The sequence below is a fragment of the Symphalangus syndactylus genome, chromosome 14 (genome assembly GCF_028878055.3).
Source record: "Symphalangus syndactylus isolate Jambi chromosome 14, NHGRI_mSymSyn1-v2.1_pri, whole genome shotgun sequence".
In the NCBI taxonomy this organism is placed as follows: Eukaryota; Metazoa; Chordata; class Mammalia; order Primates; family Hylobatidae; genus Symphalangus; species Symphalangus syndactylus.
This window is the reverse complement of record NC_072436.2, coordinates 94,009,929-94,298,286: the sequence shown is the minus strand read 5'-3', so window position 1 is coordinate 94,298,286 and position 288,358 is coordinate 94,009,929. Positions and strand designations below refer to the sequence as shown.

General features: G+C 43.1%; 2 protein-coding genes across 11 annotated transcripts; one reads left to right on the top strand and one right to left on the bottom strand.

Annotated features, from left to right (window-relative positions):
- Nucleotides 1–55,007: 55,007 nt before the first annotated feature.
- Nucleotides 55,008–217,518, top strand: SOCS5 (suppressor of cytokine signaling 5). 6 transcript variants are annotated; one of them, XR_010115742.1, is made up of 5 exons: nucleotides 55,008–55,259; nucleotides 203,576–203,942; nucleotides 212,561–212,628; nucleotides 214,014–214,273; nucleotides 216,591–217,518. XR_010115742.1 is itself a non-coding variant. In XM_055241091.2 (2 exons), exon 2 carries the CDS (start codon nucleotides 114,691–114,693, stop codon nucleotides 116,299–116,301), a length of 1,611 nt encoding a protein of 536 aa, XP_055097066.1. In that variant the 5' UTR covers nucleotides 55,042–55,259; nucleotides 114,679–114,690; the 3' UTR covers nucleotides 116,302–126,836. The 6 variants fall into 6 exon arrangements, 2 of the variants coding, with proteins under 2 accessions (XP_055097066.1, XP_055097065.1); XR_010115743.1 differs by lacking the exon at nucleotides 55,008–55,259 and adding an exon at nucleotides 55,269–55,605 and having other exon boundaries at nucleotides 216,675–217,518; XR_008650686.2 differs by lacking the exon at nucleotides 55,008–55,259 and adding an exon at nucleotides 55,270–55,605.
- A 42,684-nt stretch (nucleotides 217,519–260,202) lies between these two features.
- Nucleotides 260,203–274,519, bottom strand: MCFD2 (multiple coagulation factor deficiency 2, ER cargo receptor complex subunit). Of its 5 annotated transcripts, none has more exons than XM_055240409.2 (5): nucleotides 274,132–274,210; nucleotides 268,208–268,449; nucleotides 267,351–267,505; nucleotides 266,137–266,296; nucleotides 260,203–263,935 (listed from the first exon to the last, which is right to left on the bottom strand). In XM_055240409.2, the coding sequence occupies exons 3-5, from the start codon at nucleotides 267,497–267,499 to the stop codon at nucleotides 263,804–263,806; spliced, it is 441 nt and encodes a 146-aa protein (XP_055096384.1). In that variant the 5' UTR covers nucleotides 267,500–267,505; nucleotides 268,208–268,449; nucleotides 274,132–274,210; the 3' UTR covers nucleotides 260,203–263,803. The 5 variants fall into 5 exon arrangements, with proteins under 5 accessions (XP_055096384.1, XP_055096382.1, XP_063474139.1 ...); XM_055240407.2 differs by lacking the exon at nucleotides 274,132–274,210 and adding an exon at nucleotides 269,144–269,237; XM_063618069.1 differs by lacking the exons at nucleotides 268,208–268,449; nucleotides 274,132–274,210 and adding an exon at nucleotides 274,387–274,519.
- Between the last annotated feature and the right edge of the window lie 13,839 nt (nucleotides 274,520–288,358).

Here is a 288,358-nt window from a genome sequence, read left to right as displayed (position 1 = left end):
CCACTGCACTCCAGCCTGGGCGACAGAGCAAGACTCCGTCTCAAAAAAAAAAAAAAAAAAGATTAAAGTAAAGGCAGGTATAGGAAATTATAAGAGTATTGATTGGGGAAGTGATAAATGTCCATGAAATCTTCATAATTTATGTTCAGAGATTGCAGTAAAGACAGGCATAACAAATTATAAAAGTATTAATTTGGGGAACTAATAAATGTCCATGAAATCTTAACAATTTATGTTCTGCTGTGGCTTCAGCTGGTCCCTCCATTCGGGGTCCCTGACTTCCCGCAACAGGAAACACTTTCATAATATTGCTTGTGCTTTTTCATTGAACACATCTTGTACAAGGCCCCCTAGAGGCTATTCCAGGCCTTGAGGCCACATGACCCTTCTGGCTGCCTCTCTGCCTGCATTTTCCCCCTTGCTTTCAGTTCAAATGACTGAAAGAGAACTAGGGCCCAGCTCCACTTTTCAAGACAGGGTGCAAGTTACACATAACTGAGTGGCCAACTATGGCAGGGGATAGGTTGTGGGGAGTGGCGGGGTGGGGGGCTTACAAAGCAATGTTTATTCAGCAGGGTCTGTGCATATGGCAGGAAAATGTACCCACCCAGCCCCAAATGAAACATTTGCTTAGTTAGAAAGGAAACTGGAACTTTTTCGTGTACAACCTTAACTTTTGAAATTGGTATCAGGTACAGAATCCCCATGTTACCTCACAAAGCCACAGTCCAGGTGAAAGTGTGAAAAGACTGTAGGATTGGCTTACTGTGGTTATTCCTGTGGTTTATACCTCAAACTAACAATTCTCCCTGAATCCCACATCAAGTCTGCTGCCTGCTGAGTCATCTGGCCTCTTTGACAGCACCCATCAGTCTTTATACAGGCTTCCTTATATAACATTTATAAAGAAGGGGGCCAGGCACGGTGGCTCACGCCTGTAATCCCAGCACTTTGGGAGGCCAAGGTGGGTGGATCACGAGGTCAGGAGATTGAGACCATCCTGGCTAACATGGTGAAACCCCGTCTTTACTACAAATACAAAAAAATTAGCAGGGTGTGGTGGCGGGTGCCTGTAGTCCCAGCTACTCAGGAGGCTGAGGCAGGAGAATGGTGTGAACACAGGAGGCGGAGCTTGCAGTGAGCCGAAATTGCGCCACTGCACTCCAGTCTGGGAGACAGAGCAAGACTCCATCTCAAAAAAAAAAAAAAAAGAAAGAAAGGGCGCAGTTTGCAGGCCAGTGGACTAATGCACCCTCACCATATAGCCCCACAAAAATTGGTCTGCCATGGAGCTCTAAAGAACTCATAATTTCTCCAAAAGGACCACCTTTCTATACCTATGCAATTGTTCAAGATCAAGGGTCAGCAAACTGTGGTCCACAGGCCAGTTGCATATTTATGCACAGAAAGTTTTATTGGAACATAGCCATTTATTCACATAGGGTGTATGGCTGCTTTTGTGTACAATGGCAGAGTTGCAAAGCCTAAAATATTTACTCCTTGGCCTTTCAAGAAAAAGTTTCCTGACCCCTGTTTTAGTTAGTTCTGGAATGATCAGCATGTGTGGAAAATCCTCGGGTTGATGCAGAAGCTTAGTGGCTGCACAGTAGTGATACATTGTTTTCTCCGGCTATTTTATTGTTTCTTAATTTCTTAATCACTTTGTGGATTAAGTTCAGGGCCAGAAGTCACTCAGACATCTCTAAGGATTGTCTTATTGGCATAAGCTAAAGCACGTATTATTTTCTACATTCATGGATTAAAATATTAAGTAATTTGATCTAGATGATTGTTTACAGTTTAACGCAAATGCACTTAGTCTGTTCTGATTATTTACTCAAGGATTATATTTTCTTACTACATTCACTCAAGAATAATAGTATGTAATCATTTCCTGTGGGATCTGCAATGTTGGGGCCTTCCTTCAAATTCAGTTCTCTGATTTGTTTCCATGACATGGAGTTGGGCCTTTAGGTTATATGATTGAGGTTCCTCAAACAGGATGTTAATTTTCCACCCTTCGTGGCAGGAGAAATATAGTCTAATCTCACGGTTTAGTGAGCCAAAGAGCTGTCTCTCTTTTCACACTATCCTTCTTTTATAAAATAAATGTTAGTTTTGTTTCTTTGTGCATCTTTTGGAACAAACTTGTATTTTCAAAGTGCTCACCCTATACTCAGGTGAGCCTACTCTCAAAGGCAGCCCATTTGGAACAAATGAGCTTTAGCCAAGAGTTTAATGATAAAAATACATTGCTTGCAAAAGCTCTAATTTAGCACTCTGGTGCCTCCTACATGGTTTTGCCAACAAACTCATCTTTGCCTGAAATATAGGCTCTTCGAAGGCAGCTGCCACTCTCTCTTCAAGATGCGAGGGGGAAGAGAGTTTGAGGCTTTTCATTGTGAAGGACCCTCCACCCCCGTGTTCCTCCTACAGGCTCCTGATTCACACAGCACAAGTTGAGAAACAGGGAAATGGAATCTTCTTGCCCAGGCATGCAGCAGCTAGCTCCTTTGAATCAGAAAAATGTGTGTTCATAATCACCAAGTTTGAAATGCAGAGCCATCACTGCTGCTGGAAATTTGAGGCTGGTTCAGAGCCAGACCAGCTGCTCCTGGGGCCCTCTTCTACTTAAGAGGCAGTCTAGCCTGTGGCCTAGCCTGTTCAAGGTTGCTCTGTCCCCAGAGCCCTGGTACTCCCTCTGTCAAGTTTCCACTTACTCCTTTCTGGCCTATCCAGGATCCCTTCTCTGAGTTCTCAAGGACTGGCTAGGTGTCCTGCCTCACAGTCACCTACAAGCTGCGTTTTCTCCATCATAACTTTGAAGTTGCTACTTTGCCTATCTTTGCATGGGCTCTTCCTCCAACTACACTGTGAGAGCCTTAAATCCAGAAACCACGTATTTTTTTTTTTTCGAAGAGACTCTTAGATGAATTTGCCAGGACTAAAATAGAGTTCCTTGTTCCCTGTATATAGCCCACTATACAAATTCAGTGGTTTTTGAATGAAAGGATAAATGAGTGAATGAAGGGACTTCGGATCTGGCTGGGACAGAGATTGTGGAGCTAGAAACTTAGGTTGCTTTCCCTTTCTTCCCTTCCCATCCCTCGTCTTCCAATACCCGAGTCTGACAGGCTGTGAAGCACCTCTATATACAACTGATGGAGCTTTAATTATTCACCCAATCTTTAGAAAAGATCCTTTTAATTCAGCACTGTGCCCGAAGTCCAGGCACTTAGCTCTGGATGTCCAACTGCAGAAAATACCAAGAGCCAGTAGAAAAACTGCACCAATGCTGGAAGTCCTATTTTAATTATTTTAGAAAAATTCACTTTTTGCACAGCGTTTGGTTGCATTTGGGGCTGACCTCCTTTCTTGCAGGCCCTAGATTCGTGAAATCTGTATTAATCAGCAGAATAATATTAGCCAATTCCTTACCCTTGTTTTTCCTTCCCCTCATTTGGACAGCTAGCCTGGTTTGTACTCCTTGTCTCAGAGATGAGATGTGATAATAAGAGGCAGAGAAATAAAAGTATGTTCCTGGCTTTTGGATTCAGAAGTTGCCCTATGGGAAGGAAAAAACAAACAAATGTGGCATAGATAAAATATTTGGAAGAAAAGATAACAAGAGTAGAAAAGAGTTCTTATTCTTAGAGGGGGGAAGTGAATTCATGGGAAGGTACAGAGGGCAGAGATGTTTCTGGATCTTGTGTGCTACTTCACCCTGGGAAGTTGACACAATTGCAGATGTTTTTGTGAGACATGGGAGCAGAAAAGACACGTTCTTTGCATCCTTAGAGGAGCCCCAGAGAAGAAATGGGTGCATAATGGGTCCCCACTGAAGAGAATGTAGGCAGATGTGCAAAGTTTTCCATGCCCCAGTGAGAAAGAAGCATGTCTCTTCATGCCCAAGAGCACATCAGAGAACTGGAGAGTGCTCTTGAATCCGATGGAGAGTGCTCCTGAATCCGAAAGGGTCACACAATCAGAGTGAAGAATGTCTCAATAAATACCTGTGTGGAAGAATGATCTTGAGGACCACATCCCTCACTCTCTCTCCTTCCCCTCCCTTTCTGCACATCTTGCATCAAAGAAGCCCCCTCCCAGAAACTAGATACAACTCCAGGGGAAGGCGAGGTTGAAATCCACAAGTTCACTGAGATAAAGTTTCTGACAATGCAAAGAAAGGGAGGCTTGAAATGAAAATTAGGTTCTATTTCTTACATAAATGTCTGGACTAGAATTGTGTCCACTGTTCACATCTTACTTATATTCAGGGATGACATATCTCATGGAAGAACAGGGCTCAACTAGCCACTTAACTGTCTTCCTAACAAATGTTAAGGTTCTAGAAACCAAATTGTGGGTATACTATCCAACATATGCTGTGAAAGCAGAGCCAATCCTGGGGGAAAGCTTCTCTTCTAATGGTAAGGTGTCCATATTCTCTGCCTCAAGAACCAAGACAAGTGATCTGACAAGTGTGAAGACTGCATTTCAACATGAAAAAGATTTTTCTTAAACTCAAGCATGATATTAGCTCTACCTTGAATATCAGTTACGAAAATTCATAACAAGCTGAGGTATCTTCACTAACATTGCAAATTAATTTCTTGTATTCATCACAATGACATTTATGCATATTTGAAAAGTAATCCATATGGATGAGCATATTTTTCATTCACTCTACAGAAGGAACATGCACGCTGGTTTGCAGATCCCATGCAGTGACTCTACAGCTCCCAGGAATCTGAGGTTCACAAGGTGAAACCTACCAAGCCAAACAATTTAAAATTGCTTTTGTTTTGAAAATCCAATAAGTATGATGGCAATGTCTTGCAGAAATTCCTCTTTTAGTATTCCAGTCTGTGGACTCTGGCAGAAGTAATAGTCTGCTGCAAACAGATCACTCTTTTTTGTTTGCAGAGTCTTCATACCAGCTGAATCACAGCTTGCTTTTCACTTTTCGTAACACCTTGCAACATCGCAAAATATTTGCTGGAGTTTTTGAAGGGCGGCTGCAGAATTAGTAAACTGAAAGGAGGCCTTCCTTTACTCCCACCCCTGTCAGCACCTTCTGTTCTAGCAGACCGAAAGGCAGCTTGAGAACTCTGATTGCTTCTCCAGATTATGACAATTCTTGGCACCATCGCCCGGGGCAAGAATGGAAGCAAAGGAAACATTATGGAGTTTTGCAGGTGCCAGTACATAATATTGTCACTTTACAAAATTGAATTTATAAATGACTTCATGAAGGTGAGTTGCTATGGTAACTGGCCTTCTCAACTTTTATATCTGGAAGTAAGGATCATATGGCCACTTCCATTTGGGACTATGTATTCTGGGTTTAATGAATAACTACCCATCCTCTAACTTCTAGTTAACTAGGCTCATGGGATGCTAGACCAGGAAGCAACATTAGCAACCATCTCCTTCCACCTCCTTCATTCGTAGATGGGAACTGAGACACAGAGAAGTGGCGCTACACAGCTAACGTGTCAGCCCTGAGCCTATGGTTTCTCACTTAGTTTTCTTTTTTTCAAAATGAGTGATTTTTGCAAGCCAGTTTACTTATATATTGTTATTTTTAAACATTTTAGATTGAGAGGGTCCATATGCATATTTGTTACATTGTGTGCTGATGGGGATTGGGCTTGATGTTAGTCAGCGTTCTCCAGAGGAATGTTTTCTTGCTTAGTTTTCTAGTACTATTTTCTTTCTGCCACACTGAGTTTCTGAAGGGATGCACCCAGCTTCCACGAGTGGATAAGAGAGATGGAACCACAGTTAGACATAGGGCCACCGTCACTTCTTACTGAGATGTTAAAACAAGTCCTGTCCACGTGCTGGTGTGTGAAGTGTCTAATTTTCTTTATCAGAGTTATTACAAATTCCACATGACAACAACTTTCATTGATTCAAAATGATGTATGCGGGGACAGTGTGGGGAGGTGGGGAATGACCTGAGGAAATGTGATCTAGTATTGTGGTTCCGTAGTCTACCATACATAGATTAGCAATCTGCAAAGAATTAGACTGTACCTGAATTATAGTGAACATAACGTAAACTTCCTTTAGTCACTCAAAAAAATATATCTTTGGTTTTTTAAAGCTTAGTTTCTTGAACAATAATTGCTGTTTCATAAATACATGAAAAGGTGCTTTGGATAAGAGCTTTCCTTCCAGTTAAGAAATCACCAGGTCACAGAAGATTTAGCTATTAGGAGTTTCCATAGATTCTTGGAGTGAAGAATGGCAGAAGCTTAGAGTATTTAGTACATCTTCTAAAAGCAAATCAAAATGCAAAATTAAAACTAAACAATGAAATTAGAGTGTTCGTTCATTCTAAAGAGATATGAATACAAACACTGGATCCTCAACAGTCTTTAAACATCGCGGATCACCTGGATATCTTGTTAAAATGCAGATTCTGGTTCAGGAGGTCAGGGAAGAGACCCAAGATTCTGCATTGCTAACAAGCTGTCGGGTGGTATCAATGCCGCTTGTCCTTGGTCTATACCTTGAGTAGAAAGGCACTAGTTAACTTGCTGTCTCCTTGAATGTGTTTTCTGTGAGGGTCGGCCCTGACCACCCCAGTCACAGGAATCTTTCTGGCCTTCGGATTCCTAGTGCTCATATTGTATATATCGTCCACAAAGTACTTAGGTACTGCTGTATATTGGTATGTCCCATATGTGCATGTCTTCTGTCCCCAACCAGATTGTAAGCCCATCTGTGTTTGCTCAGCCCTGTGTGTGCAATAGAGGTGCTGAATGAAGAACTATCGATGATTGATTGATACGTTAAAGATTATTTCCTCCTTCCTCAGAATGCTACACTTCGCTCATCAATGGAGCTCAAGACGTAAAAGTCTGGTTTAAGAGACATTGAATCTATTCTGCCTTTTATTTTCCCTTTCTTATAAGTTGACTTTTAAGAAATCAATGACTGTGTGGAGAGTTCTAATTGGGTATGTAATAAAGTAACCAACTGTGGGGGTGGGAAGGGGGCCCTATCGCACCAGGAAGCATGTTTATTGGTTGCATTAGACCACTAAAGTGGAAGCACTGAGATATTCCAGAAAGAACACAGGCTTGGGGGCCAACAGATCTGGGTTCAGAGCTTTACTGCATCACCTACAAGTTGTGTCTCTTCAGAAAATTTACTTAAAATTACTGGGAATTTATTTCATCATCTGTTCAATGGGCTACTTCTTTCTGTGATTGTTGTAAGAATTGTAATAACTGGTAAATTGCCTAGCATGGTGCTCAGTATGAGATGTTACACTCTCAGCAGAATCACTTCCAAGTCAAATTGGAAATTGAGTGTTAGCCACCCATCACTCTGGTTTGAGAAAGCTGATGGGATAATTTACATGCATGGCATTAGCGCCATCTAGTGGTGTGTTACTGCCTAGGCTTCCTTACAGAATTCTGTCTTCTTCCAGTACCTTTGAATGGCCACTTAATTTATTCATTTTATTCAACAAGTATTTATTGAATGCCTATTGTGTGCCAGACACTGGTTTGGCAGCTGAAGCTACAACAGTGAACAAGATAGACATGGTCCCTGCCTTTAGGGAGTTTGTGGTCAGGTGGGAAGATAGAAATAAAATAATTACTGAAATAAAATTTGAATTCAACTTATGAAAAGCACTATGAAAGAGTACAGTAGCCTGTGAGTTTATAAGAAGGCTTCCCTAGGGAAGTGACATTAAAGGTAAGAAGCATAGAATCCAGCCAGGAGACCACATCAGGCATGTATCAGCCGCCCGGCGGCACCTCCCTGGACACATTTACCCCATCAGGATCAGGATCCTGCCAGTCTGTCAGGAGCTCCCATCTTGAACTGAGGCCTGTTTCATCAATCATCTAATGTCTATCACATCCCACTGTGCAAGTCACTTTACATACACCACTGCGGACTTTCTCATGTTATCCTTTTACAGGCGATGTGCAATGAGGTTAAGTAACTTGTACAAAGACATAAAATGACATGTCAGAGTCAAGATTCACACCCAGATCTTTCTGCTCACGGCGCCCATGCTCTTTCCTCTACTGAAGCTGTCTCCCGGATGCCAAGCCCAGATATCTTTATTCTGCATTATGCTGCTTGCCTTGGCAGAAAGGAAACCATTAGGAGAAGTGCTTGGGGAAAACGAAAATGCAGAGGGGGGGAGGGAAAATTAAATAACAGCTCAGTGGGTCATGTGTGAAGGGCGGAGAGGAAACTGCTGACTTGGCTAGTTATGTTCCTCTGGTGTGATTTCAGGAAAGTAAACCCAAGAGATCCCTTTCATCAGGAAAGAGAGTATCCCTAATAATGTTGCTTATACTCTTGTGGTTTAAAATGTGTTGCAGCTGCTGCTAAATTAAAATGATTTGGGGGATCATTTGGAGAAGAGAGGTTATCCTCTGGAAATCTATAGGAAGTTGCAAGGATTAATAACCGCTAAGGAGCAAAACATTGCTAGGTCAGAAAATAGCTGCAGGACTTACAGGTTTTCTGCAACACAGGACTTTCAGTTTCAAAACTGGGACGTTCTCATGGCAAACTATGACGATTGGTCACCTGGCAGTGAGCCAGACTGGGAGGATCTGATGTACCCGTGGAAGTTAGGCCGAAACACTTACTGAAATCTGGGGTCAATTTGAGGCCTTGGCCACAGACCAATGCAGAAAAGGTGGGCAAAGGGTGGTACAATGAGTACCTTGGTACTCAGTCCCTAGATTACCAACCCAGAGCACCTGCTGTAGGCCTTGCATGCGGAATTAGTTGGCCCCAGTTCTGAGGGAGGGCTCAGGCAGAGGACAAGTATGACAGCAGAATCAAGCTACTCTGTGCTTCAGCTTCCTTATCTGCAAAATGGGATAAATAGCACTTTGTGCCTAAAACTGCATGTAAGCTCTGTTAGTTAATAAGTGTAAAGTGCTCAGAATGGTGCCTGGTCCATATGAGTATAGGAAGTATCACCATGGAATTCTCAGGAAGAGAAACAGGTGTGTGGCCCTGGCTGGATCATGTCTATGAGAGCTCAGTTTTCCCATCTGTAAAATGATAATCAAAGTCCCTGCCAAAGCTTTCAGAAGAAACAGAACAAGACACAGTCAACAAGGAAAGAAGTCACAGATAGTAGGTAGGAACTTGTGCTCTGAAATCAAACTCCCTGGATTACATCCAGCTCTGCCTCTTAGGTGTTCATTTATTTATCTGTCATACCCCAGCCACCACCGCAAGACCCAAGAAACCAGGGTTGAAATTGCCAGGCACCAAAGCTGCTACAGCCATCATCCAAACCCTCCACTCAGACCAGGTGCCCCCAATCACTGGCCCAAGGCAGGGTGGAGCATCCAGACAAGGTGGGGAATGGAATTTGCCTGATAATGGATGCCAATGATTTGAGGAAGACAGCAGCCAAGGGAGAAATGGAAAGGCAAACCAGGTACAAACACCAATGGGCCAGGTGCTGTCCTGAGCACTTTATGCATTAGTTCATCTAGTTCTCCTGGCAATCTTATGAAGTAGGCACTGTTATTCACCCCATTTTACAGATGAAGAGACTGGGGCGCACAGTGGCTATAACTTGCTCAACTCAGAGCGAGCCAGAACTTTGGGCAAGTTTGTTGACATTTCTAGTCCCTAGTTTCTCTCAAAAGAATGAGGGTGATAAGTTATGACATCTCCTCATAGATTTGTTATGCAGATTAGATGGGATAGTCTATATACAGCACTTAGCAAAGGATCGGAAACATTTTAAGCACTCATACTTAAACCCAAAGTCACTCACTAGGTAATTGGTGTGATAAGATACGTAGGCTATAATTACCAAAAACATAGCTGGTAATTTAAGAAAATGGCCAAATGTGCAAGGTAGTAAAAGTCTAGGGTAGGGCAGGGGACATAAAATACCATAGGAATTGAGGAACAGGGGATCAGGTCTGAAGAATCTGTTTTGCATAAGACACTTTGTAGGCCTTTGGAGAGATTGTGAAGAGGACTTGAAGGATGGAGAGTTGGCCTCCAAACTCCAGGCTTTCATTCCCTGAACTAAGAGGGACCTTGAGCAACCCCTCACCTCTGGGAAGAAGCACTCAGCAGCCCAGAGAGGAGAGCTGAGGTGTCTGGAAAAGCCCACAGTGAGGCCCAGGGCTGGGCCAGTTGTGGAGGGCCATCAGTGCAGCCCCGTCTTGACTCCTGCTGCAGAACGCCTGGGCAGGGCTGCAGCTCCAGCCCACGTTCCAGATTTCTGCCATGACCATCCTCCTGCTTGCCAGCTTGAAACCACTGTTTGTTGACATGATCTCCCTGACTTCATCCATTTAGATCATCTTTGGCTCACTGACCTCAGCCCACTCCCTTCACCTGCTCTATTATTTTATTGTGCCCCCCTGATTCCAGGAAAGACATTCCATTCACTCCATCAGCCCCAATCTGGGAACCTTGTCAGCAAAGAGGATTGGCCAGGGATGAGGAATTGTGGTGAGATGAAAGGAATATCTGTGATAAGAGATGTAGCAATGCTACTCACTAATAGCTCTAGATTCTTGGCAAAGGCCTAGGAACTCACCCCACGTTTTTCATCAGAGGGTGTATTAGCTGCATTTTGGAAACCTGTTAAGAGTTGTAATTAGCAGCAGGGAGAGAGCAAGAACTCTTCTCTAGGGCAAGTGATAACAGCAGTAAGCATTGAGTGGACAGTGATCATCCAGCCAAGCCATGATCCCTTTCCTCCTCTTCCACCTCTTAAAAAGAGACTGGAGCTGTGCTCTCAGGCTCGGGGAGTTCTACCTGACTGTACTGCTTTGCCTCCAAATGGATTCCCTCCCTCTCCTGAGCCCTTTCAGGTAGACGGCTGTGTTGGACAGTACCTGGTTTGCATTTTCATTTCTCTCTTGGCTGTTGCCTTCCTCAAATCACTGGCATCCATTATCTGGCAAATTCCATTCCCCTCTTGTCTGGATGCTACACCCTGCCTTGGGCCAGTGCCTAGCAGCCCCTGGCCTGTGTGGAGCATGTGGATGATGGCTGCAGCAGCCCTGGTGCCTTGCATTTCAACCCTGGTTTCTTGGGTCTTGAGGTTGTGGCTGGGATGTGGCAGGTGGAACCCAACAAGGAGATTTACCTCCAATGGTAAGGAGGGATTTCTGTGTGAGGAAATGAGCACCTGGGAACCCAGGAGGCCAAAGGTGATTGAATTGTTCGCACAAACTGGGTTACCCCTCAGGGCTGATGTGGCCTGGAGAGACACCCCTAAAGTCATCATGTGCCTCTAAGATTTCGCTAGGAAAGTTTCCAAGAAAAGGCTAGACTTCCATTGGGCATGAAAGGTGGGCCACCCACACTGGGCACTCAGGTCTGCATTTCTGCTCCAGTGTTCCCTCAGTCCAATTTTACACAGCAGTAACACCCTCTTCCACTCATGTTCTGTTGTGTTCTGCAGATCCTATAGGGGAACATCATGATAATGAAACCTTTGTGTTTTCCATTGCTGCTACAAAAAGACCAGATCAAACATTTTATGACACTTTTGTTTTTGTTTTTCTGTACGCTGCATATGAAAATATCTATTACACAAATCAAGGATTCTGCTTTCCATTGCCAACCATCTTTGGCACAGGAGCTGTAATAAGAAGTGTAATGAACATAAAACAGTTTTTAGAATCACTCATTTGGTAGCTGGTATATGAAGCTGACAAGGCCCCCTCTGCCAAAGCTGCAGAAGGTCGGGCATATCCTTGCCTTAGCTCATATGGCTGCAGAGGAAGGAGGTGTCTTTCTTTGGACTTCATCCCCAGGCAGCCCACACACTTTGATGCTCACCTGTCTGCCTTGGGGGACTGGAGTTGAATGACTGCTTGTTTTGCTCCTGGGATCTGTGGGCTCCACAGTCATCCCAGGCCTCCGTGCTTAATCGGACTTCCACCCATGCCATCTGAGTAGTTCCTCTTCTAAGTCCTGTCGCTATCATCTCCCTTTCTCTCTCTCAAGGCCTGTCCTTCTGTAGTACATCTTTTTAATAACTGGTAAAAGTCTCCTCCGACCTTCCCTTTGGAGACCTTTTCTCTTCAGTCAATCCCCATCCCACCCAATCCCATCCCTTGTTCTCAGCGTCCTGCTCACAATCCCTTTCACTATGCCACTGACTTACCCAGACTGGCTAGGACATCTCTATTTGCATTGCATTGCAATATGGACTGAGGTGAGCCTGCCTGTGAAATCAGCTGTGAACTTATTTTTTGTTTACTGTGATTTTAAAGGGCAGGGAGGAGAAAATGAATACTGAGGGAAGGAAAGGAGACCTAACATTTATTGAATCCTTGGAGTTCTTGAGATAGATGCCTCATACACGTTAACTTATGCATCCTCACAATGATCTTGGGAGGTGTTATTTACTCCATTTTACAGAGGAGGAAATAGAAGTTAAATCACTTACACAGGCCGGGTACAGTGACTCACGCCTGTAATGCCAGCACTCTGGGAAGCCAAGGCGGGAGGATTGCTTGAGCCCAGGAGTTTGAGACCAGCCTGCCTCTACAAAAAAATAATAAGTTTTTAAAAATCACTGCCCAAAGTTCCAAAGCTGGTCAACAAAGAAACCAGTTACAAATTTGCTCTTCATTTAGTGTAAAAATCAATGAAACTTTTCTGAATGTTTCAGTCTTTAAAAAAAAAAAAACATGAAGCATGCCGTCCAATGAGCTGTGTGACCTGAGGCAAGTCAGTGGACCTCTCTGGGCTATAGTTTGAACATCTTTAATGTCAGGAGCCTGTCCTAGAAGGTTCTAACTCCTACAAGCTTTTAACCCAGGTTGTAATTGCCCTTGTTCTCAAAAAGGACTTCTTCGTGTCCAGTCCAAATCTTTAAAGAACCCAAGTCATGCTAACAAGAAATAAATGACGAGCACCCCGGGAGCGCTAATCAGGAGCACATCAGGAATTCCCTTCCTTTTTCCTGCCAGGCAGCAGTTTCACAGCCATGCCCCAGCTCTCCTAAATCAGGATCTGTGGGTGGGCAGGAGGATGAGAAACACAGTGCTAAAGGGGCCTGGATTTCTATGTCACCACCACTGCCCACCCTGTACCCCAGCCACTGTAGCCAGCATGCCTCCACCTGGCTGTCTTTCCCTACGCAGCCGGCATGCCCCCCATAGCTGGCTGCACTATGGGAAGGACTGATCCCCACCAGACAAGCTGGACTTTCCTGCCCTCCCTTGCACCCTGGGAGATCCTTGTCCATGTGGGGGAAATAAGATTGTATTTATTAAAAACAATATAATCTATAGCAGCCATGTGCACACCTTGAAATTCCTGGGGCCATAAACTGGAAGGGCATTTCTTTAATCCCTGCAATTTACAGTTTTTACTCACCTGGCTTAGGTGGGGGAAGAATCACACACATACATACCTGTTCACACATACACACATATGTATATGCACGTGTGTATACTGACTCTCTCCTTGGGATTTGCCAAGCCTCTCACATGAAGCCTCAACAGTCCTAGGGAACTGTGCTCAGGTCTCTGATTCCACTGGAGCTTACCAGCATTCCAGGGCCAAGTCAAGACTTTTGTAAATTGCTGAGAACTGAATTCTGACCTGGGAGCAAAGAGTGGACAAACAATGGCACAGAGATGCCAAGGAAGCTGAGTTCAGGAGGGAAAGTGAAGCCTGCCCCACTCACCATCCTTGTCCTTCTCTTCTCCCCAGCCTCCCAAACCCCAGCCCCTACACACACACCCGAAAAGAGGATTCAGCAACTGAATATGAGAGGGACAGACCTGGTGGAAGGCTTTGGTACCTGTGAAACTGTGCCCAGTTATTGATCTAGAGATTGACCACCAGAGGCAGTGTTATCATTTAAGACGAGTTTCCTTTGGCACTCACCGTATCTTACAGCTTCTCCTATTTGTTCTTGTCCCAATCCTCTTCCGGCCCCCATCCAAGAAGCTCTGTGCAATTCAACTAAGTTTATAGGACACTACTCCAGTTAGCACTGTGCTTAGGAATACAAAGTCCTTCTGGTACCAGGTCTGTTGCAAGCTCTTGCACTTCTCAAGGTCACAGACTTGACAAGAACACTTGACTATGTTCTTGCTCCAACTTACAGAAACTGGAATGATGCAAGAAAGATGATGACAAGCTCATGCTTAAATAAAATGCCTGGATCTTTCACCAAAACAGTGGCAAAGAAGCACGTATTTGTACATTGTAAGTTAAAATAAGATGTTGAAGGCTGGTGTGTTTCATTGTCTGTTAACTGGTCAACAGTCCCAGTTGCTTTTTTTTTTTTTTTTTTTTTTAGATGGAGTTTCGCTCTTGTCGCCCAGGCTGGAGTGCAATGGCGCGATCTCAGCTCACTGCAACCTCTGCCTCCTGGGTTCAAGCAATTCTCCTGCCTCAGCTTCCCAAGTAGCTGGGATTATAGGCATTGCACCACCATGCCCGGCTAATTTTTGTATTTTTAGTAGAGACCAGGTTTCACCATATTGGCCAGACTAGTCTCAAACTCCTGACCTCAGGTGATCCACCCACCTTCGGCCTCCCAAAGTGTTGGGATTGCAGGCGTGAGCCACTGCACCCGGCCCCAGTTGCATTCAATGAGAGCATGTGTGATGATACCTTAACTCCTATTTTTATTAACATCTAGTTTGTAAAGGACTATGGAGACACTGTGCTGAGTGCCCTGGAAGGGTGGGGCTTGAGCCAGGTTGATGGACATGTGGGAGGACCAGGCTAGGGAATGACTTGGGGCATGGACTTCTGTCTGGATACAGCACCAAGTGGGACAGGGTCGGGGGTCAGGGAGATCAGATTGGCCAGAGCACAGGAGCTTGCAAAGAAATACACAACAGGACATAGGTAGGATAGAGAAGAGGCAAAAATATGTAAGTAGGCACCAGTTAGTGTAGCACATGATTTCATATCCTGTATATACTTTAATTTAATCATAGCAACCATGTGAGAAGAGTACTATATCTTGACTTTCAGTTGAGGATTAGGCCCCAAAAAGGCTGCTGATACAACAGTACTTAATTTCAGGTGGGGCTAGGGACAGTGGTTCCCCAGCCTCTGACAGGGTTTGTCAAAGATTATTTATTTGCTTAATCTGAGCTACTTAGTGGTAAAGCCTAGATTCCATCCACCTTTTGTCTCCAGGCCTAGAGAATGCTCTTTTCATTTTACCTCGCCTACCTAGTTGCTACCATATTAACTTGCTAAAAATATCATATGAAATGGATTCTATCTGCAAATAAATGTAAATAATATATGTGTCTTGCTGAAGAAGAATAAAATAAGCACTTGTGACCCCACCACCCAGTTTAAGGCATAGAATATTACCACCGCTATCGAAGGTAGCGTGAAGGTCACCCTTCAGAGGCAATCATGATGCTGAAATGTCTGCTGATGACTCCTTTACCCTTTACAATGTTGCCACATACGTCTGCTGAATAATTTCCATTTGCCCCTCCAGCTCCATCTCCAGGCTTCTCCATACTGCCGTGTGTCCCATGAGGCTGGCCCATCTGGACTGCACCAGGGAGCTCCCTTGATCCTTGGCTTCCTGGTGGGTTTGGCCAAAGTGAAACACTGACAGGAAAGCAGAGGATGAGAATGAGGACAGGGTGTCTGCTCCCCTGCTCCCTCTCTGCTGGGGCGCCCACCAGGAATCGGTTGTGTTCATCTACCAAGGTCATTTTTGGCTCTGGCAGGTAGCCCTCTCCACCCTGCACCCCTTTCCCTGCCCTCCCCGGCTTCTTCAGGTCTAGTGATGATAAAGCTTCCTGGCTGCTCTGCGAGCCCTAGGGTGCTGAACCATTCCCTGGTGGTTTCCCAAACCTAGTGTTTCTTAATCATTTTTAAAAATCACGACTCTCCTAAATACCCTTTTCAGACTTTTTCCCCCTAATCATCTCCCTGCCATGAAACTTTAGTACCACACATATACTGTTGATCTATTTATGTACTGTAGATATCTTTGTGTTTTATATATGACAAGAATACTATATTTTGCTCACCAAGAAGCAATTTCACCCCTTGAGGGTGATACTGACCTTATTAGGAATGTATACCCTAACCCAGCTCATATTTGTGTAGTTCCCTCTAATACATTCTCTTTAGTCACCCATTTCCAGTGTGCTATCTCTTTCTTTCCAAGACACCAACATATATAACAATATGTTATGCAACATATTGTTATAGTATATGTATTAGTTAAACATATAATAAATAATATAACAATATACTGTGTCCATAAACAATATTTTAGTTCTGTCAGGTTTTTATCTTTAAGTGAAGGAACACAGTATATTTTTCTTTTTCTTGGCCTTTGTCAATATTTGTGAGATTCACCCATATTGATGCGTGTAGTTATTGTTCATTTTTCCTGCCATATGGTATTGCATTGGATGAACATATACAAATTTACAAGTTTGTTTAGTGGTGGGGATGGATATTTGGGTTGGTTATTTTGAACACATGGCACAAAACATTCTTGTACATATCTTTTGGTAAAGACACAGATATACATATACATAATATACATATACAGAATCTCTAGGGTACAAACCTGGGAGTAAAATTGCTGTATTGTAGGGTATGCCTATTTTTCTCCTCACTAGAAAATGCCAAATTGTTTTCCTTTAATGATACCAGGTTATTTTCATACCAATAGGATTTGAGAGTTCTGGTTGCTCCACATTCTTTCCAGCATTTGTTATTGCTGGACTTTTTAAATTTTTGCCTGTCTGATAGGTATGGAAAAGGTATTTCATTGTAGATTTGATTTTCGTTTTGCTTATTACTGATAGATTGAGCAACTTTCCACTTCTTCATTGCCCATTTGGTTTTCTTTTCTGTGAATGCCAGTTTGTGTCTTTTGTCCACTTTCCTATTGCAGTGTTTCATTTTTTTCCTATTGATTCATTGGTTGCCTTCATGTATTCTAGATGTTAACCCTTTGCCAGTTACATAAACTGCAAATATTTTTTCCTAGATTGTGGCATGTCTTTTCACTATTTTAAAAATAAGTTGTGATGAATATACATTTAAAATTTTAATGGAGAAAATGTATTAACCATTTCCTTTCTGGTTTGTGTCTTTTGTGACTTATCAGAGACATTCTTTCCTATGCTGAATTCATAAAGTTTTTCTGTAGTTTCTTTTAAAAGATATTTAAAATTGTGCCTTTTACATTTAAGTTTCATTTTTTTGTATATGGCAGGGATTCATTTTTTTTTCATATTCATGGAAACCAAGTTTCCAGTGCCATTCATTGAATAGACTATCAGCCCCCTTGCCCATATTTCTTTCTTTCTTTCTTTCTTTTTATTTTAACAGAGTCTCGCTCTGTTGCCCAGGCTGGAGTGCAGTGGCATGAACACGGCTCACTGCAGCCTCAACCTCCCCAGGCTCAGTCAATCCTCCCACCTCAGCCTCTCAAGAAGCTGGAACTACTGGCACCCACCACCACACCTAGCTAATTTTTGTATTTTTTGTAGAGACCAGGTTTCACCATGTTGCCCAGGCTGGTCTTGAACTCCTGGGCTCAAGCAATCCACCCCCACCTTAGCCTCACAAAGTGCTGGGATTACAGGTGTGAGCCACCACGCCCAGCCCCGCTTGCCCATCTTTACTGCATCCTCTGCCACGTGTTTATAAATATGTGGGTCTGTTTCTAGGCTCTCTCTTCTATTCCACTGGTGTATTATTATGTCCCTGCACCAACAACACAGTTCCTATTTCTTTTTTTTTTTTTCCTTTTTTGTTTTTGAGATGGAGTCTCGCTCTGTCACCCAGGCTGGAGTGCAGTGGCATGATCTCGGCTCACTGCAACCTCTGCCTCCTGTGTGCAAGCGATTCTCCTGCCTCAGCCCCCTGAGTAGCTGGGACCACAGGCACATGCCACCACGCCCAGCTAATTTTTTATATTTTTAGTAGAGGCAGGGTTTCACCATGTTTGCCAGGATGGTCTTGATCTCCTGACCTCATGATCTGCCTGTCTCGGCCTCCTAAAGTGCTGGGATTACAGGCATGAGCCACCGTACCCAGCCCACAGTTCCCATTTCTATAGCTTAGAAATAAGTCTTGATAACTGTCAGGATAAGTCTTTCTTCTTCTTTAGAAGTATCTTGTCTATTCTTTGCCCTTGACTCTTCCCTGTGAAAATTTTTAAATGATTTATCAGATTCCAAAAAGAGCCTGAGCAGGCAGTGTCATGGGTAAACAGCAAGGGCAGGGATGAGCATCTACGTGCAGATCAATAACGCCGGTGCAGCAGTGCTGGGCAGAGTAGGGGCCAGACCATGCAAAGCAGTGTCAGAGACCACAGCACGTCTGCAGTCCAGGGCAAGGCCACCCCATGTAGGGAGGCTCAGCCAATGTCAAAACATGATGGGTGGCAGTCTCTGCTTACTATTATCCCAGTGGCCCAAGGACATCACAAAGATACTAAACCTTTATCATAAGCCTCCTTTGGGAGGTTCATTAAGGAAATGGAATTATTTATTCTGAAAGAGGAAAAAAGCTAGGAAGGACTTAATTGTTAAATATTACTCTAGGCTAAGAAGATAAGTGAAAATGGAAAAGAGGCCAGAGTTGGGAATTCAGACTCACAGGGATCAATTAGTATCACAAAGAGACAAACCTAGCTGAATCCATAGCTCCAGCCTGCTTTTTCCCAAAGGGAATTTAGGTGGTTTCAGTACAAATCCATGTTCATTACTGGGGTTTATTTTAGTTGTTTGGTTTTGTTGTTCATTTAAGATAACACTTATTGAGCTTTTACTATGGGCTGGGCTTTCTTCTAAGCATTTAATATGTATTAACTTATTTCCATGCCCCCTGCCAACCCAAATCAACTCAGAGTATGTATCCAACAGATGACTGATCGGTTGGCATATTTCCCATCGGGAATAAATCACTGAGGAAAGCTAAAGAATTCCCTTTATGTATAGACCTTGACAACCACTTCTCAAACTGGGGTTTTGAACATTTTCCTTGTGGATCTTGTTTATTTGGCCTGAATGGAAAAATGTAAAGCCAGGAGTCAGGTTCTATCATTTAAAAACAAAAACCAAACAGGATCATGGTGACCATATCTTCTCCGAGGGGAGGCAGGCAGAAGGAAGGGGATGAGCAGGAAGATGAATATTCTACAACAGACTGGGAGGAGTAGCCATTCTATCCTCCACAGAGGTTTCTTGAACAAGGAAGACTTGGCCCCTTGCTGCGGGCCAGGAAGTCCATGGTATCAGATGCCAAGTATTGGCATCAAGGAATTCCCAACAAGAAGGCAGCCGCCTCAAATCCTTTGTGGAGCAAGGCAGGTTATAAATAGGTCTATACGTTTTTTTAACCAGAAGGCAACAAGCTTAGCACAGCTATTCTTCCCTTTCAGTTCTCCTCCCTGCATCGCTTTGCCTATTAAATCCCTGCTACCAGGCAGAGCCATCTGTGTGTCAGCCAATCCGCTGCCGCAGCCTCAGGAGAGCCAGGATGGAAACTGGCTTCTATTACGACTTCAGGTTGTGACCTTGCTTGTGGAAAAAACTAAATCTTCCTATCTTACCTCTGGCTAATTGGGCAGGAGGTAGAAGAGACAAGAATTTATTGTACAATTTGCCTCCTGCTGGCTAGAACGCTAATGCAGCCCTTGCAGAGGCAGGCTCTGGTTTTAGGGACAGGCTGAGGAGAGAGAAGCTGTGGGCTGGGTCTCTGGTACATGCAGCCAAGACCTGCTCATGGGGCTTTTAACTGCAAGATGTTAGAAGATGGGTTGTCTTACTGGCCAAGTTATATGTGGCTTGGGGTGTGTGTGTGTGTGTGTGTGTGTGTGTGTGTGTGTGTGAAAAGAGAGAGAAGACATAGAGAAACAGAGATTGATTTCATCTCTCCTAACAGATGATGACTTAGAAATTATTCATCCTATTGAGTTTCCAATCTTGTAGATCAGAACCCCCGGAGGCATGTTAAAGCACAGGTTACTGGGTTCCACCCCCAGAGTTCCTGATTCAGTTGGTCTGGGGCAGGGCCCGATCATTTGCATTTCCCATATGCTCCCTGGTGACACTGGTGCTGCCAGTCTGAGGATCACATTTTGAAAACCAGTGATTTGGTCTAACCTCCTGATTTCAAAAATGAGGAAACTGAAGCCCAAAAGCCCAACAGTTAATGAAAATACATGCTCAGGCACCCACAACTGGTTACTGGCTAAGGCCAGACTAGAACAGAGACTCCTGGACTCCTAATCTGGTGCTTTCTCCACGACGTCCGGCTGGTACCTGGCCAGGATGCCAGGAAGTTGCTATTCTAATAATAAACATGTTATCCTTCATGGTTGAAGATTACCATTCCCTGCATGGTTTCTTCTTCCTCTGCCTTCCCCAGTCCAACAGAGCCCGCCCTGCTGGCTCAGTACAGAAATAGCCTAGCCCAGCCCACTCACCCACCAACCAGTGGGGCTTAGAATCAGGTCATGCCCCACAGCCAGGTGCCTAAGCACCTGGTGTCTATGTTACTGTCCAAGGGTTATTGCTGGTAAATGAATTGGAGATCTGAGGCCTTTGTAGTGACTACTGGGTGTGCATATTGGCCCTGAGTTATATATAGCTCTTTCTACATTCTCCATGTTCTCCTGAGGCTTTGACCTTGATGTCGGACATTTCAGCTCATTATTCTGCCTAGCACCTAAATCCTCTGCTAAGGCTAGAGCTCCACTCTGAATGATGATCCCATGATAGGAGACTCTACTTCTATTGGTCCTCGTTCCTGAACTGGAGTGTTGGTCTATACCCAAACTTGGTTGCTGAGTCCTGCAGCCCACGGGTCAACTGCCCATGTGGTATCTGCCCACCCAGAGGCTTTCTGAGCTCTGACTGCCTCTCGAATTCCCTGGGCTATGCTCTGCCTGCCAGATTAGAAACCTCAGGCTCAACCTGGTATGAAATCAAGGCTGAGATTGACCTTGAGATGCTTGTCTACCTGTCACTGGCACTTCCAGGGCCAACTTCTGCACTGGATCAGTTCCCCAGCCCCACCTCACCCTGGCCACATGCCTTCATCTGCCAATGAGATCTAACACAAAGATGTCCTGCAGAGGACAAATGCTTCAAGTGATTTTTTTCCAGCATGGGGAAGGAGTACACTAACCTGTCTGTTGTAATAGTTTGCAGGTCTCTTTTGATATGGGAGGTGGTCATCTGGAAGGAGACAAAGGGTTGACTCAATTGTTCTGCATAAAGAATTGGTAGATACTGGAGGTAATGGAGAAAATACAACAGAGAATCTTGGAGAAGATTGGAGCAGTTTGAATGATGCAGGAGGCTGGAACATAGATGGGAAAAGCAGAATAAAAAATTCCCTATGTGGAATAGCCAGAGGACTTTCGCTGCTCAATTTTAATTTGTCCACTGTAGGACAATATGACCTCCTTCTTGCTCCAAATCTTGATACATTTGTATAGCTTTTGTGGTGGTGGCATGGGTTGGGGGAGAAGGTGAAAGAGCAGGGCCATATATAGAAGTGTGGCCTGTTCCACTCACCTCTGCTGAGACCTACGTGTAGCTAGCAGCATTGTAACTTGATTCTAGGTTGCACTCTACTAGTTCTAGGTGGTGAACCTGGAAGAGTGAGCAGTGGCTGGAAATGGGGCTGGAAGAGGAAGCAAGGAGAGCTTAATGCAACTGGCAGCTAGCAGATGGGTGACTTGAGTAGATGCATGAAACATACACCTAGTTTGCTCTAGTATGTTTGCCAAACATACTAGAGGCTTCAAAGGCAACTCTTAGATGACAGTACTGGATAATTCTGGAATTTATTGTCAGCACACTCTAGCCATTTGAGAGAATTAGCCTGATGTGAGACACAGTATATTTTCTTTCTTTTTTTTTTTTTTTTTTTTTTTTTTTGAGAAGGAGTCTCCCTCTGTCGCCCAGGCAGGAGTGCAGTGGCACAATCTCGGTTCACTGCAACCTCCGCTTCCCAGGTCCAAGTGATTCTCCTGCCTCAGCCTCCTGGATAGCTGGGATTACAGGCACCCACCACCATGCCCAGGTAATTTTTGTATTTTTAGTAGAGACGAGGGTTTCACCATGTTGGCCAGGCTGGTCTCAAACTCCTGACCTCAAGTGATCCGCCTGCCTCAGCCTCCCAAAGTGCTGGGATTACAGGCATGAGCCACCGCACCCAGCCGGTAGATTCTCTTTCATTTAGATCCAATTAACTTGAAATCTGTGCTTCCTTGGTCAGAAGTTTGGGGGAAATAATCTTTTGTCTTGTCTATGAAGAACCAAATCAGAAGTAGAAACAAAGTGAGAGGGAGAAGGTTTAGATTTTGTAAAGGAACAAGTCAGTACTTTTTGCATACTAACAAAGTGTTTATTGCCTTAGAAAAATAATTTGCAATAAATCCATCAATAGTTTACAGGAATTTATGGATTTTTAAAATGTGAAACCCTCAATCCTTTTTTGCAGTTTGGTTTGAGGACAGTTCTAAACTTCTTCCTAACCGCTTTCTCTCCCATAACTTTCATCCCTTTATTTCTCCCAACCAGGCCTTCCATGGTGTGGAAATGATATGGAAAGTCAGGTTGCCATTTTTTGTAAGGCTCCCCGTAGTATCCTGGACAAATTTTCTTTCTCCTCTCCAAATAAGCGTCGATCATTGGACTGAAGTAGATGGTTGAGATGTTGCAGTGGGAATAAAAGGAGGTGGTGAGACGGTTCTTGCCTAAACCATTCCCCTTCCTTTGTTCCCAGCCCAAGGGCTGCTGGACAGTGTCTCTCAGAGTACACCTTGGTCCTTTTCCTGAGAAAGCCAAACTTGGAAGTGACTAGCAGGTCTAATTGTGCCTCTATGGAATCCAAATTCTGGAAGGAGACAAAGAGAAGTCTGGAGGCCTCCGACTGGAGAGAGAGCCTGATGGATTAAATCCAAGCTTCGCGCAGTCCCAAAAAGCTGTCAGGGTGCCTGGGCAGCGTGGAGCCGATCTGGACGATGCATTCCAGATGGCCTGCCTTCCTTCTTTAGGTTTGGGGCCAGTTGGAGCTCCCGGGCGGTCTCCCAGGGTAGCCCCCCAGAGAGCTCAGGGCAGCTGTCCAGATGGGAGGAACCAAAATAAGGATCACTGTGGCAGGCTTGGAGTTGGACGAAAGCCCCCACCCCCCAACTTTGTGTTGAACATCTGGATATCATTTTTCAGACTTTTAAAAACACTAACTCTACTCTGCGAAATACAGCCAATTCATTTCTTAAAAAAAAAAAAAAAAAGCACTTGGGGAACATTCTAGGCCAAGCAGTTGCCCCAAAGTGGATCCAAATAATTTTGGGCTGTATGATATAGTGGAGCTCAGAGAAGAGCCTCCAAAACTAACAGGCATCTGATCATCACCCCACTCCCCACCTCCCAAATTCACCAGCTGGCAGTGATGCCACCCGCTACAGGGACTCCATGGCAATGCCAGGGATTTGCAATATATTTTACTTTTTGGTTTTGTTTTATTTTAGCTTACACAAAATATACAAGTCAGATGTGGAAGATTGTCTCTTATATTCAAGGATTTCAGGCTAAGTTATGGAAAATCAGCATGAGTCAGAGAGGAAGGACAGAGAGAGTATGTGTGAGAGAGAGAGGGGAGCAGGAACAGACCCACTGAGCCACTTGAAAATTCCACGGTCTGTGAACCTGCTCTGGCCACTACAGAATTCTTTATTGTGAAGACAGGTCTATTGGCCTGCAGGTCCCTTGCAACCACATGGCTGAATAGTAACCTGAATTGAGTCAGCCAACTGCAGCCCCTTCTCCAAAGGACCTGAGGGGAGGCGAGAGGCAGGAGCCTCTACCCCAAGAGTGCCCATGGTCAAAAAGGAGAGAAACCCTTCCTGCTCTTAGGAAATCCCAACTTATGAGGCATAGGTAGGTCCTAGTGCTGGTGACCTTTTGGCTTACCAGAAAAGAATAGTCACAGAGCACCATGTGCTAGAAAGTTCCAAGGGAAAAGAGTCTAAAAATATCGAGTGGACACAGTGAAGGAGTGAACAGAATAGGTTGGGGTTATTTGGAAGGAAAAAGGTTGCTAAAAGAGAAAACCCTTTCCAATCCAATAATCATACACAAAGGAAGCCCAGGTACAGATCTTGCCCAGCCATTCCAATTTCAATTCTGTGGCTATTAGAATTGTACTTCAGTGAAGCTATGCGGACACATATCTAGAAAGTGTGTGTCAGAAAATGAAAATCTGACACATCCAGTCAATTCTCCAAGTGTGCCTTGATTGAGGAATAGAAAATATTTGGCCTAGTCTACACTGGTAGAAAATAATAACACCCAATACACAAATATCTACTCTAACTATGTATCATTGCACGAAAACAAGCCATGAATAATCACATACATAAGTCCATAGACTGCAAACACATGGTGATACATCCTTATGCAGCATATCCACGCACTCCCAACTGCCCAATCTCACTATGTCCTCAGGAGTCACAAGAGCATCATTATCCCTATCACTCAGAGACCTAATTCAACCCTGGTTCTCCTGGATGGTTCAGCATGCAGATCTACAGCCTGAAGACTTAGACCTTTGCCTGTCTTGACAAGGACTTTTCTGAGCTGCCAAACAATTCCCTGCTATATGCCAACGTATTATTAATTAATGTTGATCCCGCTCGTGGCAGCTCTGCTGTGGAATGCCAGCCCTGTTAATAGCTCAATGTTGGGCTCATGTCGACTTGGAGTTATAACTCAGGCCTAACCTTTATCTCCTTTTACAATAATAGAACACTGAAAGACTCTCAAATGCTATAAACAATACTCTTCTGAAACTCATCCACCTCGTGGTAGCAGAAGCACACCATGAGCACCAGCCAATCTTCCTGAAATTATGTTGTAAGTGACAGGCACGCAAGGAAATGACAGGTACTTTTTACTTCCAGACATAAAGGAGAGTTTTTGGTATTCTGTTCCAGACCAGGAAACTTACATGGTGGAGAATTTCCCTGGATTGGATGTTTCTTGCTCACTTGAATTTTAAGAGAAACTTTCCCAAGGGGTCCAGACAAGTGCTGTTTTGCTCTAAGTCTCTGTATGCAGCAACATTGCTTGTTCTCATCATACCTATACCTGGTAAGTGGCAGCATTGCTCTTCTGCACAATATTATACTTTCCTACTGTGGTTGGGCTTCTCCCCTTGCGACTCCTGCTTCTCCACGATGTGACCCAGGTTGAATGAAGGAGCATGGGGCTCTCCCAATCAGAGACACCTAAGACTGGCCCCAAATCACCTTGCCCAGGGAACAGAAGAAGCAGATGCCTACGGTGTGAAGCAATGCCCCACATCTGCGCAATTCCAAATTCCATGGCCACCTAGTCTTCATTTCCTTTCCTGAAACTGCCTGTGAGCTCCAAGTAAGATGGAGACTCCAAACTTAGAAAGCAGATGCCTGGGGAGCTACTCTGCAGAAACTGGAGTCCCTGAGGCTCTGCCCCCTCGGGGTTTGGCCTGGATTTTCTAGGACAACTCACTGCACTGGCGAAAATGAGCTCATCCAGTCACTCATCAGACAGATGGCAGTGACTGATCAGGAGTGTCAAGGACAATTCCCCAGAAAATGGCTGCTCCTCCCTGTGGCTTTGGTGGCAGTGCCACACAGATGGGTCAGTCTACCTGGTAGCCTTCTCAAATACACAGAATGTAAACACCAAAAGAAGCCACAGTCCCTGGGACCTGCATAGGAAATGTCTCAGCAGGCATCTGACCGGATTGGAGTCATCAGAGGAGAATCTGTCAAAACAAATCCTGTTTTGGAAATGCAAGGCTGTTCTGGTAGGGTCCATCCCGGGACCTAAGAGCTGAGGAAAATTGGCTAAAAAAAGCAAGACTCACCCAAGAAGCTGCGATGGAGGCATGCCCATGCTGCCCTAATGGCTGGCTGGCACTGTAGATGAGTTCCAGATAGGCTACTGGCAAAGAAAAGAGCACTTCTTCCTGCTTTGCATCGGCAACCTGTGCCTGAATTATGAGCTGCTGGAGCGAGGGTAGACTGGAAGGACACCAGGAGGTTTCTGCTGTCTGATAACATTCCTAGGGCTCAAGGAATTATTCCACCCAGTCTCCTACTTCCAGAAGGCTTCCTTCCCTGGTTTCTTCCCAGGTACCATGATGGGCCTTTCATTTGATATTGAGCAGCTACTTCCACACTGTCTCTGTCCATGCCTCCATCTCTAAGAGTTTGTTGTATTCTTGGTTGACCCAGGTGATCACAGTCGCCTGTTACTGACAAATTAGATTACCATGCAATAAGTACTCTAAGAAGAAGGTACATATGTTTGTTGTTACCAAGAATGTCTAACTTAACTTTAATCCATAACAACTCGTGTTAGGGGAAATGGAACACCAGTTTTCCTTTTTGGAGAGTTTTCCTTATCATTATTCGTTTTGTCCTTGTACCTCTTTGGACCATGTAGAGACTAGTCAAATTACCTGCATTTGACAAACGAGAACAATGCAGCCCCATAGTGACTTGTCTGAAGAAGCCCAGAGAATTGGTGACAAAGCTGACATCTGGTCTCCTGATTTCCATTCTGGGATTCTTTCTACTGATCTTTCTTATTTCATTTATTCAATGTACCAACTCAAATGAAAACGTGCCTACTACATGGCATGGAAGAAACAGGCTTCTTGTCTTATCTCTCACAGTCCGCCCACACAAACCATCTGTCCAGCCAAACCAAAATAGCACTGTGCTTCCAGCCTCTGCACCCTGGCTCCTGCCTTGTCGCTGGCTTGAACCACCCTCCCCCAACTCTCTGCTTAATGAAACTTAATCATCCTTTAATCCCAAGCTCAACTGTCCTGTCTTCTATATTGCCTTCCTGATTATTACAGCAGGAAGTAATTTCTCTTGCTCGAAATGCAGTTAATTAAAAAAATGGGCAACTTTGGTGCCATCATACTCTGCCTTGGATCATAGTGTTTTGTTGGTGAATTTTATCTCCCCAAGTAAACTGTGGGCCTGAAGAAGGCAGCAACTGTATTTCACACATCTTAGTATTCCTCACAGTCTTGCGTATGACATAAATATTTATTGAATGAGTCAATGAAAGTGATTTTCAGTGTTGAGAGCTGAATTCAGAACCCCAGAATCTGATCTCCATGTTTCTTCTACCAAGTCATTCTGAAAGCAATGCAGTTTCTACTATGATTTGCCTCTTTGTAGGCCAATCACGGTTGAAAATAGGCTGTTTCATATGGTGCAGTCTAACCCAACGCATATTGAACTGTTTGGACAGAATAAAATAGTTTAAATGGCTGAGCTTGAAAACTGAACTTCCTGTGTTATCGTTGGCTAGCATTAAATGGGTATCCCCTCCCAAGAAGGCTTCCTTCTTTCATATAAACTTGTATTAGTTCTCACCATGAGCAGTGTGAGAATAAAGTATAGTGGTCGTTGGGGTGTATCCATGGACCAAATGAAGAGGAGAATGAGGGAGTGACCTGGTGTTGTGTCTTCCGTCAGTCATCCATTCACTATTTCCATAAGCATTGACTAAGCGTGTTCTGTCACTGGCCTAGATGATGTGAATACAGAAATAACACAAATCTCTACCCTCATAGAGTCCCAATCTACTGACCATCTGTGGCCACTGCAAACAATTTAAGTAAAATTCTCAAATTTACTGGATAATCGTTCTTACTCTTCTTTTTGTTTCAGCTGAAGAACTGAATTAAAGGAACTCCAGGCACCATTCTGTAAATGAAACATATACTGAAAATGGAAATAGTATGCTGAATCAATCTGTATACTGATATGTAACAAAACAGATAATATGCTTACTAGGAGCCTCTCAGGAAGCTGTTTGGGATAGCAATGGAACGCTGAGACTTCCAAGGGCCTGCTCAAGTAACAACAGACATTCCCTTCACCTACCTGCCTTCAAAGAGGGCTGTGGGTGTTGGTTACTGCTATTGTCACATTCTGCTGAGCAGAGGGTACAAGTTTGAGTCAGAGCTGAATTGTTCAAGCCAGTGGAGAAGAGGCCCATCCTATCCTCTTTACTCTGTGCTCATCAGGCTGTCTTTAAATAAATAATAAGCACATATTTAAAGAATATGGGCTTGAAGCAATACTAAATTGGCCTACACAGACAGCTGTCTGTCTTGGTCTAGTCTTGCTTATCTGTATCCATTTACTTCAAAGGGAATGAACCATTCCCTGGGCAGTAGCAGAAGCCACAGAGAAACTCAGGAGTCTTAACCAAGTCTGGCATCCTATGCATTAATATCCCATTGCTAATAGTAATTCATCCCATTTGTTTATTTATTAATGACAGTTATATGCATTGCTCAAATAACTTCCTCATCCAAATTAAATATTAGCATATTAAGTCAACAACATCAGTCTTCTGAAGGTGATATCTCTCTGAAGTACAAAAGGGATTCAACAAATCAAGCAAAGACCTGTAGCCTACTTCCTACCAGGCATTGTCCTAGGTACTGTGACACTTAGTTCATTCAGAAGACTACTGTGATAGACAAGCTAAGAAATGTCTTTGTGGAAGAACAAAAATAATCTTCAGTAAATCATCTTTACAAAAGTGTAGACATATCCTAAACTGCTCTATCTCCCTTTAACAACTCATTGTGAGTACTTTATCCATGCAGTTATCTGAATCCCTTCAGCGTGTATTCTGTTCATGTCTCTAGCACTGCTTGGTATGATGAATGTATAACTCAAAGAGTACGGTAGAATTTCCTTCTGTATGTTCTAAAATTACTTCTTTCAACACGCAAGTGCTCCTTCTCCCCTTCAGTTTCAGTGCTGCATAATCTGGTGAACCATTCCTGATTACACAGTATATAAACTTCATATTTTCATGAAATGTAATCATGTTCCTATTCGGTCTTCCTTCCAAAATGCTTTATGACCTGCAGTAAGCCATCAGTCCTTAAGTCATTTTTGAGGCCATCCTGAAAATTTTCTAGCTTTTCATGTTTTTATTGATGTGTGTGGTTGACAAAATAGTAGGCAATAAACACACAAATGTAGACAGTGTGATTCTGTATATATTTAGGTTGATGTCTCCATGATTACTTAATAATACATAGGTCAGTATGTCATACAATCATTTATCATTAATTCACGTTTCTGATCCAGACACATTTTTGCCATATGAACTTCCTTACTGCAAAAACAAACAAACAAATAAAACAGCCCTAATGTAACAGACACCTGTTCGGCACATTCCTTTAAAACTCCTTGTCTGTTGTTGCATTCTCTTCCCTGATTTTGGTTTCCTGTGTACACTTCAGCACTCATCTATGTACTTAAAACAAACGAGCAAAACAGAGCAAAACATAATATATCCCTCCTTTCCTCCTGGCAAGACACCAAACAACAAACCTTCTCCTTATTCCCTACATATCCCTTATTTTCTCTTTAACCTATTTCTATTCCCTCCCTAAACTCCGTTTTCTCTTCTGGTCTTTAGGGGTTCTTTCTCATCTTTTTTTTTCACGTAGTGTATGTTAAAAACATAACAAAAAGAAAAGACTGCTTATTCCCCAGCTAATGCATAGCTAATGCAATGAGGAGTGAATAGGTCTCTTAAGCCACATAAATTTTAGCAATCAACAGTATCTTCTGTGCATGGAACTTAAAAATATAGCTTTTAGCTGGGCGCGGTGGCTCATGCCTGTAATCCCAGCACTTTGGGAGGCTGAGGCGGGCGGATCACTTGAGGTCAGGAGTTTGAGACCAGTCTGGCCAACATGGTGAAACCCTGCCTCTACTAAAAATACAAAAATTAGCCTGGCATGATGGTGGGCCCCTGTAATCCCAGCTACTCGGGAGGCTAAGGCAGGAGAATCACTTGAATCCAGGAAGCGGAGGTTGCAGTGAGCCGAGATTGTGCCACCGCACTCCAGCCTGGGTGACAGAGACAGACTATGTCTCAAAAAAAAAAAAAAAAAACCTCTTGACATTTCATATTTTATGAATGCCAATTGCAAACGTGTATTTAGGTAATAATTAACTGCTTTAAAACTAGACTCTACAACATTGGATATGATTTATGATGATGCCTCGGGTGCAGGAAATATATATTAAATACTCGATCAGTCTTTATTCTGATGACTACATGAAAAATATCCCACTATCTTGTAGGTTGTACTTTTTAATGCAGATAGCTGGTGGAAGTTTAGTTAGCTCTGTGAATGTTTTTGATGAATGGATGGGAATCATGTGGTGGCCTGGTGAAGAATGGGATGGAGTGTTTGGGTTTTCCCTTTTTAGGAGGTAATAGTCCTTTGGTACCATCCAGATGGTCTGTGGGCTAGTGTTCTGTAGAATTCATGCAAATATGGGAGCAATATACATTTAAATAAATTAATGAGTTCTAGAAACTGATGCTTTTTAATGTTTTACTGGCGTGTCCTCAAAAAGATTTCATTCGCTGTTGTACGCATTCACTGGAGAAGCTTAAAAAAAGCCCATGAAACTTGATAGTAATGGGACTCCAGGGGTCTTAAATCTTTTATTAAACTGGTCCACTCTAAGTACTTTTAGCCTAGTCTGCAAAACCATCATTGGCCTAGAACTCCCCAAAGAAAGCCTCTATTGAGTTTTCTTCCTGAATTTGCCAGTGGCAGGTTCAATGCCACAGGGCTGCACAGAGATGTAGGTGGGATCCTCACCTCTAGGTAGTCAGGCCACTGAGTAAGTAGGTGGCATTATATTTCAGTGAATTTGAACTAAACATGAAATTCACAGGAATAATGTTGACCCAAGCATAAGGAAGAAGATTGTTGAATCTAATATTCTAAAATATATAATTTGTCAACAACTAAGAATCCACATATCAGTCTGGAAAGATAAGTCACATACAGAATATTTTCTTTTTGTAACCTAAATATCTGCACTAGTTGACTAGACAATACTGTCAGTTCCTAATTTTAGAGGCCTTGGACTCATTTTTACAATATAGGCATAAACTAAATATGAGGTTCAAAACAGCTAGCTTTTTTGAGAACATAACTAAAAGTCCCTGTCAGAAGCTGCTTGTTGTTAATGAAAAGCCTGTTGGAATAGAAGAATATAATAAAAACCAACTGTCCTTCTCAGCTGACTTAATTTTTGAAGAAAGCTGAAGAAACACTGACATGTGACCTGTGGTTTGAGAGATTCCCAAATAAACTCCTCGAATGTTTTTAGATACAAACTTGACCCTACTGAGAGTTGCAATTTCTGTTTCGTAGATATGATGGCTCATGGAAGGATTCATATACATTTTCCTCTGACTGGGACTCTGGAAGTCAGTATGTTCCCCTGTCCTCCAGCTGCATTAATCACCTCAGAGCAGCCCAAAAAGATTCTGTAAAGATTCCACAGAATTTACAATCCTACCAGCCCTTTTTTGCAAAGCTCTTTGATACTATTCGCAGACTTTGGGTTCAGAATGAGAAGCATAGGACATATGGCTTCTTCCTGGAATGTTCATAGTTTTCCTTTTGCTGTTTAGGAATAGGAAGCCTTTATTAATTTAAAGCAAATGTCCACAAGAAGCATATCATCCTCCAAGAAGTTTGGTAATACCTATCAAATTTTTAAATCAGGAGAGGATTCTTGGAAGATGGCAGAGGAGGAAACATCAGTGTAAATTTCCCCAGATCCCTTTACAAAAAGAGTAACTAAATAGCAAAGCCCACAACTCTTGGAAATATATATGATAAAGGTAGGTGACAGAGTGTCTCCATAAACTTCAAAACACTAGCAATAGGGGATGGCCACAAGACCTGAAACTGTTAACACCTGTGCAGGAAGAAGCAGAGGGAAAGAATAGTGTATCTAAAAGATCTGGGAGCAGGAAAGCTATGAATATGATAGGTATTCATTGGAAGGCACAGTGGGCCGGTGTGATAACAGTGGCTGAATCTGGAGGAATTTCACCCTTTTCAATAGTGGATGAGTGCATAGAGTCCACAGTGAGAAGAACTGAAGGGGGCTGAAGCAATGTAACCCCTATGAACTCTTAAGTCTGAAAAGTCAGAGCATCTTTCCAAGGCAGGGCCCCACACTGAGGAGAAACTTTTGAGAGTAGAACCAAAAATTGGATTAGGATAATAGAGACAAAGGAAGATAAATTTCTGATTTAAAAAGGGGAGAAGAACACAGCCAGACATCTCAGAAAGCTGGCCACTGTGTTTTTGAACACCTCACAAAGGTTACAAAACAGGTCCCTGTTTTAACTCTGTGAAGTTAGCTTTTCTAACTTCTGAGCCATGACTTTTTTTTTTTAAGAGATGGGATCTCACTATGTTGCCCAGGCTGGTCTTGAACTTCTGGATTCAAGTAATTTGATTTTCCTGCCTTGGACTCCCAAAGTGCTGGGATTACGGGTAAGCCACTGCACCCATCCTGATCTATGTCTTTTAACTAAACATGCCCCTGAATAAAAATTTAGGCAAACTAATTTTACATAGAAATGAACAACAGAAAAGCATCCAGGTTAAATCCCATACAAGTTTTATTAGAAAAAAGAGAATAAGGAGCTCAATAAGGCAAGTCCTCAAATGTTAAATAAGATCAAAACTGTATCCTACCATTTCAAAATGAAATGAAAGACACTAGGAAAGTTATATAACATATGAAAGGATAACACAAATCAAAATTAGAAAAGCTCAGAAATGAGGCAGAACTCAGGAAAGACTTAGAAATAAAACAAAAATTTAGTTCAAAAATAATACTAAATAAGAAGGAACAAAAGAGCAAACAAATACAACAAATAATACTTTAAAATACATATAAGGCAAAAAGGAGGAAAATCTTTATAATCCATATGAAATGAAGAAAGAAGTAAAAAGATCCAAGAGAAAGTGACAAATATCCATGGTAGGCAAAGAAGACACAACATACAATAATAGGAGTCTCTGAAGAAGAAACTCAAAGCATGAGAACAGAATAAATATTTTTAAAAGGAATATTCAAGAAATTTTCCTGAAATTAAAAGATATCTATCTATCTATCTATCTATCTATCTATCTATCTATCTATCTATCTATCTAAAACTACGTGTAGAAAGAGCACACCATGTACCTGAGAATTGACTTAGAGTGATGAACCAAGACATATTCTAATAAAATTACTGAATATTTAAAAAAAGGAAAAAGTCTTTTGGTATATGGTTCTAAAAGACAGTGACTTGTAAGGGAAAGAAAATTAAGTTAGCCTCATATGTTTTAACAAGAACACTTATGTCTAAAAAAATGGAGTAACATATTCAAGATTCATAAGAAAATATGAACTGAGGATTTTATATGTGGAAAAACTGACTTTCAGTTACACATAATACAAACTGCTATCAATATGCAAGAATTCAGGAAATATTGTTCTTGTGAACCATTCCTGTGTATCTACTGGAAAACAAACTTCAGAATGACCAGAGACACATCAATATAAAGACTCCTGGTGAGCATTAAATATGTAACTATTTGTAGAATTAAGATTAAGGTCAGGTGCGGTGGCTCACGCCTGTAATCCCAGCACTTTGGAGCCCAAGGTGGGAAGATCCCTTGAGCCCCGGAGTTCGAGACCAGCCTAGGCAACAAGGCAAAACCCCGTTTCTTAAAAGAAAAAAAAAAAAAAGATTAAGTGAGGGATAAAAGAGATCAAGTATTGTGTGTAATGGCTACATACTCTGATAATGTAGATACAGTAAGTTACTTTTAGAAAATAGAGGCAAATGCAGAGAGCAAATGAAAAAATGTATCTCTTAATAATTAAAAAAATTTTATTATAATTTTATTAAAATAGAGACAGGGTCTCATTATGTTGCCCAGGCTGGTCTCAAACTCCTGGGTTCAAGCAGTCCTCTCACCTTGCCTTCCTAAAGTTCTGGGATTACAGGCATGAGCCACCACACCTGGGCATAACTCTTAGTAATCATATTGGTCGAGGTACTGCAGCATTGTTGTTTTGAGCTTGTTGCATTTATAAAAACCAATGGGACTAAATTTGAATTGGAATATCAAAATGAATTCAAAAGGTATTTTATATTTTAAAAACATATAGATATTTTTGGGCCAAGCACGGTGGCTTACGCCTATAATCCCAGCACTTTGGGAGGCGAAGGCAGGCAGATCACGAGGTCAGGAGATCAAGACCATCCTGGCTAATATGGTGAAGCCCCATCTCTACTAAAAATACAAAAAATTAGCCAGATGTGGTGGCACGTGCCTGTAGTCCCAGCTACTCGTGAGGCTGAGGCAGGAGAATCGCTTGAACCCGGGAGGCAGAGCTTGCAGTAAGCCGAGATCGCGCCACTGCACTCCTGGTGATGGAGAGAGACTCCATCTCAAAAAAAAAAAAAAAAAAAAAAAAATATATATATATATATATAGAGAGAGAGAGAGAGAGAGAGAGATTTTCTAGCTCTGGCCACTGAAAAGGCTTAGAAACTATAACTAACACGGTAATGATGAACATGTTTAGTGCCTGGATTTTGGTTTTGAAATACTATTTCCCATGAAAAGAAATCAGTGTTTGTTGGAGAAATGACAGATTCCAGGTCTGGGGTGTGAGATGCACAAGATGAGCCTAGAATATCTGGTCATGTCAGATAGCAAGGCAGCTATCAAAGGCTACTACGGTCAAATCAAAAGGATTCAAGTGCCAATGGGAGAGGCTCTTACTATCCAAAGATAGGTCAAATTGAGCTGCAATAAAGATAATGATTGCAATGGCTTAAAACCCATAAAATATGTTGAATGCACGTGTGAATACATACATACGTGAGATCAGGATAACTAAAATGAAAGGTCACCTTTGTAGGATGACAGGAAAAATTCATTGTCTTGAAAACTGGTAAATAAAATCAAGCTTTTACTTTCCCTTTGCCATCTGAATTGTACCACTGATTAAACAAATAATAGATGAAGGGAAGTATCTTTTTATAGAACTATTCCAACTAGTAAATGAAAAAGAAATAACAGAATTGGAATATTCTATAGCCCACAATAAATTAATAGATCCAGACATTGAGCATTGATGTCTGCTAATGTCATGAAGAGAGACAACCAGATGTTGTGTGCCCTTAGAGGTACCACCCATCACTGTCTTGCCAAAGGAATCAAATCTCAGTCTGGTTAAGCCTCCGAATCCAGCGGCAGGTTGCAAGAAATATGTAAAAGACAGAAGAATGTGTCGAACTGCATCAGGAGTAAGCAACCAGCCCCATCCAGACTGCAGGAAACTCTAGGCCAAATGCTCTAGGTACTTCAACAGATAAATTGCATGGAAAAGAAAAGTTTGAAGAGGAAAACTGTAGGTTTAAGAGATATTAAGGACATATCAAAGTTTTCAAAAATGGACAAAACTAAACTACAGTGTTTAGGGATGCCAACTGGGTGATAAACCACACACACAAAAAAATAGAACACACACAAAAATAGAAGGAAGTGATTTCTGTAGATGTCAGTATAGTAGTTACTTATAGGGGAGGGAGACAGTCATGTTCACAGCAGAGCACTTGGAGAACTTCTGGCTTCTTATGTGGCAAGAAAACGTTCTGTTTCTGGTTGGGTGCGGTGGTTTACACCTGTAATCCCAGCACTTGGGAGGCTGAAGCGGGCAGAACACTTGAGGTCAGGAGTTTGAAACCAGCCTGGCCTGCATGGTAAAACCGTATCTACTAAAAATACAAAAATTAGCTGGGTGTGGTGGTGGGAGCCTGTAATCTCAGCTACCTGGGAGGCTGAGGCATGAGAATCCCCTGGACCCAGGAGGAGGCGGAGGTTGCAGTGAGCTGAGATTGTGCCACTGCACTCCAGTTGGCCAGGTGCCGTAGCTCATGCCTGTAATCCCAGCACTTTGGGAGGCTGAGGCAGGTGGATCACCTGAGGTCAGGAGTTCAAGACTAGCCTGGCCAACATGGTGAAAGCCCGTCTCTACTAAAAATACAAAAATTAGCCAGGTGTGGTAGTATGCGCCTGTAATCCCAGCTACTCGGGAGGCTGAGGCACAAGAAATGCTTGAAACCTGGAGGCAGAGGTTGCAGTGAGCTGAGATGGTGCCAGTGCACTCCAGCCTGGGTGACAGAGTGAGACTCTGTCCCAAAAATAAAATAAAATAAAGTAAAATAAAATAAAATAAAATATATTGATGTTATCTTTCCTGGCAATGAGTTTTTTCAATCTCATGTTTTATTTGAAAACTTTGAGAGTAATTTAAGAGCCACCTCAGACTCTGCTTTATGATTTTATGCACTTGTTAGTGATTTTCTATACTCTGCTTTTCTCCATTCACATTCTTCTACCTTGCTTTAGAGCTTTTCTTGATTCTTCCAGCATTTGGTTGGAGTATAAAGATCTACTTGAGTACAATCTCACATTGTTTCCATTTTCAACATTTATTTTCTGACCAGAACTACATTTTTTAATATTATAGTCATTGCTCTGAAAGCTTGTGCCTGACTTCCTTTTATTTCTCATTTAATTAAGAAAGAAGGAATATATTCTACTTTGAGAGGTAGGCCATGTGACTATTTTAGTAGTTTCTATTGAGAGAAGACTATTTGCATTATTTTTTTCGGTAGAAATTTTAGATTACTTAGTTCCTTGAACAACATAAAAAAATCTAGATTTAGAAGGACTTAAATTAGAGGGAGGCTTCCTCCCACCCCCCCAGAATGGCAATTCCTTGGCTATATGGGAGAATTTCGAGGATAAGAGGAAAGAGAAGATTTGGGGTACCATTTTACTTTGTTTTCCAAGTTCTGAGAAAGCCTATTTGGCAGGAAATACAAATTGATCCAAAGATTATTTTGACTGAATCAACAACATAGGCGCCTAAGTTACAAAAAAAGAAAAAAAGAATAATAACAAAACAAACAAAAAAGACATTACTTTTTCCTCCTGAAATTATTTAAAGAGAGAAGCAAGGAACAGTAGGAAAATGTTCTTAAAAGAACATGGCAATTTGTGTCTTCTACCCAGAAAAAGATACAAGAGATAATGTCAAATAAGTGCTTTCAGAGTCAAAAAAGCTGGCAGCCCGGGACCTGGGTTTTCACTTCTGCTAAGTATTTTCTCCCTTTCCAACTGCAACAGTCTTGAAACTACAAAAATATTTTTCTTTTTCTGCTTTTTTTTTTTTTTTTTTGAGACAGAGTCTTATTCTGTCACCTAGGCTGGAGTGCAATGGCGCAATCTTGGCTCACTGCAACCTCTGCCTCCCGGGTTCAAGCCATTCTCTTGCCTCAGCCTGGGATTACAGGCACACGCCACCACACCCGGCTAATTTTTGTATTTTTAGTAGAGATGGGGTTATTTTGCCATGTTGGCCAGGCTGGTCTCAAACTCCTGACCTCAGGCGATCTACCCGCCTTGGCCTCCCAAAGTACTGAGATTACAGGTGTGAGCCACCACACCCAGCCTACGAAAATACTGTTCACCAATCAAACCATAAAACAGCAACAACAAAAACAACTGTATAAGAGATGTTTTATTTTAAGTTTGTATTTTGCTTTGTATTGTTTGTTTTATTAGCAACTCCCAAAACACACATGGCCCCAGAGAATAAGAGGACCACAGACCTGAGTTGCTTTTCAGACATCAGATAGCTGTCCTTGTGGATGAAAGAAACTCCTTTCCAACTTTGAAGAAAATGTCCAGGGATCGGGGATCAGGCACATGATATTCTTCAAGGTGCCACCAGCCTTTCTCAATAAAACATCTCCAATGGGAAAACATGGAACCCAGAAAGGGCTGGTGTGGGAAAAATATGACAAGGATGGCCGGCAAAGTAAACCTATGGTGAATTCAACCCTGAGAAAGCAGATTTCCTGGAGTGTGCAAGCTTTGCTTAGGCTTAGTTTTAATAAATAATAAAGAGACACAATGAAACAAACTAAAGGTGATCTTGCCCCAGATGGCTCCTTAGGATCTTTAGAACATGGTAATTCAATTTAAACGCAGAGCCCCTACCCTGCTGGACTGACAGGAAATTGAACTGTCCAGGTCATGACTCCCGTGTATGAAGTGCAGCTGTCCAGGTCACCCCTGGAACATCTTTCACACACTTGCTGAGGGCCCTGCTAGGAACCAGGCATCTTAAGAAGCACTAGGTCATCCGGAGGCCCTTCCCATCATTAGTTCACATGAGCACGTCCCAGTCTGCATGGTCTCCTTGGGGTTACCCCTCTGCTATTAAATATTTTCTGGAGAAAAAAAAAGGACTCTTTGGCAAAGACCCAGCCTCCCTGAGGCACATACAGCAAGGGGGTACCGCCAAGAAGCAGGTGACATCCTTGAGGCTTCTGGATTCACAGACCTTTTTAGTTTAGGAAAATACAGCCCTCCTCAAACCCTATTCTTCTCAGCAGGTTTATTTGAAATGAAAGCCTGGAAGTCCAGCCACAAGTCTCTCCTGAGGCTGAGACACAGAGCCAGCCAGAATGAAAAAGGGAAAGGGGAAAACACAGAGAGAGAAATTAAATCAGTATCTCAAAGGTTTTCCTCTTAAGTTTTTTCTAAAATGAAATTCCTTTCATTTTAGTGCTTATTTTAGAGTTGAGGCAACTGAGACATGGGCATAATGACCAAAGGCACACAACTAGTTACATACAGTGACACAACCAGTTACTGACAGCTACTAGTTACTGACAGATACTAACAGCCAACAATAGCTGGCTCTTTCTATTATACCATGGTGCCTCTTCATTTTTTCTAATTTCCAACCTCTGTTATATTCTAAACTGCCCTTGTTAATAGGCACTTAAGTCTCTGCAACTAGAGTCTTAGACATATTTGGAAACTTCTCTTAAGCATGTTGATCCATCCAGGGCTGAATTATCCATGATCGAAAGAATTACTCCACCCTGGGGCATATCCAACAAGATGAAAGATTCAGAAATAAATTACATTGTGCTCCATTCTTCCTGGCTCTCAATATCTTCCCACATAAGAAATCAGTTTCCTGAGCGTCTCCAGGCTCCAAAAGGCCATCCTAAGGGATGAAGGCAAAGTCTTATGGGTCCAGCCACCCACCACAGACATCTCTAGGATGACTTTGGGGACCTGATTTTTCCTGTGGCAATGATGCATGTGGCCTGGGAGTTTTGGGAAAGGCAGGTTCATGAGCTATTTCTGTGTAGTTAAGTGTTTAGTCTTTCTCAGCATCAGCTGGCAAGGCCATGTCCTCATCCCACTGCCTCTGAGAGTCACTGCTTAGCTGTGTCTAAGCAACGAGGGGAAGAGGGGGTGATATTGTGTCTAACTTTGAGAGTAATCATTACTGTGTCAGTGTGCAAATGACAAGTTCCAGTGGGTAGTGTAGGAGGTTTTCTAGTTATTTTGTCTATTATAGGCATGGTCCAATACTTCCTCTTCCTCTTCTTTTAAGAGGAAGACTGCAAGAGAACAGGATGTACTGTTATGCTTTATAATTCAGGCAGACAATACAGGTATTGGCTAACTTGATTTGCCATGATCAACTGCCTTTTTTTTTTTAAGCCAATCTGGCAGAAAAGAGTTGGACTGTTGTGAGAGTTGCATCGGCCCTTCCATTGCTTTTCTGTCCAATCCATTCACCAGCAGCAGAATAGTCAAGGGACCACATTACTTTGCTGTAGAACAGAGAGGTCTGTGGTTGTGAGTGGGTTGACTGGGAACAAAGTTCTATCACTCCAATTCTGATTCTGGATTCTGAAGTCATTGCTAAGTTACTACCAGTCCCCATCTCCACAAATCACTCGGTGGACAATTAAAACTAAGTTAAACAAAGTTGAGCCTACTGAACACAATTTTTTCTTGCAGTCGGGGGCAGAGGTGTGGTGGGAAGGGAGGCCAAAACTAGACCTAACCAAATAAATGAAGAGCAAACAGCCACAGTGGAGGTTCTCATGGTGGCTCGGGTACTTCCTCATGCCCCGCCTCTGCCGTCTCTCTGCAACTGGAGTCCCTCTGAATGCTACCGCCGCAGCCACTCTCTTCTGTCACCCTTCGCTCCCTTCTCACAGATTCCCAGGACTCGCCAGACAGAATTATTGCCTTTTCAAATGATTTAAACCTCCTCTCTCAAGGCTTTCCTCCCCAAATTCTCCACCTCCCCTCAATTCCTCTCACTCCCTTGTACATTCCATATTGTTCTCTTTGTCACTTTCTTTCTCTCTTTTTTACCACTCCCATGTGGTAAAAGGTATGCTCATGTGTGGAGAGACAACTTTCTACTTAGGTTAGATGATCTCCTTTTCAAAAATGTGGAGTGTATTTCCACAAATCTCAGACACTGAGTAGGTAGGATATTAGAGTTGCAAGAATGTTTGGACAGTAGCAACTTTAAATATTGCTTTTCTGTTTGTGGTTCTTTGAGACATATCCAAACAACTAATGGAAACAATTTTTTTTCTAAGTTTTAAGTAAGCTCTGTTGCTTTGGTGTCAGCAGCCTCTACTGCTGCCTCTTGCCAGCTTTCCACTTGGTAGAAGATGCTTCCTAAAGATGCACTTTGTGAAGTCTCTGCAGAACCAGCATAGACCAAGCCAAATCATGATGAAAATTCTTGTTGTCTGCTCCTTCTGCCAGTGCAGTCCTGTGTTTCCACTTGTTGGAAATACATCTGCCTGTCAATGTTTGAGAACGCCAGCACCTTTTTGATGTTACGAACTCACAGTGCTCCTCTTCCAGAATGCCAGCATTCATAATTTTTAAGCCTCAAACTTTCAAGAAATGGAAGCAATTGAATTTCGCTGCATTTAAAAGTAGAAATGGTACTATTACATAGCTAGAAATTTCTATCAGGTATGTATTGGCAGTAACATTATTTATGCTTTAAAAAAATGAGTCCTTCTAAATTTACATTTGTGTGCCAGTCACAAGTTATGTTTCTAGAACGTTCTTTAGCTTCAAACAACTTTCTTTTTGTCCCAGAAATTCTGATTGCTGTGATACAGAAATTTACAGAAGTTTGAACTGAAACAAAAAGTTTCAAAACTCAGCTGGACATATATTTATTACTGTGAGGAAAATATTTAGTTATAACATCTCTTACAGGAAAGTTTTTGAATTTTTTAGATATGACTAATAACTAGGAGGTACAACTTCACAAGGAGAAAAAGGATTTGAGTGAAAACTTTTTTGGAGGTAAAATAGAAAATCACAAGTGTAACTATAGATGAACTCCTATAGAAATCATCTACTAACTTAATTGAGCAAATGAAATCCATTAAACTTTCGAAAATCAAACATGCATGATTGAGTTCTTTTTATTTATCTGCAGAGTTGTTTGTGGAATCTATTATTTTCAAAGCATGCTATCATAACATGGGTTGTCAATAACTTGATTCTAGTAATATGGTAGAAAGAACATTGAAATAGGAATCAGATAACCTGGGTTTTATTTTCACCCTGCTATTTATCAGGTTTGTGACTATGGTCATGTCTCTTCAATACTTTGGATCTCTGCCTTCTCATCTGTTCAACAGAAATAATAAATATCCTACACCTCCTTGCCTCTTAATGTTGTTGTGAGGATCAAATAAGGTCCTAGTTGTTAAATCACTTTGAAACTATAAAGTGCTATACAATATAACACATTCTGCTCATTATTACCTCAGAATTCCTCTCAGATTACATTGCCTCAAATGCATTATTTAGGAAAAGTACAAACTTGAATGCCATATGGAGTCCTTGTTGACACTGCAGATGTTGGTTAATTTTAGATTCTAAAAGAACAAAAGAACAGAAGCACTACCAAGCAAATTAGCCTCTCTTTAGCTTTTTCTTCGAAATCTCATATTATACAAATACCAAACTAAAAATGGCAGGCTAAATATTATAGACAATTACATCATTTGAAGCACTGAAATTCTGTATATCCAAGCCCTTTTGCAGAACATGAGTTTATTCCCTCCAAAGCAGATTTCCAATGAATTGAATGCTATAAGATTAATTATGGTTACTCTTTTGAGGGCCAAGTAAAAGAATTTAAATCTTAAACTTTAACTGTAAATAATACAAAACCAAGGAACACATAAGAATCTCAGAACCACAGAAAGACATGCAATCCACTTTGGTAGCCATAGTCTCTCTTGAGCTAATGGAAAAGTGAACTAAGCTTAGCTAACCTTGGGCCCCTCTGAAAATCTGGTCATATTTACAAGAGGGCATTTCTTTGTAGAAGAACAGGTGTGACAGACGTCCACATATTCATGACAACTTTTGATGGCTCCATCAGTTTGGGAAGACCTGTCCTGCTCACATGTACCATCTGTAAGACATCTTTTTGCATCTTGTCAAATCCAACTTCTGCTTACACATGCATAAGCAAGAGGTGTTTTTGTAAAATATATAGATGGCATCTGTCATTCTATCTTTTGTTTGCATACCACCCACTCACAAAATATATGCTGGAAAAAGCTGAGCATTTTGTAAGTGTCTTGAAATTTTAAAAAAATTATGGAAGCAATGGAACAAATGATCCTTCATATCAGAGCATATTCAATAGATTACCTGAAGTAGTTTAAAGTGGTCTATTTGATATTCTGAGCCTATGTTTTTAATGACATTTTCCAGAGAATAATTCTGTCCCAAGACTGCTCACTAGGTCTTAAGGCCTTAAGATACGAAATATCACTCTAACTAGAAATAATTTTCAAATACAGGCTATAAATGTTTCACCTATACAATTCTTGTTCCTCTAAAAGAGGCAAAAATGACAAAAGATGTTTTAATCTATATTTTAGTAACTCAGTGGTCACTATAGGATATATTTCAAAGTATGCTCTCATGTGGATTGGAAATATTAAAAGTAAATCCAAAGGGTAGGCTTTATGACACTGCTTATTTTGGATGCAGTCTAGACTCACTTTTTAAAGTGTTAACCATATTATCAATGTCCCTCTACCCTGCTCATATGCTACCTCTTTCAGTACTAAAGACCTGGTAAGACAGGTGCTACCTGATTCCATGTTTCATAGTTCTCTCAAATTGGAATAACATTTTAACCCTCCAAATATTTGTCCCACGTGAAGAATTTTGGATCTGTCCAGATGATTACAGGCCTGAACCAGAAACTGATTCAAACAACTTCATTCACTGCTGAATGTGAACTGCAACTGACCCCTAAAGTAAATTGGCTTAATTCCCTCAGGTTACCATCTGTTCCCTTCCTTCTTTAACTTCACCAGTGGGCTGAGTTTAATCATAGACCTGGAGGAGTCCTTGGAGGAAGGGGAAGGAATTCTGGCTTGGGTTAGTGTTCAGTCCTTGGGTAGGGCTGCAATAGTAGCATTATTCCTACCATGAAAAGCAGACTCTGGGAATTAACTAGAGAAATCATTTGTCAAACCATGGGAACACCATGAGTTTAGTTTGTCTAATTTTGCTTGAAGATATTACATCAACTAAAAATCCTCTGCCAGAGATTTAAAAACGTAATCCAAACTAACTTAATGAAAAAGGTGAATTTGGCGAGGCACAGTGGCTCGTGCCTGTTATCCTAGCACTTTGGGAGGCCAAGAACTGGGGAATCACTTGAGCTCAGGAGCTCGAGACCAGCCTGGGCCACATAGCAAGATGTCCATCTCAAAAAAAAAAAAAAAAGAAAGAAAAATAAATAAAAATTTAAAAAGAAAAAAAGTTCAAAAAGGTTAATTTATTGGTTCTTGTAACTGAACAATTTAGGGCATCTGATTGAGGTGAAGCTTGATCTAGGGCTCCAACAGTGTGACCCAGGACCTGACTTCTCTCTCTCCATTCTCAATTCAGCACCTTCAATATTGGTTCCATCCTTGGGCAAGTTCACCCTTTGTACGCCCAATATGGATGCAAGCTACTCCAGGGACTACTTGCACCTAGGCTCAGATCCAAGTTGACTTTTTCTTGTGAGTCCAGAATGGATTATTGTGACTGGGGGAATAGGACACACTAGATGGTATAGGCCAAAGTCACATGCTTCACCCCTAAGGCAGGCAGGGAAGCATTAGATGTGGCGACATCATTCCCCTTGTCAATCCCATGGACTGAGAGTAAGGGAGGACCATAGTTCCCTGAAGACCATGAAAGTGTGGTCAGTAGAACTGATGTTCTCAACAGACATTGGGACCATGTGCACAAATAATTTCAGAAAATATTATTTTTCACATAAGAGGGAATTCTGGATAGATAAAGTCCAAGTCTTACCAGCTGAGGAAGAAAAAAAGGTAATAGCTAAAGGAGAGACTGTACCATTTAAAAAATGGAAGACAGTTTCAACTAGAGTTGGACTAGATACTCTTCAGAGAGTTTGGACAGTTCTACAATTTGTAGATTTTGTGATTCCTGATGTGCACTGGAGCTAAGAAAAACTTTCTGGATGGTTACTTGCTGTATCTTGTTAACTTCATGTTCTATTTTTAAATACTTTCTCTTATGCTATAATTAAACAAGAAAAAACAAAAACAAAAAAACCTCCATACACATGAAACAGAACCAAAGAGAAATTCTATGTGGAAAGATAATTTTATTTTCTAATAATGATAGTGGCCAGGTGTGTTGGCTCACGCCCGTAATCCCAGCACTTTGGGAGGCCAAGGTGAGTGGATCACTTGTGCCCAGGAGTTCAAGACTAGCCTGCACAACATGGTGAAACCCTGCCTCTACCAAAAATACAAAAATTTAGCCGGATGTGGAGGCACGTGCCTATAGTCCCAGCTATTGGAAGGCTGAAGAGGGAGGGAACCTCCTGAGCTCAGGAGGTTGAGGCTGCAGTAAGCCATGATTGCACCACTGCACTCCAGCCTTGGTGACAGAGTGAGACTCTGTCTCAAAAATATAGAAAATAAAAAATAAAATAAAAATCATAGTGATGTGGCTGGGCTAGCTTCTTAAGATGTATATATTTTTTAAATGGCAGCTCACGCTACCACATCACTCATACACATTTCTACATCTGTATATATTCTCGCAAAGAACTCATGTAAGTTTAGGATCCTTCTATCCTCATCTTGTATATCTGGAATCTGATAAGAAAAGGTCTTTTGGGAGTAGAGGGGGGAACTAATGTAAAGATAGACACCTGCTCTACATGGCCCAGTTATAAAGCACATTTACAAAAGTCTACCCACTTCACCAAGCCCTAAAATCTATTTTCCAAAAGCAACTATGGGAAAGTGAAAAATTACTAAGGGAAATGAGAAGCAATGCTAATGAAAAATGGTCAAAGGGTATTTGGCCCTGGGGCTAGGGTAGCACTAGAGCTGTTTCGGGCGGGGAATACTTTACAATTCCAAACCCGTCAATCCTATTTGAGACTTCATTCCAGAGATGCTTCTATATGTTGAACTAAGAAAATGCGTTTTCTAGAGGATGCAATTCATTAGCTGGGGCATAATCAAATTGAATTTTATTCTCTTTGAGTATTTTTTTTCTTCCCTTTTAAAGCATCATTCCAACTATTATTGGTTGCAGGAAAGGCAGATTAAATATTTTTAAACGTTCCTTATTAGAAAAAATATGGCTGCATGCGGTGGCTCACGCCTGTAATCCCAGCACTTTGGGAGGCCAAGGCTGGTGGATCACTTGAGGCCAGGAGCTTGAGACCAGCTTGGCCAACATGGCAAAACCCTGTCTCTACTAAAAATTCAAAAATTAGCTGGGCATGGTGGTGGGCGCCTGTAATTGCAGCTACTCAGGAAGCTGAGGCATGAGAATCACTTTAACCTGGGAGACAGAGGTTGCAGTGAGCTGAGATGGTGCCACTGCACTCCAACCTGGATGACAGAGCAAGACTCTTGTCTCAGAAACAAAACAAAACAAAATCAGAACAAAACCCACAAAGAATGCACAGGGTACTCTTTTTTTTTTGATGGAGTCTCACTCTGTCACCCAGGCTGGAGTGCAGTGGCACCATCTTGGCTCATTGCAACCTCTGCCTCCCGGGTTCAAGCAATTCTTCTGCCTCACCCTCCCAAGTAGCTGGGATTACAGGCGCACGCCACCACGCCCGGCTAATTTTTGTATTTTTAGTAGAGACGGGGTTTCACCACATTGGTCAGGCTGGTCTCGTACTCCTGACCTCGTGATCCGCCCGCCTCAGCCTCCCAAAGTGCTGGGATTACAGGTGTGAGCCACCGCACCAGCCTGTACAGGGTACTCTTAATGAAATGAGAAAGTTAATTCTTGGAAAACTGAAGTTCTAATTTGGAGTCCCAACATCTTAGAACATTCCTTTGGAAGATGTTACCAGTTTATTAAAGTTTGGGAGACCTCTGGGGATTTATCATAAGGATATATTTGCACAGAGATGTGCCAGGTTATTCACTACACAATTGTTTGTAAGAAATAGCAACGACTGGAAACAACCCAAGTGTTCGTCAAGAGGGGAACGATTAAATAAACTATGGCATATCATGCAGTGTAACACCATGCAGATGTTGAAAGAATGAGGAAGCTCTCTTAGTATTGATATAAAAGATCCCCAGGGAACATTGTTAGAAAAGCAAGATACAGATCAGGGATACAATATGCCACCTCCTATGTAAGAAGAGGGGAAGAGAAGAAATGTAAGAATTGTTTGTACTTGTATGAAGAAACACCGAAAGAATATACAGATAAACCAATATAAATAGATAGCTCTACCTATGAGAGTGTGTTAAGGGGGAGAACAGAGTGAAAGGGGCAGGATAGGAGAGAGACGTTTTTTATTTTTCATGGCCAGCTCTTACAAAGAAGGAGAGAGACTTTCCACTCCACCTTTTTACAGTAGTCTCCCTGATCCGCCTTGGGGATGTGTTTCAAGACCCCCCGTAGATGCCCGAAACTGCAAATGATACTGAACCCTATATATACTATGTTTTTTCATATAAATGCATACCTATGATAAACTATAATTTATAAATTAGGCAAAGTAAGAGATTTGAACAACTAATAATAAAACGACAATTACAATATGCTGTGATACAAGTTATGTGAATGGTCTCTTTTTTTCTCTCAAAATACCTTATTGTACTGCAGATTTGAGCAACCTCAGCCTACTATTTTGTTTTCTTTCTTTGAGAACTTTCACCTTTTTTACTTAAAGAGAGCATTTTTCAGCTTCTCTTTTGACATATCTGAATTTCCAGCTTCCCTACTCTTATGCTTTGGGGCCATTTTTGAGTAAAATAAGGGTTCTTTGAAGAGAAACACTGCAATACAGCAACGGTCAATCTGATAAGCGAGATGCTACTAAGTGACTAATGGGTGGGTACAGGGATGATTCACATCCTGCTGGATGGGACAGAGTGGGATGATGGGAAATTTTATCATGCTACTCAGAACGACGTGAAATGTAAAACTTTTGAATTGTTTATTCCTGGAATTTTCCATCGAATGTTTTCAGACCACGGTTGACTAGAGGTAACAAATCACAGAAAGCAAAACCATGGATGGGGTTTTGATTTGTAAAATGTGAATGTATCAGCTGGTTAAATATAAATAAATATTAAAAAGGAAAATGCTTGAGAGAAGTCATTAAAGGAGTCAGAGGGAAATTTCACAAAAGCTGTAGTTGCTTTTAAAACCACAACAAAAAACCTGAATCCACCCTCCACAACAAAAGGCATTCTGTCGGTAGGGGTCAAGTCGGGGGCTGCAGCAGAAACCCAGACCATACTGATTCCCATTCTCTGAGTGTCCCATTCACTGAGCACCTGGCCTAATATCTTCAGTGCGCTTGGCTATCTTTTCATAGCTTTCTTTCCTCTAAGAAATCAGAGATTCTGGAAGATGCTGATGACAATGATTATACTTTTATTAATATAATAAAGAGTTAAGTTAAAGCTTTACTAAGAATGTGGGTTATTGCATATATTCATAAATGCAAAGAAAGTTCCCTAGTTATCTTCCCAAGAGGGTGAGACTCCTGGTTCACATATCTGCACTGGGTTCCTTCTCCATGCCCTCATGGTCACCTGTGTGTAGCTTTGTTACTGAGCTTAAAACATTCCAGGGGAATCACTGGGGTATGAAGCAGTCTTTTCCACTAGACTGAGTTTTTTGAGGGCAAGCAATGTGTCTTATTCATTGAGTTTTGTATTCTCAGAACCTATCACAGTGCCTGCCACAAGATTGGCACTCTACAAACTGATATTTCATCCACTGAATTGCTTAGGCCAAAGTCCTAAGAGTCATATTGAATGTCTTTCCCTCACTCACCGCATTAAATAAGACTTTTTGGTTCTACCTGCAAAACATACATTAAAACCCACTTCTCTTCACCATTTTCAGTGTTACCACCCTATCCAGACCACTGACATCTGTAGTCTGAACCAAAACAACTAATCTTCCTTCTGATCCTCACTCCCAAAGATCCCAGGATGCATTCTCCATATGCAGGTGGAGCAATCTTTATTGTTGTTTTAGAGACAGGGTCTTGCTCCATCACCCAGGGAGGAGTGCAGTGGTGTGATAACAGCTCACTGCAGCCTCAAACTCTTGGGCTCAAGGGATCCTCCCATCTAGGCCTCCCAAAGTGTTGGAATTATTTAGCCCAGAGCACTCTTTTAAAAAATAAGTCATATCACATCTCTGCTTAAAACCCTTCAATGGTTTCCTGTTACAATTAGACTAAAATTTAAACTATCCACCCTGACCTTCAAAGTTCTGCATGATCTGGCCCCACTTGCTTCTTTGATTTCAATTCCTACCACTGCCCCTTGCTTCTGTCATGCCACAAAGATCTTTCAGTTTCTCAAATCTACTTTGCGCGCTCCTGTCTCAGAGTCTCTGCACTCTTCCCTTTGCCTGAAATGCCCTCCTCTTGATTTTCGTATAGTTGCTTCCTTCTAGTCATCGATGCTCAAACACCACTTCCTTAGCGAAGCCCACCATGACCACTCCAGTTACATTATTGTTCTGTGCTATTTGTAGCACCTTTAACTACATGGATGAAAATCTTAGTTGGTTTGTGCTTATTGCCCCCACTATCTTGTAAGTTTGATGAAGACTCATGGTCATCTTTGCATGCCTGATGCCTAGAATAGGGCCAGGTATATAATGCTCTAAAAAGTTTTTGTTGAGTAAATAAAGGCCTTTAAAATTAAACATGGATAGAATGTTTATTTCATTTCTTTAGAGACCTTTTTATGTCACTATTTAATTATAAAGGCAATAAACAATTATTAAAATAAATGAGAATGTCATGATTGGTTTTTGAAGAAACACTGTAGAAAGTAAGCTAAGAAGCTGGGCATGGTGGCTCATGCCTGTAATCCCAACACTTTTGGGAGGCGGAGGCAGTAGGATCACTTGAGTCCAGGAGGTGGAGACCAGGTTGGACAACATAGGGAGACCCTGTCCCTATAAAAAATACCAAAATTAGCTGGGCATGATGGTATGTGCCTATAGTACCAGCTACTCGGGAGGCTGAGGCAGATAGGAATGCTTGAGCCTGGCAGGTTGAGGCTGCAGTGACCCGTGACTGCACCACTGCACTCCAGCCTGGGTGACAGAGTGAGACCCTGTCTCAAAAAATAAAAAAAAGAAAGTAGGCTAAGAGAGTTAATTGAGGGACTAATTGGGAGAATATGATTCTACAAAAAACAATAATTTATGTCATAAACCAATCTACGGAGGCCCAGGCACTATGTCAGGTAGAAGGCATGTAAAGATGACTGGACAGGCCGGGTGCAGTGGCTCACCCCTGTAATCCCAGCACTTTGGGAGGCTGAGGCAGGTGGATCACCTGAGGTCAAGAGTCCGAGACCAGCCTGGCCAACATGGTGAAACCCCGTCTCTACTAAAAATACAAAAAATTAGCTGAGCATGGTGGTGGGTGCCTGTAATCCCAGCTACTCGGGAGGCTGAGGCACGAAAATCACCTGAACCTGGGAGGCGGAGATTGCAGTGAACTGAGATTGTGCCATTGCACTCCAGCCTGGGCAACAAGAGTGAAACGCCAGCTCAAAAAACAGAAAAGCAAAAACAAAGCAAACAAACAAATAAAAAAAAAAAAGCAAAGATAATTGGACACTGGTTTTTTACTGAAGGCACTCAAAATCTATCAGGAGATATAGTTCTGTAATTATAATATCTAATATCTGCATAGAGCAAATCATGTTCATATTTATAATTATTTGATCACAAGGGTCCCATGAGGTAAGGTATTACTATGGTTTTATTACAATTTTATATGTGAAATAACCAAGGCTTAGAGAGGTTATGTGATTTGTCTTGGACGACATAGCAAATAACTGAGATTTTAAATTTAAGCCCAGATCTTCTGACGCAGGTCTCCTGTTCTACTTCATCACCATGTCTATTTAGTATGATAAATGTATGTGCAACCTGTTATAGGAGGTTAAGTATAACTGAGAGGACTATTTTTATTGGAAAAGTCTGGGAAGACTTTGCTGAGGAAAAGTCATTTAAATGGGACTGTGAAGGACAGACAGGAGTTTTTCAGGTAAAGAAAGAGTCACATTTTAAGCAAAGATTTGATGAAAAAGCACAGAAAGATGAAAATGAACAGCACATTCTATATAGTGGGTAGCAGAGAGGTCCAGTAGGGAAGGTTGGGGCAATTTTGTGCCATTTTGTATGCAGTTGGGTAGTCCATGAAAGCAGGGGACTGAAACAGTCAGATCTCGGCTTTCAAAAGAAAATTAGAGTGGCAGATTGGTAGATGAATTGGAGCATGAAGAAACAAGTTAGGAGTTTTTGCGATCTTGCAAGCGACGTAAGTGTCTGAATGAGGATAGTGAAAATGGAAAATACTTACTAAAACATGTATGTGTGAGTTAGTCACTTATTGACCTTGGGAGGTGGAAGAGAGGGAAGAGAAGATTATTTTAGACAACTTCTAGCGTATGTGACTTTGATAAATGATGATTAGCTCAACCATATCGGAGGGTACAGAAAAAGTGGTCTGAGAAGGAAATGGTAGGTGGGGGATGGGAGTTTTCTTGTAGTTAAAGCATTTACCATTAGCCATGTTTGGTTTGAGATGCTTGTTTGTAATAGGTAAGTAGGTATGTCGAGCAGGTAGCTAAAAATATGGTTCTAGACTTCGAAAACAAGGTTTAAGCTAGAGATCTAAATTTTAGAGTCATCAAAATACAAGTTTTATTAAAATTTCTACTGTAAACGGGCACAAGGAAACTTTTTGGTGTAATGCAAATGTTCTATTTCTTGATTATGGTAGTAGTTACAGGGTTATGTATGTCTCAAAACAGATTAAACTGGTACACTTAGAACGTGTCTATTTTACTGAAACTTAAATTCCTTAGAAAACCCCACTAAAATTAGTAGAAGTAAACTGCCTTGTACAACATATAAGTACTGAATAGTTAAAAAATTGACAAACATTAAATTATTTAAAGATGAAATTAACTACTGAAGTTATATAGTTAACTAAGTTTAAATTAACTATATAACTATTTAAGGGGAAATTGTTCTACACACATCAGTTAAAAACAAGTGATTGGCAGCAAAGAAAGTTGCCATGGTTTCAGTTGTTTCAGAAGCCATGCTAGATGTGCCAGTTTATTGGCCATTGGGGTATCCCTCCATTCAAAGACCTATTCCCTCCCCAAACCACCTGCCTCCACCCTGAGCACACTCTTCCTCAGCCTATGCCTGCCAACTCAGTGCCACATGGGTTGACTTCCCCATTTGGTGTGGTTGAGACAACAAAGGTACTTGAAGAATACAATGTGACTCATCGCTGAACAAGAAATCTTTCCTTATTGATTAATTTTAGGCTTATGGCCAATTTGGCCTCCTCATTTGGCATAATTCCCTCAGCATCACTTATGAACTGTCCTTTCAGTGCTCAGCTTAAAATCTATTTTGTACAAGAAACCATTTTTACTTTGATAGAAAGAGGTAACAGAAATCTGTTACCTCTATTCAGCTACCAGTATGGACAAATCCACTGTGAGTATACAATCATCAAACTTATATAAGTATGTCGGTATCTTGGTTCCATCACTTAATAAGTCTTTGTGACCTTGAAGAAAATGGGGATAATGAAACCTACCTTGCAGGGTGGTATGAATTAAGTCAGATAGTATATATGAAAATGCCAATGGCGGCATTGAGTAGGTGCTCAATACATGGCAAATTTCTTGTCAAACCTGACTATCCTTTCCTAAATATTTAGTCTCTAAGTTTCTTGAACGTGAAAGCACTCTTTCCTGTGCTTTGTACTCTCACCCTAATGCAGTGGAGTATATTCTCAGGAGTAATTGTGGAATGATGTTTACAAAGCTAGCAGGTCAAGGATAAAATTGAAAAAGATTTATGCAATAAATAGGTGGATGAGGAGAGAACATTCTTAGGGGATGAAAAAAAGGAATTTGATTCAGAGGCGGTGGCAAAGGTCTTTCTTTACATTTCCTCTTTCCATTCATTTACAATTTTATTTTGCCAAAAAGAGGAGACAGAAAGTCTCATCTTGATGAGTGTGAAGCTGCAGGATGATGTGCCAGTACACCTGGTATTGGTTCATGCCAGCTGGGAAAGGAGCTTGGCTTCTCAGTGTTTTACTACTGTGGTTTCCTGGGCTGGGCAGCTGGGTGCCTAATAATGATAAAATCCGTAATAATACTTCATAATTACGTACTGCCCTTTGCCAGAACTTGGATTTAATTACAATGACTATGACAGAACTGGCAACATCTTGCTCCCTATTGGGGTGCAATACCCAAGGGCCTGGAAATACAAAATGAAGTGGCAACTGCAGCCTTCTCCTGCAGGGCCTATCCTGGCAGTTCACCCAGGGTTCTCTGGGTTTGAAGCTCATCATCAGAAACAAAGAGTACTTTTAAATTGCTTGCATGTCCTTGGCACTGTCAAGTAAAGTAGCGTTTATGAAGCAACTACTGCCACACATGGGGCACAGGATCATGGAGTCCCAGGCCCGGAAGGGACCAAAACAGGTGATATCATTCATAATTCTGTCCCCTGCCCTCAGGCATCACCGCCACTACACTCAAGTAGGCGAGTTCACTGACCTTTTCATTCTGATTTGGGCTGGAGATACTTTTGTGGTAGCCTGTTTCAGGTGTCAGGGGGCTCACCAATTCATTCAGCACTCATTTTGTGAGCACCTATTCTGAGCTAAGGCACTGTGGGGGCACAAAGATGTGTAAGATATGATCCTTGACCTCAAATAGCTTATCATCTAGTTGAGGGATTTGTATTCAGGTAGCTGTAATATAAAAATACAAAGATAGAGGAAAGTCCTGGCTGATGAAAGGGCATGGAATCAACACACTAAGTGAAAGGATCAAGGCAATTTCTTCTTGGAGAGTAAGAAGAAAGCAGAAGGAAGGGGGAATGGACATCAGTGAAGAGCTGAGCAACAACTTGGGAAGTTCTTATCGGTTTCCCTGCTTTATTGTCGTCATAATACTTATCATTCCCTGAATTATCTCATTTGTTTACTAATTTACTCTTACCATTTGTCTTGTCCCACTCAGGAACTTTCTCGGTTTTGTTCACCACTACATCCTGAGCATCTCAAACAATGCCTGGTGCATAGTAAGGTGCTCAGTTAAGTACTGGCCTAATAAACAAATGATGCAGGTGAGGCAGTGGCAGTGGCAGTAGAAGTGAACAGGAGAAAGCATTTAGCAAATATTACCAACACAATAAAGTTAGAAGAGGTAGGGAGATGTTAGAGCAGTGAGGAAGTGGCATGAAAGGTTACTCCCAGGTTCCTGGCTTGGGCAAGTAAGTGGATGGTTGTTATCAACAAAAAAAGATAAGGAACGGATGAGAAGGAGGAGCAGGTTTTGTGAACCTCAGAGGGTATATGAGGTCCCACGTGGAGACATCATGGCTTGGAAGTGCAGATGCCCAAGAGGCCCTTATACCTGCAGATCTGGACGTCATTAAACATACATTCAGCTGTTGAGCCATCAGAATGGTCAGATCACCCAGTGGGCAGAGAGAGAAACGACTGCATGCCCACTAAGTAGAGGACTGAGGGTCAGATCCTTGGGCGTAGAGTCAACAGAGGACAGATTTAGAAAGGCTAACTGAACAGAAAGACAATCTGAGGGTTTAGGGTGTTAGGAAAAGTGGGGTGAGGGGTGCATCAGGGAAGAGAAAAAGGCTTCATGTAGTCCACAAAATCCACTGCAGGAGACCAAGCAGGATGACTAAAAATCGACCTTTGAACCCGGTCATACGGGTGTCACTGCGAGCCTTAACAGAAGCACTTTTTAGTGGATTAGTTTGGAGAATAACTTAGCCAGTACTTGAGGGATGAATTGAAATAAAGGATGAGAGCCAGACAGTCTCACAGGAGAGCTTTTTGGTTTATTAAGTTGAGGCGCTGGAACATGATCAAGGTTATGTCTAACACTTAAGAAGTGACCGGTAAGTTTGTAAACGACGACAAGGTTTCTAAAAGGCTAGTGGGGTCGGGCACGGTGGTTCACGCCTGTAACCCCAGCACTTTGGGAGGCCGGGGTAGGAGGATCCCTGAAACCCAGGAGTTCGAGATTAGCTTGGGCAACACAGGAAGACACTGTCTACCAAAAAAAAAAAAAAAAAAAAGCCAGCGGGAAGAGCCCTTGCAGGCGTGAACTATGCTTCTCTTCCTCCACCCTTTCAGCCATTTCCAGGGAGGGGGCCCTTCCATATAAAATAGACAAAACGAGGGAGACCGACACCCCTCCCTCCGATTTGTGAGTCATTTTTGTGGCAGCTGGGGGCGGGGATGGGAATACTTGAATTGCAGGAGGTGCCCGGTTTCCCGTGGATCTTGGAACTTGCTAACTGGGTGGCTGCATGCTGAAGGGCGCTAGGGAGACTCATTCACATTTTCCTACTCGGCACTCACGCCCTCCATTCAGCACTTTCCTCTCCTTCTCCCTAAGACTTGAAACCAGGCACAAAGCTTTCCCCCAACTCCTACTTCAGGTTCACCGTCCACCCACAAGCCCATCGCTGGCCCTTCTCCGACCACGTGACATTTCCCCCCAACCCCCGAGACTCCCCGCCGTCGACCCCTCCCTTCGGGCCGCAGCCCGCTTTACCCCGCCTCTCAAGTCCACGTGACCGCCTCTCTCCCACCTGACTGGCTCCTCCCTTTCCCCGGCCGGACACGGCCGCCGTCGCAGCTGCCCGACTCCAAAATGGCAGCCGCGCAGAGCGCGCACCCAAGCGGCCAGACCTCCCTGACTCCCGGGCCGCCCCGGTCTCGCGCCCTGCCTCCCTCCTTCGGCCTTCACTTACCCGCCTCCGGATTGGCCGCTAGGAATCCCGCCCCTCTAAAGCCCCGCCTGCTATTGGTCACGGTAGGCTGCCCTTCAGAGAGGCGTGCCCCTGCCCGCCCCCGCCCCCCGCCCCCCGCCCCGGGAGGTATTTTCCATTCTGGTGGGGGTTGGGGGGAGGGGGGAGGGGAAACGGGTGAAGAGGGGGAGGCGGCAGGGAAGGGGGTGGGGGCCTGGCGGGGGCATCCGGCAGAGCTGGGGTCCCCGGGCTCCGTCCGGAGGAAGCGACGCTGCGCTCGCTGGGCAGCCAGAGGGGACGGGACGCACCGGAGGGCAGGCGGACTCGCCCTGTCGGTGACTGGGCCGTCCGGGCCCGTCCTGCCTGGGGCCGCAGGTGCCCTGGATGAGGCCGCCCCGCGCGCCCCGAACGGTGAGTGTCCCCGCGGTCGCGCCCGGCCCACCGCCTGCTCCCCGGCCCCCGCGCCGTCGTCCGCGGCCGCCTCTCGGTGCCCCAGTGCCCGCGCCCGGCGCATTCCGCCTCCGGCTGTCGCCCCCGCACCCCGGCGGAGGCAGCGCCGGCCTCGGGCTGGGATGGGCTGGCCAGGAAAAGGACTGCTAGCCCGGGCCGCGAGCCCCGTGCAGACCACGCCGCTCACAGTGGGAGCTTGCGCTTAGTAGGCTCTCGATGCATTTCTGTGGAATTGTTTTTCTGGTTGGAGGAACGTGGGGTTCCTAAGGGGAAGGGGGTCGTCTGGGGCCAGTAGGAGGGCATTCGTGATCCGGGTCGTGGTGGGTCGCGGGGAGGCTACCGGAGACTGAAGCAGTTAACGCAGGCTGCAGGGAAGGGAGCACCGACCAAGTCACTTGGGGCTCCAAGAGCCCGATCTGGGGGTCTTCAAGGTCGAGGAGAAAAGATCCTCTTGGGGATGAGGGAGGGAACCAACGAGTACAGATGTGGGAAATGAATTGAGTGCCCCGGGAGGTTTAACTAACCAAGGTGGGTAAGGGATGCGGAGGCGGGAGCTGAAAGACCCCTCTGCAACTACTTGGGCTCCTAAGAGTCTTTGATGTGGGGTTTGGGCATCCGAGTAGCAGAAGCGGAGTGATTTTTTTGGAGAGGGAATTGCATTTAAAGAAGGATGCTAAAACACCGTGTAGGTACATCTTGGTTTGGTTCCGAACTTTGAAAGGCTTGAGGGATTGGAGTCACAAGGAAATTTTGACGTTTTCTTGTGGCATTCCAACTAAAGGGTGCCTGGCTGCTGGACTTTGTCAATTATCTTTTATTGAAAAATGTATGTGTATGTTTGATGGTATTCTATCAGTCACAAGTTTTTCTGGAAATTCTCATAACTACACCTTGAAATTCTTGTAGCAACCTCTCTATCCATTAGTGGTGGCTTACTTCTTCCCTGTTTAACATTTAGAATGGATTGTGCTATTATGTACTACTGACTTTTATTCTAGAAGACTCATAAGTAATTCACATTCTTTCTTTTCCTTACTTTCGTTTCTCTACAAGATCATGCCAAATTGTACTACGGATTCTATATAAGTTTTAAAATATTTTAACTTGTGTTGACTGGGAAGAAGGTGGTAAGCTAGCAGCTCTATTAAGCAATACTAAAATCAGGTTGAGTTTCCTAACAATTGGTAATCTTAATGTCAGTTGTTTAGTTTAATTTTAATAATTTTTCATTTATATAGCACTCTTGAGAACATAGAAAATGCACTCCGGGTTTAGGCAGTGGTGGTCCCCAGAGTGCACCTCTGTGGCAGTCCGTGGCGGTTCTTCATTTCACTGAGAAGAGTTCTTTAATCTTATGAATATTTTCTTAATTTTATATATGTTAGTAATTTTTTACATTTGTAGAGTACTTTACAGTTTACAAAATGAAAGCTGATTAGTACTTAAACATATTTTGGAAAAATTTGTATATCATATTTTGTCCCTTTTATCCATCAGAGAAAACATTTCTGCAAAAAGGTGTTAATATTTTCAGTTGGCACCTTCTTAGTTCTTGAATAACTAATGGATAATTATATATATTTTCTCCCTATTGTCCTTGAATTTTACTATTCGTCCTCAGGGAGAATGTACTGGCTTACAAAACAGTAGCCTAAAATATTGAAACCTAACACCTTTTAACATTATAATAGCTTCTACATTATTCACCTTGAGAATCATCTATGGCAAACCAGTGGTTAGGAAAGCTTTCCCCTATCACCGTTGTTTACATTGGGCTGTTCTCTCCTTTTGTAGAACTAAGGAAAAGTAAGACTTACTGGCTGTGAAGTACTAGTAATAACTAAACAGAATGAGAATGGGAGGTTTGGAAAAAAGATGTATGTGTATGAGTCACATTTCTTCTAGAGCTGGAAGGGTAGACCATGGAGATGATATTTTGCAGATTAGAAAACCAAGGCCCAGAGCAGTTGAAGGGATTAAATTGCTATTTAATGGTGGGGCCAGGATTGGTGGGCAGGTCTGTGAACTCCAGTCCAGAGATTTCTTTATCACTTTCACGTTGTTTATTTCTAAAGCATTCTCGTGCCAACTGTTAATGGTTTTTAGATTATTTGTGATATTGTTCCCTTCTAAGGATGAAGAAGTTTGAGTTGACTACTTTTATCCATGAAATTTTATAAAACTGGGTGAGCTTTTATTTAAAAGTTTAAAACAATATGCTGCATTGTTAGTGCTGATAGTTCCCTGTCATTGGAAAAAAACAAACTGTCATTTAGATGAAAATATTAAATGAATGCCCTAGAGTAGTTTAGCTTTCTATAATTTTTATGCTAAAATTAATTGCTTAAAAGATTTTCAAAATTCAGAAGGCTTTTATATTTTGAAAGTAAATTATATGAAAATTATTATTTTCAGTTAGTGTGGGGGTTTTGTTAAAATATGTTTAGTACCTTTAAAAAGAGAGTAGAATTACATGATCATTATGAATACATCATTCCTATCATAGTTGTAATAGAGAAAGACAGGATTTGTATCCCAGCCCCTTCACATGATCTTAGGCAAGTGATTTAACCACTATGTACCTGAGTTTACTCATTTGTAAAGGGAGGGTGTTAAAAGTACCTACCTCACAGCATAGCGGTGAGGTTTAACCGTGCCTACCTACTACATAGAAAGGGTACAGCAAATATTAGACATTATTCTCTGTGGTTCGTTAGATGTAAGCAGGCAGTTGTGTGCCCATTTATTTCCTTGCTGTACACGCACTTTCAAGTTACAAAAATTCCTAGAAAAATGCACGATCAAATCATACTCTTCGGTAAGGGGGTACTTGGTACAAATGATGCTCTGATTTTTGGTATTACTCTCCTTCCTCTGCTTACCTTGGACCTTTAATTAGGTCTGCATATCAAATTGGAGTGAATGTGTTAGTGTTTCTGAATGTCATTGGGAGATCCTTGTTGCAGTTTCATTATTTTAGAACAAAAATATTAATAATTGATTTGCAGGTTTCTAGTGAAAATACAGTACTAGAGTACTAGAGACCTGCTGAGTACACGTAGGTGAGGAAGTCAGGAATTTATAAGGTCTATTATTGATCTTAGCTCTTCTCTGCCAGTGGAACCATGGGAAAATCATTGAACCCTGTTTTCTATTAAGCGAATATTTTGATGACTTCATTCATTAAGCTGTGAGATTTTAGTGATAAAATGTGTGTGACTCCAATTTTATAACATATGGTTCTTTTTAATTTGCTGTAACCCAGGTCCAACTATTGTCATGACCATGTGTTTTAGCAAACGTTTTTGACGGTGACAGTTTGAGTCATAAGTTATCTCAGAGTCCTTAATGGTGTATCACTTAAAGAATGGTGAATTTCTCTGGTGTTCTGTGGTTCTGCCTTCTCAGGTTTTTCTGTTGCTTTTGTAACAGCCCTTCTTCCATTTGTAGTCCTTTTAACTTTGATTCTCATGCATCTTTGTGGTCTTTCCTTACAGCATCTTTGCCTTCTGTCACAATATGTAACTTCTTATCTGTCATGCAAGAGCTCTTCTTTAATGACTATGTTTTAACATTCATTTTCATTATTTTTTCAATGTATCTCACATAATGTCTTTTAATTGCCCTTATTTGTAGAGTTTCATTGAACTGAGTATTTTACAGGTGAGGGATTAAAATTAGAAACAAGCTATAGCTCAAAAGCAATGTTATTGTACTAGTAATAGTCTTGCTGTTGTTTTAGATCTCAGGCAGGCATGCTGTTGGTGGTACTTCAGATGATAAATACCTGGGCCAACTCTTTAGTCCAAAGTGATGCTAGCAGGGCTAAGAAAGTCACATGTAGCCATCACAAGTTTCCACAGTTATTTTTTTTCTTCACTGATACAGAATTTTAGTGTTTGAAGAGTGACCAATTTCTAATATTCTTCTGGTTAACTCTCATAATAAGGATTATGAAGTTACCACAATTTATTGGACATTTATTGCATTCATGACATACTTTTAGGAATTTCATAGGTACTTTCTTCAAGTCTATTACATAATCTAATCATGTGAATAAATTAGTTAAATATGGTTTTAGAAGGCATGTCATGTTAAAATATAACCAACCATTGCTCATTTTTTCATTAGGTTGGAGTTTTCTTTATACATTTAAAGATAATTATGCCATTGTGAATGGACTGTTATTCATATTTAAAATTCATGGTTATGTGAACTGAGTAGGTGTAGACTGTACAAATTACTTTCCTAGCTTCAGTGCAGTTGTTAGAGAATGAAAGAGGGAAAATATGAATTATTTTCATTGTCCATCTTAACAAATTCCTCATCTGAGTCAGCCAGCTATCATACTTTTAAGGGGAGCGAGGAGGGCTTTTGAATCTGGTTAGAGCAGAAGTAATTTTGAAAGGGTAATTAGGCTGGATTGTTGACTCGTGTTAATATTGGATAAATTTGCATCTTAGTGACCTGAAAATTAGTTGCCTGCCTTTACATGTAGGTGAAAAATTGTAGGGAATGATTTCAGCGAGACCATACTGTATTATGAAATATAATATAGCAAGAATATATTTTCACAGATTCATATGCTGCTTAACACCAAAATTAAATTTACCTTACTTTGATGGGCTTTCATACAGTAATCTTTTTATCAAAGCTAGTAAGAGGAAGCAGTAATGAAGATAATATTTTTAAAATTGTATTTGAAATGGGCTTATGTGCTCTGGGATTGTCTTTAAATTGACTTCCTTATTTTATTTGAAGATGACCATAAACAGGAACAATGTCCCGTCTTCCTATTCTGAGCAGTATCCTTGAGTTAGAAGTATTTCAAGCAATTTAAAAGGGTGGAAGCTTATTTAAATAATAGATATAGGGAAAATGGAACAATGAGAACTAGAATGATGGAATGGAAATGGTACGGAAACTGCAGGTTAGACCTGCGTATATGGTAGGTAGTTGGAGGAAGGGGAGTTAGGATAAGAATCAGAGGTTGGGTAGAGAAAAGTGTTGAGGTAAACTGGATTTTGTAGGAATTTAGCCCTAGTGTAAATCCTGAATCCCACAGGTTGGCACGTCTTTGTATCAGGATGTAATATTATTATGTACTGTATACAGTTTGCTTTTCGGCGGTGGTTCCTGGCTCAACACAGCTCCTGTAAGCCTCGTCATTTCCTAAGTGACTAGAGCAGTAAGAATATCTTTTGTTAAAGTAGTTGGCCTCTTATCCTTGGTTCCTGAAGCAGCTTGAAACAGCTTCTGAGCAATAAAGGTGAAAGATAGTCTTTTGTTATTTACAACAAGCCCTTTCAAACACACCTGGGCATATGTTAATGAGGCTATTTTTGGAAAGTCCCTAGGTAAGCACTGGTTGGAGGTGTTGATCCTCCAGGGAAATCAGCCTTGGACTCTGAGGGTTGACACTTTCAACTCCACCTCCCAACCACTGGGGAGAAGAGAAGGGCCAGACATGTGGGGGCTTCCAGGAAGGTGAACAAGAACACATCCATGTGCTGGGAAGATGGCACACTCCAACCCCATGGGGACGGAAGCTCCTGCACTCCAGACCCTGCTGTATTTGTCACTACTTCTGGCTGTTTATTTGTATCCTTAAAATATGTTTTGTAATAACCAGCAACTTTTACTTACTTTACAGTGTTTCCCTGAGTTCTGTGAGCTGCTCTAGAAAATTAATCAAACTCAAGGAGAGGGTTGTAGGGAACCCTAGTTTATAGCCGGTTGGTCAGAAGCACAGGTAAAATAATGGAGCTTGGGATTGGCATTGGAAGTGGGGCTCAGTCTTTTGGGTCTGGGTCCTCAACCTGTGCAATCTCACGCTATCTCTAGGTGTAGCTGGTGTCAGAATTGGTTTGAATTAGAGGACAGCCAGTTGGTAGCTGCTTTAGAATTGATTACTTGCTTTTCGGTAGAGAAATCCCTACACATATGTTTTGAGGTCACAAAAGTCTTCTGTGTTGACTGTTGAAGGACAGTGTGAAGAAACTGAGTTTGTTTTTTCCTACAGATTACCAGACAGGAAAGCGTCTGAAATATACTTAACGCTAAAGGATAAACCCACTGAATGTTAAATAGAATCTGTTAAGGAGAAGCTCAAGCACTTTCTTATGGGTTAAAATATGCATGTGACCAAAGGGGAGCTCATTTATCTAATTATTTAGTTTTTGACATTGGCTATTTACATGAGAACAGCAGTCCAACCCCATTATCCTTCAGGTGATCAGTACTGGGATGAGTTTATTTAACATTTTTATAAATGATTTAAAAGACAGACTGGCAGTGACAGTTGCCAGATTTGCAGCTGACTCCATGTGCCGTTCCAGGTAGTTAAAAGCCAAGCCAGCAAGGAGAAGCTACAGGAATATCCTCTGATGAGTTTTCATGTGGCACAGAACAAGATAATGCATTTAGGGGAAGATACTCCAAATTATATTTATAGGACCTGAATTGTGACCCAGGAAGGGGATCCAGAAGTTATGTAGATGACTTCCTTGAAGGCATTTATTGTGGTTGTTGCTGGGCCAGAAAGTCTAAGAATATGTTAAACATTGTTGGGCGTGGTTCTGAAAACAAAAATGATGTTATATAAAAATAATAAAGGGGTTATCATATTTTGACTGTTTATTATGTTCCAGGCTAAGTGATTTATTATGACCGCTGTTTCATTTAATTCTCTTAGTTCAGAAAGGTAGGTGGCATTATCCCATTTTATAGAAGAGCAAGTCTGACACAGGAAGGTTCAGTGACTTTCCCAAGTCAGCCCATGTGTGGTAGAGTTGGGACGAATGTGCTAGTCTTTTGATTGTTAATCCTAGACATTTCCCAGAATATTAGGAGGCAGCACTTAAAACTTGTAATAATTTAATTTAAGGTTTGTGAAGTGCTCTTTTACTCTTTGCTATGGTCGGCTTTGGATGTCATTTTACCACAAGGATGGTATCTAAATACTTTGAGAGGATTTAGAGACATTCCTTAAATTCTTGATTTTTAAGGAAAGCTAGGAATGTCTTGGTGTACAGTTTTAGTCACCTCTGGTGACCCCTGACATTTCTCCGCTTGACTTTATAAAATGCTGAATGGTTACATTAATAAAAGGAACATTAATTAACAAGGAAAATACTGTTTAATAGAAAAGTCAACAGAATAGGAGTCCAGAGACCTGGATTGTTCTAGTGGTATAAAGTAGTGATGTGAAAAACATTAGGATGGCATGGAAATAAGCATAACATTCTTCTTGCCCTGGAGGTAGAGGAAAGCTTGAACTGTCTTGAGAGATCAGCTGGTGAAGAGGGGTTGTGGAGTTGCAGGCAGAGGGAATAGCAGTATATTAGATGAGTCACTGAACTTCTTTGAACTTCAGTTTCCTCAAAATTGAGATAAAATATAAGAAAGTACCAAGGGCAGCATTTGATTTTGGAATCTCAAAAAGTAAGATTGTAAGGATCAAGTGAGTAAGTATATGTGAAAATGCTTTACAAATTTTAAATGCTGTACAAATGAGGATAGAGGAATACTGATGTTCCTTTGAAGAGTGGACAAAGAGGATGCAGTGAAAATTTAGGTGGCAGGACTAGCACAGAAGGTAGAGGAGGAGAAGTGGGGAACGGAGGTGTTAAAGATGAGAGGAAAAGGACAAATGTGGAGAAAGTTGAATTATAGTTCTCTTTGTGCCTGTCAATCAAAAGGTAGGTATTACATCTATAACGGAAGAATTTTAACATCAATTTACTATAAAGTGGAAGCTCAGGAGATAGTTGAAACGTTTTAATCGCTTTCATTTAGTCTATATTGACCATGTTAATAAGGCTATGAAAATAAGCTAATTGAGAGTTGGCGTGTTGTCTGATTGTTTCTTCACTCATTCCTTCTGTATAGGTTTAGCTAATGATTGTAAATAGTATAAGAGCGCTCATGAAAATGAAATAAGCTGGACTGAGTTACTATTTATTGTAGATTATTAGAAATGAAAGGACATAGAGTGTTTAAGGAGGAAGATGCTGTTTGATTTTTCTAAACTAGTGCAAAAGAAAATTAGGAAATGAGACTAGGACCGAGGTAGGAGGGGAACAAATTGTGAAGGGTTTTGTATGTAGCCATATAGGAGTTTGGATTTTTATTTAGTTTTATAGATGGGAAGTAACACAAACAGTTTTGTGTTTTAGAAAATTGATCATAGCAGTCATAAAGAGAATAGTCTGGAGGAGAAAAGATTGGAGATATTTACCAAATAATTACTGAGCAAATACAAATGCTTCTCGACTTACAATGGGGTTAGTCCTGATAAACCCATCCTAAATTGAAAATATCATTAGGTCAGAAATGCATTTAATATGCCTAACCTACCAAACACCATAGCTAAGCCTAGCCTACCTTAAATGTGCTCAGAGCACTTACATTATCCTATAGTTGGGCAAAATCATCTAACACGAAGTCTGTTTTATAATATAGCCTACCTTAAATGTGCTCAGAGCACTTACATTATCCTATAGTTGGGCAAAATCATCTAATATGAAGTCTGTTTTATAATAAAGTGTTGAATATCTTATATAATTTATTGAATACTGTACTGAAAATGAAAAACAGAATGGTTGTAAGTTTAACCAAATTGTAAGTCAGAGACTGTAATACACATGGCAAGGTGAGTGAATGAAGCAATTCTCTTTGGCTTGTGGTAGATAGATGACAGTCAAGGATGACATTTAAGGCTCTGCTCTAGTTCAAGAAAGAGACTAATTATATGATGGTCTGAATTAAGGAATTTGTAGTGGGGTTGGAAACAAGAGCACTGCTGATTTCAGAGATACTTAAAAGTTTGAGTCCTCCAGATTTTGTTAATGTTAGAAGGTGTTAGAAGTTAAGTATGAGTCTAAGGTTCCTGGCTTGGCAATAGACTAATATATGCAAGTTTGGGAGAGAGAGAATACTGAGTTTAATTTCAGATAAGTAATAATGCTTTTTAAGGTAAGTAATGATACCACAATATCAGTTGGAAATACGGGTCTGGATCAGGAGTGTGGTCAGGTTTATAGATATGATTTTGAAGGCATATACTTTGTAGCTGAAAATTATGAAAATAGATGAGTAATGCCCATAATATCTAAATGATAATGCGTTCAGAACAAAAAGTAACTGCCATTACTGGTACTTAGTTCAAGAGTGTGTAGACATTTCATAATATTTACCTATTACCCATTGCCACCCCAAACTCTGTTACAAAAAATATAGAAAAATATTTGCTGCCAGAAAGCCAGAAATATTTGAGTGTCCTTGAAACACTGTACCAGTTGGGATCTTTCTTCCTGCCTTCAGAATCCTGGCTAGCCATCCAGTACAACACAGGATTCTTAGACAAATGCACTTCCTTATCCCTCAACTAGAGTTTCTTTTTGGAATCCGTGTTTGCTTCTTTGGGCTGGTGAAGTGGTCTCTGAACAGATACTGAATCCTGAAGTCTTTTTTTTTTTTTTGAGACGGAGTCTCGCTCTGTTGCCAGGCTGGTATGCAGTGGTGCCATCTCAACTCATGGCAACCTCCACCTCCTGGGTTCAATAGATTCTTCTGCCTCAGCCTCCCAAGTAGCGGCGGGGACTACAGGCATGCACCACCATGCCCGGGTAATTTTTGTATTTTTAGTAGAGGCGGGGTTTCACCATGTTGGCCAGATGGTCTCAATTTCTTGACCTCGCGATCCACCCGCCTCGGCCTCCCAAAGTGCTGCTATTACAGGCTTTCACCTTCTTTAGTATCTATTCCAGAGCATCCCTAAGCAACTAGCACTTTGCCTCTTTACCTCTCCAGCCTCTTAGAGCAACTCAAAGAGGGAAAAATAAAAACAGCTTGAGAGAAGAGGCTGTAATCTTTTCAGTTCTCCCCCAAAGGTTCTACTTTCTAAGCAAGGGATGGAGTTAATTTGTCATAAAGATGAGGTGTCCAATTTTAGTAAAATAAATATGTCTGTTAGGAGGAAGATCTTCAAGTGCTGAAGGGAGTTTGGAAAGAATCTGACTTAGGTGGTGTTTAGCACTTAGTGGAAAAGATGAGTTTTGGGTTCGGTTTTAAAGGAGGTAGAAAGACAAGGCTGTGCAGAGAAAAGTAGGAATAACACTATTAACAGTTGGGAAAAACAGTACCAAGAAAGTAATAGAACATTAAGGGTGGGGCAGCAGGGGGAAGTGAAGGACCTGGTGAACAAGATTTCTTATCTAAAATGCATATTTTGAGTTGGGATTAATGAGAAATTTGGGTAGTTAGATGATTGAAGACTAAAATTTGGAATTGCAACTCCCTAAAGCGCTACGTAGAAAATTGAACGTGAACAGAGGATACTATATCATAATTTAAATAGCAGTTTAGGACTTCAGTGACAACTGTTATAGTTTATGATGTTTGTAGCACTGATTACTTAATTTACATACTATTTTTAAATCCCTTGTATCTTTTTGTTTTCTCCTTACATACTTCTGTAACAGCAATTCTTAAACTTTCCTGGACATGAAAATTGCCTGGGGCTCTTTTTTAAAATACAGATTTCCAGTCTCCAACCCCCACGCTTGAATTCTGGTTCAGTAAAAGTTAAGGCAAGGGTTCAAGTGATTCTGATATATATGGTCCTCAGACCAGAGTTTAGGAGATACTGTTCTAGAGGGTGGCCAAAGAGTAAGAAGATAGAATTTCAGTTTTTGGTTGTTGTTTTCCTTTATTTTATGTATTTATTTATTTTTTAGATAGCATCTCGCTTCGTTGCCCAGGCTGGAGTGTAGTGGCGCAATCTCAGCTCACTGCAACCTCCACCTCCCAGGTTCAAGCAATTCTCCTGCCTCAGCCTCCTGAGTAGCTGGGATTACAGGTGTGTGCCACCACTCCCAGCTAATTTTTGTATTTTTAGTAGAGACGGGGTTTCACCATGTTGATCAGGCTGGTCTCGAACTGCTGACCTCGTGATCCACCCACCTCAGCTTCCCAAAGTGTTAGGATTACAGGTGTGAGCCACAGTGCCTGGCCTCCTGTAATTTTTTTAAAAAGTGGAAGCATAATTTACATATAGTGAAATACACAGATATTGTGTATGTACAGTTCCATACACCAAATATCTTTAATAACCTTAAGAAAGTTAAATGTCCACTTGTGAAAAAAAACTCTAAGCAAACTAAATATAGAAGAGAACTTCTTCAGTCTTCAGTCTGATAAAGGACATCTATTAAAAACCTATAGCTAACATCATATTCAGTGGTTGAAGACTGAGTTCTTTCTACACTAAAAAAGAAAATTTAAAGATCTAAATAGGGATATACCAGGTTCAGGATATACCTAAGTTCAAGATTAGTTTTGACATTTAATACATCTTTGTAATTTTTGATTTCTGTCATCCAGAAAGAGCCCCTGTGCTCCCTTCCCATTGAGTCCTTGCTGTTTCTCCTTTTCCATGGCTGCAGTCACTGTTCTGATTTATTTCACTGAAGATTAACTTTGTTCTAGAATTTTTTATAAATGGAGTCATGCAGTATATACTCTTTTGAGTCTGACTTCTTTTTATCAGCATGTTTTTGAGGTTCATCCATGTTACATATAATAATTGTTCCTTTTAGTTGTAGAGTAGTATTCCATTATATGAATATTGTTATTGTGGAAAAAATTGTTTCCAGTTTTCAACTGTTATGAATAAAGCTACCATGAACATTCTTGTTTAAGTCTTTTTGTGACACGTTTTCTTTTCTCTTCGGTCAATACATGAAGTGGAATTGCTGGGTTTTAAAATAGGTCTATGTTTATCATTATGAGAAACTTGCAGAACAATTTAATTTCTGAGATAGTTTTACCATTTTACATTCCCACTAGCAATCTGTGAGAGTTCTGTTTCTTATTATCATCAATATTTGGTTTAGTCATCTTACTGGGAGATCTCATTGTGGTTTGAATTTACATTTTCCTTGTGACTATTCATGTCACGCATTTTGTCATGTGCTTATAGGCTATTTTGCATATCATCCTTAGTGATATGTCTGTTCAAGACATTAACCAGTTACCAATTTTATGTCATTTTACTGTTAAGTTTTAGGATTTGTATACTAATTGGATACAACTTCTTTGTCACATAAATGTGTTAGAGATTTTTCTCCCAGTCTGTGGCTTGACTGTTCATTGTCTTGGTGGCATCTTTCGATGAACAAAAGTTTTGAATTTAGTGGTCTATTTTATCAATATTTCCTCTTATGCTACTGTTTTTCTGGGTCCCGTCTAAGAATCTTTGCCATCCCCACAGTTGTGAAGATATCCTGTGTTTTCTTCCAGATGCTTTATAGTGATAATTTTTGTGTATTGAGGCTGAGTTATTGGTTAAGATTTGATTTTTGCCCCCGTATAGATAGCTAATTGTTCCAACACAGTATACTTTCCTTTCCCCATTAATTGCTTTGGCACCTTGTTAAAGCTCAGTTAATGGAGTAAGTGTGGATCTGTCTCTAAACTCTATTCTGTTCATCTGTCTTTTTGCCACTATGACACTGTCTTGATTTACCATAGCATTAAGTCTTGAAATAAGGTAATAGAACTTCTCCAGTTTAGTTCTTATTTTTTGAGATTGTTTGGACTTTTTTTTAGGTATTGTATATTTCCACATAAATTTTGTAATCAGCTTATCAATATCTACAAAAAAGCCTTTTGGAATTTTTATTAGGGTTGCATTTGAATCTATGAATTGGAGAGAATTAACATCTTAACGTGAACATAATATAGCTCTATTTAGATGATCTTTTTTAGTGTAGAGAGAACTCTTTCACCATTGTATATGTTAGCTATACATTTTTCATAGATGCCCTTTATCAGATTGAAGAAGTTCTCTTTGCTTAGAGCTTTTTTTTCCCCACAAGTGGATGTTTAGCTTTCTTTTTTTTTTTTTTTTTGAGACACGGTCTCGCTCTGTCACCCAGGCTGGAGTGCAGTGGCGCAATCTTGGCTCACTGCAACCCCCGCCTCCTGGGTTCAAGCGATTCTTCTGCCTCAGCCTCCCGAGTAGCTGGGACCATAGGCACGTGCCACCACGCCCAGCTAATTTTTGTATTTTTAGTAGAGACAGGGTTTCTCCATATTGGCCGGGCTAGTCTCGAATTCCTGACCTCATGATCCGCCTGCCTGGCCTCCCAAAGTGCTGGGATTACAGGCGAGAGCCATCGCGCCCGGCCTATTCAGCTTTCTTAAAAAATGAGTCTGCGCTATTGAGATGCTTATGTGGTATTTCTTCTTTATTCTATTAAGATGGTGAATTACATTGATTGGTATTTGATTGTTAAACCAACCTTGCATTCTTGAGATAAACTTGGTTGAGATGTATTGTCATTTTTTTGTTTTTGTTTTTGTTTTTTGTTTTGTTTCCTCTAGATTCAATGAGGGATTATTCTTGGTCTATAGTTTTTTTGTTGTTGTTTTGGTATCAGAGTTATGTGACCTTTTTTTATGAATTAGGAGGTGTTTCCTCTTATTTTGTGGAAGAGTTTGGGTAAAATTGATGTTCTTCCTTAAATGTTTGATGGAATTTATCAATGAAGCCATCTGGACCTGTAGTTTTCTTTGTGGAAAGTTCTTAATTAAGGAATTTAATTTATAAAAGAATGAATATAGGCCCAGCATGGTGGCTTATGCCTGTAATCCCAGCATTTTGGGAGACTGAGGCAGGAGGATCACTTGAGCCCAGAAGTTTGAGACCAGCTTGGGCAACATAGGCAGACCCCATCTCTACCAAAAATTTAAAAATTAGCCAGGCATGGTGGCGCACACCTGTTGTTTCAGCTACTCAGGAGGTTGAGGCAGGAAGATCCTTTGAGCCTAGGAGGTCGAGGCTGCAGTGAGCTGTGATCACGCCACTGCACTCCAGGGTGGGTGACAGAGTGAGTCTCTGGGTCTAAAACAAATATAAGACTACTCAGATTTTCTTTTTCTTTTTCTTTTTTATGTCTGTTTTGGTAATTTGTGTTTTGGAGAATCTGTTGAATTTATCAGCATGAAAATAAATTATAAATTTTATGAAACAGTATTTCCTTTTTATGTCAATAGGATCTATTCCTTCTTTTATTCTTGAGATTGAATGCCTTTTATCCTTTTTTCCCCTTGATTAATCTAACTTGAGAAAGGAATATCAATTTCATAAATCCTTTCAAAGAACCAACTTTTGACATTGCTTTTTCTTTGTGATTTATCGGTTTTCTGTTTCATGATTTGAGCTCTTTAATTCCTTCCCTTCTCCTTACTTCGGGTTTAATTTGCTCTTTTTTCTCTAGTTTTAAGTGAAAGCTTAGATCATTGATTTTCGAAACTCCTTTTAAAAAACAATTATTAACATTTAAAGCTATAAATTTCCCTGTAAGCATTCTTTAGCTGCATCCCACAGATATTGATGTGATTTAATTATTGTTCCATTCAAAATATTTTTAAATTCCTCTTGTAATTTATTTGACCCATGGGTTGTTTGAAAGAATGTTTCCAAATAATTTTCAAATATTTGGTATTTTTCAGGTATCCTTTTGTTACTATGTTTTCATTTAATGCCATGGTGATCAGAGAGCATACATACTCTTAACAACTTCAACCAATATAAACTTTTTGATTGTTTTATGGCCCAACATATGGTATGTCTGGGTGAATGTTCAATGTATACTTGAAAAGAATGTTTATTTTCCTGTTACTAGGTGGGGTGTTCTATAAATGCCAATTAGGTTTAGTCTGATATTCTTATATCTTACATCTTTATTGATTTTCTGTCTATGGTTCTGTCGACTATTGTGAGAGGAGGTTGAAGTTTCCAACTGCAGTTTTGGATTTGTCTGTTTCTTCTTTCAGTTCTATTAAGTTCTGTTTCCTATTGCAAGCATAGTTTACAGCACTGTTGAGTGCATGCACATTGAAGATTAAGTGTTGTTGATGAATTGACCCCTCTGTCATCATGAAATGGTCCTCTTTATCCCAGATAGTTTTCGTTGTTCTGAAGTCTCTGTCTGATACAAGCTTTTCTTTTGATTAGTATTTACATGATATATCTTTTTCATCCTTTTACTTTTAACCTATTTATATCATTATACTTAAAGTGGATTTCTTGTAGGGAATATGTAGTTGGGTCTCGCTTTTTTTTATCTAGTCTGATAATCTCTCCTTTAATTGATGTGTTTAGACCAGGGTTGGCAAACTATGGCTGGCAGGTTAAATCTGGCCTGCCACCTGTTTATGTAGATAAAATTTTATTGGAACACAGCCATGCCCCCATGCCAACCAGTGGTTTAGACCATTTGCACTTAATGTAATTTTGATATAGTTGAATGAAAATGTGCCATCTTACTATTTGTTTTCTGTTGGTTGGTGTTGTTTCTTTTTTCCTTGATTTTCTACCTGTTTTTGGATGGATTATTTTTTATGATTCTATTTTATCTTTCCTGTTAGTTTGTAACTTATATCTCTTTCAATTTTTTTTATTGGCAGCCTTAATTAGTTAATTGTGATTTGCCTTCAACTAATATTTTACCACTTAATGTGTAGTTCAAGAATCATGATAGTTATTTCCATTTCTTCTTTTCCATATTTTGTGCTTTTGTTGTCATGCATTTTGAGCTTAAGTGTTCTTTTTGCTTTGTCAGGAAGTTACCTTTTCAAGCAATTAAAAGTGACAAAAATACTGTAATCCCAGCACTTTGGGAGGCTGAGGTGCATTGATTGCTTGAACCCAGGAGTTCAAGACCAGCCTGAGCAACATAGTAGGACACAGTATCTATAAAAAATAACAAAAATTAGCCAGACATGGTGGCTCGTGCCTGTAATTCCAGCTACTCTGGAAGCTTAGGTGGGAGGATTGCTTGAGCCTGGGCTGTCGAGGCTGCAGTGAGCCTAGATCATGCCACTGCGCTCAAGCCTGGATGACAGAGAATAACACCCTGTCAAAAAAAAGAAAAAAAGAAAAATATCTTTAATATTTACCTTCATTTAACCATTTTTTTAGATCTTTATTTCTTTGTATCCATCCAAGTTTGTGTCTAGTATATTCCCTTTGCTTAAAAAACTTCCTGTTACATTTCCTGTAGTTCAACATTCCTCTCATTTTGTTTTCAGTTTTGAAAGTTGTTGGTGTGGATATAGAATTCTAGGTTTTTAGGATCCCCCTCCCACCCACCATCTTAAAGATGTTGTTCCACTATCTTCTTGTTTGTATAGTTTCTGACAAGAAGTTTGTTGTACTCCTTGTGTTTGTTTCTCTGTATATAATATGTTTTTTTCCTTTGGCTGCTTTAAAGATTGTGTTTGTATCACTGATTGACAGCAACTTTATTATGTTGAGCCTTGGTGTGGCTTTTTAGAAGTTTACTGAGTTTCGTGGATCTGTGGGTGTATTGTATTCATCACATTTGTAAAATTTTTAGCCATCTATCTTGAAGTTTTTTTTCTTCTCAGGTGTCTTTCTCCCACAGACTCTAATCCCACATATGTTCAACCACTTAATATTAACTCACAGGTTACTGAGGCCCTGTCCATTTTTCTTCCAATCTGTTTCTTTTTCCTTTAGTTGGAAATTTTCTGCTGCCCTGCCTTCAGGGTAACTGATTTTTTTGTTAATAGCTTCTTTGTCTAATTTGCTGTTGTGTCTGTCCAGTCAGTTTTTCATATCAGACACCCCCTTTTTTTTTTTTTAGTTCTAGAAGTCCTCTTACATATATATGGTTTCCACTTCTCTATGAAGTATTTCCTTTTTTCTTCATTGTGTTGATGTTTTTCTTTATGTCCTTAAACTCTTTTCTAATATCTGTTATAAGGTCTTTTACTCAAATGTCCTTTACTTACCCCAGCCATTTCTTGGTCCCTATTATAGTTTATTATTTCTTTGTCATAGACCTGGTAATTTTTAATGGATTTCATGATGTTGAGTGTCTTGATTTTTTTTTTTTTTTTTTTTTGTGTATGGTGTTTCTTGATTGTTGAGTTTTGTCCTGGCAGGCAGTTTATTTATGGATCAACTTTTAAACATTTTTATTTAATTAACTAGTAAATTTAATTAATTAAGACAGGGTCTCACTTTTTCACCCCGGCTGGAGTGCAGTGGTGCAAACATGGCTCACTGCACCCTTGAATTCCTGGGCTCAAGACATCCTCCTGCCTTAGCGTGCTGTGTAGCTGGAACCATAGGTGCACACCACCACACCCAGCTAATATTTTTACTTTTTTGTGCAGATAGGGCCTCTCTGTGTTGCTCAGGCTAGTCTTGAACTTTTATCAAGCAGTCCTTCTGCCCCAGCCTCCCCAAATGCTGGGATTACAGGCATGAGGTACTGCGCTTGGCCAATTTTATGGATCAACTTGAACTTTCAAGTTTTGTTTTCAGGGTTTTTTGTTTGGGGAATTTTTGTTTGTTTTTGGACAGATATGGAATAGCTTTTAGTTTAGGGCCTATTTGGGCCCACCACTGAGGTGTGCACTTTTTTGTGTCTCCTTTAATTTCCCCATGTATTCATCAAGGTTTATTCATCCCAGCTGGTTATTGATCCTAGCCCTGTGTGAACTCTAAATTGTTGGAGAGTGTCCCAGTATTTATTTTCTTGGACGTTTTTCTTTGTGTAGCCTCATGGAGTTACACACCACATGTATGAAGATTGGTATTTGGCCAGAAAATCAAGAAGACCCCTTTTGCATGTTTTTGGAGCACTTTCTCTGTGTAACTTCTTCCTTTGTGGTTAGATGCCCTGCAAATTCTAGCTGCCTCAGACTTTACAAATTCTGAACTCTTTCACATCAACTTAGTGAGACTACTGACTATTTGGCTTCCTTTCCCTGTGTTTTGGTTCTAGGCAGAAAGCTGGAGCAATCATAGATTTCCCCTTACTTGTTTTCCTTCTTTAGGGGATCATATTTTCATATTGCCTCTTATCTCGTGTGAAAACTATTGTTTGATATTTTGTCTAGTTTTCTACTTGTTTATAACAGCAGGACAATTCTGGACTTTGCCTCTAGCTCATGACTAGAAGTCAGAAGTCTTCTGCCTTCATTTTTTAAGGATATTCATGCCAGATATAGAATTTTGGGTTAACAGTTCTTTTTTTCTTTCAACATTTTAAGGTCATCATTTCATAATCTTCCAGCTTATATTATTTCTGATGAGAAGTTAGTGGCATTTCTTATAATTGCTCACTTAATGCAGTATGTATTTTTTTCTCATCCCACTGCTCTAAAGATTTCTCTTTTTATCTTTGGTTTTATGCAATTTTGTAAATTTTAGGGTTAGGTTACCTCTAATATAGAGGCATGCCTTTTCTGAGTCTGTGTGGAAAGCATGGGGTATTCAACAAGGTCTTTTCACTCTAGCTTAGCTGCTAGGAATTTTAATGTCTCCCGGACCTGTGCTTACAAGCTTTGGTAGTTGTTTGGTTCATACTGTTTAGTTGCTCTTTCCCTAGATGTTATTCTTTCACTGGTCTGATGGAGTATTGCCTGCACATGTGCAACTGAGTCTCTAGGCAAAGATTCAGGAGACCTCTCTAAAGATTTCTGAAACTTTGTCTCCATGGCTCCCATCTTCTAGTTTTGCTGCTCAAATTCCAGCAACCTCAGTAGCCTCAAACTTCAAGCTCTAGTTCCTCAACTCAGTGAGATTCTTGTTTTTTCTTGTGTGTGTGTGTGTTTCCCCTGTATGGGGCATAAGCAGAAAGCCAGGGCATTTGTGAGTCTTTGTTTCTCTTTTCTCAGGAATCACAGTCCTGTGCTGCCTATTGTCCAACATCTGAAAATAATATTTCATGTATATTGCTGAGTTTTATAGTTGTTTACAGAAGATCTAGCCCAATACAGTTTACTCCATCATAATTGAAAGTGGAAGTTTAGGAGTTTACTTTTTCTTCTTTTTAAAAACTCTTTACAGTTTTTGGTATATTATACTTTTTAGACTATGGCCTTATTTTTAAAAATCATGTCAGCTCATATTTTAATTTTCAAGTGATATAGAGAGTTGCAGAAATTTTTTAAAAAAGGAAAAATAACTCAATATCCCCAAACCCAAAGTTTACCAGTTATATGAACATCATTTTGGGCATCTTTTATTGCACATCTACTCATAGAAGGATAATTATTTTATTTTTAAAATGCCATTCATACTATTTCTGATATAAGGCATTTAAGTTTAATTAACAGAGCTAAATTTGTTAAATGAAAACAATACGGGAAAAACTGCTCAACCACAGACAAATATTTACTACCAGAGATAATACTTTCTAAAAGATTTTTCTCTAGGCTTAAGAAATAAGATTACAGAAAAAGCCAAAGAGCTTAGAGTTAGATATCAATAATTGTGTGCTCCAATAGGTCTCTCACATAGAAAAGAATAAAGTATTGGCAAATATCTGTTGCTGGTAGGAACATACAGTGATACAGCTTTCTAAATGGCAGTTTGGCAATATTCAGAATCCTTAAAATGTTCATACCCTTTGCCCAAGTTTAATTTTTAGGAATTTATTATAAGGAAATAAGAGATGCACACAAATGTGTATGTTACTTATTCATTACAATGGTATTTATAGTGTTGAAAAAATTAGAAGCCTCAAATGATTAGGTTATGCTATAGTTGTGTAACCAAATACCATAAAACTATTACAAATATGTTCTTTAAAATTTTTATTTAGTGTACTATACTGATTATAATAAAAATAACTGGCAGGAGATGAAAAATTATGAGCTTTTGGATTTTGAGGGTTATAAGAAACTGTTCACAATATAGTGAATGATAAAAGCAGGATGATACATGTCCGATCCTTTTTTCCATTTTTGCAAATACTTTAGCTTGAGCTTTATTGAGCTTTATAACCAGATTTAATGAAAGGAACACTTACTCTTACACTGTACATGTAATAGGTATCCTAAACTTTTTCCAAACTAAGGCAGTCTCTCATGTTTCGTAGTTTAAAATTATGAGTTTCTATCAAACAGTTCTTTATGCACTTGAATAAATTTAATATTGCTATCGTTCCTTTTTTCTTTTTTCTAGAGCTGGTTTTAAAGAAGTTTATTTTTTTTTTTTTTTTTTTGAGACGAAGTCTTGCTCTTTCGCCCAGGCTGGAGTGCAGTGGCGCAATCTCGGCTCACTGCAATCTCCGCCTCCCGGGTTCACGCCATTCTCCTGCCTCAGCCTCTCCGAGTAGCTGGGACTACAGGCGCCCGCCACCACGCCCAGCTAATTTTTTGTATTTTTTAGTAGAGACGGAGTTTCACCGTGGTCTCGATCTCCTGACCTTGTGATCCGCCCGCCTCGGCCTCCCAAAGTGCTGGGATTACAAGCGTGAGCCACCGCGCCCGGCCTTTAAAGAAGTTTTGATCTTGCTTTCTCAGCCAGTGTTCCTGCCCACTTCCTTGCAGGTGTGGATGTCCTTATGTTAAAGAAAGAGTGGACGTCATGGTCTTCGTTTTCTCAGTAAAATAATTATGTTTGCTGTCTGTATCCCTGGCATCTTAAGCATATGGACCTGGTGCTCTTTAGGAACTCACTGTAGTGACTCAGCTCCACATATTTTGCTATATATAGAACTTGTTGGAAATCCATAGCAGAAAATTGATGATTAAAAGTCAAAGCATTGTTGTGGTGAATGAACAAAGAAATAGGTGCATCCTTCAGGGAAGCATCATTCATACCAGACCTCAAAGAAGAATGACCTTAACCTAAGTGGTCTAGAGTCTATTCCTCGGCAGTTGTAGATCCAGAAATTCAGTTTGGTCAGGGAACTGATTCTATTCTAAGCAGATTTATGGAAAACTGATAAAGCAAAGCTAATTTTAAAAATTTATATTAAGAAACAATATCAAGCTATGATAGTCTGATGGCCCATCTTTTCATTGTAGGGTTATATCTGCTGAAAGGATGTGAGTGATTGGGTTCACTGATCAGAACATGTTGTTCTGAAGTCTTATTTAACCTGAGCCTCAATGTTCTCATCATTAAAACTGTGATAAAAACTTGTACCTCATAGGATTATTGTGAGAACTAAAGATAATCCAAGTAAAGTGATTAGTACATTCCTTGTTCTGAATGGTAAAACTTTAATAATAAACTATGACGAGTTTTTGCATAGATTATGTCCTACTGTGAGAGCTGGCTATTTTACTACTTTGTGTCTATGGTAAGAATCTCTTTTAAAGAATTTAGCAGTATTTGCTTTTCCAATTTGGCATTTCTAAAACAGCTTGATATTTCTTATAAAACCAGAAGTAAAATCCAGGTAGCAAATTTAATAAGCTGTTTTTACTAATAGCTGACAAATTTGTAAGATTAGTGTTCTGTGGTTAGTGTTTCTAATTCATTGTATTTGTAGATTGTGGTATTGTAAGGGATCTGGTCCAATTCCCTGTTTTTCAGATGAGTTTACAGAGAACCAGAGTGCAACTAAGCTAGACAGCCGATGCATCATAGGGGGTCCCTGGGACTGTGAGGTGCCAGTGCAGCTGGGCCTAGGACAGTGAAGCCCTTAATATAAGTGTGTGTACTCTGGAGGAGGCAAGGAGAGGAGCCAAGTCCTCCTTTTGGGTGTCAGCATCCTTTCTTTCACACGGTTCTGAGAAAGCAGTATTGAATTAAGCAGCGAGCTTGCTGTCCCGAGGTGCAGACGTCCTGAGTGAGTCCGTTCTACGGGGAACCCCTGCCTGCCCCTGCTTTCTTGATTAGCCAAATCCAAATCAGAGGTGAATGAACAAATGTCCTGTTTGTGTCAGGTGTCATGTCTACTACCTAGACACTACAGCAGTTGAGACTTATCTAAGAGCATTTTCATGGCAGAGCTGAGACTCCTTTGTATCGCAGTGCCTCTCTACTTTAAATGAATTTATTTTCTCTTCCATGGAAGAGATTTATATGGGAGACTTATTAAAGAATGTTTTGACATCTATTTAGATGTTATTCCCTGACTGTACTCCATAGTACTTTATTATGCACAGTCCTGGTGTCTAATTATCTCAGATCTGCATTGTCTCCTTAGCCAAGTCCCTGAGGCCCTGTATCATTTTGATCTCTCTTTTGTATGACCCTTAGGGCATGGGATATTTTAAACATTCAGTAATTAACTTGATTAGTAGGTAAATATTTGTTATCAGTTTTTTAATTGCACCAAATTTTACATTTTAGCATAATGGAAAACATATGAAGAGCTGGATTTGCCACTTAAAGCTCATATCCTCAGAAGGTTTAAGATAGAGAAGTTATCTAGTGCTGTTGTCATTTAAAAGGAGCCTAGTGCTTCCACATTAGACTTATATTTAATATGTTAAGAATTAAAATTAGGAAGAGTGAGATAGGTCACTTATTTAAATAGTTTTTAGTCATCTGGTTAGTCTACTAACTTTTATGGCATCATCCCAAAATATATATAGTTACAAATAACGAATAGCTGTCTTCTCTGAATTATAATCCTCTGTGTGTTTTGTTTTACTGATTTGCTGTGGGTTTATCTTGGAGGAAAAAGAAATATTTCATGCCTTCTTAGGATGGTTTTACAGAGGGGTGCAACTGTGACCAGTCTTAGTACTTGATCGCAGTCCGCATTCAAAGTGCATGTTTTTGGTGTCAGAGGGAATTGGGTGAAAAAAATATGGATAGATTAGTATAAATCTGTAACTACTATTAGAAAAAACAGGCACATTCCATATTAATAATGGACAGTATTGCCATTTCTATTTCAAGGACCCAATGAATATCTAGTATGAATATATAATCTTTATTTAAACTTCTATTTGATTGTATATACTCTGTTTGCTTTGTCTTAAATTCTCTTTTTTACATGGTGATATTAAATATTTGTGTTTAGTTGATATTAATAGCCTCTGTGGGTGGTTGAAAGATATACTTGTTTCTCAGTCTAGAGTTTATATCCATGTCATATCTTTGTAAGTAATTTTTTAAAGTCTCCTTCCAGCTATCCTCATTCTCCTGTTTCACTGATGCACACATACTCAAAAGATTTAAGACATTTTGTATACATTTGCCAGTCAAAGGAGAAAAAAATCTGTCAACCACGTCTCCAGAGTCTGCTTTTTCAATTAGTCTGTCATTCACATTTAACTTGAGGTATATGTAGGCCAGTAGGTTAGATTAGTGGGTATATTCAAGCTGGCTTCTTTTATTCATCATAATGTCTTTGAAAATCAGCCAGGTTGTTGCATGTATCAATGGTTGATTCCATTTTGTTGCTCAAGAGTATTCCTTTGTATAGCTGCACTAACAGTTTGTTTATCCATTCACCTGTTGAAGGACATATGGGTTATTTCCAGTTTGGAGCAATTGTGAATAGAACTGTTATAAACATTTATATATGGGTTTTTGTGTGAACACAGTTTTCATTTCTCTAGGATAAATACCAACGGTTGGGATTGCTGGGTCATATGGCATATATATGTTTAACTTTACCAAAAGTTGCCAAACTGTTTTTAAGAATAGCTGAAAACAGCCCCACTCACAATGTTATGAGAGTTCTAGTTGCTTTGCATCCTTGCCAGCATTTTGTGTTATCACCACTTTTTATTTTATTTGTTCTTACGTCATTTTGGCTTTAATTTGGATTTCTCTAATATCTAATAATGTTGAATATTTTTATGTACTCAGTTGCCTTCCATCTGTTCTTTTCAGTGAACTCTGTTCAAGTCTTTTGCCCATTTTTTAATGGCTGTCATATGCTTTCTTAATGTTGAATTTTGAGAGTTCCTTACATATCCAGGATACAAATCCTGTGTCAGATATGTCATTTGCCAATATTTTTTCCCAGACTTTGCTTTTCATACTCTTCACATTGTCTTTCATGGAACAAAAGTTTTTAATTTGATGAAGTCCAGTTCATAATTTTTTTTTCTTTTATGGATGGTACTTTCAGTGTCATGTCTAAAAATTCTTTGCTTCACTCCATGTCACAATGATTTTATCTCATGTTCTGAAAGTTTTATAGGTTTGCATTTTACAAAACATTAGATCTGTGATCCATTTTGAGTTATTGTATAAGGTGTGAAGTTTATGTTAAGGTTCATGTATTTTGGTATATGGGTGTCCAATTGTTACAACACCTATTGTTTAGGGAAAGACTACCCTTTCTCCCTTGAGTCATCTTGCACTGTTGTCAGAAATCAATTGGTCGCATTTGTGTGGATCTCTTTCTCAGCTCTATTCTGTTTCGTGTATCTGTCCTTTCCCTATACTACAGAATGTTTTAATTACCGTTGGTTTTTATTATGTTTTTAAATCTTATGATTTATGATTCTTTCAGTTTTATTCCTCTTCAAAATTATTTGGCTATTCTAGTTCCTTTGCCTTTGGTTTCAGAATCAGTTTGTCTGTGTCAATGAAAAATGTCCTGGGGAGGGGTTGATTAGAATTGTGTTAAATCTGTAGATCAGATGGGAAGAATTGACATCTTTACTGTGTTGAGTCTTCCAGCCCTTGAATGTGGTATCTTTCTCTTCTTATTTACATCTTTTCTTATTTCTTTCATAGTGTTATTAGTTTTAGCAAACAAGCTCTTGTACATGTTTTGTTAGATTTAATATTTCAGTATTTCAGAGCTATTATGATTGGTTTTTAAAATTTTTAGTTTCTGACTGTTCATTGGTAATATATAAAAATATGATTGACTTTTGTGTGTTGACCTGTATCCTGTGACCTTGTAATCTTACTCTTTAGTTCTAAGAGGTTTGCTTGGTAGAGTCTTTGGGATTTCTGTGTAAATAAATATGTCTGCAAATGGAGATAGTTTTATTTCTTTCTAATCTGTATGCTTTTTTTTTCTTCTTGCTTCCTTTCACTGGCTAGGACGTCAAATACAATGTTGACTAGAAGTGACAAGAGTAAATATCATTGATTCCAATTATAGAGGGGATAGCATTTTTCCCAATTATAGAGTGAAAGCATTCAGGCTTTCACCATTAAGCATGATGCTAGCTGTAGTAGGCATGTCCTTTTACCTGATTTGGGTTTGTTTTGCTCTTTTTTTTCTTCTAGCTTCTTAAGGTGGACAGTTAGATTACTGATTTGATAAGTGTCTTTTTTGTTAATATAAGTATTTAATGCCATACATTTTGCCCTGAGCATTGCTTAACTACATCATACAAATGATGTATTTTTATTTCCTTTTCAATTCGAGATATTTTGTAACTGCATTTGAGACTTCCTTTTTGACTTGTGGATTACTTATAAGTACATCACTTAATATCTAAATTTTTGGAGATTATTTCTGTTATTTATTCGTAGTTTAGGTTCATTATGGTCAAACAACATATTTTATGTTGCGTTAGTTCTTTTAAATTTATTAAGATTTGTTTTATGGCCTAGGATGTGATCTGTCTTGGTGAACATTTTGCGTGTACTTGAAAAGAAAGTGTATTTTGTTTGCTCTTGCTGGGTAGAATGTTTTGTAGATGTCAACTAGATACAGTTGGTTGATGGTGTTCTATCTTCTGGTTGATATTTTTGTCTATTAGATTTTTGTTGCATAGTTTTTTGAGAGGAGGGTGTTGAAATCTGCAACTATCATTGTAGATCTGTCTGTTTCTCCTTCCAGTTCTGTCTGTTTTTGCTTCATATATTTTGAAGTTCTGTTGTTAGGTACATACACATTTAGGATTATATTTTCTTGGTGAATTGGCCTTTTCATTATTATGTTGTGGCTCTTTTTATTCCTGGTAATTTTCTTTGCTTTGAAATGTACCTATTTGATAATGATATAGCCAGTTCAGGTTTCTTCTTATTAATAGTTCTATGGTATATCTTTTTTCATCCTTTTACTTCTAACCTACTTATCTCATCATATTTGAAATAAATTTCTTGTAGGTGGCATACAATTGGGTCATCCTTTTCAAAAAAATCTAACAATTCTGTCTTTTATTGATATTTTTAGATTATTTACATTTAATATAATTACTGATACGTTTAGATTTAGCTCTGCTGCTTTATTATTTGCTTTCTGTTTGTTCTTTATTGTTCCTCTTTTCCCCCTTCCTGCTGTCTTTTGAGTTAAAGTTTTTAGTATTCTATTTTAAAATAAGTATTTTTCCACCTAAGTAGGTTGTAGAAATCTTAACACCATATGTATTTCTCTGCCTTCTTCCTTGTTTGTTGTATTGTCTTTTATATTACATCTATATACATATAAAACCCCATCAGACAATTACATAGTTTCTGCTTTGAACCCAATGGTTACTGTTTTTTTGTTTTTTGTTTTTTTAAACTTCAGCATCCATTGGATGGTTACCATTTCTTTGTTCTTCCTTAATTATAGATAATACATTTTTTTCCCTTGATATCATTTCTCTTCTATCCTTTAGTAACTCTTTCAGAGTGGATCTGCTGGTAATGAATTCTCATAATTTTACCTTTATTCAAAAGTGTCCTCATTTTACTTCCCTAGAGTCTGAGTTGACAATTATTTTCTTTCAACCCTTTAAAAATGTGCTATTTCCTTTCAAACTGCATTGGTTCTGGTTAGAAATTTATAGGCAGTCAAATTACTATTCCCCTATAAGTAATGCATCACTTTTTTTTTTCTTGCTACTGTCAAAATTTTTTGTTTTTATTTTTTACCCGTTTGACTATGATATGTCTGGGCATGGATTTTTTGGGTTTATTTAAAAATTTATTTATTTATTTTTTTGGAGACGGAGTCTCACTCTGTCGCCCAGGCTGGAGTGCAATGGTGCAATCTCAGCCCACTGCAACCTCTGCCTCTCTGGTTCAAGCAATTCTTCTGCCTCAGCCTCCTGAGTAGTTGGGATTACAGGCGTGCACCACTATGCTCGGCTAATTTTTTGTATTTTTAGTAGGGATGTGGTTTCACCATACTGGCCAGACTGATCTCAAACTCCTGACCTTGTGATCCACCCTTGGCCTCCCAAAGTGCTGGGATTACAAGGCATGAGCCACTGCGCCTGGCCCTCTTTGGGTTTATTCTACTTGGTTTCTCTGTGCTTCTAGAATCTGATATACACTGTATCTTTTACCAAGTTTGTTAAAGTTTTCAGCCATTATTTCCTCAAATATTTTTCTCCATTGCTGTCTTTCACTCTCCTTTCAGGATACCAATGACATGAATGTCAGATCTTTTGATATCCCAAAGGTCCTTATGGCTCTCTGTTCACTATTTTTCTCTTTGTTGTTCAGACTAGATCGTTTCTACCAGTCTGTCTTCAAGTTCACTGACTTTCCTGTGTCATCTCCATTTTGCTTATTAAGCCCATCCAGTGATTAATTTCAGTTACAGTATTTTTCAGTTCTAAAATTTTTTTTTTTTTTTTTTTTTTTTTTTGCGACGGAGTTTCACTCTTGTTGCCCAGGCTGGAGTGCAATGGCGTGATCTCGACTCACCGTAACCTCTGCCTCCTGGGTTCAAGCAATTCTTCTGCCTCAGCCTCCCGAATAGCTGGAATTACAGGCACCTGCCACCACGCCCGGCTAATTTTATATTTTTATTAGAGACGGGGTTTCTCCATGTTGATCAGGCTGGTCTCGAACTCCCGATCTCAGGTGATCTGCCCACCTCAGCCTCCTAAAGTGCTGGGATTACAGGCATGAGCCATCGTGCCCAGCCTAAAATTTTCATTCTGTTCTATTTAATGGCTTCTATTTATTTGTTGAGACCTATTTGTTTCAAGAGTGTTTTCCCTTGTTGGAGCATTTTTTTTTTTTTGAGACGGAGTCTTGCTCTGTAGCCCAGGCTGGAGTGCAGTGGCGTGATCTCAGCTCATTGCAAGCTCCGCCTCCCAGGTTCACGCCATTTTCCTGCTTCAGCCTCCCAAGTAGCAGAGCATTTTTATAATAGCTGCTTTAAAGTCTTCGTCAGATAATTCAAATACTGTGTCATCTCAGCGTTGGTGTCTGTTTATTGTCCCATGCAAGTTGATATTTTCTGGGTCCTTCATATTCTAAGTAATTTTAGGTTGCATCCTGGGCATTTTCAATATTATATTATAAGACTCTGGATCTTACTTAAATTCCATGGAGAATGTTGCTATTTGTGTTTTAGCAGTCAGTTGAGTCTGTTGGGTTCAACCTTCAAGTTGCAGCCAGCTTTCTGTGGGTGGTGATTTCAATGTCAGTTTGTTTTCAAAGCCTGTAGTGCTTCACTGTTTGGGTCTGTCCTGTATGCAGTATCAGTTTGATACTGTTCCAGTTTGAGATAGGTGGTAATCTCTCTCTTAGTTCAGTTCTCATAGTTTTTGGTTTGCTGTTTAGGTTGAGATCCATGCCATGTTCAGCTCTGGGATGAAGCCAGGAGTTTATAATCAACTTTATGGATTCAATTTTCTGTGAGTTCCTCCCTTTCAGCAATTTCCTTTATACTTTCTGCTCCCGACCTCTTTTCAGTCCTTGAGAGGAAAAGCTGGGTCTTTTTCTACTTTGCTCACTTCCTGTGTTTGCACTCACATCCAGGGCTAAGTGGTAGGAGTACAGAGAGGAAAAAAAAGTTGATGGAAAGAGGTTGCCTACTCTCTTGAAACGACAGCTTCTGGGATTGTGGAGGAATGTTTCTCTCCCTCAGAGTTTTAGGTACCCGTGGGCGCCCAACTGTTAACTGCCAGGATCCTTTTCCCAGTTTCTTAAGCCTGAACTGGAGGGCTTCTCCTGGATCTCTGCATTGAGTTCCACTTCCAGGTTTCCCCCAAGTCCAGGTGGCAGGATACAAGAGGAGAAAAAAGTAAACTTACCACTGGTTCCATGCTACCACTGAATTTTGATATTTTGCCATCTACCTCCCACCATTTACTTTTCAGAATCTTTAAATAGCTGCTCCAAGCATTCTGGGGTTTTATAGCTATATTCAGTAGGAGAGACAGGATGGAGTGTTTTTACTCTATCTTGGTTTGCATTGGAGCAATGTGTACTGTTAAGTATGACATTCATTTATTCATAAGCCAACACACGTAGCTATCATTTGAGTGCTTACTATGTATTGGGCACTTATTACATATATTATTTGTTTAATTCTCCAATAATTTTCCTCATTTTAGGCATGAGGAAATTTAAAGGTAAAACTGTTAACCTGTGTCCATAGGTGTTAAATACAAGCAGGGATTTTTATTTCTTCCTTTTCGAGATGGAATCTTGCTCTGTCGCCTAGGCTGGAGTGTTGTGCTGCTATCTCAGTCACTGCGATCTCCACCTCTGGGTTCAAACCATTCTCCTGCCTCAGCCTGCCGAACAGCTGGGACTACAAGTGTGTCCCACCATGCCCGGCTAATTTTTGTGTTCTTAGTAGAGATAGGGCTTCTCCATGTTGGCCAGACTGGTCTTGAACTCCTGACCTCAAAGTGATTCATCCATCTCGGCCTTCCGAAGTGCTGGGATTACAGGCATGAGCCACCGCGCTGGCCAGGGATTTGTATTTCTGACCCCCAAAGCTTTGCCATTTGCCTCTATGCCAGTGGTTCTCAAAGTGTGGTACCAGGGCTAGCATCATCAGAATCAATCTGGGAACTTGTTAGACACACAAAATTTCTGGCTGTACCTCAGATCTACTGAATCAGAAACTCTGGGAGTGGGACCCAGTAATTTGTTTTGACAAGCCCTCTGTTATCCTGATACATGCTTAATTTGAGAACCATTTCTCCATGCTGTATAACTTCACAAGCACTATATGTGGTTTAGTTTCTTAGCAAAACCTTAATATAAGAAACTAGTTTTTCACTATTGTTTGAGACATATGCTAGTATGCTAAAATCTAATTTTTTACTAACATCACTGACATACAGCTTGAAATTCACACTTTTCTATGTTACTCAAGACAACAGTAGTTAAAATATAAATACTGTGACTTAAAAAATTTAAATGTATGCATATAATAGGGGATCCAAAAGTAGTCATATGTTTCTTAACCACAGGGATACGTTCTGGGAAATATGTCATTAAGCGATTTCATCGTTCGACCATCATAGACAAGACTTACGCAAACCTAGATGGTATAGCGTACTATACACCTAGGCTGTATAGCGTAGCCTGTTGCTCCTAGGCTACAAACCTGTATAGCATGTTACTGTACTGAATACTCTAGACAGTTGTAACACAATGGTAAGTATTTATGTATCTAAACATCTATACACAGAAAGGGTACAGTAAAAATACAATATAAAATATTTAAAAATGGCACACCTGTATAGGGCACTTATTTTGAATGGAGCTTGCAGGACTGGAAGTTGCCCTGGGTGAGTAAGTGAATGAGTGATGTGTGAATGTGAAGGCCTAGAACATTACTATATTGTAGATCTTATAAACACTGTACACTTAGTCTACACTAAATTTACTTAAAAATCTCTTTCTTCAATAACAAATTGACCTTTAGCTTCCTGTAACTTTTTTACTTTGTAGACTTTTTAATTCTTTATAACTTTTTGCCTCTTTTGTAGTAGTACTTGTTTTAAAACACAAACATATACAGCTGTACAAAAATGCTTTTTCTTTATATCCTTATTTTATAAGCTTTTTTCTGTTTTTAAATTTTTAGCTTTTTTGTTAAAGACTAAGATACAAACACATTGTCCTGAGCATACACTTGGTTAGGATCACCTAGACATCGCTAGAATAGGAGTTTTTCAGCTCTGTTATGATCTTAAAGGACCACCATCATATATGCCGTCTCTCATTGACCCAAACGTCATTATGCAGCACATGACTGTATATGTGAAGAAATCAATCTTAGATACGGATTTTGGCCGACAAATCACTTCACGTCTAGTAACTTCTATGCCATGTAATGCCCTGTATTTTAAGTTTCAGGATATTAATACTGTTTGTCCTAGATTTCAGGGTAACTTTTGAGATTGGCTCAGATTAAGATTAGGTTGTCCAGGCATGGTGGCTCACGTCTGTAATCCCAGCACTTTGGGAGGCCGAGGTGGGTGGATTGCTTGAGGCCAGGAGTTTGAGCCCAGCCTGGCCAACATGGTGAAACCCCGTCTCTACTAAAAATACAAAATTAGCCAGGCGTGGTGGTGGGCGCCTGTAATCCCAGCCACTTGGGAGGCTGAGGCAGGAGAATCGCTTGAACTCAGGAGGTGGAGATTGCAGTGAGCCAAGATTGTGCCACTGCAGTCCAGCCTGGGCGACAGAGTGAGACTCTGTCTCAAAAAGATTAAATGGCCCATATTTGGAGAATGGGTCCTATTTCATACAATTTTTTCCCACAAAATATTTAATGTATAACTAAATTTAATTTGCATATTCTTATAAGACATTGTATATACACTTGCCAATTGATGGGAAAAAAATCTGTCAACCACATTTCCAGAGTCTGCTTTATTAATTAGTCTATAATTCTCATTTACCTTGAAGTATATGTAGGCTAGTATATTGCATTAGTAGGTATATTCAGATACGAAGGTTAATTATGGACCATTGTCTCTTTTGTGTTAAATTTTGGGGTCAGAAACACTTCTGTTTAAATCCGAGCTCTCCTTTTACTAATAAGGTTGGTGGGGGTTTGGAGCAGAGCAGATGTTATTAATTCTCCATTGTAGAAATAGGCTTTATAGCCATTCTTTTTGTATTCGATTTTAAGTGCATTACTCCATTGTGTCTGCATTAGCAAGATGCATACTATCTGCTGGATACTCTTCAAGGAGTATCAGTACTAAGGTGGAAAGGGCTGCTATAGACTGAATGTTTGTATTCCCCCCAAAATTCATATGTTGAAACCTAATCCCCAGTGTGATTGTATAAGGAGGTGGAGCCATTGAGAGGTGATTAAGTTATGAGGGTGGTACCCTCATGAATGGGATTCGTGCCTTTGTACGGAGCTGAAAAGATGAGAGTTCTCCTTCCACCATGCGAGATTACAGTGAGAAGATGGCCATCTCTGAACCAGGAAGCAGGTCCTCACCGGACACCAAATCTGCCAGTGCTATGATGATCTTAGACTTTCAGCCTCCAAAACTATGAGAAATACATTTCTTTTGTGTATAAGCCACCCTGTTTATGGTGTTTTCATTATGACAGCCAGAAAATACTAAGACAAGGACCCTGCCCTCAAGGAGTTTACTGTCTTGAAATAAACAGGAAAGGCCTTATGCAAAAATGTGATTGTTATGACACAGATATGTACAAAGGACTGTGGATGTGGTATGTTGGAGCCAGGTTTGGCCAGTAGAACTGAACTGTTGGTGGTACATATACCACAGAAACAGCAAAATACTGCGTCCAGTCAGTTCTGCTGTAATGAGATGTATACATTCTTAAAAATCACCAAGTGTAGGGAGAAATAAGACTGGGGCACAACACATAAAAGTTTCATCAGTAACACATTTTTAAAAGAAGTAGGAACCTAATAAAAATGATAGCACCATTTTAACAGTTTTACATATGAGAAACATAAAAACTACAATAAATATGGCACTTTACCTTAAAAAAGACCTGAAGTTTGCTTGTGAAGGTAGTCATGGGAAAAGTTGCCTCTTGTGAGTTACTATGAAATGGTGGAAGGACAGTTGCCTGAAATCTGAGGAAAAGTTAACACCAGATGTGGATGGCTGTGGCTGGTAACATAAGAGATGTACTGAGGTAGCTGGGAGATGTTTGAAGTATATGTGTTGTGTATTCCTATGTTCAGGCTCTGTGGCTGGATGCGGTTTTATTTCATCCGTCTAGTGTTAAATGGCACATAAGCAAATGGGATTCATGTGCTCATGTTGTGCCCTAGTGTAACCAGCACATTGAAACAAATTGTAGTTTTCAAAACAAACGTTATAGTGGAACTGACTGTATCAGGGCTTTTATTCCATTCCGAGAGCACACCACTGGAAGGAGCTGTCAGTCAGCCTGGAGGAGTCTTGGATGCCTTTACAGGGAAGATGATGAGTGAACTGAGACTTGCCGAATGAGTGTAGTAATGTTTTTGCCAGGTATAGTGTAAGTAGAGGGAGGGCATTCCAAGCAGAGGGAGCAGCAGCTTGTGGAATAGCATGCAGAAGGAAGCCTGGTGTCTCCAGAAAACTCCTATGTAGTTTGAACTTGGAAAGAAAAAGAAACACTGTTAATGAAACTTAGTGGTTAGGCAGGAGCCAAATTCATCATGGCCCAATGTGCCACTTGAAAGAATTTACATTTTATCCTTCAAGGGGTAGAGACCACTGAGGAATTTTGCACAGAAACTATTTCCCAGTGCTGATTAATGTGGCACTCCTGCAGACAGTATGGAAGATAGTTTGAAGCAGGCCCAGCTGGGCTCTGAGAATCTGGAGGTAAGGAAGAACTAATGTGTATCTTTAATAGGCTTGACCCCTTTGAGAATATTATAAAAGCTAAAGATGCTCACTGGCAACTGTGTCCTTTCTTTGTTCCTAGAAATCATTATCACTGTAATTTCATCTTTTGATATTAAGGGCCAGGGCCATGCGAGTTAGCCTTTTATATGGTGATGAGTCAGGTGAATTTATAATCAGCTTTCACAATAGCTTTATTCACTGTTAGCTTTATTCTTACAATGTTTAAAAATTGTGTGGTGAATCATAATTGGAGAGATTTTTAACATCTTAATGTGTATCCACTGGCAAATAATTACATGGGTCAAAGGCCTCTTTATGTACTAGATTCCTATTTTTGCCCAAATTATTTTTATTTTATTTATTTTTTGAGGCAGAGTCTCGTTCTGTTGCCCAGCCTGTAGTGCAGTGGCGCGAGCTCAGCTCACTGCCATCTCCTCCTCCTGGGTTCAAGTGATTCTCCTGCCTCAGCCTCCTGAGTAGCTGGGATTACAGGCACATGCCACTATGCCCAGCTAAGTTTTACATTTTTAGTAGAGACAGAGTTTCACCATGTTAGCCATCCTGGTCTTGAACTCCTGGCCTCAGGTGATCCACCCATCTCAGCCTCCCAAAGTGTTGGTATTACAGGCGTGAGCCACCATGCCCAGTCCCAGATTATTTTATAATAAAGAATAACTAGTTGGGTGTGGGGCCCATGCCTGTAATTCCAACACTGTGGGAAACTGAAATGGGGGGATCGCATGAGTCCAGGAGGTCGAGGCTGCGGTGATCCTGGATTGCACCAGCCTAGGTGACAGAGTGAAACTGAGACCCTGTCTCAAAAAAAAAAAAAAAAAAAAAAAGGAATAACCATTGTATGGGATGAATAAATAATAAGCAAGTAAAATTCAAGGTTAAAAAAAGCTATAACATTCTTTCAAGCAAAAGTTACAGTTAGATACAAATGATTTGAATAACACATCTAAATGAAGAAAGCCATATATCTCACTCTTTAAAAAATCAGTATTTTCCCACAGTGCTCCTTAGCAAGTGTTTTGGTGCCTGTTACAGAGTAAGGTGCTGAGAAAACTCATAATCTGGTTGAAGATACTAATGACACACCAGAAGTAATTGAAAGCAGGAATATCAGGTTAAAACATAAAAACCATGTCCTAAAACTATCCCACACTCTATTTAGGATGTAATCAGTATGCAGTAACTATTTATTAAAAGACTGAAATGTAGTACTTAAGGGAGAGTTAGAAAGAAATAATGGAAACATTGTGGGACTTTTTCAAATTTTCTGATCTTTGACACTTTGGAGAGTATAATTAATGGATTATGGATTCACAGAGGCCATATACCCTTTCAGTAATTTGTCTCTGATACTTCTGTGGAGCAATAGTTGGTGCTGTTTTTTATTTTCTTAATAGGACACTGGTGGGTTTTTTTTTTATTAGAAAACTAAAATTTACAAAAATAATATACAATCATTGTGGAAAATAAAAGAATGCCACTTGTATGAATAAAAATTAAAGCTCTTAGTAACCTTTAAAAGCACTGATTTTTCTTTATAACTCTTTGATAGGGGTCAGATCATCAAACACCAAGTTTCTGGTACTATTCAGCTATCACTTACTAACCTATGACAGCCATTTGTGAAAGGAAACCTGCATATAGGTATAGGCATATAATAAAAAGGAGTTTTATTATTGACAGATGGTTACAGTTATACCATAATTCATTGGCCTTAGTTCATTTTAATAGGCAGATATTTGAATCTTTACTTAATCTAGCCATTACCAAAGTATACATTTATCCATATTCTTCTCCCTTAACTCTCAGAGTCATCATCTATCTTTCTTCATGTCATATAATATTTCTTCTAGTCCTCAATATTTACTAAAATAATAATGTACCCTTCTCTTACAGGAATAAGATTTTTTTTTTTCCTGAACCCCTGTCCTCATCATACCTAATCCATACTGCTTTGATTGTCTTCCAGCTGAGCCGTTTGGTTCTTCTAGCATATGCAGAGAAATAAAGTCTTAGTCATTTAATAAGACCACATCCAGGAATAAAAGCACCTTTTAAACATGGCATGGAAGACCCTTGAGAGTCTCTCTCTTCCCCACTTTTCAGGTTGCTTTCTCTTTTACTTGACATCATCCACCCCATGCCTTTGCGGTATCTGCTTGAAATTCCATTTTCCACTTGGCACATAGCTATTCAGTCATTAAAACCTAGCTCATGATCACCTTTTCTGCGAAGCCTTTCCTGACCCCCTGCATTAGTTAGGATTAGTTGGGTACGGTAGCAAGTAACAGAAACTCCAAAATAAGGATGGCCTAAAAATGAGAATTTATTTCCTGTCAAAGTTCAGAGTTTGCAGTGTAGGGCTAAAATGACAGCTCTACTCCACGAAGTGATTTTCAGCTCGTGGCTTTGGAAGCTCTCAGATTTGACCCTTGTCCTCATGGTTCAAAATTGAAGTATCTTTGTTTTAAGCAGCAGTATGGAAGAAAAAAGAGACAAAGGGCATACACCAGCTATTTCTTTAAAAAGCTTCCCTAAAGCCTCCAACACCATGTATCTGGTTGCATCTCATTGGCCAGAACTTAGTCCATGGCCACAAGGAAGATTATATTATTATGGAAGAAAAGAGAACAGGTATGGGGACAATTGGCAGTCTGCCACATTACTCCAACTAAAGGTAGTTGCTTTGCGCTTTGTGTTCCCAGAGCACTCTAATTATTTCACATTTAGGCTATATTGTCATTTGCTTGCTCTGCTGAATTCTGACTTATCAGAGACTGTGTTTTCATCTTTTTATCTCTAGCACTTTACATAAAGTTTAGCACATAGTCCATGTTCATACTTGTTGAATGAATGGATAAAGACATTTGGGAAGAGTACAGCAAAAATATCAGACATAAGCAGATGGCAGTATTTAAATACCCATGTGTACAAAGATAATTGCTTATGTAGACATTGATGTCTTGTCTTATACTTAATTTTTTTCCTATTTTCTCCATTATGTGAAAAGAATAGACACAGTCAATAGTAGAGGGCATGCCTCAAAATTGACCACACAGAACATAGAGTTATTTAAAAGGTAATATGATTCTCTGTGTTATACTTTTTTTATTATTGTAGTAAAATATGCAAAACACAAAATTTGCCATTTTAACCATTTCTCCCTCTTCCCCAACCCCCTTCCCTTCTCTCCCCTTCTCTACCTCTCTTTCCCCCTCTCTCCCTCCCTCTTTTGAGACACAGTCTCTCTCTCTGGCTCAGGCCGAAGTGCAGTGGTGCCAACATAGCTCACTGCAGCCTCGACTTTCTGGGCGCAATTTGTCCTCCTGCCTCGACTTCCCAAGTAGCTGGGATTGTAGGTGTGTGCCACCATGCCCAGCTGATTTTTAACTTTTTTTGTAAAGATGAGGCCTCACTATATTACCCAGGCTGGCCTTGAACTCCTGGGCCCAAGTGATCCTCCTGCCATGGCCTCCCAAAATGCTGGGATGACAAATGTGAGTCACCACACCTGGCTCATTTTAACCATTTTAATTGTATAGTTCAGTGGCATTAAGCACATTCACATTATTGTGCAACCATCATCACCATCTATCTGCAGAACTTTTTCATCTTCCCCAACTGAGACTCTGTACTCATTAAAAACTAACCTCATTTCCTCCTCTCCCCAGCCCCTGGATACTACCATTCTACTTTCTGTCTCTATGAATTTATTACTCTAGGAACCTCATGAGAAGAATCATCAGTATTTGCCCTTTTGTGACTGGTTTATTCCACTTAGCACAATGTCTTCAAGGTTCATCCATGTTGTAGCATGTGTTAGAATATCCTTCCTATTTAAGGCTGAATAATATTCCATTATGTATGTAGCACATTTGGTTTGTCCATGCATATGTTGATGGACGCTTGGGTTGTTGTGCTACCCCCAAACACCTATTACCCACAAACACAAGCCACATACAGGTTGGTATCCCTTACCTGAAATGCTTGGGACCAGAAGTGTTTTGGATTTCAGATTTTTTTTTTGAATATTTGCATTATGTTTACCAGTTGAGCATCCCTAATGTGGAAATTCAAACTGTTCTAATGAACATTTCCTTTGAGCATTTTGTAGACACTCAAAAAGTTTCAGAGTTTGGACCATTTTGAATTTCAGATTTTTGGATTTAGGGATGCCCAACCTGTACTCACATAGCTTCTTGAAAGGAAATTTAAGAAAAGTACACTCACCTATATTAAGAACTTATTTTTCTAGCAAGTAATTTATCACCTCTCCCAATCTTAGCTTCTGAAATGTAAACTAAGAAAGTTATGAAGAACATTATCCAGGTGTTAAATCTTAAAAGTAGATCCAAGAGTGGAATTAGAGAAATACAGTGGCTTTTCACAATAAAAGACTAGATTTTAAGAGTCTCGTAATTATTTGGTGAGAGACACAGGACAATACAATCTGTGAATTTCTATTCTTTTGAACTATGGAGATTTTATCATGACTGGACAATGAGAAGAAATATTATAGCTGTAGCTTGATGGTTTTGCTTTTATAAAATTCTTCTGGTATTGAAGAGAAAAAGATTATTAATGGGTAAAGTAAGAAAAATTAACTCCATTCCTACTGCGTGACTTTTATTATCAGATAGCAATCTGATAACTGATTATTATCAGTTTGGTGACAGTAATTACTTTTGGATGCTTGGTTGCTAATAATTTGCCTGATGCCTAGAAAATTCTGATTTGGGGTCTGTATTCTAGTGGGCACATAGCCCAAATTAGCAATCAGATTCTTCTACTAAAATTATCTGATCAAACTTTCAAATAATTCATGCATTTACATAGAATATATATCCAGTGGCTTAAACAGAATTTCATAGAAGCTTTCCCATTGAAGCTGATTGTTTGGCAAAATGGTGAGTCATGCTTTACTGGCCAACTCACACACCAGCTGTTGATATAATCAGTTACCTGAGCCAAGATCAAAGCAGCAGAATAGAAGATAGTACCTTGGCTCTGATACCTTTCTGTCTTTTCTAAAAAAAAAAAATTGGGATGTAAATTTCCATCCCTCTCCTATGTGCTTTGGGTTTTAAGAAGCAATATAAGACCATTTTTTATCTTTAGAATCTTACAGTTGTAGAGATAAAATTGATATGCTTGAAATGATCTGAAAAGATGAGAACAAATTGTGGTGTTAACTATAAACCCTTTTAGAGAAATCAACAGGGAGACATTTGAACTTGATGTAGATGTTAAAAATAGAATTGAATGGTAGAGGGCCAACTAAGGGAGGTATTTCAGAGTAAGGAGAAATTAGTTTGGATAAAGCAGGGCCTGATAATGGGTGGTAATGAGTGAATGCGTGGCGCAAGATGCTCTAACTGTTGAATGTTCCTAAAAGAAACGGAATCTGGCAGTATTATGAGTCCAGGAAGACAGTAAAGAGACTAAGATGTTGTAGAAATCTAGGAATGAGACAAAAGAAATCTGGACAAAGTTACTGGCAGTGAAAGTAGACAGAAAAGGTACATTGGAGGGACATCTTGAAAAAAGAAACTGTTGAACTAGGTAACATTAAATATGGTGGTATTAAGTGGAAGAAGAGCAAGATACTCTAAGTAATTTTCCCAAGAAATCAAGTACAAACCTGGTAAATAACATTTCAAGTACAAACCTGGGGAGACATATTGTTAATTTTGGATATAGTTAATTTGAGGTGCGATGGAGAATAGCCAGATCGGGACAGACTTTTAGGCTGTTAGTGGACTGAAGAGTGTGTTGAATGTGTGGACTCAAGTGTGTTTCCCATACACACCCAGTTGTATTTGAGGAGGTGAAAATTGGTCCTAGAGAATATTTGTTTATAACTGTAAAGGCAGGAACATATGTTCTCATAGCTTCTATGTATATGTTAAAAAATCTTTAAGTCAAATAAAATTTTTTTCCCATTAGCATCATTTCACTTGAAGGAACTAGGTTGGTTAAATAGATGAAGTTCATCAATCACATCCAGGAAACTGAAGTTTTTTCCCACACAGTGAAATAAGAAAGCTAGCAAGCTGCATCTTGCTAGCAGTAAGTAAGATGCAGAACCAGGATAAGAACTCAGATTCTTTAAGGAACATCTTAGAATAAACATTGTGGCAGAATAATGTTATATCAAGGAGCATTATATTCTTAAATATTGTAAATTATTGAACTAGTTAACACATTTAATTTTTACAACATTTGAAGTATGTACCAGTAGAAAGTGGGTGCTTCATGTTTTTCTTTGGTGGAATATTTAATTGGGTCAACTGTGCCAATTTTATGTGTGGCTATCTCTCTCAGAATGGCTCTTTTTGTAATTAGCAAAACATACATAACCATATGGAGTCAAAGAGAAAAAAAACTTGGCAGAAGACTATATCCATTGTTACTGGATTGTAAATTGTCCTAAGATGTAATATCTTACAGGAATGATAGTTCAAAAGGTAATATAATTAGAGAAATAATAGTCTTGTGTAGGGGTGAACTATTATTGGGGTTTCACTGAAGGATACCTGAGGTGGTTGTTAGTAGCACTTTGCAAGTGCCTCCAAGTACAAGTACAGTACTGCTTTCTGCTTTCTTCATTGTCTCTTGCATATGCTGCTTTTTGGTTATTCTCCTTTTCTGTTGTAAAATGTAACCCATATATAAAAGAATGAATATATTATAAAGGTACAGTTTAATGAGTAATTATAAAGCATATTTGCTACCCAGATTAAGAAATAGAATATTGCCAGTGAACCAGGAGCCTGCTGTGTGCCCTTTCCCAAACTCCATCTGTCCCCACCCCATCTCATCCCCCAGAAGTAATCATATTCTTACTTTTGTGAACATCATTTTTTCTCTTTAAACTTTTACCATCTATATGTGCATCCCTAAATGGTATAGTTTAGTTTTGCCTCTTTTGTACACATGTCTACACACATACGTGTACATGACAGTATTTGTGTATATATTTTTATTTCTCTAATCCATTGTGCGTATACTATTCCATTGTATCAATATACTGTAAGATATGTATTCTGCTCTACTTTATAATATTGAAAAACGCAGCTGTGACCAGTTTAGGCAATAATGCCCAGGAGGATCTCCTCTCTCAGAGAACTAAGGTATTAACGTATTCAAATGGAAACCTTTATTTGTAGAATACTTGTTAATATCATGTGGTATACTAGAATTCTAGGGAACATGAGTTATGAAATACTGGATAAGACCTTTTGTTATTACATCTTGTCACTGAGTAATTTCAGTGCCTGCTATTCCTACAATCATGTCTAAGGAGAACATTCACTGAGGGAGTAAACCAAGGTAGCTGTGCTTTCGATCATGAATGACCTTACCTTACCTGGCCATAGGTGATTGGACTGGCATGGGTATCCAAATTAAAGTCACCAGTGATTGGTCAGCCACTGCCCAACCAGGTGGAAGCACAGAAAGTTGTCTTCACATGGGAATGAGCTTAGCCAATCAGGTTCTGACAGGCCTTACAATTGGCTATATTTGGTTAAAGAAATATAGCTTTTGCTTCTAATTTTCTGTCTGGATGTACTCCAGATAGACACGGTGGAGTGCTGGTTACTGTAAGGATACGCATGATGTGTATCATAAAACTCACAAAAAGAAATAGAGATTGGCAGTTAAGTATTGGAAGCAGAATTTGAAAAATCAAGAGAGAGATAGGAGAGGCCTGTGATAGACCAAGAATTAGCAAAAAGTATGAGAAAGTGGCACCTATGAGGAAGAAGAAGAATACAGAGTCTAGAAGCAGAGATACCAGCTGGTGGCTGGAGGCAAATCACATATCTAAAGCTGATACCCAGGGAGTTGTTGGGTCCCAGTAAGAACCAGAGTTCTAGAATGACGATCTGCCACTGCCTACTGCTCCTCTTGCTGCTTCCTAGGGCAGCCCTGGAACCAGACCCATTCTCAGTCCCAGTATCCTTGAGGCCCAGACCCAGTTGTGTTACTGATTTTGTTCTTGGACTTCTGACGTGTTTTCCTTATCAAATCCATGCTTATTAATCAGGATCCTTCCTCAGCCATACACACCTACATTTGAGTATGTCAGAACCTTGCAACCAGAAGAGACTCATAAATGAGTTGAAATTCATTAGTGATATTACTTACCACTAATTCCTAATACTGTTTGAGAAAGTCACGCTGGCTTGAGTGGAGACCTGTATTTGTGATTCCTTTCTCCATGGATTGTGTTCTCTGCCCCTCTAACCCATTTATTTGTGTCGCTTTCCTTCCTCACCATCGCTTCATCTTTACAAAGTTTTTAAAATATTTCATTATTCATTTCTTCTGCATTTTGCATATATCTTTGAGTTTATAATATGAAATTAGATTGATGTTTTTCAACATCGACTTCCTTTTTCTTTTATTTATTTGAAACGGAGTCTTACTCTACCACTCAGGCTGGAGTGCAGTGGCGCGATCTCAGCTCACTGCAACCTCCGCCTCCCAGGTTCAAGTGATTCTTTTACCTCAGTGTCTGAGTAGCTGGGATTACAGGCGTGCGCCACCATGCTGGGCTAATTTTTGTATTTTTACAAATCCCGAAGTGTTGGGATTACAGGCGTGAGCCACTGCACCTGGCCCCAAGATCTACTTCCTTTTTAAATAACATTTTAACAATATTGAATCTAATATTTTGGAAAGTACAACAAAGAAAAAAAATGAAATTACAATAAATAGAAACTATCCAGAGATAACCACAGTGGTATTTCCTAACTATATATTTTTTAAAATGTTTGTGATATATATGTGTGTTGAGGTCTATTTAGCTGTACTATTTTATAACCATTTTTATTTAATATCATGAACATTACCAGAATATTAAATGCTCCAGAAACATGGTTTTTTATGTCTATTATTTCAGCATGTAAAGGCACCAGAATTTATTTAACCAGTCTTCTATGCACTGAGCAATATGATTATTGCGTTTTTTCCTAATATAACTAATGCTATGATGAATATTTCCTGCATATAAATCTCCATCCTTATCTGATTATGTTCTTGGAATAAATTTCTAATTGTGAAGCCTTGGATAGAAAGATGTGCATAATTTTAAAGCTTTAGTACATAATATACAATTTCCTTTTTGAAATGTCATGTGGATCTATGTTCTCACATTAGTGTGTGACAATGCTACTTTCTCAATACCCATACTAGATAGTACCATTAAAATGTAAAAGAAATAAAAGCAAACTTTGCCAGGTTGATACGTGATAAATTTGTATCACATTTTAATTTGGATGTCTTTGACAAATTCCAAGAATGACCTTTATTGGCCAAGTATACATCTGATTTGTGATTATTCTAGAGATATCCTTTGCTGTTTTTTAATTGAGTTGTTGTGTTTTACCATTTTCTTTGTCTTGTTTTCTTTTTTAAATAGAGACAGGTCTTGCTTTGTTGCCCAGGCTGGACTTTGAGGTCCTGGGCTCAAGCAAGCATCCTCTCCATACCCCTACCCCCACCCCCGCCTTCTTAGTAGCTGGTCTGTAGGCGCACACCACTGTGTCCGGCATATCTTTTTCTTATAAGTTATATATTATATATTAAAATTATATATATTAATTTTCAACATATGACAACATTGTCATATATCATGTCTCCATATGTCTGTCATATGTTGAAAATGTTTTATTCAGCTTATCATTTATCTTTGTTTATGACATTTTTTGATATACAGAAGTCTTAAATTTTATGTCATTTAGTCTTTTGATCATTGCCTTTTGGTTTATTGCTTCAGCATTTTGCTTAAGTACACCTTCTCATCTCTTATTTGAGAAGTCATAAGTTTTTTTATGTTTACTACTTTTTTTTTTTTGAGACGGAGTCTCGCTCTGTCACCCACGCTGGAGTGCAATGGCACAATCTCAGCTCACTGCATCCTCTGCCTCCCAGGTTTAAGTGATCCTCCTGCCTCAACCTCCTGAGTAGCTCACATTACAGGCACACACCACTATACCTAGCTAATTTTTGTATTTTTAGTAGAGACGGGGTTTCACCATGATGACCAGGCTAGTCTAGAACTCCTGACCTTGTGATCCGCCCACCTCATCCTCCCAAAGTGCTGGGATTACAGGCGTGATGTACCACGCCTGGCCTGCTTACTACTTTTTTTAATGGAAGGTTTATGTTCTTACAATCCGTTGAAATTCTTACCTATTCATCTTATGGGAACATTTGAGATTACTTAATTTTAGGCCCCAAAGTATGGTTTTTTAGTTTCAGAAAACTTGACTGTTAACTTTTTATGAGTTTTTCATCTACTCCCTCCCTCTTTCCACTATGTATATATAGTATATTCAACATGTTACAGGAAAGGGGTCCCGATCCAGACCCCCAAGAGAAAGGTCTTGGATCTTGCGCAAGAAAGAATTCAGGGCGAGTCCATAGAGTAAAGTGAAAGCAAGTTTATTAATAAGTTAAAGGAATAAAAGAATGGCTATTCCATAGAGCGGCCCCGTGAGCTGCTGGTTGCCCATTTTTATGGTTATTTCTTAATGGTATGCTAAACAAGGGGTGGATTATTCATGCCTCCCCTTTTTAGACCATATGGAGTAACTTCCTGACATTGCCATGGCATTTGTAACCTGTCATGGCACTGGTGGGAGTGTAACAGTGAGGATGACCAGAGATCACTCTTGTGGCCTTCTTGGTTTTGGTGGGTTTTGGTTGGCTTCTCTCATGCAGCCTGTTTTATCAGCAAGATCATTATGACCTGTATTTTGTGCTGACCTTCTATCTCATTTTGTGACTTAGAATGCCTTAACCATTTAGTAATACAGCCCAGTAGGTCTCAGCCTCATTTTACCCAACTGCTACTCAGGATGGTTCACATGCCTCTGGCAAACATACGTATACTTGAACATTTAGTATAATTATAATTGATTAAGTGTCATACAAGGGACTGGATATATTTCTGTCCAAATATATCCGAAATTTAAACAAAGGCCTTCCATTTGTATTTTCTGTTGGTAATAGGAAAAAAGGAGAAACACAATGAGTTATATTTTTCTCATTTTCTGCATAAAGGAAGCATATCAGTTTTTTAAAGAGAAACCTTGGCAGTAAATTCAAAGAGGAATTTTTTTGTGTGGGTCTTTATATCAGGGGTGGTGATGTCTTTTTACACTTTTTTTTTTTTTTTTTTTTTTTTTTTTTGAGAAGGAGTCTCACTCTGTCCACCAGGCTAGAGTGCAGTGGTGCAATCTCGGCTCACTGCAACCTTCCCCTCCCGGGTTCAAGCGATTCTCCTCCCTCAGCCTCCTGAGTAGCTGGGATTACAGGCATGTACCACCACACCTGGCTAATTTTTGTATTTTCAGTAGAGATGGGGTTTCACCATGTTGGTCAGGCCGGTCGTGAACTCTTGACCTCAAGTGATCTGCCTGCCTTGGCCTCCCAAAGTTCTGGGATTACAGGCATGAGCCACCACACCCAGCCCTTTGATACTGTTTTTATAGAACATGGAATAATACAAGACCACTTATTTGATAAACTCTTAAGAAGTTGAGAGCATAACATTAAGTTGTAATTCTGGTAAAGTATTTGTGTAGGGAGCCAAAATAATACAAACCACATATATATCTTTCTGGTGAAGTAATTTGATAACAGTTAGAACATAGCAAATCAGTGTGGGTGATGAGATATTTCCAAACTAGTTCTTTCAAAATAATAATCAAGGCTTTTTTTTTTTTTTCTTGAGATGGAGTTTTGCTCTTGTTGCCCAAGCTGGAGTGCAATGGCGTGATCTTGGCTCACTGCAACCTCTGCCTCCCAGGTTCAAGTGATTCTCCTGCCTCAGCCTCCTGAGTAGCTGGGATTACAGGCGCATGCCCCCATGCCCGCTAATTTTTTGTATTTTTAGTAGAAACGGGGTTTTAACCTGTTAGCCAGGCTGGTTTCGAACTCCTGGCCTCAGGTGATCCGCCCACCTTGGCCTCCCAAAGTGCAGGGATTACATGCGTGAGCCACCGCGCCCGGCCGTAATCAAGATTTTTGACCTGATTTTATTTTACGTCTATTTGTGGTTTCTATTTAGTGCTTGGGAAATAGTTGTGGAATGGTTCATCCATACTAGACCTAAGTATTTCCCCTGGAAAGTTTTACATTTTATTGTGAAAATTAGAAAATCTATATAACAAGGTGTAGAATTATCCCATTTAAGTGGATTTCCAGGATTGACCTGCAAGCAATAACAAAGGATTTTTACCCACTATACTTCAAACAATTATGATGCGAACTGTTTAATAGTAAGTCTTAATTCATCTCAGATCTCAGAGAATGTCTAAGAATTTTGGGGATATTAATGTAGCACTACATCCTTGTCAAAGAATATTGAGAATTCTGCTTTAAACTACCAGTTCATCTTTGAGACTGTTTAAACCTGCGTTTCTTTATCTGCAAAAGAAGTCTCAATTTTAAGCCATGTTTATGGGAAATGACTATACCTTAAACTGTGTAGGAAGTTCTTTTAGGGGGAGACAGGAAAAGGAAAGTTTGTGTTGGAAGAATAGCATTTCTTCGATTACATATTTTTGTGGCTGACACTACATTTACATTGTTTAAATTGAACATAAAATTGTACCTGATTGAAAACATGTCTAGCTATGGAGTATGAGACTATTTAAATAACTCAGTATTTTACATTAGGATTTTTCTTTAATTTAATTGGAGAGTAGTATGATCAGAATTAGTTGTAACTGTTGTGCTATGTTAGACCTTAAATAACTTGATTCCATTTGTGGAGTGCTCTGCTTATTTTAAAAATTCTAATATTAAAAGAAAAATCACAGATCTTTGAGGTTAGCTAATTGAGTTGCTTGTAGAGGAAGGACTACTTGGGCTGGCTAGAGACAGAGGGTTGTTTATCCTCTCTAACATTTCCCATGAAAGACTCTGCACAAATCTCTTTCGGTTGTTTATTTACCTTTTTAACCATTTGAAATTTAATTTTTTCCTGAGAGTTTCTTTGTCTTGGTCTTTAGAAGGGTTGAAGAGCGGCCAGTCAGAATTCCCATTTTTAAAGAAAGAGTCTCTGTATATGTAAAAACAAACATTTGATCACCTTCATTCTCCAGATGGCATAATTCCAGCTATATTATCTCAATATTCCTAAATTATAATACCATTAACTGTTGTTTTGCTGTACTTTTTCTTCCCAGTTTTTAAAGGGTGGAGGAAGTAGCCAGACACGGAGCCCTTTGAGTTGTTTTTTTTTTCTTTGATGCTTGAAATCCTGGGATCAATATTATGAAGGATGCTCCAGAAGGGAGTGAGAGTGGCGAAAGGTAGACTGTTTAGGCATCTGATTCATCCATGCAAATGATGAAGACTGAACCTGTTAGGGGGCAGTGGAGATGGAGAGGAGGGATAGGCCTGATATGATTGTGAAGTAGACTATAGACTCACATTCTTATTATTCACCACTCCCCAGAGTGAGTACAAAGGCAGTGGTAACTCTAGAATATCTAGCATGTTTTCTCTCCTGCCATTTGAATCTTCTCCTTTGGAGTATAGAAATATTCCATCAGGGCCGGGTGGCTCACGCCAGTAATCCCAGCACTTTGGGAGGCCGAGGTGGGCGGATCACAAGGTCAGGAGATTGAGACCATCCTGGCTAACACGGTGAAACCCCGTCTCTACTAAAAATACAAAAAATTAGCCAGGCGTGGTGGCAGACGCCTGTAGTCCCAGCTACTCGGGAAGCTGAGGCAGTAGAATGGTGTGAACCTGAGAGGCGGAGGTTGCAGTGAGCCGAGATTGCGCCACTGTACTCCAGCCTGGGCGACAGAGACTCCATCTCAAAAAAAAAAAAAAAAAAAAAAAAAGATCCCATCAGCCTGTCTCCTTTAAGGTTATATTTTTTTGTTACATCTCTTTTAATTTTGGTTTCTACATGTTTGTTGTTAGTATGGTATATAGTTATGTAATTGATTTTTGTGTGTTGATCTTGTATCCTGTGACCCTGCTAAACTCACCTACTTAGTTTACTTTTCTTTCTTTTCTAAGATTCCTTAGGGTTTGCTATGTAGACAATCACATCATCAGAAAATGGAGTTTTATTTTCTCTTTTCCAATTTGCATGACTTTCTTTGTTTTTTGTTTTTTTTTTTTGCCTTATTGAGCTGGCTGTTGCATCTCTTTTGATCTCTTGTTCTGGCCATCAGTGATTACACATCAAGGTTGCTAGACAGATTTGTTTCTTCTGCCTAGAAGAACACTTTGCATGGGCTGGTGTTTTCCTTGAGCAAAGATTTTAATTACTGATTCAAAGTCTTTAACGGCTATTGATTTTTAATTTCTTCTTGAGTCAGTTTTGGTAATTTATGTTTTTCTAAAAATCTAGTCATTTCTTCTTAGTTTTTAAATTTATTTGCTTACAGTTGTTCATAGTGGTCTCTTACTTTTTGAGACAGCATTTTGCTCTGTTGGCCAGGCTGGAGTGCGATGGTGCAGTCACAGCTCACTGCAGCCTTGACCTCCAGGGCTCAAGTGATCCTCCCACCTCAGCCTCCAGAGTAACTGGGACCACAGGCGCACACCACCATACCTGGCTAACTTTTGTATATAGAGGCAGGGTTTTGCCTTGTTGCCCAGGCTAGTCTCAAACTCCTGGGCTCAAGCAGTCTGCCTGCTTTGGCCTCCCAAAGTGCTGAGATTACAGGCATGAGCCACTATGCCCAGCTGGTCTCTTTTAATTCTGTTTTATATCTCCGTGTGTTCCCTTTTTTATGTCTTGCATAATGTGTCCATGTAGTCTGTGGCCCTGGGCTGTTACACTTTTTAAGGTTTCTTTGTTCTTCTCTTCCTGTGGTCCTTGTACTTACACGTAGTACTCTTCTATAACCACATTGCCAACCCTTCTAATTTGCAGTTTCTAAGCTACTGTGCACTTGGTGTCTAGCAAATAAAGTTTGCTTAAATTGAAGGTCAATTTAGAGTAAATAGGCATAGAGAAAGAGCTTTAAATATTTACATCTGAGAGCTTGAACTTTATTGTCATATTGCCCACATGTGGTACTCAGCAAATGTTAAAATGAATATTTAAAAAATATTTTCAGCTTCTCAGCTTTTGATAGGTTAGGTTTAATTTTAGTTGTTAATAAACTAAAGATTTCTTGATTGTCCGATTTCTAAAAACTAAATTTGTATGTTACATGCTAATTGGTAAAACCAAAACTAAGCTGTATTACTTGGAGTTTCTAGTTGATGATTTTGTTCAATATGCTTCTCTACATTTGTTTTCTTACGTGATTAAAAGTTATCCTTATTTGCCTCTTCTCCTGATACCCTTCTCAAATATCCTGCTAAAGACTAATTTTAAGATGTTTCCATTGTCTTTTCTCTTTTTTTTTTTTTTTTTTTTTTTTTGACACAGTCTCACTCTGTCACCCAGGCTGGAGTGCAGTGGTACGATCTTGGCTCACTGCAGCCTCAGCCTCCCAGGTTCCAGCGATCCTCCCACCTCAGCCTCGCGAGTCGCCGGGACCACAGATGCATGCCACTTGGCCTGGCTAATTTTAGAAAATCTTTTTGTAGAGACAGGGTCCTGTTGCCCAGGCTGGTCTCAAACTCCTGGGCTCAAGCGATCCTCCTGCCTCAGCCTCCGAAAGTGTTGAGATTATAAGCATGAGCCACTGTGTCTGGACAAATTTTCCTTTTTCTTATGGTGTCAGGAAGGGGCACACATTGTCCTGATCGGTTTCTTTCTTTCTTTCTTGGATTCATTACAAGTTGTCAAATTATTTTCCATTAGTTTTTTTTAGAGCTAAAATTTGGCATAGGAGACAGTAGTATCTTTTAAGTTTGTTAAAGATTAGTAAATGTAGTCTAAGCAGTTTTAGATAAAAAGTAAAAAAGTTGTTATTATCAAAACATTATTTTATTTTATTTTAGTCCTTAGAGTCTTTGTATTTCTTGTGATACTTGATTTAAACTGCTGGGGTTATAAATTGATTATCCTCCCTAGAGAAGGAAATGGTGCAGATTCCATTTGCTCACTTACCATTGGTAACTGAACGTTATTTGTAAATTATTAGCAGGATCATAATGAGCTCACTGTTAAGTAGTTCCCCCAATCAGAGTCTCTTTTCTGGATTAAGCTGTCTGCTAAATTCCTCAACTGAGAGTTGTTTTACTTTGTTGGTTTTTTTGTTTATATTTAACCACCTTTTATATTAAGGGAGATTTGTGGGAAGCATTGATGCCCTTTGCTCTAGGAAGCGTGATCAGTAGAGGCAGCGCTGACAGTACTAGTCACATGTGGTTATAATGCTGAGTAAAATGTTATTTACTTTACTAAGTTGGTTTGCCTAACAGAAGTAGTCTCCCTGGAGATGGGATATCAATGCAGAACTGACTCAGCAATAATCTCTTCCTAGACATAAAACAGCCTTACTTTTTGTTACTGTCACTAACATGAACTAACATGCTTTGGATTGGTTGTATATCAGAAGCTATCATTTTTGAGGCCCTGTTATATACTTAGTTGTTCTTACCTTATGTCATGTTATCCTGGGAAGGCCGAGACTTAGGTCTCTTACACAGCTAGTGGGAGCTTGAATTTGATTTTAGGTCCTGCATAAATCTAAGGCTTATGTTATTTATGTTATACCACAGTCTGCCAATAATGCTGGCCAAATAAGAAACATTTCAATGAATGGTGTATTTGTTAGTATATTACATAAGATATTTTCCCCATAAGAAAATGAAGCATAACTTCTTAGGATTTTAGGCTTCTCTAGTGTTCGGTATCTATAGAGCAAAATTTAAATTGTGGTAGTGTTTTATAGACTAAAAAGGAATCAGAAGCCCCTCCAAATGAATAAGGACTGTGTTCCTGGACCTTACCCAGTACTGTACAGATTAGCTATCCTTAGTTTTTGTAGATGAGCTGTAGAGTCAATGGCTCAGGAACATTGAAATGTCCATAGTGTTTCTTAGGATATAATATGGAAGTTAGAGTCATGGATAGAACTTTCACTCTGGCAGATACTGTACATAGGAAAATGACATTTGTGGCATGACCCAGAAGAACTGAAAGAGAGAAGTATTTTTTAAAAGAGAGAAAAGCTAAAGGTGCTAGATAATGCTGGTAACATTTTTAAAACTTCTCTGTCTTTTGAATGTCTCCTATGAGCCATTTTATGTATATTATTTCTGTCATCACATCCAACCCATAAGGTAGATATTATCATCATTGTACCAAGGGGCTAATTTAGGTTCAGAAATATGAAGAAAGACATTCAAGGTTATAGCATTCTTAAATGGTAATGCTGGAATTCATCCTTTCTGCTCCTGCCTCCCAAATGTTTGATTATTTTATTGCCTATCTGCTTTTCATTCAGGTGCCCTAAGCAAAGCATAGGCAGTATCTGTACGTGAGATTTGGGCTTAAGAATAGGATTTCTGCTAGGCTTGGCGTGCCCTCCTACATGATACTAGAAGTTAGAATTGTGTGGATAAAACTTAGGAATTGGAAATGTAAAATTAAATACTTACTTTTTTTTTTAATTAGAAAAAGAAATAGCCCTAAAATTGTCTTTTTTGGAGAGTAGGATTGCAGGGACTATATAACACATGACAATTTGGTTCTGTGTCTTCTTTTTTCTTCTTTTTAAAACTGGACCACTATATTAATGTACAGAGAAAAATACAAGAACTTATTAAACTCCATCCCCTTGAAATTAGGCATCTGATTACAAAATACGTTCTTAACTGACCGTATAATTAAAAGTAGTATTCAGAGAAGCAGTAGAACTTACTAATATAGAACCATTTGTTACAATAATACCAGAACATTTCTGAGCGTTATACAGGCCTACACAAGGGTCATGGGTTTAATAGTTGATAGGCATATAAAGTACAGATACCGAAACATTGTTGGTAGGCCCATGAATATACTTGAGATTCTTTTGGTCAGAGTATTGTTTCACTACAATTAAAATAGAATAGGCTAGAAATTTTCTTTTGAGTATACATGTGCTACCTCTGTCAAATTTTCATGTTGGAGTGATGCTGAGTTTGTATAATAATTTGAGATATATTCCGTCTTTTTATGCTCTCCAATAATTCAAAATATGGATATGATGTATTCTCTGAAGTTTTAGAGAACTTATTAATGACACTATTGTACTTGGACTTAGAATAATTAATATACTTTTCTAAAATTGACTCAAGAAGAGGTAGAGAAGCTGAATAGACTAATAATAGAAGAAATTGAAGTCCAAGTTGTTATTAATCTCTCAGCAATATCGGTTTCTACATCTATAAAATTAAGATAATTATTACTCGTAGGGTTGTTGGGAGAAGTAAAATGCTTATGTCAGAGCCTGGTACATTGTTAACCTCCAATAATGTAAATTATCATCACAGCCATTACTGTCCAGATTATTACTCTTTTTTCAAGATTCAGCTTTTTTCCAGAGTTTTATTTCTTTGATTACTCACTTCAAAGAATCTTAGATTTACCGTTAAAAAATGTAATTGCCAGAGGTTTTTCTCTTTTGCTAGTCTGATTCCATCTCTGACATAGTTTACTTAAAAAAAATACACTTTATAAGAAATAAAAAGGAATGTAGACACAGACATGCTTTTTTTTAATTATAAGAGAAGGTTATGTACAGGTTTTGCATAAAAGAGAACATGTGGAAAGATACTCACCAGAATATTAACAGTGATTATCTCTAGGTGGTGGGACTTCAAGTGAGGGTTAGATTTTTAAAAATATTTCTAGAGTATTTTAATTATTTTGTGTGTATATTATTTTTCTAAGAAAGTTTTCTGTTTTATCACTTTATGCTGTAGTGATCATCCATTTACTTTATGCACTTCATGTACCCTAAAACTTAAAGTATAATAATAATAAAATTAAATTAAAAAAAGATAATCTTCTTAGAGTATTGATCTTCAGACTCTTCCGTAGAATGACTGTTAGATTTGGTAAACATAATCTTAAATGTTTTATGTAGTACATCAGAGGTTGGCAAACTATGGCGTATGGGCAAAATCTGGCCCACCACTTGTTTTTGTACAGCCCACCATGAACTAAGAATGGATTTTACGTTTTTACACGGTTAATGAAAATCAGAAGTATAATATTTTGTGACAGGGGAAAATTATATGAAATTTAAGTGTTACTGACCATAAATAAGGTTATATTGGCATGCAGCTATGCTTATTTACTTGCATGTTGCCTATGGCTGCATTCAGGCTAGTGGCAGAGTTCAGTAGTTGCCATAGAGACTGTATGGCCCACAAAACCTAAAACATTTACTGCCTGGCCTTTTAGAGAAAATGTTTGCTGAGCCCTGTACCACATTAGAGAAACCTATTTAGTTCAGTGTTTTGTTCTTTTTTTTTATTTTTCGGCGAGCGAGCATTACCCCCTGAGCTCTACCTCCTGTCCAGTCAGCGGCAGCATTAGATGCTCATAGGATTCAGCCCCGTTGTGAACTGCGCACAGGGGATCTCGGTTGCGTGTTCTTATGAGAATCTTAACTAATGCCTGATGATATAAGGTGGAACAGTTTCATCCTAAAACCTTCCATGAAACCAGTCCCTGGTGCCAAAGGTTGGGGACTGCTGTTTTAGAAGTCCCTGAGTGCCTCTTCTAATTCTCTACCCTTCCCCATAATAGGCAACCATTATCCTAACTTTGCTGACATCCCCTTGCTTTTGTATCTTTATTATATATGTATGTATACCTAAACAATATATTTGAGGGCTTGCTTGTTTAAAAGGTAAATTGTTTCATAATGGATATATTCATCTCTTATAATTTATTTCTCTAAGCATTATGTTTTGAGTGTTACGTTTTATATTGATGCAAGTTGCTATAGTTGATCATTTCTGCTATATAGTGCTCCGTTGTATGAATGTATACTAATGGACTAATTATCATTTACTTACATATCTCCATGACAGCCACAACAGCAACATTTTAAAAATTCAATTTGTTGAATCACCAACATGAAAATTTGACAGAGGTAGCACATGTTTGTCTTCAAACTCCTACCTGACAAAAACTGTTTTTTTTCATGTTTTCTCTCTCTGAAACAGCATCTCTATTCATGCATTTGCCTAAGCTAGACTCCTAGTGTCATTTTCAACACCACTCTCTTCTCATTTCCCATTTTCAGTTGATCTTCAATCCTATAGATTTGACATCTGAACATCTCATAGCCATCTCTACTGTCACCATCCTAGTCGGGTGCTTACTTGGACTCCTGCGGTAGTCTTCAGTGCCATATCAGCATCCACCCTTGCTCTCTTATGGATTATGAGGCTTACCTCTCCAACTTCATCTTGACACTCTTCCCCTCACTCACTGGGTTGTGTTAACTTCAGCCATTGTTCATGTCATGCTCATTTCTGCTTCAGGACCTTTGCAAATGCTGTTCCCTCTGCCTATAGAACATTGTCCTGATTCATTTCTTCTTATCCTTCAGGATAAAATTTTGAAACATCACCTCCTCAGAAAAGTCTTACTTGCTCCCCAACCCCGAAACTAGGTCACGTTTCCCTGTTATCTTTAGGACTTTGTTACTTGCTACTCAATCCTGGTACTACTATAAATTTTAATTATGATTGTTGAGGAAGGCTTATCTGATTCAGTCAGAACCAGTTGTCTGTAAAGTCTAATAAAGCAATAAATCATAGAAGGGATACATACCTGAAGTAGTTTATTCTAATTTTAAGAATATAACTATGTTCATTTGCCAGTCTTTTGATTAAGGAGCTGTTATCGGAAAGGGGTTCGATCCAGACCCCAAGAGAGGGTTCTTTCTTGCGCAAGAAAGAATTCAGGGTGAGTCAATACAGAAAAGAGAAAGCAAATTTATTAAGAAAGCAAAGGAATAAAATAATGGTTACTCCATAGCCAGAGCAGCAGCATGGGCTGCTTGACTAAGTATACTTATGGTATTTCTTGATTATCTGCTAAACAAGGGGTGGGTTATTCATGAGTTTTCCAGGAAAGGGGTGGGCAATTCCTGGAACTGAAGGTTCCTCCCCTTTTCAGACCATGTAAGGTAACTGCCTGACATTGCCGTGGCGTTTATAAACTGTCATGGTGCTGGTAGGAATGTCTTTTAACATGTTAATGCATTATAATTAATGTATAATGAGCAGTGAGGACAACCGGAGGTCACTTTGGTTGTCATCTGGTTTTGGTGGGTTTTAGCTGGCTTCTTTACCACAATCTGTGTTTTATCAGGGGTCTTTGTGACCTGTATCTTGTGCCAACCTCCTGTCTCATCCTGTGACTTAGAATGCCTAACCCCCTAGGAATGCAGCCCGGTAGGTCTCAGCCTTATTTTACCCAGCCCCTATTCAAGATGGGGTTGCTCTGGTTCAAACACCTCTGAAAGAGCCAAGGCCTTTTCTTTCAGAGTAGGTCTACTAGTCATAGATCCATATTGTCTGTATTGGGGAAGCCATGCCCATAATGTATCATGTAAGATTCCAGTTTGGGTTTTTTTACGTAGAACAAGAATTTAGGCTCTTCAGATGAATTCTTAGTTTAAAATCCTTATAGATCTTTGCAATATTTTTTCCATTTCTTTGAACTATTTTCTTGGCCTGTACCTAATTCAGCAGCAGAAGTATTTCACTTTTATTGAGTATTTCAGAGGCATTCAACTTTATAAAACTCCCCACTCTTCCATACTTCATAGGTTAGTTGACATTTAATTAAATCACATAGTTACACTAATATAAATCGCATGAACAGGTTTGGAACCTAAGATAACTAAAAGTGTAACTCACTGCTGGGAACCAGAAGTGTCTGGGTATACTAGATTAGAGGGCTGTACCTTTTTTTGAGCGTACATGGTCTACTGTATTAATGTATTATGTACACTGTAATAGTGTAACTCTAAGGTTGAATTATATGTTTATTTTTTACCCACAAAATAGCAATTTTATATGGTTCAACCTAATATTAAATAACAGTATAAAGGATAAATGGCCATCCAATTAGATAATAATAGATCATGTCACAATATGATGTGTAAATAACAATTAAAAATAAATCATTTTTAAAAGGCCAGGGGATTCTTAGATTCTTTTAAGAAGCTGTAGTTATGACAGCCACACATTCCTGAAATTCTGGGTCAGTTTTACTGTCAAACGTTGTATTATCTTTTTCTAAAAATTATTGAAATGCCACCAAAATATCAATCAAAACTTGTCTCCTAAACTGCCTCTTGCGCCTGAATTTGATACAGAAGTACTTTTAATCAGTCTACCTGTCCCAATTTTTGTTACTGTAACTGAAGGACTTTTATTGGAAAGGTGTTATGGCTAAGAAGTCTAGATAGACTGAAGAAGAGGAAGGATTTGAGTTGTCACATTCTTCCTCTTTATGGCATTCAGCATTAAGAATATAACTGTTATGTTATAACTGTATATTTTAACAATATAACATAATTATGTAAGTATAATAGTTCTCTCTCAATGTATTCTTAAAACATGTTAAACTTAATTTATTTCTCATAAAGCATGGGTTAAGTCCCATTGAAATAAACTCCTGGGAGCTATTTCAATTATTTTGTTTTGTGTAAATTTTGTAATAGATACTACTTGGCATTAAGAAGGGCCATTGACTGTACTATTTCATTTTTATATATGTAAACTTATGTAGTAATGGAATTTGACCTAATTTTCCATAATTCTAATTTGTAGCTTATCCAGTTAAATATAATTTTCAACAAAAGCTATTTTTAACTTCCAAAAGCATTGTAAAATCAGTTTTAAATTATTATTCCTTTGGAGAAATAATAACTTTTTAGAAATTTGCTTTGGATAGTTTTAAGAATAGCCAAGCATGTGTAGAAATGTAAGAGATTGTAATGGATGATAAACTTTTATTCTAGAATCAATGCAATTAAAATTTAACACTTTTTTTAGCCCTGTATAATTTCATATAAAACCATAAAGTAGTAGAGTTGCAATTTAGATCTCAAAGGGTTTCAGCTCTATCTTAAACACATTTCTAAAAATTTAACAAAACAAACAAAAGAACTTCAAATCTGACATTGTTAATACCAAGATAGTTGAAATGCCTTCCTGATTGTTATGTCGACTAGTCTATGAATTACTGTCAGTATTTTTTCCTTCCTAATATTAAAGCTGCCCACATCACATTTCACATGTCAAGAAAAATCAACTGTCTTTCTTCATGGAGTAAGATGCAGTCTGATAACATGCTCCAGAATAAGAATAGAGAAATAACTAAATTTCATGCTCTGTGAAACTGAACCAGGGGGTTCAGTGTTAGAAACTGCGTTTTGTGCCCTGGCAAGTACAAATGTTTTCTGCATATCATACTAATTCATACAACTTATAAAGAACTATATAAGGAGATGAGTGGTTTTAGGTTAGGTCACTTTTTAAAAGTTATTTTTTGGGTATAATTTGCTTGTCAGAGAAGTATCTTTAGATAGCTACAAAATTTATAAACACGGAGAAGAGAGTTAAATTCTTGGACTTCTTGAATATGGCTCTTCTAGTGTCTAGAGTGACATGGTTTATCTTAAATAGGTGGATTAGGGTCAGTAAACTTTTTCTGAAAGGGGCTAGATAGAAAATATTTTAGGCTTTGCAGACTACCTGTGGTCTCTGTCAAATGTTCTTTGTGTGTATGTGTTTAAATGTAAAAATTTTTCTGAGCTGGGATCCCTTCAAAAACAGGCCATGGGCCAGATTTGGCCTTCAGGCTTTGGTTTGCTGACCCTTGCTCTACATCAGTAATGTTCAATACCAATATAACCTGAATCACATATGTTACTTTTAAATTTTCTAGTAGCCACATGGTGGGTGGTGCTATTTTTTGTTAAGAGTCTTGTAGTGGCATTTGACCTTGAAACTACAAATATATGAATTAGGTAAAAATAAAAACTAACTTTAAAATAAATGAGAAGAAACTAGGCTAGAAAGGGGCTAGGATATTGGAAGAGAACATCTACAAAGATAATGGAGTCACCAAGAATATGGCAGGAATTCGGCTGTGTTAACAGGACTATGGGCAAGGAACTGAAATCTTAATTTAAGAAGAAGAATAAATGATAACAAGGCACGTGAAGTTCAAATGGCATACACCTCATAAAAATGCTTACGAGAAAGATTTTTGCACGACAGAGGAGGCCGTGTTCTAAAATAGACTTTACTGAGACTTAACAGTTCTAATACATTTTATTCTAATATATACCAACTACTGTGCAAACTTCCTATGTGCCTGACAGTGTGCTTTTAATAAAGAATTAAATCATCTGAAAGTATATTTTATAATATCATGGACATTAATTTTCTGTGTTGTGTTTCCATTAGTCCAAGAGCCTTTTCTGTGAGAAACTAATGGGAAGACCTATAATTCATTCTAAGAATGTTTATTCTCTGTTATTCTCTTATTCCTAGTTAACTTCTTGAAAATATAAGCGTTTATGACAAAAATAATTAGTTGAAGTTATGGCAAGATCAGCTAAAGTTTTCTGCATCATAATGTGACAAAACCAATTGAATTTTAAGTTTAGGTTTTTCCATTTCTTCTAATGTTGACTTTTAGTTACTGAACTAGACAGTGTGCCTGTTGATATTGTAGTCTTAAAAGAATTTATTTGTAAAGTATTATAAACTGCTTTAGTTTTTTTTTTTTAAGGAACAAGAATAAAGATGCCAAATTGTATGTTTTTGGTTTTTGTTTTTGCGAGTACTACAGTATCATAGCCTTTCTCTATTACTTTATTATAATTTCCCAACTCTTCCAGGATTAAAGAATTGGGAAGTTTAAAGACACCTTTCCTGGCCGGGCGTGGTGGCCCACACCTGTAATCCCAGCACTTTGGGAGGCCGAGGCCGGTGGATCACCTGAGGTCAGGAGTTTGAGACCAACCTGACCAACGTGGTGAAACCCCGTCTCTACTAAAAATACAAAAATTAGCCAGGCGTGGTAGTGCGCACCTGTAATCCCAGCTACTTGGGAAGCTGAGGCAGGAGAATCATTTGAACCTGGGATGTGGAGGTTGCAGTGAGCCAAGATCTCACCATTGCACTCCAGCATGAACAACAGAGCAAGACTCCATCTCAAAAAAAAGGAAAAAAGAAAAAAGACACCTTTCCTAAATATTACATTCTTTTTCTTTCTTTTCTACTCAAACTGCTTCTTCAAAATCATGGATAAATTTGATACATTATAGGGTGGGAGGGAAGATACGGGTTTTTACAAGTGATAAACCTGTAAACCTTAGAATTGCAAGGAACCAGTTAAGTAAAATTGGGAAGATTGCTACTAATGAAAGGTTTTTGAACTAATTTTAATGTGTTACACAAATGTGGTTCTAGTTATAACTTTTGAAAAGTTGAATACAAATGTGTTTCAACAATATGGAACATATTTTGCCTTTGTAATATTCAAATTAAGGAGACAGGTTGAAGCACGGGAAAAAGAAAACAGAGTTTAAGAGCGTTTATTTCCTTTCACCTGAGTTCAGAATATTCTACCTGAAAGGACTTGGGAAGCAAGGACTGGCTTGAACAAGGTCAGTGCCTAAAAGGCCCGGTGGCCTTCCTGCTGCCCAACAGAACACACGGCCTCATCACTTCAGCAGGGCAGTGTAGGTGAACTCTTGGCCAGTATCACTGAAATTCCCAATGGGAAGGGGTGTGGGCACTGCCTTAGCTACCTTCACATGCTACTTTGATTAATTTATTTTTCTTTTTTTGCTGTTTTGTCTTTAGATTTTATAATCAATGGATAAAGTGGGAAAAATGTGGAATAACTTCAAATACAGGTGTCAGAATCTCTTCGGTCATGAGGGAGGAAGCCGTAGTGAAAATGTGGACATGAACTCCAACAGATGTTTGTCTGTCAAAGAGAAAAACATCAGCATAGGAGACTCAACTCCTCAGCAACAAAGCAGTCCCTTAAGAGAAAATGTTGCCTTACAACTGGGATTAAGCCCTTCAAAGAATTCTTCAAGGAGAAATCAAAATTGTGCCACAGAAATCCCTCAAATTGTTGAAATAAGCATCGAAAAGGATAATGATTCTTGTGTTACCCCAGGAACAAGACTTGCACGAAGAGATTCCTACTCTCGACATGCTCCATGGGGTGGGAAGAAAAAACATTCCTGTTCTACAAAGACCCAGAGTTCACTGGATGCTGATAAAAAGTTTGGTAGAACTCGAAGTGGACTTCAAAGGAGAGAGAGGCGCTACGGCGTAAGTTCTGTACACGACATGGACAGTGTTCCCAGCAGAACTGTAGGAAGTCGCTCTCTAAGACAGAGGTTGCAGGATACTGTGGGCTTGTGTTTTCCCATGAGAACTTACAGCAAGCAGTCAAAGCCTCTCTTTTCCAATAAAAGAAAAATCCATCTCTCTGAATTAATGCTTGAGAAATGCCCTTTTCCTGCTGGCTCAGATTTAGCCCAAAAATGGCATTTGATTAAACAGCATACAGCTCCTGTGAGCCCACATTCAACATTTTTTGATACATTTGATCCATCTTTGGTTTCTACAGAAGATGAAGAAGATAGGCTTAGAGAGAGAAGGCGGCTTAGTATTGAAGAAGGGGTTGATCCCCCTCCCAATGCACAAATACATACATTTGAAGCTACTGCACAGGTTAATCCATTATATAAACTGGGACCAAAGTTAGCTCCTGGAATGACTGAAATAAGTGGGGACAGTTCTGCAATTCCACAAGCTAATTGTGACTCAGAAGAGGATACAACCACCCTGTGTCTGCAGTCACGGAGGCAGAAGCAGCGTCAGATATCTGGAGACAGCCATACCCATGTTAGCAGACAGGGAGCTTGGAAAGTCCACACACAGATTGATTACATACACTGCCTCGTGCCTGATTTGCTTCAAATTACAGGGAATCCCTGTTACTGGGGAGTGATGGACCGTTATGAAGCAGAAGCCCTTCTCGAAGGGAAACCTGAAGGCACGTTTTTGCTCAGGGACTCTGCGCAAGAGGACTACCTCTTCTCTGTGAGCTTCCGCCGCTACAACAGATCCCTGCATGCCCGAATTGAGCAGTGGAATCACAACTTTAGTTTCGACGCCCATGACCCGTGTGTATTTCACTCCTCCACTGTAACAGGACTTTTAGAACATTATAAAGATCCCAGTTCGTGCATGTTTTTTGAACCATTGCTTACTATATCACTAAACAGGACTTTCCCTTTTAGCCTGCAGTATATCTGTCGCGCGGTGATCTGCAGGTGCACTACGTATGATGGAATTGATGGGCTCCCTCTACCCTCAATGTTACAGGATTTTTTAAAAGAGTATCATTATAAACAAAAAGTTAGAGTTCGCTGGTTAGAACGAGAACCAGTTAAGGCAAAGTAAACTTTCCGGTCCCCAAAGGGTGTTAACTAGGTCCGCTTTCATGTGCATCAGACAGTACACCTATAGCAAGCACACGTAGCAGTGTTAGGCTTTTTCATACAGTATGTAAGCTTAGTGTTAGTATCTGTCAGATGCTACCTGCTGTTACTTATTCAGATAAACATGGTGCCTATTGGAACAACAGAGGATAGAGCTACAGGTGTTCAGTAAGACTACAAAAACATTTTGCCGATTTCGCTAATAGTTTGGTTTTTAATGGCTGTAGTATTTGAGTGAGGCAACTCTGGGGCATTTGTTATGAAGAATTCTATTTCTTACTGAAGAACAAATTATTAATATTGGATGAGTATTTCAATAGTGTGACTAATGTTTGAAATTATTTTTTCTAAGAGTTTTTCTATAACCTTCCAAAAGTCGTGATGTTTGTAGTTACTATAAATCAAGCTTTGGAAGTCCAAAAAGAATAAAAGACTGCCTTCCTTTTAGAAAAAAATGCAATTTTCTGGCCACAAGGGCATAGTGCAGTTCACTTACGTGTTGATGTAGTTTATAATCAGATGCCTTTTCTCTTCTGCAAAAGGTACTGTTAAGTAAACCAGATTTTCTAAATAGGCATTCTTAAAATTTCAGACTCACAAAGCTAGTAGTAGAATTTTATTGAAAGGCGCTAGGTACTAAATTTTAAATGAGTGCTTTAACTTAAAACAGGCGTTTGGAATAGCTGCTGCAATGTAGTCTTGCGTGTGATTTTTTTTTAAGTTGATATGCAGTCTAATTGTTGTTTCATAAAAGTTGGATGTGTTCCTATGCCCAGGATGATTTTGTGAACCATGAAGTACATGAGACTAGAAGACGCCCAAACAAGTCAGATAATAGTAACTACAATGGTTGCTGATGTTGAGATTATTGTTGAACTATAATTAATAATTTGGATGGCAGAATTTATCTTTTTTTGTAAACTCTTATAGCTGAATTGCTGAAGTATAATTTATAGAATTTCAGTGCAGTTAATTCTTGATGGAAAATCTGAAACCTAAATTGCAGATTTAAAAGGTACTGTACAACCATTATATCTGTAAATAACTTTACTTAGCACCTTTTTGTCACTTAGAATAATATGTACTACTACTTGAGTGAGCTCTTTTGGAAGTTATATCAAGTTCTGGTGTTTGCTTCTTAGTAACTGAACTGTATTTACGGTTCCGTCCTAGACATTTTGCACTAAAGTAGCCGAATCCACTCTCGTGTCTTTTCGTTAATGTGCTCTGTACCACTGGTGAGTGCTCCATAGTTTCCTTACCTGCTGCTACAGATGTTATTTTGCATCCCTATGGCTATTGCCAAGGCTACATAAAAGAAAAGCTATATTTGTATGCAACACTAACCTTTTGACTGCTAATGTTTCTGCTTGCTGTGCCTTGTTATGGCTGCTTTTTTTGTGCTAATAAAGTATGTTTGGTGTTCTCCTTGTATATCTGCTGTTTTATACATTTGCAACAATTTCTGTTGTAAATGGAATGGTTTGGGGTTTTTAAATAAGCATTAACTAACAACCTTTCTATAGTTAATGCAGAGTTACTGAACAGTCTAATATTGACTTATCAGAATAAGCTAACTCTAAATTTAATGCTCTACATCTTATCAGTCATAATTATATATACTGTGGAACAGTATCTGTAGTTACTGCAAATTACTGTACAGTTTAGGTTATAACAGAAAACTGACAGAGAAGTAATAAACCTATTGATTTCTCTGCTTATAAGTGAAAGATTGAAACTATCCAATGACATATTATAGTAAACGAGTATCTGTAACCTCCCACTGCATCAGAAGCAGGTTAAATGAAGTCTTGTGAATTTGTAATAGATCAGTACCATTTATTGGTTTGGGGACCATCTTAATTAAAAATAAATGCCCAAAATGTAGAACTTTAACCAAAGACTTGTCCATTTTAAATCAAAATGGGGATTGAAGGGACTTATAATTTCTGTCGTTTCTAATTAAAGTCCCTGAAGATCATATACCAAAGTGTTTGAGAACTTCATCCAAACCTACTTTAAAGCATTATGTGCAATTAAGTTGTTATGACATAATTATATTGCATAATTGTTGGGTCTGTTTTCTTGAGCTTACAATGTACCTGGAAAATAAACCTCTTGAGAAAAAAAAAAGTTCATACTGATTATTGGAAAAGGACTATATATGTGAGCAAGATTGTGTTTTAGAGAGGAAACTTGAAACTCCAAGAAAGCACTTGATGTTTTTATATGCTTGTAGCAAATTGATGTTCTAACTGTAGTTTTATAGAAAGTATTAATGCTTTTATGTATTTTAAAACTTTCATATGTTAAATGGAAATTGTTTTAAATGTGTTTGAGTTTATGTAAGCATGTATACACTGTGCTAAAAGTCACGTTTCAGTTTGTGTATAATATTAATATGCAATTTTTGGTTTAAATTTTTTTCTTAAAATATTAGTGGCTTACATTTTAAAAAAGAAAAATCACCAGCATGAACTTGCACCTAAGTCTATATTCACTGTGTCCTTTTCTGAATCCCATTGTAGCCTGTCAACTAAATTTGAGTGTTACAGTCTTTTTAAAGTGCATTTAAATACAGACCAGGAATTTCTTTAGAAGTTGAGATACATCTTTATAGTTGAAATAATTAACCCAAGAAAAGGTTGCTTTGATTTGTACCCATTCTCATTCATTCTCTTCATTCCCTTACACACACACACACCTCTCCCTTCCCCATATGTATAAGTGTGTATTATATATTTATGTATGCACATATATACATTTATGTTGTTAATATTACTTTAGATGGCACTTCCACCTGATACAAAAACATTTAGAGATCTTATTCTATAGGTATTACCTAAACAGTATTCTTGTACTATTCAAATTTTATTATCTGCACTAAAAGTTTAGCCTTGCTACTTTAGCCTTGTTTATAATACAGTCACCTTACAAACAGAAAGAGTTCATCTGTATTTCGTTTTCTGGCTAAACACAGTACAAAGTATTTGAAGAAAAACAGCTTGGATTAAGTAGTTACTAAGAGTTATAATTAAATTTATGTTTCTTAGACAAAACTCAAGCCCAAATAATCATTCTCCACACGCCAATCTGTTTTTAGCTCTTATGTTTACATAAGATTTATAATGGCTAGAACCATAAGAACTGATACTTGAATTTTAAGCTTCATTTGACAAAAATCCAAAGCTTAAGAATTTATTTCACATTTTGATCTGGTTGCTATTTATTTCAAAGCTTTCTTTTCTCTCTGGCACTAAACACTAATTTGGTAAGTTTTATTGAGACTGGTCTTAAATCTCTTATTTTTATAGCAAATACTGTTTTTTGGTAGAGCCAAAGAGCCTGTGAGTGAATCTTTTTTTTTTTTTTTTTTTTTTTTGCGACAAGAGTCTCACTCTTGTCACCAGGCTGGAGTGCAGTGGCCCAGTCTTGGCTTACTGCAACCTCTGCCTCCCAGGTTCAAGTGATTCTCCTGCCTCAGCCTCCTGAGTAGCTGGGATTACAGGCGCCCACCATCATGCCCGGCTAATTTTTGTATTTTTAGTAGTGATGGGGTTTCACCATGTTGGCCAGGCTGGTCTCGAACTCCTGACCACAGGTGATCCGCCCACCTCAGCCTCCCAAAGTGCTAGGATTACAGGCGTGAGCCACTGCGCCTGGCCATAGGACCCTCCTAAGAAGGATACAGAGCTAGGTCTGTCTTTCAGAGTGTTAACATAGAGCAAATAGCACCAATTTGTTTGCTTACCTGTACCCCAGCACATACAGTTTTACTTTGATGAAATTAGATAGAAATGCATACCAAGGGCTGACTCAAGGGTGAGAAAGTTTCCAAAGAGGGCAATGCTGCTTGGCCCATGTGCATAAAAGCTACATATTTTTGAGGCTCTGGTTTTGTTTTATAATTTTGCAACAGCTGATCCAGAACATAGGCTTTTAAAATAGTATATTCTAAAGAGGTTTGGGGTGGAATTTTTGTGGGAGGTAACTGGTTATTTGTGGGGGACGGGAGGAGAGGTTGCTATTGCAAAGTATAGATGAGTTGGAGCAACTGTTTTGTTTTCATGCCCTGGACGCTTGATTAAACATTAAGACTCTCTTCAGCCATGCAGTCAACAAATATGTATTGAAGACCCGTGTGCCACTCACTATTTTAAGTAATGGGTGTACATTGGGGTATAAGACAAAGCTTTACTGCCTTCCGGAGTTTATTGAATTCTAGTAGATAAGACAGCAATGAAATGGTAATTTCCGAAGCTATGAGTAAAATGAGGCAGAATATGGTGGTGGAGGGACTGGGGCACAATTTTATAGGGTCGTAACCTTGAATAATATAAGAAAATTAGACCAAGACCAAAGAACAAACGTTCGAGATGAAGAGAACAATAAAACTAGTCCCCAAAGCACATATGGAATTACTTGCTGAGAAAGAAAGAATGCCAGTAAGGTAAGTCCATTGAGTGTGGAGAATATTAGGTGATGAGGTTTTAGAGATTGGCAAGGGCCTGATCATTTAGGGCTATAAGCCTATAGTGAGGGATTTAGGATGTTTTGAGTGTGATGGGAAGCCATTGGAGAGTTTTAAGCAAAGTAGATGTGTGGTGTGTTGTAAATTTTTCTGGTCAGTGGAGAAAAGACTAGTGGAACAAGGTAAGGAAGACTTTTACAGTCATCCAGGTGAGAGATGGTGGGACCTTGGACTGGGGTGATAGTCATCGGGAGAAGTCAGAATTGGGGTATGTTTTAGTGGTAGAGCTGATAAGACTTGGCAATGGATTAGATGTGAACAAGAAGAAAAAGATCAAAAGATGACTCCAATTTTTGGTGTGAGAAGGGTGATTGAGTTTTGAGATTCCTATTAATTCTAGCAGAGACATTGTATAGTAGGCAGTTGGAGATATGAGTATAGAGTTAAGGGGAGAAAATTAAGATGTGGAATCACTAGGCCAGGCATGGTGGCTCACACCTGTAGCCCCAGCACTTTTGGGAGGCCAAGGCAGAAGAATCACTTGAGCCCCGAATTTTGAGACCAGCTGGGGCAATGTAGCAAGACCCCGTCCCTACAAAATAAAAATTAGCTGGGTGGGTTGGCATGCACCTGTAGTCTCAGCTACTTGAGAGGCTGAGGCAGGAGGATCACTTGAGACAGAGCCAGTTCCTGTCTCTAAAAAAATATTAAAAATGAAATGGGGAGTCACTATATTGATAGTATTTGAAGCCACAGAACAGGATGCAACAGTTAGGGATTTTGCATGGGATTAAGAATTTCTTTGGAGGAAATAATTATGACAACATTTCTCTTAGTTTGTCAGTTCAAGATTCTGTATCATTAGTTGTTTTTAAAAGCCATCTGCCTTCAATAGAGGACTTGTCTTCCAAAAACTTTTAAGATACTGGAATCAGACCTTGCGCTGAATCTTAAAACTTTATCCATGTCAAATTTGGTTGTCATGCTTTCCTTGTCAAATTTGCTTGTGTGTCTTTTTTAGTTTGAGTTTTTATATGATAAATCCAAGTTCATTATGGAATATTCAAGAAGTACTAAAGATTATAAAAGAACCTACCAAAAAAAGTTCATACTGTTGACTGAATATTTAGACTCTGACCATTCATTCATTCCACAAATATTAATTGAAGACCCATGTGCCAGTCACCATTTTAGGTAATGGGTATATATTGAGGTACATTACTACCACCAACCCTACCCCTGCCCCTTCCAACTCCCGTTTTGAAATTTTCCAGAGGTAACTGCTATTAATATTTGGTACATTCTCTTTCATATTTTTTCATGTATTTTTAACAGTTTAAAAAAATCACATGAAAGATAATATGTTGTACATCTTGAATCAGTTACTGAAGGGTTTTTTTGAAATAGGATTTCAGTCGAAGATTAAGACCCTTATTTTACTAAGTTTATAAACTGGTGGGGATGTAGGCAGTTATATAAATGTATAGTTATGAGAATATATGGAAATAAAGTAATTAAGTAAAAACTGGTTTCACTGGTGATAGGGAAAAACAGAAAAGTGACCCAAGTGGAGTAGGGATGATTGGGAAGGTATTGGGTTTCTTTTATCACGAGAATGAGAATTTCATTTAGCAGAAGATGATGGAGAGGCCAGGTGCAGAAGTAGAGTGGCAGGTGGCAACAGAAGAGGAGCAGGATTGAGGTGGAGGAATCAGGTGATTGTAGCATACACTGGACTGAACAGTCTGCAATTATCTAGGCTCTGCAGCAAGGAAGAATTAGAAATTATGGTAGCGGGTGTAAGATAGCCTATAACCAAGAGGGATTGGAGTTAGGAAGTCCTGTGAAATTTGCCTAGATCAGGTCGCTAGCACTGGAATCAAACAGGAGCACATGCAGAAGAAAAATTAGCATAATTTTCAGTAAGGAAAAACAAGCAGTTTGCTTGCCTAGGAGACTTCTAGTTAAATATGTCATAGTTTCTCCAAATTTAAGCAAATCATAAGCCAACAGTAAAGTAAATCATAAGCTTACAGTAAAGTAAGATGTGTATTGGATATTATAGATATCCAATTATGGATAACATTTTAGAAGACATTTTAATGCAAAAAATATTTGATCAAATAGGGAAAACTTCATCACTACTAACTATGCTTACATAGAGAAAATAGAATGACTTTTCTATGGATAACATTTTAATTATGGATAACATTCTAAAAGGCACATTTTAATGCAAAAAATTAATATAAGATTTGATCAGATAAGGAAAACTATCACTGCTAACTATGTTTACGTGAGAAAATAGGAACATGAAAAAAAGTTAAACCAACATCAAAAAAACTTACTTGACAAAAGTGCTGAGAAAGGGTGGCACAATCTTAAATCTTAAGAGGGAGTGACTGAATTCAATCCCCAAAACACTGTTGTAATTGTAGTTTTTCTCATTTCTCAATTTTACTAAGTATGAAAACTGCTTTGAATTTTTTGTAATTTATTTTTATTTTTGTTTTTTTTGGAGACAGAGTCTCCCTCTGTCACCCACACTGGAGCACAGTGGCATGATCTTGGCTCACTGCAACCTCTGCCTCCCGGGTTCAAGCAGTTCTCGTGCCTCAGCCTCCCAAGTAGCTGGGATTACAGGCATGCACCACCACGCCCGGCTAACTTTCATATTTTTAGTAGAAACGGGGTTTCGCTATGTTGGCCAGGCTGGTCTCGAACTCCTGACCTCAGGTGATCTGCCCACCTTGGCCTCCCAAAGTGCTGGGATTACAGGTGTGAGCTACTGTGCCAGCCCTTATATTGTCTTTGATACCTGGCTTAGAGGGGTTAGATAACTTGTCTAAGGCCGTAGAGAGAATGTTAGAGCTAGTTTTCGAACACTGGTCTGAGACCAGAGCCTAAGTGCTGATCCACTGTACTTTGCTCTTTGGATTCTAATTTTATCAACCAAATTAACATTTCTTTCAATGCTTTGTTCTCTTTTATTGTATTTCAAAACAATAGGCTATACATAACTGATAAAAATGGATTCTAAACCATTGGTAAAAGAGTTGAAAGAACTGGCCACTAGAATCTCCTTCATTCATCTTCTGCAGTTTATTTGGGGAGTGCCCCTGCCCATGTCTCCAACCTTCATCTAGTACAACTATCCCCCTTACTCACCACTCTCCTGACACGCTGGCCGCCTTTCAAACCTCCCTCATTCCATTATCTTTCCCACCTCAGGGCCTTTGCACATGCTACCCCTCCTGAAACTGTCATCTTCCCACTGTTCTTGTAGCAAGGTAGATTCCTTTCATTCTTTACACCTAAGCTTAAGTGCCACCTTCTCAGAGAGACCTGCTCACGCCATTTAAAGGAGATTGCCCCCTATTCTCTTACCTCTGCCCTGGCTCTGTTTTCTTTATAGTCTGTATTACAAAAAACTTGCACATATGTTATTTATTTGGGCTTTTGGGTTTTGACCGTCCCTCTTGAGAAACTCTGAGGACAGAGACCATATCTATCATTTGCTGTTTTATCCTCAATGCCTAGGATAGTGCTTAATACAGAGCAGGTATTTATTAGATTGGTGCAACGTTGCAGTTTTGGCCATTACTTTTAATTTCAAAAAACACAATTTTGCACCAACCCAATATTTGTTAAATGAATGAATAATTAATTCATTTGTATTTATTTCTCCTGTCTACCCACAAAATCATGAAACCCTTATTACTTGTCCTTCTAAAGTCTAGATTGCTTCACATATTTCCACAATCTCCCAACTTTTCCTATGAAAAAAAGATTAATCTGACATGAATTATTCTTGGTGAACCCATGCTGGTTCCTGGAGATTACACTTTTTCCCCTAAATGCTCACAGGCCCTACCTTTAATAATCCATCACAGAATGCTGCCCAGGATGATGTCAAGTTCATCAGTCTGCAGGTTGTGGAACCACCTGACTCCCCTTATTTAAAGATAAGAATCACCTCTCTCTGGTCTTCCAGCCTGCCTTTCATTTGCCTCAGCACCTCTGATGACAACCTGCAGAGACTTCATTTGGAGACTCTTAGTTCTCTGGAAGAAACTAATCCAGGCCAGGATATTGTAACATATTTATAGTAACTGTGTTTTTTTCTAGAATCCTTTCACCCATTCAGACCATTAATTCCTTCTTGCCAGCTTTTGTTCTGCCTTTTTCCAGAAAAAGTAGAAGTGTAATAGGAATTGGATAGCTGAGCTTTCCATCATTCATCAACATTATATCATTTACCATTTCCTTTATAGTCTGTCTCAGACATAACTAAAACCCTGTGTGTGTGTGTGTGTGTGTGTGTGCGTGTGTGTAATCAAAATACTTCCCAAAGGTAATAAGATCAAATATCTTTATAAGTGCATTTTAAAATGTGCCACAGCAGTCTAGCAAAAACAGGTAATTCTAAAATAGTTCCTCTTGAAAAGCCTGCATTTTAAGATAAAATACACTTTAGTAGCTATTATAAGTACAACTAGATATTTAAAAGAATGCAGAGTGGTATTTTTCACTGAAGTTAGAAAATCGAAAATTTGCCACATCTGAAACTTTAGAAAGTGTTTAGGAATAGGCCGGGCACAGTGCCTCACACCTGTAATCCCAGCACTTTGGGAGGCCAAGGCAGGCGGATCACCTGAGGTCAGGAGTTCAAGACCAGCTTGGCCAACATGGTGAAACCCCATCTCTACTAAAAATACAAAAATTAGCTGGACATGGTGGTGGGTGCCTGTAATCCCAGCTACTCGGGGGGCTGAGGCAGGAGAATTGCTTGAACCTGGGAGGCAGAGTCTGCTGTGAGCCGAGATTGCACCACTGCGCTCCAGCCTGGACGACAGAGCGAGACTGTCTCAAAAAAAAAAAAGAAAAGAAAAAGAAAAAAAGTGTTTAGGAAGAGATTTCATATGAAAAAAAAAATATCTAGATTGTGTTCTCTACCTGAATATCCAGAATACAGGGCCCAATGAGTGATAAAATTAAATGAACAAATCTGTTTTTCCTTCTTCACCTGTTTCCTCAATCTTGTTTTCACACTCATATTTTTTCTCCTTTATACATTAAGAAATTTTTTTTTTTTTTTTTTTTTTTTTTTTTTTTTTTTGAGATGGAGTCTCACTCTGTCGCCCAGGCTGGAGTGCAGTGGCGCGATCTCGGCTCGCTGCAAGCTCCGCCTCCCGGGTTCACGCCATTCTCCTGCCTCAGCCTCTCTGAGCAGCTGAGACTACAGGCGCCCGCCACCACGCCCGGCTAATTTTTTTGTACTTTTAGTAGAGACGGAGTTTCACCGTGGTCTCGATCTCCTGACCTCGTGATCCTCCCGCCTCGGCCTCCCAAAGTGCTGGGATTACAAGCGTGAGCCACCACGCCCGGCCACATTAAGAGATTTTTTATGTATACATATTCTTTTTCAAATTTCTTTGGGTAGTTTCTTGTGACTTCCAACACAAAGAGCGGTGTATGTGTATTATAAATACAAAAATAAAAAGTGATTGCTTTTATACTAGCACCTTAAAACCATTTAGAACTTCAGTAAAACCATGAAAAAGTGCTGTTTTGGAAATGGAGAAATATTCAAAAGTATGGTGTGGTGTTTTCAAGTGGATTGTGATTCTAGTCTCAATTTGTTGATCTTGACCTCTAGTGGACGGATGCAGGCTTACTCTTTGTTCAGTCTTAATAAATGAGGCTCAAGGGAACCCTAACCCTATGTTCACATCTGAATGGATGAAATGTAGGTATGGGTACTGTGTTCTCTCGCAGTATGGACACAAAACTGTCTTTAAAAAAGAGACAAGTAGATAACTAACATGTTGATCTTCCTGTGATGAATGGAGAAGCCTGTGGATAATACACAGAACAAATGAACACTGGAAAACACTAAGGCTCATGTAATTAGAGGTAACCGTATCTGTGAAACTAACTACAGGTCCTAAGTTATATGATACTGAAAGTCGTTTATTTATTTTTTAATGAAAAACAATACCCTTGAATAAACCTTGGGTGAAGTTTTATGAGATCTTTGGGAATCGAGGTATGTTGGGGTTAGGCAAATTGGGCTGACTCAAGGTTTGGGCGCTGTCACCCCCATCATCTTGATCAGATCACAGTTTCCAATGACCTTTGTTTCTTCCTCTCATGAAAAAAACAATACCTGCCTACACCACTGAATTCTATTTGGAAATCATCTCAGATAAGAAATGACAGATAAAGTACCAGTGATTAGTTTTTAGAACTGTAACACTTGGGAAGAATGGACATTTTGTAACATATGTATATGAATTAATATAAGACAGAGCAGATTTACTTAAAATAATTTTTGAGCTGAGAAGCTGTTCTTTCGGTAACATTTTTCTTCTGAAGAGCTCAGATTTCTTCCGTAGCTGTGGAACTGCTGTCAGACTGCCTGGCTTGTGCTCAGCCCAGCTACTTATTAACTGGTGGGTTTCTTAACTCTTCCCAGGCGTGGATTCTTCATCACCTACCTAATCGTGGTGTGGAAATGTAAACTGAATAATCTTTGAGAGATACGTAGCCCAGGGCCCGGCATAGCATATGTGCTTGGTAAATGTTACCATTTTCTTTGTGCTTACATCCATCTATGCATGCTAGTCCATTCGTGGAAATGCAGTCCTGGAATCCAAGGGTCCTGATCAAAATTGCAGTCTTTCTTTTTTCTGCCTAAGGCTTGGCTAAAATATATATTCAGCAGGTAATTCTCCCATGTACTATTGGTTTACTGTGGAGTTTTATTGAAGGACGGAGGCAAAATGTTGAAACATTATCTCCAAATCTTCATAGGAAAAAAAAAAATCTATAAAACATCTTACTTAGAAAATTACTAGGAAGCAGATATGATAAAAGCAAACCATAGTTCTATTCAAATTTTTATTTTAATACTCATAAAATGTTTTAGTTTTCCATCAAGTGAAAGAATTTATCTTTGGAATGAATAGAAATATAGTTATTATAAATTTAGTTTATGCTTTTACATCCTGGTAGAAATGTAGCAATACACATAAAAATAAAAGTTTCATTGATTTTCTTCTCCAAATGCACCATCCTATTTTGTAACCTTGGTTATGAGTATAGGACGAGCACACACACACACACACACACACACACACACACACACACACGACATGACCTGGGGCATGGCTACAGTAGCCATAAGAGCTCTTTTACCATCTTCTCCCACTAATACTAATCATCACAGGTGTGTCATCTCTGGGAAATCTACATTGTCTTCAGCTGCTGCCTAAGACTTTGAAAACCAGTGTGCTTCCTTTTACAACAGAAATTTCTGGGAAGATTCCCAAGTGTCCCTTTTCATCTAATTTCTGTTAGTCCCTCCTTCCTTTTACATGCTTGCTAGTTGTTCGGGGAGCTCCTTGAAGGCGGGGACCTTACCATCCTGGCCCTTGCTGCATCCTGAGAGCCCAGCCCAGTGCTTGGCTTATGGTAGGCCCTCAGTAAATATTTGTTGAAAAATGAATTAATTTTCAAAAGTAATATTTAATTATCTACTGTATAGATATTTTAAAAGCATAAAACATGGTCTTTTGTCCTAAAACTAAATCACTTCAATTAAAAATAATTGAAAGAATAAGATAATATTGTCTGCTAGTTTTACCTTGCCTCATGTCAAAAAGTTTAATTAAAAGTAATGCTTTGGCCGGGTGTGGTGGCTCACGCCTATAATCCCAGCACTTCAGGGGGCCAAATCACTTGAGGTCAGGAGTTCAAGACCAGCCTGGCAAACACGCGGAAACCCCACCTCTACTAAAAATACAAAAAAATTAGCCGGGCGTGGTGGTACTCGCCTGTAATCCCAGCTACTTAGGAGGTTGAGGCAGGAGGATTCTTGAACCTGGGAGGCAGAGGCTGCAGTGAGCTGAGATTGTCCCACTGTACTCCAGCCTGGATAACAGTGAGACTCTGTTGCAAAAAATTAAAAAAAAAAAAAGTAATGCTTTATTCTTTTATTCTAACTCTAGATTCAATCACCTGACTACCTTATAGTTAAAAGTCTTTTCTGACCTTATTAATTTTGAAATTGAGACCCATCCTTTTTAGGCCTTATTACTTCATTCTACTGGTTATACACCCCCTTTAAACCATAAGAAACGGGATTCACATCCTTTGATTCTATAACTGCTAGAAGTTAGAAGATCTCTGTTTTACTTTGAAATGCCTACCATTTGTTGAGAAGTGGGACCTGTTGTGTATCAGGAAATGGAGAAAAGTAGTTCTACCTATTAACAAAGTTTTCCCCCCAAAAAGACAAGAGACAGTGGGACATAGGTAAAAGGCCACATAGCTGTCACTCCTGGATGTTTCTGTTTACACCGGATGGATACCAGAATCATGCTTTCATTCTCTAAGGCAGCATGTTTAGAGTATTGGAGTATTGTCCTTAGGACCTAGATGGAGAGGCTTCTAACAGGATGTCCTGAAAACTATATTACACTTATAAGAAATGCCTCCAAACATCCAAACACAGATCAAGTGAAAGAAAGTGGTCTTTTGATCTTAATGGTTTGTGATTTCTAGTGCATGTTTGTCCTTAGGTCCTGGTGTGTCACAGGTGCATGCTATTCCAGCAGAGGCACATATTTCTTCCTGGGCTTATGCCTGTAATCCCAAATTTAGGGAGGCTGAGGCCGGCAGATCACTTGAGGTCAGGAGTTCAAGACCAGCCTGACCAACATAGCGAAACCCTGTCTCTATTAAAAATACAAAAATCAGCCAGGCATGGTGGTGCACGCCTATAGTCCCAGCTACTTGGGAGGCTGAGGTAGGAGAATTGCTTGAACCTGGGAGGCAGAAGTTGCAGTGAGCCAAGATCGCACCACTGCATTCCAGCCCGGGTGACAAAGTGAGACTTCGATTCAAAAAAAAAAAAAAGGCCAGTTGCGGTGGTTCACGTCTGTAATCCCAGCGCTTTGGGAGGCCTAGGTGGGCAGATCACCTGAGGTCAGGAGTTCAAGACCAACCTTGTGAAACCCCGTCTCTACTGAAAATACAAAAAGTAGCCGGGCATAGTGGTGTGTGCCCGTAATCCCAGCTACTTGGGAGGCTGAGGCAGGACAATCCCTTGAACCTGGGAGGCAGAGGTTGCAGAGAGCCGAGATCACACCACTGCACTCCAGCCTGGGTGACAGACTGAGACTCCATCTCAAAACAAGAAGAAGAAGAAAGAAAACTAATGTCATGTGAGTTACATAATCAAATCAGAAAAATTTTGAGGAAAGAAGTAAATAATCTTAATCCCTTTATCTCTGATTCGCTGGCTCTTTGGGTGACTAGTTCTTTTAGGTTTAAAAACTTTATATAGGCTGATTCTGTGGTAATTTTATTCTGCTATCGAATGAAAGGATAAAATTTAATGGCCCAAAATATACTTAATTTGAATTTTTTGGTTAAATATATTAAGTGGCTAAAAAAATATCATCCATCTGGAATTTCTGAACCTCACATCTCAGGAAAAGGGTATCTCATGCTTGCCACCTCTATGTCCAGTAAATGACTCCTCCAAGAAAGAACTTGGCCCAACCCTTGAAAGCCCTGCTCTAGTCCCCCCCATTTGTAACAAGAAACACATTCAGGTGTGGCAGTTATGTGGTCTTTGGCCTGTGCCTTTTTTCTCTTGTCTCTTTCTGGAATTAGGAGGACTCACTTCTTTCCTCTAACTGATACACACCTCAAGTCACTTGAGCCCACTTCTCAACATATGCTAGGTTCCCATCAGTTTAGAACAGTGCTTCTCAAACTCTTTGGTTTCAAGACCCCATTACATGCCATAAAATTATTGATGACCCCAAAACACTTTTATTTGTGGATTTACCTACCAATATTTACCATATTAAAAATTAAAACACAAATTAGAAAAATATATTTGGTTATAAATAACAATAAGCCCAACATACATTAACATAAATAACATGTTTTTGGAAAATAAATATTTTGTAAAACAAATGAGAAAAACAGCATTGTTTTAATCTTTGCACATCCCTTTAATATCTGGGTTAGGCTGGGCGCAGTGGCCTATGCCTGTAATCCCAGCACTTTGGGAAGCTGAAATGGGAGGATCACTTGAGCCCAGAAGTTGGAGACCAGCCTGGGCAACATGGCAAGACCCAGTCTCTACAAAAAATTAAAAAATTAGCTGGGCATGGTGGCATGAGGCTGTAGTCCCAGCTGCTACTTGGGAGGCTGAAGTGGGAGGATCGCTTGAGCCTGGGAGGTTGAGGCTGCAGTGAGCCATGATTGCACCACTGTACTCCATCCTGGGCAACAGAGACCCTGTCACATAGACACACACACACACACACACACACACACACTCATCTGACTCAATAGAAGACAGCTGGATATTCTTATCTGCCTCTGCATTCAATTTGTTCCAATACATTGCTTTGGTTAAAGACTATGAAGAAAATTTGGCTTCACAGAGATATGTAGTTGGAAAATGAGAGGCGTATTTTGATAGCCTTTTCAAATAATTGTGGGTATTCTTCAGTGATATTAGAGCAAAACTTGACAAATCATAGTTTCTTAAAGGCCAGTTGAAAAGTAGAATCTGAAACCCTATCACTGAACTGTGAAAATGTATTACATTAAAATGCACTGGTCTATCTTGTTCTCTGAGTGGATTTGTAGCATCATGCATTGCATTGATCATTTAGAAAATACTGGTTCACTGAGTCACACAGTTCTTCCAAATTTGTAGTCATTTCAGTGTACAATATTTTTTAAGTCCTATTTAATAATAGCACCACTGATCTCATCCTTAAGTACTGGGAAACTCATAATATTGGATACAAATTTCCCCCAAATTCCAATTTTTGGTTGAAAACTCAGATTTTATCATTAGCAACAAATACTGTCTGTTGTTTTCCTTGACATGGAGTGGTTGGAGTGCAGTGGCATGATCAGCCTCAGTCTCCTGAGTAGCCGGGGCTACAGGTGTGCACCACCAACCCTGGTTAATTTTTGAAATTTTTTGCAGAGACAGAGTCTCGCCATGTTACCCACGTTGGTCTGAAACTCCCGGCCTCAAGCAATCCTCCAGCCTTGGCCTCCCAAAGTGCTGGGTTTACAGGCATGAACCATCATGCCTGGCCCCAGGATATTCTTGAGTGAAGCTGCCTTTCTTTTGCTTTTGCCAGGCCATAGCAGTAAACAGTCAGTTAACTCCTAGTATACTGATTTCATTGATGCTAAGGCATGACTTTTGCTGACAATTGCTTTTGCACCGTCCATGCACATTTCAACACAGTTGTATCAGGATAAATCATAAGATTCAAAAAGTTATTCAACACTTCGACTATTTCAGCACATGTGTTTGTTGCCAAGCATTTATGTAATAAAATATCTTCAATCATTAATTGGGGCTGATAAGAACAAAAATAAGAAAAATAACAAATACAGTCATATCTGTAGATGTGTCCATTTTGAAAGTGCAAGTGCAATTCTGCAGATGGTATATTAGTCTTCATGTTTATAGTGAAATCTGAAATTTGACAAGGTACCATGTTTTGGGGAAGTGGCACTGGTTTCTTTTACCAACTTGTCCTTCAGCAGGCATCGAGCAACGTCAGCTGCGTAAGGCTTCGTCATTCAGCTAGTATGTGTACTTTTCCAGCCAATGCAATATGATAAGTCACCCTATAGGATGCTTTGGTGTCTTTTTCATTTCTAGTTTGAAAACCTGAAGAAATATTTAGCTTTTAAAAAGCTCATATTGTGTACATTAAAAATATTTCTTTTCCTTTATACTCTTATCAGTCTCAAAATGACAATTTGAAATTGTTTTGTTGCATAAGACACAATAAGGGGAATTATTAGCATCCACAAAGGGAGGGGAAGATATCTTTCACTGTGTTTTCATTTCTTCATCCAGTTTTTTTTTTTGAAGTTGATCCGCCCTTCCATGAGTCAGAGAACTCTGATATTTCAGGTTCAGGTATGTCAGCATCTTATATGTAGATGCTACATGTGGGAATTGAGAAAGCAAGCCTTCTTATCTTTTGTTTTTAAGCCAATGATCTATCCTTAATGATAAGAAAAATATTCTATAAATAACTTTTCTTTTTATTGTAGAATATTGAACTCTAAAGCAATAACAGTTTTAGATGTTTTTTTAAAATTTATGAAGTTTTGAAAAAAATTTAAAATATTGCAAAACAACACAGTATATTATTTGTTGTTGAGTTTTCAAATAGATGCAAGGGAAATTCGGGATTTCAAAGCAACAATACATTGGACAATAATGAGGTTACAGAAATTATAGCAGGTATAATGAAAGATAGATACTGCAGTCGAAGTATTAAGAACAAACTGAGTTAATCTCTGAAAATGCACATATGTATATTCTAAATCTACCACCTTAGAAAATTCTAAAAAACACAAGAATACGAAAAGCACTTGTTGCCAGAACAAAGTATCCTATGTCATGTAGCCTATGGAAGCTCTACCATATTCTTGAGAAAGGATGAAAGTAAGAAAAACAAATGATGTCTTCATATTATTGTAAAACAGTTTTGACCTCACAGTCCTCCTGAAAAGATCTTGGCGCCCCCTGGAGTCCCCAGGCTACATCTGATGAATCACTGGTCTAGGGAGCCATCAGTTTTAAATGAGTTTAAATTATCTTAAATATGCTTATTACACTTTCTTTATTTGATGCACCTCGTAGAACCTAAAATTATATTTCAGGAGCTGCTGATGCTTTGAATGAAGTAAGAGACATCAGAGGTTAACAGTTCAAGAGCCATGAATTCTCATTTTGATCCATTAAATCCTTCTACCTTTGCAGCATGAGTCTAGAAGCCCTGATTCAGTCCTTGTTAAAAAGCTGGAAATAGGCCGGGTGTGGTGGCTCACACTTGTAATTCCAACACTTTGGGAGGCCGAGGCGGGCAGATTACCTGAGGTCAGGTGTTCGAGACCAGCCTAGCCAACATGGTGAAACCCCATCTCTACTAAAAATTAAGAAAAAAAAAATTAGCTGGGCATGGTGGCATACGCCTGGAATCCCAGCTACTCAGGAGGCTGTGGCAGGAGAATTGCTTGAGCCTGGGAGACGGAGGTAGCAGTGAGCTGAGACTGTACCACTGCACTCTAGCCTGGCCAACAGAGCAAGACTCTATCTCAAAAAAAAAAAAAAAAAAGCTGGAAATAGCTGTTTTGCTGTTGATAAATGAATGGATTTAAATTCCCACATGTTGCTTCTCCAGATCATTTCATGATCATTCAAGCGGAAACTGCAGCAATTAGAAGTGTTGCATATGGTTGGAATTTAATCACTTTACATTTTGAGCATTGCTTCTAAAAGCAATTTCTTTTGATTCAATGTAAAAATTCATAAGTAAATATCAGGCACCCATACTATCCAGGTACTAAAGGGAATACAAAAGGTGCATCTCCCACTCTTCAATTATTAATTTTTGCAGGTGGACGCAGTGGTTCATACCTGTAATCTCAACACTGGGAGGCCGAGGTGGGCAGATCACCTGAGGTCAGGAGTTTGAGACCAGCCTGGCCAGCATGGTGAAACTCTGTCTCTACTAAAAATACAATAATTAGCCGGGTGTGGTGGCATGCACCTGTAATCCCAGCTACTGGTGAGGCTGAGGCAGGAGAATCTCATGAACCCAGGAGGCAGAGGTGGCAGTGAGCTGAGATTGTACCACTACACTCCAGACTGGGATTTAAGAAAATGTGTAGTTAAATATTGCCTCAAATGCTTGAATGTAGGTTATAAACAATGAGAATAGGGCCCATGAAAAGAGTTTCGTTTTTCACAGAGGTGAGACTTAAAAAGGCCTTGAAGGATAAATAGAAATAGATAGAAGCAGAGTAGAAGGGTTATTCCAAGAGAATATTAATTTGGATGAGGGCACAGAGGCAGGAAGATGGAGCTTAGCTTGAGGGAATGGAGGTCACTGGTGCTGTGAATATTTGCAGACAGCCATATCCAGAGCTGAGAGGTGAAAGAACAGACTGGAATAGTTCTTTTCTTTTTCACTCTCCTACCTTATTTGCCTTTGGTTTAGCAAGGAGGATCGAAAGTAAACCAAGAGAAATGGTGGGGGGCAGCAGAGGGAGGCGGGAGGGAAACTCCAGGATGAGTTATGGTCGGCCAAAAGAAGCTGTTGAAATAAAATGACCAAGAGTTAATGCCTTTATAGACGCAGGGATGCACAGCCTAGATCCCCTTCCTCTAAAGGACTGGCTGTCCATCCACTGAAAGCTTGGTCAGCAGCCAGCCTCCAGCTATCAGCTCTTTCAGGGCCTGCCTTGTTGCAAAGGGCCGCCTCCCTGCAAAGAGCTGCCTTGCTCAAAGAGCTGCCTTGCACTAGGTCATGCTCTTCTGGTGGCAGCTTGCATCCTGTTATGGAGAGGCAGGAGTCTGAAAGCACAGCCATCTCATTTGCTCTACAGGACAATATCCACTCCAGAGTTCCTGCTAGACTGGCCAAGACCTTGTTGCCATTCAACTTCTTTCCCATTCTACTCACTCCCTCCTTCCTTGACAGGTGTTGAGCCCTAATAAAATTTTGCACCCGAAATTCTGACTTATTATCTGTTTCTGGAGAATCCAACCTGTAACATTTTCCCAGCCAGGGCTGAATACACACACACACACACACACACACACACACAGACACACACACATGTGCTCTCTCTATATATATGTTTATGTGTACGTATATGTGTATATTTTTAATTACTTTTCTCCATTCAATAGTATACTGTCTATCAATTATTAGCAAATAGTATTTTCAACCTGTTGGCTTATTTATTCTAAATATAGCCATTTTCCTCTAATGAGAAATCTTTGTTGCCAAAAGAATTTTATAATGGCAAAATTAGTCATTTTCCACACTAATCCCAATGTAATTTTGCCCATTTTGAGATGGGCAAAAATCATTTGTTCAGAACAGTAAGGTGAGACAGAATCAGTTAATTTACTGATAATTGTGGGCACTAGCTGAACTGACGTATCATGCTGCTACGCATTTTAGTACCAGGCTCTCAGGTGGCCAGTTCTTTGTAGGATAACGTGGAATAATGCTTATTTAAAACATGACTTCCAAGACTAATTCTCAACTTCAGACTCCCCACTCCCAGCATTATTGCTTTGGCATTAGTAATGTTAGTCAGAAATATGAGTAATTCTTGGTAAGAATGGGAAGCATTCAACTTGTAACTTCAAAAAGACATTATCTGAAAGGTTGAAAGCCAGTTTCTAATAGTACCTGGTGTCTTGGCTTCAGGGCTCACAGCCATCCTGTGGAGAAAGTATGAGCATCCCATTTCAACAAAGAAGGTGAGGCTTAGAGGGAAAGGAAGTTGCTCAAGATTTGCTCTGGAACAGAGCCAGGATTCCCACTCAGCTCTTCCAACCCTGAATCCTGCAGGCCTTCACCTGTACGAGCACTGAGCGCCTGCCTGCCGGCTCTAGAGCTCCTCTGGGGCCTTGGTCAGTGTGGTGCTGTTTACGTCCAGCACACATTCCCTTGGTCTACTGGAGGACAGTTCCTGTACATGCAGGTGACTTCCTTCCCCAAGGACCTGTGACTGTGTCCCTGAGGGCTTTCTCTGACACCATCTGCACATGGGCAGGTTAGACTGAAAGTTTCAGGGGGTCGATGCCTTCCAGAGGCACCTCTCTAACAATAAGGGCCCAGATTGAGTGGAAATACCCCAGCTTCCTTACCACTCCAGCCTCCGTGCCCTTAGTGGTGTGATTCCGAGGTGCATCCTACACCGATTCGCAGTGGCTCCCTGGCCAGAGCTCACTCGCGTGGCCCTCAGCAGCTCTCCTCCTTCCCTGGCTGCCTTCCTCACCACCTCTCCGTGATTCCAGGAATCAGCTTCCGAATAAACGACTTGCACCCGAATCCTCGTCTCAGGGTCTGCTTCTGGGGGCACGCCGAGGAAGACAGCAATCCCATCCTAAGGTTTTGCACATCTGAGCCAGAGGGACCCCCTGGGACCAGGGCTCACGGCTGAGTTTTGGAGGAGTGGGAGACACTCAGGGTGTGGCTTGAGGAGGGATGAGGTGAGGCTTTGAGATTGGCAGATGGCATTTCTGGCAGGAGCCTAGCATGGAAGGTGTGAGAGGAAGAGGGAGGTTGGGGACAGTGGACATCCTTGGGGGTGGTGGGGAAGGAATCAGGGCTGGGAACCCGCCTCTATCAGCAAAGGGAACTGTGCCAGTGGGCCCCAGGACCAATGCCAGGGAGGCCACGTTCACCCAGCGGCTCAGCCAAGTCTTTTCAGGAGTGGAATGGGAAATGCCATTTACTGGCTTGCTCTTGGCCCAGTATTTATTGTTTTACATTTTTGCCCTGGAATTTCCATTGTCCTTACTCCTTAGAGGAGACTACACTTTTGCAGCTAATAAAATATGTTCTCCAGGTTAAATGGCATTTCAGCAAGTGCCATCATTACATTTTTGAGCACCCAGCCACTTACATAGCTCTTCCATTTTGTCCTGATAAAATCACCCTGTGCAATGAGCAAGGCGAGGGTTATATGCCCGCCTCTGAGATGCTGGCTAATGTGCTCACAGCGCCCCAGCTGTGAGTAGCATGGGTTGGGGGAGTGCACAGAGCCTGTCAACGTGGCTTCGCTCCTGTGGCAGGCACCAAGGGTGCCGGCCCTCTGCTGGCGGACTCAGAGCTATTCCAGGAGTGGGCTGGGCTGGCCCCACCAGGGGCAGAAAGCCAGCGCCTATAGATGCAGCTCTCTTCTACCCATCTGTCCTCCCGAGCCCCCACTGCAGCCGGCTGGGCTTTCTAACAGCAGAAAGCTCTTTTACCAAGGAGATTTCCAAGTCCTGGTTTTTTTCCCATTGATTCTAGGGATGGCAACGTTTGGATAGAACATCAGAGCTCGGCTGGTGCCTGGGCAGTTTGGATAGAACATCAGAGCTCGGCTGGTGCCTGGGCAGTCGTGACCGTGGGGCCTGGCCGTGCATGGGCAGGGCAGCATGGTGATGTGGGGCTGGGCTCAGGATCAAATGAGACAGGCCTGAAATCCATCAGAGCCTCTTAAAGCCTGGACAAGTGGCCAGTTCTTTGAAGGGTTTGTATCTGTCTAGGCTAGAGCAGCTTCCAGATGTGTGGTTTAGGATGTTGAAAGCACTTGTTACTGCTTGTGTTCATATGATGAAAGCAATACTAATAAAGTGTAGTCTATGAGGCTGAATGAATGTGATCTCTGAGGCTGCTTTCCCCAACCTTGGGGAGGTGGGCTGTTGGGTGGCCATGTCAGATTCAGTTCTGGCAGGATGCTGGGGGCCTTCCGGCAGCACCGATGCCCTGGCTCAGAACCTTTTGCTTGTTGCTCCCCAGGGGTGGTCAAGGCCAGGGGGCAGCTCCAAGCCTTCCTGGTAAGGCTAGCTGTGGAGCCGGAAGTGGGGACCCTTCCCCATCCATCCACCACAGACTCCAAGTCCTTCCAGGCCTGGCCCCACTGATCAGTCCTGCTTAGTCCCATGTGGAGGGAAAACTCCGAATCCTAGAGTGGCCTGAAGTCTCCCAACTGGGGAGCAAGGAGTAGGCAAATTGGTGTCCTTTCTACTGAAGTATCTGCTTCTTTGTCACATCCAACAACTCCAGGGAATTACGACCTTTCTTGACCAGCATTTTCCTCTAACCTTTCCATCTTCCTCCCAGGAAAGTGAGGACTCAACAATACAAGTTATGAAACCCTTCTGCTGGAATCAGACCAAAAGGAAGCTCTCTAATAAGAGTCTATTGTGAATGTCGTGCTGTTGTGCCTAGATCTCCACAAGGGCACAGATGACTGGGAATTCACATCTCTCGCTCCTTTTAAACCCTCAAGTCTGAGTCTAGCTGCTGCAATACAGAGACTGTTTCCCTGTGAAGCCTCTAGACTTGCCACTGAATTGACCTGGCCTGTAGAAAGGACATTTCTCTTCCCTTTGGATAGAGTATTGTGAGAAGTCTGTCTTTGAAGCCTCAAAAGAGTGGTTTTTGTCTCCTTTGTTTCCACAAGGAGAAAGATGTCAGATGAGAGGCCAATCTTGTGTCACCTCCCCAGAGACCACCCCCATAGGAATCTGCCCCTCCTCCCCTCTTAGCTGTAACTAGCTAGATCAGGGTGCGCTGTGACTTCAGGGTAGTCTCTCCCAAGGCCACTGAGTTGTGGCCTGGTGAACAAGATGATCCAGGCCTCTTAAGATTCCTCCTTCAGGACGTAAGTTTGGGAAACTGAGCGGCTGTTTACATTTGAAGTGAGAGCCAAAGCAGAAGGATTGTGGTGCAGAAAGCGGCGAAGCAAAGAGAAACAGGTCATCTCCATGATGGTCATGTGCAGGCGAGGACATGAAGGAGCCAGGAGCAGAGTCAGGAGAATGGAGCAGATGCTCAGAGAGCAGGGTCAATGCTCCACAGGTTCCTGGAAAGGTGGGAATGTGGCCCTAGCTTGGGACAGCTTTGCCATCTCAGTCCCAGATCCCACAAGAGCCACCCAGGCCAAGGCTCCTGTTCTGAGACACCATCTCTTCAACATAGATCCCTGCACAAAGCCCCTCTTTTCTGAGCCAGCCCAAGGAGAAGTCTCTGTTTCTGAACCTCTGCTTATCAAGGGCAGGTCTACTGGCTAGTTGAGGATAATGCTAGAAACCTGCCTTGTCCAATGCAGTAGCCACTAGTTAGTTACACGTGGCTCTCAAGCACTTGTAGCACTATGGCTGGTCCAGACTGAGATGTGCTGTGAGTCTAAAATTCACACTGCACCCTGAAGACTTAAGGCCAAAAAAGAAGGTAAAATATCTCACTAATAGTTTTTATATATTGATTATATTAAAATGAGAATATTTTGGATATATCAGTTTAAATAAAGATATTATTAAAGTTAATTTCACCTGTATCGTTTTACATTTTTAATGTGGCCACTAGAAAATTTACAGTTACATATGTGGTTCACATTATATTAAATATTTCTATTGGATACCCTGCCTTATACTGAAATACCCCAGAAGGAAGAACTGTAGATATTTTGGCAATCACATTAATTAGTTCCAATACTGAAACTGAAGTCTCAAGGAATCAACACACGTAATCTCCTGCCTCCAGGCATGCTGAGCCTCAACAAGTCCAGCTAAAATGGACCTTCTTCTAAAGCCCCCACTCCACCCCAGGGAAACCCTCTCACCTGCCCCCAACAATTCTCTTAATGCCCGTTGCAGCTGCCGTGTTATAGTTGCTGTTAGCCCTAGGTGAGATTAAGTATGTAATGTTTATTATTATGAAGACCCATCGCAGATTTTATTGTTAAATAATCTCACATTGAATTTACACAAGATGGAGATTTAAAAAAAAGAAACAACCTGGGATGTGTCATAAGATCCAAGGACACAACCAGGCTCTCAGCCATGGGATGGGGCTCTCTCCATCTTTTATCTGTGTACCTCTTAAAGCACCTGCTCCGTTTTTCTCTCTGCTGACCAGCAGCCTCTGCTTCCCCAGGGTGGGAAATGTGGAGACTGCCCCACATTTGACAGAGTTTTTCACAGACAGACACCAGTGCTACTCTAGGTCCCACGTCCAGAGGTCCTGGGGAGGGATTCATGGCCCAGCTTGAGAGAACCACTATGGCCAGGAGCCAAGCCACATAAGAATATGACTGTCCCCCTCCCCCCGAAGCTGTGTAGTGAGAGGATGGGATGGTTCCCAGAAAGTAGGGAGGGGACCCCAAACAAAACAAAATGTTTCCATGATATCCATGGTTATTAGTGTTTGCTTAATCTGGCTCTTTGGTTAAAAAGAATTGTTCTTCCATCCACGGAGGGCTCCAGATGACACCTCCCACTCCTATATCCTCCTTAGAACTTTGCACACCTGCGTGAAAACTTTCACCTCCTCTCCAACTACTAAAATTTGATAATGAAACAATCTGTGAAATTCAACATGGACCTGAGCCATGCCGTCTGTGGGTGGGTCACATGAGCAGCAAGGCAGCCATTTGGAAGAAAGCAGCCACTAAATCACAGACAACGAGAGGAGCCCCTTGGCAGTGATGCCACAGATGGTCACTTCAGGTGATGATAGGGATGTTTCAGGGAACCTTATTTAACCTGATTCATGGCAGCACCTGAGGAAAAATCCTGTGCGGGAATGAGTTCATCCATACCTACTGGCTATTCATGTCCTCCCACAGCCATCTGGCCCTGGCTAAGTCACACTGCTTTGGAGTTCATTTCAAAAGCCCAGTCATATGCTTGTTAAAGAGGTTCACATATCGTTGACTCATAGAAAGAAAGCCACTTTCCTGTGTGCTTTTCAAGACTGTCAGTGGGCACACCCAGCTAACCTAAAGTCATTTCACCCACTACTCCCTATGGACCCTTCCACTGCCACCCAGTCAGCCCAGACACCATCTTGCTCCTGAACATGCTATGTGCAGGTCACCTGAGAGTCTATTTCTGTAGCCTGAAGATGGCCTAAAAAGGTCTAAACCCAGCTCTGCCTGTGACCAGCTATGCCATCCTTGGAAAGTTTCTTTTTCCTTGAATAAAATTCAAGTAATTATCACCACCTGGCAGGGGTTGTTATAAAAATCAAAAAAGATTTAAAGCACTTAAGCTGTATCTGGAATACTTTTGTTCTTTAAAAGAAATTCTGAAGCACATATGGCAAATTTTAACATGTTCACTGGTTAAATTTTCTCCATATTTTTCTATGTGCTTGTAATTTTTCATTTTCTTAAAAATGATAAATATTGTTTTGGGGAAACAGGGACCAAACTTGCCTCCTACCATAACCAACTACAAAAGTGGACAAATTATATACCACAACTGTGTTCAGATATTAGACAACAGTCAGCCCAGGACTATGATACATGAGAGAGGAAAAACGAATGAGGTGAACCCTCTAATTGCCCCAGGTTTCTGCCTGGGGACAGTTTCTGGGACCATGTTGCAGGGAGTAGGATCCTGGGAGAGCATGGTGGTCTTACTGAGTTGAATTATCAGAGACCAGAGTTCAGGGAGGCTGAGTCAGCCAGAATTTGTGTGACAAAGTATCATGAAGAAGGGAGTTATGCTGAGAAAGCTTTCAGAATCTGCAGAGGGGTCCCCTTGAGTCTGCTGCTGAACACTAAGCTGAACTTGAGTATGATGAAACTCCATGAGACTAAATAAAGAACTACTAGGGAGATATAAGCTGAACAATTTGCAGCAGTCACACAGGGCTACAAGATACTTGTATTCAACCAGCCAGAATAGAAAGACCACAATGAACTCCAGGGTCATTCAGTTAGAGACTACAAAAGAGTCACACCTTAGCGGAAGTGCTACCAAAGCTGAAAAACAATCCTCAAAAGGGTCAAGCTAATCTGCAAGTAACTTAACTGCCTGCCAGAGCAAAGATCAACATTCTTTAAAAGAACATAACAAAATCTAACACAGAACAAAATAAAATCCGCAATGTCCAGCATCCAAAAGAAAATTACAAGGCATGAAAGGAAGCAGGAAAATGTGACCCACAACCAGGAAGAAGATCAGTAGATAAAAATTAATTAAGAAATGACAGAGATGATGAAATTAGCACACAAAAACTTTAAAACAGCTATTATAAATAAGTTTATGTAGGCAAAGAAAAATAAATGTAATGAGAAAGAAATGGAAGATATGAAAAAGAACCAAATGGGACTTCAAGAGATGAAATGAATATTTCACTGGATGAGACTAACAGCAGCGTATTTGACACTACAGAAGAAAATAACAGTGAATTTGAGGACATAGCAATATAAACTTATCTAAACCAAAGAAAAGAAAGAAAGAAAATTTGAGGGGGGAGTAGGGGGAGACAGCATAGCCTCAATGACCTGTGGGACAATATCAAGCAGTCCAGTACCCATGAAATTGGAGTGCCACAAAGATAAGAGAGAGAAAGAAATAGAAAAAAGCTTCAAAATTTTATAGTGAATTTCCCCCTAAATTTGATGAGAAATATAAATCTATAGAGCCAAATGTCTTACACAAATATGTTATTAATATATGACCAAATTTCTGAAAACAGCTCTAAAGAAAACATCTTTAAAGCATCCAGAGACAAAAGAAACATTTTGTACAAAGGAGAAAAGATAAAACTTAATGCAGACTTCTCATCAGAAACAATGCAATTCAGATGACAATGGAATGCATTTTAAAGTATGCAAAGGAAAAAAGCCAACCCAGAATTCTAAGTTTAGCAAAAATGTAATTTAAAATTTTGCCAATAATAATTCTGAATGCCATTATCCTGAATGTCAAAATCCCAAAGATTAAAATCTGGCCTGGCATGGTGGCTCATGCCTGTAATCCCAGCACTTTGGGAGGCCAAGTCAGGCAGATCGCTTGTGATCAGGAGTTCAAGACCAGCCTGGCCAACATGGTGAAATTTCATCTCTATTAAAAATACAAGGAAACAAAAACAAAAACAAAAAATTGGGCATGGTGGCACTTGCTACTCCAGCCACTCCAGAGGCTGAGGCAGGATAATCCCTTGAACCCAGGAGGCGGAGGTTGCAGTGAACTGAAATTGCACCACTGCACTCCAGCCTGGGTGACAGAGTGAGACTTCGTCTCAAAAAAAAAAAAAAAAAAAAAAAAAAAGATTAAAATCCCTTATGTCTAAAATACTGAAAAATCACAATCCTAAAAGGTTAAAATCTCAAACTGAAATTCTGAAAGCCAAATTCTGGAGAAGGGATTAGTGCATCTTCACTTGTACACAAGATAGTTGCATCATGTTGGTTGCAGCATGTTAGGCAGAACTATTACCTTGTTATTGTCTTTATTTGGAAATTAAGTCTGGTTTAAAGAGATGCATGTATGTGCCAGATTGACAAGGGGACTTGTGCACTTAATTTTAGGTGTCAATTCAGCTGGATTAAGGAATACCTAGAAACCTGGTAAAGCATGATTTCAGGTGGGTCTGTGAGGGTGTTTCCAGAGGAGATTGCTGTGTGAGTCTGAGTGGACTAGGTGGGGAAGATCTGCCCTCATTGTTGGTATGCACCATCCAGTCATCCAGGGATCCAGAGAGAACAGATACAGAAGGTGAGTGAGTCTCTCTCTGAGAGCTAGGATGGGCTTTTCTTCTACCACTTTGGACATAAGAGATCCAGACGTGACAGCCTCTAGACTCCAGGCCTTACCTCAGCAGCCTCCGCCTGGGTCCCAAGGCTTTCAGCCTTGGACTGAGAATTACACCATTGGCTTCCCTGGCTCTGAGGCCTTCAGACTTGGACTGAACCATACTTCCCATATTCCAGTCTCCAGCTGGCAGATAGCCTGTTGTAGGACTTCTCAGCCACAATAATCTCATGAGCCAATTCCCCTAATAAATTCCTCTCATATACCTATGTACATATTCTATTGCTTCTATCTCTCTGGAGAACACTGCCTAATACAGATTTGGTATTGGGGAAGCCAAATATCATTCCTTCTTACCGTATTCCTTACAGAACAATGGAAAAGAGCTGTGAAATTGTTTCCTTACAAAAAAAAAAAAGTGAAAAGTTAACAGTGTACAAGGCTACTTAATGGTGAAAGGTACAAATTTAAAAGCTAATTTTAGGCCAGGAATGGTGGATCACACCTGCAATCCCACCTGCAATCCCAGGACTTTGGGAGGCTGAGACATGAGGATCATCTGAACCCAGGAGTTTGAGACCAGCCTGAGCAACATGGCAGAGACCTCATCTCTACAAAAAACTTAAAACATTAGCTGGGCCTGGTGGCATAAGCCTGTAGTCCCAGCTGCTACTTGGGAGACTGAGGTGGCAGGATCACTTGAGCCCAGGAGGTCGAGGCTGCAGTAAGCTGAGATTGTTTCACTGCACTCCAGTGCTGGGTAACAGAGTGAGACCCCATCTAAAAAAAAAAAAAAAAAAAAAAAAAGCTAATTATGGCCGGATGCGGTGGCTCACACCTGTAATCCCAACACTTTGGGAGGCTGAGGCGGGTGGATCATCCAAGGTGAGGAGTTCAAGACCAACCTGGCCAACATGGTGAAACCATCTCTACTAAAAATACAAAAAATGAGCCGAGCATGGTGGTGGGCACCTGTAATCCCAGCTACTCCAGAGGCTGAGGCAGGAGAATTGCTTGAACCCAGGAGGTGGAGGTTGCAGTGAGCCGAGATTGCGCCACTGCACTCCAGCCTGGGCAACTGAGTGAAACTCCGTCTCAGGGGGAAAAAAAGAAAAAAAAAGAGAGACAATTATTTTTGACGCTGCAAAAACAGAAAATTGCTTAATTGCAACAGCCAAGCAATAACCAGAATTTCAAAAGGACATCATATACTTACAAAATTTGTGCACCACAACCACTCTCCAAATGCAAGTTCAATGAGTGTTTCAAAGATCATAGAAGTGAAAATGCAAGCAAAAAATACAAGAAATCTCCCCTGCTAAGTTATTCAGTTGTGTATGATTTCTGCCCCTTCACACATAACACCAATTTGCTATGCTATGTATTTCATCTTCACATCATTTCCAGTACTAAGTATAAATTGTATAAAGACTTTTAGTGAGTTCTAATTTGTTTTATGAAATTTTTGCAAATGTAATTTCACAAAAGTGCATTATCACAGCATTGACTTTGTTGTATAAGCATTGTCCATGTATGTAAAATATTGAAACTTCCTCAGTAAATGAAAAGGTGTTCTTTTTCTACATCTGCACTTGAGAAAGATAAAATGTCTCAAAATCTTAGCTCTTTGGGCCACTTCATATACAATGATGACCCACTGAGGTTTTTGATTGATACCATCAAAAGACTTAGGTTGCCCATCGTGTTATTTCAAATGACAGCAGTTATAAAGCTGGGTGCACACAATTACCGACCATACTGATATGTGTTTATACATTTTACTTTTTCACCTATTCCTTTATGAATATGATTCATCTGCTTATAACTGTTATATCCATGTGTTGCTAGTATACCTGAGTGTTTATGCTTGTAAAAATATGTATGTTATGATTGCCTATTTTATTGGGTAAAGTGTGAAGTGCTCTGTTATGTCTTTATATGTTTCTCAAGTAAATCTCTCTTTAAAAATGTAAATAAATGTCTTTAAAGAATTTTTTGAAATTAGTTTTCCCAAAATTAGATTTTCAGACTTTGATCTTTCAGCATTATGATTTTCAAGACTTTAGGGCTTTTGATCTCTTGGAATTTTAACAGGATTATGGCATTTAGGATTATGTCTTTTAAGATTATGGCACAAACCCAATTTAAAAATGAAGGTGAAGTGATGACTTTTTCAGATAGACAAAAGATGAGAGTACCCATTTCCAGTAGTACTGGACTTTAAAAAGTATGAAAGTTCTTCAGGCAATAGGAAAATGGTGTCAAGTGGAAACTTGAATCAACACAAAGAACTGGAGAGACTAGGGATAAGGCAAATATGTAGATAAAAAGAGAAGGCCTTTTTCCTTTTCCTTTATTTAAAATTAGTTTTTAAAACAATGATTTAAAACAAAAGAATATATTGTGATGTTAATAACATACAGCAGTAAAGTAAGTATATGACAACAATATAAAAATGAAAGTATATTTTTGGAAGGTTTTTGTATTATATGTGAATTAGTATAATATTATTTGAAGGTAGAGGTGATATATTAATTATGTATATTTTAAACCCTATTGCAACTACTAAAAACAATAAAACAAGGTGATATATTTTGCAAGTCAGTAGTGCAGATAAAGTAGAATACTAAAAAATGTACAATGAATGCAAAAGAAGACAAAAAGGAATAAAAAGGGAACAAAGAACAGATGGGACAAATAGAAAACAAGTAGCAAGATGGTAGATATATATCTGACTTAATCATCACATTAAGTGTAAATTATCTAAACATTATAATTCATAAACATAGATTGTCAGACTGGATATAAAAGCAAGACCCAACTCTACACTCTTAAAAAAGAAACCCTAAAATATAAAGATACAGTTAAATTAAGGGAAAGGGATGGGAAAAGATATACCATGCAGTAATACCATGCACAACATTAATTATTTAAAAAGCCAGTGTAACTATGTTAATATCAAAGTACACTTCAGAACAAAGAATATTGTAGTACTGAGGATAAAGAGAAACATTTCATAATGATAAAGGGGTCAATAGATCAAGAAGACAAAGCAATCCAAAATGTATATGTACCCAATATGAAAACTTTAAAATACATGAAGCAAAAAAATGACAGACCTGAAAGAAGAAATAGACAAATCCACAAAAGTAGCTGGAGACCCCAAAAGTCCTCTCAGTAACTGATAGAACAAATAATCAGAAAACAAATAAAGATATAGAAGACTTAACACTATCAACTAACTTGACAGAAATGACATATATAGTACACTTCACGTGACAATAACAGAAGACACACTTTTTCAAGTGCACATAGAACATTTACCAAAATAGACTATATGCTGAGATGGAGAGTAAGTCTCAAAAAATTTACAGTAATTTAAATAATGCAGAGTACTAATACTAATATGAATAGTCATACTAATTTGAAATTAAATTATAAATCAGTAACAGAAAGATGTGGAAAATATGCAAATGCTTAGAAATGTAAAAACTCACTTCTAATAACCCACGGGTCAAAGAAGAAATCACAAAGGGGATGGAAACATATTTGAACCTAATGAAAATGACCATACAACATGTCAAAGCTTGTGAGATGCAGCTAAACAGTGTTTGAAGGATATTTATAGCTTTAAATTCTTATATTAGAAAAGAAAATAGCTTTAAAATCAGTGATCTAAACTTCTAGCTTAAGAGTGTAGAAAAATAAGAGTACATTAACCTAAAGTAAGTAGAACAAAGAAACAATAAAGGCAGAAATCAATGAAATGGATTGAAATCAATGAAATGAACAAATAATAGAATAAAATCAATGAAAAAATTGTTTCTTCATATATATCAATAGAAGTAATAAACTTCTAGCTAGACTGATCAAGGAAAAAAAGAGAGAAAATATAGATTACCAGTATCAGGAATTCTATATAAATTAAAAGATCTTATAAACAGAATAATAAGGAAATACTATGAATAATTTTAAATAAATTTGACAATGCAGAGAAAATGAATAAATTTCTTGAAAGATACAAATTACCAACATTGAATTAAGAAGAAATAGAAAATCTAAGTAGCCCTATATTTATTAAAAATTCAGGCCAGGCGCGGTGGCTCACGCTTGTAATCCCAGCACTTTGGGAGGCTGAGGCGGGCGGATCACGAGGTCAGGAGATCAAGACCACTGTGAAACCCCGTCTCTACTAAAAATACAAAAAAATTAGCCGGGCATGGTGGCGGGTGCCTGTAGTCCCAGCTACTCGGAGAGGCTGAGGCAGGAGAATGGTGTGAACCTGGGAGGCAGAGCTTGCAGTGAGCCGAGATTGCGCCACTGCACTCCAGCCTGGGCAACAGAGCGAGACTCTGTCTCAAAAAAAAAAAAAAAAAAAAATTCAATTTTTGATTTACAACTTTCCATACAGAAAAATATAGCCCCTAGCAGCTTCACTGGTGAAATTCTATCCATCATTTAAGGAAGAAATACAAATGCTACACAAACTCTTTCAGAAAATATAGGAGAAAGGAATGCTTCTCAGTTCATTTTAGGAGTCCAGCATTACCAATACTAAAGCCAGGAAAATATATTGTAAGATAATTACCAACCAATATTCCTGATAAACACAGACACAAAATTTCCTGCAAAACATTGACATAAAGAATCCAGCAATATATAAAATAAATAATACATCATGACCAAATTGGGCTTATCTAAAGAATGCAGAGTTGATTTAACATTCAGAAATTAATCAATGTAGTTCATCATCTTTACAAAGTAAAAAATAAAAAACAGTTATCTCAGATGCAGAGAACATGTTTGACAAATTTCAGCATCATTTATTTTAAAACTCTCAGCAAACTGAAAATAAAAAGGAATCTCCTCAACCTGATAAAGAAAATCTAGGGAAAACCTATAACTAATATCATCCATAATAGTAAAGACTGAATGCTTTCTTCCCAAGAATAAGAACAAGGCAAGGGTATCAATTCTCACCACTCCTATTCAACATTGTACTGGAGGGCTAGTAGTGTACTGGCTGGCTGTTTCTGTGAAGATTTCTTTTTGGATGAGATTAACATTTAAATCAGTGGACTTTGAGTAAAGTAGATTATACGCTATAATGTGGGTGGGCCTAATACTACCAATTGAAGACTTTAATGGAACAAAGACTAACCTCCCCCAAGCAAGAAGGAATTTGGGCAGCAGATGGCCTTTGAACTTGCACTGCAACATTGGCTCTTCTCGGAACTCCAGCCTACCAAGCTACTCTGCAGATTTTGGACTTGCCAGCCCCCATAATTGCATAAGTCAATTCCTTAAAATAAATCTCTCTAAATAAATATATATATGCTATTGTCTAAATGTTGATTTCCCCAAAAAAATCATGTTAGAATTTACTCCTCAATGTGGTAGTATTAAGAGATGTGGCTTTTAGGAGGTGATTAGGTCAGGAGGGCTCCACCCTCTTGAATGGGATTAGTGACCTTATAGAAGAAGCTATGAGGTCTTATAGAAAAAGGTAAAAAGTGACCTTATAGAAGAAGCTATGAGAAGCCTTTTTGTCCCTTACATCATGTGAGGATGCAGCAAGAAGGCACCATCTTTGAAGCAGAAAGCAAGCCCTCACCAGACACTGAATCTTTTGGCACCTTGATCTTGGACTTCCCAGCCTCCAGCAATAAATCTATGTTGTTTATAAACTATCCAGTCTAGGTTATTTTGTTATAGCAGCTAGAAAGGACTAAGACATACACATGTGCTCACGCACACATCCTTTTGGTTCTGTTTCTCTGGAGGACTTGGATGAATACAAATAATAGTGTTTAAAGTGTCAGCTCAGCACAGTGGCGCACATCTGTAATCTCAGCACTTTGGGAGGCCGAGGTGAGTGGATCACTTGAGCCCAGGAGTTTAAGTCCAGCCTGGGCAACATATCAAGACCCCATCTCTAAAAAAATACAAAAAGTTAGCTGGGCATGGTGGCATGTTCCTGTAGTCCTAGCTATTCAGGAGGCTGAGGTGGGAGAATCACCTGAGCCCAAGAGGTTGAGGCTGCAGTGAACCATAATCACACCACTGTACTCCAGCCTGGGTGACAGAGTAAGACCCTGTCTGAAAAACAAAAACAGAAAAAAAGTCAGTTATTCTCAAATTGCTTTATAGATTCAATGCAATCCCAATCAAAATCCTAGCAGACTTTTGTATAGAAATTTATAAAATTTCTACAAAATTATTATTTTATGGAAATTATTCTAAAATTTAGAAGAAAACACTAAAGACCTTAGCTGGGAAAAAAATGAGAAGAAAATACCATTGCATAATTTAGATGCCCTGATTTCAAGACTTAATAGTAGTGTTTACTTAAAATCACAAAATTTATAAGTTTGGAAAGGATAACTTTATTTCTTATAAAGGGTTGCAACCTGAAGACTTGGAGGTGTAGCCTCTGGCAGAGACTGAAAGCAGGCATTTCGAGGGAGGGAGTGTGTTACAGGAGTCTCATGCTTGGTCAATTGGATAGACCTACATATTTAACAGGTTACAGGAGGGGCTATGAATATGCATGAGGGGACGTTGCATGCATGCATAGTAAGCAAACATGTGTTATGTATGTCCCATGTTCACTTTGGGGTGGAGACTTAACATTAAAATGCAGTAAAATTAGGCTCTACACATCAAAAGTTAAAACGAAGGACACCCAGGTGCTCTGTGTGCAGCCTCCGTGGACATGCCAGAGCCAGTCCGTGGTCAGCAGTCTCTTATCAGGAAGGAATGCTGGTTGATTGTTCTGTTGAAACTGAAAGGGGAGGGAAGTCTGGCCAAGGTACCAGGTTGTTGAGTGAGTCTTCTGTTCTTTGTTTTCCAGGGCTGGTTTCTGTTTAACTCTTAGGGAAAAAGTCTAATGGTGGTTAGCAAGGGAGAGGGTAAATGAGGCATGACCAACCTCCCATCTCATCATGGCCAGAAAACTTAATTTTTAAGGTTCTTGGGGGTCTCTTTGGCCAAAACGGGTCTGTTTAGTCAGTCAGGGAGCTATTGGTATTGGCATAAGGACAGAAATATAAATCAATAGAATAGAATAGAGTCCAAATATAGACCCACACTTATTTGGTCAATTGATTTTCAACAAACTTGCCAAGGCAATTTAATGAGGAAAGGATATTCTTTTCAAGAAGTGGTTCCAGGACAATAAGATATCATATAGAAGAAGACAAACTTTGACCCTTACCCCACACCACACAAAAGTTAACTTGAAATGGATTATAGACCTAAATGTAAAAGCTAACACTGTAAAACAGCAAGATGAAAACACAGGAGAAAACTTCAGCCATCTCTGGATGGATACAGATTTCTTGGATAGGACACAAAAGACACAAACTATAAAAGGAAAATTGATAAATTTGATTTCATAAAAGTTAAAATTTTCTACTCTTTAACACCATTAAGGAGATAAAAAAGCAACAGACTTGGAGAAAATATTGGTAATACATGTATCTTACAGTGGAATTGTATCTAGAACACCTAAAGAACTCTTACTAGTCAATTATTGGAAGGCAAATACCCAATTTTAAAGAGGGCTAATTATTTTTAACTAATTTAAATCCGGACTCTCATAGAAGATATACAAATGTCAAATAAGCACAAGAAGATACTCTACATTATTAATCATCAGGGAAATGCAAATTAAAACCACAACGAACTACGACTACACACTGGAATTGCTAAATTTAAAAAGACTGACAATACCAAGTGTTGACAAGTAGGAGGGGCAACTTGAAGTCTCATACATTGCTGTTGGGAATATAAAATGATTAATCAACTTTGGAAAACAATTCATCAGTTTGTTATAAAATTTTTCACTCATCGTATGACTCAACATTTCCACCTTTTCATGTTTATCCAGGAGAAATCAAAACATGCCTACACAAAGGCTTGCACACAAAGGGTCATAGAAACTTTATTCATTAACCGCCTAAACTGGAAACAACTCAAATGTTCACGAATAGGCAGGAGGATTGCCTTGCAATGGAATACTACTCAGTATTACAAAGGAGCATCTACTGATACATGCAACGACATGGATGAATTTCAGAAATATGCTGAGCCAAAGTTGCCAAACATGAAAGACCACTTACTGTAGGATTCTATTTATGTGAATTCTAGAAAAAGCAAACCTCATCTACAGTGATGGAAAGTAGATCAGTGATTGGCTGGAGGGAGGGAGCTGGTGACTGATCACACGCACACACACAGAAAATGAGAATGATGGAATTTAAGAATGATGGAAATGCATACAGTTGTCCTTTCATATCCACCAAAGAGGTTGTTTCTAGGAACCCAGCCAATGCCAAAATTCAGGTCCTCAGGTCCTCAAGTCCCTTATATAAAATTGTGTGTTATTTGCATATAACCCACCCACATCCTTCTGTATACTTAAATCATCTCTAGATTACTTAAAATACCTAATACAATGTAAGTGCTATGGAAATAGTTGTTATGCTCTATGTTCTTAAAATTTGTATTGTTGTTTATTGTTTTTTTTGGTTTTTTTTTTTTTTTTTGAGACTGAGTCTTACTCTGTACCCCAGGCTGGAGTGGTGCACTGGTGCGATCTTGGCTCACTGAAACCTCCACCTCCCAGGTTAAGGTGATTCTCCTGCCTCAGCCTCCCAAATAGCTGGCATTATAGGCGTGGTATTGTTATTTTTTACTGTGGATTTTTTGCAAATATTTTCTGTCTGCAGTTGGTTGAATTCATACAAGGGGAGCTGCAGGTACAGAATGTTGTCTTGTATGTTGATTGTAATGATGATTACACAAGTATATACACTTACCAAAACTCATTGAACTGTACACTTCAAATGTGTGTATTTTCTTATATATGTAAATTAAAACAAAATGTAGTTGATTTAATAAGTGAGATAATATGCTCAAGCCCCCAGCACCATTCATGGTACACAATAAGTGCTTAGCAAATATTATTTCTCATCTCACCAGCACCACCTCTTTAATTTCTCTCTGTGTTCCTGCTGTTTTCACACACTCTCAGGGTAATATGCTTCTCATACCTCTCTGCCTCTCCAAATTCCTCCCATCCTTCAAGGTGCAGCTTAAATCCTTCCAGCCTGAATGTTTTCCAGGTTACTCCAGGTCACAGTGCAGAACTCTTAAAGCATCCACCACTTGCTTCTCCAAAATTAAGCATGGTTGTGTAGTGACATGTGTCATTCACAACTCGTTTGATGCATCTACGTCTTGCTTCACCATTGCTTTTGAATTCTGCAAGGATGAGTACTAGTTTTTCTCCACTGAAACCTCACCACTGGCTGCTACAATACTGCCAGGAGTTGTTTCTCATTGCCTGGGTTGGAGCCTCCCATCTTTGCTAGAACCCTGTAGATCTTCTGCCACTGGACAGAGAGCCCCTGGGGGAAAGAGGCTGGTCTGCAAAGACAGTGTGGTTGCCTTTGCAGCCTAGCTGTCCTGGTTTGCATCTCAGCCCTTCCTGCTGCCTACCTGTGTGGCCCTGGCCAAGTTACCTAGCCAAACAGATCCTCAGCTTCCTCATCCATTTCTTGGGTGGTATTGTTGGAGTGAAATGAGAGAATTGTGTCAGCACCTGGCTGCCATCTGCTATCACTGAGAGCTGGGTGAATGGGTGCAAGACCAGGTTCACAGTCTGGCAGGGGGTATGTGAAACTGGTATGCAGGTAACACCTTGACCTGTGTTTTTTTTTTTTTTTTTTTTTGCCAGTTTTAAACTAATTTCCCCTGAGAGGAGAGAAACAGGTTGGGTCTCTGAGCTCTGCATCCCTTACAAAAGCTTGGTGTGTTTCTTCAGCCCTGTCCACACATCTGGTTGTACTTACTGCTCCAAAAATGTATCCATCCTGCCTACCATGTTCACATTTCAGAACATGGGGCAGCCTCAGGGGGAAAAGACCTCATAAATACCAAGCATTAAAAAAAAGTAATGTCATGCATTTACATACTTCCAGAAGATGAAGGTCCAGAAACATAACTTTCTCTGCAAGAAGCAGGCACCATGAACACAAGGGCTGACCTGCCAGGGTCTCCCTGGGCAAGGAAAACCCCTCCAAAGCAGTGAACAGGACTTCCTGGCTAGGAACCCAGAAAATAAAAGATTCTTTTGTCTTCCTAGGAAATGCTCACTTCCAACCATGAGAGGAATAACAAGGAGAGGTCAAGAGACAAGACACCTGGTTCTGCCTTTCAACTTCCTGAGTGACCAAAAGCATGTCACTCAGCATCCCTGGGCTCTCTTATCCATCTGTGCATAATTGCTTCTCTCCACTGCAGCTGTGACTCTGTGAACAACTCTGAAATGAGTGAGGCAGAGATATTTGTCCACGTGTTTGTATTCATGTATGTTCATGATGCCTAGAATAGTGCTTGGCATGTAATACATACTCCACAAATGGTTTTGGGTTTTCTTTTTTTTTTTTTTTTTTTGAGACAGAGTCTTGCTCTGTCACCCAGGTATGACCTCTGCTCACTGCAGCCTCCACCTCCAGGGTTCAAGTGATTCTCCTGCCTCAGCCTCCCGAGTAGCTGAGATTACAGGTGCACACCAGCACGCCTGGCTAATTTTTGTATTTTTGGTAGAGATGGGGTTTCACCATGTTGGCCAGGCTAGTCTCTACCACCATTCTGCTTGTTGGTTTTGCAGTGGCTGTAGGCATTTCCCCCTTTCTGTTGTCTCTTCTCTCTTCCACATTCCCACTCCCAATGTGATGGTGTACATCCTGGAGTTTCTCACTCAAGGGTCTGTCTCTGAGGATCAGACCAAAGAGAACTGGCTTGTGTTGTAGTAGAAGGTTAGATCCAGGTTACAGCTGAACAAAGTCTGTCAAACTTTGAGAGAAGTTATGAAAATAGGTGGGGAATCTCTCCACAGAAACTCTATTGGGGAAAGATACAATAAATGTTTTCCTCAACGTGGACATGAGGAGGGGCATGAACTCTACAGGCCCATGAATGGCTCACAGGCATTGTGATGAGGCCAGCGGGCTCACCTAGAGATGCTCTGTGTGTGACCTGCTCTACACTGACTCACAGGTCTTTGAGGTTAAAGAGCTGCTGAAATGCAGTAGTGTTGCCTGAGGACAGCGTGAAAGAAGCAGAGCCCTGCCTGGTGCCCTGAACCAGCCCAATGCATGGCTTTGAAAGAGAGAATAGAGAAGGGCCCCCACCAAACCTACTTTTCCATGAGTCCCCTACGTGTCCTTCAGAAACTTCCTTACGACCTTAGAAGTTCACCTAGGGACACATTGGACACTCGTCTGGGTTCCAGCACAACTTCAATGGCCAGGTCAGTTGGGGCCAGGCAGGCAGGGCCATCAGCCTACAACAACCCCTTCTCTCCTTCTGTCCATTTCACTATGGTCTCAGTTTGCAATGGGAGGAGAGTCATCACACTCTCAGCTGAGCCAAGTTTCCTCCAGGGCTTTCCATCAGGGCTGGAGCCTTTGCTAACCATCCCGCAAATTCCATATTCACTAACAAAGTTGGGTCCTTGGACATTGTCGTGAGCACCTGCAATGGGGGTAGATGGAGGTAATGGGGAGTGGATGTCATGATTGCGGTTTAGACAGAGAGGAGATAGGAACCTCTCTTCGTGTGTCTTACTTCGCTAGCTTTGTCTGTGGCAGTTGGGGATAGGAAGTGATGATCCATGACTGAGAGGTAATATGAAGAGCCGGGTTAAACTGAGCTGAACTGAGCTAAAATGAGTTGAGTAGAGCTTAGTTGAACCAAACTGAGCTGAGTTGAGCTGAGCTGAGTCGAGCTGAGTTGAGTTGAGCTGAGTTGAGCCAAGCTGAGTGAAGATGAGTTGAGTTGAGCTGAGCTGAGCCAAGCTGAGTTGAGCAGAGCTGAGCTGAGCCAAGCTGAGTTGAGCTGAGCTGAGCTGAGCTGAGCTGAGCTGAGCTGAGCTGAGTTGAGTTGAGCTGAGCCAAGCTGAGTTGAGCTGAGCTGAGCCAAATTGAGCTGAGTTGAGTTGAGCTGAGCTGAGTTGAGTTAAGCTGAGCTGAGTTGGAAAGACAAATCCTACCCTCTTAGAATCCCTGGGGATGAGGCACCCTTTCTGATGCCAGAGATTGAGTTTGTTATTCTCAAAACTGTTTCTGGCAACTGAGAAAGAGTCATGCTTTACTTGTGGATGAGACATCCCTGAAGACCACATCTAGGTCCTCTCTGGTCCTCAGAGGAGCACTCTCACAAGTGTTCCTATAAAGCCCCTCCCTGCGGCCAGCCCCTGGGCCACCCCCTTGTCCTGTGCACCTTCCCACCCCTGCTCCTCATGCCCACGTCTCCTCTCTGCTATCACTCCTCTTCTCACATGGATGGGAATGACTTCCCAGAGCCTTCTCCATGGGCCCCTCAGGAACAACTCTGTTCCAGGAGCTTCTGCATTTACCCACCCATACATTATCTCCATTTGCTGTGTTTGTCCCTGGGTTGTTTTCCCTGAATAATTGTGAGTACTATGTAAGAGAGTCTTGTAATTCTTTTGTGTCTCCCAGAATACTGAGTTCCATATATAACAGTATATAATAGGTGCTCAATAAAGGCTTACCTCATATCTTATAGTGTACATTTAATTAATTTATTTATTTGGCTTGGGAAGTCTAAGATCAAATATAGTGTAGTTTTTTTTTTTTAAAGTTTGTGTTAAAACAGGTATGTACTCAGCTTATATCTTAAGATGTATTACTGAGAATTGTGTTTTTTCTCTGACTCCAGGCTTGAGTGCTCTGAAGTTAAAGAAGAGCAGTGAACTAAGAGTAAGGATATTAGGACCATGCCCTAGCCCTGCCACCAATTTGTGTGCGATCTAACATAAATCATGTAACCTTTCTCCACATTTCCCTACCTGTGCAGCAGGTCAGCACCTAGTCTTACGGTGTTGCAAGCATACAATGGCACAAAGTTTTGGATGAGCTTGTTAAACGCTGAATACATGAAGGAGATTATTATTCTAAAGGGTACATGAACAATTCATTCAACAAAGCTGTATTGATGATTTACTCTCTGCATCAGCTCCTGGGATTGCAAGTATAAAAGTGATTCAGACCTTGCCCTTGGGAAGCTGGGGAGAGACTCAAATAGCTAACAACACGGTAAGTAAGCCTTATAGTGAAGTGCCAGGAACAGAGGGGAAGGAGGCAGGAAAGTGTGGGAGAGGGGTGCAGAAGGGAGTAGCATTTGAAGAGATCTCAAAGAAGTCACCAGATGTCACCAGGAAGAAGGGGAATAGGCAGTAGCATATTCCTGAGAGCGTGCTGAAGGCTGAAGGCGCGGCAGGGCAGTGAGTGGTGCCTTGTAGCTGCAGCAGCAATGATCAGGGTGATGAGGCTGTGTGGAGGTGACCAGAGGCCCAAAGAGATGGCAGCAGTGGCTGCGAGGCTGCAAGCCCTGTTACTCGAGTGGGGTGTGGTGGGGCGGGAGTCGTGTGGGCTGGGGGAGGTTTCAGAACTCCTTGGGCCTCTGGCCAGGTGCAGGCTCTGGCATAGCCTGGAACTACTGGGTGAGCGGGCAGCCCAGGCTCTCTAGGGAGCTCTGTTGGCCATGGGCAGAAGCACAGGGCCTGGTCCTTCCCACTCTAAGGAGCTGCAAAGACAGAGAAGGCCAGGGGGACCCCGGGGCTTGCAGGTAGGAGGTAGGGAGGAGGCCCAGGGCCAGATTCTTCTCCTGCTTCCCAGATAATATAAAGCTGTCTCTCCTCCCGGACTGCACTCGCCTTCCCTCTGCATGTGTTGAGTTCTTCCTGTCTCTCCCCGGCTAGGGCCTGGCTTCCACATCACTCTTCTGCGGGCCCTCCTTCCCCCTGGTCCTCTTTGCTGTTCTCCATTCTCTATCACAGTTTGTTCCTTTCAGGGCACTTAACACAATTTGTCCGTGTTGGGCTTTCTAGCTCTTCTCTCCCCACAAAAGTGTCAGTTCCATGAGGGTGGGGACTTCATCTCATCCCAAGGCATTGCCAGTGCCTGGCACATGATGTGTGGCATACGGTAGGTGCCAAATAACTGAATCAATGGTCTGGCCAATGCAGCATGACTTCAAGAGCATAGCATTTGGACATACAGTATTGTCTCCGGGTTAAAGGAGGGATCCACGTCCCCTGCAGTAGAGACCAAGAGATTGGGGTCTCACTGTTACTCTGAAAGATAAGTCACATTAAGTGTCAGCTCTCCTCCCCCTCTAGTACAGAGCACTCAATAATCCGGAGTGGATTCAGTCCTAAATCCAGCCTGGTTAAAGGACACCCAGGCTTACACATATAAGGGTCTCTCAGCAGACCCCAGCCAGCTACAGAATATGGGAAGAACAGGCTTCAATGGGCAAAAGCTGCCGTTTCCTTACTTAGCAATACATGTGTCTTTCTAAATAACAGATTTAAATAAGTAAGGCAAACTGTGAAAATCCATGGTTAAAAATGTAAGGGGTGGGGTGGGAATAGAGAATCTAGCAGATGGTTGCCGTGCCTCCCTCTGTGACAGGTGGGATAGAATCATCTGCGTGAGCACATCTCTAAAGGTCTTCTTTTTCATGGGCACATTTATTGGCATACTGTAGAATGAGCCCTGTACATTCAAACAGCAGAGTTGGCCCAGCCCAGAACAGCTCTGGAAAGGAAGACCTTGGCCTTGGCTGTGCCTCACTTATGACAACAGAGCTGCCCCTCATCAAAAAGAGGAAAAGGAGAGAAAATCAGAAACGCCTGGTCAAAAGTGAAGGTGGCGCAGGCAGACCTGAAGCTAGTCCTTGGGGTGAGTGGCTGAGTCACAGCATCCCACACACACACCACCTCCTACAGCCCCTTGGCCTTCTGCCCATACCTGCTCCCAGCCCACGGCTCACTGGTCACTCTGCTTCCTGATGGCCAGAACCACATGCTGCAGGTGACCCTTGGGAAGACCCCACCTGGGCCACTCATTGGTTCGTGTGAAGAGTCTTCTGTCCCCAGCCAGACAGTGCCCTGCTTGGAGGCAGAGGCCAGGCGATGTCCTCCAGCGTCCCCGTGGCCAGTCATCGGCTGCCCCTGTCCAATGCATTTCCACAGGCCAGGTCCTGCCACACTTGGGCACATTTCCCAACATGCTCATCAGTTTGGGGACAGGCTCCATGGGTGGGGTCACTTCTCATTAGCATTTCTCCCTCTGTGGTTCCCACTGCCTGTCCTGAGCTGGCCCCCTCATCTGTGAGTGCAGAAGCCCGGAAGCCTGAGCTCATCTGCCTGGATGATGGCAGGGCGAGCTCTCCTAGGGACAAATCATGAGCTCAGGGATGCCTGCCATGTATCCTGCTTGCTGGGCAGGCCCTGCTAAACCCTATGTATGCACAATTGTGTTAAAGCCTTACAACCACTCCAGGAGGTGGTGTCATCATCACCATCCTAAATCTTCATTTCATTTATAAGAAAACAGAGACATAGAAAGACATTGGCCAAGGTCACAGAGTTGGTCATGGTGGGCCAGGATTCAAACTCCACCAGTCCGACCTCATGCTTTCTGCTCTAAACTCCAACTAGGCTGCAGTGGTATTGTATACCCCACCCTGACCTCACCTGTCTCACAATATCACAGGCACCTGTGTGAAGACCATAGGACAGGTGCAAGCTCCAGGCAGGAGGCTGCCTCTTGGCGGTGGTGCCCTTGGTCAAGTCACTGCTCCCTGCTGAGCCTCTGGGCTCTAATATGGGGTTTATGATAGAAGCTGCCTCCTTAGGGGATTGGGAGAATTAAATACTCTCATCTATGTGAAGGCTTAGAGCAGCGCCTGGCACTGGAAGCACTCAGTAGCATGCATCGTTATCACAGTTATTAATAATATGATTGTTCCCAAGGGAACATTCCAGGTCTGTCTGTCTGACCTCGTCTCCTCTCCAGGAGGAGGCATCTGTGCATTGACTACCAACTAATCGCTCCATCTCATTCTTCCACCTTCTCCGTTTCTCCTCCCAACCCTGACATGCCATTGAATCTGTTTAATTCAAGCAAATGCTCAGAGCCCCAGATCCCTGAATGCAACAGATTGAGAGGGTGGGGGTGGGGGTGGAGAATGGAGGAGCTTGTGTAATAGGACATAAATAAACTTGCACATGCTCTTCTTTTTAATTGCAGATTCTATCCCATCGCGGGGCAATTTTTATTTTGCCTTCTCTTGAATAAGTGGGAAGATGTTTTATTCATGTGTATCTTCCCAGCACGCAGCCCAGTAGGTGCTCAATGTGCACTGAATGAGTCGGTGCATTCGGTTCGGCTCCAGCCAACACGTATGCCAGGCGCTGTTGTAAGCGCCTCACATAAACGAGCTCATTGAATACTCTGGTGCCGTCTTAAAGTCCTGGAGCTGAGCACTCTAAAGTCCGACCAATAAAGGAAATGTGTTTGGCAGCCACCCTCTTGATGGACATACCACTGAATCTCCAGCATGAGCTGTGTGGCTCCCGGTTCCTCCCTGCTTGCTTGTGGCACTGCTCCCCTCTAACATTTAGGAAGAGACTTTCAGCACAAACTTCCAGCTGGGTGAATGGTGGGGCCTGAGGGACGGTGACAAAGCTGAACGCACACCTCGAGGGACCTCCACATTTTCCAGTAGGGTTTGATTTGAACAGTGCCAAGAAATCCCCTCAGATCTCTGGAAACTGCAAACCATGGAGGCTTAACACACCATGCCACTGCCTGGCCAGACAGGCCTGGGTTCAAATCCCAGTCCCACCACATATGGAGCCAATTCCTCGCTGAGCCACAGCATACTCCGGGGTGGAGCAGGGCACACACCCTGCCTCATGGGGCTGTGGGAAGATTACCCAGCTCACCGTGTGACATTTAGTGGGCACCTTCCTCACTCTGACAGCCAGCTGAGCACAGGCCACTAAGGAAAGGAGAATTCTGAGGGAGAGAGAAGAGGCCAAAGAAAGACAGAAGGGATGCCTCCTCGAAGAGCAGTCAGGCCGGGGTGGGACAGGGTGGTGGGCGGAGGTTGGCCGGGAGGGAGCCATTTACCGGCACAGTCAACAAACAAGGATTGGGAATATAAAGCTCGGCATTGTGCTAAGTGCTGAGGAAGTAAAAAGGAATTTTTATTTATAATTTATACCCCACCTACTTCCAAAGAGAATTTTGAAGGTGACTCACAATGAAAACCACATATGCAGCAAGATCACAAAAATAGAAATAGAAAATCAAATCCATGGAGATGAAGAAAGGAAACCCGCATTTATTTACCCCAGGTGCCGTGTCCTTGAATGCACTCCATCATTTAGTCCAACAACCCCATTTTGCAGATGAGGAAGACAAGCAAAGAGGCATGTCCAGGGCAGGCAAAGGTGCAAGCAGGGCTGACTTCTCCAATAGGCGCAGGGCCCAGGATACTCTTAGGGGCCCACTAAAATGTTTCAAAATTTCTTTTAAAATCAGAAGAAGAGAAGAGAACATTCAGGTTGAAAAAAAGTTTTCATATATGATATTAATAGGTTCGTCTTTATGCCAACACAATGGTAACATATATTTAATTTTTTTAATGGAGGAGGGAGTCCACAACTATAAAAGTGCCTGGAGTCTACAAAAGTCACAGTCCAGCCTAGGCCACAAACCCAGGCCTGCCGAGCTCCAACTCTTGTGCCCCTTCCACACTCGTGCAAGAACATTTGTTGTCACTGAATGTAACACGCGAGTCAGCTCTGCAGCTAAAAAGAGGCCACAATGAGATAAATAATTCTTAGTTTCATAAAAAGGATGTGTAGTGGGGAAACATTTACTCACACTACAATGCAATTATGGGGAAAAAAATGTAACTTTTACAATTTTCTTTCTTTTTTTTTTTTTTAGCGATGGCATCTTGATGTGTTGCCCGGGATGGACTAAAACTCCTGGGCTCAAGTGATCTGCCTGCCTCTGCCTCCTGAGTAGCTTACATGCCACTACACCTGGCTAAAATTTTCTTTATAATGAATGTCTTCTTATCAGTTCCACTGGGAAGCAGGAGGGTAAAATCCTAAATTATATCCAATTTGGTAAATTTCAAGCTTGATTTAGTAATCAAAATTGTCTTTCATAGATAACTTGGCTCACTCAGGTAAATGTCAGCCTTTTGGAGACTGCTCTCTCTGGCTGCTGAATCCCCGTGTGGCAGGTGATTCCTATCAGAGTCTTGCACAGTCCAGGAGGGAGGCCCCTGGGTTCCTGTGGCATTGCCTAGATCTTCACAGCCTGCTCCTTGAGCTCATGACTGCTATGATAGGATGGCCCCATCTTGCTTTCTGGGGGCTGTGCTAGAAGCTGTCGCTGGAGCCCATGGTCCCTGCCAGCTGTCCTAGTGGTCACTCAGTCCTGTCACCAGGCCTCTGCCTTTCTGCTGGCACTCTCAACACCTGCTCAGGTGCTATCTCAGGCTCCCCTACCTCCTACTTCCTGGGCTACCTCCACGCCTTCGTGTGGGTGCTTCTCCTGGACCCAGCGTACCTGGAGAAGGGTTCCTCCAGCCCAGACACTCCCTGTGGCCTTCAGACATGCTTTAAAAGCATGTCTTTAAAAGCTCCCAACTTTCTAGGTTGTGCCCTGACACACTGGTGGGGAAGGTGGGGAAGGTAATAATGGTAGTGGCAGAGAAGAGCTCTGGTGCCTGATCTACCTGTTCTCTCTCTATCCCCTTCCCCTTCCCATAGTCTATGAGGATAAACAGATAAACTTTCCTTCATCGTCTTCTAAAATATAGTCAGCCAGGCCTACCTCTTGATGTGCTAAAAGAGGGTCAAAGGAACTTAGTAAACCTTTACTCTCTCAACATCTAGCTTTCTGTCTGAGACTCAGATGCTACTCCAATGTACAAGAAACTCCAGAACAACAAGGTTTACAGGACATGAAAATGTATCTAAAAACAATTCCAGAAAGTATTAACCCCATTGCAGACACATGTTAGTTCAACAGGAGAGACTAATTATACTGACACTTAATTCCAAACATAATATATTATATGAGTCCTTATGTAGGGAACATCGAACAACACGATGAACACCATCTCCAATATTTATTTGGCAAACCTTCTTCCAATAGCTGTTTGTTCTATCAACCCTCAATAAAAGTAGGCCAGAACGTTAGGCACTTCTCTGGTGAAAGGGGCTGATCCTGGTGAGTCTAGTTGTGCTGTATCTGGTGTTCTCACATGTGGATACAACTTAGACACCCCAGAGACAATAGCATAGCATAGCACATGTCGCTTCTTTCAGCCAGTGCTAGGATGTGGGAACAAAGGCACAGTCCATCTCTCTCACCCTGGAGAAGGGCAGAGAGAGCTTCAAAAAGGGATATGGGCACAGCCAACCTCTCAGCCATCGTAAATTTTTTTTTTACTATTAGTCATGATTCAAAATATGAAGCAGAAATGGCTTGGGAGTTTGAGGAGGAATGGGGTTTTGAGAGGAAATGACTCAACAAATACAAAATGTTGGAGAAGAGATCAGACTCCAGGATCTTCTACATTCAGGCTAGAGATATGCAACCATCAACAGTCCGGATATAACTGGGTGGTTCATGCCCATAATCCCAGCACTTTGGGAGGCTGAGATGGGAAGGTCGCTTGAACTCATGAGTTCAAGACCAGCCTAGACAACATGGTGAAACCCTGTCTCTATGATAAATACAAAAATTAGCCAGGCATGGTGGTCTGCGCCTGTATTTACTACTCGGGAGGCTGAGGTGGGCGGAAGACTTGAGCCAGGGAGGTGGAGGTTGCAGTGAGCTTAGATTGTGCCAGTGCACTCCAGCCTGGGCAGTAGTGCCAGACCTTGTCTCAAGAACATAAAGTCTGGATATAAATTATGATTCTTAGTCTCACTCTAGAAGGCTGTGGGTAGTTATTTGAGCCAGAAAGAAGATGATTGTGAGGAAAATCAAGATCTTTGCATTGGAAAGAGATCATCTTGTCACCAACCAGACTTTGAGGTGGAGAAAAAAATGAATGGTTACTATCACTACTTCTATTAATATTGTACTAGAAATCCTACCCATTTCAATAAAGAAAGAAAAGGGCCAGGCATGGTGGCTCACATCTGTAATCCCAGCACTTTGGGAGGCCGAGGTGGGTGGATCACCTGAGGTCAGGCGTTCAAGACCAGCCTGGCCAACATGATGAGACCCTATCACTATTAAAAATACAAAAATTAGCCACCTGTGGTGGCACGCGCCTGTAATCCCAACTACTAAGGGGGCTGAGGCAGAAGAATCACTTGAACCCTGGAGATGGAGGTTTCAGTGAGCAAAGACCATGCCACTGCACTCCAGCCTGAGCAACAGAGCAAGACTCCGTCTCAAAAAAAGGAAGAAGGAAAGAAAAAGAAAGAAAGAAAGAAAGATGAAAGAAGAAAGAAAGAAAGAAAGAAAGAAAGAAAGAAAGAAAGAAAGAAAGAAAGAAAGAAGGGAGGGAGGGAGGGAAGGAAGGAAGGAAGGAAAAGAAAGAGAGAGAAAGAGAGAAAGAAAGAGAAGGCTGGGTACAGTGGCTCATGCTTCTAATCCCAGCACTTTGGGAGGTTAAGGCAGGAGGATCCGTGGAGCCCAGGAGTTTGAGATCAGCCTGGGCAACACATAGAGGCTCTGTCTGAAAAAAAAAATTAGGCAGGTGTGGTGTCATGTACCTGTTGTATCAGCTACTCGGGAGGCTGAGGTGGGAGGATCATTTGAGCCTGGGGGATCAAGCCTGCGTTGAGCCACAATTGTGCTACTGCACTCCAGCCTGAGCAATAGAATGACTGCCTCAAAAGAAGAAGAAGAAAGAGGAGGAGGAGAAGAGGAGGAGGAGGAGGAAAGAAAGAAAAAAATTAAGTCTTAAGTTTGGGAAAAAAAGAGAAAAAACTTTAAATATGTATAGACAATATTATTGGGAGAAGAAGAAGAGGAGGAGGAGGAGAAAGAAGAAAAAAGGAGGGAGGAAGGAAAGAAGGAAGAAGGAAGGAAAGAAGGAAGGAAGGCAGGGAGGGTGGAGGGAGGGAGGGAGGGAGAAAGAAAGAGAGTGAGAAAGCAAGCAAGCAAGAAAGTTAAGACTTAAGTTTGGGGAAAAAGAGACAAAATGTTAAAAATGTTGAGACAACATTATTGTGTAAGTAGAAAATTCAAGTTATTAGACCAAGTAAAAGAGTTTAGCGCAATTGCTGGGTATAAATTTAACATGCAAGTAAACGAGTTTATTTCAATATATGAACAGTAAACATTGAGAAAATAAAAAATTTTAAAGTGATCGTTTACACTTGCAACACAAATGAAGTATTTATGAATAAGTCTAACAATGTATGCTAATTTTGTATAAAAATATTAAATTTTATTGAGAGACATTAAAGGATGCATTAATAAATGCAGAGACTTACTATATTTGTGGGTGGATGAGTCTATATTGCAAATATGCCATTTTCCCCAAATTTATATGTAGATTCAATGCATCACAATCAAAATCCCAACACATTTTTGCATGTAGAATTTGGTAAGCTTATTATAAAACTCATATGAAAATGCAATAATTATAAGAAAAACAAGGTGATGGAAGTGCCCTACCAGATATCATGACTTATTATAAAGCCATAGTAATTAAGAGAGTGTGACATTAGCACAGGCATAGAGAAATAGATCAATAAAACAGAAGAGGGAGCCATGAACAGACCCACACATATATGGATACTTGATATATGACTGACTGCAGATTACAGGGGAGTGGGGAAAGGACTTTTTAAGAAATTATACTGGGGGGGAAAAACAGCTATAGGGGGAAAAAAAATTGAATCTCTATTTCACACCGCATACTAAAATCTCTTTAATTTGGAATAAAGAGCTAAATTGAAAAGTAAAACTACGAACCTTTTAAAAAAAAGAGAGAGAAGCAAATACGTTTGTGCTCTCAGAGCAAGAGTTGTTGAATGAGATGTAAAAGTAAATAAATAGCTAGGTGTGGTGGCTCACACCTGTAATCTCAGCACTTTGGGAGGCTGAGGTGAATGGATCACCTGAATAAAGCTAGAGGAGCAGAAGTTGAAAAAGTATAAGTGAAACGAGATTGTCCATGAAATTATAATTGTTGAAGCTGAGTGATAGGTACAAGGAGATTCATCATATTATTCTATCTACTTTTGTTTATGTTTGGAATTTTATCATAAATTATTTTTGAGAGAGAGAGAGAGAGACCAAGGAGGGACTATAAAGAGGTGAAAACAAACCACAAACTGGAACTACACATATAAGCAATGAAGGACTAATATCCAGAACATAGAAAGAACTAAAAATCAAGGGGAAAAAAACAATTTTTTTAAAGATAACAGACTTGAACAGACAAGTCTGAAAAGTGGAAATCCAAATGGTGAAGAAACAAACAAACAAAAAGTTCAACTTCATTAATAATCTGGGAGATAAAAATGTAAACCACAATAAGATACCATTTTGTACCCCCCAGACTGGAAAAATTAAGTCTGCAATACCAAGAGATGACAAGGATGCAGATGCCTCTGGGAGTATAAATTGGTACAGCCAATGTGGAAAGCAACTGGACTTGATCTAGTCATGTTGAAGACCATGTCATCCAGCGATTTTATTCCTAGATAAATACCTTAGGGCAACCCATGCATGTGCGCACCAGGAGACAAGAAAGCTTTACAACAACGTCAGTAAGGACCAAACACTGAGAACAACTCAGATGTCCATCAACCATAAAATGCATTAGCTGTGAGCTTGTATGCTATATGAAATCTCAGCAGTGAAAATATATACAATGAAACTATAGCTATGTCGACCAAATGAAGCAAATCATCAAAGAATGCATACAGTATATTTATTTCCGAGTTTAAAAATAGACGAGTAGGTTAAACTATATGAAGCTGTATGAATTTGCAGATATTCAGCATTTTTCTCATACAAATGGCATTTATCATTCACTGTAATACTGTTTAGGGTGCATACATAAACGGTAAAACCAGAAAGGAAAGCAAGGTTCAGTCAGACTTTTTCTGATTAACAGAAAAGTCAGGATGGTGTTACCTCTAGGAGAAGGAAGGGAGATTTGACTGAGGAAGGACCTGGGGTGTTGCTGGTGGGGAACTTCACAGGTACTAGTGATGTTCTAGTCTATTTATTTATCTCATGGGTGATTACAAAAATATTTGCTTTATTTATTTATTTATTTTAGAGACAGGGTTTCACTCTGTTGCCTAGGCTGGAGTGCAGTGGCATGATCATGGTTCACTGCAGCATCCAACTCCTGGGCTCAAGTGATCCTCCAGCCTCAACCTCCCAAGTAGCTGGTACCACTGGTATGTGCCACCATGCCCAACTAATCTTTTTATGTTTTGTAGAGATGGGATCTTGCTATGTTGTCCAGGCTGGTCGTGAACCACTGGGCTCAAGTGATCCTGCTGCCTTGGCCTCCCAAAGTACTGGGATTACAGATGTGAGCTGCCATGTGCAGCTAATATTTGCTTTATAGTTATGCTTTAAACTATGCATATGTTTTATGCATTTTAAATGATTTTATTTTTTAGATAAAAAGAGGAAATGAAATTTTAGATGCCGGTTCTGAACTCAGGGCACACCAGCCAAGCAAGAGATCAGGGCACAGTTGAGAGGTAGAGAGAGCAGGCCACCTGCTGCTGAAGGATAGGGGACTCACATCACAGATGACCTGTAATGGTCACTCCACACACGTGATTTGTCTTGCTTTGTCTTGTTTTTCCCAGATAACAATTGCTAATGCAATTATTATTCCACTCAGAATGCTAAATATGGGAAATTTATCCATGACTTCACTTATAATGATATATAATAAACTACTTAATTGTGTTTCCCCAGCAGAGGATGAGCCCCCTGGGGGCAAGAAATGGGACGTTTTCATGCTTGTACTAAAGCAGAGTGCCTGACACTGTAGATCCTCAATTAAAAGGTAACTGAAAGGATGGACTCCAGATGACTGGATGGACAGGTAGATGGATGGATAGACATCTTAATGGTTGCAGGTCTTTGTTAAATAGGGGATTTTATTTTCGGAACTAGCGAAGGGATTTTTTAAGCCTCCCATGGGGAATACAGTGGTTTTATAAACATAAAAGTGCTAGTGTGATATAAACAGAGACTACAGTATATTTAATGATTTAGTGAATGGGACAACACATTCTATGTTTTGAGTGCTCCTTTATGTCCCTGTCCTATTATGCTGCTAGGATTTGTCAGCCACACAGGGTGTGCCACCTCCTTGCACAGCTCCAGGGCACCTGTTCTCTTTGTGTTTTAGGTAAATAGTGTTCCTGGAGTTGTACAGTGGGCGCGTTCTGAGCCCACCTTTGCTGGGGAGGCTCTGGAGCGACAGGCACAGCGATGGACCCAGGACGTGAGGTGAGCGTGCAGGCTGGCTCGATGCACCTCCCACCCCCTTGCCAAGGAGGGCAGCACTCAGATGACATGTTTTGGGAAACGTTTTCCTTCCTCACTCTTTTTCCTTCTGTTTTCATTTCTCCTCGCCTGCTTTTCTCCATCTCTTTTTCCTCCTTCTTCTCCTTTCTCTCTTCCTCTTGCCCCCTTTTCCCTTCCTTCCCCTTGCCACCCTCACTTCTCTCTTGGTCCCCTCAGCCTCTCTCTGTTCCTGTCCTTGTCCTGTCCTTGTCCTTCTTTTGTCTCCTTCTCCTTCCCAACCCCTGCACTCAGAAGCGATCTTTCGGGTCCTCTATGTCTATCTCCTACTCTCAGCTGGGCGGTCCAGCAGTAAAGACATTGAAACTTAATTCTGCAACCCTCATCTCCCCTCCCCAAGAGACCAGCTCTGACTGGTTTTTAAGAGGCCCAGTTTCCTCTGGGACCTTCACCCTGTGCACTCCCCACCACACTGCCACCCACAATGTGCAGACCCCTTTGGGTGGCCTGGAATCTGCTCCACTAGGTGACCACAAAGCCCCTTTGGGCTGGCCTGGGAGTCCTTTCCAAAGCTGGAGGCAGGAGAGGAACCCTCTTTTTACTTCTAAATTTATCCATCCTTAGCTCCATGAGCAAATGCCCCGCTCTTCCTGGACCCCACAATAGAAACACAGACTTTGGCTGCCCTTCTTTTCACCCCTAAGGAGGGCTGCTTTTGTGCTAAGGGGCATTAGAAGATCATCCTCTGCCAGGAATGCTTGGATGCTTTTTCTGTGCAGACTCTGCCCTGAGCTGATTTGACCTGATTGACTGGAGAGGCAGGGATTGTGGAGCAGAGCGGGAGGAGCATAGTGGGAGGGGGCTGGGAGAGGCAGAGGGAGAAGGAAAGCTCAAAGTCAAGAATTTTAGAACCGGAGGAGGAGAAGGAAGGACCCTGTAGGATCCAGCACCCCACCCCACCCATTTCTCTGCCAGAGTCACAAGCAGTCTGCCCCCTTCCTGTGTGGGTAATTGGCAAAGCCCGGACAAGCAGGCAAGTCTCCGACTCCATCCCAGCCCAGCACCGCCCACCGCCTTATTCAGGCAAAGAGAGTTGACTGTCTTGGCAGCAAAATGAAACCTTTTGATTTACGAGGAATTCTGAGATATCTTCCAGCTGACAGTCTTTGGAGAATTGCACAAGCCCACACTTTTGTGGGGGCAGCATTTAATGAAATGAACACATGAGTTATTCGTTTTTCATTAAGGATGACATGCAGAGAGTACATATCGGGATGAAAAATAGGTCCTGGCCTGGGGCTCCACAGCCTCATGATTTTGAGTGAGCAGGAGAGCCAGGAGCACCCACTTCCAGAGGCAGGGAACGGGAGGAGGGAGAGCTAACACCTTCGGAGCACTTACTGTCATTTTCATTGTCTCCCGTAATTCTCACTAGGTACTATTGCTCCAGAGTTACAGATGAGAAAACTGAGGCTCAGAGAGAGCAAGTAACATGCCCAGAGTCACCCAGCTAGTGAGGGACAGAGCTAGGATTTCAATCTCAGGCTGCTTTGGCTCAGCTCCAACAAGCTGTCCATGCAGGAGCAGGAAGCCAACTGTGCAGGGCCTGGGGACCAGTGGTGCAGATGGGACCCACGCTGCAGACGCTCACTCCAGATGGATGCTGAAAGACAGAGGAGCCCCGGGGCCTGGCAAGGAGAACCGTAGGCTTTGGTGGTCAGCCAGGCCCGGCTGGAGGGTGGCTGAGCCTATGAAGTCTGGGAAGCAGTTGGGCCATGAAAGTGATGCCTGGCAGTCTCTGTTTTTGCTGTTTTCCAGCTTTCCAGCCTCCGAGCAACTTGGCATCTGTATCAGAAAACCCAGTCAGCCCTCATCTCAGATGCAGGTGCAACACATATGGCTCTCAAGCTGGGCAGACCTGAGTTTGAATCCTGAGCCTACTGCTCATTAACTGTTAGACCCTGAAAAAGTGCCTCAACCCCTCTTGAGCCTCCACTTTCCATACCTGTCATGTTTATTTAACAATACCTACCTCTCAGCATTTTCATGAAAGTTTTAAAATGATATTATTATGAGTAGCAGCTGCATAACAGTAATAATAACTCATGTATACTGAGTGCATTTATATGCCCTGTACTATGCTGAGAACTTTACATAAATTACCACATTACCTGACTTAACCTTCGCAACACCTCTCTGAAATACTGCTGTTACATAACAGCCCCATTTTACCTGCAAGAAATGGAAGCTCAGAGTTCTTTGCTGCCCAGTCACATGGTTAGCAAATGGAGTCAGGGTCAGAATTTGAACCCTGGTCTGCGTGTGCCTCCAGCCCACCAATATGAGTCTTAATGGACAAAGTACCTACTGCATAGTAGACCCTTAACAAATGAGAGTTCGAGTCCTTTCTTTCTCCCCTAAATGCACGGATTTTCACAGTGCCCTCTGAGATTTGCTTTAGAGCTTGCCCACATGGAGTTTTTAGAAAGTCAGGAGAAAGCGAGGTGGTGGGTGCATCCCCCGATCCAGGGCCCCCTCCCTCCCCCCACTCAGCCTTCCTTCCTTTTAGGGTTTGGCAAAGGCTGCTTCACTCGAGGCCTCTCATGGAGCTGGAAACAATGCGAGTTTATTTTGGCACGGCAAAGAGGGCCCGATTCCCCTTCTCTGGACGCCTCTGTGGGAAGAGGACTAGAGAATGTGGCCCAGGCCGCTGTCAGTTCCCGTTACTCTCCCCAGCACGTCCACGGCCGAGTCACAGCCATCACATGTAGCTCTGAGAAGGAAATGAGATAAGAGCTTTCTTTCCACTTCAGACTGATCATAAGATTTCCCCTCCTCTCTCCACGCTCCCCCCCAAAAGGAAGTTGAACCAAGGACATGGTGCTGCAGTTAAACTGGATACTCTTAGCAGATCTCTTCTCAATCCTGTGGGCACATCCTCACCTGGGTATTTGGCTACCTGTGGCAGATACAATAAGCAGGGCCCATGGCCAGTGTGGTGAGGGAAGTCATAGACACTCAGAGTGGCAAGGGACTGTCACTGTCCTCTGATCCCAGCCCCCGCCTGGCTTAGATTCAGATTCAGCCAGTATTTATCAGATGCCAACCCTGGGCCAAGCCAGGAGTGCTTTTGCATCTGTTATTTCATATTTCAGAATCCACACAATGTTCTCCTTGGAAAGTCCTTACTTTCCCATTTTTACAAAAGTGGAAACTGTGGCTCAGAGAGGTCAAGTAGTTGGCTCAAGGTCATGACATGAGTAGGTCAGTGGTAGCACTAGGATATGGTCTTCCAGCTCTGAGACCAAGCCCTGTCTGTCCCAGGCACAGGAGGAGTCTCTTCTACAACACTCCAGGTAGAAGGTTCATCCGGACTTTGAATTCCTTGGGTGTTCCTTATTTTGAAGGAAAGTCTCATCTAAAATGTTTTTAGGGGTTGAACTAAAACCTACCTCTGTGTCACTTTCATCTATGGGTCCTGTAAGTCCTAAATCTAACTCCAGGCAAAGGGAAGAAAGCCAGAGCTCTGCCCTTGGCCATGTCTGTTCTTCAGAGATGAGAAGATGGCCCCAGATGACCCTTGGCTGCCCCATCCCTGTCCTAGAACCAGCCCTGCCACTTCCTAAATGTGGACTCATTTCTTAACATCTCTGAGTTGCCATAAAATGGGGGCGATTGTGTCTACATTGCCAGATGGCTAAGGGACTCAAAGAGGATGTCTCAAATGCACTTCCTCCAGAGCCTGCACACAATTAGCTCTCAGCCAATGGCAGCTATTGTTTTATCATCAATAGTATTTAACCTCTCCAAACCTTGGCTCCTTTTCTATGGAGTGGGAATTACAATACCTACTTTCGTTTCCCCCATCAACGCAAGTAGGCATTCCAATAATACCAACTACACACGTCTGGGAGGAACGCACAATGATGCAGGTAGAGAGGGCTCAGAAACTGTGAAAAGCAGGTCACGCGCTCTGGCACCATGGCTACCTTTTCGGGGAGCCTGTTTCCTGAGCCTTCTGTTCTTCACCAGAATTTTCAGGGTTGTGATGTTTTTCTCTTCAAAAGCATCTCCTCTGTAGCCCACTCCCCACCCCCAACAAACTTTTTTGAGCTAAAGAGAAAAAAACCATAAAAATGGACAAATGTTTAGTTGGCCACGTGCAGTGGCTCACGCCTGTAATCCCAGCACTTTGGGAGGCTGAGGCAGGTGGAACTCTTGAGGTCAGGAGTTTGAGACCAGCCTGGCCAACATGGTGAAACCCTGTCTCTACTAAAAATACAAAAAAAGTAGCCGAGTGTGGTGGTGGATGCCTGTAATCCCAGCTAGTTGGGAGGCTGAGGTGGGAGAATTGCTTGAACCTGGGAGGTGGAGGTTGCAGTGAGCCGAGATCACGCCACTGCACTCCAGCCTGGGTGACAGAGTGAGACTCTGTCTCCAAAAACCGAAAACCAAAACAAAAACAACAAAAAAAAGAAAAGTGTTTTGTCTCTTTTTTGCCTCTGCATGCGCCCTGGAGTCAGCTGGAGTCTTCCCACCCTTTACAATATAACAAGGGTGATTCAAATCCCCCATCCTGGAGGTGGTAAAACTCAAAAGACAGTTGAGGGTAGAAGACGAAGTGGCACGCATCTCAAAGACAGAGAGCAGAGAAGGTGTGCAGGTGCAGGAAGGACTGCTAGTGTCCACAGGGAACCCAAGGCCACTGACCTGGAGGGTGGGAGAGAAATGGGTGGGAATCGGAGGATGTTGGGAGTGGGAGGAAGGTGGCCCACACCTCAGCTGGGAGGCCCTATTGGAGTGCACAGGCCCCTTTGCTTGAAATCCAGGAGAAGGGGGCTCCTGAGGCTAGAATTTGTGTAGTTCTTAAAAGTTTTCAGAAGCACATTTCCCCCTGTAGATTCTTTCCTGGAACAATCCCACCAAGCCTGCAAGGTGAGGAAGGAAATTGAACACGCCCCTTCTGAGCTCCTCAGGTGCACCTCGTGCTGCTGTCCTGGGGCCATCTCCCAACTCCTCCCAACCCCTCGTGGCCCTGCTCTGGAGCAGATAAATATTCCTCACGCCAGCAGGTGAGGAGGCTGGGGCTAAGTAACAGCTAGTGGGGGAGCAGAGACAAGACAGGCGAGCCTGTGACAGAGCGAGACTCTGTCTCAAAAAACAAAAACAAGACATGTGAGCTTGGACTCCAGTGTGGAATCCCGTGTCCGCTCAGTGCACCTTTCTGCCGCTGAAAGTACAAGTGGAGAGGGGAAACCCACAGGTGGAGCTGACCATGAGGATTGTCATAGGTGAGCTCAGGGGCTTGGGTGCCACCCCCCAGGCCATGGGGAGCTGCTGATGAACTCTGGGAGTGACATCATGAGGAACGTGGCGTTTCAGGACAGTTGCCTTCTTAATGAAGAGGACTGTGCTGAGTCTGGTGTAGCCAGGGGTGGCAGGAGCCAGCTGACATGGGTATGAGGGCTACTCCCTGACCCTCTCGGGGGGGTGTTACTAGCAGCAGCCACTGCAGCCCTGAGCCGCAGGAACACCATTGTGGAGGCTTCCAGTGCCTTCTCGGAGCTACCCAGCTTTCCCTCACCAGGGGCTGGTCCTTGGTTCCCACCTGCTGCCATTCTTCCAGCTTTGAGAGGCAAACCCAGAAATCAGCCCTCCAGCTTCCTCTACCAAGACTGGCGGTTACAGGCCGGGCGCGGTGGCTCACGCTTGTAATCCCAGCACTTTGGGAGGCCGAGGCGGGCGGATCACGAGGTCAGGAGATCGAGACCATGGTGAAACCCCGTCTCTACTAAAAATACAAAAAAATTAGCCGGGCGTGATGGCGGGCGCCTGTAGTCCCAGCTACTCGGAGAGGCTGAGGCAGGACAATGGCGTGAACCCGGGAGGCGGAGCTTGCGGTGAGCGGAGATTGCACCACTGCACTCCAGCCTGGGCGACAGAGCGAGACTCCTCCTCAAAAAAAAAAAAAAAAAAAAAAAAAAAAAAAAAATGGCGGTTACAACCCTGGCTCTGTGGGGCTTCTCTTGCCCTCTCTTCTGACTGCCCCACTTGACTCCAGGTGAGGGTGAGAGGAAGCTGGAGATGGAAGATGCAGCCGGGGGAACCCACCAGGCAGGTCCCAGGTGAGAAGGGTGGGTGGGGAACCCGGCCCTGGCCCAGGGAACCGGAACTGTCCAGCAACCCTGGGGAAGGTAACAAACCACCAATGAGTAGGCAGTGACCTGTTGGGGGTCAGTGAGGGGAGCCCATGGGCTGCAAAAGGCACATTGGGGGCTCCCTCTTCCCATTCACACTTCACCCTCCATTCACCCCAGCTTGACCCAGGGCCAGGCAGGGGAGGCGCTGATCAGTCATCAGTAATGCTGCGATCACAGTTTTCAGAGCTCCTTCCCTGCCTTAGCCCTCTTGATCCCTCCACAGCTCCTTGCAGGAGGGAGGTAGGGCAAGCTTCGTCTTAGTTTACAGATGTGGAAACTGAGGCTCAGAGAGCTCATATGACTTCTCAAAGCCATGCAGTTGATGAGGGACAGAGTGAGGTCTAAATGCAGGACCTCCCAAGAATGGTGGACTTTTCCTGTCTGCCTTGTCCCCCCCCACATCCTCTGTCAACTCCAGGAAGATTGGTCTGGGGACCCCTGCAAAGGCACAGATGGGAATAAGCACCCTTGGTCAAAGGATGATAAGGAAAATGGTGGACAGATGGGTTGAAGAAGGATTGCTTGATTGAATTATTGAGAACTTATTTCCCCGAGCCTCCATCAGGTGATCCTTGTATCTGTCCTGGAACACTAGACCACCCAGAAACAGGTGCAGCAGCCCAGGCCAGCCCAGGCCGCTCAGTCTGCTCCTCCTGTTGCCTCTCCTCCTCCAGGGAACTCTTTGAATAAGAGGACACCAGATCATGCCTGCAGTTCCAGCCAGGGTGAGGTTGAAACACTTATGCTTCCTATTTAAAGCCACATCTCATTCATCATTTCAGCACCAATCAACAATTAAACCTGATTCAATGGAACCCTGACAACTAATTTAAACCGAGCCTCACAATTGGCCTGACGCTGGCTATTTAAAACTGTCCTGGCCTCTGGGGCCTTTCGGAATCAGGACTGTTTGTCCTGCCAAGAGCAAAGTTCCACCTGCTGTGGCCTGGATCCCCATGTATGTAGTGTGCAGGGTCTGTTCCAGCCATCACTGTCTCTGCCCGGCTCCCTGTAGGGCTGTAGGAGGGTTCTGGGAGAGGCTGGGAATGCCAGGAGGAGGAATTGGTGAAGCAAAGAAAAGGCAAAAGCCCACTGAGAGGTCTAATGAGCCCCAGGTGCAAACACTTGTGTGTGGCTTTCTTCAGGCCCTGGGCAAATGTAGAGGCCTGGGGTGTATTGGGAGCATCAGAACCCAGGTCGAGTCCTGACTCTGTAATCCATAAACCAGTTCCGTGACCTTGCCCAGGTCCTTCCTTAGTTTCCTCACCAGTGTGGTGAAAATAACAAAGATCTCTTCTCAAACCGTCTCCCTGGGAGTTAAGAGATTCCCCCATATCTGGTGATCCCAGGTAAAGCACATGGAAAACCACTAAGTCCTAAAGAATAAAAGTTCTGAGCAGAGCAGGCCTGAGCTTGTATGGGGCCTAGTGCTGTGAGGCAGCATGGCGGATTCCAGCCTGTGGTCATTACAGCGTTGCCTGGTGTCCCCATGGCTCTCTAGGGCTGATGAAAACAGCTTCATATCACTAAGTGTGGACAATAACCCCTCCAGGCTGAGAACTGGGTCCAGACTTGGGTAGTCAGAGACATCTTCCTGGAGGCAGTTGACTTGAGCCGAGCTTTGGAGGCTGCAAGAATTGAGTAAGTCGGCCGGGCGCAGTGGCTCACGCCTATAATCCTAGCACTTTGGGAGGCCGAGGCAGGTGGATCACCTGAGGTCAGGAGTTCGAGACTAGCCTGGCCAACATGGTGAAACCCCATCTTTACTAAAAATACAAAATAAAAATTAGCTGGGCATGGTGGTGGGCACCTATAAGCCCAGCTACTCAGGAGGCTGAGGCAGGAGAATTGCTTGAACCCAGGGGGTGGAAGTTGCAGTGGGCCGAGATCATGCCACTTCACTCCAGCCTGGGTAAAAGAGCAAAACTCCATCAAAAAAAAAAAAGAACTGAGTAAGCCTAGAAAGAGGGAAGCCAAACCAGGCAGAGCCACTTAGAGCTAGCAGAGCTTCCACAGCCATTTCCTACTGGATCCTCAAACACCCCTTTTGGAGCACATTGAGAGTTTCAAAGATCAGATAGTTGTAGATGTGTGGTATTATTTCTGAGGGCTCTGTTCTGTTCCATTGGTCTATATCTCTGTTTTGGTTCCAGTACCATGCTGTTTTGGTTACTGTAGCCTTGTAGTATAGTTTAAAGTCAGGTAGCATGATGCCTCCAGCTTTGTTCTTTTGGCTTAGGATTGACTTGGCAATGAGGGCTCTTTTTTGGTTCCATATGAACTTTAAAGTAGTTTTTTCCAATTCTGTGAAGAAAGTCATTGGTAGCTTGATGGGGATAGCATTGAATCTATAAATTACCTTGGGCAGTATGGCCATTTTCATGATATTGATTCTTCCAACCCATGAGCATGGAATGTTCTTCCATTTGTTTGTATCCCCTTTTATTTTGCTGAGCAGTGGTTTGTAGTTCTCCTTAAAGAGGTCCTTCATATCCCTTGTAAGTTGTATTTCTAGGTATTTTATTCTCTTTGAAGCAATTGTGAATGGGAGTTCACTCATGATTTGGCTCTCTGTCTGTTATTGGTGTATAGGAATGCTTGTGATTTTTGCACATTGATTTTGTATCCTGAGACTGCTGAAGTTGCTTATCAGCTTAAGGAGATTTGGGGCTGAGACAATGGGGTTTTCTAAATATACAATCATGTCATCTGCAAACAGGGACAATTTGACTTCCTCTTTTCCTAATTGAATACCCTTTATTTCTTTCTCCTGCCTGATTGCCCTGGCCAGAACTTCCAACACTATGTTGAATAGGAGTGGTGAGAGAGGGCATCCCTGTCTTGTGCCAGTTTTCAAAGGGAATGTTTCCAGTTTTTGCCCATTCAGTATGATATTGGCTGTGGGTTTGTCATAAATAGCTCTTATTATTTTGAGATACGTCCCATCAATACCTAATTCATTGAGTGTTTTTAGCATGAAGGGCTGTTGAATTTTGTCGAAGGCCTTTTCTGCATCTATTGAGATAATCATGTGGCTTTTGTATTTGGTTCTGTTTATATGCTGGATTACATTTATTGATTTGCGTATGTTGAACCAGCCTTGCATCCCAGGGATGAAGCTCACTTGATCATGGTGGATAAGCTTTTTGATGTGCTGCTGGATTCGGTTTGCCAGTATTTTATTGAGGATTTTTGCATCAATGTTCATCAGAGATATTGGTCCAAAATTCTCTTTTTTTGTTGTGTCTCTGCCAGGCTTTGGTATCAGGATGATGCTGGCCTCATAAAATGAGTTAGGGAGGATTCCCTCTTTTTGTATTGATTGGAATAGTTTCAGAAGGAATGGTACCAGCTCCTCCTTGTACCTCTGGTAGAATTCAGCTGTGAATCCATCTGGTCCTGGACTTCTTTTGGTTGGTAAGCTATTAATTATTGCCTCAATTTCAGAGACTGTTATTTGTCTATTCAGGGATTCAACTTCTTCCTTGTTTAGTCTTGGGAGGGTGTATGTGTTGAGGAATTTATCCATTTCTTCTAGATTTTCTAGTTTATTTGCGTAGAAGCGTTTATAGTATTCTCTGATGGTAGTTTGTATTTCTGTGGGATCGGTGGTGATATCTCCTTTATCATTTTTTATTGCATCTATTTGATTCTTCTCTCTTTTCTTCTTTATTAGTCTTGCTAGCGGTCTGTCAATTTTGTCGATCTTTTCAAAAAACCAACTCCTGGATTCATTGATTTTTTTGAAGGGCTTTTTGTGTCTCTATCTCCACTCGCCACTGAGAGCTTAAGACAGCAGGACACTGGCTGGGCTCTCCTGATATCACTTGCTCTGCCCTGTTCTGCCCCATCCAAAGAGCAGGGAATACCAGAAGTAGGGGGTAGGGAAACAGGAGAATGGGAAAGCGGAAGGACTCCAGCAGGGGTCCTTCCTCTAGATTCCTAGTGCAGACCCTTCTGGAAGGAAAAACACATACAAAAGGTGTAGTTGGGAGGCTGAGAGGCACCACCCAACCCTGTCACTGCCAGGAACCTGAGCTGTCCCCGACAGAGTGAGAGGGGTCTCGTGGGTCCCCAAGCTCTCTGTGTGGGAGGAAATAAGAGCCACTTTTCTGGGGCCTCCAAGGAGAGGAGTAGTGAGATCGTATTTGGGGAGGGAGGAGGCAGAAATACAGGATATGAGCATCCTCCCAGGAGAGCATGGGGAGCCAGGAGCAAGGCCTGGGGCTGGCTGCCTCCTCCCCAGTGTCCCTCCTTCCTCTAGGTTCCTGGGCCACACACTCTGGACTACCTGCCTCTGCTGGGATTCTTCAGTGGTCTCACAGACCCAACTAGATTGTAAGCTTCTTGAAAGCAGGTCCATGGCGTCAGACTGTGGTTCAGAGCTTGGGTCTTGCAGTAGGGCAGGCTGGAGGCTGACCTACTTATTAGCTGTGTGATTTTAAGCCAGTCCCTTAACCTCCTTGAGATTCTCCTGTGCAATGAAGATAAAAATAGGACCTATCTCATGAGATCATTGGGAAAAGTAAATGAGTTAATCAGAGTAAATGCTTAACAAAAATATCTCCATTGCATGTGCCCCCAGAGCAGCTAGCACCAGCCTCTGCATGGAGCAGGACTTCAGCTCCAGCAGCGAGGACTGAGATCAGACACAAGAGAAAGCTCCCTGATGAGGAAGGGTGATTCTAAAACGAAGGGTGGAAGTTATCTGGGGAATTTCCTTCCCGTGAAGCCTCAGGAACATGCCAGTCCCCCATATCAGTCTCTCCTGGGGGGCCTCATGCCCCTGTCCTCCTAGGGAAATCTAGATCCTCCAAACTCTGCCTGGGTTCTTCCTGGGGAGTCTTGATCCCTGCCTTGTGGTTGATGTGGGATGGGGGACCCAGGAACAGGGCTGCCTTCCTCTGGCCAAAGCCTGGCAAGCAAGCGTGGGATGGGTGCTGTCTTCCTGAGAGGGACAATAGGAGAAGTGACGGAGCCCCCTAATTCAAGACCCTGCAGAGGTGGTGTGAGATCTTATAATATCAATCTCTAAGCCAGTGCCTCTCAAGCTCTCTGTGGTGAAGAATCAATTTTTAAAATATATAATCAGTCACAGATCAATGCTTCTGTAAAATGCAATGAAAGTTAGTTTCCAAAAAAAATGATCACACACTTCGGTACCATGGTAATGTCAATGTAAAATTGCTGTAAAATTGTTCTAAGTGCTCACTCTCAATGTCTCTGCTCAGCTTATCAGCAACCAGTAACACTTTGTACCACTGGTTTGTACCACGACAACCACACTACACTTGGAGCTGACACTTTCATAAAAGTTAATTTCCCTCTTTTCCTTCCTGAAGTTTGACCTCCTCCTTGATTAGATAGGAGGAGGGATTCTGACAGCCCCTCACCATCTGTTTAGAACCTCTCCCCCCCATTGCAGGTCCTTCCTGGTCATCTAACACCATATGCCATATGGAACAGTCCTGATTATCCATATTCTGTCTCACAGGCAATGTGTTCTAATTTGGGTTTTTTTTTTTTTTTTGAGACAGAGTCTCTATCACTCAGGCTGTAGTGCAATGGTGTGATCATAGCTCACACTGCAGCCTCCAACTCCTGGGCTCAAGCAATCCTCCGGCCTCAACCTCCCTCGTAGCTAGGACTACAAGTGTGAGCCACCACAATAGCTAATTTTTTTTTTACTTTTGTTATTTGTAGAGATGAGGTCTCACTATGTTGCCCAAGCTAGTCTTGAACTCCTGACCTCAAGCAATCCTCCCACCTCAGCCTCCCAAAGTGCTGGGATGAGCCACCCATTCACGCAGGCATGAGGCACTGCACCCAGCTTGATTTTTTTTTCTATTGACTGCCCTACAGTAGATGTGTTCGTGAAAACGTGAGCATAGATTCTGTATTTGATGCAAAAGAGAACGAGGAGAACTGGGTCCCAAGACAGGCAAGCCCTTCCTGAGATGGGTATAGGAACCACAAGTGTCCTTCTGAGTGGGACACAGTGCAAAGGCTTATGTCTGGAATTATAACAACTGCAGTTTTTTGAGCACCTAAGATATGCCAGACCCTGAGCTTCACAAGCCGTATCTCTATTTTTCCCAGCAATTTTGCAAAATAGGTATGATTTGTCTAATTTAAAATGAGCTATATCAACTCCATGTGGCTACGCAGGTGCTATGTAGCCTAGAAGGCTTTAAAATGGCATCTTCCAAATGCTGGTCTGGGAGCAGCTTCACAGCATCCTGAGGAGCTTTTTAAAAATGCAGACACCCAGCCCCACATCCTCGATTCTTATTCGAAGTCTGTGAGCCTTCCCCAGGCCCCCCAGGTGACTCCAAAGCCTGGCTGGCTCTGCCACTGCGGTTCTGGGGCTGCTGAGGGCTGGGGTCTTGTGGGCTGAGGGGGAACCCTAGGAAAAGTCCAGGAAAAGCCACGATGGGAAGGGTGCCTGGGAGAGAACTTCAGTAAACTATGATACAGCCACATGGCAGCATACTATACAGCCCTTAAAAATGAAGAATTTGGCTGGGCACAGTGGCTCACAGCTGTAATCCCAACACTTTGGAAGCTCAAGGCAGGTGGATCACCTGAGGTCAGGAGTTCAAGACCAGCCTGACTGACATGGTGAAATCCCATCTCTACTAAAAATGCAAAAATTAGCCAGGTGTGGTGGCACACACTGGTAGTCCCAGATACTCAGGAGGCTGAGGCAGGAAAATCGCTTGAACCCGGGAGGCAGAGGTTGCAGTGAGCCAAGATCACGCCACTGCACTCCAGCCTAGGTGACAGAGCAAGTCTCTGTCTAAAAAAAATAAAAAATAAAAAAATTTGTGATAACATTAGAACAGACATTAAGGGAGCAAGTCAGGTAATAAATTACATATATAGTTTTGCCACAGCTGTATAACAAATGCAAAAGTGCATGTTTTTTAAAAAGACTGGAAGGAAAAACAAAATATTTTATTGGTTATCTCTGCATGAAGATTCTATGTGATTTTACCTTCCTCTGTACACTTTTCTCCATAGGGCGCGTGTTACCTTTCTAAATAGGAAAGTGTAAGTGCTGTTTTTGAAAGAGAAAAGTCTCTCATCATCTGTCACCCCAGCCAGCAGGAGTCAACTTTCACATTCTGGAGTTAGGCAGAAATTGCTGGGGTTTTTGTTTTCTTCTTCCCTATGAGGGCAGGAAATAACTCTTTCCCACTGGGTTTCCTGCTGGAGTTGGAGGGCCAGAAAAATTCTGGCTGAAGGCTGGAGATAGGTATAAACATGCCGGGCTTGCAAGGCCCTCTGTGAGTGGCTCTTGGGTAGCTGCGCGTCCCTCTCTCTCTCCAGCACCTGCTCTGGGAGCCGTTTCTGGAAAGCACCATCACCACTTTTGCAAGGCCATCCTCTCTACCTGGAAGGCTCTTCCCTGCTCCTCTCTTGCTTAACTAACATCCTTCGGCCATTGTCTTAGGTGTCCATGTTCTAAGGCGATCTTCCCTGACCTCCAGTACTGAGTCAGGATGCCCAAGAGCTCCCAGAACACCCTGTTCTCCCTGATCTGATTGTAATCATGGGTTACTTCTAAGGCTCCCCAAGGGTTGGGACTCTATATCCCCTGCATTATCAAAGCCTGGTACACAGCAGGCACTCAATAAATGTTTGCTGAATGAATGAAGAAATCCTGCCTTGAGATCCAAGATGCCAAAGGAGCTCTGAGAGAGGCGGGTGTCATCCCAAGGAGCTCTGGTACCTGCCTCTCTCAGAGCTCCTTGGAGGAAAGGGTCCAGGTAGTTCTTTCTGCATAAAGCTGTTATGGCTGGTGCCATGTGATTCACAAAACCACCTCCACAACCTGCTCCAAGGGATTAGACCGGGGATGGGAAGGCAACCAGACAGCAGGCAGGAGGGGGCTGGCCGCCGCCTCAATGGCTTGCTCAGAAACTCTGCCCCATGCAGGGACTCTGTCTGGGGTGGTGGCTAACTGGCCTGAGAGCTAGCTTCTTGGGAGGAGGCTCACTGAGGGAAGCGGTTGTCCTAAGGGCCGCTGAGTTTCATCTGGTTGCTCTGGGAAGGATGCTCTTCTGCAAAAGCCCTAGAGGCAGAGCCCCTTCAGCCTCTCCAGGCCTCAGAGTTGAGCCCCGCCCCCCGACGCCCCCACCCGTCTGACTCTTCTTGACAAACTAAAAAGGCTGCCTCGCAGGGGAGGGCAGCCACCCACAGTGTCACCCCCTGGCTGCTCACCAGCCACCCTTTGGCCTCTCCTCTGGGCTGCCCTTCCTTCTCGAGTGCTCTCCATGCGAGGGCCCTGGCCCAGCTGGCCCCAAACAGGATTTGGGCACCCAACCCAGACGGGCAGGTTTGCAGGTGATTGATGAATTCAGGGCCCTGCCGTCCTGTTTCCAGGATCCCCTGGCCTGGAGTCTAGGGGATGAGGTAATGGGACTGCCCCTGCCTCCCACACATCTCCTAGCGGAGCAAGGGACGCATCTGGTGCGCAGGCCCACTTTGGTGGGGTGGAACAGGCCACACGGGGGGATTGGGGGTAAATAGAAACGTGTTACTGGTGCTGCAGAAACGTGCTGGGAGCGGGGTTCCTTAGAGGGCAAGAGCGGGCTTCCAGATCCTGGGAGGGACTGACCCTGTGCATCAGAGGGCAGTGGCCTGCTAAGGCCAGCCCTTAGGATGTCTCGAGTTCTGCTAGGTTGTCCTTGCCCTCACCCTGCCATCTTCTCTGCCCTTTCAACACTCTTCTCCCTTTCCTCTCCCCTCTTCAGGAACCAGTGCCCTCTGGCCTCTGGCAGCCACATGTTCCAGTCTTGGAAGGATAACTCAGATCTAAAATATTCTCATTGCACATTAGCCCATGCGTCACTGTGCTGTGGCTCCCCCAAAGCCTCCTGCCACGGAAGGCTAGTGGCTGACACACTCACCCACACTGAGGTGTCAGGAACTGAGGGTGGCTTGGGGCAGACGGTGAGGAAGCGGGGGCAGATTTAAGAGTGGCTCATGGAAAAGGAGACTTCTGCCAAAGGAATGAGTCTCTCAGATGAGGAAGGACTGGTCCATTCAGAGAGAGAGTGGGGGCTCCACTCAGAGTTGACCACCTTCTCTGCCACAACAGGGAGGTTCTGCCTGGGGCTGTGAGCTTAGTGAGGGCCACCCGCCGTGGAAGATGAGCCGCCTCATCACAGCCGAGGTGGAGAGAGCGCTGAGCTGGGAGCCCAGACCCCTGTCAGTGCTAGCCCAGCTCTGCCTCAGATGGCCCAAGTTTGTGCAGGTCACCTACTGGGCCTCAGTTTTTCTACTGGTAAAATGGGAACAACCCTACCCACATCTCAGGGCTGTTGTGAGAGCCATTGAGATAAGACAGGAAAGACATGGGCAAGTCAGATGAGAGACACTGTGAGGCAGTGGAAGGGTAGCCAACAGGGCATCAAGGGATGGACCTGGGCAAGTGCCTGCCCCTCTCTGTACACTGCAAGGGTCAGACCAGCCGATCTCGGAAGACCTGTCAGCTCCAGCCTCCCTCATCACCATCTTTGTTTATGAAGAACAACACTGTTCTCTTCCCTTGCTCCAGGGAAGCTTCCTGAGGAGGTGTCGGGGCAGCTCCAGTCCCTCCCCATGACGGCTCAGAGCCAGTGCCAAGGGCCTCGCTCCGACACTCACCTGAGGACATGTGGGGAAGCAGGCAGAGGGAGGAAGGGGCCCCACCCACTCCTGCAGGTGGACTTGCTTCTCCTCCGTCCTCACCCTCTGGCTTCTGGTGGGTTTTCCTGTCCTATTTGCTGTGATCCCCTGACAGCCAGCACCCCTACACACACCACACACACACAAACACACACACTGTATGTGTGCACAGCGCTGGCGCTAGACTGACACACGCTCACATACACACATACGCTCACACTCTTTCACATGCACAAACACACTGACACTCATACACACACATGCAAACACACATACATGCGCGCACACACACACACACACACACACACACACACACACACACACACACACTAGTCCCCTGCCCTGCCCTGCCCGGTCGCTTCTGGTCAAGTCCAGTCCTGGGTCCAGAACCAAGCTCCTGCAGTCTGGAGCTCCCCAGCAGAACTTCTGTCCTAGGAAATCCACCTCCCTGCCCCTGCCAGGCTTGGACCCTGGGCCCTGCAGGGACTGCTCTCAGGGAACGGCCTGGCCACTGATCTGCTTCACGGTGTCACAGCCACCTGGGTCAGGAAGCCCACATTCTCCCAAGGGAAGGCGACTCATAGCTGATGTCTGAGGGTGATCTGAGCACTCTCTTCACCACCCTGTCAGCCCTTAGCTTTCATCTCATCTCCTCGCCAACAGCACATAAATGTGAGTGACTCCTCACTGCAGTCCAGGCAGCCTGGGGGCTACGAGGGGCTTTAGAGGTCTTCATCCCCAGCCTGTAGGCCTGGCCATACTGGACCCATGAGATCAGCCACCCTGTCAGCTGGGATCTCGGGGTCCTACAGCCCTCCTCGCTCAAGCCCTGGTCCCCTAACTCGGAGGTGAGGTGTTGGGCTGGAGGAGACAGGCAGCCAGGTAAGAGTGTGGGGAGACATGGATGCCCAGTGGGCAGCTCTGCCCTGGGTGCTGCTGTTTCTGCCTCTCTTAGGATGGGTTGGGTTGAGGAAGGGGCCTCTGAGATGGAGGAGGCCTCCATGCCCTTTGCCTACCCTCCCCCAATGCCCCATCCTCCCCATCGTCCTCATCCTGCCTCACTTGCCTCAAGTGCTCTCTGCATTGCCTTGCAGACCTCACCTCTCCATGTGTCTCTGGATCTCTGCCACCTTGTCCCTCTGTTTTCTATCTCTGGCTCCTTCTTTCTTTGTGTCTATGTCTGTGTCCCCCACTCTCTCCGGGTCCTCATGCCACTCTCTGCCTCCCTCTCACTCTGTGCCTCTCTGTCCTGTCTCTCTCTGACCAGTTCTCGGACTCTCCTTCTCCTCCAGAGTCCTCTTCTTGACAACCCACTTTGTAGCAATCTCATGAAAAAAAGGAAAGAGAAGGCACTATGTGGTTTTATCATCACAATAAAACCTGGTGGGCTTGACATGCGGCTGCAGGGTCTGCCCACCCTCGCAGCTGCCACCCTTCCTCTTCCAGGGCAGTCTCTGCATTCAGCAGAGGCACCAGCCTGGTTCAGCTCCCCTGCGTGACACTTCTAGAGCAGAAGCCCACCAGCCACAGGGCATGTCCTGAAGGGACAGCCAAGTATAGGGACAAAGCAGGTGTCCAGATGGAATTAGATGTCTGCTATGGAATGCATGTTGGAGATTAGGTGAAGCCCTAACCCCCAAGGTGATGGTATTTGAAGGTGGGGCCTTTGGGAGGTAATTAGGTTTAGATGAGGTCATGAGGATGGGGCCCCCCATGATGGGATTAGTGACCTTATGAGAAGAGGAAGAGGAGCCAGAGTGCTCTCTGCCTTGCCATGTGAGGACACAACAAGAAGACAGCCAACTGCAAGCCAGAGAGCCCTCACCAGAAACTGAATCAGCCAGCACCATGATCTTGGACTTTGCAGTCTCCAGAACCCTGTGAGGAATAAACCCCTATTGTTTAAAGTCACCCAGTCTACCATATTTTGTTTTGGCAGCCCAAGATGACTAAGATGGTATTGCAACCTGGTTGACCCCTCTGTAGGAGAGGCAGCAGCCTGGTGAGACTCCAGGCCTCACCTGGACCAAGGTCAACCCTGCCCTGCACTCTGTACCCCTCTACACACTCACCTATTGTGAAGAAGGCACATGCCCCAGAGGGCTTGACCTGTTCCAGAGTCAGCCTAGCAACCTGCTGACTTGACTACAGTAGGCTCTGAGGTCCCAGGAGTGGCCCCTGGCTAGCACAGGTCACTGACACACGGTGCTTCCTGGTGGGGGTGGGAGGAGAATGGGCACTGGGACAATCCAGGTCTGCCCTCCCCCTATTTTTCCCATCACTGTCTCACATCCTAGGAGTATCTGTGTGCCTTGTCTGTGCCCCACCAAAGGCTCCTATCTCTCTGCCTGCAAATCCTTCAATCACCACCCACATCCCATGCCCACCCAAGGGGATCCACAAGTGATGAGCCACGTGGAGCAGGCGTGAGGAAGTGCAAACTCCAAGCCCTCCCCTTCTAAGCTTTGGCCTCTGTTGTGGTAACAGTTGCTTGTTTTTTGAACATCTAAAGTGTGTAGGAACTTGTGGTTTACAAAAGGGCTTCTCTTGCTCATTTCGTTGAATTCTCACAACAGGATTATTATCATGCACATTTCACAGATGGACGAAAGCACAGCACAGGATTAACCCCCCCCCCCGCCCAGCCTTCCAGGGCTGAGACCCAGCTAATTACCATCTATGCTTCCCTTTCCTCCCAACACAAAGCTTCTGCATGGCCACTACAACCCTATTAACTGTCAGGCACAACTGTGCCTCTCTGCCCTGGGGCCTTTGGCCATTCCTCTGCCTGAAATGCCTTTACCTATCTTTGTGCTCTTTTACTCAACTTTCAAAGCCCAGCTCATGCCCCATCTCCACTTGAAAGTCTTCCATTGCCTTTATGGAACAAGCCTTCTTAGAGCCCATTGTTGTGCTTGTAATCAGCACCATAAAGTTTAACAATTGTGGCAGAGCTGACTTGTCCCTGCACATCTACTCTCCCCTTCCTCTTTAGTAATGAAACTCCTGAATTTTAGCTAGGCATATGGCTGCCTAGACAAAAGCCTGAATTTTCTAGACCGTATGATAGATGTAGTCAAGTTCTGATCAATGGGAGGTAAACAGAGTATCATTATGACTCTGAGAAAGTATTGATAAATGGTGAGGTACCATTCTTCTGCTGTCCTTTTCTCCTTCCTCCAGCTGAAATGTGAACATGATGGCTGGAGCTCAAGCAGCCATTTTGGGCCATAAGGTGGATGCTGTGTATGAGAATGGCAGAGTAATACAACTAAGGAACTTGAGATGCTTATGGTCATGGAGCTTCCTATACGTGGGCTGTTTACTTCTACACTTTGCTTATCTGAAGGGATAATCAACTTCTGTCTTGTTTATACCATTATATTTTGGGTCTTCTGTCACTTTAGCCAAATACTATCCTAACTGGTACAAAAACAACCAACCAATGAGTCTTTATTGAGCAGTTACTTTGTGCCAAGCACTGTAATAGGCAAGGTTTTAAAAGCTGTTTTTCATTTAATTTTCACAGCAACCTTAAAACCAGGTGTTAAGACTAATTAATTTGTGAGCTTCATCTCCCAGATGAATTTTGTTTGCTCATTTATTGGCTCCTGCTACATGGCAGACATTTGTCAAGGCATTGAGGGTGCAGTAGCAAATAAGAGAAATTCCTTTTCTTCAAAACATTCACAGTCCAGTGGGAGAAACAGACAAGTAAGTGGAAATAACAATGCAATGTGATGATGATAATAATATATTATCATTTTAAGGTGCTATCAATTGTAGCATGCACTGTTATTTTATGTACTATCAAGAAAAAATATACTGCCATTAAACTGAATCATAATACCTTAACGATAGTCTCACGTGACACATGAACCAGACACACCAACCTCTGGTTACTTTGAAATCGTTTATTAGCTATTCCGAGGGATTTCACAATTTCTCTGGCCCTTGGTTGCCTTGCTTGATATGCGACAGGCCATCTTTTCAGACATATCTCAGTAACAAAACATAGCACAACTTCATCTGTTTATATCTTCCTTCCCTGTCCCATAAAGTACCTGACTATGATTCTGGAAGAGGCACAGACTACGGCAGTGCCTCTGTTGGTGAATATTTGCCTCATTAATATTGAGTTTATGCCCTGCCGCTTGGTTTCACGTTCTTCTTCACATTCAACAAATTTTCATTTCTTTGTTAAGCCATAGCATTCTTGAAGGCAGTTTAGAGGCAGTTAAAATACCTAGGAATGACAAAAACTACGCATTCATTTAGAACTCATAGCTCTAAAGAGCAGAGACCAAATTTATGCTTATTCAGGCAATGACAACTATGTGGGAACGCCACACGATAAACAATGATTATAAGATTTTTGGGGGCTGGGTGTGGTGGCTCATACTGTAAGCCCAACACTTTGGGAGGCTAAGGTGGGCGGATCGCCTGAGACCAGCCTGGGCAACATGGAGAAACCCCATCTCTACGAAAACTACATGTGGTGGTACATGCCTATGGTCCCAGCTACCAGGGAGGTTGATGTGGGAGGATCACTTGAGCCCAGGAAGTTGAGGCTGTTATGAGCCGTGAGTGTGCCACTGCACTCTAGCCTGGGCGACAGGGTGAGACCTTGCCCTGAAAAAAAAAAAAAAAAGATGTTTTTGATTGTAAGCACTGTGCAATCTCAAATGTTTGAAGCAGTGATTTTTGTTTTTTTTAAGTATCTTCCAGAGGCTAGGAGAGGGAGGAATAGGGAATGACTACTTGATAAGAATGGGATTTCCTTTGGGGATAATGAAAATGTTCTGGAACTATATAGCGGTGATGGCTGCACAACACTGTGGATATACTAACTGCTGCCAAATTGTCTGTAGTCGGGGAGGCTGTGCATGTGTGAGGGCAGGGGGTATATGGGAAAGCTCTGCACCTCCCTCGCAATTTTGCTGTGAACCTAAAACTACTCCCAAAAAGAGTCTTTAAAAAATAACTAAATTGCAAGCACTGTCCTTTGCGTTGTTGTTGTCGTTTGCTTCCCAAAGTGCTGAGATTACAGGCATGAGCCACCACACCCAGCAACAAGCACTGTTCTAAGTGAACCACATAAATAGTCAAATGTAATGCCAACAGCAACCATAAAACAGAGCTAATAATAATCACTAATATCCATGGACCACCAATCTCTCAGTGACTTAGGACTTTAGAGGCACTTGGTCATTTGCCTCTCATAGCAGCCTATCAAGTTCAGTCTGTTCTGCCATAATGCTTGTTTTGGAAATGAGAACCTATCCCAACATGATTGGTATATCAGGGAACAATATAAGCATAATGCAGATTTTGCATTTGCTTTTGTGTGATTTTGTCAGTGAAAAAAAACACTGTCAGGGGTTGGTAAACTACAGCCCTCTGTCCAGTGGTCTGTTTTTGTAAATAAAGATTTATTGGAACACAGCAACACTCATTCATTGAACAACCGCAGCAGAGTTGAGTCACTGCAACAGATACGTCTGCAAAGTTGAAGGTATTTATTATCTGGACTTTTAAGAAAAAGTTTGTGAAGCCCTGTGTTATGGGAAGCCAGAAAATGCACCCAGCTGTACCATGTATCACAGACAAAACACACATGTACTTTAAAGAGTTAATGAGTTGTCTTTTTATTTCTTGATGTTTTCATAAGCACACAATATTTTTTAATTTTAGCATTTAAAAACAGCTTTATTGAGACATAATTCATGTACCATACATTTCGTCCATTTTAAATGTGCAATAATTTTTAGTAAATTTACAGGGTTGTTCATCACCATAACAATCACCATAATCCAATTTTCGAACATTTCCATCACCTCCCAATAACCCCTTGTGGCCATCTGCAGTCAATCCCTGTTACACTGCCAGCCCCCACCAATCACTGTAGATTTGTCTGTTTTGGACATGTCATGTCAGTGGAATCACATAACATGTCATCTTTTGCATCTGGCTTCCTTCACTCAGCATAATGTTTTTGAAGTTTGTTCACATGGAAGCATCTATCAGTAGTTTGTTCCTTTTTAATTGCCGACTAGTATTCCATTGTTTATCCATTCACTATTTGAGAAACATTTAGGTTATTTCCAGTTTGGGGTAATTATAAATAATGTTGTTATAATTTAATGTAATTGTCTTAGTTAGCTTAGGCTGCTATAACAAAATACCATAGACTGGGTGGCTTAAACAACAGACGTTTATTTCTCACAGTTCTGGAGGCTGGGAAGTCCAAGATCAAGGTGCTAGAAATTTCAGTTCCTGGTGAGGGCTCTTGTCCTGGCTTGCAGAAGGCTACCTTCTTGCTGTGTCTTCAAATAGTAGACCTCTGGTCTCTTTTACAGTTCTTATAAGGATACTAATGCCATCACATCTCCACCACCGTGAGCTTATTTAAGCCTAATTACCTTCCAAAGGCCCTACCACCAAATACCATCATATTGGGAATTAGGGCTTTAACATATAAATTTACAGTGGGGGACACAAACATACACTCAATAACAGTAATTATTGATATTATTGGATTTATATCTATCATTTTGCTCTTTACTTTTTACTTGTCTCATGTCTGTTTTGTTACTATGTTGCTCCTTTATCGCTTTCTTTTATGTTAAACATATATTCTTCTAGCAAACCATTTTAATTTCATTGTTCATTTTTACATATAATTGTTATTTTCTTAATGGTTATCCTAGGGATTACAATATGCATCTTAATGTATCACAAGGTAGGAAGGTGAAATATTTGATTTGACAGTTTGTTAGCTTGAATTATTACTTTTTAATATTTAGGCATTTGGCGTGTGGTCTCCATTTGTACCCCACCGCAGGCCTTGCGCACATTGAGGAAGGCCTGCCTTTCACATATTTGTATGCATGTGTTTTTTTGCATAATTATATTCATACTATGAATTATATATTCTGAATACTGCAGTTATATATTCTGCTTTTTAAAGTTAACATTTTGTCACAGGTATTTTTATTTGCCATACATTTTTATAAACTTTTTTAAAGGCTGTATTGTATTCCACTGAATGGATGGGGCAAACTTCAGTTAATCATTTCCCTACTTTAGGACATTTAGGTCATTTTAAATTTTTTGCCTTAAAAAAAATAAAATGCTGCAATGAAGCCTGGGCACGGTGGCTCATGCTTATAATCCCAGCACTTTGGGAGGCCAAGGTGGGCAGATATCTTGAGCTCTGGAGTTTGAGACCAGCCTGGCCAACGTGGCAAAACCCCGTCTCTACTAAAAATACAAAAAATTAACCAGGTGTGGTGGCATGCGCCTGTAGTTCCAGCTACTTGGGAGGCAAGGGGGCTAAGGTGGGAGAATCGTTTGAACCTCAGAGACAGAGGTTGCAGTGAACCGAGTTGGCACCTCTCTACACTCCAGCCTGGGTGACAGAGGGAGACCCCATCTCAAAAAAAAAAAAAAAATCGCTGCAATGGGGATTTTTGTACACATAACTCTTTTCACATTTTTGAATTTTTAGCATAAATTCCCAGTTGTAAAATTACTCTGTTGAATATAAAAATATGTTTATAGTTCTTGATATCTTTCACCATATTATTTTCCTTGAGTATTGTAACAATTTACTCAGGTCAGCAATGAGTAAATAGGTTGGCTAGCTATTTTATCACATCTTCATGAGTTCTGGGTGTCAAGTTAAACTTTCCACTTAACTTTGCATTTCTTTGGTGATTAGCAAGGCTGCACATTTTTCTGTAAATCTATTTACTAGTTATAACTCGTTTTATGTAATTTGCTTCATTATGCTCCTTGCTTATTTGTATACATATAAGGCTTTTTATGTTTGTAACTATCAGTTTGTATGGACTCTTTATGTAATATATCCTCCTCAAAACATTTTAGGAAAGAGATAGAATATAAATAAAAGCAGATGATTTTTAAACTTATCTACCTTAAATGCTGCAAATATTTGTCCTACTTGCCCCTTTTTAGTCTTTTTTAATACAGAAAATTTACATTTGTCTGTAGTCAAACCTGCTAATCTTTTCTTTGTGATTTCTTCAATCATTTCTAAGTTTAGTAAAAGACATTCTCCCTCCAGAGATTTGGTAACTGTTCAAGTCTCTCTTTTAGTTTGCCTTGGTTTTTAAAAAGTATGTATTAATAACTTTAATCCATGTAAAATTTCTCTGTAAAAATTCCCTCTGGTTGAAGAAAGAAGAGGATCACAAAGCATAAGTTTCTCAAACTCATTAGTTTCTCTTCCCTGGTTTCCTTGCCTGCATCGGACTGGGCCCTGAGCTTGAAATCCCAGAATTTTGAGAGGCCAAGGTGGGAGGGTCACTTGAGGGCAAGAGTTTGAGACCTGTTGTCCATCTGTCTACAAGGAGGAGATAACACAGAATCAGAGCTTGCCTCAACTCTCTAGCGCTGGACCCACATCCAGGGAGGATGGCCCAGAGTGGTGGGAAGAACATGACTTGGAACCCGAGTTTGGACCCTGGCTGTGTGTGAACGCTCAGGCTCCAGTTGTCCCTCTGCAGAATGGGGCAAAGGATGCCTGACTGACAGGGCTGCTGTGAACATAATACAAGATGATATATGTAATGTTCTAGAAAAGTACCTGACCCATCATGGATCTCTCGGGGCCCTGCCTGTGCACTGACTTGGCTCCTGGGTCCCACCTCAAGATCAAAGGTGTTCTTGGGCCTCCTTCTCCTCTCCAAGGAGCAAGGGCAGGCCTGCCAGAGCAGTCCAGAGTGTCGGCACCTTTAGATGAGGAAACTGAGGCTGGGAAAGGCTAAGTGGTGGAGCAGCAGATGCTCTTACCAGCACTGACATGCTGCCTCCTCCAGCATCGCTTTCCTCACGGCACCTCAGCCTCCTCATATGTCAAATTGAGCTAATGGCGCTTATTGGTCTCTACTGCTGAGGGGTTACTTGAGCAAATGAAAGGTTCTGAAAAACCCATGGAAAAATCGAGAGGCAAGGTAGAGTCCCTGTGGGCTGCTCAGTGTACTCCTCCCGCAGCTCTGGACACAGACGAAGCCTCTGTGTTAGCTCTGAGAGGCTTTTTGCCTCCCCACCCCCAGCTCCCCAGGAAAGCCCTGCAGAGACTCTGTGAAGGCCCCTTGTCCCCGTGGCTCACCAGGCAGGAAGCCCGTGGCTTGGCTGAGGCCCCAGGAAGCAGAGTCTGGGAGGCGAACCGTACCTCAGGCCCAGCTGTGTTCAGCTTGGAGTAGCTTCTGAAGTCTCAGAGAGGGAAGGTGAGGAGGAACCTCAGAGGTCACTGGGCCACCCCATTTCACAGATGTAGAAGTTAAGGCACAGAGTGGAGAGCCCATTAGTGGCGGTGTCAGCACTTGGGCTGGGGGATCCTGGCTCCAAGTCCGGCATACTTTCCGCTTGGCCTCCGCTGCTGCAGTGGCCTCTTTAGAAGGCTCCCTCTGATCCTTCTAGGAAATTCTCTGCAACCTGATGACATTTGAGCAAAACTGCATGATGTTGGAGGATCAGAGCACTTCTGAGAAGCAGAACAAAGCATTAAGAACAAGGTGTTCCCAAAGGAGGCATGAGGGGGTCAGGAGGGAATTTCCTGAGAATAGGACTTTTCAGGGAAGGGAAAAAAGTGTTTCGAGCAGGAGCTTGGCTTTTTCAGAGCAGCTGGGAAAATGTGGGGGCAGCGGCTAGAGGCAGGCAAAGGTGGTAGGGAAATCTGACATCACCAACCCACCCTGCCAATTTAGCATTTAAAATGAAAGTTGTCTTCTCTCTTAGCACTTTTTTTTTCTTAACAGAAGCCATACTGCTGAGGTGTGAGGGGTAACAACGGTTCTCAACCTTGGCTGCACCTTAGAATCCACTGGGGTGTTCTTCCAAACCCCAAGCCAATTACACAGGAGTCTCTGGGTCAGGACCTGGGCATCAGTGGTTCTTAAAGCTCCCCGGGTGAGTCTAATGAGCCACTGAGGCCAAATGCTCCCAGCCCCTGAATCATTTTGCCGGCTGACTTATGAATCTAAAATGGAGCAAATGTGTAATTCCGTTCGCCACTCACACTTGTGCAGTCCTTCTTCACAGGGAGGCCACAGGAAGAGATGGTGCCCTTCTCTCTCCTCCGCCAGGCTTATCTTACTGTCCTCAGGGCCCTGCCTAAGGCCCACCTCCATTCCAAACCAGAATTATTCCTGTCCTCCAAATCCCTGCAGAGGTCAGATTGGGCCACCAATGTTCCTAGGCCAGCCTATGAATCTCCCCGGTGGCTGTTAAACAATGTCGGTTGTTATTTCTGTTTTCAGTCTTGCCCAGCTCATCCACCCAACTCGATGTGAGCTCTCTAAGGACTAGACCCCCATACCTTCCCCGGTCCTGGGCTGGCCAGGAGGCTTCAACTAAGACTAAGACTTGTTATCAGGGAGCCGAATATATTGAGTTGCATCCACTTGAGTCACAAGTACACATTTAATTCTGAAAATGGCTCTGGGAGATTGGGACTGTATTTTTTTTTTTTAATGTCCATTTTATGCTGAAGAAAATGAAGCTCAACCAAATAAATGGTTTGTATAAGGTCACGGAATGAGGAAGTGGCAACCTGCTGGGTCCATTGAGTTTCCTTTCCCACCACACAGCATTCTACTGCTATGGGGTAGTCCGCAGAGCAGGCAGAGCTGGGCTTAGGGGAAGCTCCAGAGCCCTCTCTCTTCAGGGAAGGTCTGGTCTGACCAGCTGGGGAGGCCATCTTTGAAGGCTGCTTGGTCTCCAGTTCCTCAGGCCTTAGGAGAGGGTGTAACATCATGTTAAAACGGAAGTTTCCGCTGAGATGTTCAGATGCTAGGTATCAGCTCCCAGAGTCACTGGAGTAAAATGCAAATTTTATAAGGAAATATTTAAAAACTAGGTTTTTACAACTCTTCTAGCCCTGCTTATGGCTGAGGATCAGGTTGTTGAAGACTAAGGGGGAAAGGAATTGCTTATTGAATGCCATGTTCCCCTTCTTGCAGCAAAGACAGTGGAAGGCACCTGCCTCTCACAGTAAGTCTATGAGGGGAGCTTCATCAGAACTTCTCTGAAAAAGGAGCCAGGATCCCTGTACTATGGGGCCCCAGTGGACTGGTGCCTGGCTTCCGCCTGAGAAATTTAGCTGGGACTACAGGCATGCGCCACCATGGCCTGGCTGGTTTTTGTGTTTTTAGTGGAAACGGGGTTTTGTATTTTTAGTGGAGACCAGGGAAGAGAAACTACTGAGTTTGAGAAACTTAGGCTTTGAGATCCTCTTCTTTCTTCAACCAGAGGGAATTTTTACAGAGAACTCCATATTGGTGAGACTGGTCTTGAACTCCTGACCTCAGGTGATCCACCTGCCTCAGCCTCCCAAAGTGCTGGGATTACAGGTGTGAGCCACTGCACCTGGCCTCCACCTGAGACATCTAAAGGGCTGGTGATGGCGTGGCCAACCAGCTGCTCAGGGGATGAGCTGAAGGGGAGGCAGCTGTGCTGAGTTTAGCCGAAAGCTCTTGAGTCTTCTGAGAGAGAGGATGCATGGAGGTGTCCCATGGGATCGATGAGAGCCCCAGGGTAGAGAGGGTCTGTTGTGGGTTGAATTATGTCCCTGAAAAGATGTTCAAGTCCTAATTCCTGGTACCTGTGAATGGGACCTTAGTTGGAAACAGGGTCTTTACAGAGATAATCAAGTTCAGATGAAGTCATATTGGATTAGGGTGGCCCGGTATCCAATGACTAGCATCCTTATATGGAGAGGGAGACTTGAAGACATAGAGACAAAGGGACACAAAGAGATAGGAGAGAAGGCCATGTGATGACACAGGCAGAGACCGAGTGATGTGGGGACAGGCCAGGGAAGGCCAAGGATTGCCAGCAGCCAACAGAAGCTAGGAAGAGGAAGGAAGGATCCCTGCCTAGCACAGCCCCGCTGACAGCCTCCGTCTGCCCTTTTCCTCCAAAGTCCTGCCCAGGCTCCTCTTGGATTGAAGAGTCCTGAGCCCAGGCTTGAACTGATAACTGCAGCCAGGGAGTGAAATGTGCTGATTTGCTGCCCCAGGAGCTGGTGGGGTCAGCCCTGTCTAAAGCACAGGAGCTTAGCGCAGGGGAAAGGGTAACTCCCCAAAGGAAAACTGAGGTGCTATTACCAGAAGCAGAAGAGCTGCCACTTAAACAAGCAAAATAACCCATGTCCCCACAACCTTCAGTACCAGGCCCATCAATCACCGTCTAGGCTTACATATATAATGCAGATAGGACATGAGAGAGATGGCAAAGGTTTAGATAAAATGCTGTGATAATTTAGAAACATGGGGGTTTTCCCATATGAAGAGTCAGGGACTGCCTCATGGAGGAAGTAGCTTATGAACTGGACTTTCAAGGAGGAGTGGAATTTTGTGTGTGTATCCGTGAGAGGAGGGCACTCCAAGATGGGAAAACTATATGACCAAAGGTGTGGAGGAGCAAACTATAAACGGGGAAAAGTCAGTGGTTCCATGTAGCCAGAACACAGGCCCGGCAAGAGAAGCAGTGGTCTGTGTGGTAGAAGAATGAGGTGGGGATCAGATCTTAGAGGGCCTCAGGTGCCAGGATAAAGATCTTGGATGGCAGTGTATAGAAAGTAGAAAACCACTGAAGGTCAGATTAATTTAACTTAAAAAGAAAAAAATAAATGGAGCACAACCAGATAAGAGGTTCCTGGAATGGTGTATGCAAAAAAACAAAGATAATCTGAATGTCCCGTTGGCATCTCCAACCCAGCTTGTCCACGATGGAAGCTGGCCTCATTTTTCCCCATCCCTACCTGTCTGCCTGTTTCCCCTGTCCTAGTGAGCAGCATGGGCATCCCCAAGAGTCACCCAGGACTCTTCCCTCTCCCATATCCCCCACTGCAAGCTCATCTCCAAATCCTGCTGATTATTCCTTCCAGATGTTTCTTGAAGGTACTTGTCTTGTTCCTCCACAGTACTTACTCTTCAGCCACCATCATCTGCCACTTGGATGGCTCCAGCAGCCTCCTAACTGGCCTCTTGCCTCCAGCCTGTCCCCCCTTCAGTCCTCCACACAGTAGGCAGGGTCCTCTGTTTAAGTTATAGCCAGCTGGGGACTCCCTGCCACCCCGCTTCAGAATCTGGTCTTTAGCCCCACATCTTCCTGCTCCCGGATTTGGAACACACCAGCCATCCTGAGCTGCTTTCAGTTCATGAAAGTAGTGTGACCCATCTCCCCTTTGGCCCTTTGCATGTGCTGTTGCCTCTGCTGTCCTCTCTTTTCCCCACTCCCTGGTTTAGGGGCTGGAGGGCTGTTCCTGGTAGAAAGGTTTTTTAGGAGGCTGGAGAACAAGAGAAAGAAGTTGGGAGAAAGCAGGGAACTCCCTGTGGTGGACACTTATCTCTCTTCTGCCCTGCACTTTCCTTCTCCTGGGAGCAGTCACCACCCTCTTGTGGAGCTGCTCCTACACTCAGCTATGTGGTCCAATGGGTGCCTCCATCTTTTTTTTTTTTAATGGAGACGGGTTCTCACTATGTTGCCCAGGCTGGTCTTGAACTCCTGGGGAGACTCCATCTTTCGTGATCCTTCCTTCCTGTCCCAGTGATGGGTTGTGAGGTTGGCAATCTGAGCTGAGCCAGACTAGTCACAATCTTCCCAGAAATTGTTCTAAATAGAGCTAAGGAGAGAAAGCCTCTTTCCTTTTCAGGTGTAAGGCTGAAAGGACAGACTGTAGACCTCCATGCTGCTAGACATCCTGCCTTGTGGAAAAAGGTGGTATACAGAAAGGTGGTATACTGAAAATGACAGGCCAAAAGACAGGATCCTGACAAGGCTCAAGTCACTTCTAAGTTCCAGGGTTACTTGTAACTTCACCATCCCCTAGAGCAGTCCTTTTCAGGCTATCTGGAGGAAAAGCCAGATTTTTTTGCCCAATTTGTTATAAAGTAATAGTACTTCTGTGGAATACACTTAAAAACTTAAAAAAAAAACCCAAACACAGTTTTATTTATTTAATTATTTGTTTATTTTTTGAGACAGGGCCTCACTCTGTCACCCAGGCTGGAGTGCAGTGGCACCATCACGGCTCATTGCAGCCTCAACCTCCTGGGCTCAAGTGATCCTCCCACCTCAGCCTCTCGAGTAGCTGGGACTACAGGCATGTACCACCATGCCCGGCTAATGTTTTTTTGTTTTTTTTGTAGAAATGGGGTTTCATCATGTTGCCCAGGTTAGTCTCAAACTCCCGAGCTCAAGCAATCCACCCGCCTTGGCCTCCCAAAGTGCTGGGATTACAGGTGTGAGCCACCATGCCTGGCCCAAACACAGTTTTAAAATCCCATTTTTTTCTACTGTTATAGTCAATAGACTAATATTAGCTTGTCAATTTGTTATGAAAGTTTGGAAACACTTCTTCTTGATTTCTGTACTCACCTTCTCATTGACTGTATCAAGTAGCCAGTCCGTGACCGGACTTTGAGTAGCCCTATCATAGAGGTTGTCATAGAGCTCCACCCTTGCTGGCACCAGCTCTGCATTCCAGCCTGCAGAAGAGGAAGCTTAGGGCAAGCAAGTTCCTTTTAAAGAAGCAACACAGACCAGAGCGAGACTCTGTCTAAATAAATAAATAAATAAGTAAACAAGCAACACAGATGTTGCACATATCACTTTCATTCTATTCCATTGGTAAAAATGTAGTCACACTTAGCTGAAGGAAGGCTAGAAAAATGTAGTCTCTAGTTGGGTGGACTTGTGCTATTACTAAAAAGACAAAGGAGAGATGGCTCATGGCAGACTATAGCTTCTGCCACACACCCCTGCTACATGCCTCTAGGGCCTGGCTTTGTACTTAGGGGTGCTGGGGGCTTGGCTAGGTGAGAACTATAGAACACATCTACCACCCTACAGCAAACCATCCCAAAATTTAGTGGATTGAAGCAACGATTTTACTGACTTGCAGTTTTATAGGTCTGCAGTTTGGCTGGGCTCAGCTGCTGGGTCTCCTGCTGGTCTTGCCTGGGGTCATTCATGCAGCTGTAGTTATCTGGTGGTTTGGCTAGGGCTGCCTGGTCAAAGATGTCCTCACAAGTCTGGCAGTTGACCAGCTGAAGGCCTCAGTTCTCCATGTGGTCTCTCCAACAGGCTAGCTCAGGCTCATTCACATCATGGTCTCTACATTCTAACCACAGCCAAGGAGAGGGTGAACCCCATGCACAAGTACTTTCAAACCTCTATTTGCATCACCTTTGCTAATGTTCCCTCGGCCAAAATAAGTCACCTTGCCAAGTTCATATTCAAGGGCAGGACAAATAACTTCACTGTTAGATGGGAAGAGCGGCAAAGTCACATTGCAAAGGGGCGCATTATACAGGAAGAATTATTGAGGCCATCTTCATAAAGGGTCTTCCACGGTAACCTCAGGCTGAGGCACCTTTATATAGGGCGAGGCATGTCTGTCTGCCCTTGTTCTGGTCAGGATCTAGTGGCCCCAACAAAAAGACTTCGCAAGTGTCTCAGGGAACTTTCGAAGGTACACATGGCACTCCCATGTACCTGAAGGGCTGCCAGCAACCAAAGCCATCCCTGGGAGCAGCCTGTCTCTCTGGTGGGCTTCAAGATCTCCCTTGTGGCGTCCCTTTCCTCGCCGTGTGTCTCCTCACTCTCCTCTCTGCTCATTGGTTTCTTCTATTTACATCCAGCACCTGCTCCCTCGCAATTTCTACTTCCACTGGACACACACGGAAAGCACCTTTCACCTTCTGGCCCTGGTGCAAACTGGCTCAGGCTCTCCATGTTTCCCAGCTCCTGTATCAGAAAGGATGACCCTGATCAATCCAGCTCCTACGCTCAGTCTACACCACATCACAGGAGGCTGGCCAGGCTATGGATGAGCCACCCTGAGCTTAGAGGCTCACATCCCATCCAGTCACCTGGGGAGGTGTATGTGTGGAAGGGAACTGCAGTAGGTTGAATAATGACCCTCCCAAATGATATGTCAACATACAAATCCTCAAAACCTGTGAATGTGGCCTTTTTGGGGAAAAAGGTCTTTGCAGATATAATTAAGAATCTTGAAACGGCATCATCCTGGATTATTAGGGTGGACCCTCATTCTAATAGCAAGTGTCCTTATGAGAGATACACAGAGGAGAAGACAGACACAGAAGAAGCCCATGTCGTCAGAGGCAGAGGTTGGAATGATGCAGCCACAAGCCGAAGAATGCCTGGAGCCACGGGAGGCAGGAAGAGGCGAGGAAGGATTCTCCCCCACAGCCTTCAGAGGAGCACTGCCCAGCCAACGCTGCCATTTCAGACTTCTGGCTTCCAGAACTGTGACAGGAAACATTTATGTTTGTTTTGTTTTGCTTCAACATTTTTTGTGGTGAAAAATACGTTAACATAATATTAGCAATTTGTAAGTGCAAAATTCAGTAACATTAATTACATTAACAAGGCTATGTACCCATCGCCACTATCTTTTTCTTTATTCTTTTTATTTGTATTACATTATTATTATTATTTTGAGACAGAGTCTTGCTCTGTCACTCAGGCTGGAATGCGGTGGCACAATCTCGGCTCACTGCAACCTCTGCCTCCCAGGTTCAAGATTGTCATGTCTCAGCTTTCCGAGTAGCTGGGATTACAGGCACGTGCCACCATGCCTGGCTAATTTTTGTATTTTTAGTAGAGACAGGGTTTTGCTATGTTGGCCAAGATGGTCTCGAACTCCTGGCCTCAAGTGATTTACCCGCCTCAGCCTCCTCCCAAATTGCTGGGATTACAGATGTGAGCCACCGCGCCCGGCCACCATTTTTTTTTTTTATCATCCCCAACATAAATTCTAGCCATTAAACAATACTCTCCCTTCTGTCTTCTCCCTGTCTCCTGGTAAACTTTATTCTGTTCTGTGTCTCTATGAATTTGACTACTCTAGCTACGTCATGTAAGTGGAATCACACAATATTTGTTCTTCTGTGTCTGGTTTATTTCACTAAGCATAATGTTTTCAAGATCCATCCATGTTGTGGCATATATCAAAATTCCATTCCTTTTAATTAGTCAGTAGTATTCCACTGCATGTATATACCACATGTGGGTTATCCATTCATCTGGTGATGAGTACTTGGATTGTTTCTACCTTCTGGCTGCTGTGAATAACGCTACTCTAAACATTGGTTTACAGATATCTGTTTGAGTCCCATCTCTCAGTTCTTTTGCCTATATACCTAGGAGTGGAATTGCTGGACCTAATGGTAATTGTATGTTTAACATTTTGAAGAACTGCCAAACTGTTTTCCTAGCAGCAGCACCATTTTGCATTCCCACCAGCAATGTGCAAGGGATCCAGTTTCTGCACATTCTTGCCGACACCTGTTATTTCTCAATTTTTTGTTTTGTATTTTTTTTATGGCCATCCTAGGAGGGGGAAGGTGGTATCTCATTGTGTCTCTGACTTTCGTTTCCCTGATGACTGATGATATTGAGCCTATTTTCATGCGCTTATTGGCCATTTGTATATCTTCCTTGGAGAAATGTCTATTCAAGTTCCTTTGCCCATTTTTGAATTAGGTTGTTTGTTTTCTTCGTTGTTAATTTCTGTTGCTTTAAGCCAACAAGTTTATGGTAATTTGTGACACCAGCCCTAGAAAACTAATACGTTGCTCAAAATCCAGCCTCCTGGGCAGCAGGACCCCATGGTCAGGCAATTTCTTCCAGAAGGCTGAGTAGCCATACAGGTGATATCAGCACCAATTTTATTCACCTGCCAGTGGACGAGTTCTTCAGCTCTTCCCTTCCAAGGCCTGAGACCTGCAAGCCAAGAGGGCTCAAACACCAGTCTCCTCTTCAGTGTGCACATGCACAACCCTTTCAAGAGGTTTGGAAGTAAAAAGAAGGAGTGGGATGGAGCAGCAGTTGAAGAGAGGGTTATAAGATCCCCTCTGTCTTATAAGGAGGTGTTGCTTTGTTTGACTGTTTGTCTTGAAAGGATGCGAAGACCTGAGTATTTGTAGAGGCTGAGAGAAGAACCCAGTGGAGAGGGAGAGGGAGAGGGGACGTGAAACATCACATCTGGATGCCAAGCACATCTTCTTTCTGTCTCACTAATCGGAGTCATAGGAGCTTAGCCCTGAAAGGGACCTTAGAGCTTAGCTCCTTCGTTTTGCACATAGAGAGAGAGGGGGTGCAGAAGAGGACCTGCCCGGGGTGCTTCCGCAGCCAGCTGCTTGCTCCTGACATCCCATGTGTCTGGGACTTCACAGTGTGCCCTCTGGAAAGACAACTATTTTTTAACTGCCTTTTTTCATGTCTCCACAAGTTGTAAAATAGCTCTTCTATTTCTTCTCTGTTCCTATGCCCTTACCCGTCTTTCCAGGACACAAAGGCATATGAACCCTTTGTTCCTGCCAAATGCAGCCGAGGAAGTGGGAAGGGCCATTGGGTTGAGCGGACCAGGAGACTATACCCTGATGATAGGGATGCTGCCAGGCTCAGCAGGCCTCCACTTCCCCTCTGCCTGTTCCTCTGTCTCCCAGGGTAGGGAAATCCTGGGATCTTTATTCCTCAGCATTCCTTTCCATCACGGTTCTAAGTTAGATTTTGGCAGTAAAATGCACTTGCACAAGCATCAGAAGCTGAAGGCGAGAGAAAGCCCTTCTCTAAATTGGCCTGGGCAGATGCATGGTAGACGGCAGCTTTCAGACAAGCTCCTGCACGCTGTCTGCTTTCTGCTTTGGTGCTGCAGGCAATTGAGATGATCTCCATGCCTTCTCTGCAATCCTGGCACTTCTTGATTCTGTGGGGTCTGACAGTGACTTCCCTGATCTTCCCTAATCCAGCCCTTCCGTCCATTATGAATGCCTCTAAATCCCTTGTATTAAAACCCTGTGTATTTGGAATATCTAGAGCAGCTTCCAGTATTATAACCAAACCCTGACTGACACACTGGCACAGATAAAGAAGCTACGTGAAATGATGTGTGGGGAAACATCCTGTTCAACCTTCCCGGCAGTGCTGAGGTTAGGCTGTCATTTTCCCAGTTTCATAGATTAGAAGCCTGAGGCTAAAGAGGTCAAGGTTGCCTGATTCCCAAGCCATTCTCTTTCTACTAGATCATTCTACTCTGCTTCTCTTGATAGATAGGGAGAAGCAGGCATAAGAGGCAAAGAGAAAAGCAGCAGGGGAGGACATGACAGAGATGGACAAAGGAAGAGGCAAGGAGAGACTCATTTGAAGTAGAAAGGGAGAGAGAGAAACCCCAAGGGTTCTGGAAAGTTGGAGAAACTTCTCATAACCTGTACTCAGACAGTGCTTTACAAGGTTACCCTTGCTCTTGGGCAATAGCAATTAGCCAAGTAACCACCGTTCACAGCCCTTTGCCTGTTCTTTGTTCTCAGGCTTTTGAGACTGCAGTGTGAACAGAAGACACAACAACCCACGGAATGAAGAATTCTCTGGGCTGCCCCAGCAATGCAGAGCAGTGTTCCCCTGGAGAGTGGATGAACTCAAGCAGAGGGGCAGCCCCAGCCCTGGGCTCAGGGGGAATGGGAATCAGGTTTGCCCTTGCGCCCCAGGGTAGCTGGTGAAGGCTGTCTTGGATAATCTTCGGCCTCTCCCTTCCAGACTCTTCTTTAAGCATCCCCATCCCACCTTGGTATCCTAGTCCCTCTGCTACTTCCGTGCTTGCCTTCCTGGGACAGTGATAGTTGCAGTTCCTGCTGACTTGGAGTGCCCCTCTTCGCTGTGTGTCCTGTGAGAAAGCAGGTAGGTTGATGAGGGAGGGCAGGGGGGGGCACCTGGAACCCTCCTATGTGACACCCTGGGTCACAGTCCCTCTTTGTGGATAGGAAAGGCCAGGCCGGAGTTGGGGGGATTAAAGGCAGTACATGAGATCTGGTCCATCTCCCACAATAGCCTGGACAGGGTCTTCAGAGTTCCTATAAGCCAATCCCTTTATTTTATTAACAAGGAAATCAAGGCTCACAGAGGTGAGGGCAGGAGTCCAAGGCCATACCGTCTGCACACTGGCTCAGGGCCTGGCGCCCAGCCCAGCCCCCTTCCCTCACCTTCTCACTGCCTGGCAGCCCTGCACCTCCCCCAGTCCTGGCGCCCAGTGAGCCGGCACCTCGCATATGATTACAATTACCATGAGTTTGGCCTGAGCCCAGCCATACTGCGAGCACAACCAGGCCTGGTCACTGGCCAAGTTTCCATCTCAGTAGAAAAATGAAAAAGTTCAAGGGATGAATGTTAATCCCAAACACACGAGCAGGAAAGAGTGGGGTGAGGGGGAGAGGCCCAGCCAGGCTCTCTTAGGGCAACATCAGTCCAGCAAGAGCTCCGGAGACCCACCCCAGGGGCAGAAGTCCTCTGGCTGGCCAAATTTAGGCTGCTTTGTGGTTGTAAATGCTGCTGCCTCCAGGGCCCGAGATGGAACTCAGCTGGTGAGACTTGGCTGGTGGTCCTAGCCCTCCTTGGTTGGCTCCTGCCTTGTGTATTGTTCATGACCTTCATGTTTCTGTCATTTACTTGAGCATCTCCATCTCCTGCCATGGGTAAGGAAACAGGCACAGAGACCAAGGGACTCTCCTGAGGTCAGATAGCCACTGAGGAGTGGAATGGGCTGAAACATAGGCATCTGGGCAGCCAGGCTGTCAGACAGCGCCTCCCCGTCAGAGCTCCCCAGAGCAGCCTGGGCCTTCCTAGGATGTTCCTGCTCCCTTCTGCCTGCCACTCTGCTCAGCGTCCGAGGAGCTACCTGGCTCTGTCTGCCCCACACCTTGCTGCATGGCCTTGGTGAGGCTCTGAATTCCACCCTGGCTGCTGACTTGTGCCTTTCTAATGCTGACGTCTCACATCTTTGAGGCTTCCAGGCTGATGTTTTTCCAGATCTTTCTCTCTAAGACTAAGATTCCTTTTTTTCTCTCAGACTTGAAACATTTCTGAGTAATACAACTCTCCTAGATTGCTCAACTCCCAGGAACTCCTATCTGCAAACTGTGCTTGGTTCTAGTTTCAAGAAGGGCAGCAGCATATTGGAATTTTTGATCAATGATATATGGGCAGTTACCCTAATATGTATTTCCCCCAGGTTAGATAGATATGAGGACAGCCACTGCTCCTCTGCCTTGGGGACAAAGGAGTTATCATTTTGCTGGAACTCTAAGAACACCATGTGATATTCTTATGGAGGAAAGCAGCCATCAATTAAATATCAGCTGTCAAGTGGGGAAGAGCTGTGGCCCCATAGGGAACAATGGACTTTTTGATTGCTACTGTCCCCAAGGGAATCTGCTTCCTCAGAAAATGAGTTCTGTCTGAGATAAATGTGCTTATTTACACCAGCTTCTAGACTGGCTGAGGTCGGCCCAGGGCCTGCAGCCAGGTATCTGAGCAATGGAGAGAGCTCCAGAGTGCAGCTTCTTGCAGACTTGGGGATTTATAGGCTTCCTGACAGGCAGAGCAGCCTCAGTTTCGAGGCTAGCAGCAGGGAGCCAGGAGGTTGGCCAAGGTTTTCTCAGAGGCTTTGCAAGAAGCTGAGCCCTTGTTGGAAATGCCTTTGAAACCCAGGGGTGTCATCTTCCATCTCCTCTTGAGTCAGAGCCACAGCAGCAGGGCATTTTCGGGGGGAGTGGGGGAGAGTGGGAGAAGGGCATGAAGCCAGTGGGTAGGGGAGCAGAACGTGGAAATAAAGCATTATTTCCAAATGGTCAACTCTTTTTTCTGATTTTCGGAGGCCCAAATGATCACTTTGTATTTAAGACAATCTGGTCTTTAAAAAAAAGATGAAGAAAGGAAAAGATGTTTTTCCAGGTCTAATTATAAGAGTCATAAGGCTGGAACGATTTGGAGAAAACATCTATCTCTAGGCTCTGCCTTCACTAGGTACACACCTAAGCCAAGAAGGAGGTGTTTTTCTATGACTAACCGGCTGGCGGACTCCGTGGGTCTCAGGGCACTCCCACCCTCAATCCATCCGCAGTCCCATCACTGGAGTTAAAGTCCACTTCTTCCTTTTAATCCTCATGGGAACTGGAAAGTGGCCAAGGGACTGGAAGAGCCAGTGATTTGGGTCCTCCTGGAATATTAGGGAAAGCAGGTTGGGGGTCTCTGTCTCTCACCCCAGGGCACCCAGTCTTTAAAATCTGTGCTGCCCAAAGAAAGGGCAAGTCTCAGAGCCAGGGCTGCCCAAAGGTCTTCTGTCCCCAGCAGGAGTGGACTAAATAGCGTGCCCCTGGGAGGTTTGTCTTCCTGAGCAGATCCAGTCGGTCTTCTTGTTCTGATCAAGTAAAACAGAGTGGATATCCCTTGAGTTAGTGCTGGTGGGAGGAAGTTTGGGGATGGAGAAAGAGTCTCATTCTCTCCCCCACCTGTCAAAACTACAAATCTCCAATTCCCTAAGGTGAGATGGGGGTCAGGGAGGGAACAGGCAGGTGTCTGGCAGGAGTGGCTGGTCTCCAAGGGTCCCTCCAGCTCTGAGCAGCTTTGTGCTCTAAGCCAGGCCCTGGTAGGACCCCTGTTCCCTTGCTGCAAGCCTCTCCTTGCTCCCACGGCTGTTCACAGCCCTGACTGCTCAAGATGACATTTTCTAAACACTGGAGACAGAGATAAGAAGCAGACGGGGAGGGAGAAAGCCCAAGAACTGGAGCTGGGCCCAGGGAGGAAAGTGGGCTCCTTACTGAGAGCAGGCGGAGGCATCCAGACCCTGCTGCCGATGAACACCCAGGCAGGGACCTCTCGCCATTGCTTTGACACAGTGCTGAGTCAGGGTCTAACACCACCACCAGAGCTTGACCCCTTGGTCCAGCTAGTTGTTCACTGGTCAGAACACGTGCTCCCTGAGCAGCCTCCTTGCAGGCACCACCCCACCCTCTGAGGACTCCTTCATTTATACCCAGAAAGGGAGAATGGGACGGAGTTTCATGAAGCGCTGTTCACTGCTATGCCCTGCTCCCTAGATGAGGTCTGACATGTGGCTTTGCGGCACTCGGTAAATATCGATAGAGAAAATAACTTGCTGTATTAGTCTTCCTGGAATGAGCTGGCATTTGAGCTGGGACCAGTTTCCTGGAGAAGAGATTTCAGAAAAAGCAACCAGGTATCCCTCAAAGCAAACACAGAGAGGCTTGGTTAGGTACAGATGGCTTGCATGGGGGAATTTGGGTGAGCTGCGCTTTTAAACCTGTCTGGGTGTTTTCAGGGAAGCCATATAACAGTAACAACAACAATAAAACCAGTGCTACCTTTATGCAGAGAGGGAGGGAGGGAGGGGCTCTTCTGACAGGGCCTCCTGAGAGTGGTCTCAAGGTCACTTCCGGGCTTCCTCGGATCCCTGAAAAAGAACCAGACCAGCCTGGCCTGCTTCTCTGCATCCCAGGGCCCCCAGAAAAGTGAGGGCTGTTTGGGGGTCCTGGGTCAGATCCTCATCCAACTCCTACCCCCTTGAGCTCCCACCTCCAAAGGCAATCTAATCGCTCCCGCTGGGATCTCAAGCTCCAAGGGAGACCTTCATACCACGCACATTCTGGGACAATCTTTGGCTCCCCTCCTCGGCCTGGACAAGCAGTGAAATACAGCATCCAGCCGCTGCCCGGCTCAGCCATGCTATCTTGGGACAGAAACCTTGAAAGGAATCCCAGCTCTAGCCAAGGGAAACATGAGTCGGGTCTGGCTAAGCCAGGTGGCTTCCCTCTCTCCACCTTCCATCCCCACACCCCCCAACTCCACAGCCAATGAGCTGTTTGGGTAACCCCAAGACCCCACTCCCACACAGCCTATGGCCAGCAAAGGCATGCCGGCAGGATTCTAGAACCTTGGCCCGGCTTTGGGTTGCTGCCTTTGAAAGTGTAGCAGGTGTCGGGCTCTAGCTCCAGCCCTCCTCAAAGGAGACAGGAGCATTCCCTGTGTCCGTCTGGCCTTCCACCTACCCTGGCCTTCTCTGCACAGGGTTCCCTTTGGGGGCACTGTGATTGTTCTGAAAGGCAGAGCCCACCCTGGCCAGGAGTGGCACAAGATTCTTATCCCACTTGTAATGGAAGACTTTTCCTGACTCCTCTTCCAAGCCTATCCAGGGGCTTCCATTCTCCTGCAGGTCTCACCTCAGGCTGAAATGTTGATATTTCCTCATGTTTGGGGACACTGCTGCTGGACTATGTGGAAAAACCTTTCCTGCCTTTGTGTGGCTTCTGTTTTGTTTGTTTGTTTATGTATTTATGTGTTTATTTTGAAACAGAGTCTCACTCTGTCACCCAGGCTGGAGTGCAGTGGCGTGATCTCAGCGCACTGTAGCCTCCGCCTTTGGGTTCAAGCCATTCTCCTGCCTCAGCCTCCTGAGTAGCTTGGATTACAGGTACCCGCCACCATGCCCAGCTAATTTTTGTATTTATAGTAGAGATGGGGTTTCACTATGTTGGCCAGGCTGGTCTTGAACGCCTGACCTCAAGTGATCCACCCACCTCGGCCCATGCAACCTAGTGTTTTCTAATCACCATATTTTGTAAGAAGTAAAAAAAAAGTGAGATTCATTTTAATACTATATTTTATTTAACCCAATATATTTATATTAACCCAAATGAATATTATCAAATCAATCATTTAATTCATATAAAAAATTACTAATGAGAAATTTCACATTGTTTTTCCATACTAAGTATATTGCTTCCTAGGGCTGCTGTAATTATCACAAACTGGGTGGCTCTAAACAACAGACATGTATTGTCCCACAGTTCTGGAGGCTAAAAGTCAGAAATCACGGTGTCAACGGAGCTATGCCCCCTCTGAAGACTCCAGGGAATGTGAAAGCAAAGTAAAAACCTGGGAGCCCAGGCCGGGCACGGTGGCTCACGCCTGTAATCCCAACTCTGGGAGCCCGAGGCAGGGGGATTGCTGGAGCTCAGGAGTTCAAGACCAGCCTGGGGAACATAGCAAAACCCTGTCTCTACGAAAAATACAAAAATTAGCCAGGAGTGGTAGTATGCACCTGTGGTCCCAGTTACTCAGGAGGCTGAGGTGGGAGGATCACTTGAGCCCAGAAGGTTGACACTGCGGTGAGCTGAGATTGCACCACTGCACTCTAGCCAGGGTGACAGAGTGAGACCCTGAAAAAAAAAAAAAAGCAAGCAAGCAAGAAAGAACAAACTTGGGACCCAAATTCACCCTGCCAAAAGAAAAACATATTAATCTGAAAGCTGAGTCATAGAAGAAGCTGCCTTCTTTTTTTTTTTTTTTCCTGAGCAGATAGCTACAGATAAAACGTAAAATATCTCCACAGTAGCTAGTCTATGTTCACTTTATCTTATGGTGAGCTTGAGAGGAATACATAATTGACCATTCCCCTACCTACTCCTTTTCTCTTGCAACACATGGATTCAGTTATGTGACCTCTTTTCCCTTGAGCCTGCTTTTCTCCTTTAAATATTGAGGCCCTCAGAATCATCCTTGGAGAAAAGCACAGACCTGTCTCCTGGGCATGTGTCCTTAACCTTGGCAAAATAAACCTCTACATTGATTGATACCTGACTCAGATACTTTTTTGTTTACAGGAAGCACCCCTCCGTGCCTCCTCCCAGCTTGGGTTGGTGCTGGCAATCCCTGGCTTTCCCTGGCTTGTAGCTGCATCATTTCCACCTCTGCCTTCATCACCACATGGCCTTCCTCCTCCCACGTGTGTCTCTGTGTCTTTATATGGCCTTGGAGAACAGTCATCGGATTTATAACCAGCCAAACCCAGTAAAATCTTATCTAATTACATCTGCAAAGACCCTATTTCCAAATAAAGTCACATGCTGAGGTCCCAGGTGGACGAGAGTTTTAGAGGGACACTATTCGCCCAGTACGATGTTGGGGGCAGTGACCACTCACCCACCTGATATTTGGCTCCCAAGATCCTGTTCCTGTTGGCTGTTTTTTTTTTTTGTTGTCTTTGTTCTTTATTTTCATTCTGGCAAGCCTTGGGGTAGAATCAAAGGTAAAAAGAAGCAGGTGAGATTAATTTTAATAATATTGTTTATTTGACCCAATATATCCAAACTATTATTTCAATGTGCAATCAGTATAGAGAATTATTAATGAGATATTCTTCATTTTTTTCACACCAATTCTTCAGAATTTCATATGTATTTCACCTGTACACCACATGCCAATTTAGACTGACCACATTTCAAGTGCTTGACAACCACATGGGGCCAGTGGCCACCATATTGGACAGCACAGCTCAGGAAGTTAAAAGAAAGGGGTGAGGCTTCTAACGAAGCCCTAGGACACCTCTGCGGAGGCTGGTGGATCCCAAGGAATGGTATTCACCTGATGGCCTCACCCCCTCCAGGTTCTCTCCTGATTATAGTTCATCTGTGAGAGGTGGTTTCATGGTGACGAAGGGAGGAATTCATGCAACATCAGCTCACACTGTATCAAACCAGAAGGATGATATGGTTTGGCTGTGTCCCCACCCAAATCTCATCTTTAATTGTAACTTCCACAATTCCCATGTGTCGTGGGAGGAACCCAGTAGGAGGTGATTGAATTATGGGGGCAGTTCTTTCCTGCACTGTTCTCATGATAGTGAATGAATCTCACAAGATCTGATGGTTTTAAAAATGGGAGTTTCCCTGCACAAGCTCTCTTTGCCTGCTGCCATCCACATAAGATGTGACTTGCTTCTCCTTGCCTTCCACCATAATTGTGAGGCTTCCCCAGCCACGTGGAACTGTAAGTCCATTAAACCTCCTTCCTTTGTGAATTTCCTTTGTGAATACCCATTCTCGGGTATGCCTTTATCAGCAGTGTGAAAACGGACTAATACAGTGGCTTTGTTCATTCACAAGAAAAGTGGTGAGCAGCTGGCTGCTCTCTCGTCCCTACGTGAAGTCCCTCCCTTTCCTGTAGGCACAATGCTTGAGGAGCCAGGCCTGGGCTTCTGGGCTCAGAACCAGGGCCTTTCCTTACTGAGTGCAAATGATTGAAAATCTCAGGCTACAAAAGTGGGAGGCATGCACCTCCCCAACAGAGACATGCCATTGCCAGTGGGGACACTGGAATCCATTTCCCCAGACAGTGTGGGATGGGTATGGCCATGTGCCTAGGACTGGCTCTTTTCTACTTCTCTGCTGCAGACCTGACCCCTTCTGACTGGCATCTTTTCCTTTAGATATGCAGGTCTCACTGGCCTGGGCCCCGTTCTGTCTCTTTTTAGCATGGCTTGGCCTCTGTCTGCTTTGATTTCTATGTGTCAATTTTATGGTCAAACTCCCAAAGAGCAACTTCATTCCTCTAGGGAATGGGCACCCTCAGTTTGCTCCCTTGAAATACCTGCAAATCTTTATTCTCCTGAACCCTGCTCTACAGCCTCTGTGTTTTTCTGAGAAAAATGAGAAATAACCAGAGCCCAGACCTGGAAGCTAGACCCCAGACATAGTTCATCCACCTCTCGGGTTCTGGGGCCTGCTCAGGATGTGCATGCTAGGGAGTGGAGCACCCTCTCCATGGGCCGGCCTGTCCTCAGGCCCCACGACAGACAGTGGTCCTGAGCCGGGACAGCAGGATGACAAAGGCTCACATTTGCACTCTGGAGCAAAAACATCACTGGATGGAAATTGAAGTAGAGAGAAAAAGAATGAGTATAGGGGGTGAGGAATCTCTGATGTTAACTCAGGGGTACCACCAGTCCCCTAAAGCTGCAAATAACATGAATCAATCCCTCTCTGTCTCTCTCTCTCTCTCACACACACACACACACACACACACTCACTCATCTTGAGAGCCTTCCAATTTTTTTCTGCAATGCATGGACCTCACAAAAAAATGACTCAGCCTTACATAAGAGACGGGAATTTGAGGGGGACCAGGAGTGTGATGACTCATTGCCTTGAAATTTCCAGTGGGATACACATGTTTTCTTAGATGATTTTTTAAACATTTGTCTTTAATGATTGTCCAAAATAAATGGTTTGGGAGGCAGAATGGAGTGAGAATCCCATGTCAGGGCAGGAAAGAATAGTCATGATGAAGAGGAGGGGGCAGGAGGCTGAGGACAGGGCCCTTTCAGGACAGGTCCCAGAATGTTCTGGTGAGAATCCAGAACTCTCCTCCCAGGACCTTGGGGCATTTCGGGAACTGTAATAATACAATCACTTCATATAGCAAGAATCAGCCCCTGAGGTCTCCAGGAAGTACCTTGATTTGAAAGAGCTGTGACCAACCTCAGTGGCATCTCCAACTACCACGCTGCAGAAGTCTGTGAGGCCGTAGTCCTCAGCCCTTTGCACAGATTAAAACCCCAATCCCAGCCGCACCCCAGACCAATCAATCAGGACCTCTGGAGATGGGGCCCAGGCATATATATATATATATATATATTTTTTTTTTTTTTTTTTTTGATTCCTCAGATGATTCCAATGTACAGCCAATGATGAGCAGCTGCTGGGCTGGAGGGACTGGGGCCATTTTATACCAGGTGAGTAATTCAAGGTGTTGATGTCACCCTGATCCTTAGAGGGCTATTAGCCAATCCCTTGAATTTCAGATACAACCAGTTATTCCTCTCCAGGGAGCTTGAGATCTTTTTCTCCCTTTTCTGTTATTTGCGAAAAGCAAATCCCTGCAGGGAAGCCTGGTGTCTACACAGAGCTGACAAGGGGGCAGCTTGGGAAAGGTGGGCCAGGCTTTGGGAGCGAGCGGGCCCCTCCGAGGAGAAGGCCCTTGGATTCACCTACAGGAAGCCCAGAGTTCTCTGACACCAACCCAACTCTCCCACAGCATGCCCGGCCTAGAGGCCCAAGGCCTCCAGCTGGATTGTACCAGTGATCCGCTGTCGGGGCAGTCCAGCCTATGCCATCCATGGCTCCGCTGGCAACAGGATAAAGTCAAGGGCTTCATGCTGGCACTTAAGGTTATACCCAATCTTCCTTCAGCCTTCCTCTCTCTCTCCCCAATGCACATGGATCCTGCCCCACCACGCTGCCCCCCTCCCTGCCCCAAATGCCCAGCAGGTTCCTACTTCAAGACTTCAGTCACACCCAACATTCTCTGGTTTACCAATGTACAAAGGTCTTCAGGCATCTCCTGTGGAATGCAAATCCCCCTCGTGTCAGCCCATAGCTCGGGGGAATCTACTGGAGACTGGGTGGAGGTGCAGAGAACAGGTCCTGGGCCCCAAGGGGAGGTGAGAGAAGGCGGCTGAAAGCATCCTGGACACAATTCGTCCCCACGGCCTCAGCCTCACCCGCAGACTCCTGGAGCCTGGGCCTGGCTTCTGTGTGTGGCCACTTGATGCCTGGCACTACCTGTCCCATTACCTGCTGACCTCCACAGGCACATTCTGCCCTCCTCACCTTTGTGTGAGAACTTAGCCTCCCCTCCAAGAGCTGTCGAAAGGGGGCTGGTAACTCTGGGCCGTATCTGTCCACACTGTCACATACTGACTTTATGTCTGAAGGAAGGGGGTTTCATCTCCCTGAGCCTCCACTTCTTCCACTATAAAACAGAATTGTAAAAGCACTAGCCGCAGAGATTTGTTGTGGGGATTCAGTGAGGCAGTGCAGGTGAGGAGCACGGTCCTTTCAGCGAGGCTGTCTCATAAATATCGCCGCCATCATGGTGCATGATTATGTATAATCCCTGCAAGCTCACTGGATTCCACACTCGACTGTAAGTGCCAGGAGGGCAGGGACCTTGCCTCCCTGTATGCTGGGTGCCCAGCATGTGTCTGGCACCCAGTAAGGCCTCCACAAATATTACTTGAATAAATGGAGGAGGCAGAAGCTATTATGATTATTTCGTTATTGTTCTCATTATCATTGTCATGGTTCTTATTACTGTTTTTATTGTTATTCTTATGAGGTCCTTCGAATAATGCCACCGGGCTTGAGAGTATTGTGCCCTCTCCCTGCCCCTCTCCAAAAGCCACATTGTCTCTCTGTGTAGCCCCTGTTGGCTGTCAGCACCTTCTCTCCTCCTCTGATTTCTTTGCAACCCTCCTCTTTGGGACTGCTGCTGTCCCCTGCCTCTCACTCTGCAGCTGTGAACCGGAGACACCTGCACATCCCTGCAACTCCCTGCAGCTAAACAAGCAGCTTCTCAAGGAACCCTGTGTGCACAAGGTCAGCCCCATGGGCAGGGAGCCCCACTAGGTGACTCAAAAGCCTTCCTCGAGCACCCACTGCCAGACAGCCTTTTCACCCATGACTGAGGGATTGCTGCAGTGGGAAGCTGGGGAAAGTTCTGTGCCCATCTCAGGTCAATCTCCCCTGGAAATGCATGGAGTGGGTGCCCAGACCAGCCACACACCCCCAGTTCTTGACCTTTTCATTTCAGACCTCGTATCTTACCTACTCTCCTCCCTTTTCTCTCCACCTCTCTAAGGTGGGTCCCTTGTTAGGGAGCAGTCAATACCTCCCTGCTGCAGCTCCAGGGTTGATGGGAAGTTAGTGGTTCCTGAGCCTCTGCATCCAGGAGCTACAGCTTGAATACCCTCATGAGCCTCTCTCCCCAGGGTCCTGACCTCGGGGAAAGGCTGGGACTAGGGGTGAGGGTGGGAGTAGGAGGGTAGGGAAGGAGGTAGGTTGCAGCGCTTGTGACCCTGCTGTGTCCTGTTTGGGCACCTGGGAAAACCATCTCAGGCAATGCAGGCACTAAAATGGCATAGAGATGGGACAATCTGCTTCACATACCTTCGTTCTGAAGAAAATTGGAGCCGGACATGGTGGCTCACCCTGTAATCCCAGTACTTTGGGAGGCCGAGGTGGGTGTATCACTTGAGGTCGGGAGTTTGAGACCAGCCTGGCCAACATGGTGAAACTACATCTCTACTGAAAATACAAAAAATTAGCTGGGCATGGTGGTGGGTGCCTGTAGTCCCAGCTACTCGGGAGGCTGAGGCAAGAGAATTGGTTGAACCCAAGAGGCAGAGGTTGCAGTTAGCTGAGATCATGCCTCTGCACTCCAGCCTGGGCAACAGAGCCAGACTCTGTCTCAAAAATAAATAAATAGAATTGGAAAGATGAGCCTGCACTCCAGGCTACCTCTGCACTGCCTAAGCATGACAGTGCCAGGTGACCTATTAGATGGGAATCTGAGAATATAGCCCCTGTCCCCCAGTTCAGGAGCCAGACTTCAAAATGGGTAGTAAGGAAAAGTCTGGGAGAAGACTATAAGTCTTCCTTGTTGATTTTCTCTCAAAAGAGTCACAGTAGGTCCCAAATATTCCCAACCTCTTCTTTATTTGTGTAGCAGTAAAAATGCAACCTGTCACTCAAGACTTTAAGCCTTCCTTGCCCTAATTAGTATTTTCTCCTGTGTTACTCTATACTGCAGGGCTACCACTGATTAGCCCAACTGAAGGATGAGGGTGGCCTCGTTAATCCAACACTCTAGTTAACTCTCATATCTATGTCAACAATTTTCAAAGGATTATTATAAAGCAAGGACCATCTTTGATAATCGTGTTTTTTTCTTTTCATTCAGAAGAGCCTTCTAGGGTCTCAGGACAATGTTTCCTAAAGTCTATTCCATGACTCTCAAGCTTTGTGAGATGTTAATTGGTGTTTTATATGCATTAAAAAGTCTAATAAGTTTGGAAATATTGGATTTTAAAAGTGAATATATTTAACTTTGGGAGGCCAAAACAGGCAGATCACTTGAGGCCAGGAGTTCGAGACCAGCTTAGCCAACATGGCAAAACCCCATCTCTATTAAAAACACAAAAACTGGCTGGGTGCAGTGGCTCACGCCTATAATCCCAGCACTTTGGGAGGCTGAGGCAGGTGAATCACATGGGGTCAGGAGTTCAAGACCAGTCTGGGAAACGTAATGAAACCCTGTCTCTACTAAAAATACAAAAATTAGCTGGGCGTAGTAGTGCATGCCTGGAATCCCAGCTACTCAGGAGGCTGAGACAGGAGAATCGCTTGAATCCAAGAGGCAGATGTTGCAGTGAGCCAAGATTGCACCACTGCACTCCAGCCTAGCAACAGAACGAGACTCTGTCTCAAAAACAAAAATTAGCTGAATGTGGTAGCGCATGCTTGTAATCCCAGCTACTCGGGAGACTGAGGTGGGAGAATTGGTTGAACTGGAGGAGGAGGTTGCAGTGAGCCGAGATCGCACCATTGTACTCCAGCCTGGGTGACACAGTGAGACCCTGTCTCAAAAAAAAAAAAAAATATATATATATATACATATATGTATATATATACATATATATATATATATATATATGTTTGTGCATGATTCTGAGACTTCACTAGATGCATTAATGGTGGGTAAAGTGTTTTCCAAACTTCCTTGACCACTTGACACTTTTTCTGGGGAGGATGCCACATGACTGGTGTTTGTGCCAGACTTTGGGGAATTCGGCCTTTGTCAGGCTCAACACAACAAGGGTTCTCATTGCTCACTGTCTTGTTACATGAGTTGTAGGATGTTACACAGAAATGCCTAAAAAGCAAGGAGCAGCTATCAGAATGTTTGGTGACACAGCTCCTCCTGTCGTGGTTCCTTCAGCATGGACTTCACATTCAGCAGACCCATGAGGTGTTCCCTTTCGGATGAGCTCCAAGGTCTTAAGAGAGCATCTCTAGTCTGCGTGAGTCCGTCTGAACAACGGTCCTGAGCAAGAACCACCTATAACCATCTGCTCAAAATAACTCAAGGGAAGTCAAAGCTTTCTATGTGGAAGGTGACTGAAACCACATACCCAGACCACTGTAGCATTCCTGACATTACGGAGCTTGGAAATTATTCCAAATGCGAACATAGCTTGCTACATGAGTGACATGTTTTGCTATGACAAGAACTTGGAGTGTAATCCTTCCCCCCTCAAGAATGTGACATCACACCTTATCAGATCCTACGTGTGAGCTACTGACCTCAACCACTGAACTTCAAACTACGTAAAAACCTAAGGGTTTGGCAGACGCTTTGAGAGCTTGGGCTGTGGCAAGCTACACCCTGTCAGCCTCTCTTCGACAGGGCCCCACCCTGCCAGCCTTTGAACTTGGAAGCATCACCTGCAAACACCGGTGCCACCCTCTAGCGTTGAGGGACCACATATGTCTTTGTGAATCTCCGTTGTGTTGGACGGCCTCTCTCCCAAGAGCTGCTCTTATAAAAGAGACACACCACATTTTAATGAGCCTTCGCTCTCCACAGAGGCCTGCTTCCATCCTAATTGAGAAAGTAGACTTTAGTAACTTTGGAACTCAGTCACTGTGACTAATACACCCTGTCTACCCAGCGCATTCCCTGTGAGATTTGTTCATGTTGTTCTCCCCCTCCTTAAGCATTGTGAACCTAGGAAAAATATCATCTTTGTAGGGCAATAAACCATGTGATTTGTGAAATCATACTTTGAGCATCTCTTAATTTTAACCATACACAATGCCTGAGAACTGGGAAATGAAGAAAGGAGGAATTGGATCTAAAAATATGTTTAACAAAGTATAAATGCCGTAGATATCCAACAACAGGGTGCCTGGACAGATAAACAAGGCAGGCTACCTCTTCCAAATGTCATAGACTACGCAATACATAGAAAGAGGGTCATGGTGTTATATGAGGTAAAAAGAGGCCGCAATGCGGAAGGAGGAGAATCGTTGGTTTACAAGACGGTGCGGAGTCTCCCATAGAGAGCATCTGTTTGGCCCGGTACTAGGAGGCCTCTTTGGTGTGAACTGTGAAGCCCCCAGGGAATGGCCCTGATGGGCTAAAATGTGAAGGAGGGGGATGGCTACTGAATTAAAAGAAATAGCAGGAATTTGAGAGAGTGGGGCCTGGCAGCTGGAGGAGACAGGAGCTGCCCAGTAGGACATCCAGGCATCGAGCGAGTGTCTGCGAAGGAGCGTCCACAGAGGATTCCTCACGCCAGAGTCTTGGAGGTGCGGGACATTGTGTTTTAGTCATTTGCTCTATTATCACATAAAGTCATGCCCCTCTTGACCCTCATGCCTTTAGTAAGTGACCAGGGCAGAATCTCCTAGCGAGGGAGAGCTGAACTGGGGGTGGCCCCCAGCCCCACCTCATGGAAATCCTCAGAGCAGCCTGGAGGGCTAACATACCTGGGTGTCAGGCAGGGCCAGCAGGAAACAGCACCACTCAGAGTGGATGAGTGAGCAGAGTTATGGAGGGACCATTTTACAAAGGTATGGGTGGGCTTGGGGGAAACCAGATGCAGTGCAGTCCTCAGAGGTGGTAAAGCTCAGCACTGTTAACTCCACCTGGCTGGGGGCAGGTGGGGAAAGACAGAAAGCGGTGGGGGCAAGGGAGCTGGGACGCTGCCTGACAAAGCTGTGACCTTCTGTCATGGGACACAGCCGGTCCTCAGTGACCCCACAAGGAGGAAGGAGGGAGGTGATGTTACGGGGCCGAATTGTTCCCCCAAAACCTATATGTGGAAGCCATAACCCCCTGTACTTTACAATGTGACCGTGTTTGAAAATGGAGCTTAGACAGAAATGATTAAGTTAAAAATTGAGGCCCTCATCCAATCTGACTGGTGTCATTGGAAGAAGAGGTAATCCAGACATACTAAGAGACACCGGGGTCACACACACAGAGAGGAGAGACTGTGTGAGGACACAGGGAGAAGGCAGAACAGAAAGGAATCCGTTTCTGTTGTTTAAGCCCCTGAGCCTGCGGTACGCTGTTACGGCAGCCCTAGCGAGCAGATACAGGGAATCCCCAGACCTCTTTCCTTCCTCCTTATTGTCTCTGGCTGGGGCTCCCTACTGGCCAAACTCCACCAAGGCCAGAGGGCAGGGGTGTGAGTGGGTACAGTCAAGACAGGCCAGACTCCCAGGTCCAGAGCAGGGTGATGAAGGTGGAGAGTGGGCCCAGAGCAGCAGACAGGGGTGTCTGCACACCTGGGAGGGGTGTGGAGTCGAGGTAATGTATCTTCAGATGGGTGACCCAGGCTCCTGACAACACCAGGTTCACAAATAGGACACAGAACAGCATGGTGAAGGCAGGCCAACATCTGGACCAAGACTGGGAGAAAAGGGAAACAATGACAGTGGTTGGTAGGACTGCAGCTGATTTGTTTCCCCAAGATTTTATTTTATTTATTTATTTTTTTCCGATATGGTTATGTTGTTTTAGACTAAAAAGAGCCAGTCCAGAGACAGACTTTTCAGACGAAACAGCTTAATCTAGCTTGAGGGCAGGGAGGCTGTTGGGGCAGAAGGGTGGTGGACGGGGGCAGGCAGCACCCTTGAATTGCTTAAGCTCCATCAGAGAAGAGATATCCGTATCTCCTGTGCCCTTCACCCCTGGGTTCTCTCATGATAAAGGATAGACCAAGAGCGTGACCTTCTGGGTATGATGGGTGCTTCCCCCAGCCCCAGACTCTGTCTCAACATGGGTCCAGGCACCCAAGGCACAGCTCTAAGAGGAACAAAAGCTTGGGGAGCTATCCTAGGTATCCCTCACCCCTTGCTTCTCCCCCAGAGTCCTGGGGAGACGTCATTTGTGACATCTGTTGCCCGGTATTTTTGCCTTAGGTTCACAGGCATGTGAGTTTCCTCTCTACCGGATGAGACAGGTGAGGCTGTGGGCTGCCTGCCCCAGCTCTTCTCCCTCTCCCTCTCTGTGGCTGGAGCCCTTGCTCCGGTGCCCCAGGACTGTCCACCAGCCCATCCTCCCTGTCAGCCCCTCCCTGCTCAGCCCCTGGTCCTCCACAACTTGGTTTTGCAGACTAGGAGGTGCTGCCTGTTCTCCTCTGTTCTCATAGGGACCGCAGGCAGGACCACATGGGGGGCTTCTAAAGACATACTCATCCCCCTTTCACAGGGTTGCTATGGGGACACATGCTTAGCTGCCCCCAAACCCTAACCTCTGGAAATTGCTCAAATGGAAACATTAACACAGGACCACCCTCCTCACAAAGCCCGTATGAAGGTGGAATGAGAGTCAGGATGGGGCTCTGAGCACAAGACACGCAGATGTGTCTGACAGATGGGGTGGGGCAGATAAACCTCAAAGCAACCAGGTCACTGAGTCCCGGGAGAGAGCTCAGCTTTGTGATACCCACATAGTAGCTCACAACTATGCGCCAGATCCGAATGGGCTCATGTGCCACCTTTAACACTCCTGGCCACTCCATGAGGGACGCTGTGATCTCTACATTGTACAGACAAGAAGCCGAGTTGCAGAGTGGTCACATAAAGCTCAGGGACACGCAGATAGTCATGGTGCAGCCAGGATTTGAACCTAGGCAGATTCCAGAGGCTGCTGTCTGAGTTGCTGGTCTGAGTTTCCTTCTAGCTAAAGGTAGCAGGGAAAGAACTTACCGCCAATAGGAAAACAAGATCTATTTTCATAAGCAACAAGAAGCCCTCATGAGGACGACAGGACTGGTCATGTGAAGTCCAAAAGAGCTCCCTGCCTTCTCCTGGCTGAGGTCCACCTCTGTTTGCAAGCTGATGAGGCTGGCCCTGAAGCGAGCAGATCTTTCTTACCCCACTGGGGCTTAGCTGGACTCAGAGCTCCTGCAGCCCTGACCTCCCCAGGGCATCTGCGACTCCCAGATTCAGCCTAGGACTTACAGAGCTCCCTAGAAGGAATTAATTGTGAACAGCAGTGGGGACGGTCCATTTTCAGTCTTCCTAATCCTCTCTGGGAGCTGTTTGACTTGAATTCTTTGACCTCCAGGGTTTTAACAGAAGCCTACTTGTTTAGGATGTGTTAATCAAATAAGGGATGCAAGCTGCGAGTCCTCTTGGGCAGAAATGGACTTTTTCTGACCACTGCTGCACTCCTCCTGCTCAGCATCTAAGAAGTGGACATGGGACAAGCATCTCAGTGGTCTCAGCTGTCTGGCTTGGAGGTGGGGGGGAGAGGGAGAAGGTATAGCCCTTTAATCTTCCTCTTTTTGACACCAGAAAGTATCCCACATTAATCAGTCCCACATTAATCAGCTCCTCCCTCAGGCAAAAGCTGAGCTGGGAGAGTCCCAGATGGGGCAGTGTCCCCATCATTCATTATTACTAAGCCAGAGATATCCAGCAGGGACCAGTGGAGTTTTCAGTCCTCATCTTATACTCAGGGAGCACAAGACATTCCAAGGCAAAACTAGATAGTGGATTCTTAATAATTCATCGATGTTGTCCAACACAAGCTTGCATGTAACATGTCCCATAATACCAAGTAACTCATAAAACAAGCAGTGAGAGACATTTATCGGACAAACACTTCCTCAGATCACTTCATCTGCCTGAGAGAACAGACCTGCCGTAATGTGCGTTATCCAGCAAAACAGGCTGCATGTTGGGAGGGCAAAATAGCTGTTACATGAGCCCACCCATCTTGCCATCAAAGGGATGTGTTTGCACCCTGAGTGGTGGCAGGGACAGCTTGCTATGTGAAAGCTATAAGAGAATGACACCTCAGAGACCAAGCCACCCAGCTATGGGATCCTCTAATGTGGGAGAGAGAACATATTTTTCCTACCCCTTTTTCGGTGAGGCAAGAAGCAGTAGGGATGTTTTTAACTGCCATTAACAGAAAACCCAACTCAAAGGGGCTTAGCCAATAAGAAATTTATTATCTCCTATAACAAGAAACTGCAAGGTGGCCAGGTGCGGTGGCTCACGCCTGTAATCCCAGCACTTTTGGGAGGCCGAGGCAGGCGGATCACGAGGTCAGGAGATCGAGACCATCCTGGCTAACATGGTGAAACCCCGTCTCTACTAAAAATACAAAAAATTAGGTGGGCGTAGTGGCAGGCACCTGTAGTCCCAGCTACCCGGGAGGCTGAGGCAGGAGAATGGCGTGAACCCGGGAGGCGGAGCTTGCAGTGAGCCGAGATTACGCCACTGCACTCCAGCCTAGGAGACAGAGCAAGAGACTCTGTCTCAAAAGAGAAAAAGAAAGAAAGAAAGAAAGAAAGAAAGAAAGAAAGAAAGAAAGAAAGAGAAAGAAAGAGAAAAAGAAAGAAAGGAAAAGAAAGAAAGAAAGAAAGAAGAAAGAAAGAAAGAAAGAAGAAAGAAAGAAAGAGAAAGAAAGAAAGAAAGAAAGAAAGAAAGAAAGAAAGAAAGAAAGAAAGAAAGAAAGAAAGAAAGAAAGAAACCGCATGGTAGGCTAGCTCCAGAAAAGGTTAATTTAGCAGCTCAATGGCATCATCAAGGACCCAGATGCTATCCTCAGTTCTGCTGTCAGCTTCAGGCTGGCAGCTGGATGCCTATAGTGGTTCCATGCACAACATCCAGAGTGTCTCAGGAGAATGAAATGAGAAACCTTTTCAAAGTACCCCTTGTAGACTTCCTCTTGAATCTCACTGGCCAGGATTGGGTCACAAGCCCATGCCTAAGCCAATCACAGGTAAGAGAAGTGGAATGGCTCTCATTGGCTTGAACCAATCAGGATCCACCTTCAGGGGCTAGAGATGGCCGCAGCTGGGCTAAAGCCCGAGGCTGGATGGGAGAAGGTGGAAGCCCGAATAAAATCAGTTTCTGTTAGTGAGGAAGAAGGTAAACTCCAGCTGAGAAGACCAACCCCAGGAGCTAACAGATAGTGGGAACTCAATACATAGAGTTATTTTCTTTAAGTGACTTGCCAAAGGACACAGAGCTATAAGTGGCAGAGTCAGAACTCAAATCCAGGAAGAGAACAAGGATGCTAAAGATAAACTGGGCTTAGTTCACAGCTGCTCCCATGACAGCCCCCACGGTGGAGGGGCCTCTTCCTCTGGGAGTCTGGCTGTTTTGTCATCCTGAAAGTGAAGGGCACAGCAATGCTTTCTGAAGTAGGGGACCCCCTCCTCCACCATGGCCCCAGGAGTCCCTCCTCTGCCAACATCCAGCCAGCCCAGCTTTCACATCACAGCTGCATTTTTCTGCTCTTCTCTACAAAATAACTCCAAGGAGGTTGACAGTTTTTCCTCTGTCCACATTTGATTTATAGCTGCAATTACAAGCTTTCCTTCACAATGCCTGCATGCCAACAGATGTCTTTTGCAAGTCAGCAGTGCTGCCATCACAGCTGCTGGCTCAAACTCCCAGCATGTGTGCTACTGAAGACCTTTCCCTCCACATTCTGAGGGATGCCAGCCCCTGCCCCCATCCCCTCCCACACTAGCTGGGTCTGAGCTGCCTGGAATATATCAGAGTTGGGTGAGAGGTTAATGATCTATTTCAACAGAGACCCCAAAAGACAGGAGAGACTACTCGCTCCACCCAACTCCCACCTGGGATGGCTCAGAGAACAAGGTCTGCAAACACGGGGGATGGGGTGGGCTACCTGCCCGGAGCTTCCTCCCAAATGAGATCTTCACCATATGTTTCAGTGGGGATCCCATCCTTAAGAACAGACAAACTTCTGGGCCATGTTTGATTAGTTCTCCAACTTCATTTCTGCCCCTTCTTGCTACCTCTTCCTAAAATGGCCACTCTAGAGTCGGTATTTCTGGGTTCAAGTCTTCGCTCTGCTCTTGAACCAGTTCTTTACCTCTCTGTGTCCCAAATTCCGTTTGTAAAATGGAAATAGTATTTCAGGTTGCTATCGCAGGCCATCGACTGGGTGGTTTACACAAGCATTTATTTCTCACAGTTCTGGAGGGTAGAAGTTCAAGATCAGGGTGTTTCATGCATGGGCAGGTTCTGATGAGGGCCTCTTCCAGGTTGCAGACTGCCAACTTCTCTATGTCCTCACACAGTGGGAAAAGAACTAGCTAGATCTCTGGCCTCCTTTTATAAGGGCACTAATCCCATTCACGAGGGCTCCACCTTCATGACCCAATCACCTCCCAAATGCCCCACCTCCCAACACCATCACATTGGGGGTTAAGGTTTCAACATGAATTTTCAGGAACAGAAGCACTCAGTTCATAATAGATAGTATCTACCCCATAGAGCTATTTTGAGTGTTAAATAAGATTCGATTTAAGTCCTTAGTTTACTGTCTGGCATAAAATGTGTACTCTCCCTATGTTGGTTTTTATTACTACTATCTGAGTTCCTTTTTAAATCTGGAGTAACTGCTCATTACCACTTACAGAGCATCTCACAGAGCAACCTGGATACTCTACAGGTTGTCTCCACAGCGATCCTCACAACCACCAGGAAGATAACATCCCCATCCCCTGGGATGAGCAAACACAAGCTGCAGGAGTTAGGAACCTGTGCAAATTCATTTTGAGTCTTTTTTTTTTTGAGGAATTTGTGGGAATCACGAATACTCTGAGGTGTGGGAAGGGGACATCACCAAGTAGGACACAATGCCAGGATTCCAGAGGTCACCAGGCATCCTGGGCCTTCTCTAAGGAAAGAAGCTGGGGTCTGCAGAACCTTCCCAACCTCCCGCATCTGTGACGTATGTTGTCTGCTACCTGATTCTCCACTGAGATTTGGGGGAACCTGTTAAAGGAGAATAGCCTTCAAAGTCACCGCATGGAAGCAAGCCAGGCCCATTAGGGCAGGGAGTGCTGCTGTGGCCTTCTGCAGGAAAAAATGTCTCTCTGTACCTTCTCACTGTCTTCCTGGGCCAACTCGGACGTCCACTGGGTCACTGCACTAGTGGGTGGGGTCACCGTGCCTGTTTAAAAACCCCAGTGTACATGGGCATGGCCCCTTTCCGGCTGTGCCAGGGCAGTACTGAGCCTGGAGCTGGCTCCCCAGCCATCATCCGATTTGCAGAGTGCAGGGAGGAAAAGCCCAAGGGCTGCGCTCCCTTACACCAGGTGCTTCTCTGTCGATGTTCCTCCCCCACCTGTCTCCAAGTAGCCCGAGACATCTCTTTCTTGCACCTTCTTCTTCCCCTGCTGCAAGCCCACTCCCATTCAGACAGCGTGAACCTGAGTCTGTTCCCTGGCAGGCCACCTGGGCCACGAAGGCCCACACATTGAGGCACCTGCTGCTTCTTGGTGCTGGCCTTTGCTCACCTGAGACTCAGGTGTGGCCGTAGGAGAAAGAGGTTCTTTGGTGCAAGGCTATGGGGCCTGACAAGCTGAGGAGAAAGGTGGCCCCAGCATTGCTTCCTAGGTTGGCGCAGGGGGGTCAAAGCCCCAGCTGGCAACAAGGTATCCTATTACTTTGTTTTACTTTTTTTGTGATGGATTGAGGGGTTAGGATAGATTTGAGTACTTCTGGGTCCTCTGATGGAATATGCATCTAAAGCAATCTTCATATCACCATGACACCTGGAGAGGACAGTGGCAGCTTCTGAAAAAAGAAAAGAAATTTTAAAAGAAAAGAAAGAAAGAAACAGTAGGGTGAGCGGTGTCCTTGAGCCTTTGGAGATAAAAAGGTTTTGTCTTTGGCCCTTGGGAGTTTGCAGTTGAAAGACCCATTTCGCTGGCATGTGGCCACTGACTCTAAAAGCATTTAATTTTGTAAGGTGACAAGTCCAAGAAAGATAAGAAGCTGGAGGTTGGAGGGCAGATTATGGGGAGCAGGAGCACAGAGCAGGAGAGACAGCTGTGTCTTGTGCCCCATGGAGCTAGCAAAGGACCTAGACTCAGATCCAATCCTTTCATGTTCTGTAGACAAGTCTAGTGATCCCAGCGTAGCAGGGAAGGGCTAGAAACAGCTCCTGACAAACCGCCCATGTGTCCCATAGCAGACCAGAGCCTGGTTTCAGGCCTCTGGTCTTTAGGGTGAGGATGTGATAGCCAAGGCCAAAGTCCAGCTGGCCGGGGGGAATGTGGGCCGGGGCCTCGGGAGGGAGGTTGCGGCTGGGGCTGCAAATTTGAAAGCACACATTGAACATACAGTAATGGGTGACTCTGTGTGGGGATGGAGTGGGGGTGGATGGGCTCTGAGCAGAGAGAGGTGGGGAGGGCTGGCCTCTGGGAACACCGTGTTCTCAGGAAACAGCAGTTCCTGTTGTAAACCCTGGCTCCTCGCCTGTGACAAACTTCCTGATTCTGAACTGCACAATGGCCGTCAGTGCTGGCACCTTCCCGGGAGGAGTAGGAAGCGGGGGGTGGCGGAGGGACCTCACCTTAGTGAAGACCTACTGTGTGCCGTCATTGTGCCTCGTGACATTTACCGACTCCTTCGGAAGCAGGTGCTGCTGTTCCCACTGTGCAGATGTGCAAGGCTGATTCCCACCTCGTAGCTCCTCAGAGTCAGGGCTACACCTTGGAGGGGTCAGCATGTTTTTTTTTTTTTTTGAGATGGAGTTTTGCTCTTGTCGCCCAGGCTGGAGTGCAATGGAGCAATCTTGGCTCACTGCAACCTCTGCCTCCCAGGTTCCAGAGATTCTCTTGCCTCAGCCTCCCAAGAAGCTGGAATTACAGGTGCCTGCCACCATGCCCAGCTAGTTTTTGTATTTTTAGTAGAGATGGGGTTTCGCCATGGTGGCCAGGCTGGTCTTGAATTCCTGACCTCAGGTGATCCACCTGCCTCGGCCTCCCGAAGTGCTGGGATTACACATGTGAGCCACTGCTTCTGGCCCAGCTTGCTTTCTGAGGCAGCCTAAGCCCCAAGCTGGGATTGCAGGGACCTACATTCTTGTTCCGGTTGAGTCACTAAATACCTGGGTGTGCTAGGGCAGGGCCTGCCACTTTTTTGGGCCTCAGATTCCTTGCCTGTAAAGAAGGTTGGCTCTCAGAGCCCCCTTGCAATTTTAAGGTTCTAGAATTCCACTTTTGGGATCAGCTGGTGCCCCATGAACAGCCTGTTGTGGTTCCCACGTTAGTTTATATTGGGGTGTCCTACAAGTCCCTGTGGTGAGAAAGGGCAGTCTTCCTCCCGCAGCTAGTCAGAGCCTACCTTGGCAGAGGCGTCGGCCTTCCTAATGAGCTGAATCTCCCTCTGCCTCTGAATTATGTTCAACTCGACAAATATTGACTGGGCCGATCGGCATGCCTGGCTCTGTGCTGAGTGTCATTGAATTCAAGGAACTTCCCTCCAGGAATTCTGAGTCTAGTAGAATAGACAGGCAATAAAACCTTACTGAGAGAAGCGCAGAGCTGGGCATGATGGCTCATGCCTGTAATCCCAGCACTTTGAGACGCTGAGGTGGGAGGATTGCTTGAGGCCAGGAGTTTGAGAGAGAAGGGCAAGAGACAAGGTCCATGAAGGGAACAATTCACTCCATCAGGGAGGTCAGGGATGGTTTCACAGAGGAGATGGTTCCTAGGTTGGATTTTGAAGAATGAATAAGAGTTCAACAGATTGACAAGGCACGTAAACTTCTCTAAGCAGAGGAAATAGAATGTGCAAAGGCACGTCGTTATGAAACAGCATAGTACAGATGAAAACTGCAAGGGTCTGAACTGAAATGAAGATGAGAGGAGTACCAGGGATGAGGCGGAGCGGCACGTGGGAGCAAAGCATGCAGGTGTCCCTGACCACACGCCTCCTTCCTAGAGCTCTCCTGATGGGATAGTTAGTGGTCCCCCAGCCCACCCAACCCGACTTAAAACAGCTTCCAGGTTCCAAACAGCAGCTCTCCTTCTGTCTTGGAGGCACAGAGTTCTGTTTCCCATAAGAAGCAGCAGGAAACTGAGGGCCTGGGAGAGATGAAGGGACCCACCCCAGGATCCGCCAGTGCAGCCCCTTGGCTCATCTGTCCTGTGGCTCATCTTCACCTGTCTTCCCTTTAGACCCATGGCTGTCAACAGGGGGCACCTTTGGCAAAGTCTTGAGAGGATTTTGGTTTTCATGACGGGGTGCTACTGGCATCTAATGGGTAGAAGCTGGGGATTCTGCTTCCTGAAATGCACAGGACAGCCCCCAAAACAAAGAAGCCTCCAGCCCAAAATGTCACCAGTGCCAAGGTTGAGAAGCCCTGCTGTAGACAGGGGTGTCGGGGTGGTCCTGCCCACAGAGGGCAGGAGGAGCCCAGATGCCTGAGCAGGGCTCCCCGGAAGGCTCTCTACTGATGAGAATAATTCTGATAATAGCAATAGTTATAGTCCATGTGCCCATGTCACCAATGAGGCTTAGAGAGGCTGTGAACTACCCAAGGTCCCTCACAGGCAGGAGCAGGGCCAGACCTGAGCCCCCCGTTTCTGGCCTCCTAGGCCAAGCTCCCTGTGTGCCTGCTGGACAGTGTCCCTGCAGACTCCCGAGTCCTCACTGAAGGTCAGAGCCTGCCCAAGTTTGAGGAGGTCCTTCTCTCCCACTTTCAGCGTCCCCAACTCCAGGCAGCCCATGGGCTAGGGGATTTGCTTCTTCTTTGGAACTTACCACATGTTCTGAGTCTCTGACACTGTGGCCCAGCGAGTCGTCTGCCAGCAGCAGCTCCCAAGCCCACCCTCGTCCAGCCTCACTCAGGGCGTGTGGCAACTTGTTCTGTCTCCAGGACATTGTTTGTGCCCCACTGTGGCTCCAATTTTATTTGTTTATAGACCAGATGAGGCCTGCATTTGCTGTCGTTTTAACCCTCACCCCCAGCTCTCCCAACTCACTCCTCTGCTGTCTGGAGAGTCCCCCTTCCTTCTTCCCTCCTACTCTTTTCTTGCCCCTACTCCCTGCCTGTGCCCATGTCTTGTCCCTCCCTCTGCACCCTGAAGCCCTGCTCAGCTGACCTGCCTGCCTCAGACCCCCAGGGCCCCTTTGCCTGGCTGGCCTCCCCCAACTCCTAAGCCCAGGACCCCAGGGCACTGATCCCAGAGCCCCAGCAGCGCCCAGCCCCGAGTTTGGCAGCATCTTCTGAGTGAAGGACTTGCTGGCTGTAACAGAAACCCTCCGGCAGATCAGTCCATGTCCAGTTGGAGCACAGGCCCACAAGCTGGGCTGTCTGGGTTGGAATCCAGCTGCTCCCCTTCCTGCCCTGGGACCTGGGGCAAATTCCTTCACCTCTCTGTGCCCAGTTCCCCATCTGTAAGACATGGGTGGCAATAGCAGAGTTGTGGTGGGATTCCAGCTGCAAAGTCCTTTGAGCAGTGCCAAGCACAAGATAAGAATGTGTTGCTATTATTATTATTATTATATGCCTTTGTGCTCACTTTTGAAGTCTGAGCACTAGTCCTGACCTTTGGCCACCTAGGGGTCCGTGCAGGGGTGAAGACCACGCCCTCTCCTGGCTAGATCCCAGGTGAGCATCCCTGAACTCCTCTGCCCAAGGTGCATCCAGTGCTGACTGGATGAGAGAAGGAAGGGGGACAGTTTTGACGGCAGAAGCCATTCTGTTCCCCCTCTTAGCACATGCACCGCTCCGAGGAAGAACCAAGCAGCTCTTTGCTCCCGGACACGTAGCTCTAGGGAGGGTGAAAACCTGGCCCTGATATTGGTCCACAGAGAGGCCACGGAGCTCACTGCCCAGTCCCTGGAGCCCATCTCTGTTACTGCTCTAAGTCCCTGCCTGCTCCCCAGCCCCACCTTCCCCTCCTCAGCAGTACCCAGCCCCTCTGGTGCCTCAGAAGCATCCACAGCTTCCCACAGGGCTTGTGAGCCTGATTCGGAGGCAGAGGGGTGGGGGCATCAGAATCCGGGCCTGGGGAAGGCCAGCCTTCTGCTCCAGGTTGTGACCATCTTCACTCTTGCCTTTGGCTGTCCCTGTGTATGTGAAACTCACACAGCTCACTGCAGTTTCCGTCTCCTGCCACAAGTCCTCCCCCTGGTCAATATACCAGACTTCTACCCCCTCATCCCAGAACTGTGATTCATCTCCTACCCACCCTAGAACCAATTGTTGGGCCCTCTCCCATTCTCAACCCCAGGAGGCGCTTTGCCCTATTCTCTTCCAGTTCCTGCACTTCCTACCCATCCCCATCCTGCCCACCTCAGCCATCCCACTCCATTCTTTTATTCCTCACCTCTGCCCTGTGGCTCCTCTTTTATCCCCCAGGAGCTGGCCCCATGGAAGACTACCCATCACCAGGGCAGTACTGGGCGGCCACTTGTAGGGAAAGTGGGGAGTCTAGTCCTTAACCACCCTCAGGGCCTTGACATCAAGCCATCAAATCTGCAGGCCCTGGCTTTTGAATGATCTATTACTAATGTTGTTTTTGTTGTTTAGCACTCTCTTATCAAAGAGTTCATTTATTCCTTGCAATAACCCGGCAGTTAGACAGACCAAGTCTAAGGCTTCTCTTGTGAGTCGCCCCAGTTGGGAGGAGTGTGAAGTCCTCCTAACACCTGCTCCCAGACCATCTTGGATTCCTGCTGCCAATTTCAATTAATTGCTATGAAGGATGAGAAACAGGATGCAGAGAAGTTCTATCTTCCCTTTAAGACCAGGAATACCCTGAAGGCATTGCCTGAGGATATCTTAAAGGGAAGGACCACATCTCCTCCACACCAGGACATCCCCAAGCAAGGCCTTGTCTTTCCTTCTATCTTTGGTACTCAGTCCATAGGACTATATTCTATATTAAGACCCCCCGTTGGTGCTTTTTCTGGGTGAGTGACTAGCAGAGAAACCTAGGACTCATTTCCCCCTCTGTCTCTTTCTCTCATGAAAATGCTTTTATTTCGTTCTGGGGATGGCCTGACAGTGGGGCCCTGGGGCCCATCTGCTGGAGGAAAAAGTCAGTGAGGGACAGAACAGCACAGCTGCCAGTCTGGCTAGACCTCCTCTCTGAACTGGAACTCCAGTTCAGAGTTCCAGTTGGAGATGAGTATGGGTGTGATGGGCCTGCGGCTGAGGATGTTGAGGGGTCTCCACCAACTCTCCTTTCCTGATCAGGTTAATACTTGAAAACAACTTTCATCTCTGCTTGGCCTCAGCCCAGTCTTTTCCTTCTGCCCTCCCAGCATGAGTCCTGGAGCCTGAAAGAGACCAGGGTTGGGAGAAGATGTAAGTACGGAACTACTACGGCCTCCAGACCTGATGTCCTTCCAAATCTACTGTCTCAGGCTGTTTCCTCTGGCCCGTCTTCCTTATCTAATAGGTCTAAAGCTGCACTGTCCTTCAAAGTTAACCTCAGACTTCGCCTCCTCCAGGAAGATTTCCCTGAATCTAGCCATGATGCTGTCTCCCTTCTCGGAATTCCTGAAGTCAATAGAGTCTGTACCAGGAAACTGCTGCATGCCATGTGCTCTGGTTAAGCATGCAAGTTATTAGGGCTGTTCACAAATATTCCAGCCCTCCCTCCTCTGGACTCTTGAAAGGGGTCACTCCCTGCCCACTTGAAGTTAGGCAGCGCCGTGTGACTTGCCACATGAGCGGAAAGGATGAGTGTTGCTTCCAGGTGGAAACTTTTAAAGTCAGCATTCTCTTTTCCATGACAATTGTCCAAGTGCCAAATAATAGCTGCTTGGCCCTCTGGCTGACTAGGACAGGCTGAGCACCTGAAGATCTGTGATGAACATGTCATTGTGAGCATAAAAGAAACCTTTGTTGTTTTGAATCAGTAAGATTTTCTAAAGTTGTTTGTGACTTAGCATAACCTGACCTGTCCTATGTGATGCATTATGCGAGCAACCAGGATCTCCCTTGACAAGCTTGAAGTTCAGAAGAAGTTCATATTTTCTCCTAATTTTCATTCAAATTAGAAAGCTTTTGATCCTAACCTGCTAAGACTGGTGGGAAGTAGTCTTTCTCCTGGAGTTCTCACTCCTAAGCATTCCCAGACTGTTTAGTGTTACTATAAAGGAATACCTGAGGCTGGATAATTTACAAGGAAAAGAGGTTTATTTGGCTCTTGGTTCTGCAGGCTGGGAAGTTCAATAAGCATGGTGCTAGCATCTAGCATTTGCTCAGCTCCTTGTGAGGGATTTTGGGCTGCATCACAACACGGTGGAAGGTCAAAGGGGAGGTGGACATGTCTGAAAAGGCAAAGCCCGGGGGGGATCCTGGTTTTATAACAGCCCACTCTTGCAGGAGCGAATCTACTCTCACCAGAGTGAGAACTCACTTATTGCCTTGGGAACAGCACCAAGCCATTCATGAGGGCTCTACCCTCAAGACCCAAACATCTCCCACTAGGCCCTACCTCCCAACACCACATTGGGGATCAAATTTCAACATAAGATTTGGTGAGCACAAATCACATCCCAACGATAGCAGGCCTCTAGGATGGCTTACATGGGTCATTTGAATCTGTCTCCCATTCCTTCTTCTCATCCTCAGTTACATTGGTCTTCCTGTTCCTCCTTTGTTGAATAAATAGATGCTTTCCCAACTCCACAACTGGGACCCTGGACAGGCCCATCTGTTGGTGGACATGCTCACCAAAACCACTGGCAGGGCAATGGTTTTGGGATTACAAAGTGCTGGGATTACAGGCATAAGACACCGCGCCCAGCTGATGATGGCTTTTAAACTGGCAATTTCTGCTCCCCCTGAGACATTCCTCCCCCTCAACACTCCAATCTTACTTTGCACCATCCATGGATTTCTGAAAAGATGCCAGGAAATAGATTGTGGGGAAATTATCCCCTGTTCTGAATTTCCAGTGCAGAGTGCTATGTTGAAGCACATCTTCAGTAAATCATCTCATGAAGTAACACCCCCGCCACCACCCCATTGTACAGATCTGGTGAATTCCTCTAGGCTCTCCCCTCCCCTCCTAACTGACTGAGCTCTCTCCCTCCAGGCTCCTCTGGGTTGGAGGTGGAGGCCAGGTTAGAGAGACCCCCATCATTGAAGGTTTAAAAGGACAATAATGAGACATTTGCCGTGAGGACCTTAGGACCCGCAGGCCTGTTAGTCACAGGCGATGAGTCACCCTGCATTGTTTGTGTTGGTGATCCTTCACAGATGCAGGCAGACTGCAGGAGGAGTTGAGTTCCTCCTCTTGCTCTGGGTGTGTGGACTGGTGCGTGCACATGTGTATGCACGTATGTGTGTGTATCTGTGTGTGTACATACACCCATGTGCTTGGGCCCGCAGCCCAAAGTGCACATCGGACAGCCTATATCTGGGAGATTACTATTTCCTAACGCATTTGGGGTAACAATTACTGTCCTTCAATCAGAAGCTTGTGTGTCAAAGATAACAGGGCACATGGGCTGTATGGGCATCAGTTTCTGGTTGGAATCATCCCTTTGAGGTTGCATGGAGATTTAGGGGCCGTCCACTCAGCACCCCACCCCACTCTTTTTCCCTGGGAAATGCCCTCCACCCACCAGTCCTCTTGGTTACAGCCACAGAGACTTCTGGATCTTGTCCATACAGTGTCTCCCTTATCTGGACATAATTTACAAGGCCAGGAGTGGGCATTAGACATGGAAAATTGGAATTGGGACTACAAATCCAGCCTTGGCCCAACTGCACTGGCTGGAAGCCATGTAAATTGAGGGCTCTGGGTGGCTGTTTTCCCTACTCTGCGAGCTGGAAGCAGAAAGGTGCTGCTGTGAGAGAGAATGAATGCTTAGATGCTCAGACACCCAGAGAAACTGAGCGGGCAGCCTCTTCCTCTGTCCATGCCATTTGTCCTGTTTTAACACCCATCACCTGTCCTGTCTGCATCCTTCAAGATCAGCTCAGGGGTTACCTCCTCAGTGAGGCCTTTCTCTATTTCCCCACGTAGGGCACCTCTTCCCCCTCTGGGTCACCTCCCTCTTTTCTTACCAGTCACATCAAGGTTATTTTTGTTTCCCCCTAGAATGAGCTCCCTAAGGACAAGAACTCTGGCTCTGTGACCTTTCTACACTTAGCAAAATGCATCGCACGTAATGGTGCTCGTAAACGCCTGGGGACTAATGAATCCAAACAGCTGTGTCCTACAGCCAGTTTTGACCTTGTCTCTTTCTGTTCTTTTTAGGATGAAAGAGCCAGGCTTAATCTTGGTCTCTCCTGTCTCTGTGGAAGCCTGAATTCCCCTCGGTTTATGAGGTAAAGAATAGCTGGTCTCCTTCACATGCCTTCCCAACCCTATCCTGGAGAAAGTGAAGCAGGAAGACATCTGCTTTCTACTCCAATGATGTGGCGGCCAGGGGTGACTTCTGGGGAACTCGAATGCTGCAGGCAGAGGGGCTAGTTTCTGAATTGCTTATGACATGTTTGACTACCAGTGACTAAAGTCCCCTGTGGCTGGCATTCTTTAGTTTAAGGAATCGAGGGTGTCTCTTAAACCAGGGATGAGGGCCTTGGAAACCTTCCAAAAAATTTTTATACAATGTGGGTTCACACAACTTTTTACAAATATGAAATCATACTGTACATCCTTTCTTTTGTGACCTATTTTCATTCAATAACATTTTTCATTTTTCATGTTAATAAACCTAGCTGTACATTACTGATACATACAAGTTACTGGTACATTGACATTTATGACGAGTTGTGTTTCCACGGTAAGGTTGTGTCAGAGCTGGATGCATGTGCCCTGTTGTTGGATATTTATCTTATTTGTCATTTTTACGTTGAAACAACGCTATGAATGAATAGTGTTGTCAATGCATCTGGACTGATCATCTCTGCTGGGTAAGTTATTTACAGTAGCATTGCTGGACTAAAGGGTAGACTTTTTTTAAAAAAGTTTTTTGATGCATAACACTGTCAAAAGACAAAATTAGGCTGGGTGCAGAGGCTCTTGCTTGTAATTCCAGCCCTTTGGGAGGTCAAGGCGGGCAGATTGCTTGAGGCCAGGAGTTCGACACAAGCCTGGACAACAAGGTGAAACCCCATCTCCACTAAAAATTAGCCAGGCATCGTGGTGTGAGCCTGTAATCGTAGCTTCTCAGGAGGCTGAAGCACGATAATCACTTGAACTGGGGAGGCAGAAGTTGCAGTGAGCCTAGAACGTGCTATTGCACTCCAGCCTGGGTGACAGTGTGAGACTGTCTCAAAAAAAAAAAAAAAAAAAAAGATAAAAAGATAAAATTACATCAAATCTAGTTTAAAGATCTTCATTTTTTTTATTTGCAATTCATGAATCGGGCAACACCTCTTTTGGAATGAGTGTTCAAAATAGCTGAACAGAGGAGACTGGCTTTATAGACAGAAAAGGGCTGAGGAAAGGAGACACAGTGAACAAAAAGTGGATCTCGGTCATTTTAAAGTTACTCTCTTTATAGGGTTAAAACAGAGGCTTGTTTGGCAATCTGGCTACTATATTTCACTCTCCTGATTTCTGGGAAGGTCAGATAAACAACTTATTTTCGGCTTTCTGGGGTGGAGCTTCAGCACGAGTGACTCCATTTTGGTTTGGTCTGTCCGATCCTAGCACGGGAGCTCAGTACTAACCAATGGGCTCTTCTAAATGTATCTGACAATACCTAACCACCAAGAAAAGATTGTACCAGTGAAACTCCTCCCTCTCCAGCAGCCTATAAGAGTGCACATTCCCTCACACCTGTGCCAACACTGGCCTCTATGATCCTGCAAATGCTTTTAAAGGAGTCAATTCATCTGTCATAAGAAATAAACATTGCCCTCTGCTGCTTAAAATATAGCTTCGCAGAAGAAAATCCAAACTCGCTGGGGAGGGACTGACATCTATCAAATAGATTCTACCACATGTCAGGCACAAGATAGGTCTGCTCTCATTCAGTCCTACAAGGTAGACATGATTGTTCTCATTCAGATGAGCGAGTGAACGCTTAGAGAAGTTGAGTAATTTGTCCAAGGTCACAGAGCTAAGGAGTGGCCAGAGTTAGGCTCTGACCTCATCTAAGGACAAGGTTCATGCTCTTTCTCCATGTGGCTTCTGTCTCTCCATCTATGACACAGAACCGTCTGGCCCCAACCCCCGTCTTCCAGTCTCACTCCTTCCTCCACCCAGCCATGTCCCCGCGTGGTAGTCACACTAGTGCCTTAGAGGAGAGTGTGCCCTGTGTTAGCCCAGGCACTGCTAGATGGTGGAATCAGAGATATTTTAAGATTCCTTATCAGTATTTTCTACCTTGGCAATATTTTACCTATTTAATAAACAAATGGAAGGTTTTTTAAATTTTAAAAAAACCCATTGCCAAGATTCTCTTGGAGAAAAGAGTCTCCTGGAGAGTTTCCTGATGTCCCCCAGACACGCGCGCACACACTCACACACATACACACCACACACATACACACCACACACACAGCACATACCCGTACACACACACCACAGCCACACACATGCACACACCACACACACCACATATGCTACACACACACCACACATACACCACACGCACACACACATACACACCACACACGTACCAGACACACCACACACATATACACATACACCACACACATACCACATATACACCACACACATACACACATAGATGCACACACACATACACAGACACACCACATACATACATACACACACACACATATACACACACCACACACATACACACATACACACCACACACATAGTCCACGCACACCACACACACCACACACATACACACATCACACGTACACACCACATACACACACACATACACATACCACACACACATACACACCACACACATACACATGCCACACACACAGGCACACATACATAGACACGCCACACATTCACATGCCTGCACCAACACCACATACACACACCATACACGCCATACACACCACACACTATACACCATACATACACACCACGCACATACACACCACATACACACACACACTCACACACACATACACAGACACACCACACATACATTCACATGCCTGCGCCAACACCACACCCACACACACGTACACACACCGTACATACACACCACACACATACACACCACATGCCATACACACCACACACCATACATACACACCATACATACACACCACCCATACACCACACACCATACACATATACACTACACATACAGACATACACACACTCACACATACACACACCACACACACGTACACACATCACACACATATACACACCATACACACATATACACACCACTCACACACACCACACACACATACACACCACACACATACCACACACACCACACATACACACCACACAGATACACACACACCACACATACACATATTCACATACATACACACACATATACATACACACCACACACACACAAACACACATACACACACACTACACCACACACACACACACACACACACACACACACACACACACACAGTGTCCGCCTGGGCTGGGTGGGCTACAGGCTATAGGCAGGAGAAAGCAGAGTGCCTCAGAAATATCTTGTGACTTTCAAAGGCCACAAGGGGTAGCTGGAGCCAAGCCCGCCCCAGTCAATTCTCCCACAATAGGCCGCTAGCCTTTGAGCATGTCCCAGAGCTACTGCTGGTCTCTGTCCCCCAGGGCCCTGACTTCCCCCGACTCAGGGCAGCTGTCTCCAGCACAGATCATCCACCAGCCAGGCCCGAGGGAAACAGCTGGAACCAAATGACTGCAGTGCCTGCCGCTAAATGACCAGGCCTTCCAAAATAAGCAAAGGAAAGTCAAGGGAACCAGGACTGCCAGCAGCAACGAGGGAGTCGGCTGAGGGCAGTGAGGTGGGGGCAGAGCCTGGGAACATGTTGCTGGCGGGGGTGGCCAGGGCAGCAACAGGGACTACCCTAAGAAAAGTCTCTCAGCCAAAGGGTAGACACTGGGGAACAGGATGGAGGGCAGGGAATTCCCCAACTATTCCCACATCCACACACATATGCCAGAATGTACACTTTTTTGGAACTTCTGCAATATATTTAAGGCTTAGAGGAAATTAGGCATATATTGGGTGGATATGTAGATGGATGGATAGATGGGTGAGTAGGTGGGTGGGTGGGTGGATGGCTGGATGGATGGATGGATGAATAGATGGGTGGGTGTATGGGTGGATGGATGGATATATAAATGGGTGGGTAGGTGGATGGATGGATGGATGGATGGATGGATAGATATATGGATGGGTGGATGGACATATGGATGGGTGGGTAGGTGGGTAGGTGGATGAATGGATATATGGATGGATATATGGGTGGGTGAGTAGGTAGGTGGGTGGGTGGATGGATGGATGGATGAATGGATGGATGGATTGATGGATGGGTGGATGGATGGATGGATATATGAATGGGTGGGTAGGTAGATGGATAGATGGATGGATGGATGGATGGATGGATGGATGGATGGATGGATGGATATATGGATGGGTGGATGGATATATGGATGGGTGGGTAGGTGGGTAGGTGGATGAATGGATATATGGAGGGATATATGGATGGGTGAGTAGGTAGGTGGATGGATGGATGGATGGATGGATGGATGGATGGATGGATGGATAAGTACGTGAATGGATGGATGGTGGGTGGGTGGATGGATGGATGGATGGATGAGTAGGTGAGTGGGTGGATGGATATATGGATGGGTAGGCAGGTGGGTAGGTGGATGGATGGATGGACGGATGGCTAAATGAAGCAATGAATGCATGCATTTATGGGTAATGAATAAATAGGCCCAGGGTTTTTATTTAGGTCAGTAACACTAAGGTGAATCAAGAGGCATAAATTCATACTTGTTGAATCCTTAATGTCATTTTTTAATTATTCAGGAGAAGAAAATTTTTCTGGCCCCGAAAGTTTGCAGTAGCACTGCTTCTAATACAGCAAAGTCAGAGTGGCCTGAGCCATGACCTGAGCTGGTGAGTAAATTAAGTTTAAATTGTGCAGCTATTCAGATGATGACTAGAGTAGTAGTATAGAAAAAGGTAACCACATTTCTGAAAATAATATTAGGTAAGAAAAGAGTTTAAAAAGTATAAGTGTGTAGAGCTATGCAGAAAACCAGGGGACAGGTATTTTGATGGACCAGGAGACACTACAGGCTTGGATACTAGAAGATCTGTATTAAGCCCCCTTGCATCTCAGACACATCATTGTAATGTCTTAGCCTTACTTCCCACATCTCTGTGAAATGGGAACGATAAGAAAACCTCCCGGCTGGGCGCGGTGGCTCACGCTTGTAATCCCAGCACTTTGGGAGGCCGAGGCGGGAGGATCACGAGGTCAGGAGATCGAGACCATGGTGAAACCCCGTCTCTACTAAAAATACAAAAAATTAGCCGGGCGTGGTGGCGGGCGCCTGTAGTCCCAGCTACTCGGAGAGGCTGAGGCAGGAAAATGGCGTGAACCCGGGAGGCGGAGCTTGCAGTGAGCCGAGATTGCGCCACTGCACTCCAGCCTGGGTGACAGAGCGAGACTCCGTCTCAAAAAAAAAAAAAAAAAAAAAAAAAAGAAAACCTCCATCTCCTGGTTGTGAGGACTGGGTTAGCTCTTATGTATGAAGGTGCTTTGTAAACTGTAAAGCTCAAGTCACATGCTATGCAAAATTACATATGTCTCTGGGTTGAAATTAGAAGGCAACCTAATAAATAAAGTGGTGGGGTGGGGGAAGGGTAGAACTAGCATTCAGGAAAATGCAAATTACAACAAAAATAACACAGCATTTCACCCAGACAACACAAAACAAACAAACAAAAAGCGCACAGAGAATGTCCTCTATGCTTGAAACCTGAAACCAGGTTGGACTGCCTGAACTTTGACCAGGCAGAACTGGGTTGTGGACATGGACCATGGGGCCGTGGGACAGGGCATCTGGAGACAGAGGGCTTTGCTGTCTCCTGCTCCCTGGAAAAGAGCCAGTGAATTCCAACCTCTCACACCTGCCATGCCCATCCCACACTCTCTCCCAAACTTGACTGTTTCAGTGTCCTGAGATCGCCAGGAGCAGCCCTGAAATCACAATGCAGGTGTCTCTGGTTCCACTCCAGGGCTCTTTCCAGGGAACAAAATCCACTCGTTTGTCAGCAATTGGCCATTTTTTTCTGGGTCAGTAGGTGTCTGTGCTGCATTGGAGCAGTAGACCTGGCCTGGACCAACTCCAGATGCTCGTAAGTGCACCATGCTGTCTTGGCAGGTGCCCTGCTGCCCCATCTCCAGCTGCTACCCTGATCCCAGCACCAGCTCTCTCTTTCCCAGGCTCCATTCCCCCAGGGAAAGGGGGGAGGATCCTCCAGGGGACACCCTGCTCCTGAATGCAGGCGGCCCTGGAAAAACACTTGGAAAAGAGAAACTGACTCTGTGACCTGGCCAAATAGCTTACTTCCTCTGATGCATGCTTCCTTATCTGTCAGTACGAAGAATAATAAACATTTTATTCCCAGGTCCAACTCCACACAGGGTTGCAGATGAGGTGAGGAGGCAGGCTGGGAGTTGTGGGCCATTCAGCCTCAGGTGGGAGGAGGGGCAGGCCTTGTCTGGACTGTGTGCTGATGCTGGCGGGTGGACAGGGAGCCTCGGCAGGTCCAGGGCATGGGCTGGAAATCCTGCAACACCAACCCTAACTCACAGCTGTTTGGAATTCGGTTCCCAAGCATTTACTCTGCCATTGCTGCCAATGAACTGTGTGCTGGTGCATGTGTTTGGGCCCCGTGGAGTATGGGGGAGGCAATGGAATGGAAAGCAGCGGTCAGGTGGCTGAAATGAGCCATCTCTCACTATGCACCAGACTTACCCATTTATTACTTCACTTAACCCTCATCACAACCTCAAAAAGTGAACATGCTCACCCCCTTTTACAGACAAGGATGCAGAGCCCCATTCTAAACTTCAACCAAGGGATTGGGTCTGGGAAGAGATGCTCGCCAGGGCCTCTGGGATCCCGGCTGAGTCACCTGGCCTGGATGTCCATTTCATATCCTCTCTGTTACTCATTGACCGAGAATATGACTTAAATCCCTGTGGGCAATAGCCACTAGGCTCATGAGGAAATGGATAATGACTGTGACGCAGAAACTAAAAGCCTCAATTACCCTTCATGACCGAAGCATGGGACTTTTCTAGAGAGAGAAATTTTTGCCTCATAAATTGCACTTGTGAGAAATCAGTGCACGCAGGCTGGTGACCATGGTTACCTCTTCTACAGCCAGAGGCAGCCTGCCCTGGACAGCCAGCGGGGGTCACCTCAGCTCCCACTTGCCGGGAAAGCCTTTGGAGGGAGCACCCGGGGTTGGCCAGACCAGGATTAGGCCAGGGCAGGCAGCATAAAGAGCCAAGTTTAGGTAAAGCCCTGGCTCTCAACCTCAGCTGCTCATTGGCAGCAACTCTGGAGGAAAGGACAGCAGAGGGGCTTTCAAACGTCCTGTTGCTCAGGCCAATCAACCAAGCAGCAAGCTATTAGCAAGAACAAACTGGGGAGGGAATCAGAAATAGGACAGAGTTCCTGCCCAGGAGAAGCTGACCATGTGGCTTGTGTACATGAAGCCGGATTGCTGACTCCCAGCCACCATGGGCAACGGAGACCCTGGGAGGAGGCCAGGGTGCAAGGTGTAGCATCTTAGGGAGCAGAAGCTGTATCTGATCCAAGCCCACAGACCCAGAGGGCACTTGGGAGCCACTTGGGGATCTCACTAGTTTTCTGCTCACCACTGTCAGCTTTGGAAGTTGAGGCAATACCTGTTGGCCCAGCAAACCAGCGTCTGTCCTTGCCCCTTTCACATGCATTCATTTCTCATTCGCTTAGTTCCTTGCTGGGCCTCATTCGCCAATTCTATTTTTCTTCATAGAACTTGGATCTGTTTGTGGGCTTCCACCATTGCACACAACTGTTGCCCCTCAATGCCATCATCACAGGTGCACAAGTCCTCTTGGTCCTGCTCTCCTTTTCCTCTGCCATTCATCAAATATCCAAAGGGAGCAGACCCACCTGCCTGAGAATCCCCATTCATTCCATTTACAAATGTTTGCAGACCACCTCAGGCATGTGAGGAGCACCAGGATGGTGCTGGACAGTGTGCTGCCCATATGAGCTAGTGACACAGAGGTAAAGGTGGCTGTGCCTGTGCCCTCAAGGCCACAGTGACTCTCATCACATAATGAGGCGAATCCATTCATTTGATGAACAGGAGGATGCAGGAAGAGGCAGGGTCTCCCTTTGTCATCCAGGGCAGAGTGCAGTGGCATCCTCACAGCTCACTGCAGCCTGGACCTCCTGAGCTCAAGCAATCCTCTCAACTCAGCCTCCCTAGTAGCTGGGACTACAGGTGTGCTACCATGCCCAGATATATATATGTATTTCTTACATATGTATATAAACACATATGTATATTTACATATGTATATACTAAAATGTATATATACATATGTAAATATATATGTTGCTTTTGTAGAGACAGAGTCTCGCTGTGTTGCTCAGGCTGGTCTTAAACCCTGGCCTCAAGTGATTCTCCTGCCTCTGCCTCCCACAGTGCTGAGATTACAGGCGTGTGCCACTGCACCCAGCCTCCATTTTCTATAATAAAAAAGTCTAGTTCAATTGCATATCAAAGGTCCAAACTCTCACCCAATTTAAACATCGCCCCTGCCGACTCCCAGCCCAATCAGGCCTGAGCTGGCTCCTAAACTGCGTGTGCTCTGGATTCTCAGGTGTGTTCAGCACTGACTCTTGGGAAGATTCGGTGTGTTCTTGGGAGATGCCCCATGGCTGAAGATGCCAGCCTACAGTTTCCTGGACTTGACATCTTCTCCTAGAAACTGACGTGACAGGATAAGCCCTGTTTAACATTTCGTTAATTACACAATATTCAAACTTCTATGGGTTTTTGTTTCTGATGTTGTTTTCTAACAAAAGCATTTAAGGGTATGAATTTTCATCAGAACACACTTTTTTTTAATTAATATTTGCATCTACTGCTTCCCTTGCCCTTCAACAGTTATGTATGCTCATTGTGCAGTGATTTTTTGAATTCAAGAAGGCTTTCATTCAGTCATTCATTCAATAAATATGTATCAAGTGCCTTCTGGTTCTTAGGGATGTGGATACATCAAGAAATACAGTAGTCAAACACCCTGTACTCAGAGAGCTTACAGTTTCCCCCTGAGTGTCGAGTGTCAGAGAGAAACTAATTATCATAATGACATGCAATGCAGAAAGTGAAAACAACATGAGTCACTAGTGATCTCAAAGCCCAGAGATGACCGTGGTTCACATTTTAGTACATGACTTGCCAGTACCAGCACTGTATAGAGCATTATATTGTGGGCATCTTCCCACATCAGCAAGCATTTTTGAACAAAATGATTTTTTTGTATTTCAAATTGTGGATGAATCATAAATATCTTAATCACGGAATCTTTAAGGCTGAAAGAGTTTTTAATGGGTGTCTATTCTACAGGTGAGTGGAGTGGCAGTAATAATTGGGAAATGGTGGGAACTCTGAATTGTAGTGGCATACTCCTTTAAGAAAGGGAAGGAGCCAGGTGCAGTGGCTCACACCTGTCATCCCAGCACTTTGGGAGGCTGAGGCGGGTGGATTGCCTGAACTCAGGAGTTTGAGATCAGCCCGGGAAACACAGTGAAACCCTGTCTCTACTAAACTACAAAAATTAGCCTGGTGTGGTGGCAGGCACCTGTAGTCCCAGCTACTTGGGAGGCTGAGGCAGGAGAATTGCTTGAACCCAGAAAGCAGAGGTTGCAGTGAGCCTAGATCTTGCCACTGCACTCCAGCCTGGGCAACACAGCAAGACTCCAACTCTAAAAAAAAAAAACAAAAAAAGAAGAAGAAGAAAGAAAGGGAAGGTAGCTGCTTCTACCTTTTCCACAAAGCCCAAGGTTGAGAGAATCCACTTTGAAAGCTAACTTTTTCTCTTTTAGAGGGAAGATACTGTCTTTCCTGGAGTTACAAGGCTGGACCCTTTACCACCTTCTTACCACGAAGGCTGGATCTGGCTCAAAGCCCCTTTTCTCAACTGCAGCCCAACTGCTGCTGAATTTCAACTTCGCTTAAACTTTGGAAAGGTCTGGGGCACATTTTCAGCTGGGAGAGGTTTTCTTTTCCTTTATTTTAATCAGCTCATAAGTCTATAAGCAGCTTGGGCAGTAAAGTTCAGACTTTGAGAAACCAAAAACTAAATCATCATTTGCATTCACACCCAGGGTGGACAGTCTCAGCTCTCAAGAATTTTATGTTTGTCTTGGAAAAAACTGAGAGGCTAAGTGCAGCCAAGGGAATGAGAAAGAAATGCTGCTTCGGCCTGAGTGCTGCTTTTCTCTACAAAGATGGGGGTGACGATCGGAGAACCATAATGTAGGCAAGGAATCCAGTCAAGGAAGATGGTGGCTGTGCAGGTGGTTAGTGTGAAGGATGTGAGACTATCCTGCATGGCCCTCGATGTGTCTGTGCAAGGGAATTCACTAGCCCATCTGCCAATGGCGACCTCCAGGGCTCGACTTGGTCATCATCCTCAGGAGATTCCCATGTGGGTATTTAAGCTTTCCAACTAAACTTTAAGCTTTGGTTAGGAATTTTGTCGGTTTGGGTATTAGGTTTGTTTTAACACCGCAAACCCACCCAGGTCTCTGTACACAGGCTCTACTGTCATGGGATGGGATGGGGGGAAGCACAGTTGGCCCTCTGTATCTGTGTTTTCTACATCTGTGGATTTCAGCTAACCACAGATCAAAAATATTCAGGGGAAAAATGGATCGTTGTGTCTGTGCTGAACATGCTCAGACTTTTTTCTCATCACTGTTCTGTAAACAATACAACTTAGCAACTATTTATGTAGTATTTACATTGTATTGGGTATTATAAGTAATCTAGACATGATTTAAAGTACATGGGAGGATGTGTGTTGATTATATGCAAATAATACAACATTTTTTATCAGGGGCTTGAGCATCCATGGATTTTGGTATCCACAGTGTCCTTGAGGGGTGGGTCCTGGAACCAATCTGCTATGGATACTGAGGGACAGCAGTACATCAAAAGTTTTTGTTCCTGCCTCGTTTAAACACCACATGACTCTAAGCAAGTCAACTTCTATGAGCCTTGGTTTCCTTATCTGGAAAATGTTTGTGGTGTAAGGTTATGCCACATGAAATACAGCTTGTTAAACTGTAAAAGATTACATAAAGTTACTATTATCCTTCCTGCTAAATGCTAATCATCCACACTGAGATTTGAATTTCATCATGAAGTATGTTCATTTCATTTCATTCTCTCCCTGGTAAGTTCCCAAGGAGAAAACATTATAGGAAACTTCTAGAGTGAAAGTATAAACTACTAATCACTAGAGCCTAGCACTGGGCTAGATGCTTTCTCATACTTGAAGACTCATTTATTCCACAGCTCTGTGAGGTGAGAAATATAATAATCCCCTTTCAGATGGAAAGAAACAGGCTTGGAGTGATTTTCAGTGATATCTTCAAGGTTACCCGACTGAAGAAAAGTTGCAGTTCTGTGCTGGTAAATTGACCGAAGAAAGAGACAGAAAAAAAAATCTTGCCCATTACTGTGGTGTAAATGCTCCCACTGTGGCTGATTTCATGCCCACTGGTATGAGCTGGCCTCCGCACACTACTTGGAGGAGCAGCATTTGAATGCAAGCTCAGGTTTCCTGATTTTGGGTAAAGATGATTTCCTGAGCCCAGGGCAGTGACACTCCTCCCCAAGCAAAGAATCCCCTCACACCAGGAAGGACCCAGAGCTGGTTGGATCACTTAGGTCTCCACCTTCAGACCAACCTAACCAGATCCTCTGAGGCAGGGGCTGAGGATCTGCATTCTAGACAGAGACCTATACATGCACTGTAATTTGGGTACCACCCAGCCCTCAGCACCGAGATCAAAGGCCTCTCCCACTCCTGTCTCCCAAAAGCACTGCAGGGAGGAGCAGACATATCCCAGGAGACAGAAGACAGCATTCCGTAGTTGTCCCCTGTACTGGAATTCTGATTGGGTGCCTGTGGGCTGAATCATGGAGGTAAGCTGATCGCTCTGTCCCTATAATTAAACTCTCTTTATGCTTATGCTGCTTTTCACCAAATCTAAGATTCTACTGATTGTAAGTCGCACCATTACTTTTTTTACCACCAAGGAATAAAAACTGTTGTCAAAGATGTTAAACTATGAAAAAGTACATCTAAGAATCATGAAATATGATATCAGTGGGTGTATATACACTCCTTTATCTCCCAGTTTTACAATAGCACAGTAAATAGTCTATTCTTTGAAGCCTGAGGTTGGGTCTTACTCATCTTAATTTATGTCCTCAGAGATCCAGCAGGCTTGGTTGAATGAATACACGCCTAGCAACATATCAAAATAGACAACTTATTAATTAGTCATCAATAAATACCCCAGGTTTTGCACCAGTCACTTTCTATTTAATTTCCATAACAACCCAATGAAGTAGGTGCCAGACTTTCTCCACTTTACAGAAAAGGTAACTGGGGCTTGGAGAGGCCATGTAACTAGTAAGAACCCTGCCTGGGACTCGAATCCCAAGTCTGAAGCTCCTGATACCATTCACAATATGGAGAGATCCTTGGAGATATTAAAATGTTTTCACCAGGCCGGTGCAGTGGCTCCTGTCTGTAATTTTGGCACTTTGGGAGGCCAAGACAGGTGGATCGCTTGAGCCTAGGAGTTCGAGACCAGCCTGGGCAACACAGTGAAACCTCGTCTCTAGAAAAAATACAAAATTTAGCCAGGCATGGTAGCATGCAGCTGTAGTCCCAACTACTTGAGAGGCTGAGGTGGAAGGATCACCTGAGCCCAGGAGGTCGAGGCTGCAGTGACCTGAGACTGCTGCACTCCAGCTTGGGTGACAGAGTGAGACCCTGTCTCAAAAAAAAAAAGTTCACAAAATAGAATTGTACAGCACTACTATCTTAATCTGTTTCTCAAGGCTTGACAATAAATTGTTTGATTTCTCTTTGGTGCTTGTGTTGCAAGAGGATGGATAACATTTTAAAAAGCAAAGGTACCTTATTTTCTCACCTCCGTTAGACATTTAGCTTTCTCAGACTTTTTGAAGAGGAATGGTAGCAGGAGAGTTTTCTCAGCTTTGGTAACTTCTGGAGGACTTGCTGAAATTAAAATTTAAGGATTCATGTTCCCATGGAAGCCCCAGGGAGCAAAGCAGTCAGCGCCCTCCCTCTCTCTCCCTCGGGGTCTGGCCCTTTCAATCTACCCGGTTGTCCAAATTCAGATTGTGTGCCATTGAATCCCGTGTCGCTCATCTGCTGATCCCCACGCTCCCTGCCGCCCCTGGGGTGGCCGTCTCCCCTGGGTAGCCATCATCATGAAAGGGTGGGGAAAATGCCTTTTCCCGTCTGCTCAGCTGCAATCAGTTTGGAATTTTTCAGGAGGTATTTGTATTGGTGCAAGAAAGCACAGTGGCACGGGAGCTGACAGGGCGTGGATTCCCTCTCCGAGGTCTAGGTGCAAACTGCTTCGGACAGCTCAGGGTTTACGGGTCCACAGCACCACCGTCACCTCTCCCTTTTCTGGCCATCACTTCTGTTTGGGGAAAGGCTAATAATTCCTTTCCCCAAAGCAGATCAGTCTGAGCGTTTTGATTCTTTTCACATTCTTACTCATTTTCGAGTGATTTTGGTGTGTGTGTGTGTGTGTGTGTGTGTGTGTTGTGGAGTTTTTCTGGTGGCCATTTGATACAGGGAGAGGTGAAGAGGAGTCATTCCTGGATTTTGCAGGAATGAAATAGAAGTGACACGTAAAAACCCTGGATGGGATACTAAGGCCTGGAAAAGGACATTCTGTGGGACACTGCTGCCATCTAGTGGTTCATCTGCAAATGACAAATGTTGTATTAAGAGGACTAAGGGGTTCAATGATCGTCAGGATTGATGATAAAAACTTCGGCATAGCGAAACCCCGTCTCTACTAAAAATACAAAAAAAATTAGCCGGGCGTGGTGGCAAACGCCTGTAGTCCCAGCTACTCGGGAGGCTGAGGCAGGAGAACGGTGTGAACCCGGGAGGCGGAGCTTGCAGTGAGCCGAGATTGCTCCACTGCACTGCAGCCTGGGCGACAGAGCGATCACTATTTTGAAATTACAGAGATTGAGCCCAACACAGTGGCTCACGCCTGTAATCCCAGCACTTTGGGAGGCTGAAACAAGCGGATCACTTGAGGCCAGGAGTTTGAGACCAGCGTGGCCAACATGGTGAAACCCCATCTCTACTAAAAATACAAAAATTACCCAGGTGTGGTGGCGCACACCTGTAATCCCAGCTATTTGGGAAGCTGAGGCATGAGAATAGTTTGAACCCAGGAGGCAGAGGTTGCTATGAGCCGAGATCCCTCACTGCACTCCAGCCTGGGGGACAGAGTAAGACTCTGTCTCAAAAAAAAAAAGAAAAAAAGAAATGACAAGAGATTGGTAGACCTGCTACTAGATCTTACTATGCTAATTAGGAAGCACATATATTCTGACAAAGGCTTATAAAAAGAAAAACAATAAGCACATATGTTACTAAATCACTCATTTTTTAAATATTTTGATGCCTAGATTTCAATATGATTAATTTCTTCAAAATCCTTTGTTTTTTATTTTATGCATTTGAAAACATTGTTCTGTAAGGGGGTCCACACACACAAAAGGTAAAGGATCACTGCTCTGGAGCCTCAGAGAAGGGACAGGTGACCATGGCTAGACTAGGCAGAGAGGGCTTCCCAGAGGAGGAAAGACACAGGACTTTGCACTTTATTAAAAGAGAGCCCCAGGAGCTCTCTTTTAATAAAGAGAGCGGTGCCTCACGCCTGTAATCCTAGCACTTTGGCAGGCCGAGGCAGGTGGATCGCCTGAGGTCAGGAGTTCAAGACCAGCCTGGCCAACATCGTGAAACTCCGTCTCTACTAAAAATACAAAAAAAAAAAAAAAAAAAAAAAAATAGCTGGGCGTGCTGGCAGGCGCCTGTAATCCCAGCGACTCAGGAGGCTAAGGCATGAGAATCACTTGAACCTGGGAGGCAGAGGTTGCATTGAGCCAAGATCGCGCCACTGCACTTCAGCCTGAGTGACAGGGTAAGCCTCCATCTCAAATGAAAAAAAAATTAGCTGGGTGTGGTGGTGGGCACCTGTAATCCCAGCTACTTGGGAGGCTGAGGCAGGAGAACTGCCTTGAACTTAGGAGGCGGAGGTTGCAAGCTTGCAGTAAGCGGAGACCGCGCCATTGCACTCCAGCCTGGGTAACAGAGCAAGAACCTGTCTCAAAAAATAAAAAATAAAAAAAGAGAGCCCCAGAGCAATTTCAATACAGGTCTTCTCTGAGGAAGCAGGGCCAGGCCTTTAACCAAAGTGTAAAAATAGAAAGGTTTCTGTGACTTCTCCTATGTCCAACTTAGAAAGTGGTCTCTTTGGCAAGCATCTGAGAAGGTACTTCATACTAAAGGATAAATGACTAGAAACTTTCATTTCAGGAGGATTTTCATTTAACAAGACTCAGAGCATTTATTTATTTATTATTTTATTTTATTTGTTATTCAGACTAGGTCTTGCTCTGTCCTCCAGGCTGGAGTGCAGTGGTGTGATCACAGTTCACGGCAGCCTCAACTTCCCATGCTCAAGTGATCCTTCTGCCTCCGCCTCCCAAATAGCTGGGACCACAGGTATATACCACCATGCCTGGCTAATTTTTTGTTTTTTTTATAGAGATAAGATCTCACTATGTTGCTCAGACTGGTCTCAAACTCTTGAGCTGAAGCAATCCATCTGCCTTGGCCTCCCAAAGTGCTGGAATTACAGGCATGAGCCACCACACCTGGCCTATTTATTTTTTCCCCTGACTCAAAACATTCATGAACACAAAGGACTGGCCCCTCTGTGGGTGGCGTTTGGTTGTATGGCAAACTGCCTGATGCTCTGGGCAAGGTCAGCCTCCCCTTGAATCACACTGTCCCTGCCAGACCTGCCCGTATGCATTGATAAGGTTTTCTTGGTTAAAAGAAATACAGAGGCTGGGCGCAGTGACTCACGCCTATAATCCCAGCACTTTGGGAGGCCGAGACAGGCGGATCACGAGGTCAGGAGATCGAGACCGTCCTGGCTAACACGGTGAAACCCCGTCTCTACTAACAATACAAAAAATTAGCCAGGCGTGTTGGCGGGCGCCTGTAGTCCCAGCTACTCAGAAGGCTGAGGCAGGAGAATGGCGTGAACCTGGGAGGCGGAGCTTGCAGTGAGCTGAGATCCTGCCACTGCACTCCAGCCTGGGGGACAGAGCAAGACTCCGTCTCAAAAAAAAAAAAGAAAGAAAGAAATACAGAAACCAAGCTGGCCAGAGTTAGAAAAAGGCAATTCAACAGGAGGTCACTGTAATGCAAGGGAGCATGGAACCCCCGTTCTCAGAGCAGCAGGAACTGGGCAGCTCAGGCCTCTTGGTGATAAGTGTTGTGGGACCTCTCCAGAGCAGAGCTTCTCAAATTTAAATGAGCATGGAAGTCACTGGGGATCTGTTGAAAAGTAGATTCTTCAGTCCTGTGGGATCTGGAGGAAAAAAAGGTAGATTCTGACTCAGCTGACCTGGGTGGATCCCGATGTTCCATATTCATAAACCCCTGGGTGACACTGCTGATGCGTGGCCCACACATTGAGTAGCAAGGACACGGAGCTCTACCACTCCTGTGCCTTCCCACGCCTCCTGCCTGCCGCTGTGCTCCTCAGGCCCTGTCAAATCCCAGGGGAGAGTATGTGTTGGCCCAACTTGGGTAGGAATCCAGGCCTAGCTCTGAAGCTGTGGTCAGTGAGGCTGGGCAGGTCTGCTTTCTTGGAGGGGATGAACTGTGAGAAGAGCAGAGAGGGAGGCACACAGGTGCCCGAGCTGTAGCCTGGAGGCCCCGCCTTGAGGCAGGGGAGGTGGTCAGCTGTGGCCCTAGACTTCCCCTGCTGGACTCTGTGCAGTTACCATCGGCCTCTGCTCCACCTGCACCACCTTCTTCCCATCCCATGACCTGCTGCGGGACCCCAAGGCTGGGCTGTTGATGAGGTTGTCATGGATGGGTTCCTGGGCTCCCATTAACCCACAGGCTACAAGAACAGGCACTTCCAAAACCCTTTAAGAAAAGACCAGGGGCACCTGTCTTAGCATCCACCACATCTTTGTCCCTTTAGAGACGGTTACCTTGTTCCCGTCTCACACCGGCCAGAGCCCAGGAATTTAACTACAGACACCTGAGACTCCTTCATGGCTAAGCCCTTACTACCTCCTGCACTCTGATTCCCTGGCATGCAAGAGACTCAGGATCTCTCCCCAAGATCTCCTTGATTTGCATGCCTGTTGGATCTCTGGTTTCAGGCTTGCCGTCAATGGCCATGCCCCATCCTCTCCTCTTGGGCTGTACCCTCAGCTGGGGGCAGGGGACCCTCAGCCTGCTTCAGTCCTGTGGGACTTGAGCCACTGAGGCCAGCCCTACACCACCCCCTCAAACTCTCCCTCCCCTCCCTGGGCAGCAGGGCTCATCACTCTGGACAGGCATGACCTGCAGTCCTTCCCCAGCCACCCAGGGGGAATTGGAAATCCATGGACAGAAAATGCCCAGCGATGAGGTTTCCTTTCAATTCTGTCAGAGCAGAGCCAATTCTCTGAAAGCCTCTGAAACAGGCTTTTATAGAGAGCACTACCAATACAGTCCCCAGGGCTAAACACCAAGTAGTGGGCCTAGTGAGATACTGTCCCAGAGGGCTGAAGTTTCAAACTGCCATTGTGGTGTTGAAAAGATTAGGTTGCCTTCAACACTTCTTTTTAATTTTTTTTAATTTTTAAAAATGTAAATAGAAATAGTCTCACTATGTTGCCCAGGATGGTCTTTAACTCCTGGGCTCAAACAATCCTTCTACCTTGGCCTCCCAAATTGTTGGGATTATAGGCATGAGCCACAGAACCTGGCCTTAACACTTATTTTTAAAATTACACTTTTTGTTTTGATTATTGTAGATTCTCATGCGGTTTTTTTCTCATGTAAAAAATAATGGAGAGAGATCCTGCATACCCTTGACCTTGTTTTCCCCTAATGGTAGCATCTTCCAAAACTATAATACAATATCCCAACCAGGGTGTTTACCCTGGTGCAGTCAAGGAACAGAACATCCCCATCTCTACAGGATCTCTCCTGTTGGTCTTTGATAGCTATACCCACACCCTCCTGTTCCCACCCCCTCCTTAATTCTTGGCAACCACAAGTATGTTCTCCATTTCTATAATTTTGTCTTTTGAGGAACCCAGTGTAAATGGAATCATATAGTATATATAACCTTTTGGGATTGGCTTTTTTCACTCAGTATAATTTTCTGGAGATTCATCCAGGCTGTAGCGTGTTTGTTTCCTTTCTACTGAGTTTGCTCCTTTTTATTGCTGAGTAGTGTTCCATGGAACAGATGTGCCACAGTTTGTTCAACCATTCACTGTCTCCAGGTTTGGCTATCACAAATAAAACTGCTATAAACACTCATGTGCAGGCTTTTGTGTGAACATAAATGCAATTGCTGAGTCATATGGTAGTTGTGTGTTTAGTTTTTTAAGAAACTGCCAATTGTTTTCCAGGGTGGCTCTACCATTTTACATTTGTCATTTTACTACTTAAAGTGACATGTAGAAAACTTACTTTTCTTTACATTCTTCTACCCTCCCCCCATTTAAATATCTCTACATACATTTAGAACATTAGACTATGTTACAATTTTTGCTTCAATCACTAACCATAATTTAGAAAATTCAAGAGGAGAAAGAAAGTCTATTGTGTTTATCTATATTGTTGCTTACCATGTTCCTGATATTCTAAGTCTCTCTTACGTATTGTTTTTCTGCTTAAAGAATTTCCTTCAGTTTGTGCCTTTAATGTAGATGCTAAGAAAACAACAACAACAACAACAACAACAAAACCAAAACAGAACAACAACAAAAAAAGAATTTCCGGCCAGGCACAGTGGCTCATGCCTGTAATCCTAGTACTTTGGGAGGCCGAGGTGGGTGGATCACGAGGTCAGGAGTTCAAGACCAGCCTGGCCAAGATGGTGAAACCCCACCTCTACTAAAAACACAAAAATTAGCCAGGCGTGGTGGCGGGCACCTGTAATCCCAGCTGCAGGGGAGGCTGAGGCAGAGAATTGCTTGAACTTGGGAGGCAGAGTTTGCAGTGAGCCGAGGTCGTGCCACTGCACTCCAGCCTGGGCAACAGAGTGAGACTCTCTCTCAAAAAAAAAAGAATTTCCTTCTGCCATTCTTTTAGGTACATCTGCTAGGGACAAATTCTCTTAGTTTTCCTTTAATTGAGAATATCTTGATTTCCCCTTCATTCCTAAAGGATATTTGGAATGGATATAGGATTCTGGATTGATAGTTCTCTCAGTGCTTGAAAAATGTTGTGCCACTTCCTTCTGGCCTCCATGGTTTCTGTTGAGATAGCTGCTGTCATTCCATTGTTTTTCCTTTATATATGAGCCGTTGTTTCTCTTGCACTGCTTTTAAGATTTTTTCCTTTGTCCTTAGTCCTCAGAAGTTTGACTATGATGTGTCTTGGAGTACCTTTACTTAAGTTTACTCTCTTTGGGGTTCACTCGGCTTCTTAAGTCTATAGCTTCACGTCTTTTGCCAAATCTATGAAGTTTTCATCCATTATTTCTGTGAGTATTTTTTCAGTTCCACTCTTTTTCCCCTTCTTCTGGAACTCCGATGACAGGAATGATAGATTTTTTGTTATAGGACACAGGTCCCTAAAGCTCTGGGCATGTATTTTTCAGTCTATTTTCTCTCTGTTGGTCAGAACACCTGTTGTTCTGTCACCCAGGTCATTAATTCTGTCCTCTGTCCCCTCCATTCTGCCATTGAGCCTATCCATTGTTTTTTGTTTTTTTGAGATGGAGTCTCTCACTGTTGCCCAGGCTGGAGTGCAGTGGCATGATCTCGGCTCAACTGGGCAACCTCCACCTTCCAGGTTCAAGTGTTTCTCCTGCCTCAGCCTCCCAAGTAGCTGGGATTACAGGCGCCTGCCACCACGCCCAGCTAATTTTTTTATTTTTAGTAGAGATGGGATTTCACTACGTTGGCCAGGCTGGTCTCGAATGTCTGACCTCATGATCCACCCACCTTGGCCTCCCAAAGTGCTGGGATTACAAGCATGAGCCACCGCACCCGGCCGCACTGAGTTTTTTATTTCAATTATTGTATGTCTCAGTTCTAAAATTTTTATTTGACTTTTCTTTATATCTTCTTTATATTTATTTGCTGAGATGTGTTGCTTTCATTTGTTTTATATATGTTCATAATTGTTCATTGAAGCACTTTTAACTATGGATGCTTTAAAATCTTCATCAGATTATTCTGATATCTGTTTTCTCAGTGTTGACATCTTTTTTCCTTTATTCGTAATCTTCCTTGTTCTTGGTATGAAGAGTGATTTTTTTTCCTTTTTTTTTTTTTTTTTTACTGAAACCTGAACATTTTTGTAATATGTTATAAGACTGGATCTTATGTAAACCTTCTGCTTTAGCTGGTGTTCTAGGACACCCCTCTGGCAGGGGAAAGGAGGTATGCCACCGTATCACTGACAGGTGTCCAGGCTCCCTGCTCTGCCTCCAGTGACACTCAAGGAAAGGACTCCTCATTACTGCTAGGCAGGGGTGGTAGTTTGGGCTCCCAAGTGGTCTTTCCTGACACTGTGGTGAACATGACCTTGTTATCACTGGGCGGTGCTGAAAGTCCTGACTCTCCAGTAGGCCTCTTCTGACACCATCCAGGAGGAAGGGGAGGGGAGCCTCCCTACTGACAGTTAGGGGTCCAGGCTTCTTGTATGTTCTCCACTAACCCCATGGGCAGAAGGGGGGCTCGTTAACACCCAGGGATAATCCCAGCTCCTTCCTTGGCCTCCTCTGATGCTACCACAGCAGGAAGAAGGAGGGGTGCCTTGGCAAGGCCTGGTGAGGGTGGAAGTCTAGGCTCCCCACTCTGCTGCCATGGATGCAGGTGGGTCCACAGCCTTCCTGTGGTGTTTGGTTGGAGCACAGCGGTTATTATCTAGAAGCTTTCTGTCTTGCTTGTCCTTTTCTTCATCCTTTGGGTAGAGAGAGCAAGTTTTTATTGGGGCCTTTCTACATCCTTTGGTGTTTCTGAGCTCCTGCTTCCTCAGGTCCAAGTCTACATATATGAGGCAAAATGAAAAACCGGGGAACTCACTGCCATGTTGTTGCTCAGGTCTCAAGGTCCCTGGACAGTCTGCTTTCTTTTCTCCACTTTTCAGAATCTTTTTGTTGTTGTTTTTATAATGTCCAGGGTTTTCGTTGTAATTTGCAAGAAAAATTAGGGGGAAGTGCCTCTACTCCATCTTCCTAGAAGCAGAAGTCCTGTTTGGTTTTTAAAGATCCAGAAAGTTCAGATATAATGTTCATGGTTTCTGCTATTAATTCCGTGGTTGAAATGATAGATGATAGATAAATAGATGATAGATAGATAGATAGAGTTCTTAATATAATGAATTCTCTCTTGAGGTAGAAATGTGACTTAGCTCTTTTTATTGAGGATGCTATGCAAAAATACATCTGTGTCCTCTGATGAAAATACTCTCAGGGGAAGCCTTTAAGCTGGGCATGGTGGCTCACACGTGTAATTCCAGCACTTTGGGAGGCTGAGGTGGAAGGGTCGCTTGAGCCTAGAAGTTTGAGACCAGCCTGAGCAACACAATGAGACCCAGTCTCTACAAAAAATAAAAATTAGAAACAAAAAGTCTGTTTTCTTTTTCTCTTCTTCAGAAGGTATTTAACTCCAGAGGCTAGACCAAAGAAGTTACATGGCAAACACACAATAAATATCCAATGAATGAATCAACAAATAAACAAACTCACAACTGAATAAAATGGTAGATATATATAGTGATAGTGTATACAGCACTAATGTCACCAGAAATTTAAAAGCACTAATATCTCGTTGCTCTATGTTTAGGGAAACGCTTGTTGGGATATGCTATGAGTCTAACTAAAGGAAATAGCCTCTTTACATACTATGTGAACGAAGTTTTAATTAGAGTAACTCTTTGGGACAGCAATTTAGCAATATTGACCAAGGTTTAAAATTGCCCAAACCTCAGTAACTCAATTTCCTCAATAAATAATGGTAAAAATAGAAAAGGTTTTATGCATGAGCATGCCTTTGATAAACCAACAAACATACAATTGTATAAATATCACAATTACAACTATGTAAGAAACAAACAAAATAGAAACAGGAAAAAAACATCAAAAGGAGATAGACCATAATACAGTGGCTATATTGGACAATTAGATTGTATTTTCATCCCTCCTGTATTCTGTATTTTCAAATGATCTTTAATGAAAGTGTGTTTTTTTTTATAATAAAACACCAGCATTTTATTCCTGTAGCACGAAGAGTGACAGAGTGAATTACAGTTGTGTAGTCAAGCACAGAGTGGGAAAAGATGTCACATTTATACATTTTAAAGAGCATTACTGTAAAAATCAATTACATTTGACATACAAACTCCCCTCCCTTGAGTTCCCCTGCTAAATGTTCATCCTCACACAATATCCTGTAGACTTTCCCAGTCCTGTCCCCATCTGCAATTCAGCACCCTGGTGCCATCGAATCCTGGGCACAGACCAGAACATGGCTGACCTTCCCGTTTGCCTCCCATCTCATCTCTCATGCGCCTTCTTGGCATATTTCCATTCTCTCTTCCTGGCTATAGGACTTGGGTGGGTGACTTAATTTTTGTAGGCAGACCTTCCCGCTTGCTCAGGAAGCATCCCCCTGAAAGGATCTGTCAGTCTCCTGCCTGCAAAGCAGGCACTCCTCCCTACTAAGGAATGCCTGGGGTAAGGGGAAGCAACCCCAGTGCAGATGCTTTGGGTTAAGATGTTGAAAGGTGTAGATTGGCTCAAATGGCCCTTGCATAGCTGAAGAATTTTTGTTTTCCTAAAATGGTTTTAGACGGGATCGTGTCTGAAAACTACTGTTTGTTCCTGGGAGGTAAGTTTGAGTGATTCCCGGCAGTCAGGGGGCAAAACTGGATGATGATGTGCTGACAGAAAGAATAGGGAACACAGCTTCCCCTACTGTTGATGGTGCGGGCACAGGAGAGAATACGGTGCCCACGGCCCTCTGGACTGCTCTGCTGAAGGCCCGAGCCTTCCAATACGGTATAATAATGGCCCCATCAGAGCCAAGAGGCCAGAATACCAGATAGCGGGAGGAAAGAGATTTCTCTGAAAGAAGCGAATAGTCCATTGCCAATCATCCTATGGCATTCCATGCAGCAGCTCTCCACCCGCCTCTTCCGGTAATTGTACCTGGATTTCCTTCTTTGAAATGCCTCCTCCCCCCGTCAATCGTTTTATTACGAGTGGGGCTCCAGCCCCTCATCCAGGATGCAGCACATAACCAAGGCCTGAGCCAACTGGCCCATGTGGCATGGCCCTGGCCTCAGTGATTTGTCCAGGGGTGGGCTGAGAATAATAATGCTGGCTGTCGCCGAAAAAGTGCTTCCTCTATCCTGGCTTCGTTGTTAGGATTTTACTGTGTTAACTCAATTAACCCTCACAGTGGCCAGATGAGGTGATACCATCATTATTATCCCTATTGTCATATGAGGAAACTGAGGCACAAAGGCGCAAAGTAGCATGCCCAAGAGACACAGCTAATAAGTGGCTGATACCAAGGACTGATACCGAGATAGTCTGACGCCAGAATTCATTCTCTTAGCACTATGCCATAGAGCCTTCTAGGTCAGCCGTGGCACAGGTGTGTTGCATAGGTGTGCCGTGATGGGCTTTTTTCTGAAGCTGAGGGGCATGCTCTGGAGCGGGCGCCGCCATCTTGCCCCTACGCGGAGCCGGAGAATGCAGATCTGAAGATGGGGAGGAGAGCAGAGCCTGGTGGCAGGGTGAGCTCTAAACTTGGTCTGGTCTGAAGCCAGTTCATAATTTGGTAAAAAAATTCTCACGTTCCCACCTCCCGGACCCATTTGTTTCTCATTCCAGGTTGAGTTGGTTTTGGTTACTCTCCTCCCCCTATCGCATTTTGTCTTTTCTTCTTAATAACTCCTATTGATTGGATATTAAATGTCCACGATAGATCCTCTTATTTTCTCATCCATTCTCTGTTATCACTTATCTATTTGTCTTTTTGTTCTGCTTTCTGGGAGATTTCCCTGAGCTTATGCTTTAACCCTTTTAAGAAAAAGCATGGGGGAGGGGTATCATCATTTTTATTTCTGGATTATCTTTTCCAGTTGTTCCTTTTTTTATTGGCATCTGAATGTTGTTCATGGATGTGATGAAGTCCTACTTCTCTGAGGATACTGATTATAATTTTAAAAAGTTATCTTCTAGTCCCTGCATTATCTCCTTGATGTTTCCTTTCTGTTTCCTTTCTGTTTGTTTTGATTTCTGTTTCACGTTAAAGCTTTCCTTCAGGCTAGGAGCGGTTGCTCACGCTTGTAATCCCAGCACTTTGGGAGGCCGAGGTGAGCGGATCATGAGGTCAGGAGTTTGAGACCAGCCTGGCCAACACAGTGAAAACCCGTCTCTACTAAAAATACAAAACTTAGCTGGGCATGGTGGCGGGCGCCTGTAATCCCAGCTACTCGGGAGACTGAGGCAGGAGAATCGCTTGAACCCGCGAGACGGAGGTTGCAGTGAGCCGAGATCGTGCCATTGCACTCCAGCCTGGGCGACAGAGTTAGACTCTGTCTAAAAAAAAACGAACAAACAAAAAATGCTTTCCTTCAGCTGTCTTATGATTCTAAAGAATCCATTTAGTTTTAAGTGTGAGACACTAGAAAGCTGGTCTGATGCTATCGGGGCATGGAAGGACTCAGTTTGGTGGCTTCTCTGATGGGGGAGGAGGCCAGCCAGATTTTTCATAGGAACTCCTAAATGTCAGGACTTGAAGGTCCTTTCCCTGGGGGCAGTTCAGTTTCTCCAGAAAAAGAACCTTTAACCTCATTCCCAGGGCATGCGAACCTGGCTGCTGTGATCACATGCAGTTCATTGCTGTTCTGTTTTCAGCATGGTCTCTCATTCCCACTCTCTTTTGCTTGGTATTTCCAAGCTGAGAGTTTCTCTGGCTCAATTTCTTCAGTATTCCGAAGAGACAGAGAAGTCACCTGTCAGACCAGGTGAACCACAAACTCCTTTGGTCTGGCTCCTATGTCAATACTTTTGTGTTGTTCATTGTACTTGCCATGACCCTTAGTTCCTCCTTGAGAGAAGTCACTCATTAATTCATCCATTCATTCACTCAGCATTTATATGGAGGAATGTAAGAAGCTGAGAAGACCCTTTGAACCTGGCCCCTGAAGAGTCATCAATTTCTTCAAAGCCCCTCCAGCCCCTAGTTTTCAAAGAGGAAGGGGGTCAGGCTCTTCAGCCAGGCTGGGGAACAGATGACTGTTTATTTAGCACCTACTCTGTGCCAGGCACAGCACTAGGTGCTTTATCTACTTTCTCTCATTTTGCTAATCCTGTTAATCCTCTGCAGGTAACTTTTATTATAGTTATATTTTAGATGAGAAACTGAAGTATAGAAACTTCAATGCTAAGAAACAGGCCTAGGATTTCAACTCAGGCCTGCCTGAGTCCAAAGCTTGTGCTCTTTCCTCATCTAAGGCTGCCTCTGCTGAATATATTTACCTCCATTTTAGAGAAAAGGAAACTGGGGTGCAGAGATGTTCCTTATACGTTCTGAAGAATTCTTGAGGCAGGCTGCAAGAAGCCAAGTCCTCACGTGTGGGAGATAGAGGGCATATGCAGGGAAGGGCCCATCATGCTGTGTCCCTGATGTCCCAGGAACCTCTCCCATCAGGAGAATTTTTTATAAGGAAGGGCAGGCAAGGACCACAAAGGCCAGCATGGAATAGTTACTAACAGCAGCCAGCTGTGGAGAAGGAAGGTGTTCCAGCCTTGTCTGTTTGATGGGGTGATTCCACTATCTGAGGATCTGCTTCTCTCCCTCTCCCAGCTGCCAACTACTGTGAGCCCATTCACTAGATCCATCCAGAGGGGCAGTTCTGGATGAAGAAGGGTCAGTGCAAGGTCCCAGGGTCTCAGAGGGTAGGGAGGGAGGCAATGATAATTTCCTTTTAAAAGGCAGAAAAAAGTGTGTCTTCTCAAAATGCCAGGGGAGACTGTTTTTTTTTTTTTTGCTTGGGTCTGGTATGTTTTCAATAATGCTATCAAATTAAAAAATAGTCGCCAGACCAGGGGAAAACGCTATGCATTCTCCTAGAGAATGGTGTCATAATCTAAATTTGGCCAGAGAATGACGATCCAAAAGTGATTTCATTCAGAAGAAAAAAATGCCTAAAAGGGGAAAGTAACTTTGAATTCTGAGAATTTACTCCTGCAAAAGGAGCAGGGTATAGCCAACGATAGTCACAGGAACTATGATAAGAGCAGGCACATGTGAACATTTTTATTAAACACATCCTGCATGTGGCAGGAGAAGAAGCTGATGTGAACAAAATCAACTGCTCGAGGTTTTGTTTCATCAGTTTTATTGGTCATATATCCAGAATTCATCATATATAAATCTTTCAAAATAATGAGCTATTACAAGAATAGTTTACAAGTCAGCTCTGACTGCACAAATACTTGACACAGGAAACCATTTTTACAAATACATATGTTTTCTTATAATACTTTAATAAACAAGTCTGTATACATCTTACGGCAAATTTTATGTAGTCTCTTTTTCCCATTCAATCATCGTTTCAGATTTTCTATTACAGAACGTCCATCACACCCAATAAACCAAATTACAATCTGCTGCTGCTTCTTATTTTCAAATATTGTTAAGATTCACACTGTTAAAGGGTTTTCTGGGTTCCTTTTCTATTCTTTCCTGATTTGAAAAGAATCCATGTATCTAGGCTAAAGGAGGTAACTTCAACAATATCCCTCCTGACTAGAACTTCTATCTGATTAATCATTGTTTGGTGAATTATCTTTTCACTTCCTACTTAGGCTAGGCCAGGTGGTAGTTTTACCCCTGCTGATAAAGTCCTGACATTCCTAATAGTTCCTAAAATGCAAATAAAAAACCCTAGAAACAAGAGTGAAATAGAAATATTAAGAAAGCTAAAACACTATTGATTAGAGAACACACTTAAATTCAAGGTCTCTCCCAGGTTGAAGAAGACAGAAAAGCAATAAAGTATAAGGATGTGGCAGTAGTTGTACAAAATACCGAAAATCTGAAAAAGAGTCATCACTTAAGCCAGTAGTGTATCATTTCCAAAATGTCAGAGGATACAGAATCTTAGACTCTGTGGCTAGGCTGAACTCAGAATCTCAGACTCTGTGGCTAGGCTGACATTCTTATGCTGTGGCTTTGAAATAGCCTAATAAATATCCACTTGCCCAGAGCAAGTAATCATTTAGGCCAGGGGAACTTTACAGAATACTGACCATGTTTACCTGAAGAGATAGGAACCACCAGGGCAAACATTTGGCATTCACTCCACTCCTTCACTGTTACTGAAAAGCATCCACTTGGCAAAGCCTGTTGTTTTACTCTTCAGGTAACGTGAATTAAAATTAAGAAACTAGCAGTATTCTACTACAGTCAAGTTCCTGAGTACTCAGCTCCAATTATCTAATATTCTTGAAAGGATGCTGATACGGTTTGGTTGTGTCCCCCCACAAATCTCAACTTGAATTGCATCTCCCAGAATTCCCACGTGTTGTGGGACAGACCTGGGAAAGGGGGGGTAAATGAATCATGGGGGCCGTTCTTTCCCGTGCTATTCTCGTGACAGTGAATAAGTCTCATGAGATCCGATTGGTTTATCCGGGGTTTCTGCTTTTGCTTCTTCCTCATTTTTTCTCACCATGTAAGAAGTGTCTTTCGCCTCCCACCATGATTCTGCGGCCTCCCCACCACGTGGAACTGTTAAATCCAATTAAACCACTTTTTCTTCCCAGTCTTGGGTATGTCTTTATCAGCAGCGTGAAAACAGACTAATATAGTAAATTGGTACTAGTAGAGTGGGGCATTGCTGAAAAAATACCCAAAATGTGGAAGCGACTTTGGAACTGGGTAACAGGCAGAGGCTGGAACAGTTTGAAGGGCTTAGAAGAAAACAGGAAAATGTGGTAAAGTTTGGAACTTCCTACAGACTTCTTGAATGGCTTTGCCCAAAATGCTGATAGCGATATGGACAATAAAGTCCAGGCTGAGGTGGTCTCAGATGAAGATGAGGAACTTGTTGGGAACTGGAGTAAAGGTGACTCTTGTTATGTTTTAGCAAAGAGACTGGCAGCATTTTGCCCCTTCCATAGGGATTTGTGGAACTTTGAACTTGAGAGAGATGATTTAGGTTATCTGGTGGGAGAAATTTCTAAGCAGCAAAGTGTTCAATAGGTGACTTGGGTGCTTTTAAAGGCATTCAGTTTTATAAGGGAAGCAAAGCATAAAAGTTTGGAAATTTGCAGCCTGACTATGCAATAGAAAAGAAAAACCCATTTTCTGGGGAGAAATTCAAGCCAGCTGCAGAAATTTGTGTAAGTAGCAAAAAGCCTAATGTTAATCCCCAACACCATGGGGAAAATGTCTCCAGGCCATGTCAGGGCAGCCCCTGACATGTGTGTGCAGCCTAGGGACTTGGTGTCCTGTGTCCCAGCCACTCCAGCCATGGCTGAAAGGGGCCAACATACAGCTCGGGCTGTGGTTTCAGAGAGTGGAAGCCCCAAGCCTTGGCAGCTTCCACGTGCTGTTAAGCCTGCAGGTGCACGTAAGTCAAGAATTGAGATTTGTAAACCTCCGCCTAGTTTTCAGAAGATGTATGGAAATGCCTCGATGCCCAGGCAAAAGTTTGCTGCAGGGAGGGGCCCTCTCAGCTGCAGGGGAGAGAACCTCTGCTAGGGCAGTGCAGAAGGGAAATGTGGTGTGGGAGCCCCCACACAGAGTCCCTACTGGGGCACTGCCTAGTGGAGCTGTGAGAAGAGGGCAACCATCCTCCAGACCCCAGACCCCAGAATGGTAGATCCACCAACAGCTTGCACCGTGCACCTGGAAAAGCCACAGGCACTCAACACCAGCTGTGAAAGCAGCCAGGAGGGAGGCTGTACCCTGCGAAGCCACAGGGGCAGAGCTGCCCAAGACCATGGAAACCCACTTCCTGCATAGTATGACCTGGATGTGAGACCTGGAGTCAAAGATTATTCTGGAACTTAAAAATTTGACTGCCTTGCTGGATTTCGGACTTGCATGGGCCCTGTAACCCCTTTATTTTGGCCAATTTCTCCCATTTGGAACAGCTGTCTTTACCCAATACCTGTACCCATGTTGTATCTAGGAAGTAACTAGCTTGCTTTTGATTTTACAGGCTCATAGGTGGAAGGGACTTGCCTTTTCTCAGATGAGACTTTGTACTGTGGATTTTTGGGTTAATGCTAAAAAGAGTAAGACTTTGGGGGACTGTTAGGAAGGCATGATTGGTTTTGAAATGTGAGGACATGAGATTTGGAGGGGCCAGGGGTAGAATGATATGGTTTGGCTGTGTCCGCACCCAAATCTCAACTTGAAATTGTATCTCCCAGAATTCCCATGTGTTGTGGGAGGGACCCAAGGGGAGGTAAATGAATCATGGGGGCCAGTCTTTCCCATGCTATTCTCATGATAGTGAATAAGCTTCACAAGATCTGATGGGTTTATCAGGGGTTTCTGCTTTTGCTTCTTCCTCATTTTCTCTTGCTGCCATGTAAGAAGTGCCTTTCACCTCCCGCCATGATTCTGAGGCCTCCCCAGCCATGTGGAACTGTAAGTCCAAGTAAACCTCTTTTTCTTCTCAGTCTCGGGTATGTCTTTATCAGCAGCATCAGAACAGACTAATACAGATGCTTTAAGCAAGCGCTTGTCCAATAAGGTATTTAATAGCACTTAGGGACTATTAGATGTCCCATTTCTCTTCTCTTTCATTTCTCTTATCTCTTCTCAACCCAGTGTAACGAATCGCTACAGGTTTTTACCAAAATGCTGCAGCAGTAGTTTGAAATCCGTTATTTTGCATTACTAAAGTGTTCAATCACATTATCACGGGTCACATTTGTATATAACCAGGAGATGGCCAAATAACATCTACTGCAGTGATTTTGCAAATTCAGCATAGTCAATGTATCCATCATTGTTCTTGTCATCATCTCTCAAAACACCATCTATTATGTTAATCAGTTCATCTTCGGTCATTAGTGGTGCCTGTTCACTCCCTTCCTACAAAATACAAATTAGACAATGATGAGTTGCACATTTTACCGGAAGAAGTGCTTAGCTAATGTCCAAAATATCCGTGTTCTTTCATGGCACTGTTTATTTAAAAACAAAAAAGGAAAAACAAAACAAGAAAATGTCCACGCTCATATGTGTCCAAAAACTTTCAATGGAGTATGGGGCTACTTCTAGGAATCTAGATATATATAGAAAGAATATGTATTATTGAGTCAATTTATCATAATCTAGTTTAGAAATTATATTTGCCAGTTAAAAGATGGCCCTTCAAAATAGGCTTTTGCTTATTTGTTTCATTACGGCTCATTCTTTTTTAATTGGAAAAGTGCCAGTCCTCCTGAGGGTCAGCTCTGTGCACAAATTTGCCTGATAAAACAGAAACAGTGACGAATTGGACAACAAGTTGGCATCAAAACAAGAGGAGGAAGGCACTGCCGATCAGCAGAACCTGTTAGGATCTTTGAGGAGAAAGTATTTCCCATGCTCCAAGAGCAGGGGTAGTGGGCTGAGGCCATTCACATCCTTGGCTGGTTCTTCCTTTGCCACATCTCCCACATTCACCCTTCCCTCTCCTATCACCACCACCATCCTCATCTGCCAGGACTGCTGAGCCCTAATTCCTCTGCCTAACACTAGTCTCTCCTCATGTACTTCAGTGTCTCTCCCACAGCCAAGGATCTTCCCTAAACAATGCCATTCTCCTGTGCAAAATCATTCATGCTCTCTGCTGCCTTCAAACCTCACCTGCACTCCTAGCAGCCAATGTAATCCCACTCACCTGGCTAACTTTGCCTTGCTTTCTCTCTATAGAGGGCAGTGTGGCAAAAGGGGAATGACATTAAATGTGGAGGCACAAGGACTTTTTTTTTCTTTTTTTTTTTTTGAGACAAGGTCTGACTGTGTCACCCAGGTTGGAGTCCAATAGCACGATAACAGCTTACTGCAGCCTCGACCTCCCAGGCTCAGGTGTTCCTCCCCACTACCCTCCCACCCCGTCACCCCAGCAGCTGGGACTACAGGCGAGCATCACTATGTCCAGCTAATTTTTGTAGAGACGGGATATCACCATGCTGCCCAGGTTGGTCTTGAACTCCTGGGCTCAAGCAATCCTCCTGCCTCAACCTCCCAAAGTGCTGGGATAACAGGCATGAGCCACTGTGCTTAGACTGGCACAAGATCTTGATTTCATTTTCTTCACCTAGAAAATGGGAGGTTTTATTTGTTTTTTGTTTTCTGAGACGAGGTCTTGCTCTATTGCCCAGGCTGGAGTTCAGTGGCAAGATCGCAGCTTGCCGCAGCCTCAACCTCTCAGGCTCAAGTGATCCTCCTACTTCAGCATCATGAGTAGCTGGGACTACGGGCACACGCCACTGAAAATGGAAGTATTAACAATGCCTGCCACTGCCTACTCAAGATGTTGCAAAGATCCAACGAGATCTCTAACCTACTTGAAAGGGCTTCAGAAACTCTGGAGCACTGTACAGTACCACACAAGCCCTCAATTACTGCCACATCCCTGAATCCCTTGGTCTCAATTCACCATTCTTCCCAAATGAAGTAACTTCTCCCTTGCTCTGCAGTTTGAATACGGTCTGTCTTTTAGGCACTGACTCTCATACTCTGGTGTGTAACAGAAATGCCTGTAGCACTTAAAGATACAAATGCCTAGCCCTGGGACTTCTGCCTCAGCAAGTTATCCTTTGCGGGAGAGATTGTTGGACAGAAAGAGGCAGAACACAGAAGAGAAAGAAACAAAAGCACCTTTTTTTTTCTTTTTTTGAGACAAGGCCTCACTCTGTTGCCCAGGCTGAAGTGCGGTGGCATGATTATGGCTCACTATAGCCTCGACATCCTGGACTCAAGCAATCCTCCCACCTTAGCCTCCTGAGTACCTAGAACTACAGGCATGCACTACCAGGCCCGGCTAATTTTTTAATTTTTGTTTTGTTTGTTTTGTAGAGACAGGGTCTCACTATATTGCCAAGGCTGGTCTTGAACTCCTGGCTCAAGTGATCCTTCCACTTTGGTCTCCCAAAGTGCTGGGATTACAGATGTGAGCCACCATGCCCAGTGGAGAAGCAGCACTCTTGGCACACAAGGACAACACAAGTCAACAAGACTGGGGACCAAATTAACAAAGGGAAGCCTTTCTGTGATACAGTCCCCCAAGCCACCGCCAGACCTACCTCCTTATGGACATGAGTGATGGCTGTGGAGAGTTCTAAGCCATCAAGCAAATTATTGCCATCATAATCATGCATTTTGAAGTAATGGAGCTGCAATTCTTGTGGCGACATCTCCGCCTCTGGTTTGTTGATGACACCTTCTAGATGCTCCATGATGTGCCTAAAAATCAACAGTCAGGTTCAAGCCAATTGACAGACACTGGGATCATGCTGAAATCTTAAGGACTCTGAAAAGTTCAAGATCTTAAACTTCCTCCAGCTCAGAAAAACAAACACCAGCAGTGGCAGACCACATTCGAGGATTACACAGAGATAGACGGGGCCTTGAGAGGAGCAGGAAAAGTCAAATAGACCATCTGTTATGCTGGCAGGATTAGGGTATTCTTTCCTCTTTATTATTAGAATTTCGTTATAACATTTTCAGGCCATCAATTTAAAAATATGTCTTTTAAAACAATTTTTTTTTTTTTGAGACAGGGTCTCACTCTGCCACCCAGGCTGGAGTGCAGGAGCATGATCTTGGCTCATTGTGGCCTCAACTTCCCAAGCTCAGTTGATTCTCCCACTTCAGCCCCCCAGGTAGCTGGGACCATAGGCATGTACTGCCACATCCAGCTAATTTTTTGCAATTTTTTAGTAGAGACAGGTTTTCCCTATATTGCCAAGGCTGGTCTTGAATTCCTGGGCTCAAGCAATCCACCTGCCTCAGCCTCCCAAAGCACTGAGATTACAGGTGTGAGCCACTGTGCCCAGCCTTAAAAACAAAGGATAACTGAGTATAATGCGTGAGGCTAACTGGCCCAAGACAAAAGCTGCAACAAATGATTCAATGTTTGAATGTGTTGATTTAAAAAAGGTCTTGTTATAGTCAAGAAACCTTAGCTATTTTCTGGATTCTGCTACTACGACTGTGTATGTGTACCTGTGTGTCTATTTGTATGTGTGCGTGTCTGTCTGTGGTGAAAAAAAGGAGAGACTGGATTCAGGCAAGTAATGTGCCCCATTTGGGCCTAAAGATCTTCCACCTGTGACACAATGATGAGAAAAGAATACCTGACTTATAGGTGGCAATAAGGAGTAAGAATCAACCTTGAAGAATGTCAAGGAGCCATAGAAACAGGAAGAAGGAAAGGAGGACTGAGTGTGCCCTTGCTGCTGGCTCAGCTGCAGATGATGGGGAGGCCCCTGGACCACAGCCCGGGCTGAATACGTACTCTTGGTCGTGCACTGTGTTCTTATCCAGGCCCATGCTGCCGGGTTGGGAGAAGCTGGCTGCAGGCTCCTCAGCCCTGGTGCCTGGGGCACAAAAGGCCCAGAGCAGGCCACACAGGAAGGGGGTTCTGAGCAGGGATCTCATGGTCATCAATATCTGTGAGATGGGAAACACAGAAGAGGAAGGCAGAGCATCAGAGCAAAGGTTTCGTTCAGGGCTTGACATGGTATGATCCTGGGAAACCTGATGAAGCAGTGAGGTTAGGAAGAGAGCTTGTCAAACAGGGTCCAATGCCAGCTCTGCTTTGAGACTGCGGGATGACCCTGGGCACTCCAAGTCACTCAAATGGCAGGGGAAGGCTCATGAGGTTTCCTGAAGTGCCTGCAGAGTGCCAAGCAACACGTGAAAGCTTGAAGGGACTGGAAGATTATTCCTGCCTCCCAGAAGCTACAGTCCACTGAAAGAAATATTTTCTACCAAGAGCACCAGGAAAGGCAGCCAGTGAGTTATATCAGATTATCAGAGAAAGAGAAAACCCTCTAGGAGTTCAGGGGAAGAAATATCCTCCGAGTGAAGGAAAATCAGAGAAGGCTGATTGAACTGGTGACACTTCAGCTGGGCCTGGACAGATATGCAGGGACTGAAGGAGCACAGGAATGGTGGGAGCAGAGTGGCAGGTGCCCACAAGTAGGAAAGAAACTACAAGTAGTTCAGCTGGGCTGCAGCCTAGAGGGTAGGAGGCAGACAGGACAGAGGTGGCTCCAAGGGCTAGACAGGCTGTACTGAACATGGCTTTGCACACGCACACTAGGTCAGGGCTTGACATCTCCTGCAGAGAAAGAGAGGAGAGTCACTTACAATTCATGAATGGGAGGTGACATCAGAGCTTGGTTTCAGAATGACTCATCTGGCGGCACAGTGGGGAAGGCATGAAGTGGCAAAAGCAAGACTAGAGGCAGGAGCATGGTAGCCAAGGGAAGTGGTCAGTCAGGTCAGATCAAGGTCTGCGGCAGTGGACAAGGAGAAGAACACCTTAACTCCTCCTTCTGTACCTCCTGGGTGGTGACAGTGGCAAGTAACTTAACCACGGTGAGCAGGCACTGGAAAGGAAAGTTACAGAGAAATCAGGATGCCATCAGGGACTCCCAGGGTTTGGCCACACTTGGAATTGTGGTCAATAAGATGACACAGTCAGCTACAGAGCAAGCTCTCAGAGGGCAGGGAGAACTTTAATCCCACCAGTATTACCCACCAAGGGTCAGGCAGGCCTTTAATAATTGTTGATTCAACGGAAAGTCTTGGTCTGTCCTAGGGCTGACAGACTGACTTCAAAAAGGAAGGTGAAGGACAGCCAGGTGACCCACATACAAAAACAAAAGACCTGACCGAACACTCACTTCCCAAAAGGCAAAACAGATTCTGCTAGATAACAAGGCCAGGGATTTCTAACAGGCCAATTGTAGTCCACAGCCCCAAACCAGCAGTGGTAAAGACAAACCATAAGGCACTGGTCATCCCCTTTACATGCTACACACAGGGCTCAGCTCAGAAGCTGCAGCTGTCTCTGTGCCTGGGGCTGAGAGGTAGAGGTGTTATAGTCCCTCTTACCCATCCTAAAAGGCTCTCAGGGCAGAACCCTGAGAGTGTGAGTGTGCCACCCTACAACACTTAGAAAAATTTCCCAAATCCATTTTTCCCATTACCAGTATTGCTTCCCATGGCCCCCTCCTTAAAGGGGACAATAGTCACTGGGATGTCTAACTTCCAGGATAAGCCAGGCATGGTGGCTCATACCTGTGATCCCAGCACTTTGGGAGGCTGAGGCAGGAGGATCACTTGAGGCCAGGAGTTTGAGATCAGCTTAGACAACACAGTGAGAACCCATCTCTACAAAAAATAAAAAATTAGCTGAGCATAGCAGTGCACCCCTATACTCCCAGCCACTCAAAAGGCTGAGATGGGAAGATTGCTTGAGCCCAGGAGTTCAAGGCTGCAATACACTCCAGCCTGGGTAACAGAGTGAGACCCTATCCTCAACTGCCAAAAAAAGGAAGAAACTTCCAGGGTGCTAAAAAGCACCTAGAATCTAGTCTACTTCTAAACAGTGACATCAAAATGCAATCTGTCTCAGACCTTTTATTTTTTAATTTTTATTGTTTTGAGACAGAGTCTTGCTCTTTCGCCAGGCTGGAGTGCAGTGGCACAATCTTGGCTCACTGCAACCTCCACTTCCCAGGTTCAAGCAATTCTCCCTCAGCCTCCGGAGTAGCTGGGATTACAGGTGTGTGTCACCACGTCCAGCTAATTTTTGTACTTTTAGTAGAGACAGGGTTGCACCATCTTGGCCAGGCTGATCTCACACTCCAGACCTCAGGTGATCCACCCGCCTCGGCCTCCCAAAGTGCTGGGGTTACAGGCATGAGCTACCGTGCCCGGCCACCTCAGACTTTTTATATCCATAGTTAAAAAAAAAAAAAAAAGCAATCTGTCATACATAATAGGAAAGAATGCTCAATATACATTGAATGAAAAAGAACAGGCTGCAAAAAAGCGATAAAGAATAATATACTTTTGTAAAATAAAAATGTGTATTTCCTACACAAACTAATAACAAAGATTATCTTGAGACATGAGATTAGAATTGTGATTTTCAGCCGGGCACGGTGGCTCATGCCTGTAATCGCAGCACTTTGGGAGGCCGAGGCGGGCGGATCACGAGGTCAGGAGATCGAGACCATCCTGGCTAACACGGTGAAATCCTGTTTCTACTAAAAACACAAAAATAAAAATTAGCCAGGCATGGTGGCAGGCACCTGTAGTCCCAGCTACTTGGGAGGCTGAGGCAGGAGAATGGCATGAACCGGGAGGGTGAGGCAGGAGAATGGCATGAACCCGGAGGCGGAGCCTGCAGTGAGCCAAGATCTGCTACATTTTTTTATGAATATGTATTCAATGTAATCTATCCTATAATTTTGTCCCAATACTATATGGATCGGATACAAAAGGAGTTTCCAGTTAATTCTTATTCTCCACCAAATAATTCAGAAACAGTCAGAAACTACACTTCCAATTTTACCAAATAAAAGTGCCCAGACCTTGGCCAGGGACAGTGGCTCACGTCTATGATCCCAGCACTTTGGGAGGCTGAGGCAGGCGGATCACTTGAGGTCAAGAGTTTGAGACCAGCCTGGCCAACACAGCGAAACCCATCTCTACTAAAAATACAAAAAAAAAATTGCTGGGCATGGTGGCGTGCACCTGTAATCCCAGTTATTTGGGAGGCTGAGGCACAAGAATTGCTTGAACCTGGGAGGCAGAGGAGGAAGAGGTTGCAGTGAGCCAAGATCACACCACTGCACTCCAACCTGGGCAAGAGAGTGAGACTGTCTCAAAAAAATTTTTTAAAAGCGTCCAGACCCTGACAAGGCCACTGCCACTGTACCTGGTACCACAAAACAAGGTTTCAGGTTACTCCTAGCAGTGACTGCCTAGGCCATAGCAGAACAACTTGTTCTGACCACACATCTCAGTTCTGGGACAGGAAGGATTAGAGAAGGGAATCAAGCTCCTCCCAAGCCTTTCAGACTCATTTACATCAAATGTCTCTTTCTCCAGTGAGGCCTTTTCAATTCCAAGTCTGGCATAGGTATTCTTCCTGCAGGCTCCCAAGTGCTTCCCTTCAGAAGGCTCCCGTCCACAGCTGATGACAGCTGCAAATTAATTCTTTTTTTTCTTTTGTTTTCTTGTGTGTGAATGAATTCTTGAAAAACTCCCTGATTACTTGTCAGTGCCCCTTGCTGGATGGGCTTCGAGAGGACTTGGACTGAATCCACATTCCCAGTATCAGGCACAGTGCCTGGAACAGAAGCTGCTGGTTCTTAGCCTGTGTGCCATGGTCCTTGGGGAGCTGGGGGGGATTACCACCTTTGCAGATATGCTGCCAATTTTTAATGTCACTGTAACTGAAGATGAAACTTTTCTTTTGGAGATATCTATCATGGAACTCATGGCACCATTTCCTCCAACTATGTGATTGGATGCTTAGTATATCAATTTGGTGTGTGTGTGTTGGGGGTGGGGAAAATTCTATTTAGATAACACCAAAAAGCAACCAAGTGATTAATCATACAGTAACTATGAGTCCAAAATATCCCTTCTTTAAGGGAGGTGGGATAAAGGCCAAGAACCACTGATTTTGAACTTGTCTCATTTTGGTTTGCTGTTGCAGGTTTCTAACCATTGGAATGCAACAAAAGCCAAATCGATAAACATAAAGAAAAAAAATTCCTCCAAGTAGTACACTGAAAACAGGGAATCGGGCTGGGCATGGTGGCTCATGCCTGTAATCTCAATACTTTGAGAGGCTGAGGCAAGTGAATCACTTGAGCCCAGGAGTTCAAGACCAGCCTGGACAACATGGCGAGACTCCCTCTCTAATTAAAAAAAGAAAGAGAGAGGAAGAAAGGAAGGAAGGCAAGCGAGGGAGGGAAAGGTAGAAAACAGGGAATCTAACTGCTACCTAACAAATTAAACTGCTGACAGTCAAGAGAAAGCATAAGCAACTCCCTCTACCCAAATAACAGGTTGCATCATCCATGCTCTAACTACTTAGCTCAAGGCCATGGGCAAACAGCCTGAAGATAAGCCACAGCTCACTGGCCTTCTTTAGGAAATATATAAAGGCCAGGCTGAAGAAAAACCCAAGGGAGGGGAAATTTCTGCAAAGGGACTTCAGAGCACGACCCATACCTTGAGACAGCCCTCACAAGGCGCAGCCTCAGTCCTGGGAGGGCAGTGCTGGACCATGAGCAGCAGTGCGCCTCCCAGTGCCTTGGCTGTCACAGTGCTCCCCTCCTGTTCTGCCAGCCTCTTCCTGTACCACAGCCTCCGCTCCTACTGGTTCCATCTGTCCATCTCCAACTTCCTTCCAGGACAGGTTCAAATGTCACCTCAGGATTCTTCCAGCCAAGACCAATTTCTCTCTCATCTGACCTCAGTCTGCAGCCTCTCACACTCATTTGACCTGAACATACGATCACAGGTTGTTCTCCTTTTCCATTTTTCTCCTTTCCTCCCTCTCTGAGAGTCAGGACCCTCTCTCCTCTGGCTCTCATTTACCTTACTGATCTCTGCTGAGCTGACCTGGCTTATCATTGAATCAGGGAAGTGAGTCTTGGCACCTAGGTGTATTGTTCCCTATTCCACAGCGAATCTAGCCTAAGCTGGAACCTCCTTTGGAGCCTTCCAGTGGTTTGACCTGGCCCAACCCTTTCCTCCTGGTGTGTCATCAGTCCTATCAGCACTAAGAGTTTGGGGCCAGCCTTCCTGCCAGCAGCTAGCAGCAGCTTCTCCCTCAAGGGGCCCTTGGTTAAGAATTCAAACCTAAAGCAGCCACACTCACCAACATCCAGACATCCTGTACCCACAGCCAGTGCCAAAGAAAAACTGACCAGTACTGTCTCACTTACCCCTGTCATGGTCCTGGAATGAAGGCAAGAAAATAACCAACTTCCTAAGCTAAAGAAACCTCTACACGGACTGAGGGTTGAGAATTGGTTCTGAAAAAGCAGGCGTTTAATATTAATAACTTGATCTATTTGTTCATCTAGGGAGCCCAAGGAGCACCCATGCTTCATTTATACATTTAATGACCGTACTAACAGCACAAGGTACTGAAGATAGTACTATGACCTCGACAAACTCCTCTCACACAGATTACAACCTGGTAGAAAAGAGAGATCAGCAGGCAGACACCCACGGGATACCACGAAACCCCCAACTCACACCTGAAATAACACATGAAGGATAAGAAGGATTATTTCAACCAAAGGACAGTGCCTCAGACAAAAGGAACATATTGAAGGAACATGTAAGCCCAGAAGGAACCTGTTCTGATCTAAGAACCAAAAAGGATTCAGTATGGTTGAAGACAAAGTACAGTCAAGACAAATGAATCTAAAGTTAAAAGAAGACAAGTCATGAAGGGCTTTGCAAGCCCCCGTTCAAGAGCTTGGAAGGGCAATGAGAATCCGCCAAAGGGTGGTAAGGGAATGGGGGGACGGTTCCGGTGACATGATCAGATTTCTGTTTTAAGACCATGGCTCTAGCCTGTCTGTATAGAACAAACTACAGAGAATGAAGAAGAGATGCAGGGATCATCAGGAAGACACCGAGGTAGTCCAGAGAAGAAAAGGTGGCCTGAACTAGGTAGGACAGGGGGATGGGACTGGAGAATGAACGTATCCAAGACAGCTTTGCGAAGGATTAGGTGTGCGTGGGTAAAGGAATGCAGCAAGTGAGAATGATGTCCAGTTCTGGCTTGGGCACCCGGGTGGATGGCCATGCCCAGAGAGGGAATACAATAGGAGATCAGCTTCCCCCGCCGGGCCCGACAAGACCTGTGGTCTCCCCGAGAGGGAGATGGGGGAACAAGGGGCAGAGGAAGAGTAAGGCCTCCGGCCCGCTGCTTTGGGGCCGGGCCAGAAGCAGTGTCCACCCGACACAGCTGGTCCCACAGGCCGATCCTCTGGCCCCCAGGGACCAGGGAAGGGGGCGGAGATCTGCCCAGCCGGCCCTGTCTGGCTCCAGAGCCCCTGGGGGGGCACAGGCTTCCGCCCCGGGAGACAGGCCGTGCTCCTAGCCGGTTAAGCGTTCCGAGACGGCCTGGGGGCCCAGCCCCCGCCCCCAGACCGCTCCTGCCTCTCATCTTGAGCCTAAGCCCCCAGCCCACAAGAGAAGCGCTGGGATCCCGCCAGCTGCGGACGGTGCGCTGGTTCACTCACCCTTACGGTCTCCGGAGCAGACGCGAAGCCCTCCAACGTGAGCCTCACCAGCCCCCGTCCCCAGAACGCTCTTCCTCGGCCTCGCCCCGCCCCGCCCCCCCGACCTGCCCTGCGCACGCGCGCTCCCTGCAGCCCGCCCATTGGCGCCGCCGGGCCCCTCCCGCTGCGCGGCAGCGGGCTGTGAGAACGGTTCGCGTGAGTCCACGTGTAATGGGCCCGCGCCCAGCACTGGCGGGACTGACGCAGTTTTTCTACCTGCTTTCCCGAGGGCGACACCCGGCTCCACTCCAGTTGGGCCACTGGACGCCCTAGGGGCCCGGCAGGTTGCTGGGCAACCCCGGAAGCCCTCAGGAACGTAGTTCCACGTGCGACGTAGGATGGCGGATCCGGATGGGGCGGACTCCAAAGCCGGCTCCCAACACCGCTCCCCCTCTCATATACGGGGCTCTTGGTTCAGGTCTCTTGGTTCGTCCTGCTGCAAGTTGGGAAGAAAGATAATAGGAATGCTAATTCCTTGCTGATGAAACGACCAGAACACGCTGGAGCCGGCCTTGTACCCTACGTTTCAAGATTGGCCTGCTTCCAGCGTCTGCCCGCTCCACTGCACAAGCTGCGGCAGCCGTTAGCTTCCACTAGAGTCCCAGCAAGACTATGCGAGCCAGTTCAAATACCACCTTCCCTGTGTCGTTCTTGAAATCAGCAGCTTTTGTCATTCAAGAGAGGACAGATTACTTAAAAACAGACTCAGGAACAAATAGAGAAACGAATACATCATCCCTGTATAATCCTGCCCTTACACCTGTGCTCCTATACAAGATTACCATTCAGTGAGTATCTATTGACCTGATGGATAAATGAGTGTAGGACTGTCTTTTTGTTTTTGTTTTGTTTTGTTTTGAGACGGAGTCTCGCTCTGTCCCAGGCTGGAGTGCAGTGGCAGGATCTCGGCTCACTGCAACCTCCGCCTCCCAGGTTCAAGCTCTTCTCCTACCTCAGCCTCCTGAGGAGCTGGGATTACAGGCGCGCGCCACCATGCCCGGCTAATTTTTGTATTTTTAGTAGAGACGGGGTTTCACCGTGTTGGCCAGGCTGGTCTCGAACTGCCGACCTCTTGATCCTCCCGCCTCAGTCTCCCAAAGTGCTGGGATTACAGACGTCAGCCACCACGCCCGGGAGGACGGTCGTTTTTTTAAAGCCCTTCTCCCATTTCTGTCCATAAAGGTACATAATCGTTTTTCAAATGAGCCTGGGTCCAGACAGGAAAGACACAGGAAGTGGCTAAGTAGTTAGATGCCTTGAAAGTTGGCTAACGCCACTGCCATTGACTGTCTCATTCCTTTTCCCACCTTCATCTGAGATTGAAATCTGCCACCCTTATCCCAGAGAAAAATCCCATAATCCCTAATTTTTTTTTCTTTTTTTAAAGAAAAGAGTCTCCATGTTGCCCAGCTCGTCTCGAACTCCTGAGTTTAAGCAATCCTCCCACCACCTCCGCCTCCCAAAGTGCTGGGATTACAGGGGTGAGCCACCGCGCCGGGACAAAGAATCCGTAAGTTTTGAGGAAACCCTATTAATTCAAGACCCATTCTTCTTTCCTTGCTCTGAACTTTGGATTAGTTTGATCTAGTTCCTCTTTCTACCCTGCATCTGCCATTCATCCATCTCTTCATCCATTCATCCAACCCTCCCTTTGTTCATTTATTCATTAATTCAATAACATTTCTTGAATATCTTCTATGTACTAGGCACTCTACTAGGAGCTACTAGAGATAGAAATAAGACAAATGAAGTGTCGATAAGCTAGTGTCTGGTAGATGGATAAAGTGTTCTCATTCTAGCCAGTGCTTTCATTTTTTTCCTATGGATGTTATCCTCTGTTATGTCTCTCTTGAATCGACAGTCACTCCCTCTCTACCAGATAATTCCCATCAACATATAAACTTGCTCTATTTTCTCCCCCACCATACCACTGAAACTGCAATCTCCATGCAAATCTAGTGGTCTCTTTGATCTCTTGTTTTTATTTCACTTGCCCTCTCAATACTGTTTTATCAAAGCCAACCACTCTCACTTAGAAACACTTTCTTCTCTTGTTTTCTGACACCACACACTCTGGGTCCTTCTGCTACCTCACTGGTTATCCTTTCTTGGACTTCTTACTTGGCTTCTCAACCTATAATTATCAAAGTGTCCAGGGTTCTGTTCTGAGTCACCTTCTCTACCCACTCTCCCTGTGTGAGTTTACCTAGTCCTGTGCTTTAGATACCATTTATAAATAGATGACTCCAAAATACGTCTCTCTGACAATGACCTCTCTGTGTAATTCCTGACTCCTGTAAATAACTGCCTACTTGACGTCTCCATTTGAATGTCAGACTGGCATCTCAATGTGTCCCCTCAAAATCTTGATTTTCACCCCGAAACCTGCACCTCTCTCAGTCTTGTCCATTTTAGTAAATGTCACTGCTACTCATTCTGTTCAAGCTAAAATTCTACGAGCTATTCTTGATTTATCTCATCCCTTTACCTTTAAATCCTTCAGCAAAGCCTGTTGATGCTATCAAAATATATCCTGAGTCTTTGACTTCTTTCCATCTCCACTAAACCATTCTAGTCCAGTAGTAGATGATGCTGCTGGACTACTTGAGAGAGAGCTTCCTAACTGACCGTCCTGCTTCCATTCTTGCCCCACTGTAGTCCATGAGTGAGAAGCCACCTTTGATTAAGCCATTTTATAGGTGGGTGTTCTGTAACTTGTAGCCGAACCCATTCTTAACAGGCAAATAATTTGGTACCAGAAGCAGGATGCTAAAAACAAGATACTAAAATGTGGAATTGGCTAACTGGAGGTTAAGGTAGCCAGTGTTAAAAGACTCTCTTTCAAATTGGAAAGTTGGTGACCCTTATAAGCAGTAGTGAAACTGTCACTTGCTGGACCTTGGATACAGGCCACATGCCAACCAAAGCTATATTTTTGGAGAAATCTCAGGAGCAATATGGAACATTAGTGAGTGTTGCCTTTTTTAGTAGCTTTCAGCAAACTCCTTCAAGAGAGGGGCAACTCTACATTAGAAATAACTTATTTGAAAGCAGATATTAAAGAAAGTAACGACTAGATAAGAGAGGATCTCTTTACCTGCACCCTACTATTTAAATTGGCCAAGAGTCTCATAACTTGGAACCTTGCTGAAATACCCCATTTACTTTGTGTGCTCAGGTTGAAACTAGTACAAGTAGAGACAAAGAGTTGGCTTTATCAGGAGATAGGACGGCCATCCCAAGATACCAGAATGGCCTCTAGGTGGCACCTCTTTCCTCAGCTGTTTTGAATTGTCTCAAGACAATGTTTTACCTACGTAGGGGATTCCAGAGTGGATGAGAATAGGGGTGAAAATAAGATTTCAGTTTACATCTTTTAGTATTGCTTTGATATTGTAAACTATATATTACTTATTTGGAAAAATAAATAGAAAAATATTGAATAAAAACAATTTAAAGACTCTAGATAGGCTGGGTGTGGTGGCTCACGCCTGTAATCCTAGCACTTTGGGAGGCCGAGGCGGCAAATCACCTGAGGTCAGGAGTTCGAGACCAGCCTGGCCAACGTGGTGAAACCCTGTGTCTACTAAAAATACAAAATTAGCTGGGTGTGGTGATGCATGCTTGTAATCCCAGATACTCGGGAGGTTAAAGCAGGAGAATTGCTTGAACCCGGGCGGCAGAGGTTGAGGTGAGCCGAGATCGCACCATTGCTCGTCAGCCTGGGCAGCAAGAGCTAAACTCTGTCGCTAAATAAATAAGACTTTAGGTAAGTTATTTGTGATTACTATACATGAAATTGATCAGAAGTCTAACAAATGATTGAGGTAATCTTGTGTCCCTAAAATCTCAAGCCTGGTCAACAACAGTCTGTTGCTGTTCAGCCCTGTGGTAATCTCTGAACCCTGGAATTCCTTCCAACAGGGAGGAGGATGCAAAAAGTGTGCGTTTTGCACAACTAGAGGAAAAAACAAGGGTGCAGCTTCCAGATTCTCCAACTGAGAACTTAATACACTGTCACCAAAGAAACTGCAGTTTCTTTTGTTTAGGGAAAAGGTCTTGCTCTGTCACCCTTGCATTGCATGAGGGTGACCTCAATGGGTTGCATGTTCTAGGCTCCCCTGTCAGCTGGGATGGGGCTTTGTATTTCTCTCTCCCTTATTCATATTTCTGATAAGGGTGAACTGTGGTGTTAAAAGCTTGGAATTTTGGCATGTGTTGTGTTGTTCTGAATTCAGATATACTATAAACTGGGGTGGTGAAAATGATGGCTATCTGCATTTGATGACCTTGCTTCTTCCATCCCTGACTTTATCAAAGCACACATCACTCCTAATGAAAAGTCTGACTGTTGATTTCTTCAAATTCACGTTGGGGGAAGGTATATATATTAATTATGTATACATTAATACATAATGTATGTATTAAGGCACATGAATGAGCATTCCTTAGTATCCCTTTTGTCTCCCTCTCCTCTCTCATCATGTTGTTGTTTGGGGTTTTTGACATTAGTTATTCTAGATCAACATTCTCTTCTTCAGTCTTAGCCTGTTTTTTGAGACGGAGTCTTGCTCAGTCGCCCAGGCTGGAGTACAGTGGCACAATCTCGGCTCACTGCAATCTTTGCCTCCCGGGTTCAAGCAGTTCTCCTGCCTCAGCCTCCCAAGTAGCTGGGATTACAGACGACCACCACCATGCCCAGCTAATTTTTTGTATTTTTAGTAGAGATGGGGTTTCGCCACGTTGGCCAGGCTGGTCTCGAACTCCTGAACTCACGTGATCTGCCTACCTCAGCCTCCCAAAGTGCTGAGATTACAGACATGAGCCACCATGCCTGGCCTTAGTCTTATCCTTTTAAAAAAAAATAGATAAATTTATCAAAAATTTTGATCACCCTGACATCCCGTATCTCTTGAAATTTCTCCTGAACTTGCCTATCTACTTAAACACTTCCTTCAAAGGCATTTTCATTATGAATTTTGTGTGGCAAACCTCTGAGGTCTCCCCTGCCTGAGGATATTTGTATTACTCTCACATTAAAATGAAAATGTGGCTGTCTACAAAACTTCTGAGTTCTTTTCCTTCGGTACTTAAAGAAATAAATATATGATCATAAGAAAAACTATATGATAATTTTTAAAAAGCATCTGACAAAATTTAATCCCTATTCATTATTTTAAAAAAAAACTTTCAGCAAACGGAATAGAGGGATACTCTCTCAATCTGACAGGGCATCTGTTAAAAACCCACAGTTAATATTCTTAGAGTGAAAGACTGAATGTTTTTCTCTTAATATCAGGAACAAAGCAAGGATGTCCACCTTCAACACTATTGAAAGTGCTTTAGTATATTCATTATACTAGAGCTTTAAGCCATTAGAGAACAAGATATAAAAGGCATACAGACTGGGAAGAAAAAGTAAAACTATCTTTATTCACAGGTAATATGATCATGCACATAGAAGATCCTAAATAACCTAGAAAAGAGCTAGAACTATTGATTTAGCAATGTCACAGGATACAATATACAATTAATGGTATGTCTATATATGAGCAGTAAGCAAGTAGAAATGGAAATGCTTAAAATACCATTATAATAGCATCCCGGAACATGAAATACTCAGGGGCAAGTCTAATTCAGTTATTTGGAGCATACTTTGTCTTAATAGTCTAGTCATTCTGTTCTCTGAAATTCTCGTGCTCTAGTCCTGCAATGGTGTGTACTCTTTTGTCTCTTGTCAAAGCATAACTCAAAGACAATAGTTATCTTCATGCAAATGATATGCTCACTTTAAAGAAAATAATCATTAAACTCTATCAACAAAAAAAAAGGATTTATAAGACAGCAATCCCCAACTTTGGCACCAGGGACCAGTTTCATGGAAGACAGTTTTTTCATGGAAGTGGTCGGGGGAGGGACAGTGGTTTCAAGATGAAACTGTTCCACCTCAGATCATCAGGCATTAGTTAGATTCTCATAAGGAGTGTGCAACCTAGATCCCTCACATGCGCAGTTCACAGTAGGGTTCGCGTTCCTATGAGAATCTTATGCTGCCACCGCTGATCTGACACTGACAGGAGGCAGAGCTCAGGCGGTAATGCTCGCTCACCCACCCAGTGCTCACCTCCTGCTGTGCAGCTGACCCACACTAGTTGGGGGGTGAGGGCCCCTGTAAGAAATAAGAGAGATAACAATAAAAAACTAAAGACATTCTGGGAATGAGAAGTTTTTGGATTTTTTTGGTTTTGTATTTGAGTGGAGGAAAGCTGATTAGCTGGCATCCAGCAAAGAGTCTAGTCTGTGAAGTGTGCCCTTGAGCAGGCTGGCTAGGGTCATCAAACGACAACTTTAGTTACTTATAGATTCTGATGACCTGGAGATTTTAACCGTGGAGTATTTGTGCCAGGCTGATACTATAATGTTGCATTAGGCCTATACGATTTCCTCCTCAGAATTTCTCGGCTCTTACTCATGGTGGATTATTTCCTTGAGCATTTTTATAATTTTTGATGATGAGTTCATTTTTAGTGGGGCTTTGTCTATGGGAGTCCTATGTGGCCTGGGTTGAGGCTGTGTTTCCTCAAAGAGATTTGATGTTTGCTTCTATCTGCCTGCTATACATTTTTAGTTTTTTTTTAACTTGTGGGTCCCTGGTTTCTATAGGTAGTATTAGACTATACTCCAGACCTGAGTGCGGGCAGAGTGTAATTATAAATGCTCAGGAAAAATTTTTTTTTCCCCAGTCAGGGGGCAAGGCCAAGATATACAGCTTTACTGTGTTTCTCTGTGCATCTCTGCAAATTTTGTTTCTGGTTCGTATGTACTTCAATCCCTGAAGGTGTGAGAGGTAGAAACCACTCAGAGTTTCTTCCATTCTCTCACTCAACAACAAAAAACACGGAAGACATCTTTACCAAAATGTGGGGAGGGGCGGGGGCTCTTCCCATACTGGAGCAAGCACATCAATTCTGCAGCAGACACCAGCTGGAGGGCCTCCAATTCAATTCAATTCTGATGCCATCTACCTAGAGATAACCTCAGAAACCGCAGGTTGAGGGTTCAGTTTTACAAAACAGCCCTCTCTTTCCCACCAGTCAGAAGTCCAAGGCCCTTAAAACATCTGACCGAACAGCTTCTAGATGGGCTTCCCAAGACCCCTTGTTTGTTCAAGTTTATTACAAAGGCTATTTTAAAGTATAAGAATAAACAGCCAGATGAAGAGATACATAGGGTGAGGTCTGGAAGGGTCCTGAGCACAGGTGCTTCTGTCCCCAGGGAGTTGGAGTGCACCACCCTCCTGGCCCGTGGATGTCTTCTCATTCATCTTCCTGTCAGCCTCCATGTGTTCAGCTCTCTAGAAGCTCTCCAAACCCTGTTCTTTTGGGTTTTTATGGAGGCTTTATTACATAGGCACAATTGACCAAACCATTAGTCATTGGTGATCAACTTAACCTTCAGCACCTCTCTCCTCCCTGGAGGTTGGAGGTGGGGCTGAGAGTCCCAACCTTCTAATCACACGTTGGTCTTTCCAGTAAAGAGCTGTCATTCTGAAGTTACCTGGGGGCTGCCAGCCATCAGTCAACCATTAGCTTACAAGAAGACATCACTGTGGAGTCTCTAAGGATTGTAGGAGTTGTATGCTAGAAAGCAGGGTCAAAGACCAAATATATATTTCACAATATCACAGAAAGTATAGGCCTTGGAGAGTCCTAGCCATATGTGAAAGTATCAGATCTGTCTCTTTACTCTTTTTAACCCAAAATTTCTTCCCTTGTTGCAGTCTCCATTAAAACTCAGAATTGGCCAGGTGTGGTGGCTCATGCCTGTAATCCTAACACCTTGGGAGGCCGAGACAGGAGAATCGCTCGAGTCCAGGAGTTTGAGACCAGCCTGCACAACATAGGAAGACCCTGTCTCTATAGAAAAACTTTTTTTTTTTTTTGAAACAAAGTTTCACTCTTGTCCCCCAGGCTGGAGTGCAATGGCGTGATCTCAGCTCACTACAACCTCCGCCTCCCAGGTTCAAGCGAATCTCTTGCCTCAGCCTCGAGTAGCTGGGATTACAGGCGCCTGCTACCATGCCCAGCTACTTTTTTTTGTATTTTTAGTAGAGATGATGTTTCACCATGTTGGCCAGGCTGGTCTTGAATTCCTGACCTCAGGTGATCAACCCGCCTTGGTCTCCCAAAGTGCTGGGATTACAGGCATGAGCCACCGCGCCTGGCCTATAGAAATTTTTTTTTAAAATAGCCAGGCATGGTGGTGTGGGCCGGTAGTCCCAGCTTCCCAGGAGGCAGAGGTGAGAGGATCGCCTGGGCCTAGGAAGTCAAGGCTGCAGTGAGCTATGATCCTGCCACTGCACTCCAGCCTGGGTGACAGAATGAGATCCTGTCTCTTTAAAAAAAAAAAAACAAACAAACAAACAAACAAAAAAAACCCCAACTAAAGGAACCAAAAAAAAAACCCTGAAAGTCCCTGTAAACCAGTAAAACTGTAACTCCCCGCCCCGGGAAGCCTTAGTGTCAGCTCATCAACACTCTTCCCTTCTCTCCACTAAGTTAGCTTGTTCTTAATTTTTTGAATATCGAGAATTTTCCCTACTTTCTTGTGAGCTTAGCTCTCCAATTAACTGAAAGCTTGGGTTTGTATTTATGGAATATAATCATATTTGTGAAGAATTTATATTTTGTATTTGAGTATAATAATATTCTAAAGAAAAATTATAAAATATATTGAGTATGAGTGTTTTGAATAGAATATGAGAAGAAAACTTGAAGAAAATCTTGAAGAAAAATATTCCATGTGATATTCATAAGAGTACCTTACTATTCATTGGATATTTTCTTTCTTTTTTTTTTTTTCCCTGGAGATAGGGTCTCGCTCTGTCACCCTGGCTGGAGCGCAGTGCTGCAATCTCAGCGCACTGCAGCCTCAACCTCCTGGGCTCAAGCCATCCTCCTGCCTCAGGCCCTGGAATAGCTGGGACTACAGGCACACTGCCACCACGTCTGGCTAGTTTTTGTATTTTTTGTAGAGACAAGGTTTCACCATGTTGGCCAGGCTGGACTCGAGCTCTGGGCTCAAAACAATCTGCCTGCTTTGGCCTCCCAAAGTCCTAGGATTATGAGCGTGAGCCACCCTGCCACAGCCTTCATTGGATATTTTCAAGAGTACTCTTAGTTTTTGGTAAATCATACATTTGGCAAATGGGGTAGCTTGGATATTGAACTAACTAATCCTTCAACAATTTGGCCTTTAGGGATATGGGCTGCTGCCATTCAGCTTTCAGTATTTTTCTATAATACAGATCTATTCATTGTACTGCACTTGTTTTTCAATTATTTATTTATTTATTTATTTATTTATTTCAGTGATGGGGGTTGTCTCGCTGTGTTCCCCAGGCTAGATTTGAACTTCTGGGTTTAAGCGATCTTCCCACCTCAGCATCCTGAGTAGCTGGGACTACGGGCATGCACCACCACACCCACTTGTTTTTTTAACAATATGTTGAGCCAGGTGCAGTGGCTCATGCCTATAATCCCCGCACTTTGGGAGGCTAAGGTGGATGGATCACTTGAGGTCAGGAGTTCGAGACTAGCCTGGCCAACATGGTGAAACCCCATCTCTACTAAAAATACAAAAATTAGCCGGGCGTGGTGGCGGGCGCTTGTAATCCCAGCTACTTGGGAGGCTGAGGCAGGAGAATCTATTGAACCTGCGAGGCGGAGTTTGCAGTGAGCCGAGATCACACCACTGCACTTCAGCCTGGGCGACAAAGTGAGACTCTGTCTCAATAAATAAATAAATAAATAAATAATATGTTGACACATGCCTGGTCAGAATAAATTAACCTGACTGTATCAACTGACTCATTTGATGTGAAAAGGCAATTCACAAACCAGTTCCTAAGCTGACTTCTCCCCTGCCACCTCCCCCCAAAAAACCTACGTTTATTTTTCATTTTTCCCTAAGCAACATTAATAATTGATTCTGGCTAGGGAAAGACCATGACCATGTTAATCCCTGTTGAAAGGGATTAAAAGTCAATGGACGATAAAAATAAAGTGGCTTTGGTAGATATAACCCATACTTCCTATGTGTTCAGCATACCAGTTCCACAAGACTCCTTTCTTAAAAACCATTCTGCCTTGAGTTCTTAGATACACTACAACAGCGCCACCCAGGTGTCAGCTAAGATCTTATTTTTTGGAGGTCTATGTATAATGGGATCAGACTTAACCTGGAAAGTTTGGGTTCGTCCAGTAATATCTGCTTGTTCTCAGAGACTTACTCACTTAAGGTGCCCTTAGTCTCTTATTTCTGTGTCTGTTTTGCTTCCCACCCTGCCACCTCATCAGTGAGGATGCAGAAATCAGCATTTCTTAGCATTCCCTCCACAGAAGAATCTCCTCCAACACAGAGCAGTTGTGAGTTGTGAAGACTTTACTGAAGCCTTACCATCTCCTCAGAGTGGAGCAGTGCTAGATGATCGGGGAGACATCTTTAGTTGATTTTGGTTTAGTTCCACAACACTTACTGAGTATATGCCATTGCCCAGATACTGTGCTAAACAATGGAGATTGGAATAAGTGATGCTCCCTATCCTCAAGATACAGTCTAGATGGGGAGAGAATGTAAAACAATGTGGTAAATGGTAAATGCCTGTTAGAGCCCAGGTCGCCATGGGAGCACACAGTGGGGGCACTTAAGCCTATGGTGAGGGTAGGGAGAGTCAAGGAAGACTTCCCTCTATGATAAAATAGAGGAGTGAATAGATGAGCCTTCTCATGGACCACAGCCAAATGTCAATTGTTCTGCGTTGAGAAAATCTCAAGCCCAGATTTTTTGAATAAGGTGATTTCAGATTGGTAGAGCCCCCCAGGTGCCTAGAAAAAGCAACTGGACATCTTTCAGAAGAATATAAAATTATCCTAAGCGTCAAATGATTTCTACAATAATTTTTGAAATGCAATGTACTACACAATTAAAGACAACTAGACATGAGGAAACAAGACAGCATGAACACGAACTAGAAGAAAGAACAATCAACGGACCTACACAGCTTGAGACACTGGAATTCTCAGACAGAGGTTGTTAAACACTGCTTACTATCTTCAAAGAAATAAAAGCCAAATTTAAAAATTTTGACACGGGAGCTAAAAGCTACAAAAAGTAACATAACATTAGAAAAAAGAACCAAATAGAAATGTGTGAACAGAAAAATATAAGGGATAGATTGAACTATAGACACACGAAAAGAGAGAATCAGTAAATTGGAAAATATGCCAGAGGAAACTATTGTATCTAGAATGAAGAGAGACAAAAAGATAGAAAATACAAAAGGATAAGAGTCACAGAGAATTCAGCGATGTCTTACTTGTATGTAGTGGGAGTCACAGGAGGAGAGGAGAGAATGAGCAAAGACAGTAGTTGAAGAGATAATATCTAAAAATTTTCCAGAACCATTGAAAGGTTACAAGTTCAGGATCAAAAAGAGTGACAAATCCCAAGCAAAGTTAATGAAAATTAAGCTAAGCGCATTAAAATAAGTCTGTAGAAAACCAAAGAAAAATAATATTAAAGATAGAGGAGAAAAAAAGTTTTTTTTTTTTTTTTTTTTTTGAGACAGAGTCTCGTTCTGTTGCCCAGGCTGGAGTGCAGTGGCGTGATCTTGGCTCACTGCAAGCTCCGCCTTCCGGGTTCACACCATTCTCCCGCCTCAGCCTCCAGAGTAGCTGGGACTACAGGCACCTGCCACCACACCCGGCTAATTTTGTTTTTGTATTTTTAGTAGAGACAGGGTTTCACTGTGTTAGCCAGGATGGTCTCAATCTCCTGACCTCGTGATCCACTCACCTCGGCCTCCCAAAGTGCTGGGATTACAGGCATGAGCTACAGCGCCCAGCAAAAAAAAGATTATTATTATTAAAGGAGCAACAGACAGCTGACTTCTCACAATAGGAACAATGGAAGCCAGAAAACAGTATATCTTCAAAGTGCAAAAGAAAACTGCTCACCTAAAATACTACAGCCAGCTAAAATATCCTTCAAGAGTAAACGTGAGAAGACATTTTTAGAAAAAAACTGAGTGATTTATCCATCAGCAGAAACACTAATTTTTTTTTTTTTTTTGGGGGACAGGGTCTCACTCTGTCACCCAGACTGGAGTATAGTGGCATGATCATGGCTTACTGCAGCCTCGACCTCCTGGGCTCAAGTGATCCTCCCACCTCTGCCTCCTAAGTACCTGACCACAGGCATACACCACCACACCCAACTAGTTTTTGCATTTTTAGTAGAGATGGGTTTTTGCCATGTTGCCCAGGCTGGTCTCTAACTCCTGGGCTCAAGTGATCTGCCCACCTTAGCCTCCCAAAGTGCTGGGATTACAGGTGTGAGTCACTGCACCAGCCTTGTATTAGTTTTCTCTTTCTGCATAACAAATTATTATCAGTTTTGCAGCTTAAAATAACACCCATTTATCATCTCACAGTTCTGTAGATCAGAAATCCAGGCAGGTTGTGAAAAAACATTACAAAAAAAAAGAAAAAGAACTCCAGGCCAGGATCAACTGTGTCCTCCACACAGTATCACAAGACTGAAATCAGGGTGTTAACTGAGGCTAGAATCTCATATGAGGCTCAAAGCCCTCTTTCAAGCTCGGGTGGTGGAAAGGGAGATTTAAAAAAGAAAAAAAAAAAAAAACTTGGGCCATGTGTGGTGGCTCACACTTATATCCAGCACTGTGGGAAGCCGAGACAGGTGGATTGCTGGAACTCAGGAGTCTGAGACCAGCCTAGGCAACATGGCAAAACCCTGTCTACAAAAAATATAAAAATTGGCCAGATGTGGTGACACACACCTGTGGTCCCAGCTATGTGGGAGACTGAGGTTGGAGAATGGCTTGAACACAGGAGGTTGAGGCTGCAGTGAGCTGTGATTGCACCACTTCACTCCAGCCTAGGTAATGTGAGACTTTGTTTCAAAAGAAAAAAAAAAAGTCCAAGGTTTGAAATCATATAAAGTTTATTCACTGGTATAATGCAGTTACACCGGGGCGGTGGGGGAAAGCGTTAAAAGCCACATTTATTTTGAAATTAAAAAACACTTCTAGTCATGCCTGCAATCCCAGCACTTTGGGAGGTTGAGGTGGGTGGATCACCGGAGGTCAGGATTTCGAGACCAGCCTGGCCAACATGGCAAACTCTGTCTCTACTAAAAATACAAAAATTAGCCGGGAGTGGTGGCGGGTGCCTGTAATCCTAGCTACTCTGTAGGCTGAGGTGGGAGAATCGCTTGAACCTGGAAGGTGGAGGTTGGAGTAAGCTGAGATCGCACCACTGCACCCCAGCCTGGGGCAACAGAGTGGGACTCTGTCTCAAAAAAAGAAAAACAAACAAACACACAAAAAAAACACTTCTAAGCTGGGTGTAGTGGCTCATGCATGTAATCCTAGTGCTTTGGGAAGCTAAGATAGGAAGACTGCTTGAGGCCCAGAGTTCTGAGACCAGCCTGGTCAACATAGCCAGACCCCATCTCTATAGGAAAAATTTAAAAACTACCTGGGTGTAGTGGTACACACCTGTAGTCCTAGCTACTTGGGAGGCTGAGGCAGGATTGCTTGAGCCCAGAAGTTTGGGGCTGCAGTGAGCTATGATAGCACAACTGCACTCCAGCCTGGGTGACAGAGCAAGACCCTGTCTCAAAATACATAAATAAATAAATAAATAAATAAATAAATAAATAAATAACATGTAGGTCAAATAAGATATCATAAAGGAAATGTAAAAAAATTTTTGAACTGAATGTTAACAAAATTTCTGTGTATCAGTGCTTATGGGGTACAGCTAACATAGAAATGTATATCCCTAAATGCATATATCTTAAAAATAAGAAAGTTTGAAAATTAATGAGCTGAGATTGAATTGCAAAAAGCCAGAAAAATAAGATATGGAATGCTATATTATTATTCACAAAGATTCACTGCCCATCTCTGGGCACTGGTATTAGGCTGAGTCATATTTCTTCCTCTGGTCAGTGGAATATGTACAGAAATGTTATGTGTCACACCTAGACAGAGGTTTTAAGAGTCAACATATGGTTCACCATATCATCTCTTTTCCTTCTGCCATGATAATTGTCAATGTTTTAGACAGTGGCTGCTTTGCTAGCTTGAGCCCCAGAGTGA

Coding starts and splice junctions, on each gene's coding strand:
- SOCS5 (XM_055241091.2), top strand. CDS start 114,691: ATGGATAAAGTGGGAAAAATGTGGAATAACTTCAAATACAGGTGTCAG.
- MCFD2 (XM_063618069.1), bottom strand. CDS start 267,499: ATGACCATGAGATCCCTGCTCAGAACCCCCTTCCTGTGTGGCCTGCTC. Junction 266,297..267,350: donor AACACAGTGCACGACCAAGA/GTACGTATTCAG, acceptor GTTGATTTTTAG/GCACATCATGGAGCATCTAG. Junction 263,936..266,136: donor TCACTCATGTCCATAAGGAG/GTAGGTCTGGCG, acceptor TGTATTTTGTAG/GAAGGGAGTGAACAGGCACC.